Source organism: Microtus oregoni, unplaced genomic scaffold, assembly GCF_018167655.1.
Source record: "Microtus oregoni isolate MIOR12 unplaced genomic scaffold, Mior012 000049F_ref0000343, whole genome shotgun sequence".
In the NCBI taxonomy this organism is placed as follows: domain Eukaryota; kingdom Metazoa; phylum Chordata; class Mammalia; order Rodentia; family Cricetidae; genus Microtus; species Microtus oregoni.
Genome location: NW_024543223.1, coordinates 7,762,501 through 8,037,500, shown reverse-complemented (window position 1 = coordinate 8,037,500; position 275,000 = coordinate 7,762,501). Strand labels below are relative to the sequence as shown.

General features: G+C 46.5%; 5 protein-coding genes across 9 annotated transcripts; 2 read left to right on the top strand and 3 right to left on the bottom strand.

Moving 5' to 3' along the window:
• Nucleotides 1–4,641: 4,641 nt before the first annotated feature.
• Lyar (Ly1 antibody reactive) lies at nucleotides 4,642–17,375 on the bottom strand. The gene is made up of 9 exons (XM_041636498.1): nucleotides 17,222–17,375; nucleotides 13,101–13,273; nucleotides 11,751–11,865; nucleotides 9,795–9,902; nucleotides 9,625–9,708; nucleotides 8,382–8,805; nucleotides 8,037–8,117; nucleotides 5,577–5,662; nucleotides 4,642–4,952 (listed from the first exon to the last, which is right to left on the bottom strand). Exons 2-9 carry the CDS (start codon nucleotides 13,220–13,222, stop codon nucleotides 4,818–4,820), a joined length of 1,155 nt encoding a protein of 384 aa, XP_041492432.1. The 5' UTR covers nucleotides 13,223–13,273; nucleotides 17,222–17,375; the 3' UTR covers nucleotides 4,642–4,817.
• Nucleotides 17,376–17,447: 72 nt separating this feature from the next.
• Nucleotides 17,448–38,686, top strand: Zbtb49 (zinc finger and BTB domain containing 49). 2 transcript variants are annotated; one of them, XM_041636450.1, is made up of 8 exons: nucleotides 17,448–17,544; nucleotides 21,871–22,037; nucleotides 23,640–24,724; nucleotides 27,538–27,584; nucleotides 33,419–33,492; nucleotides 35,977–36,059; nucleotides 36,148–36,309; nucleotides 37,636–38,686. In XM_041636450.1, exons 2-8 carry the CDS (start codon nucleotides 21,886–21,888, stop codon nucleotides 38,310–38,312), a joined length of 2,280 nt encoding a protein of 759 aa, XP_041492384.1. In that variant the 5' UTR covers nucleotides 17,448–17,544; nucleotides 21,871–21,885; the 3' UTR covers nucleotides 38,313–38,686. The 2 variants fall into 2 exon arrangements, with proteins under 2 accessions (XP_041492384.1, XP_041492385.1); XM_041636451.1 differs by lacking the exons at nucleotides 17,448–17,544; nucleotides 21,871–22,037; nucleotides 27,538–27,584 and having other exon boundaries at nucleotides 24,331–24,724.
• A 35,425-nt stretch (nucleotides 38,687–74,111) lies between these two features.
• On the top strand, nucleotides 74,112–96,446 carry Nsg1 (neuronal vesicle trafficking associated 1). 2 transcript variants are annotated; one of them, XM_041636326.1, is made up of 5 exons: nucleotides 74,112–74,416; nucleotides 74,773–74,927; nucleotides 78,005–78,121; nucleotides 88,851–88,961; nucleotides 95,301–96,446. In XM_041636326.1, the coding sequence occupies exons 2-5, from the start codon at nucleotides 74,799–74,801 to the stop codon at nucleotides 95,499–95,501; spliced, it is 558 nt and encodes a 185-aa protein (XP_041492260.1). In that variant the 5' UTR covers nucleotides 74,112–74,416; nucleotides 74,773–74,798; the 3' UTR covers nucleotides 95,502–96,446. The 2 variants fall into 2 exon arrangements, with proteins under 2 accessions (XP_041492260.1, XP_041492261.1); XM_041636327.1 differs by lacking the exon at nucleotides 74,112–74,416 and having other exon boundaries at nucleotides 74,426–74,927.
• Nucleotides 96,447–97,005: 559 nt separating this feature from the next.
• Nucleotides 97,006–213,888, bottom strand: Stx18 (syntaxin 18). Of its 3 annotated transcripts, none has more exons than XM_041636323.1 (11): nucleotides 213,638–213,888; nucleotides 155,492–155,559; nucleotides 136,578–136,693; nucleotides 134,974–135,051; nucleotides 134,742–134,808; nucleotides 118,674–118,786; nucleotides 113,906–113,994; nucleotides 101,860–101,918; nucleotides 100,717–100,786; nucleotides 98,651–98,731; nucleotides 97,006–97,893 (listed from the first exon to the last, which is right to left on the bottom strand). In XM_041636323.1, exons 1-11 carry the CDS (start codon nucleotides 213,803–213,805, stop codon nucleotides 97,798–97,800), a joined length of 1,005 nt encoding a protein of 334 aa, XP_041492257.1. In that variant the 5' UTR covers nucleotides 213,806–213,888; the 3' UTR covers nucleotides 97,006–97,797. The 3 variants fall into 3 exon arrangements, with proteins under 3 accessions (XP_041492257.1, XP_041492259.1, XP_041492258.1); XM_041636325.1 differs by lacking the exon at nucleotides 213,638–213,888 and adding an exon at nucleotides 177,568–177,622; XM_041636324.1 differs by lacking the exon at nucleotides 155,492–155,559 and having other exon boundaries at nucleotides 213,638–213,847.
• A 53,710-nt stretch (nucleotides 213,889–267,598) lies between these two features.
• LOC121436572 (60S ribosomal protein L23a-like) lies at nucleotides 267,599–268,109 on the bottom strand. The gene has a single exon (XM_041636585.1). The coding sequence runs from the start codon at nucleotides 268,096–268,098 to the stop codon at nucleotides 267,628–267,630; it is 471 nt and encodes a 156-aa protein (XP_041492519.1). The 5' UTR covers nucleotides 268,099–268,109; the 3' UTR covers nucleotides 267,599–267,627.
• Between the last annotated feature and the right edge of the window lie 6,891 nt (nucleotides 268,110–275,000).

Genomic DNA, 275,000 nt, shown 5'->3' with positions numbered 1-275,000 from the left:
AGACATGGAGGCTTTTCAGGTAGAAGAACAGCAACCTTTATTTTGCCCAGCAACTTTTATACCTCTCCTTCTGTGGAGACCCACAGCCAGAAAGAACAGAAACATCCTTGTCAATTACAGACCACAAGGAAGTTCTGCTGTCAGTCAGGGAGCGTGAGAGCAGCTGGATCACAACAATTTTCCATTTTTCTTCTTTTCGTGTGTGTGTGTGTCTGAGTGTGTGTACACCCGTGTGTGCTATGCTTTCGCATGCCCAGGCCGAAGGAAATCCTTCTCTCTCTTCCACCTCATTCCTTGAGGCTGGGTCTCAGTCACTCAGAGCTTGCCAATTCAACCAGTCTCACTAGTGAACTTGCTAGGGGATCCCATCTCTGCCTTCCCAGGCTGGAATTACAGGGATGCCATCACACCCACTTGGCATTTCCATGGGTTCCAGGGATCCGAACCTTGGTCCTCTTGGTCGAGTTGCTAGCACTCCTACTGCAGCGCCTTCACCCAAGTCTGTTTTAGATTGTTTCCAGACACCTAAAGCGTGCCAGGGACTGTATGTCCGGCACTCACGTTTGACTCTGTCCTAGGCAGTCAGTATGGGAGATACAAGTCTGGGGAGCAGAGATGCTCACCGACCTGCTCCAGCGGGGCTACTGACTGGAAAGATACATGACACAGATCCAAGTCTCTTGTTTGTGGAGAGCCTGCTACTGCATTCTGCACAGGGGAGCAGATGGAAAAGATGGCCTCACATATCAGGCAGTCAATAACTATACACCACTCAAGAATGCAGTGGAGGACGGGGTTGCGGCTAAGTGGAAGAGCCCTTGTCTAGAATACAAGGCCCTGGGTTCCATCCCCTGCGCTGCAATAAAGGCTGCTGGCGGGGGGAAGGGTCCCAGTTGTGGGTTGGGAGTGGTGGTGGTGGGGGTGTTCCCGGTCTACTAAACTAGCACAATCTATCCCGACCTGGCAGGAATGCATAACACACATGACTTTTTCCTGAGTTAGACTTGATGTTTTTTTCCCATCCTGAAACCTCCATGTCCAAGCACCCAGTTCTGCCTAGGGCAAGCAATCTGGAATACTATAATTTGCCATGTGACTCGGGGGGGGGGGGGTTCAGAGTCAAGAGGCTTCCTCAAAGCGTACCCAAGGACTCAGCATCAAACTTAGGAAAAGTGAAGCTCAGGGCACATGACAGCAGCTCGATCATGACCCCCACATGCGGTAGTCAGAGGCTCTACGATGGAGAAAATGAGTACTCTCCTGCAGACCAAGTCTTTACCGAACTCCAAAGACTAACTACACCACCAACCCCTTGATGCACATAATTCAGAAACCACTACAAAATAACACTTTCTACTCTTTCTAGAGTGGAAAGTATAATATGCTCTCCTTTGGGCAGCAAGCACGTCCGTAGAAGGCTTATTCCAGCCATTTCCAGGAAGCAAATTGGAAGAAGGGATAAAGGCTGCAGTTTCAGGTCTGGTACCCAGCAACAGTAGATGCTCAGAACATGCCTTTCCTCTTAATTTCATGAAGCCAGTAATTCCTTTCCAGTTTCCTTCTGCAAGGGGAGGCAACACAATGGGTTCTGCTATCGCCATAGCTATGTCCACGCAGGAGTCAACAACATGCAATTATCTATGCTGGAGTCCATGTTCAGTGTGGAGACAAAGGAGCGTAAGACCAGTGAGGACAGGTTTACCAAGATACACCATCCAGCACTGTCACTATGGAAATGAATACTGGTCTCTTTCAGCCCTCTTTGACACTTTGCCATGGAGAGACAGCTCTGTACTGGAGTACCCGCTGCTCTTGCAGGGGACTGACAGCTCCGTACTGGAGTACCCGCTGCTCTTGCAGGGGGCTGAAATGCAGTTCCCAGCACCCATGCTCAGTGCCTCCCAAGTGCCTGTGACGCAGCTCCAGGTCCCGACACTCTCTTCTGGCCTCTGCGGCACGTACTTCTGTGCAGTACTCATATACATAATTAAAAGAAAAAAAAACTTTAGAAAGATGCGGCTAGACAGATGGCTCAGTGGTTAATAGCACTGACTGCTCTTCCAGAGGACCAAGGTTCAATTCCCAGCACCTACATGGCTGTCCACAACAGGCTATCTGTAACTCCAGTTCCAGGGGGATTGATGCCCTCTTCTGGCCTCCAATGGGCATTGCATGCAGGTGGTGCATGTACATGTATATAGAAAAAACATTCATATGTATAAAACAATAGGATACATTTAAAAAAAAAAATATATATATATATATAGGCTAAAGAGATGGCTTAGTGGTTAAGATCACTGGATACTCTTCCAGAGGACCTGAATTCAGTTCTCAGTATCCACATTGGGCAGCTCACAACCACCTCAAAACACTCAAGCACTTATGAATAAATCTTTTTTAAAAAAAATAGTAAAAAGAGGGCATGCAGAAGGTTCTGGGGTTTGACACCCTAGTGCCAAAATGTTTAAAAGTTGTCTTATCAATAGAAATTAACATGTACTATCTTGGACAGAATCTATTTGTATCTATATCTTGAGAACAAATTATGTGTTCCTAGGTCTCTATTTTGGCAAAGAGGCAATCCCAGGCTAGGAAATTATCAAAGGTAAGCATTCAGGACCAGTTCAACTCAAGTTTCAGCTTGGAAGAAAAGAGATGCTTACAAGACGATGAAGAAACTTTACGAAAGTATTGATAAAGTAGATAAATCTGAAAAATTGCTATCCATCTGGATAGTGACTTCTAGTCACTGCCCTGGGGGCTGAGTTTAAACAGAGTGAAGAGCAGGGCTCTGGGAAAGCTGCCTCCTCCGAAGTTTCAATCAACCTTGTTAAACAAAAGCAAGACATTTTAAACTTCTCAGCTTTCCTCATATAAATGCACCTCTGTTGTCTACCATCCATGTTCTGACTTCTGCATTAGCCTGAGCCTGGTTATTGTAGTCCAGCATGGAAGCAAAGGCAGCTGAGCCCTCAGTGGTCCCATTTATCTTTTTGAGCCAAATATCACTATCCAGTTGACTGATTCCATGAATATAAAAATCATGAGGCAGACTGGAGAGATAGCTCAGTGGTTAAGAGCACTGCTGCTCTCAGCACTCGGGAGGCAGAGGCAGGCAGATCTCTGAGTTAAGAGGCCAGCCTGGTCTACAGAGCGAGTTCCAGGATAGCCAGGAATACACAAAGAAATCCTGTCTTGGAAAACAAACAAACACTGACTGCTTCTCCAGGGAACTCAGACTTAATACCTAGCACCCACACATTTTGGCAGTTCATAATCATCTCTAATTCTAGTTCTAGCTCTTCTAGCCTTTAGAGAAACCAGGCGTGCACATGGTGCAGATTTACAAGCCGGCAAAACACATAAACATAAACAACAAATTATTAAGGCATCAAGCTGAGACCGGTATATCAAAACAGATCTTTGTGAGATTAGGGGACACCTGAGTGTCAGGCCCTGCCGATGAGCCTGAGAAGACAGCAGGTGGCAGCAGTGGACTTGACATTGAACTGGAACAGGGACTTGAGCCCTGACAGGAAGGCTGCTTCAGTTTCTAAAGACCCTGCACTGCAAGATTGGGCATGTGTAAGTCAGGCAAGCAACTGGGACGGCTTTTGGGCAAGGACCATGGGATGATGGGCTGTAATGCCAGATTCCAGGGCACCTGCGTGGCCAGCCCTTCTCTCCATTGGCTGTAGGGGACAGCGCCGGAACTGACATCAGCAACCTGACTTCCTCCTCCCTGTGGAGTTTTCTAGCTCCTTTGGGCCCTGGGATAGCTGCTCCACCTCTAAGTCTACTGGAGCACAATATAAAGTTTAATTTTGTTACATCAAGGAAAGTTGGTAAAATAAGATTGCACATTGGCAAACACTGCAGCATTTGGGCATTTTATGAGGCTCCCTAGAGTTCCTTTGTATAAGCCCATTTCATGTGGACAATGGAGTACACTCTGCTCCCTGGGCACTGGAACAGAGGGTGTCTCCGGCAGACCTCAACAGTCGTAAGGCTTTTGTTCCTCATTAGGAGTGCTTTGCTTCATGGAATGTCTAAAGATTCTCCCAGCTCAACAGTTCAAGCAGCCATCAAATGGGCTGCATGCAGGTCTAGCAACTAACTTAGCATTCATTCCAACCCTAAAGGACCTTTACATCTAAACTGTCCAGATGAGAGAGTTACTGGGAAGGGACCAAAGCCACGCCATTTGATTCATCCCCACACAGTGGCGTAGCCTCAGTCACAAGCCTATGCATCCCTCTGCGTTACCATCTCCCTTGGACACACACTCTATCCGTGTAGCACTGTTCTGGCTCCAAGGGAGAGTGAACAATGACACTGGCCAGAGGGGCAATTCTTGCTGAAGGCTTAAGGGATTTGTGGGTAAAACCTCAACTCTCAGTAGGAGGTGGCGCAGGGCTTCAGCAGCATAGCCCCAGGGTGCACAGTGCCAGCACTGGAGCAGGCGCTGCTGAAGAGCAACAGGTGCAGACGGCCACCCTGACAGTTCACACTTCTCAATGTCTTCCTGACAAGGCCAACACCTCCCACCTCATCAAAAGGGAACCATCTTTACCTGTCATCACCACATTCTAAAGCTTCCTACAGGGTTTTCTTAAAGCACACGGATTTTTTTACCGTTGATAAAGAATTCAACAAGAATATATTTTATTTTTTCATAAAAGGTTAACAAAAATATATCTTTTCATTAACTTAAAAATACAGTTTCAGAAAGCAATTTCCGATTGTTATAATTCATTATACATTTTACAAACAGTAGAAGAAAGCAGTCAATACAAGTGCGTGAAGCAATGGTGTGCTCACTTCAGAAGCTTGACTCTGTCTTTCAGAACCTTAAAGGTGGGGTTCTTGTTAATTTTCTTGTTGAAGATGGCCAGGAGCTCCTCCTCTGACATGTGATGGTCGCTCATCACTGCATGGTACTGAGCTATGACCTTTACAAAGAGAAACAGATGTCAGGCGGGGAGGCCATTTGTAGATGTGCTCGGCAAATCTACCTGTCCAAGGTTCTTTGGGGATGAAGTACACTGAGAAAGGTCCAGATGTAGGTCAACAACACAAAATAAAAGAACCCCAGAAGTTAGTCACACAAGCAAAGACCCAGCAGCTGCCCAGGTGTGCACAAAACTGCATCTCACACAGGACTACAGAATATTTTATTAAAAAAAGGGGGTGTGTGTGGGGGGGATGGCAAGATAGCTCAATGGAAGGGACATTCATGTGCTCTCTGTCTCTCAGGTAAATAAATGCAATAAAGCTTTTTTTTTTTTTTGGAAAAAGCAATGGCAACCATTTATATATTTATATCAGCAAAAGAGAGCAAAGTGCCTGGAAAAATCACTTCTGGTCATTTCCAATACAGTCAACTGTAGGTAATGCATGCAGTCTTTAGACAGGTCTAGAGTCAGAGAGCTACCCTGGCTTGGTTGCAGGATGAATGGGTTTGTGGAAGTAGGTGTGAATGTTTGTCCCAGTGTTTTCAGGTTAAACAACACACATGTACACTTTAAAACAACTCCTCCCCAGCTATCCCATGCCTTCTTTGTTGCAGGATGTACCTTTTTCTTTAACTTCTTGACTGATATCTCATTGTCTGGAGCCTGTTTCAGAACGGCTTTAATGGTCCCCTTCCAGTTGAATTTACCTACAATGCAAAGAATGATGCATAAGGCTCTTTGTTTTGTCTTGTCATCCAAAGAGCAAAGAAAAAACGTTCCATAGTTGCATGCTTCCTGGGAAATGACATCACTCTCCCACGAATAAAACACCAAGTCCTTCACTAGCTCAGTAAGAGGGGCCTCTAGGGACCAACTGCACGTTGGAGCGATGTACTCAGTGAGGAGAGATGGTCCTCAGAGTGTCATGGTAGGGACAGTCTCCTAGGAGAAAGGATCGACAGGCAGAACTGAGCATCCACAGAGAGCCTGTGGTACAGAAGATGCAGCTGAGCAGCTCAGCCTGTTCCTGCTTTTCCTGCTAGGCCCAATTCTCAACTGAATGCCAGACTCAGACCTAAGACAACATGGAAAGGCGGTGAGAGACAGACTGGCAGTGTCTCAGGGCCTGCCATGGGACAGACTCTTTTGTTCCACAGTCTAGATTTGGAGTCAAGAAAGCCACCAGGTAAAAGTTAGACCAGCCCACACCTACAGATAAGGAGCAAAGAAAAGGGTAGGCCTGGCTTGCCACCAACACTGACAGCACAACCATTAACTCTAGGCTAGTGCCACAGCCTGTGTTCAACTGGTGACCACTGTTGGTCAAGGTCGAGTTGGGAGGCAGAATCCTGCCTTTCAAAGGCTGTGGCAGGGACAGGACAGTGCCAGAGATGAACAAGAAATCTGAGCTTTTGCCCATATTGGTGGGTAATGAGAAAGAAGTTGCCTAGATATGGTGACAGGGGAGGCCACAAGAGGAATCCCTTTGGCTGTGACAAGGAACAGGGAACTTGGGACTTCCTACCTCTACCTGGCAGCAGAAACATGCACCACCTTAAGGTCTGGAGAGAAAACTAGGAAAGCAGGAAGTAGTAGGCTATAGGCACAGGCCAGAAATCCCAACTTCTTGGAGGTTTGGCAGGAGGATCACAAATTCAAGGTCAGTTAGCCTGGCATACAGAGAAGGTCAAGGCCAGCCCAGATAACTTTAGTGATACTTTTGTCCCAAAATAATACAAAAGGCTTAGATGCATCTCAGTGATGCACTGTTTGCTTAGCACAGACAAGGCTCAGTGTGTGTGTGTGTGTATGGGGGGAGAGATGTAGAAGGGTATGGTGGACCACACCTTTAATCTCAGCACTCAGAGGCAGAGGCAGGCAGATCTCTGTGAGCTGAAGGCCAGCCTGGTCTACAGAGTGAGTTCCAGAACAGCCAGGGATAAAAAGAGAAACACTGTCTCAAAAACAAAACAAAACATATATATATATATATATATATATATATATATATATATATATATATATATATATAACACATATGATATATAAAGAAGTTTCAAGTTATAATTTTGAGAAAACAAAAACCCAAAATCCAACCAGAAAAGGGACAGAAGGCCAATAAAAAACAACTTAATCCTTAAAAGCCTTCAGTCTACAAAGTCGGAGAGGCGTCAAGAGACCTAAGTTTGGGCAGTCACTGAACCCTCACCAATGGCTCTAACTCCCATCTTGGCTCATTTCTATAGGCAGGAGAGGGTGGGAGTATACATGGCAAGTGTGGATTTGCCACTTCACAACAGAACTTCCAGCTTCATGAGGCAGGAGCTTTCTTTGTGTGAGAGGTGGTAGTTAAGAGGAGACCCACAGTCTTGGATCCTGACAGTGTGTGTGTGTGTGTGTGTGTGTGTGTGTGTGTGTGTGTGTGTATGAGAGAGAGGTGGCCATGGAACTTCACGCAGGGAGACACTAGGAACAAACCCAGAGGCTGAGAAGCAGCAGCTACAACTGCCCGGACCTCAGGTCATCTCACAGGAGGGGGGGGGGGGCTAGACAAGACACACAGGGAAGGTGGGAACAGAACAAGCCTTGGGAAACCACACTGGGCTCACTGCCAACTTAAGGGCAATATTACTGCTATGGTTTGGAACCATAGTGCCCCCTAAAGACTGGGACCCAGTTTGGTGCCACTGAGAATATTAGTAACCCTGACAGTGTGGGACACTAGTCTATCTTTGGGTCACTGCAGAATTGACCTGTAAGAGGCTGTGGGACGCTTTTGGCCTTTTGAGCAGCAGGGCCCTACCACAGACCCCAAATCAACAGGACTGGTGACCATGAGCCAAAATTATTGGTTTTATAGTTTGATCATTGTTGCAGCAATGAATGATGGCCAACATATCTATATATTCAATCCAGATATCCCCCTTTTCCTTAAGAGAGGATGGAGGCACTGTGGTACCAACCCATACACCTTAGTTGTGCCTCTAATGGGCATGACCCTGCAAGGTGGTGCCTGGCCTACCCTTGGCAGGAGCATCTTTTTCCTACCCACACAGAATATACACAGCCAGTGAGTGGTACCTTTTGCTGGAACCTCATGGTCCTTGGCCTCTCCCTCCTCAGGCTGTCCTGGCAACTTCATCTTTTTTTTCTTGGACTCATCTGTTAGAGAAGCAAAAAGGTTTAGCTGGTTCCAGTTACAAAAGCCCAGCATGGCATAGGCATGAGAGCTCCCTCACCACACCCGGCTTAGCAGGTTGTTCTCATGCTTGCTGGAAATGAGCAATAAAAGGCTGAAGGGAGGTCAGCTGGACCCCTAGAGCCTCTGCCCTTCTCCATACCTGGCTCAGAATGTGAGACCTAACACATTTCCCTGTACCCACTCACAGCCTCACTGAGAACCCAGTGTGTGGGCTGAGCACACACCTTCTGAGTGTTTTCGCCGCTTCTGTTTTCCTTTCCCTGTCTTGATCTGCCCCTCATCAGCATTTTCACCAGGGGCCCCATTTCTGTCTGCATCCTCTTCTGAGGCCTGCCCACCCCGGGCCTTCTTCTTTTCTGGCGGGCCATCAGCCTCTGCGGTCTCCTCCCCACCAGCCTCCTGTCCTGCCTCCTGGCCCTTTTTGCGCTTTTTTGACTTCTGGCCCCTCAGGTTTTCCTGTTGGTTTTCTGACTTCAGCTCTTTCTTCTCTTTCTTTCTATTCTTCTGTCGTTCCTCCTTCCTTTCTCTTTTATTTTTCTTTGCCTCTGCTTTTTCTTCCGTGGTGCCATTTGTTTCCTCAGGTGGAACCTTAGCGGGGATCTCTGCATGAGGCTTGGCCACATTGCTGGGTGGTTGCTGATCTTGCTCCTTATGAAATAAATAAGAATTATCTAAATATCTGCCACACCTACTGTCCATACTATACTGTTTATGACTGTGACACCAGCATCTAAAATTTAGCAATACAAGGAAGAAAGCACCCCCAAGTTCATACCTCATTCTCGATCCTGTTTTCATGTTCTTAAAGGGTGAAATGATTCTGGCTCACTGTCACCCTTCATCTAGACGAGGACAGAATAGCCAGGTGCAGGGTGTCATGTTGTGGAATATTAGTTGAAGATGTGTTACGTTAGTTTATACTGTGGAATATTTGTTTAATGATGCAAAGATGTGCTGCATTTGTTTAACTCTGTGAAGCTGTGTTACTTTGCCTGCCTAAAACATTGGTCTAAGAAAGAGCTGAATGGCCAATAGCTGGGCAGGAGACGGACAAGCGGGGCTGGCAGGCAGAGAGAATAAATAGAAAGAAAAAAAGAGAGAAAAGGAGAATGCAAGGGGCCAGCCACCCAGCCAGACTCAGAATAAGAAGGAAAGAAAAGATACACAGAAATAGGGTAAAAGTTCTGAGGCAAAGGTAGATGGGATAATTTAAGAAAAGCTGGCTAGAAACAAACCAAGCTAAGGCCAGCCACTTTTAAGTAATAATAAGCCTCCGTGTGTTTATTTGAGAGCTGGGTGGTAGGTCCCCAAAGAGCAAAGAGTTTAAAAAAGAAGAAGAAAAAAAAAACCAAAAACAAAAAAACCAGCTACAGCACCTGGAAATGCCTTCTCAGCCTCCACACACAGCACCCCATTCCACTATTCCCAGTTGTTCGTTATACTGCCATCAAAGCGGAGTGGACTCACACTGCTGGACGCTTCAGAAAAGATGTTCCACACCTGCTCCAGAATAGCATCACTGTGCACTTTCAGGCTGTTCCTCATCCAGTTCTGTAGATATAGAAAGAAAGCTGCTATCCCTTGACAGGTCACTGATGGGGCACACCCCAAATTGGGAATGTCATTTAAATCCATACCTGAAACTTAGCCTTTTTTCTGGGAACATTGTCAAAAGCACTGATTTGCTGCAGAAGTTCTCGAACTTTAGGGCTGACATTGGGTTTCTTTATTAATTCATTAATTTTCTATTAAAAAAAAGAATAAACAATAGACATATTGGTACAGCCAAAGGGCTCTCATCTTTGAAGCCAAGATTCTATATTTGCATCTATGTATAACGACAAATATTCCTATTCCACACAGCACTGAAGGGCTGCCCAAAGCTATTAGGCAAGAAAAAGAAGCCAAAGCCTTCCTAACAAAAGGGACAAAATCGGGTCAAATATTCACAGGTAGCACTGGAAGGAATGCGGCCGCACATGCAGAACGCTCTAGAGGGGCAGCAGTCACAGCTAACCACTCACTAAGCAGAGCTACAGGATACACAATTCTGAAGAGACAAGCCGTATCTTTATATACCAACAAAAATAATGCCAAGTGTGAAAACATCAGGGAGATTTCGTTTGCAATATGAACATAAAGAATAAACTAATTAGAAAAACCACAGTCAAAGGGGTGAAAGAATTATGCACTAAACACAGTTACAAGAATCAAAGACGGCATTAATCTCATAGGCTGAGACAACATTAAGATGTCAACCTGAAAACAGCTGGCAAAGTCCAGCTGCATGTGTGATCTAATTTACAAGGAACCCTGAGAGACTCCAAACGGACAATATTGAAAAATAATAGTTTCGTGGGTTTTTTTTGTTTTGTTTTCTTGTTTTTTCCAAGACAGTGTTTCTCTGTGTAGCTTTGGAGCCTGTCCTGGAACTCGCTCTATAGACTAGGTTGGCCTCAAAGTCATAGAGTTTGCCTCTGCCTCCTGAGTGCTGGGATTAAAGGCATGTACCACCCAAATTAGTTTTTTTTTTTTTTGGTTTTTAAATTCAAAACTCACTACAAAGCTACAATGATTCAAAGAGTGTGGCACTGCCACAAAGAACACTGGAAAAATGCAGGAATAAGCCCCCGAGGATATGGCTAAAGGGTTTTCGACAAGGATGTGAAGACCACTCCATGAAAAAATGGACCCCTTTTCAACAAACAGTGCTAGAAATAGTGGAACTTCACCTGGAAATTGGACTCTTACGTTATGTTACATAAAAAAATAACCTCAAATGGATCAAAAACCAAAGCTTAAAAAGTTAAACTATAAAATCTTAGGAGGAAAAAAAAAAACCTTTCAAGAGATCTAATCTGGTAACAATTTCTTATACATGACCAGACAGACAACATTCAGGGTCAGCAGAATGGCTCAACAGGGAACGGTGCTTGTGTGGAGGTCAGAGGACAACTTGTACCAATCACTTCTCTCCTACTATGTGAGTCCTGGGGATTAAGCTCAGGTTACTGGACGTGGTGGCCAGTACCTGTATCCCACCTGAGCCATCTTGCCGGCACTCTACACATCTTCTCAACTGGGCAGCTACTAGAAGCCCTTCACAAGGGTCCTGCCAGGAGTATGAACCTTCAGAGAGCCAACACCCCAAGTTCACACTCACACTCTGCCACTCAATGGGGCAACTACTAACTTGATTTTCAAGAAAATGTAGCCTCTACAAAGGTGACATCTGTCCAGTGATCTCCCCTTTTTTCAAACTGGAGCTCACGGCTTTTGTAAATATTTTCACTTTATTTAACTAGAAAATTCCTTGCATTTGTGAAATTATTTACTTTGTTCAGACGTGACAGACTGACAGGGCCTAAGCTGTAAGCTGTACATGTTTCAGTTTCATTTTACAGCCAAAACAAAGTTAGCAGGAACCCTCAAACATTGCGAACAAAATCTATAAAAACACATCATCCAAAGGTAAATGCACCAGGATTTTATCTTTCTCAAGATGTTCTGACACTTCTGTTCTGGGACCTATCCCCGAACCCCCAGAAGGAAGCAGTTGCCGGGTGAGTGACAGGATGGATGGAGACCCTTACCTGAATCCATGCCTGCTGCTTTGCATCACCTTTGTGAGTCTTGGCTTCATAGTCTTTGCCTCCGTACTTCTGGCCTTCACTGATGCACTTCACGTGGCTTTTATAGTCGTCGCCCCTGCAGAGGAACCCAGCTCATCACTAGGCTGACAATGCACTGATGCACTTGACATGGCTTTAATAGTCATTGCCCCTGCAGAGAGACCCAGCTCATCACTAGGCTGACAATGTGCTAGTGCCTCTCATTGACAGCACGCTGCTTACTATTTGTGCCTTTCCACCTGGCAACTGCACAGACAGCCTAATTCTTAATCTAATCTTTCTACTTATTTGTTGATTTCTTCAGAGCGATGGTATCTGATAGTACCATAATAAAGGATCATCTCCCCCCTGATAACGCTCCCTCGAAAAGTCCCTTATTCTAAGTGCTCACTTCCTTGCACTGGATAATAATGGAGGTAAAATGCCAGTCAAGAAACTGAATGATCAAATTTTCTCTAAAAGTAAATATTTTTTTGATGGTGTTGGGAACTGGACCTAGGGCCTCAAGCATACCAGACAAGAGCTCTGCCACTGAACTATAAACTATCTGCTCCCAAACTGTGTGTGTACTAAGTGCCACAGAGTAAACATGGAACTGAGAGGACAATTTGGGGGAGTCATTTCTCTCTTTCACCTTGAATCCTAGGAATGGAACTTAGTGGTCCAGCTTGTAGGGCAGGTGCTTTAAAATCCGAGCCACCTTACTAGCCCCAAATTCTCTAACCAACAGAATCTTGTCCCTTTGGTCTTCACTTTCACAAGTTCTTAAAATGAAACGGTGCTGGGGGACAATGGTCTGTATCCTGTCAATTATATTTTAAATAAATGGTGATTGGCCAGTGGCCAGGCAGGAAAGTATAGGCGGGACAACCAGGCAGGAAGTAGATGTCCGACAAGAACAGGAGAATTCTGGGAAGAGGAAAGCTTGGTCCACAGTCCTGTCCCAGCCACAGAAGAAGCAAGATGTGACTGCCCTGCCGAATAAGGTACCGAGCCACATGGCTAGTATAGACAAGAACAACGGGCTAATATAAGTTATAAGAGTTACTAAGAAGACTGAGCTAATGGGCCAATCAGTTTCTGACTAATGTAGACCTCTGTGTGACTTCTTTGGGATTTAACAATTGCAGGAACAGGGCAGGACAAAAACCCTCGTACAACAAACTGGCACTCTGAGGAGTCACATCAAGTTTAGTCGATAGACTGTAAGGTTTCCTTCTTGGTCTCTGTCCTCATTTTGCGCCTCTATTCTCCCAAGCTTGCAGGGTCTGGGCTTCTATCCGTGGATCTTCAGGAATTATCAGAACTTACCAGAAGTCCTTCCCACAGTCAATACAGGAGAGACATTCACAGTTTCGGCAGGCAGACACGTGCTTTTCCACCTGCGCTTTCTTCACTGATTCACCGCACGCATTGCATGTAAAAAACACCATCTTTGGTTAAATGATTAAATGTTCTATCAGAGACTGGTTTGAACTCTTGCCCTAAAAAACAAAACAAGGTAAAGATAATTATAATAATCAGAACCGTCTCCCAGTAAATGAATTCCACAGTACAAGAGCAGGCTCAAAGCTTGCCAGTAGTCTCAGAAGTAACCTACCACTAGTGTCAGAAAAACGTGCTCAGCACAGGCCAGGAAGTGTGCTCAAGAGCTAATGTATCGAGCCCTCACAAGGGAAGGACATCACGGCTCAATGTTTCTGAGGCCACAGAGGCACAGGGAGTAAGGAACTTGCCCAGGAGAGCATAAAAGGATTTAAACCTGGAAGATTGGCAGCACAGATAAAGCTGTCACTGAAGATCTCAAGCACCCCCCCCATATAAAATGTACAAAATTAAAGTGGTAAAGAGTACCACAGTGCAGGTGTGCAGTGCGGATTGCTCTGTGACTGCAACAGCAACAAAGCAAGGGGGCAAGCAGCAGAGCTTAGCAAGTGGAGAAGCCAAAGAACAATTCCAAAAAAGACTAAAACTTATTCCTACAAGCACAATGATGAAGTCACAATTGTTAAAATGAGGACATTCCCTTGGCCTCAGTGGACGGGGACAAACGAACACATTCCTTTAGGACTTAAAACACATGAGGCAGGAAGAAAGAAACGCATCACAGGCGCTCCCAAACACAGGTGTGCCAGCCTTCCTCTGTGCACTCAGCATGGAGACCATCTGCACACACAGCCAGTTCATGTTGCATGCACGCTACTGTACGCTCAGGAGTATGCTCGGTGTCACAACTGCCACAGTAACTTTCCATGCTTACAGAGCCTTTTAATCACTGTACTCTAAGAAAGCAGTGCTGCTCTTAATAAAATGGGCTTTGTTCAGTCCAAATATGGAGAGCTGCTTAACCCAGCACTTGCTTCCTCAGTATGAAACAGTGCTTGTGAGGTCATGCCAAAGCAAGATCAAGATTTTTTTTCTTCTATTGAGCCCTGAATGGAAATCTTCCTGGTGTACAAAGTCCCTCTGCCTTCTGGAGCATTGTTGGACGCTGGTTCATCTTATATGCTAGATACAAACCACCAGCCCTTGACACCAATGTCCTGTGCCTCCCTCCTTAGCTTGCAAACAGAGCTGATTAGCAAAGGAAGGCATGTGGACAGCTACAGCCTGGCACCAAAGGTCAAATGAAGTAGACAGGACCACTCCAGGCCATGTAAGTCCTGTTGTCTAGCTTGGTTTGTGCAAAGACATGTGACATAGGCCAAGCTTAGAGAGCCGGGACCATGTTTAATGTTTACCAGTCTGGCTTCTGAGATGCTTACTAGCATTTGGCACAAAACAGGCAGGCAGCGGTTCTGCTGCACTAGTGAGAAAACACAGGAATAAGAGCCTACACATTTATATAAGAACAAGACAAGAGTCACTGATTAGATACCAAGAGACAAACTGCTATCATAGCACAGGGAGCAGCTGCTGTGCAACTAGCTAAAGGAGCCACTAAAAAATCAGAAAGCACTTCCACAATGAGGCAGACGAAGAAAACGCCCCTCCAACGTTACATGGCTTAGAGCTTTCCAACCTCCTCCACTGAGGACTGCTGTTTTTGGCCAAAAGAAGAGACAGCAGGCTTCAGCAAACCTTGAGATCCATGGGTCTGTTGGTTGGGAAACACCAGAATTAAAAGCCCAAGAAGGATACTGAAAACAAGATACAGGAAGTGACAGAGATGGTGTGTCAAAAAAAATATGCACACAGCATCTATATAGAACAGGTCCCTATGGTCAGGGCACAGTGTGCACATCGAGTCAGGTGAAGGTTGGAATCAGGTCATATGTCCAACTGAAACATCAGTCTGGAGCCATGCTCAACTGCTTTTCTATTTGACAGGAAAGGGGAAACAGTGTATCCACCTGCTAGGCTAATGAGATAAGATTGTAAGGAGCTTTTTTTTTTTTTTTTTTTGGTTTTTTTCGAGACAGGGTTTCTCTGTAGCTTTGGAGCCTGTCCTGGAACTAGCTCTTGTAGACTTATTCATGATCCAGGAAGGACAGTCCAGCCCCAGGGTCACCTTGGCTGTGAAGCACGTCCTGTTGGACTTGCTAAGAGTCAGAATCACAAAAGCCAGTTTAACAGTGTCACAAATGTGAAGGCTACTAGCGGAAGCCTGGGGTAAGTGCAGCCCGTGCTTTCTTTCCAGTGCTGTGAGATATATACATATTATTATGTATATATGTCTTACCCCTGTGAATGTGCCTAGTACTCACAGAGGTCAGAAGAAGGCGTTGGATCTCTTGGATTTTGGGTATTGGGAATTGAACCCAGCCCCTCTGAAGGAGCAATGAGTACTTTTTTGAGATAGGGTTTCTTTGTAGCTTTGGATCCTGTCCTGGAACTTGCTCTGTAGACCAGGCTGGTCTCGAACTCACATAGATCCACCCGCCTCTGCCTCCCAACTGCTGAGATTAAAGGCGTGCCATCACCACTACAACCGGGAGAACGGGCCAGAGCAGCGAGTACTCTTAATTACCACGTCTGTAGCCCCCTAAACTTCATCTGGGAGTTTTGAAGGGTAGCTGGTTAGTGAGCCGGAGGATTCATCACCACACACTGCTTTTTAAACCTGGGTTCTGAGCAAGAGAATTCAGATCCTCATGCTTGAATGGACCATCTCCCTGTTCTCAGCATACTTTTTTACTTATGCACACATCATGCTGACTAGATTTGCCCTAAAAACAGCAATTTTCCTTTTTTTTTTTTTTTGAGACACAGTTTCTCTGTAGCTTTGGATCCTGTCCTGGAACTCACTCTGTAGAGCAGGCTGGCCTTGAACTCAGAGATCCTTCTGTCTCTGCCTCCCCAGTGCTGGCTGGGATTAAAGGGGTGTGCCACCACCACCACCCAGCTAAAACAGCACATTTTAAAGGCCAGGCTGGCAACTCCAGCACAAGACCCAGTGAGCAAGTCACAGCTCCCTTTAAGCTTCAAGTTCTCCCGACCCATGAAACAGGGAGTCAACCCACTATACTAGACACAAGCCCCTTCCAGGAGAATTCCCAAAATTCGCAGGTGCAGTGCAAAACAAGAATAGACAGGCACACATCTCTGCCCTCCTGGGACCTGGAAGACCATGAGTGGGGCACCTGTTTCCAGTAAAGCTCAAGGAATCCAAGCTACGCCCCTGCCTTGCAGTTCGAGTCTCCCCACCACAACCTCACCTGAACGTTTTAGGCACTATGGTAGACACTACGCACCTGACCTGATTTGAGCAAGTCCCGTGTCCTAAGCCCTCAATGGCCAGAAGTTAGGCCTGCAGGCACACACAACCTTCTTACCTCTCTCTTCTAGGAGGTAGTTGCTGCAGAAAAATCCTGACTTTTTTTTTTGTTTTGTTTTGTTTTTTCGAGACAGGGCTGCTCTGTGTAACTGTCCTGGAACTTACTTCGTAGACCAGACTGGCTACGAACTCACAGAAATCCGCCTGCCTTTGCCTCCCGGGTGCTGGGATTAAAGGCGAGTGCCACCACCGCCCAGCAATTTTGACATTTTCTGAGCAACTACAACATGCCAAGTCCTTTACCCCTGTAATCTTCACATACACCCCAAGTTAGGGTCTCTAGTATCCCTTTTGGTCAGACGTAGAGCCGAGCACAAGAGGGCTTTTGTATCTAAATAGACTTTTGGGATTCGCGAGCACTTGTGGTCCGCTGGCGCTCCAGGAGCCCTCAGGTCCCTCCTCAGAACTGAGTTCTCGAGACTCAGAACAGAGTTTTCTCCCCATCAGACAGCGGGTCTGAAGCCCTGTGCGGTGGGAACCAACCATACTATTTGGACCGCCCCGACTGCCTATCTGACTTAAAACCGGGACGCAATTTCTCCCGGAGGTCGGGACTCCAGCCTTCGTTGGCGAGCAGATCCGCAAAGAAGGCGGTCATGCCGCCAAGACCCCCCCGCCCCCCTACAGGCCCCGGGCTTTAAGCTGCCGCCCTCACCTCTCAGCAGACTTCGCCAACGGTCTTAACCGACTGCCGGGAGCACGTGGAGCCGCAGCCGCCCAACGCAGAGCCGCCACCGACTCTCTCTCTCTCTCTTCCAACTCACCCGCGCAGAATTCACGCCCGGCCGGCGCGCGCCAGTGCGCAAGCGCGTCGCGGCCACACCTCCGAACGGAAGTGACGGCGACGGAAGCCGCCGATGAGCTGCAGAGGGGGCGTTGTCGGAATGGTTCCGTGGCGCTTGGAGTCCTGCAGTTGACGCAGAGGGTCTGACGGGGACGGGTAACGAGGAGGCGGCCGGTTGGGAGCGGCCTCCGAGGGTAAGGCGACCCGGGACTCTTGCTTCCCGCGAGCTGCGGGTCTGCGTGGCTGGGATGCGCTCCGGCCTGCTGACAGCGCGCTGTGGCGGGCCCGGCCGAGCACAAAGCTAGACTCCAGGCGTGGGAGCCGGGCTACCTTCCAGCCCTTGCTGCGATCTGTGCTTCTCTTGATGTCCGCGTCGCCCCAAGATAGGAAAAGCGCTTATGACCCGTCCTCATTGCCGCGCCCTGCCTCATTCTTCACGAGACCATCTGTGCCTTAGTGTCCCATCTGTAGAATGCTGTCACTTCAGCGCCTACTTCTGGGGACCTTATAGGACTAGTCAACGAGTCGGTGCAGGTCAGGTGCTGAGCGGGTATCTGCAGTTTTAGTCAGGGTTCACTAAACGTTCTCAGCCCGTAAGACTGCATTTGGTATACGGTAGTGGTCACCGTTTGCTGCTTAAATGAGTGAGTCAAACAGGCTGTGAGCCGTATTGTAAAAAACAACCCCGGGGCGAACATTTGTCGGTGGTTGCCTGTTTGTTTATTGTGGCTGCCATCGCAGGGTACAACAGCCGAGGTGGTTCAGATGAGAGAGGTTTACTTTCTCACAGTTGTGGAGGACGGAGGGTCATGAACGTGGTGTCAAGTCTGCTTGCTGTAGAGAACCGTCCCGGCTTACAGGTGGTCGGTCACCTTCTTGCTGTAGCCTCACATGATCTGTCCTCAGTGCCACTGCACCGCCAGCGTTTCTGCTTGTATCTACATCTCCTTATGTTAGGATGTCAGACTGAAACAGGGCTCATTCTAATGGGCTCTTTTAAGCCACTTGCCTTATTAAAGTCTGCTCTCACAGGTAAGCAACGTCTGTGGTTCTGAGGAATGCAATGGAATACCCCGTTTTGGTAACCTGCACTTGCAATCCCAGCGTTGGGGGTGGGGAGTGGAAATAGGTGGATCTCTGGGATCAGTGAGCCTCTCATCTCAATAAGGGACCCTGTCTCAAAGAACAAGGTGGTCAGCTCCCAGGGAACAATGCCTAGGGTTGGCTTCTGGCCTCCAGATATGTGCACCCATGCATACATAAAACATACACACACACAGAAGGGCTTTCGTTGTAGGAGCCCCTTCTAGGTTCAGATTCACTAAGGCTCCTTTTCCCTTGAGGCACCCCTCTTCATTCACGTCACCCACGCTTTTTCTTCTGTTTCTCTTTGCCTTGGTATTTCCATTGTTTGCTGTCTTTCACATTGATCTTTCTACTGTCGTATTCTTGATTTAGATTTTAGCTTGCTGAGCTAGAAGGAACCCTACTGAACACCTGTAAAGCCCCAGACACAGGTGTCAGAGCTAGAGTGATGAATGAAGCAGATGTGGGCCATGTCTTTACCTCTTAAAGACTGTTGCTTTTGCCCACTAGGTTGCTCCTCAGCAGTCCATTCTGCTGTGAACTTGTCAGTGGATCAACTCATCAAATGAGTGAGAGCCAAACAGGCCTGTGAGCAGTATTGTAAGAAACAACCCCGGGGTGAGCATTTGTCGGTGACAGGGAGGTTGCTCTGTTTGTTTATTGTGGCTGCCATCGCAGGGTACAACATCCGAGGTGGTTCGGATGAGAGAGATTTACTTTCTCACAGTTATGGGGGAAATTCACACCCTCATGGTCCAGCTACCTCACATTTGAGCTCCGCTGCACTGAGGACTAAACCTTAACTCTGTCATCTTTGGGAAATAGTTCATATCCAAACTACATCAGGGTTCAGAGGCACTGTTAAAAGAATCTCTGAGATTGACTTTGTGGGTGTGACTTTGTCTGCAGTGTTTTTGCCCTAAATGTGAAATAAAGAAAACCCATGACTCGTTTGATGCTTAGTGTGGGAGGGTCTCTGCAGGCTTTACTGCAGGCAGGGAAAACAATCAGGGTGTGTAGATGGAGTTTGCTTTGGGCTGCCAGTCCACAAAAAATACCGTGGAAGCTTGTTATTAATTATGAAAGCTTGGCCTTAGCTTAGGCTTGTTTCTGCCTAGCTCTTATAACTTAAATTAACTCATTTCCATTAATCTATGTGCTGTCCCGTGGCTCGTGGCTTTTAATGCTCCTCTTGTATGTCCTGCTTCCTCTGTACTGTATTAAGCCAATCAGAAGGCGCTGTGGCAAAGACGCATCTTCACATTGTACAAAAAGATTATTCTACAGCAAGGGTGAGGGAAGAATGAAGCTTGGATCAGCCTGATTTTTGTAGCTGGGGCCTGGGCCAGGACTTCTAGATTCTGACCCAGATCATTTTACTTTAGCCATATTTAAGCACAGCCCAATTTTGGGGAAAATTTTTTTCTAATAATAATTAACTCTGTCCCAAGTGCACAATAATTTTAAGACATGTTTACATTGAGATTCTTTTTTAAATTTTATTTATTTTTATTTTTTGAGATGGGGTTTCTCTGTGTAATAGACCTGGCTATTCTTGAACTCACAGAGATCCACCTGCCTCTGCCTCCTGAGTGCTGAGATTAAAGGTGTGTGCCACCACAAACTGGCACATTGAAATTCTTTACAAAGTAATCTGGTTTCTTTCACAAAGATGGGTACTGTTGATTCAGAGATAGTGCCCAAGATTTAGGGTCTAGGGAGATTGACTGAGGTAAATATAATTCCTGTGGATGTCAGGATTGACCTGGCTCTAAGATTCATAGAAGTCACTTAGGCTGTTGTACAAATGACATCTCTCACGGGGATGAGTTTTATGGCCTAGAAGTGATGCTCAAAGTTTTAAGGGGAAAGAATCTGGGATAAGTAAAACATGAACTCCAAAACATATGGGCAGGGCCTGGCTCAACAGGGAGCAATGTTTACCAGGTTGTAAACTACATTTCCCCGCAGCGTTCCAGGAAAGCAGCTAAACACCTCATTCCATTGAAGAGGTAAGCTGCGTGTTTAACTTTCCTGGCTTCTCCAGTGCTTAACTGTGTGCGCAAGGCCTTTTTGTCCTCCACCGTCTAGTGCACCAGATTGCCATTTAGACCCTCAATGTCCTCCCAGCCTCTCCCACTGTGTCTGGATGCCAGAGGCTGCACTGATTCAGGTGCATGCTCCCGCCCCCACTTCTAGCTGTAATTGTTTGATTAGCTGTGCACTGGCCTCACTAGAATTGAAGCTTCCAGGACCCCTGGTGTTGCTGTACTCACTGTTGTTGCCCTAGACTGTAGTGTGTAGTAGTCACTCACTAGGTAGATGGGGAATGACCAGATCTTCTGTGTCCACACGGGAGCCTCTTGTCTCTTTCCCAGTCAGTCAGTTGTCCTAATGAGGCTCAGTGTCATCTGTCCTCTGCCTCTCTGATCTGCCATCTACTATTCAGCCATACTCTGAAGCCCAGCAAGTTCCTGGAGATTCCCACACCTGCAGGTCACAGATGCTGGGATCATGCACACCCCATTCTCTTGCTTCCTCTTTGCCTGTGAGAGGCCCAGAGGCACACCTACATGGACGTGGTGTTTTGTGACACTGGTTTGCTCTCCTTGTGGTCATGGTAGTTATTTTAACTTGTATCTTACCTCCCCTAATAGGCTCCTGATTTTCTCGAGCTTTGAATTCTCGAGCTGTGTATTTGTTACTATAACAAAATATCTGGTACTAGCAACTTAAGGAAGGGTTTACTTTGACTTGTAGTCTGAGGATGCAGTCCATCATGGAGGGAGGCTTGGTGACAGGAGCGGGAAGCAGTTGGTCACATTACATCTGCAGCCAGGGAGCAGGAAGATGGATGCTACTGCTTGGCTGCTTTCTGTCTTTTGTTCAATATGGGATCCCAGCCTATAGGATGATGTCATCCACATTTAGGGTGAGTCTTCTCTGCTCACTTAAGCCTTTCTGGAAGTGCACTAAGAGGAGAACATCCCTGGGATTCTCAGTCCCGTGAAGTTGAAGGTCAAGATTAATCATCACAAGGTGTTTAATAAGTGTGGGTTTGGTCTTAGCTGGTTGGTTTTTTTTTTCCTTTTGTATATGTATTGTTTTTTTTTCAATTTGCATATTCATAGTTGACCATAACAAAATGCATACACTCTTACCACAGCGACCTTCTGTATTAGCAGACTCAGGTGCTTTGGGTTTCACATAACTAATGGCTTCCATAATTGGTCAGTAAGAGGAGGCATTTCCATATTGCAGAGAGGTGGGCTAAACAGCTGTGGACTAGATGCTGCCAAAACAGCTCAGAGGTGTGCGTGTTAAGCTGTAACCTTGATGCACCACACTGAAAGCTAAGAGCAGTTTTTGCATTTGGGGCCCCTTTTGTCCCAGTGGTGTCCTCGAGAGTCTCTTACCTACATTCTCTGCTGCAGGTCTCATGGTCTAGTATGGACCCTGTTGCTGTTCACAGCTGCCACCTCCTCCAGCAGCTGCGAGAGCAGCGGATCCAAGGCCTGCTTTGTGACTGCATGCTGGTGGTGAGGGGCGTCTGCTTCAAAGCACACAAGAACGTTCTGGCGGCCTTCAGCCAGTATTTCAGGTGAGTATCTCACTCTGTGTCCTTCTTGCCTGTAGAACCTGGCAGGAAAGGCCTGTGGCCACATCCCACTTTTCTCCAGAATGTTTCCGCCTTGCTCTTTGGAGTTTAAACAAAATGAGAGTTTATGGGTTTTCTTGTTTCTTTAATTACTGCCACTTTGTGTTTAGAGTAACCTGAAAGGAAAAGAGACTCTTAGCTAGAGTGTGCTGGGGATGATTGGAAAGAATTAATTTCAGTTCCTTTCCAAATAAAATGATTGAGGGATTGTGTCTGCAGTAGGGATTTTGCTGTGATAAGAAATGCAACTGGAGAATGCTGGCCGTCCTTGTGCACATCTTCCATCTCAGCACATGGAGGAAAGAGCAGGAGGATAGAGAGTTCCAGGCCAGCCAGGGCCTCATAGGGATGATTCTGTCTGGAGAAGGAAAGAAGTCAGCATGAGGAGAGTGTTCTGCATGCTTCCCCTACCTTAGGTCCTTCCCTGCTTACCTCCCTCCCTACCTAAATTAAAGCAGTTCACCTTTTTTTTTTTCATTTGACTATTGCCAGAAAATCTCTAGTTTAGCTTCAGTTTAGTTACCCCTGCCATTATTTTGGTTTATGTGATTTACTTAACTGTACTGAATAACACCAAGCAGTTGTGTTTCAGTGTAGCCAGCCTTTGTACAATTGCCTTTTCTTTAGAAGTGTATGCTGGTTAGCAAGTGTCTTGTCTTTAGATACCATGCTTCTCTTTGGTGCACATTTACCTGCTCTGCTCAGCCATTGAGTCTCTGCAAAACTTAGCAGCCAGAAGGGCGTGGTGGCACACCTAGCCCTGGAGGAGTAGAGGCAGGTGAATCTCTGTGAATTCTAGGCCAGCCTGGCCTACATGGCAAGTCCCCAGCCAGCTAAGTCTAATAGCAAGAATCTGTTTCAAAAAAACCAAAAACCTAACCAAAACAAACAAACAAAAAAACCTTAGCAGCCAAATTATATGTTACATAGTGAGTGTGTACGGAGGATTGACTCTTTATCTTCAGAAGTTTTTCAGGCATAAGTATTTGTATGTATGCTGTATGGTGAGGGATGTATTGTGTCAGACTAAATATAAAACACTGAGATATGTAATGTTCTTTTTTTTTTCTAAAAGCACTCTATCACTGTGAAATTGGTGCATGTGGTTAATTATACTTCGAGCAGGGCGGATCATGTTCCATAGAGTGTTTGCATGAGGACCTGGATTTGATCCAGGACCCACATGAAAAATCCAGGCATAGTAGTGCATTCTTACAATACAGAACTGGGGAGATGAGACAGGGGGATTCCCGAGGCTCACTGGGCAGCCAGCCTGGCCTTCTCTGCAAGCTCTGGGCCAGTTAGACACTCCATTCTCTTAAAACAGAGTGATGGTGTCTGAGGAACAGCATCCAAGGGTGACCCCTGGCCTCCATACACACACACACACACACACACACACACACACACACACACACACTTGAACATACTAACCCAAAATGCTTAAAAAAAAAACGCAATAAAGAATAACCCCCAAAAATAAAAACATTAAAAGAAAATGCTAGCAGAATGTGAAAATAGCTACCATGTTCTTTCTTTTGTCAGGAGCCTCTTTCAGAATTCTTCCGGCCAGAAGAATGATGTTTTTCACCTGGATGTTAAAAATGTCAGCGGCATAGGGCAGATCCTGGACTTCATGTACACATCGCGCCTCGACCTCAACCAGGACAACATTCAAGTGATGCTGGACACAGCCGAGTGTTTGCAGGTACAGAATGTTCTGAATCTGTGCCACACGTTTCTGAAGTCGGCCTCTGCAGCACAACTACCAGGCTTGCCCTGTGCTGGCGCCTTCTCCCTGCAGAGTGTGACTCTGGATGGCACCTGTGCGGGAAGTGAGCACTACCCTCCCCACTCACTGCAGGAGTGCCCTGCCGAAGGCCCGCAGGCTAAAGTTCTGGCTGAACTGAGTCCTCAAGCTCCATCAGCAGGTCTCAGCCGTCCTGCAGGAGAAGTATCAAAGCCAGCCCTGGATGCTGCAAGTGGAAGCTGCCCAGAGCTGCCCTCCAAACAGCCCAATTACTATTACAAACTCAGAACGTTATACAGCAAGCAGTACTACAAGCAGACCGCCTGCCCCAGCCAGGTACCTGCCCCAGAACAGCCCCTCGCTCTCAGTGCCTCCCCAGACATTGCTGCAGCGGATTCGCAGCCTGCTGTGGAGGGCCGCCCAGGTGCCCCGGAGTCTTCAGAGCAGTTACCGCCAGCCTTCCTGGCTCCGGCCCTCAGGAACTCTGGCACTGACTCCCAGGAAGATGCCCTTTGTCAGCTGCCTGCCAAGCAGATGAGACTGAAGAAGGCCATGCACCTGAAGAAACTAAACTTTCTCAAGTCACAGCAGTCAGCTGAACGCACCTCATGTCCAGAGTCAGGTGATGCCTTGGTCAGGAGGGAGGAATCTGCTGCTAAGGAAGATGAGGGCCCGAGAGCCAGAAGCCCAACTCCTGAAGAAAAGGGGAGAGAAGAACTGGGTCCAGAGAGCGGCCATGAGGTGGAGATTCCGGGAGCCCCGGCCACATGGGAGGACCCATCCCAGACCCTCCAGTCTCAGAGACAGTATGCGTGTGAATTGTGTGGGAAGCCTTTTAAACACCCAAGCAATCTGGAGCTGCACAAACGGTCTCACACAGGTACACTGCCCGGAGCCCACAGACCCGGAAGGAAGCCGCGGTGCCCCATCCCCCTGCAGGCCTTATCTGTAAGACACTCGACTCCTCAGTGGAGCTGCTGATGTCTCTAATGAGGCTCCAGGGTGCTAGCTGCCCTCTGGTGCACTTGGTGATGGTGTGCACATATGTTCTCTGCAGGGTGCCGTCTGTCCAGCTCAGTCAGCTGCTTTGGTGCACTCAGATTCTAGCTCTAAGACAGACTGTGCTTAGTTGTCTCTAGGGCTTTCTCAAGTAGAATGCAGACTGACAGTGAACTGGGACCATTTGATTTGACTCATTCTTTTTTACTATTACATTCAGTACTTTAAATTTATTTATTTTTATTTTATGTGCATTGGTGTTTTACCTGCATGTATGTCTGTATGAGGGTGTCAGGTCTCTTAAAGTTGGAGCTATAGACAGTTGTGAGCCACCATGTGGTTGCTGAGACTTGAACCTGGACCTCTGGAAGAGCGGTCAATGCTCTTAATCTCTGAGCTCTCTCTCCAGCCCCTTGATTTGATTAATTCTTAAACTTCTCTCAGAAGTAATTTTAATTTGAAAAGTTAGGATTTTGGAGGCAGTAGGTAAGCTCTTAAATAAGAATCAACTTTAACAACTTGATTTTTTTGTTTTTGTTTGTTTTAGTGGTACAAGGATTGACCTTGCACCTACTGGACAATTGCTCTACCACTGAGCTGTGCTTCCCTCCTGCCAGCCCCATTCCATCTGATATTTTCAAATGAAAATTCTCTCACCTTAGACATTGAACTTCTAATGGTTTATTATCTTAATTCACACCATTGCCTTCCCACACCACATTGTATAATACCTATGTCTCACTCTCCCCCTGGTTAACTGTGATACAGTTCTTAGTGCCTCATGAACTAGTAACAATTAGGATATAACCATGAGCTGGGTATAATGGCGCACACCTTTAATCCCACTACTCAGGAGGCAGAGGCAGGCGCATCTATTGTGAGTTTGGAGCCAGCCTGGTCTACATAGTTCCAGGAAAGCCAGAGCTACAGAGTGAGACTCTGTCTCAAACCACCCTTCACCCCCAAAATAAGGCAGAGCCATGAGCAGTGACACACAGCAGCATCTTCCAGATTGCCCTGTTTGCCTGCTGCCAGCTGTCTGCTTGGCATGCTCTTCTCTTGGCACTCCGGACTTCCGGTTTGCTGATTTCTACCTCAGTGCATCAGCTGAGACATTTTCACTAGTTATAAAAGCCCTTTAGAGATGTCAGTGTATTCGAATGTAAAGCCTGTCATTATTTCATTACTAGTAGTTCAAAATAAGACCAGGTACAGACCGCTCTCACTCAGTCTTACTACAAAAACAACTTGACTTAAATTATTTATTTATTTTTTGCTTAATTTTCTACTGCCTGAGGAATACTACCAGTTTTATTTCATTTTTCTTTTAGAAACTTATCTATTATAGCTTTAAAGGAGCAAAATCAAATTGCTAATTCCGGAGAACATCTGTGAGTGACAGATACAGTCATAGGGCAGAGACACTTCGTCGGACATAAATGCTGCATTGAGATGGTAGCAGAGCGTGGCCTGGATGCCAGGATCTGTGAGGCCAGAGCTGTTTCAGAATGGTGCAGATGCCGCTTCCTCGAGGTGTGCCGTGGAAGCTGCCAGTGGCCACGTGGTGTGGGATGATGTGCCGCTGGTGGCCGATGAGACCTGTGTTTCTCTGTCTTCAGAATGCCTTCTGTTTTATTTCTAATGTGTATTTGTTGATAGCCACAGCTTCCAAGACCTGTGGATATGGTTGTTAAAAACCTTGGTCCTTTATGACCCATGGCTTGTCTTTTTTTTTTTTTAACTTATCTCTCTTGTGGAGGCTTGAACTTACCATTATCTATTACCCCAATAATTATAAAGGAAGACAGAACACAGGCTTAAATGGTGACAGCCATCCAGGGCTGAAGACTAGCTTAGTACAAGCCCCAAAGCTGCAGGTCATTGCCAAGGTCACAGGCCCTGCATGTAGAAGAACAGTGTTGTTATTTTTAAGAGAGTCTTAAGGTAACCACTTGACTTGGGGGAAGTGAGAAAATGACATTTCTTGGGGTTCAAAGGCTCCCGCAGACTAAAGGCTGCGCCTTCCAGCAGACCTCCATTCAGAACAGCTGCGTCTCCAGGCCGTTGTAGTTACTGCACAGACAGACAGGAGACCACACCTCTCTCCTCTGTGAAAGCCCAGTCTCAGCTAAGGCAGGCAGGCATTGCTGAGGGCTGTTCCTCAGGCCACCTGTGCCTCACCCTTTGGGCCCCAATGTCCACAGCCCCCATGAGTGAAGGGACTGTCCACTCTGTTTGGAGTGGAGAAGTCAAGTAGAGAAAAGTCCCATTTGGTTTTGTGCTGAAGGAAAACTGAGCGATCTATTTATTTCACCCTAGGTTTGTATTTGGAGGACAGTTTGACTTCTAGATGAAGGTCTATAGATTGGATTTTATCATCTTTCTGGAGAGTCTCAGGGTAAGAGATAAGTATTTGGAAGTAAAGATGCCCTGTGCCTCACTCTGGGGATGAAGAATGTCATGGGCTGGCGTGGTGGCCCTCACATAGTATCCCAGTATTCAGGAGGCTAAGGCAGGAATTGTTGAGAGTTTCAGATCAGCCTGGTCTATAGAGGGAGATCTTGTTCTAAAATGAAACACAGAAGAACAGAAAGGGCTGTTTGGAAAGGAGAGACGAAGGGGATCAAATATTTTAAACAAAAATGTGCAAATTTTTGTACTGACAACAAACTGTTGTGTTTTGCTTTGTTTTAGGTGAGAAACCTTTTGAATGTAACATTTGTGGGAAGCACTTCTCTCAGGTGGGAATACTCTTATTTCTGTTGATAATTGGAAGCCTGAACTCCGTTGCTTGCTTACTTACCAATAAGACTCACTTTTGTCCTTGGGAGAGAAGCATGTGTAGTAGTGGCAGTTTAGAGACTTGCGGCTGGGTCAGAACCCACATTTCCAGCGCATTAGAAGGTCTGCTGTTGAGTGAGAGCCGTCCAAGACCTTTCCCTTTTCTGCACTGATGACGGGTCCTGCCCTGGTGTGTCTTGAAGTTTCCAACTGTCCACACTGATATTCCCTGGAGCTGCACTGTATGCTGGGCTAGGTCCAAGACCAATAGTTACTCTCACTGGGACTAGATGCAGGATTTTGGGCAGAGTGGACGAAGCCATTTTTATTCCCAAATCTGACTGTAGTTCCATCTTCCCACGCACTGGCATGGGCTAGTGTGCTCCGTTCACACTTACCTCTCGGTGACTCCCTATATCTTCTCGTGGTTGGCCCTGTCTTCCCGGAGTGATGACTTTGGGACAGCATCATGTTGCAGTATCATCAGGAGCCCCCAGCTCTGGACAGGTGTTGAGTGTGCATCCCTCTATCCCTATTCCCAGGGAGACCTTCATTGCCTTCCATCTCAGCCCCTGGAGTGCAAAGCTTGGCCTCTGGACCTTCAGGGTCTGGATTGAACCTGCCTTTGTCAGATTTACTGTCCTGTTATCCTGGACGAGACAGTGTCTTGATCTGTTAAACAAGGATGAAGGAGAGTGTGCAGGAGTAAGGAGTTGATGGGGTCAGGTTCTTAGAACAGCATGTGCCCTCCCTCTTGGCTCTGCACCCCAGTCCTTGGGTGGTCCTCCCTACCACCAGCATTTTCATCGTAGCCACCTAGGACTGAGCCTAGTGAGAGAGCTTAGCGATGTTGCTGCCAAGCCTGACAAACTGATTCCAATGCCTGGGGTCCGCACAGTGGAAGGAAAGAACCAGTTACCGCAAGTTGTCTTCTACTCTTCACATGCGGCTTTTGGTGCTCCTCCTCCCCGCAGCAAGATAAATAAGTAAACATTAAGAAAAGTAAAGTGTAAAACTGTTTGTGACCATTGATAATAAGCAGTCACCGTGCTTCTCTGGGCCTCTTTCTCATTTTTACATTACTATCTTGTGAGTTATTGGGGTATAATGACTTCCTCTTCCTACTCAGAGCCCTTCTGTGGCTCCACTTGGTAACTAGAATACAGCTGCACACTCAGGGTCTGTGTCAGCCTCCCTGCCCCCACCCACCCAGCGCTGCTGCTGTGCCATCCCTCAGAAGTGCCCGGTTTCTGCTTTGAGTGGATCCCTGTTATCTTTTTAAACAGTGATTTTGGTGTGCAGCCAATCCTAGGAACCATGCTTTAGACCTTGATCTGTGCCCTCCCTCTGCATTGTCCCCAGGGCGGCTGTCTGGTATCCTTCTGGGTTGGCATAGCTTCTCTTAGGTTTGTATGAATGCAGAGCTGTAGCTGTGGTTTTCAGATGCATCTTGCTGTTTTGTTTTCATAGAGAAGTAGTGAAGTTACTTGAAAAAGGACTGTTTTAAAACCCTGATTCAGCAGGAGTTGTATGTTACTAAGCTGCTTTTACCTCTGCCACATTCTGGGATGGAACAGACACGAGTAAGGCTCCGAGGAGCTTGTTCTTCAGGGGGAGAAATAACTGTGTGGACAGTAGGACAAGGAGACTTGGGCATGCTGTGCCAGAAGACAGAGAAGAGAACAGTCATGGCTGCCTGACAGGCTTGGTATTTGGAGCAAGCTAAGCACTTGACTGTCCTTGGATGAGCCTTGGAGACAGCTATGACTGGGGGTGGAGGGCAGGGTGCTGTGGCATGGGGGATACTAGGAGATGGCACTACTCCCCATGTCTGTTGTCCAGTCATCTGGGAATGACTAGAGTAGACAGTGGTCACTAGACTGGGATGCCCCTCCTGGTCTGCTGGAGTACACTGTAGTACTAAGTTCCTAAGGGCTTTTTCTTGGGAGAATTTGAAAGTTTGAAAACATTTCCCAGTAAGAATCTCTTCTCCTGTTTCCTAAGGATTGCTGTCTAGAAGAGTTAGTCTGTCTGCACTTCACCACGGCTTCACTAGTGAGCTGGCTGGCACTGTGGCACTTCAGCCAGCATCATCTTGGCTTGCAGTGATGATGCACCCAGCTGTTATAGAATCATATTCTCTTAGAGTATGGCCATGTCTTGGGTACTGTGCCTCCTATGTGGTGCACAAAGACACTAGTACATTCAGGGCAGTGGAGGAAAGGGAAAGATGACAAGTCAGCTATCTTTGGAGAAAAGCAGAGCCAGGAAGAGACTTTGATCAGCTGGTACCACATTCTGAGAGGCAGAGGGCAGTCTTGGGTGCCGTGTTTTCTGGTAGTACTGTCTGGATGGGGGTGGCTTCCCTTGTTGCATGTAGTATGCCAAGGAAGCCCTCTGGAGAAGTTCAGAGGCAGAGTCCTGGGGGCTGGGCTGACACCAGAGCAATCACACACCTCATCCTTGGTGAAAGTACAAGAAGCAGGGACATCTTCACCTTGTCCCGAAGTGCTAACCTGGGGCTCAGGTGATTCTCAGGTTTTGTAGATCTAGTCACATCATTTCATAACACCACCAGTGAAGTGTGTGTTTGTCCTGGGTGTTTTTTAAAATTTTACTATTATCTGAAACTCTAAAGACTTGGAACTCAGCTAGATGACTAATGTGTGCAATGCCTTCTGTCTTTTGAGTTTGTACAGCCCTTGTTCTTACTCAGCTGCCATCTACAGGAAAGGGAGGCCTGGTTTCTTTATGGGTGAATACTAAGGTTTGGGTCTACATCATAAAGTTTATTATAAGAGTGATGATACGTTTAAAAATACTTTATATTGTTGAGGGGAGCCACTTGTTTGTCCCGGCTGCCCAGAACCAAATAACCACACCGAAACTGTATTAATTAATTCACTGCTTGGCTTGTTAGCTCTAACTTCTTATTGGCTAACTCTTACATCTTAATTTAACCCATTTCTAGTGATCTGTAAATCACCATGATGTCGTGGCCTACCAGTAAAGTTTCGGCACGTCCCACAATTCAGTTCCATCTTCCCCGCCTATCTAAGTTCTGCCCTATCAACAGGCCAAGGCAGTCTCTTTATTCATTAATGGTAATCACAGCACACAGAGGGGACTCCCACATCACCGTATTTATGTATTTATTTACTAGGGAACACTTGTACCACAGTGTGTGTGTGAAGGTTAGAAGACTGCTCTCGGGAATCAGTTTTCTTCTTCCACCATGAATGTGGGTCCTGGGGATTGAATTCAGTACATTAGGCTTGGAGGCAAGCTGCCTTTACGTGCTGAGCCCAGATGTTACTTCTTTTTTTTTCTGGTGGGATTTTTCTCTTCAATATTCTGTCTTAACTTAAAAGCAAGTAGAAGCAAGATTCTTTGTTTTGTTTTGTTTGTTTGCTAATATCCTCAGAATTTTATTAGCACAGGTTTTGAAGTCAGCAGATAAACTTGAATTAGGCCAAGTGTGGTGATGCACGCCTTTAATCCCCAGCACTCAGGAGGCAGAAGCAAGCAGATGTCTATGAGTTTAGGGCCAGCCTGGTCTATGTGATGAATTCCAAGCTAGCCAGGGGTATATAATGAGACCAGGTCTCAGAAGAAAAAAAATCAAAACCCAGGTGAATTATCTCTCCCAGTCTTGTGACTCAAGGCATCTCAGCGCTCCAGCCGACTGCTCTGTAAAAGGCAATGCAGCCCTACAAGCCTGCACTTGGTGCGTCTTTGCTGCCGAGCTCTGCTCCTGTTCATAACATTGTCGTTGCTGCTTGGCACAGTTCTGCAAACACAACTGCAGATATTTCTTAAGACGTGGTCTGTGCCCTTTGGATGCCAGCAGCATAAAAAAGTATGGATTGATGCCTAAAATAACAGGGCCAGGACTCCTGGGTCATCTGTACAAATTGCCTACATGCACTACAGTTTGGTTGTTGGGGTGTTGTGTACAGAACATTCCATCGTTCCTATTTTGTCTGTGTTTGTAGAGTTTGTCACCTTGGTATGTGCTGCTGTGTGTGGCAAAGATTTACTGATTTTCATTTTGTATTTCCATGTGAAATGATAGAGACGTGTTAAGGTTTTTGTTGCTGTTGCTTTCTTTTGTTGTTTGTTATATTTTGACTTTTTGAGACAGTCTCCCTATGTAGTCTTGGCTGTCCTGGCACTTGCTGGTATCCCTGGCTTACCTCAAACACAGTAGTCTTCCTACCTCAGGCTCCTGAGTGCTGGAATTACAGGCCTGTACTACCACATTCATTGACTACAGCTTATCACACTGTACATTAGAAGCGCATTGGGTTATATTTGCTTTGAAACAAGTAACACCACTGGGGAGGGGGTGTGTATCCTTCTATAAATGGCTCAGACTGTGTTTCATGCGTATTTACTGCACCTTTAGTGCTACAGAGGGTTCTCACTGGCAGTAGAGCAGGTGGTACTGTTCAGATTGTTGTGTAGGTGTATCACATTGGTTTTTCTGAAATTTGGATGTTACTGACCAAAGCAATTAGAATCTGAAACCCAGATCTCTAAGGACTGGTATCCCAGGTAGCAGAGTGGCTGTCGTGCTGACTGTTCAGGACATGTCAGTTTCCTGGGAATTGCAAAAGCAGAGAAGACTTGCACCCCAAGACCAGTAGTAGGCAGCCCAACCATAGCCGTGGGCAACTGCTCTAGTTGCCAAATCTGTTTTTCAGCTAGAAAGTAGAATACCAACTGCCAGTGCTTATAAAAGACTAGGTAAAGTTTCAGCTGTGGATTTTGCTGTTGGTGTTTGCTGTGGTCCTGTTATTAATAGTCACTAAAATGCGGGCTCTTCTGCTAAGATCCCTCTGGTTATTCAAAATCCCAGTTTTCTTTCAGCTGTGTTTATCACAGTCTTGAATGTAGTGTCTAACTGAGGCTTTCCCGGATCAGATTCCACAGGCAGCGTCTTTTCGTATTTGTGAGCTGTGACGCACAGATGAACTATAAACAAAACTGTCTTTGCAATTTGCTTGAGGCAGCTTGCAGAGGTAAAAGCTGCTGCTTATTCTCTTTTCTGGCTCTGCTGTGCACTGCAGTGTGGCCCATAAGGCATTTTTGTTTGTCACTATGGGTTTGTTTGGCAGGAGGACACTCTGAACAGCTTGAGCTCAGGTATAGTGAGGGAAGACTTTGCCGCTCAGCCTCACTTTGGAACTTCTACAGGTTTGCTTTCACCGTGTTAAATAGTTTCCTGATTTCATACTGATGACTGTGTGGAAGTCTATGTGTGAAACCCTGCTAGCTTCACAAACTAGAGATGCAGACCCTGCAGTGCTGCTGTGCTCCTCCTGAGATGCACTCTTGCACAGAGGTAAAAATGAAAAGCAGAGCCAACCTTACTGTTAGAGGACACACTTTCTGGAAACATCTTTTGCTTCTTTTGAACAAAATCATTTGTTTTAGAGAGAAGTTGTGAACACTAAAATAAGCCCCACAAGTGCCTAACTCCCCATATAACTCTGCATGTGGGTGCTCCAAATTAACTATATCAAGGTCTGCTTAAAATTAGGCCTGGGAACCCAAATTCCTCCCCAGAGTAACCTGCCCTTTTACAAGGGAGGCATCACAGAGTGGGCACCGGTGTGAGGCCACAGTTGGGGCTCCTTGTGCAGTGGGTGGCTGCCCTTGGCTTTAGACACAGCTTCCTGTATGCCCTTTACTGGTAGTGTTGTGGGATCAGCTAAAACTGTCAGTTCCCTTTGAACACCTACAACTTTTTTGGTTCTTCATTATTGGTGTGTTTCTTGTCCTCTTGTAGGCAGGCAACCTTCAGACACATTTACGCCGGCACTCTGGGGAGAAGCCGTACATCTGTGAAATCTGTGGAAAGAGGTCAGTGCTGGGCTCAAGGTGCCACATGTGAGGGACTGTGGGTGGTTCAGGTATCTTTGTCCAGTGTCATATCACGGGCTACCAGGCCTCACACAGCCATGGCAGAGAACAAGGGCATTCACTCTGTGACACATGGGAGAGGAAGAAGAAAAGTTCACGGAGAGCATGAACATTTAGGCTGGGGCCCCAAGGAAGGAAATCGACTTTACAGGAAACAGATTAGTTTATGCCAAAATGTTCTTTCTTAAAAGGTCCCCATGGAGGAGGCTGTCTAGTCAGGGGAAACAGTGCCCAAAGCCTGTGTGACTAGGCACCCAGAGATAAGGCATCAGAGGGTACCTACGTTGTGTTGTCAAACCAGGCTGTTAGCTTCAGGACAGAATCTATGATTCTCAGCCTTGGCAGCTGAGTTTTGACCTGAAAACGGAGTGTTGGCCTGCCAGCAAAGAATTAGCCCCTTTTGGTGGGTTGGCACCTGTGCAGTGATTCCTTTACAGGGCATGGGGTAAGTGAGGAGCTTCTCCATCCCTCCTGTGTGCACATCCACAGCCTCAGCCTCCATCCCCTTGCTTGGTAATAGTCCAGGAGCTTCTTCCTCCACCATCCTGTGCTAGAACTGCAGGCTTCCACCAGTAGCCGCAGGTATCCCCATTGGTCCGTGTCTGGGTTCCATCATTGAATTACTCATTCATCCAGCATCCATAATTCCCACCATCTGCTCAGTGCTGTAAGGGGAGCATAAGCGTCAGTGGCTGAGATTCTCTGCTTTTCACACGTCCTCCTTGCAACCTTGTCGGGAAGGTTAAAGATAGACACAGGATCATTCAGAAGTCAGCATCCTCTAGCACGTTCCGTAGCACATTCTATGAGCATGGCAGAGGGAAAATCAAGCTTCAGTTGAGTTTTGGGAACATGTCTGCCTCTGCATTGGAAAATGGAACAAAGCAAAGGCTGTCATGCTGACCCTGGCTCCCTTCTGTTGCAACTACCTGAACATAAAGCCAAGTTCTGGGTAGTACTCTCCGGTCATGGCAGGTGCTCAGCACCACAGACAGAACTGTCTCACATGGTGTTATTTCCCATGGGCTCCTGAGAACATTTTGCTGTGTGGAAAATTAGGATCTTGGAAATTCTGTGTAAGATCTTTTTTTGTGGGCTAGAGAGATGGGTCAGAGGTTAAGGGTGCTGGCTGCTTTTCCAGAGGTCCTGAGTTCAATTGCCAAGAACCACATGGTGGCTCACAACCATCTGTAATGAGATCTGGCTCCTTCTTCTGACCTGCAGGCATTCATGCAGACAACACTGTATGCATAATAAATAAATACATCTTTAAAAAATAAAAAAGAATAAAAAAATATCTTTTTCTATGCCTCATCTTCCTTGGACCAATCCAGCAGCCATCATAGGGCCAGGAAAGAGTATCCAGCTCCACATGGCTGAGAGGTACTTGTTGCCCGCCCAAGCTCATGCCTCTGTGCACTCACTGTTTCCCATCCAGAAGGTGGGGTAAAAGGGTGTCCTGGTGTGCGGAGATAGTTATGGGAGGTACCAGTTATCAGACACTCAACATGTCCTGGGCTCGGGGTAGCTGCTCCATGAACACTGGCTCCTTCTTCATTCCCATCTCTGTCCCTGTCTTAGGGTGGATGTGGAGGGTCTCCAGTGTGTGCTGGAGGTGAGTGAGCTCAGTTTCTAGGATAGGTGAAGGAGGGCCAGTGTCCCTGGCTCCTGAAGCCTGAAGTCTGTGTATTTCACACTAGATTGAGTAGAGCTGGCTTCATTGCCAAGACATGCAGAGCCAACCTCGTGCTCTCCAGTGTGAGCCTTGGGCTGTTGCACTACATGGAATGCTTCCCACTAGTGCAGTGATCCCCGCAGGATCTTAGCACCGCATGATTTCATGTTCCTCTGAACTGTGAACCTTGTGCTCTCCAGTGTGAGCCTTGGGCTGTCACAACTGCACGGAATGCTTCCCACTAGTGCAGTGATGCCCGCAGGATCTTAGCACCACATGGTTTCATGTTCCTCTGAACTGTGAGACTTGCCAGTAAGGTGACTCAGAGAGTAAAGGCACTTTCAGCAAAGCCCAGTGACCTAAGTTAGTTCCTGGGAGCCATATGGTAGAAGGAGAGCTAAGTCACCCAAGTTGTCTCTGACCTCCACATGCTGCAGTGTACATACACATACACTAAATAAATAAATAAATGTAATTTTTTAAGGTAAGAGAGAGTGAACTGTGAGACTCTCTGGTCTTGTGCTGTTGGAAACTGGATAGAGTATGATGATGCAAGCAGGAAGCTTCTTAAAACACTGGCATCATTTTCTGCTTTCCCTGAAACAGAGAAATAGAAATGTTTTACACACAAAGCAGGCCACACCCAGCTCTGTGTAAAACAGGTAGAGCAGTTCATGTCCTCTGCATGGCCCTGGTCTTCAGGGTCTCGGCTGTGTCACCAATCTGATAGAACTTTGCACTTTTTGCAGGTTTGCTGCCTCTGGTGACGTCCAGCGCCACATCATCATTCACTCCGGAGAGAAGCCACACTTGTGTGACACGTGCGGCCGAGGTATTGCTGAGTGAGCGACTCCCTGTGCTCTCACGGTCACTGCTGCGGGTTCCTTTTGTCCCCCTAACCCCTGCTGTGGTCTGTCTAGGGTTCAGCAATTTCAGCAATCTGAAGGAGCACAAAAAGACGCACACGGCTGACAAAGTGTTCACCTGTGATGAATGTGGGAAGTCCTTCAACATGCAGAGGAAGCTGGTGAAGCACCGTGTGCGGCACACGGGCGAGCGGCCCTACAGCTGTCCTGCCTGTGGTGAGCGTGATGGCTGCCAGCCGGCAAGCTGACCTCATCCTGTACACGGCAGAGTTACCCACTCTGCTGTTGGCTGCCATAAGTCACTGTTTCCTCATAGAGTGAGTGAGAGGGGCAGTCCCTTTGCCTCCTCACCAGACACTGCATCTTTGAGGTGTCCAGAACTGATCCTAGTGCTCCAGATACAAAGTGACCAAAGCCCTGTCACTAAGAGCCGGCAAACCCAATGGGAAGCGGTGGAGTGCCGGAGCACACTAGGAAACCAAGGGCATTCGTTGCACCCCCACCCTACACGTGCACCTGTTACTTAACAAATCAGAGTGGCATTCGGTAAAGTGAGAAGTTCTCAGTATGTCCAGTGTGTGTGTATGTGTGGGGGGGTCCCGTGAGGGAGTTGTCGACATGGTAGGGCCTTTGCAGTTACCCGCTGAGTTTCCACTTGTCGAAAGGGAACAGGCTGAAGGACAAGCACGCGCACACCATTGGTACAAACTTGTAGCGCCCATGCCACTACAGGTCAGTGTGCAAGTCTCAGCAAGGGGCACACAGAGACAGGGGCACGGTTCATCCTTGATACAAGAATGCCAACGTTATTGTGCTCAGGGGCAGCTTATATAGGGCTCCTGCCACGCCCCAGCTCTCGGGATCTTTCAGCTGCAGGCCTCACCAGAAACCACTCCCCTGCCATCAGGAACTCATGAGGGTCTTGTGCTCAGAGCAGCTACAGGCACAGGTAAACAAGTTGTTTTGCTCAGTTCACTCCAGTAGGCAAAGGGTCTGAGGCCGGCAAAGAAAGTCAAGGGGCCAGGGGTCTGCAGCCCTCAAGACAAACTGACTGAATAGACATCAGAAAGGGGTGTCCTAGGTCCTGGGCTGGCCGTGTGGCGCTGCTGTAGTAACAGTCGCTCTTACCTAGCTGCCACCACCACTGTTCCTGACGGGAACTAGAGAGGAAAGATTAGTTTGGAATCAAGGTTTCCTTCAGAGGTCTAGCCCTAATGACTCCCTTCCACCAGCTGGGCTCCATCTCCTAAGGCTCCACATCCTTCCGAATAGCATCATCAGCCGGGGAGCATTAAGGGACACTGCAGGCTCAAATGACAGCAATGTAGCCCAGAAGTAACTCTGCTGAGATCTGTATTTCAGCCGATAAGGGAGCAGCCGCTGGGCAGCACTGAAACTCCAGAGTCTTGTGCTAAGTCTCAAACTTCAAGGGCCATCGGAGAGGGACCTTATCCAAAGTGAGGGTACCATGAACTACCCTTAGATCAGTTGTTCAGAAGGAGAGGATCCTTCCATTTCTAAAGCACTGCTTTCTCTCTTCAGGGAAGTGCTTTGGGGGCTCAGGAGACCTGCGCAGGCACGTCCGCACTCACACGGGGGAGAAGCCTTACAGCTGTGAGATCTGCAGCAAGTGCTTCACACGCTCTGCTGTGCTGCGGCGGCACAAGAAGATGCATGGCAGAGCTGACGCCAGGAGTCCAGCTCCGCCAGATGAGCTGAGCCAGGCCATTGAGACCTCTGACATGGATAGGTCTCAGAGCTCTGACTCCTTCTCCCAGGACGTGTCCGTCACACTGATGCCTGTGTCTGTCAAGCTCCCTGTACACCCAGTGGAAAGTTCTGTGGCAGCATTTGATGGTCACTGTACTGGCTCCTACTGTAAGTTACGCTCCATGATCCACCCTCCTAGCATGAGTGAGCAAGACAAGCTAGGCCTGGACCCTGCCAAGCTGGCCAAGCCCCAGGAGCTGCAGAGCCAGCCGCACGCCTTTGCCTACTCAGATGTGGACCCCTCGGCACGTGCTGAACACTCACAGGCTGATGGTCTGGCTGTGACCCGCTCTTCCTTGGCCACTCTGGACAACCACTGCACCGAGCCGCTGGGCAGCCGGGCACCTTCGGTGACGTACAGGAACTCTGAGGGACAGTTTTTCTCTAGCATGACTCTCTGGGGGCTGGCAATGAAGACGCTGCAGAATGAGCACGAACTGGAACAGTGATGTACCATCTCAGAACCCTGACGAGAAGCACCCTGCTAGGCCGGCTCCCCTCCAGTGCTTGTGGGAGCTCCATCTGTGGCCCAGGAGCGCTTGCTGCCTGCTGGTCCCAGAGAGGAAGATGGTGTGGGGCAGTCTCCACAGCAGCCTAGGCCCTAGGCTATGAGAACAGCCGATGGACATCAATGTGGCAATGGACCTCGCATCAGCTACTGTACAGCATCAGTCCTGTTAAATGGCATATGTATACATAAAAATACAGATTTTATTTTTACATTTTTATAAGAGAAATTTTTAGTATCTTATTTTTTAAAATATTTATACAGATTCTATTTGTCTATGGAACTTGTAATATAATTTGAATAAATGAGCTTGCTTTCCTGTATCGTGTTTTATATTTGTATTTTTCCCAGGACTTCACTCTTCATTTTTTTTAATGCAGGGTCTTACCATATAGCCCTGACTAACCTCAGACCATCTAAGTATGCCAGGCTGACCTTGAACTCACAGAGATCCACCTGTGTCTGCCTCTCAAGTGCTGGGATGAAGGGCATGTGCCACCATACCCAGTTCTCTAGCATTTTTATTAATCTTAAGACCTTAGTACTATAAAAATACACATCATGCAGAAGATCATGGGTTTGAGCCTCAGTAACACCCAGAAATGAAATAAATATCACTGACTTGGTTGTATTAAGCCAAGTCATTGACTTAATTTAAGGCTTAAATATTAAGCACTGAGTCCAGTTATGTCACCAGCCTGGTATGGGGGGCCTCAGAGTCCCCTGAACACCCTGACTCTTGGCAACCCAGGATCTTCTCTTGGCTTGCTTCAGAGTGAGATGAACTCTTTACAGGCCTGAAGAGGTATAGCCCCACATGGAAGTCCCCTCAGCTTCCAGCATTGACGGAGTTCCTTAGCCTGAATTTACTCCATCCCTCAGGCCTCAGGGACTCTGCTGATCTGACATATCCATGGTACTGGCTCCGGGGTGTGTTTGAAGCTACCATGGGAATGGTTGCCTTGTAGCACACTGTGGATTGCCTGATGGTATCTTTGAGAGCACCCTCTCACAGTTCTAACTCAGAAAAGCCATGAACCTGACAAGACAACCTGGCAAGGACAGGATTCCACAGGGAATAGCCAGGCCTAGAGAACTGTCAGTCATGAGTGACATCAGGTTCCCTTTCCAGTTTCCTAGCCACTCACTACACCATGGTTCCCCGAGGGTGGCATAGCAGACAGACCTAGAGTTTCATGAGGGTTGAGCATCCTGTCCATGGGCATGCCTAAGTATGGGTACTTTGAATAAAGTGCCTGGATTGAACTTGAATGAGATGTCTGGTTGCTGGTGAATGGTAGCCCCTTCCATTCTGCCCTCTCCTCCCATCTCCCATGGCCTTGACAGCTCCTCATTCCAGTAGCTCCTCCCCTCCGGGATTTTACTGCCCCTTGACCCCTCATCCTGTCCTTAGGGATCCCTCCAGGGGTTATATTGCCTCTTGACCCCTCATCCCATCCTTAAGGATCCCTCTTAGCCAGGCTATATGCCATTGTCCTCATGTCACAACTCCCCTGTCATAAGCATCTATGGAGGGATGTGTGTGCCAAGGACAAGGCTCTTAGGGTCTACCATACAACTCTGCCACCCTTGCAAAATTAAAATTTTATTTTAAAAGTCACTGATTGCCAGGCGGTGGTGGCGCACGCCTTTAATCCCAGCACTCGGGAGGCAGAGGCAGGCGGATCTCTGTGAGTTCGAGACCAGCCTGCCTGGTTTATAGAGCTAGTTCCAGGACAGGCTCCAAAAACCACAGAGAAACCCTGTCTCAAAAAACCAAAAAAAAAAAAAAAATTAAAAAAAAATAAAATAAAAAAATAAATAAAAGTCACTGATTGTATACTTGCCATGTGTAAGCTTTATGATACATAGATGAAACTGAAGATAAAAACTATGAAAAATAAACTTTAAAAGTTTGTTGGCACCCGGGTTCTGAACACCTGTGTAATGCCTTGGTCCAGTGACCTGTCCGCTTGGTGTCAATGATGGACTGCTGGTACTCACCTTACCTTTTCCCTGGCGGCTTTGTGCAGGCTTCCATTCGGCCAGCAGATGGCAGCAGCATCACCTCAGAAGCAGGCCGGGCCAGTTTCTTTTCCCCTGGCTGCTCTGCCTGAGAGCTGTGACATCCTTGCAGCTCTCTGCAGACAGCAAAGCACATTTGCACACCTCAGCCTCCTCAAGCCTGTGGGGACACAGGACCACCCCCGCCCCAAAAGGGAAATTACAGGCTTGGTTGTTTTTCAAGCTTACTGGGTGCTGTCCACAGCTCTGGGTCTAGCATTCGCCCTGGATTGCCTTGTGGATGATTCAGACTAGGAAATGTTCCTAGCAGCCTCTGGGACTTCAGATGCTCAGTACTGACTTGGCCAGTGGATGCTCCACACAACAGCAGTCTGAGCTTGCACAAGATCCTTGGGGTCCTGGCTCTCTGGGACTCCGGAAACAAACAAGCAAAAACTGTAAAACATATGTGTGAGGGCTGGAGGTGTAGCTCACTGGGCCTCACATGCCCAGAGCCCTAGGCTCAATCCACAGCATGGAAGAAAACAAATGGCTCTGTGAACCTTGAGCTGTGTGAACGATGCCAGACAGAAAAGGCCATGCACTGCATGTACTGTATGATTCTCTGCAAGCCGTCAAGATCAGAGAAATCCTGAAAGACAGAGAGCAGGTAGCTGGTTGCCAGCTACGAGGGGAATGAAAAATGGATGCTTAATGGGCCCAGGGTTCTGTTTAGGATGGTTGAAACTTCTGGAATTAGCTAGTGTTTATTTAGGACTGAGTTGTGCTGATGCCCTAATTTATGCCCCTCCCTCCACAAACTATTTGGAGACAAGTTCTTACGGAGGAATGTAGGTTTGGACAGGTCATAGGGGTGAGACCAGTGTGATCACGTCCTAGTAAGGGATCCCCCTACCTCTCCCCACCCTGCCCCTCTCTCCTGATATCCCGTGTTTGATTAGGCAGTACAGAAGTTATCGAGAACTGACTTAGTTGAGGTCAGACATTGTCCCAGCCTGCTGCAGTGGGTTCAGAGTGACCTGCCACCACCCATCACCTCGGCTCTCCCTTGCTTTCCTCCTCTGTAAGATGTACCTAAAGGGACTTTGCCCACCTCAGGGTTAGAGGCGGTGACCCAGGAGGCCAGACTAGAGCCTGCAAAGCAAATAGAAGACCAAGGTGCACCTTGCCGTTCCTCTTTTGTGGGGGTGACAGGAGAGTGGCTCTCTCAAATCTTGCTCACTGACGTCCTCCCCAGCCCTGCAATGTACCCAGCACATAACAGACAAGGAAGTCATTGGAAATGGAGGAGAGATGGTGTTTGTGGTGAACAACAGTCTCTCCATGACAGTTGTTGTTCAAATGGCCAGTGACATTCTGACATGAAATACAAGCAAAATTTAGTTACTACCATGGGTTGGACACACACACAACCACCATCACCACCATTCCCGCACTGAAGTCCTAACCCCCAGCACTTCAGAGTGGGACCTTCTTTAGAAACTAGGTCACTGCAGATGTCATTAAGAAAAATGAGGCCATGCTGGAGGAAGGCCCCTGCTCCAGAGACAGTGACAGTTTCTTAGAAGGGCATTTTGGACATAGGGACAGGCACACGGCAAGAACTTTATCTGAGGATGGGTTCAGGGATGGGCATGCTGCCTCCATAAGCCCGAGAGCCCACGTGGCCATCACAGTGTGGCCGTCACAGCCCTCACAAGGAACCAGCTAACCCTGACCTTGGCCAGATCTCCAGCCTCCGGGCACTGTTGGCGATCAAGTGGACTTTTGTTTAAACCACCAAGTCTATGTCTCATTGTGGCAGGAAACTAATTAAGTCCCTGATGTTCGAGAGACTCAAATGCCAAGTGTTGAGACCTCAAACTAATTCACACCACACACGAATGTACAGATAATTATAAATTTCTTAATTCTTTCTGAATCAGGGAAGAGCAGAAAAAAATAAACACAGTCTCTGGCCCAGTTTTAGGCTCAGGAGACTGTAGTTTTTAGGAATCACTAGCTCTCCCCAGACACCCTGCCCCTGGCTGTTCCCCCTAATATGAACTTGGAGGTCTGAGGATCCATGGGCCATGGTGAGGGGAGGAATCGGGTACCGGGAGTGTGTCCTAACCTCAGGAAGCTGCTGTCCTACGGCCTCTGCTCCTCCTTGCAGCTGGGGATCCCAGTTCAGGGCTTCTCAGCCACCCAGTGCCTGAGGACACTACACTGCTGCCCCTCAACCTCCCACCCCACCTGCAGCACCTGGGAGCTACCAGACTGGCCACCTCCCTGCCTGTGGTGACCCTGAAGGAATGGGCATTATGCATGACCTACTGTCATCTGGACACCTACCAAGCCTTAACCTAAGAAAGGCAGGGAGGCCAGAGTATCTTCTGCGGCATGGCCTTGCTGTGTCTTGAGGGATTCCTGGCCTGTTGCCATGGGGAGAGGCCACTGGAGCCTCCTTGTCCAGTCCCATCAAAGTCAGGGAGGATGTTCATTGATCTTGATTGTCAACTTGATAGGACTTAGAATCACCATAGAAACAAACCTCTGGGCATAGGGGATTATCTAATATGGGATAACTGAAGGGAAAGAGACCCACCTTCAATAAAAACATTCCATGGCTGGATAAGGATACAGACAGCTGAGCACCAGCACCCGGCTCTGTGCCTCCTGCCTGGATACAATGTGACCAGCCGCCTTCTGCTGCTGCTGCCGTGCCTCCTCCGCCATGATGGACAGGAGCCCTGCAACCTTTCTTCTCTAAGTAGCCTTTGCTGAGCATTTTGTCACAGCAACAAGACAGGAGGTGAGGGAGGACAAGAGTGGCCTTTGAGCCACAGCCACTGCTGGGGTCAGACAACAGTTCAGCCCATTCTTTGTGGTCCCAAGTCCTGCTTTTCTGCCTCAGATGCTAGATCTGCATCCCTACCGGAGTCTGGCTCTGAGGTACAAAAGCACAAAATGAAAGTTTTGGAAATCCCTTTTTCTGAACCCAACTCTGGCTTTTGACTATCCTGACTTCTGCAAGACAAGCCATCCAAGTTAAAATAGGCCCAGGGCCTCGCTCGCTATCTATACACTCATGGTCATCTGACCTCCCCTGTGCCTGCCCAAGGCAGGCAGATGCTCTGGGTAGCCTGTGGGAAGACCATGTCCTAAACAGCTCTGAAGAACAAAGCTGATAGCTTACAAAGGAACGCCCTTAACATTTGTCAGTGCTGATGCTAGACATGAGCCCTACCCAGCCAGGGGGTCAGGAGAGATCTTGCCACTGACTTTGCTCCTTGAGAGAGGCCTGCCTCTCCATCTGTAAGGTGGCCACATCCTGCTTGGCCGGTAATAAATGTAAACCTGCTATTGCCCTTTGCTCTTTTTTTCCTCATTCAATTATCTCAATGTTATTTTCTCTTATGCGCACAGCAGGAAAGGAACAGGAAATGTTTCAAGATGTGCACCGTGCATCTTATGAGTATGTGGCTTTGTGCCACTTCCATCTCATTGTGGACGAAGTTGCATCTAGATACAAACTGATAGTGAGCATATGCATGGAAAATTCAGAGGCCAGGAGCTGCCGGGCCTGAGCCTGGCTTGTGACAGCTAAGTATGAATATTAGCAAGTACTGCACCTGCAACCTTAGCCTTATGGGCTGTCCAACCTGGTTTCCACTCCTGTGATACACACTATGAACAAAAGCATCCTGGGGAGGAAAGGGTCTCTTTGGCTTACAGGTCCTAATCACAGTCTCAAAGAAGTTAGGGTGGGATCTCAAGCAGGAACCCGGAGGCAGGAACTGACGCAGAAGTCATAAAGGAGCTCTGCTTCCTACCTTGTTCCACGTGGCTTGCTCAGTTTACCTTCTTACACAACTCAGGACCACCTGCCCAGGGGTCATACTGCCTACAGTGGGCTGGGCCCTCCAGCATCTATTCTTATGCCCCTAAATCCTTGCCTACAGCCAATGGAATAAATTTCACAATTGATGATCACTCTTTCCAGATGATTCTAGCTTGTGTCAAGCTGATGAGAAACTAAACAGCACAGAGGGTGAGGCAGGCCAGCCTGGACTACACATGGAGAAAGGAAGGAAGGAAGGAAGGAAGGAAGGAAGGAAGGAAGGAAGGAAGGAGACTTCTGCAACAAAGTAAGATCAACAAGAGAAGAGCAAGCAGAGTTGTGAATCATGCAGCCCACCTCGCGTAATCACAGACGATACAGGAGGAAGAGAACTAACTGCAGCAGACTTTTTGGATCGCCAGCCCCCAAATCACGACACAGGGACTTATTATTAATCATGAGAGCTTGGCCTTAGCTTAGGTTTGTTTCTAACCAGCTCTTATAACTTAAATCAACTCACGTCTATTGATCTACGTGCTACCATGTGACTTGTGGGTTTTACCTCTTCTGGATGTCCTGCTCTCTCTCCATTTTCTCAGATGTCTCTTCTGCACCTAGATTTATTTTCTCTTTCTTTCTCTGCCTGAAAGTCCTACCTAACCTCTTCCTGCCTAGTTATTGGCCATTCAACTCTTTATTCATCCAATCAGAAAGTGCCTTGGCAAAGATACATCTTCACAGTGTACAAAAAGGGTATTCCACAACTAAGTAGGGGTGTGGCCTGGGTATCTGGCTTCTCAGCAGAGAACAAAAAATACACTTTTGGGAATGAGTGGGTTAAAGAGATGCTGTGACTTCTAGAGGCAGAGCCTTGCCTGTTATCGGAGGCTGTTCGTTTGTTCCCAGTCACCCAGACCCAAAATAATTACATAGAATCTGTATTAATTAAAACACTGCTTGGCCAATCACTTACGTGTATTTCTAGCTAGCTCTTATAAATTAACCCATTTCTATTAATCTGTGTATCTTCACATGGTTGTGGCCTACCGTTAAGGCTCCATCGTCCAGCATCTACCTCCTGCAGCAGCTACATGGCTTTTCCTCGACTCTGCCTACTCTCTCCTCCTCTGTCTGCTTGGAATTCCTGCCTTGCCCTATTGTTCACTGCAATAAGCCCAAAACAGATTTTTTATTAACCAATGGTATTCACAGCATTTGCCTTCCAGCAGAAACAACCAGGAGCTAGCTGAACTTGCAGCCAGCCTCTTTGCAGACTACAGGGAGAAGAGTTGACATCTGGATCAGACTGGAAGAGTGGAAGGTGGGGCAGGAGGCCCCTCTCTTCTCTTGCTCATTTTCCATCACCTTTAGATCAAAATGATCTATGTCAAGTAGGTACTTCTGGGGAGACACATTCTGCTTCCATCAGAGATGATGCGAGGATGGAAACAGAGAGAGCTGAGGATTCTGGCATTGCCAGCCAGCACAGTCATCTCAGGGAGGTCTCACTGCAGCAGAAATGGACAGCTGGCAGCCTGAGAAGAGGGCAACTTCAGATTGTACCTGTCACAATGGCAGCCTTTATCTGACAGGGTCTAGCCTGGGGCTCAGGACCTTACAGGAGAGGACAAGGCACCTGGAGTTATTCAGAGGTGCTGCACCTGCTAGTCCGTGTCCAGGAGGAGTCATGGTCAGACAGGGAAGGCAATCTTTAACTGTGGCCTGAGGGCTGGAACATTCTAGAGGTAATGGTCTCCTGCCTTCTCCAGGGTTTCCTTGTCATTTGATCATCAAAGAATTCATTTATTCAACGACAACAACAGCAAACTCTTGAGGACTCATTCATTTTTTTTCTCTGTGGGCATTTTGCTGTGTGTCTCCTCATCTGAGCTCCTCTCAGCAGGCTGCCATGCCCATCCAGTCAGCAAGAAGAATGGGAAATGCTGCTTCCCCAAAAGCCAATCAATTGTCCTCCTTCCACTCTCCAGGTGTCTCCCAGCTGTCCCCGTGAAAGAAGCTACTGGCAGCTTAGCCTCCCGGGCTCTGTACCTGGTGTAGGATGGGGACTGAAGCACCTCTCCTCTGAGCCCATTTTCTGGGTGAGTCTTAGGAGAAAACTTGGGACCACCTCATAAAAACCAGTTTCCTACAAGTGTGGACCAGGACCCCATTTCTAGTCAGCTCCTGGGTGGAGCTCACACTGCAGGTCAGGAGCCAGGTTTCGAGGAGCAAGCCCTTCGCAGACTATCATCTGTTACCACAGAGTAGTTTTGGTGTGTTTAAACCATGACCTTTTGCTGGAAATGCACTGGGTGTTACATGTAAGACCCAAGCTAATACCTCAGTAGCCCTATTTGGTAAATAAGGACACTGGGACTTAAAAGTATTAGTGGCTTGCCAAGTCCCAGGGACATGTGGAACTGGCCTTGGAACTGGGGATGCCTGATACAAACCCATCTTCAGAAAAACATGGAAGAAAAGAAGGACTATCAATGAGCTGGTCAATTTTTGTTTCTTTCTTTCTTTTTGTTTTTGCTTGTTTTGAGACAGGATTTCTCTGTGTAATAACTCTGGCTGTTCTGGAACCCGTTTTGTAGACCAGGCGAGCCTCGAACTTGCAGAGATCCACCTGTCTCTACCTCCCGAGTGCTGGGATTAAAGGTCTGCACCACCACTGCCCAGTGGTTGGTCCCTTTTAATTGTCACCAAGACACAATCTAGCATCACCTGGGAAGCGAGTCTCAGTGAAGGATTGTCTAGATCAGGTTGGCCTGTTGTCTTGTCTTGGGGAATTATCTTGATTATATTGATGTGAGAAGACTCAGCTCACTGTGGGCAGCACCATTCCCTAGGCAGGGTTCCTAGACTCTGTAAGTGTGGAGATCAAAGATACCTAAGCTGAACACTAACAAGCATGCAGGCATTCATTCTCCTGCTTTCGACTGGATGTGACCAGTTGCTTCATGTTCCTGCCTTGACTTCCCCACAGTTCTAAACTATAATCTGGAATTTTAAACCGTTAAGCCCATTCTTCTTTGGAGCTGCTTTTATCCAGACATTTTATCCCAGTGACAGGAAACTAAAACAATCATTATTGGCTGACCTGTGTGAGTCAGGCTGGAGGCCTTATGGGGCATTTGGTATTATCATAAACTTACAGAAGGGGAAACTGAGGCACTGAGAGGTGACATAACTGACCCAGCTTGTCAGTACAGAGTGGCAGAGCTGGGATTAAGCTTGTGCTCCCTGATACCCCCAAATGCTCAGCACTGGAGTCTCCCAGGACTGATCACACCAGTAGCCAGCTCTCCCTGCCATAGCAATGAGCCTGGATTAGCTATCTGTGACTTTCAGACCAAATCACCACCAAGAGGTGGCTTAAAACAACAATTTCCCCCTAATTCGAAAAGGACAGAAGTCAGAAATCAGGGTGGGTGTCCATGTGTCCATGCTCCTGATAATGGCTCTAGGTGTTGGGACCATTTGGAGTCCTAGCCCCCAGCTGCTCTTCCCTGCTATAGATCTTTACTTTCCTTCTGATTTGAGTTACTGAAAGCTGGGTCAAAGTTGTTTACCAGCTCTGCTTCACGAGCACGAGCACGTGTTGCCTTGGCCTTGAGGATCAGAGGATAAGGTTTTCACCTGTCGGCCCACCTGACTGTTGGGTATATAAGCCTCCATGGTGCTATTGAATAAAGGGCTTCTTACCAGTGACTAGAGGTCCATGTCTCTGTCTCTCTGTCTGTGTGTCTTTGTGTGTTTCAGCCTCCAGCCCCTTGCCCGAAGCTTGCGAATTGTATGGTAGCACATAGAGCGCAGACAGGTCTTATGCACTGCACTAGGGAGGTCCCTTCCCCATCTGCTGGCATGTGGGAATCCTGGCATGGGCTATGGCTACATGGCCCTACTCTCTATGTGTACCACATCCTCTTAGTACTAAAGAAGCAGCCAGGGAGTCCTGGAGGCCCTGTGGTGCCCAGCACACTGCCCCAGGTAGCACCAGCTGTACACTGTGACCCTGACCAAGCAGGGATGTGAGCTCTCGGTTGGTTCATTGTCCTTCCTGTGAGTACTTTATCCTGTAGGTATTAGGGGCTCCCATGCTGGACCAGTGCTTTGCTCTGGGTCATCCTGCCAACCTCAGCAGATAGAGCTGATTCTCTCAGGACTGGGGAGATGGCTCGGTTGGGAAAGTGCTCGTTGTGTAATTATAAGGGCCTAAGGTTCAGCTGCAGAAACTGCACACAAAGCAAGGCCAGGTATAGTGACATGTGTTTGCAGTTCCAGCACTAGGCAGACAGAGGCAGGAGGGCATCTGCGCTTATTAGCTACCCTCAGGCCCCAGTGAGAGATTTCGTTCCCCCAAATAAGGTGGATGGTGCCTATGAAGAATGACGTTTGAGGTTGACCTTTGACCTCCACACAGATATGCACCACCACCCTTGAACATGCTCACACATACACAAACTAAAAATCATTTCTTGTCCTTCAAATAAGTGGAAGTTATTTACTATTAATATTTATTATCACCATTATTATTATTAATTTATGTGTGTGTAGAGGGGCATGTGAGTATAGGTACTTTTGTCGGCCAGACAGTGAGCTCTCCTGGAACTGGAGTTACAGGCACTTATGAGTCATCTGATGTGGGTGCTGGGAATCGAGCTAGGCTCCTGTACAAGAGGAGATGTAGAGCCATCACTCCAGCTCGGGGAGTTACTATTTTTCAGTAAAGTGGGCATGTCAATGCAGGCTATGCTCTTGACAGGTCACTCCCTGAGCCATCTAAGCAGTCAAGAGGCTGAGGCGGGAGGATCACAAGTTCCAGGAAAATCTGAGCCACACAGCTAAACCCCGTCTCAAAAGCCAACATGTAAATGAATAGATAGCCATTCTTTTCCATTGCTGTGGTCTCTTTAGGGGAAGTAATTTGATCACATTTCCCAAGTGCTTCCAAAAGGCTCCTTCTATTTGATTCCGTGATTCACTTCTAAAAATCTCTCCAAAGGAAATAATCAGACATGGCCAAGGTTTCTGCATAATGATGTTATGGCAGCGTTTAAAAAATAGTGGTTGAAAACAAATTAGAGATGGCTTAGATGACTAACCATAAGCGATTGCTTAAATAAACAATGGCATATTGTCAGGGCAGGACCATGTTCAAAGAGTTGTAACAACTTGGAAGAATGCTTATGCTGTGAAAAATGATACCGAATTGAATGCCCAGCAGGACCACAAATGTGTGCAAAGCCATGCAGAGAAGAAAGGACTTGAGCTGCTCATTAGAACGAACCTCATCAAAGGATGTGTCATCTCCCAGGATGACGGGGATTCTCTGGGACAGATGTCGGCTCTGCTCAAATGTGGATTGGGCTGTGTCTCTGGCACTGGTGCCTCCCAGAGCTTTTAGCCTTGGAATTTCCTGAGCGATCGGAGTCATCAGTTCTTCACACAGAGCCCACAGTCAGCTTGAGTCTGGGCTGATGAGCTGGCTCAGGGCAGAGCTGTATGGACTCAGGATGGAGTGGGTGTCCAGGAAGGCTGGGCTATCAGGAGCTGACCCCACCACGGCTCTCTGAGAAGGCTCCATCCTAGGTGCTTTCTGTGACTGTGAGAAAATTCTCTGACAGAAAGCAGCTTAGGGGAGGAAAGGGTTTATTTCGCCTTAAACATTGGCAGGAGACAGTCCATCATGGAGGGAACTCAGGGCGGGAACGTGAAGGAACTTGAAGCAGAAACCTTGGAGAAATGCCTTTTACTGTCTCACACACTTATGGGTAGCTCGCTTGCCATCAAACCTGAGTTTAGTTTCCAGTACCCACATGGTTGGAGAGAACTGAACCCTTCATGTTGTACTCAGACACACACACACACACACACACACACACACACACACACACACACAATGGTCGTTGCATGCATTCATCCATGCACATGCACAAAAAAATTATTTTTTTTAATATAAAAAAACTGTGTTTCCGTTCCTGAGGTGGAACTGACCTAAAGACTTCCTCCCTAAGGATTAGATTTCGTGGCACCAGAAGGTGCCATGCGAACTTCCAAAGGAAGGAATCAAGCAGCACTCTGGCCCAGCAATGAAGCCTATGAACCCCAGCAAGGACCACCATGGTACACTAACCCTAAGAGTGCAGTAATGGCATATGTATCTTGGAGGTAAACAATAGATTTCTTGAAATGAAGACTGGCTTAACAAAAGGAAAATCACTTCTGGTGCTGGAAACTTGAGTAAAAACTCAGGGCTAGTGAAACTGTGGATCTTGGAGGCGAGCCATGGCTACAACGCCGACTTTACTAAACCAGCATAATCCCTTGTAAATAGTTGTCCTTGTACCCATAGATAAGTGTAGTCCTCATCTCTCAGCAAGGAAACTTCTCTTTGCAACAGTTGGAGACCACTGCAGAAAACCACAACCTATCAAAATGTGAAGTTGTAGAACCCAGTCCAGATGGGTATAAAACAACTCTCACATCTAAGACTCGGGGATCCTTGCCAAAGAAGGGGCAGGAAGATTGTAAGAGTCTGAGGAACAGGGAGTCTACTGTGAGAAACTACACCATAGAGTCTCCCCAACAGGACTGCCCAAACCTGAGCTGAACAAGGACTCTACAATACACATGCCAAAGTGGATGAAAGAAGGACCACGAGGCCCCAACCCTCATGAACCCCCAAAGAACTATAGGCAACTAAGGATTGCTGGGAGACAGAGAAATAGTCTTCCCCAGGGAAGAGCACATCAGTTAATCAACAGGATGTTGTGCTCACCCATTTCTAGACCCCTTCTCGCAACTCTGCTCTCACTTGCCAATCACCCCCGAGGCTCCGCCCCTTAAGCATCATTTTCCTGGCCTCCTCAACTTGCCTCTGGTGTTGTGTAAAAGCTGCCATGGTCCTGCAGCTCTGACCTCCTGCGCACCTTCAGATGCAGTCCTTGTGAACGTCATGGAGGTCTGCTGTCACAGGGCTGTGCTTAGCCTGTTCCAGCCATGGCCACAGTGACTGTAAAACGTACTACCACATCTAGAGTCCTGAGCTGGTGCAAAACAGGGGCCTTTGGGGGACATTTCCATCTTTGAAAATGAAAAATATATGTGCATCTCTCAGCTCACGAATGGATAAGCAGCCTCTGAGTGTCCTGATGTCCACAGGTCCTTTTCTAGTTGGCCTAATATTAGCTTGTCTGCTCACTTCTTTAGTAGGTTGTACAATCTCCTGATCAAACATGCTTTTGATTTCCTCTTTGCCTGGCCAAAATCCTGCAAATCTTTATACTCCATGTATATATTTTTATTATATTCTGGAACTCGATCTGTAGACCAGGCTGTCCTCAAACTCAGAGATTTATCCACCTCACCTCTGCCTCCTTAGTTATGGGATTAGGCATTGGCCTCCACAGCCCAGCTAGTGTCCTCATTTCTTAAGACCTCCTCAGCATCTGTCCAGACTCCTATGAGCATCCGGTGACTTATTGTCCCTATGCTTTTCACTCTCCTTCTCTGAGCCTTCACTAGGATCACTCCTGATGCTCTATTGACAACAGTATAGGCATCTGTCAGCTTCCAAAGTGTGCCATTCTCTGCCTCTAAATCGATTTCAGGCTGCCTCCATGTTTTCAAGCATAGTAAAAAGTCCACTCCTTGGTACCAACTTTTTGTATATGTCTATTTTGAATGACTATAATATAATACCCTAGACAGACTAACTATAAAGAAAAGAGGTTTAAGCTGGGCGGTGTTGGCACATGCCTTTAATCCCAGCACTCGGGAGGCAGAGGCGGCGGATCTCTGTGAGTTTGAGGCCAGCCTGGTCTACAAGAGCTAGTTCCAGGACAGGCTCCAAAGCTACACAAAGAAACACTGTCTCAAAAAGCAAACAAACAAACAAAAAAGGTTTACTCAACTCAGTTGTACAGGTTCAAGGATATGATCATGATGCTGATACCAGCTCAGCTTGGTTTAGGACTCTGTGGCTGCACACAAGGTGGACACATGTGTGAGGAAGCTTCCACATAGGAAACAGGGAGCCAGAGAGCACAGGAGAGACTAGATTGGCTCTCATTAGTCAGACACCACCTATTAGAAAACATCAGCCCCCACACTGAGCTTTGGTGACCTGTCTCATACTCTTGTCGAGTCCCCTTGCTCGGCTCCTCCGATGCAAGGTCTGTCTAGCACATAGGCCCCAGACCACAATCCCTGTTTATTCCCCAATAAACTCAGCTTTCTTTGGAGAATCTCATTTCACTTGTTCAGGTATCATTTATAACCTTTATGATAAACCAGTAAGCATGAGAAAGTGGACCACCAGACAGATTTTCTTTTCTTTCTTTTTTTTTTTTTTAATTTTTCGAGACAGGGTTTCTCCGTAGCTTTTTGGTTCCTGTCCTGGAACTAGCTCTTGTAGACCAGGCTGGCCTTGAACTCACAGAGATCCGCCTGCCTCTGCCTCCCGAGTGCTGGGATTAAAGGCATGCGCCACCACCTCCCGGCTCCAAACAGATTTTCCTGTACATTCTATTTGTTAGTGTTCTTTGGCCTCAGATCCACATCCTTTAGATTTTATAATAGCAAACTCCTACGCATCTTTCAAAACCCAGCAGGGTCACTACCTTCTCAGTGAACCATGGACTATCTATCTGCAATGGTTCTTTGCTCGGCTTCTAACCTATTCTACCTCCCATCCCAATTCTCACCTGCTTACACAGAAATGACTCATTTTCTACAGGCAATGGACCCATGGAGTGTGGGGGAGGGCATCATTTCTTCCCTGTGAATTTCCAGAACCCAGGTGGGAGGCAGCCCGCAACAGGCCTATGCAGGCATCTGCTGGAGAGCAATCACATGTCTTGACCCAAGAAGTTCATCCGTCCTGTATCTTATCACAGTGGCTGTCACAGGTAGGGGTCAGGATCCCCACGCAACCCTGAGGAAGAGGGTTTTAAGTTTAGGGACCCAGCAGGAGTCAGTGTTGGCATTGTCTGCATGGAAACCAGTGCTCTTTCTGCTATTGTCTGCCACAACTATGTAACATCACTGTAAACTTTGTAGCCAAAGCAATAGAAATCAGCCTTCTTGTTGGAGGCCAGAAAGTCAGAAAGCAAGCTGTGCATGAGGACCCTCCAGCCTGGGCTACCCAGCCTCCTAGGGCTCTGTCTCCAACATCCCAGTTTCCACCCCCACTGATGAGGCCTTCTCTATTTGTGGGTCACAGGCACAATTCTTGTGAGGACGCTGACACGGGTCTGGGGTCCACTGCACCATCCAGGATGTTCTGACCTCAGAGCCTGAGCTTGGATTGGTAAGGTGCTTGCTGCTTGACAAGAGAATCAGCTCCCTCAAGCTGTTCTCTGACCTCCACAGTGCACCCTGGCCTGTGCACGCTCACAACACACACATACGTGTATGAATGTGTGTATGCACACGTGGTGGGGTGTTGGGATGATGGCTCAGTAAAGGGCTTCGCTGTGTAAGCAGAAGGGCAGGAGTTGGACCCCAGAACCCACACATTTAAAAGCCAAGCATGGTGCCATGAGCTTATAATCGCAACACTGGGGAGGCAGAGGCAGGAGGATCCTTGGGCTTGCTGTCCAGACAGCCTAGCTGAACCAGGAGAGAGAGAGAGAGAGAGAGAGAGAGAACCTTGCCTTAAAAAAACAAAGTGGAGAACAGCTGAGGAAAATACCTGAGATTGGCCTGAGGTTGGCCTCTGACAGACTGACAGACAGACAGACATGTGCACATGCCTTCACACACACACACACACACACACACACACACACAAACACACACACGGGAGGGGGTGTCCAAATAAGGTCACCTTCATGGTCTCAGTGATCACCACCTGGGCATCTCATTTTGGAGTCACCTTTCAGCTTGTTCCAGACACCTGGACTCTGTTTGATTCTTCTCAGTTCATTTTCCAGTGTTTTCTTTTAATCCAATTCACTCGATCAATATTGACTTTACATTTGCTGTGTTCCAGACCTGACAAGGTCCTAGAGGTGACAGTCATGGTTTCTGCCTCAAAGATCTTTGTTTAAGTGAGGGGGGCTACCTCTTCCTGTGGGCCCTTGTGCCTTCTAGGAAAGGTTCTCACCGTGTGGGGGGCTGGATGAGGAAGAAGCTGCAGATAGAAACAGGCTGGCCCCTCGGGCTCACAGCACTATGGCTGGCCTGCTCTGGGGAATGTTAGAGTGCCACGAAAGGCTGAGGCAGGGGGACTGCTGGAGGCTCACCTCTGTGAGGTGGCTGCTAGGTGACAGCTTCCCCAGGGCTGTAACATGGACCAAGTCTGGGCTCTATCTTTAGATGGAGGAAAGCGGCTGCCCAGCCTCAGCCCCACGCAAAGCTGTTAAGGGTGGGCTTGGATGTGGCTGTCGACAGCTTCCTCGAAAACTCTTTCCAAGATTCTAGCCATTCTTCCCTCTGTGTACTTCCTTCCCGGAGCACCAGAAAAGGCTCAGACACGCAGATGGGGTCAGGGCATTAGAACCTCTTCTAACACCTTTCCAGGAGGGCTCAGCCTTTGGGAGACACTCCCAGAGTTCAGATCAGTTGGCCCTACACCAAGCCAGATATGCTATACCACATCTTGTTGTGCGGGAACCTGTGCTTAGAGCCCACATGGGGCACTTCTGGAGTGCAGGTGAGTCTCCTACACATCCTGGCACATGTCCTGCTCTCCCAGACTCCAGCTTCCCCTGCTCAGTCCCCTCACCCCCAGGCCCAGAACCCTCATGCCCTATGAGAGCTGCAGAAATCTCTCTAAGGGAGATTTCTCTGTGTGCTCTGTGGGGTGTGATGTGCTCTGGGTACCTCTTACCTTCCTCCCTCTCTGGGTGCATCTGTAAACCGAACAGAACAATCAATTTTGACTCACAGGATTTGTTTGTTTATTTATTTAATTTTATTTGACCTGTGTGTGCACAGGTAAATGTGTGCCACAGTGTGTGTGTGGAAGTCACAGGACAACCTCAAGGGTTGGCTCTCCCTTTCCACCTTGTTTGAAGCAAGGTCCCCTGTTCACTGCTTCAAGCACCATGACAGCTGGCTCATGAGTTTCCAAGGGGATTCTCCTGTCTCCACCTCCCATCTCACCATAGGAACACTGGGGATTCAGACACTGGGAAGCATGCGCAGTTTTGTGTGGGTCATGGGATCCCACTCAGCTCCTCACACTTGCACGGCAAGCATTTACTTCACTCATTGAGCCTTCTCCCCAGGAGCATGGGGTTTTAGGCATTAAGGAAGTTAGTGTCTATAGATACCCATATTAATATATGTATATAATATACATAATTTACATGTCTCTTATAAAATTTGCCACTTAGCCATTAAAGGGTCCAACTTGCTGACCATTTGGCCTGATGCTGGGTGACCATCACTTCTATCCACTTTCCAAAGTCTCTCCATCACAAAGCAGGAACTGAGCTGGGTGGTGGTGGCACACACATTTAATCCCAGCACTTAGGAGGCAGAGGCAGGTGGATCTCTGTGAGTTCAAAGCCAACCTGGTCTACAATAGCTAGTTCCAGGTCAGGCTCCAAAGCCACAGAGAAACCCTATTTCAAAAAAACCAACCAAACAACCAACTAACCAACTAAACAAACAAACAAAAACCTCAACAAAGCAGAAACTGTGTCCAGTAAGCAGTACATGCTGTCGTCTGCCCAGGTCCATGACCTCTACTCTACTTTGACACTACGGGTCTGACCACTGGGTCCTCATCTGGGTGTAATCCCCGTTAGCTCTGTGTCACTCAACTCTACATCCTTAAGTCCGTCTGTGTCTCAGCGCTGGGTCAGAGCACCCTGTTCATAGGGCTGCATATAGAAAGGACACATCCATTCACTGTTGATGGACATGAGAAAACTGTCGCCTTTCAGTATGACACACAAGCTCTGAGTTGAATCCGAGATGTCCCCAGAGGCTTGCTGACAGCTGATGGCTTTGGGGAAGTGACTGATCGCAGGCTCTGACCTCATCAATGATCCACTGATGGACCCCTAACATGGCGACATTACTCGGTGAGGTCTAGTTGGAGGAAGTGACCCTTCCTGGATTCTCCTGCCTCTGCTTCCTGTCTGACATCAAGTGAGCAGCCTCCTTCTCCTCTATAGACTCATTCAGCTGTGACGCTCTGTCTCCTCCACGGGTTCGGAATTAGCAGAGCTGAAGACCGTGGGCGGAACCCTCTGAGATCACCAGCCACATTCAACTCTTCCTTCCCTAAGATGTTTACGCTGTGCCTTTTGCCACAGTGGTGTCAAGCTTGCCTCAGACAGTGGAGTGCCCATGTCCATTTGAGCCCCTGCTCCCAGTTAGTTTGGGCACATGCCTCAGGGGATAGTTGTGGAGTTTAACTGTATCTAACCATTTAAAAACCTCTAAGACAGTAGCTGCCCCATTTCATTATGTTCGCAGGGTCTTATGGGAGAGTGAGTTGGTGGTATCAAGCAAGAGTTCTTGAGATTGTGTGAAGAAAAGGGCTTCCTGAGCCAAGACAGATACTGCCTAGAAAATGGACCTCTCCTGCACATTCTCAGCTCCCATACACCGATCTGGAAATCACCTAGAGAAATGACTCCAGGCTTAGTGTTAAGAATAGTTTTATGAAAATATGAGGAAGGCAGGCTTTCCCTATACTGGAGGGAGAATTTGAGACTAGGAATATTGCAGACACAAGGTTGATCACTCAGAAAGACTGGACTTTGGGATTAGAAGCAAACAAGCAGTGTGCACTGGACTCTGGGATTAGAAGTGTGTAAGCAGTGTGCACTGGACTCTGGGATTAGAGGTGTGTAAGCAGTGTGCACTGGACTCTGGGATTAGAGGCATGTAAGCAGTGTGCACTGGACTTTAGGATTAGAGGTGTGTAAGCAGTGTGCACTGGATTCTGGGATTAGAAGTGTGTAAGCAGTGTGCACTGGACTCTGGGATTAGAGGTGTGTAAGCAGTGTGCACTGGACTCTGGGATTAGAGGTGTGTAAGCAGTGTGCACTGCACTCTGGGATTGAACGCAAACAAGCAGTGTGCACTGGACTTTCGGATTAGAGGTGTGTAAGCAGTGTGCACTGGACTCTGGGATTAGAGGTGTGTAAGCAGTGTGCACTGGACTCTGGGATTAGAGGTGTGTAAGCAGTGTGCACTGCACTCTGGGATTGAACGCAAACAAGCAGTGTGCACTGGACTCTGGGATTAGAGGTCTGTAAGCAGTGTGCACTGGACTCTGGGATAGAGGTGTGTAAGCAGTGTGCACTGGCATCAGCATGCACTTGTGGTACAACTGTGTGCAGCTGGCTGCTCCCTGATCATTTGCAGAGGTCTTCTGTAGTGGCTAATCTTTACTGTCAACTTGCCCGCTCTAGAATCAACTAGGAATCAAGCCTCTGGACATGTCTGTGAGGGAGTTTCTAGACTGGATGGGAAGACCCACACCAAACGCGGGCGGCACTGTTCCAAGGTTAAAGAAAGAAAGGGAGCTGAGCACCAGCGTTCACCTTTGCATCCTGACTGTGGCTGCAATGTGACCAACTGCCCTCGCACACCTGAGGCCATGTCGTCCCCCCGTGATGGACCATACCCTGACTGTGATGCATCACACCTCTCTTCCCCACTTTCCAAGCCTCTGGTGCCGGAACAGCTGACTCAACCACGTGGAGCCAGCAGTCAGGACCATCTTGCTGGGAGGCAACAAGGTGCTTCTGACCCTCCTGTCAGTTCTATAATTTGCCTGGTTGCTGAGCAGTTTACCTTATAAGCACTTGCAAGGTGCCCTTAGAGGCATTTAGGGCACTAATCATTTTCAGCCCAGGGCTCCCTGTCCTGAGGTAGCCCAGAAATAGACAGGCCTGCTGCAAATTAGGCTGGCTGCAGCTGTGACTTATTCAGGGGTTCCCGAGACACAGCAGGGAGCATGCACGCTTGTCTAGCCCCCGCAAAAGAGTCCCCCGTGTCTTTGCCAGGGCCACTCCTGGATTCAGGGGAGTATGATTGACGGTCTTATGGCATGTGGCCACTGCTCTTTTTTCTGGTTGCTGTTCCTGCGTCTCTGAATCCTGGGGCCCCAGAATCTCTGTACTCTTGGGAATACCAGAATAGCCATCACTCTGTCCCTTGAATACTGGGGGTGGAGGTAGGGGGGCACAGGATCTGTTCTAATTTTCCTAAGGAGTCCACCTGCCTGCCATACCCTCTCAGGTGGGACCTTACACTTTCTACCCCCATTCTGAGTTCCTGGAATTTAGGGATTGTATTTAGTCACCATCCTCGCCTGAACTAGGGCCATGGGCTGCCCATTGTTTTTTTAATTTTTTTTATTTTTAGATTTGTGTTATTTTAAGTGTATGAGTGTTTTGCCTGCATGTATTTCTGTGAACTATGTGTGTGCCCGGTGCTTGAGGAGATCAGAAGAGGGCACTGGATCCCTCGGAACGGGAGTTATAGGTGACTGTAAACCGACGTGGGTGTGCTGGGACTTGAACCTGGATCCTCTACAAGAGCAGCAAGTGTTCGCAACTGCTGAGCAATCTCTCCAGTCCCAAGGGCTGTCTGGTTAAATTCTTTCACTTATCTGAGGGACACAGGACCATAGCTTGTCTTTGTCACCCTATAACTCTTATCACAGAGACAGTGTTGAAGCTTGTGCCCTGAGTCAGGCTGAGTAAGCAATGGCCTTTCTCTGTGGGTATCTTGTGGGACCACCAACTGCTGCCTTCTGAGGGTAGCCACAACTGCTGGGCATCAGGGAGAGAGGAGCTCAGGGCTGCCTGAATCCCCTTGCTATGCTGTGCTTCAGGAGCATGGAGGGGACTGTGTCTTCTCCTTGGGTGCCAGAGGGCCAGCGCTACTCCTGATTAGACAGGACAAAGCCACGAGACTGGGAGTAAATGGAAGGTCATTGTTCAGGCAACCCTGTGCCTCACAACTTCCATTATGGACACCCTTGTCACATTCACACTGGAAGCACCCGTCTCTCCATCAGCCTGCATGGCAGGGACAGTGGCCATTTTTGCCCAAAGTTGCTCTGTTTCGCAGCTCACAGGGGCAGGCTGAGCCCTTGCACGTGAGCTTGAAGATCTTAATTCATCGTGTGTGATGCAGGCATGCTGCAGGATGCTGTAGACACAGGGAGGACTTGCTGAGGCCACATCGGATTCACTGCAGGAAAAGGAACAGGCCTCGACTTACAGAGCCGAGGGCATACTTCTGGAGCTAGGTCTGATCTGCAGCCCTGAACTTTGCCTGGTATACTGCAGCCTGAACCTTGACCCTCTGGATAGTTGAAACCTTTTCCACAGTCTTCCATATCCCTGTCCCCATTCCTGCTCCTTTAACAAGACAAAGGCACATAGTTCAAATTCACTGTCATCATTTCTTTCTGTGTGGCCCTGGTCAAGTCACCAAGCCTCTCTGAATCAGCTTCTTCTCTCCTAAAATGGGACCAGTACTAATTTCCACAAAGGGACCCTTGTCTGTAGATTGGTGGTACCAATATCAGCTTTGCCTCGTACAATGAGATGAGAATACAGAGAAGTACCACGGACAGCGCCAGGTCCAGGCCACTGCGGGCCAGGGCATGAGTTACCCTCCTCATTGCAGGAACAAAATATACAAGACTATTAAGGACCTGTGAAGGTTGGCCAAGGAGCAACGGGGTTTCCCATTAGAGTACTGCTCTTGGCTCCAGCAGTGCAGGATCCGAGAAAGGCTCCAGCTCTAAAGCCCAAGACATTCCCCTACTAAAACAGATGGTTGCCCCCGAAGGAGAGGGCCAGAGGACTCCTGAATCAGGCTGTAAGGGGGCAGGCCTGTGTCTGCTCCCCTGAGGTTCTCCCTGCCTAGCTCCAGGAATAGACCCTCCACACAGCTGAAGGAATAGGCAAGTGAGTGGGGGGATGGACGAATGAGCGCTGCACAAATGGCTAAAGTCAGCGGTGGCGGCTGACAACATTGGAGGATGTGAGCTTATGGAGCAAGACAGAAGGACGGAAATGATGACAATATGGAGAAGAAAGGAGCCCCTCACCCTGGTGTGGGACTGAAGCCTCTTTCCAGCTGAGAGGCCAGAACCCCAGCAGGTGGAGTCACTACTCCTTCCATATACAGATATTTAATTATATGTGTATATATATGCATACATACATATATATATGCATACATACATATATATACAGATTTAATGATACATTTTAGAAAGAGCAAGATGTTGAGTTCAAGTTGGAGCTGTCTGAATAACTTCTTGGGAGATTTTGCATAGACTACAAGCCTGTCTAATTCACAATCAACTTCTTTTCTCTTTTTAAGTCTGATGCATTGAATGTGTTTATTTAGATATGTGTATCTCTCTCTCTCTCTCTCTCTCTCTCTCTCTCTCTGTTTTTCTTTTCCTATCTCTCCCACAAAATCATAAACCCTATCTCAGAGAACATAGCCTACCCCCTGCGGATGATAACTTCAAAATTAATAATGTGTTTTGAATATTTGCCTGTATGTACATAGGTCCGCATGCATGCCAGTGCTGGCAGAGGTCAGGGAAACTATCGGATCCTTTGGAACTGGAGTTAGAGCTGGTTATGAGCCACTTTGTGGGTGGTAACTGATAAGCCATCTGTCCAGCCCCCAAAGATTTATTTATTATATTTTTAACTATGTGTATGCTGGGGCATACGTGAGTTCAGTGCCTGAGGAGGCCAGAAGAGGCCTCTTAGAGAAGGAGTTGGGGCAGTTGTGAACCGCCACATGGGTGCTGGTATTCAGTCACTTAGGCATGTGCCCTAAGTGTTATAATTTTGGGCAAACCAGCATGGCTGGCACTTCCGGGCCACCCATGTGCAAACAAGCCCTCAGGCATAAGTGCCTAGTGGCCCTGGGACCTTAAAGGGCCCTGCGTGACCCACATGCATCATGATTACATCACCTATGTATGATGCAGCTTCGTGAGTCCTTGCACGCATGCGTGAGTTCTGTCATCTGTGTATGTCGTAGCCACATCATCCCCCTGTGTGCATGCGCTAGGCAGCCTTTAAAAGCTGGAGGGGCCATCTTCAGCCCTCTCTCTGCCCACCGACTTCACCAGGCCTGTACACTTCTCCTCTCATAAACTCCTCAGCGGGTTTGTTGCATGTTTTGTTTCCTTCTCACTCGCACCGGGAAATTTCATTGGTGTCGTGACCCTATCCTTGCAATAGGAAAGGGGGCCTTGGAGGTGTGAGGAAGTGACAGATCCCAGATGTGGAGAATTCTGATTATCCACACAGCCCAATGTCATCACTGGTGGAGACAAAGACAGAGGAAGGGACACTGGGTGAGGTAAACAGGCTTCAGAGACACTTGCTGGTGTAGAAGGTAAACCAAGGACTGCAGGTCATGAACCATGGAAGGGAAACTGGAGACAGAGAGCGATTTCCCCCATGAACCCAGCCCAGTATGTTCCTTTCCAGCTCTGGCCTTTAACCTGAAACAACAAATCTGAGCTGTGTGAGGCCACTCAGTGTGCTCCTTAGAAGAGGGTCCAGAGCTCTGGGTGGGGGACCCTGTATGCCCTGTGCCTCAGGCTCCCTGTCATTCAATGTATAGTGTACTGATAAAACACAGGCTAGGATGTGAGACCTGGTGGTAGATGCCAGCACTCTTCTTCTCGCCAGAACTTAATTGCTGCTGCTGGAGAGAAAAGACAATTTAAAAGAGATATCATATTTATGTAGTTCGTGTGTGTGTGTCTTTACACAAGTAGACATGAGTGCCACAACATTTATGTGGCAGTCAGAGGACAACTTAGAGTTGGTTCTTTTCCACCGTAAGTGTCCTTGGGATTGAACTCAGGCTCTTAGGCTGACCAGCTAGTGCCCCACATGCTGAGCCTCCTCCTGGCTCACAACAATGGAGCTTTTAATCTGGGCAGATGAGAATTTGGAAAAACACTTTCAACTGTTTCACGGGAGAATGAACGTTGGGATATACAGCTTATCTTTGTCATTTGTAACCTGTCTGAATCAAAGCTAGTTTGGAACATGCTTATCCTTGGGGGAGGGGGCATCCTGTCCCACTGGGGTGCAAGAATGAAATGTATTTTTTAGAGTGCATTCACTCAATCATGAGCATGCTTTGACGGGTAGTTTCCATTCCTGGGTTTGTAGCCTCATGGATGAAGAAGGCTGCTGTGTCTCTAAATATTATTTTTATATTTGTTCTAGTTAGGTTTCTCCTGCTGTGATAAAATGTTCTGACCAGATGTATCTTGTGGTGGAAAGGGTTAATTTCACTTATGTGTCCCAATCACAACCAAGGGAAGCCAGGGCAGGGACTCAAGGCAGGAATGTGGAGGCAGGAACAGAAGCAGAGGCCATGGAGGGTGATATTTACTGGCTTGTTCCTCATGGTTTGCTCAGCAGCCTTTCTTATACAACCCACAGGTAAGGTCCACAGGTAACTGACTACAGGTGGAATTATCCACAGTGGACCGGGCCCTCCCACATCAATCATTTATCAAAAACTGCCTAACACAGATCAATCTAGTGTGTCAGAGACCAGCTTTGACAAGTAGGGTCACGAGGTTTAGAAAAATAAGTAAAGAGAAGGCACGAGTGAAAACAATAAAACAGAAACATAGGCTAGTACTGGGAGGGAGTTCCAGTGATGCTGAAATCTGCCTGCACTGAATTTTCCATCCACGTTTATACCCCCATACAACAGGGAGAAGAGAAAAGACTGCTCTAACATGATACAAAGGACAACTAGAACAGTTATTTGCATCAATATTTTGAGATATCAAGTCAACATCATTCTGTTGTTTAGGCAGTGAGCCCACCCTAGACCAAGGTATCCCACAGGCAGCCACTTCCTAGGTCAAACCTCTTAATTCAAAAGAAGGAGCAGAAGTATGCTTGAATTTCCTGACCATTGGTCAGGGTGGGGTGGATCTACCTGTATGGGCCATCTTAATGTCAAGAAAACCAAGTAACCACCCCCTAGGTCAGGGTATGTAGACACACTTGTCAACAACTTTGAACAAGCTAAAACTCTCTGTCCTTCAGACAAGGTGGAAACAGACTCACATTTTTGGGCCTCTGCACTAATAGAGGCAATTTCTCAGTTGAATTTCTTCTTCCAACATGACTCCAGCTTGTGTCAAACGGACAGAGTATTAAACAGAACAGGATTTAAGAAAGGGTGAAGGATGAAGCGGCGAACAGAAGTTCCTCTATAGATGCTGCATGTGACTGTCAGGTAGAGCACTCACTGGCCAGGATATGGTCCCCTCTGCTGTTGTTTACTTCCTAGTCTCTCTATCCAATACTTGCTCAAAACCTTCTGATATTCTGACTATTTCCCATTTCTAGGAATCCCTGTGTGGCTGTCATCACAGAGACACTCACACATGCCTGATGCTCACCATGGTGTGGCTTACTCTTGTAAACAGCATAAACACTTGTGTGTTCAACAGTGTGGACCAGGGCCCAAGTATGGGCTGCTGCTTTGTGCCCGGTTCCATAAGCTCAGACACTTCACCCAGCTGGAGAGCAGAGGGCCATATAACTGGTCCTATAGAAGTGCGCTCCTCAGGTGATGAGAGCCCAGCTGGCTGTTAGGAGATGCTGTGGCTGGTAATGTACCTGAATCTCCAGCCTTTTTCTACCTGCCCTGTCTCCCACCAGCCAGGCTAACTACTCAGTGTTGGTACGCTCAGTGCGCTTTTTAAACAGCCCCTCACTAGAGGGGTTCAACTCTGCCTCCAAAATTCTGAACTCTAGCATGGGGCTTGCCTAACCAACAGGGTTGCCAGCACTGGCTTTGGAGCAATTGCCCTGGGTTCATCTCTGAGGTGGTTTCATGCTGTATTATTCTGCTCAGGTGAAAAACAGCCTCCACATTTGTGAAATAGGGACAATAATCTCAACCTCACAGGGTGTTGAGGGGAGTTCACAGAGCACTCCCAGGGCAGTCCTGGGGTTGTGGAATGCCCGGTAAATGCAGGCTCTACCCCGGCTGACATCAGCTAGTGCAGAACACCACGACCAACCCAGGAATTCGACATCAGCAGGGAAGTGCTGCCTGGCTTCTTCAAGGTTGCTGCAGCTGGAAGCTTCTGGCCTCAGGTGGGCAGAGTGCCTGGGTAAAAGGTGACCTAATTATTAACGAGTGTTGCAGAGATAAAAGTCAAGACGCAATCCACCCCTGAGCGGACTCTGAAGGAGCAGATACTGAAAGCAGTAAAATTAATCTCATAGAAAAACACAATTAGCAGTCTCATTTCTGCATTTCATCTCCTGCCACCCGGGGTGAAGCCTGGAACGCGGTGAGCCCACAGTCTTCGGGATTGCCTCCTGGTTTCACGGGAGTGGATGAGTCTTGCAGGGGAAACGTTCTTCCGTTCACATTCAAGTATTATTGCTGGAGGTTTTAGAAACTGCCTTTGGGAGCCAGAGGATGCAGGGAATGAAGCCAACAGTACTGTTCTGTCTTTATTTCTTACATATCTCAAGTTGCTTCTGTCTGATGGGTGCCAGGGTGTGGAGAACACACCCCACACAAGGAAACTCCAGTACGTGCCGTGAAAAAGCCCTCCCCGCCCCATCCATCCTCCCACAGCTCTGAGAGAATCTGGGTGTTGAAGAACTGCGGCACAAAGACGCTCAGGGGTAGACAGTACCTTCTGAGCCTGTTTCTACAGAGACAGGGACAGGGCTTCCTTGCCTCCCAGGGTTAGTTGAAGAAGACTCTGTAGGGAAGGCTGGCCACGTAGACCCAGCAGCCAGAAGCTCAACACTGTTCATGTTTTTCTTGACAACCAGAGCTTCACACACCCTCCCCTTAGGGTGGATGTATGAGTCACTCGTCCAACAAAGAGCAAGTTAAGGGTCTGGGAAGATAGCTCAGTGGGTAAGGGTGCTTGGCACAAGCCCGAGGACCTGAGTTCAATCCCTGGGACTCACAAGGTGGACAGAGAGAACTGACTCCCACGAGTCTCCGTCCAACCTCCACGTGCCCTCAAGTAGGCAAATAACTAGTAAGAAAATTAAAATATGTAAAAATATTGAAGGGCGATGGCTCTCGGGGCTATATTCCCCCTGCGTTAGTTTCTTAGGAATGTCCCAAGTGTCAGTACGAACCATAGGCACACAGCCTCAGGGCTTCAGTGCCAGGCACGCTGTCCCCAGGACCACACTCCCTCCGAGGCTCTGGGAGGGATCTGCTGAGTGACAGCCCTCAGCACTCCGTGGCTTGTCAGTCCATCTCTGCCGCATTTTATGCTTCCTTCTTCCCACAAGAAGCCCTAAACCCAGGGTGACCCCATCTTAAGAGCCTCACCATTTCCTACCTGCCAAGACCCTTGCTGCAAAGGCAGTAATATTCTAGGGTTGCAGGCAACATTAATTTTGGGAGGGACAGTATTCTACCCACTGAGGCCAACTTCTAGTAAATGTCCCTTAAGTTTGGAGGTTTGTATTATTCCTTGCAGTGTAGAAGAAGAACCCTGGCAAAGAGCTGTGGTGTACATAGTAAAGATCATCCTGCTGGACTGTGGTCATCCTGCTGGAAGACATAGGTGACAGCAGAAGCCAACTCAGAGGCTGTGCAGACGGCACCGCCCAGGGACGTCTGGGGCTGGGTCAGGAGCCCAGGGCACGGTGACTGACGCAACCTCGGCATCATAGCTGCAGGCTCATGAAGCCAATTTCATTCTTCTAGAAACACTACATTCTCTTCAAGGTCCCGTCTCAGAACCGGATGACGTGTCTTGCATGTCAGAAGAGCTCCGGTCCAGAAGGAAGCAGGCCGACTTAAGTGGATCAAAATTCAATTGCCAAGGACTCTGCACACAAACATTTCCACCTGACCTCTGCAGCGGGTCAGAGGGGTGAGGGAGGCTGCACGATGGGGAGAACATTATAACTCAGGGCTGATACAAAGAAGAAAGGAGGCACACCATGGCCAGAAGTTCAAGGGCAGCTCAGGGCTTGCAGGCCAGGGCTGGCCAGGGGGCCACTTGCTAATTTCCCCACAGACACTGAACAGAGAGGCCCAGTGGGCCTCAGAAGGCTGCCTGCAGTGCAGCCCAGCCCTTGGCTCCCATCTCCGGCATACACTGATTTGCTCTAGGGAGCTTGTGTACTTTGTGAATGCTCCCGGAGACCCTGGCTCCCCAGAGCAAGCAATGAATTGCGTTTATCCATTTGTGAGCCCTTAAAAAAATTCAATAATTAATTGAAGCAGACAGTGCTGTTGTTACTTGAATCTGGCCTTTCTGTGGCTTTGACTCTGGTACGGTGCTTTCATAGTCATTTGCTGGCTAAATAATTTAATACGAGCTGTTTCTATGAGCTAGAAGCCCCAGTACTTCGCTGGTACTGGCCGATCCTGGAATGCTGTGAAGAAAAGCAGTCAAGAGCCAAATGAGATTATACGATCTGGTAATTTATCTCCAGGTTCATGCACTGGCTTGCTTGACCTCGGCTGCCCTCAGTTTGGTTGTGATTTATGCCAGGCCATTCTTGACATGGTGACAGCCAGCAGTATGGGAGCAGATCAAGCTGGGGGTATTGAAGTCCCTTCTTGCCCCTCCTTACTTTATGGGAGGGGAATCTTAGGTCTGGGAGACCATGCTTTGCCTAGGTCTTCATGGCTCGTGGCTCTCTGACCCTAAAGAAACAAAAGCAGTGGCTGACCCAGATGATGGCGGGGTGACATTGGGTACGGGGACCGGCCCTTCCTATTGGGGCTCAAATGGAACTAGAAGTCCAGAGCTAGGTGGCCTGCCTGAACAGAGGAGTGGGAAGAGGCCGGGGGCAGGGTGGGGCTGTGGCTCAGGCAAGCAAACTGAGTTCTTCAGGTGTCTGCCACGCTCCCGTTTTTGGCCAGTGCCTTCCCCAACATCTTAGTTATTTATCTTTTCCACTGTGAAACAGTGCTTGACAAGAGACAAAAGGGAGCTTCATTTCAGCTCATGGTGAAATTGGAGGCTCAGAAGTCATATATATGGTAGGGACTAAGGCTGAAGTCGGGTGATGTGGGCTTCCCCTCTGTATGCTGTGAATACCACTGGTTATTAAATGACTTCCTTGGGCCTGTGCAGGGCAAAATAGAGAGAGGTAGGTGGGGGCAAACTAAATTGAATGCTGGGAGAAAGAAGGCAGTTATCGAAGAGAAGCCATGTAGCCCCATGGGAGACAGATGCTGGAACTTTACCAGGAAAGCCTCAGACTCGTGGTGATATACAGATTAATGGAGATGGGTTAATTTAAAATATGAGTTAGCCAGAAATATGCTTAAGCTATTGGCCAAACAGTATTGTAAATAATATGGTTTCTGAGTGATTATTTTGGGGCTGAGCAGCCGGAAACAAACAAGCAGCCTCTTACTACAGTTGGGAAGCTAAAATGAATGATCCTGACTGGCTCAGTTTCTTGTTTTCATTCAATCCAGGAGCCCAGCCCATGGAATGGTGCCGTCCACATTCAGGTTGGACCATCCCACCTTAATGGGTCCACTCTAGAAACTCCTTTATAGGACCTTTATAGCATACCTGCAGGTGTGTCTTCCAAGTGACCCTAGATCCTGTCAAGTTGACTGACAATCAGTGTCAATCATCACACTGGGCATCAGCTGCGTTGGTGGCTGCCCTTCAGAGTGTGGCTGGAGGACATCTGGAGAGCACGCTGGTGGCTTTGGTACCCACTGCAGTGTGCCAATTATCAGCACAGTCATTTCAAGTGAATATTGCTTCTCCTCCATTTGCAAAATGGGTATAAGAATATCTGCCCCCTTCACTGCTCAGTTTTTGGGACGCTGAAAATATAAAAGAGAGAAAAGGAGAGCAGGGAATGGAAAATAAAGGGTTTCTTCTCATTCTTGTCATTGCCACGATCCTTGCTGTTGAAGGCTTGCCCTGGAATAGACAATAGGGCTGCCTCCTGGAGACTCTAGGAAGTTTTCAGGTGGGGGTAGCATTTGTACCACCCAGGACACAAAAGGGGGCCTGCATTCTAAGTAAAGCTCGGAAGTTGAGGAGAGCTGTTTCGTAGGGCGATATGCAAAGTCATAGCAGGGTGTGGGGTCTGAGGGGCCTCTGGAGAGACCTCTGCCGAGGCACAAGTGAGGGAGCCATTATCACCCTTGGGCCAGCAGGAGATGGAACGGGGGTGGCACCTGGAAGAATGGGGACTGTTTTGGTACAGTATGGCCAGCCCCAAGTCCAATACAGAAGGTCGTGGTACTACTGAGAAACTCCTCTTTCTGAGAAAGGGTCTGGGGACTGATTGTCTGCACAGCCCTGCAAGGCCAACCGCAGTGTGGTACCTGAAGTTTGCTTGTGTGTGACAAGTGGCTTTAGGGTCAGCCTGATGTTCAAGCAGCACCCAAAGACTGGTGAAGCCCTGTTTCTGGGTGGTCTGGGGAGGCGGGCATGTGGGTCGGTAGACTGTGTGGGTTGGCTCTGTCCTTGATCTAGTGAGCACCATCAGTCAGCTCAGCCAGATCAATCTAAACCAAAGGACTCTGTCTCGATCGGAGTCAGACACTCTTCCCCACAGCCTTGGGCCATCAGAGCTCAAAGCCAGCTGGCTGTGGCCTCTAGGCTCAGACTGGTGCCCTTTCCAGGGTTTCAGAAGGCCAAGGGGCTCATAGCCCAGAGTGAAATGGATCTTATAAGTAATTTGGAAAAATTAGCAATCATTGAGATGTCAATTAAATCTTTAAAATGATTTCATCCCAAGCCAACCCAAAACACATGTATACAGGGAAGTCTGTATGCCTCTAGGGCCTTTAATAATATTTACCCTGCTCCTATGAACATAAGCTAAGAAAGAGAGACAGTCCCTTTATTTTCTGACTATTTGCGGCTGCTTTGTGTGGCTAAGCGCTGGTAGGGAGCATGGGGGCAAATAAAATGCGAGGAGCCACTGCAGGCTGCGCACATGTTATGTGCTGTGATAATGCTTGGAGTTCTCCATGAATGAGTGCTTTTGAAGTAAGGACAAACCTAGGAGACGGAATGTCACAATGGTGTCACGGGCAACCCTGCTTCCAGCATAAACTGGACTTGAATTTCCTCACTGTGCCTTGGAATGTGGATTTCAGACTTTCTGAATGCATAAGGATAGAGTGTACGGTAAGCGGATGCCCATCGGATGAACCGCTCAGAGCAGGTTTCAGGTGTTGGGACTTGGTCCCCAGCATGATATTATGAGGTGCTGGGACCTTTAAGAAGTGGAGCCTGCTTGGGGTGGGGGTGGGGGTGGGGGTGGGGTTGCTGGAGCACAGTATCCACAGTCTAGAGACAGGGCACATTGAAGAACTGAAGTTGTTCTGCCTGGATTTACTCGCGTTCTAGAAGGACGTGGAAAACGAGCCCTGCATAGAGGAATGTAGAGGGGGAGGCCAGTGATAGAGAGGAAGCGCTGTTGGAGAAGGGCTTTGAGGGGAGGCCTAACCACTAAGACAAGGGGGTGAGGAGACAGCATTCTGGGCGGAGGCGGCAGCATCTGGGAAAGTGGTGTGGAGGGGCCACGCGGCTGGAGCACACCTGATTGCTCACACCTGCCAAAATCTGTCTCCCTAAACCGCACCTGTGTGCTCAGTGCATCAGCATCAGGTGGGATGGAAAATGACGTTAGTGAGGGTGCATGCAGAGCACACCAGCAGAGACAGCCTGTAGTAATAAGGGACGGCGGGGCTTCGTCCACAGCACCCCAGCCGCCTGCTCGGCTAGCTTATGCCCCGAAATAATTACACGGACACTGTATTCTTTTAAACACTGCTTGGCCTTTTAGCTCTAGCACTTACAGGCTAATATTCACATCCCGATCAACCCATCTCTAATAATCTGTGAGCATCGGTCTTACCGGGAAGATTCTAGCCTATGTCCATCCTGGGTCGGAGTGTCTGCCCGGGAGCGGGGCATGGCGTCTCTTCTGAGGCATCTACTCCCAAGAGGAGAGCTGTGGAATCTGAGCTCACTTCCTCTTCCTCCCAGCGTCCTGTTCTGCCTACTCCTCCCACCTATCTTTCAACCAATAAAATGGGCCATGGCAGTTCCTTTATTAGCCAATGACCTTCCTCCATCAACAGCCTGTACCAAGTAAGAAACCACATCGAGTAGAATAGGAGGTAGGATGTACCAGGAGCCGAGAGAGGGAAGCACCAGGTAACTGTTAATATCATTCTTTATAAAAAAAAAAAAAAAAACGGATGAAGGAGCTGCGGTTTGACGTGGCCACCCAGTGGAAGGCAGAGCGAGGGCGTTGCCAGCCAGCAAAGCTGCTATGGAGCCTGTCCTTGGAACAGATGAGAGGGCACAGACTTGAAGTTGTGTAGACCCTGAAGCCCATCCCGGACTTGTGAGGCACTGTGCAGCCAGGAACTGGGCGTCTCTGAGTTGCATACAGTACTCCAAAGGACGACTTCCCTTAGTCAGCCAGGGAGCTAACAATACAACCACAAAAGTATCCCTCGCCCTACTTGTCCAAGGGTGCAGAATTAGAAGCCAAAACGCTAATCGCAGCCACAAAAGGAACTGTGTGGTGATAGCACCTCTGAGTCTCAGAATACCACAACTTCTATATTATAGATGGGGAAACTGAGGCACAGAGATATTTTTTTTTTTAGCCCACTTGTTCAACATCCTAAAAGACAGGCATGATTCAAACCAGGCCACAGTTCTATGGCTTGGTGTGGTTTGTCCCCAAAGGTCACATCCTGAATGCGCGAGCATCACTACACGGTTGGGGTCCTAGACTGAACAAAAAGGAGAAGGCAGCAAAGCAGAAGTGTGCATTTCCCTGCTGTCTGACTGCAGATGCAATGTGACCAGCTGCACGGCACCCCCACCTTCACACTTTCCCTTCCCTACCTACCCTGATGCAGAATGTGAGCCAAGATGAATCCTTCCTCCTTAAACTGCTCTTGCTAGATGCAGCGGGTCACATGGCTCGACTATTCGGAGACTATTCCATCTCAATGAACACAGGCTAAAGACACCCTCACAGACAGGTCCATATCCATAAGTGATTCTAGATCCTGTCAAGTTGCCAGTCACCTGGACTGTCTCGACAGGGCTAATTAAGCCTATGTTGACCTACGGTCTTTGAATCTCAGAAATGTGGGCCAAGTGAACTTTGCTTTATAGAGCACTCTGCCTCCGGGGTTTCTATTATAGTCACAGGAAACCAACTCATAGCTATGGTGTAGCTGTGACAATATGGAATTCAACCAGTAATGCGGGGAAAGCCGCAGAAAGCCCGGGCTTGGAATGGCAGGTTGAGGAACAGCACCCGAGTGCGAGGGTTAGGGTGGCTTTGTCTCAGGAGTGACAGATGGGATCAGGGATGCTGAGGTACACTTCCAAGACTCATCTGGATAAACCACATAGTCCCGCAATAATCCTCTGTGGCCCTGGGAACTAGACGGTGGGTGCTAGGATGGAGATGACTTAGTTGCCTGGTTCCATGATGTGACATTTCTGGCCCTGGCTTCTTCAACATAATCCCTCCCTTACTGAGCCCCTGACTTCCCCAGTGTAGTAGTAAGGGGCGGCGGCGGGGCTGCGTCCCCAACACCCCAGCCGCCTGCCCGGCTAGCTTATGCCCCGAAATAACAACACACAAACTGTATTCATTTAATCACTGCTTGGCCCATTCTCTTCTAGGCTAATTCTCACATATTAATTTAGCCCATTTATAATCATCTGTGTGTAGCACCCCAAGGTGCGCTTACCGGGGAGATTCTAGCCTAGTCCATCCTGGGTCGGAGCTTCATCCCAGGAGCGGGGCATGGCGTCTCTCTCTGAGGCATCTGCTCCCGAGAGAGCTGTGGAGTCTCTGAGCTCACTTCCTCTTCCTCCCAGCGTTCTGTTCTGTTTACTCCACCTACCTATGTCCTAACCAATAAAATGGGCCAAGGCAGTTCCTTTATTAGCCAATGACCTTCCTCCATCACCCCAGAGTCATCTTCACCTCTTCAAAGTCCGTTGTTCCCCCAAAGCACTGACCCTTGATATCTGTGAGTTGAATGGTAGCCCCATAAAGATTGGCCTATGTCTTGACCGTGGGGAACTGTGAGCCTGACTTTATATGGCTCAATGGCTACCACACACACTGACCTAAGAGCAATGGATATGACACAGTTAAAACACTCAGTGAGTTGGTCCCAACTCAGGGAGAGGGGAGGGCTCTGCTGGGAGTAATGTAAGGCAGGTTGGAGTGATGTGGCCACCAGCCAAGGACTGCCTGAGCCACCAAAGCCAGGTTCTCCCCTGGAGCCTTTAGAGGGAGCCGGGTCTTGCCCACACGTCGATTGTGGACGTCTGGCCTCCAGAGCTATGCACACCTTTCTGTTCTTTTAGAGTTGCTAGTTTGTGGGTCATGTATTCCAGGGGCCACAGGAAGTGCATATGTTGCCTCTGCAAGCTTTCCTACCCAGACTTACTTCCTCCCCTGAGCACGTTCCCTATTCTGATTCTGTCACATCCCGGGGGGTGGGGGGAGCTGATGCATTGTTCATGGAGGGTGGCAGTGTGTCTTATGTACTTTGCATTTCCTGTGTCCTCTGTGGGGTCCAGATATAAGCAAAGAAAACCAAACAGAAGGAAGGAGCAATGCCCAGGCCAGCAAGTCACAGCATAACTGTAGCTGTATCTGGGATAGCCTGGTCCTTGGCAATCTTGGAGGGAGAGGGCGTCACTAACCTTATTGCTCCTTGAATGGATTCTGACTCCAGAGTAGGCTAGTGCTGGGATCTGAAAATTGAGTTCAAGATGGGGAGAAAGCCACTCTCTTGCACAAACCAGACAGCCTGACTGGCAGGTCCCCCATGCTTTCGGGCTGGTGCCCGAGTGGCTTCTAACTCCATTCTCTGCTGCTGAGAGGGCAACCTGATGTCACACAGATACCCTGAAGGCCCTTCCCTCTACCTGGAAAAGGCACCCCAGAGGGAACTCTGGGCCCTGGCCAGGCTGATCTGACTTGACTCAGAGGTAGCCTGGCCTTACCGGAAGCCTGGGTAGGGACGCAATGGCAGCAGATTCCCCGCCCCACTGTTTAAAGGGGTCCTCCGGGAGTTTGGAACCTGGACCTGTAGGCCGTTTCTGACCTACAGGTTTCTGTTATTTCTCAGAGTCCCCTGAGGGATATTTAGAGACCAGGTAACAACCATGGGGACAAGTAAGTTCTCAGGGCCACAGAACGCTGGTTGCGGAAAGTGGGGAGCTGCTCCTCCCGCACCTGCAGCCCTATTCCTTTTGGAGCTTTGCTTCCATATCCAAGCAGTGTTTCCTTCCCCGCGTCTTGTTAGCAAAGCTGGCTAGAGGTCTGTACAGCGAGTGGCCTTCATCTGGGTAGCTGCAACTGCTACCTGGGACACCAGTCAGGCTAGAACTCCGTTCTTCCATCTGGGTCTCTGTACTAGCTAGGTGAGCTGTGGCTGCCATGGGGAGGTCCCTTCCGCAGACAGCTTTGGTTAGCCTGCCTCTCTTGGCCACACCGAAGCTCTGAACACCTGTCCTCTTGTCTCCACACCCCAGGCATGCATCCGTAGCTGTGGGACAGCACTACCTCACATCCCCAGCCTTCCTCTTTTTTATAGAGATACGCCCTCATTTTCTATCTCTTTGCCACCCAGCCTCACACTAAGGGCCACCTAGGTCTGTCATCCACATTGTCCTCCGAAAACCTTTGTCATTCTTCAGGATCCTCATCCTGGACAGCAACCCTCTCTTCCTTTCTTTGGAGCTCGCTGGCTTTGCAGCGTCTCCGCGTCCCTTTCCTTTCCTTCCTCCCTCCTGACCGCCCAGTGCTCGGCCACCGCCCCAGGGTTGCGCAGCCCGCCGGGGTATCCCCCTGTTCGGCATCTGGAACCTCAGGTTCTCCTTCCCCGGGTCTGGTAGCGCGCGGGGTCCCCGGGGGACACCTCCCCTCCACTGCAACCGCGTGCTCCTTTGTGCGGCCGATCCGCGCGCGGGCGGCGCTGCGTCAAGGCGGAGGCGCATCGGCGCGGCCCCACGCGCACTCCCGCGCGCGGCCCCCGGGAGCGGCAGGAAGGAGGCGGCGCGCGGAGGCGGGAGGCGCAGAACCCAATCGCTGATCCTCCGGCCGCGGCGCCGCCTCCGCCATTGCTGCACGCGGGAGCGGGCGACGCGGAGCCTCGGAGCGCGCTTGGAGCCCAGACTTGCCGGAGCCGGGCGTGGGGTGAGTGCGGGTGGGGAGTGGGGCGGGCGGCCGAGCATCTCTCACGCTGAGGGCCCCGGGAGACGCGCAGGAGGCCAGCGCGGCGGGACCGGGGACGCGTACGGAAAGCCTGGGCACAGGTTGCGTTCCCTCCCTCGCCCCTCTGTGATGAGCCCGGTGCTCTGCGGGATGGAAGTCTAGAAATGCCCATCAGTACACAGCCTGGAGATTCTGATGGGCTGCGATCGCCGCGTCCCTGCCACCTCTCTCGGGAGACCAGGCGGGGACAGCGGGTGGGTGTGCGAGTCCTCCTGGCTGTGCCCCGCCTCACCCCGGCTGCCGCTCGCCCTGACCCCCACCGGGTCCTCCCTCCGCAGGCCGCAGCCTCGTGTCTTTAGCAACCATGGTGAAGTTGGGGAACAATTTCGCAGAGAAGGGCACCAAGCAGCCTCTCCTGGAGGATGGTTTCGACACCATTCCCTTGATGACGCCCCTCGATGTCAACCAGCTGCAGTTCCCACCCCCGGATAAGGTATGAGCCCCCAACATTCCCGCGCTGCTGGGTGTGCACCCCTAAATCTTCGGCTGCAACCGAAACAAAAGAAACGCCTTGTGCGCGTTAGGGATGAGAGGTGGGGGCGGGCTCAGCCAAGACGAGGAAGACAAGGTGAGCACCATATACCCTCATGATTCTGATTCTGGGTTGGGTGATGATGGAGACCCCCTGCCTTAGATGACACCTTCGTCTTGGCAGGATTCCTTAGTGAAAGACCCCCTCTTGATTTGGGGGGAGTCTAATGAGGAGCGATTCATGTTGGTACAAAAGCCTGGGGGGTCAGGGGTGAGCTGGTCCTTAAGCCTTTTTGGGGTGGTGCGGTTTCAGCTCCACTTGCCTTACTGGATATGTGCTCAGGAATGGAGCCCCTTTCCTCTTTGTTCCTTTTGTAAAATCTCCAGACCTGAGCTCGGGCTCACCAAGCTAGTGTAAGCAGGACCATCTTTACCCTGGTGCGTTTTTTCCCCTCTGACTTAAAGACTCTCCTCTTGAGCACTACATCCAGTGGGATATCATTGCTCCATAAAGATATTTTCAAGCCATAACCTTTAAAAACAAATTCTGTCCTTAAAGTCTAAGATGGCATTGCAACACGCGAATGTAAAACCACACACCCCGCATCTTCAGTCCCTCCACACAAAGGAGCTTGCTCACTATTCCCACATGCTTTTCTATTTATTGTCTCAGTTCGTTCAGAGAAAGAGGCTTGGACTCTGGGCTCTGCAGTCACTGGGCCCTAGTAGAATGGGGTGTAGGAGGGCTCTGCCATGGGTCTTCTTGCATCCCCAAACTTAGCTTCCCAAACTGATTTTGTCCCCTTAATTCTATAGTCTAGGTTTTTTTGGGGGGGAGGGGGCAGGGGTGCAGGCAAAGGATGGGTTGCATGTGTTTTCATTTTGAGAAGGGGCGATCATAGGGGTGCACCCCACACCACAGCTGTTGACACAGCTCTAGGAGGAGCAGGGCTGTTGAGTGGTCTCCACACTATGGTGGGTGTCCGGGTTGGGTCATGAGTACCCCTACCCCTCCTGCCTTGGTACAGCCAGCCAAGGAGGACTAGCGGCCTGTGCCAGGAACTCTGTGTCCTGAAGCGGCACCTCTATCAGGTGATTCCCTTTACTTGGCCCAAGCCTCCTCTTTTGCCCTCAGTGTGTTCCATTCCAGAACTGCCTGGCATGGTCAGCCACAAGGAGGAGGGCTTCAGGCAGGACCCACATTCTGCCAACTGCCCTGTTGCTCGGGATTGGGCTAGGTGACTCTGTGAGGTACTGAGTCTCTTCTCTCTCGGGGTAACTGATGGGAATGCTCCAGAAAAGGGTATTCCTGTGGGAACAGGTCCTTGAGCTAGAAGGCTTCCAAAGTCGCAGAGGAGGAGACAGATTCTCAGAGTTCACCTAATGCACCCAAGGTCATGGTGCTGAAGGTCACTAGCCTCCGGGGTATGGAAGTTTCTAGCCTCGTTACTTAGTCCACCCTGCTTACAGCTGGACACCTCTCATAGTTGGACAAGATTCAGGGAGGTGGGGGATGTGACTTCTGTGTACCAGAAAATGCCCTAGTGTGGAGGGCTGCCAGTCCCATCAGGAGGAGCCTTGCCTGACATCGGTTAGGTACACTTGCCACCTGAGACCCTGTTCTGTGCACTTCATAGGTTGAACTTCAACAAGCCCGTGTTGCTGCACGGCAATCACCATTGTTCGACAGACTTAGCAATGAAGACAGAGAGGTTTAAAAGGCCTCTCCAAGGTCACCTGTCAGCCAGTGGTAGATGCAGATTGAATTCAGGTGGCCCAGATGTCCTCACCTTCACAGTTCTGGATGACATAGCCTCATGCCCTCCAGGTCATGGCTAAGATATGAAAAAGCCTCTAGTACGTGGAGTGGTCCAGATGTGTGCTCAAGGTCACAAGGCTACAGGGTGCAAGTGGGCTGTGGGGATGGCAGGGCGGTGCTCAGTGCAGCCGTGGGAAGGTGATGCCTTCAAGGGGTGCACGCCCCTCCCCTCTGTCTGCTTCAGGAGAGTGGCATGCCGGGAGTGAAGCCTGACAGAACGGGCTGACGCTCAGGGCTCCCTGGCTCAATGCCAGGCACAGAGCACTTTCTCCACCATGACCACTCTTGAGGCTGGCTCCACAGGTCAGGGCTGGAATGGAGAGTTCTCCAGTCACTTGCCTGGGGCCTGTCCTGAGTCACTCAGTTCCTTCATCCCACTGTCAGGGCAAGTGAGTGTCTCCCAGTCCGTGGAAGCAACGAAAGACAGACTCTCTCCAAAAGAAGTGTGTGGGGGTTGGTTCTCTCCTGTCCCATAGCCACTGCTGGGCACCTGCTCTGGGGAGTGAGTGAGTTTGGGGATTAGAGGTGAGTACCTCCTTGACCTCACTCACTCTCCCTATCCAAGGGAATCAGAGAGGCAATGAATCCCTGACAGAGATAGGGCCGGGGAGGCCAAGATAAGAATGTCCCTGTGGGATGCAGCGTGAGGTCCCCAGTAGAGATGAAGTTGCTAAGGCTTCAGGGAAGTCTGTACGGGGCAGATGAATGGGTTTCTAGGTTCACAGGAGAGAGAGTGGAGGGGAAGGCAGGGAGACCTTTCAGTGTTGTGCAATCCAAGAGGCTCCCCAGATCAGTTTATTCCCAGTCCCTAGTTCTTGGGCGCTAGCCTGTTGTATTCAGGTCTTTTTCAGTGACACATACGTCCAGCAGGTGGGCAACACAGAAAAGCCAGTAGGAAAGTAGAGGTATCCTCCCCACTGGATCAGGGCTCTGCTGCCATGGGTACTTGGTCTGCCAGCCACTAGTTCTGTGGCCTTGGCCAGTGAGCATCACGCCTCTGTTCCCCGATTCTGTACTTTTCCTGGGACTGCCATAGGACCGTGAATAGGCAGTGCATCTGAAAGTGCCTGCGTGATGTTCTCAGTGAAGCTGCTCTCACTGCCTAGACGAATGGTGGGTACCTCGGAACGTGACAGTCCCAGGCTCACCTGCTCAGGGCAGATGTGTCCGAGTACACCTGGCTTCTCACTGACCATGTACCTCTCTGTTTCCTGGCCAAGGTTGTTGTGAAAACTAAGACTGAATATGAACCTGACCGCAAGAAGGGGAAAGCGCGTCCTCCCAAGATAGCTGAGTTCACTGTCAGCATCACCGAGGGGGTCACCGAGAGGTTTAAGGTGAGTGGTTGCAGGCTGAGCTGCCATCTTTAGGTCAGGAGGCACCTGCCAGGCTACACAGAGGTCTTTTTAGAGGGACAGGAACAGGATGTGATTCCACTTATCCAGGCTGTGCAAGCCCAACAGCTTCTGGCTCCCTACCTGGAGGCTCTCCGTGTAGTTCCCCCTCCTTTTTTCTTTGCTTCATCCTCCAAAATAACCACACACCATTTATTTTTATAACAGGGAAAACTCATCCATGAACTTCCCTTTAGGCAAAGGCAATAAACATGAACAGACATTTGCCAAACATCAAAATATTTGCCTGACGGTTTCAGGAAGGAAGCAGACACCCTAAGGCACTTATACCCATTCAGGCAGGGGTCTGTGTCATGCCCCCTTGACCCTCCGGTGCCTGTGCAGGCTCCCCTCTCCCACTTCCCACCTCACGAGAATGGGGAGGAGGCTGCAGGCTCATTGGTCCCAGCTTTCTTGATGGAGCTGTGACCAGAGTCTGCTTGGCTGCAAAGCCCATGTGATCGACCTCCAATCCTTCTTTACTTCCTGCTTCCTCTGGCCATGACTATTGAAAGGGGTGGTGTTCTGGTGAGCCCTGGTGGGAGGAGCCTTCCTCACAGCAATGGTGTGTGTCCTCTAACGTGGTATCTGCTGAGGAACAAGCTGGGATGTTGGTATTCTGGAAGCCCCACTCACTTTTCAGGAAAAATGTAGGAGAAAATAAAATCATGGCCAATGGGCCCTTAGTTGGAAGAAGACATCCTCAGACCTTGAATAGTGGTCCTGGATGGATGGATGGATGGATGGATGGATGGTTCTCCCCACTGGGATGTGTGAGCAATCTATTCATGGGTGTGGAGGCACATACCCACCCACTCTTGGCACATGGCAGAGCATCTGTATTATCTTCTGTTTGGTTCTTGGGTGATCATGGGAACCGTAGAAGACGGACTTGGGCACCAGCCCCAGTTCATAGCTGCAAGGAATCGAGAAGAACCGATTGTCTTCAAGGACTATTGAGTACAAATCCCTTCTGCTTCCTATTGCTTCTGTCTGCTGTCTGGGTCTGCCTGGGGCAATGGGTTCCATGAGTGTCACTATCCTCTGTGAATCTGGTGTTTGCTTATGGAAGCTCATCTGACCCTCCCAGCTTCCTTCCTCTTTCTTGCTAGTAACAGGTACTGCTTTCGAGATAGGGGCCTGGGATGAAAAGGTACAGAGGTCTGTGTCTGCATTTCTGTGGGCATGGAAGGGTGTCGGGTATGCTGACCCGCTCTTCCTGGCTCAGGGGTTGGCTGTTAACATGTTTGAGGTCCATGGCCAGTATTAAGATGGATTAACTTGAGGTCAGCATCTCTGTTCCACTCTGGGATCAGCATGATTGTCCTCTGTTGCCCATCAGCATTATGGGTACTTAAGATCAGGTGCAGGATCGGACATGAATGTCAAAGTGACGCTGTCTGAATGTCATCTAGCCTGAACGTGGCCTGGTTTCTCATGTCTGATTGGGCTTTTGTCCCCGTCACCAGATTAGGTCAGTGAGTAGTGTGGTACCCCGATATTTTCTCCATCTGTAGAATGTCTCTGTGTGCCAGGTGTTGTTGGTTTGTGTTTTTCTCACATGTTCACCTGAGGCAGGTCCCTAGGTCCCTTGCCTAAGGCACAGGTGACGCACATTTGGCCCCAGGGCCCTAGGCAGTCATGCTGGGCCTCTGTGTGGTTACCTGGTTTCTGTTGCCCAGAACCTTGGGGCTCAGAAGATCCAGGAAGACCTCAGGCAATCTCTGCCATCCCAGTGGGGTGGCTGCCGGTGTGAGAAGGCTTGCCTCACCTCTCTTGCTATCTCCGGTGTCTGGGAAGATACTGGATACAGGTGGGACCCACTCGAGGATTGCTCTGCGCTGCAGTCTTGCCCAGTCTCACGTGACTGTCAGGTGTTTCCCTAAGCCTCGCTTCTGTAGCTCCTTTAGGGCTCACCCCAGGATGGCTGGGAATCCCCTCATCTCTGGTTCTAAAACCAGCACCTCCATTATGAACGCCCGTGACTTGAGCTCCAGCCCTAGGCCGGAATCTGTCCCTCCCTCGTCTTCCCCACTGAGGCTCCCAGAGATGAGTTTACCCCAGGTCCCTGCTGCCCTCTGCCAGGAGGTGGCACTTCCAGAAGCAAGCTTTTTTAAATCTTGTTGGGTCCACAAATGCTTCAGGGAGTAGGGTGCCATAGTTCTCTTGGGAAGCCTGCTCTTGGGTTGTGGCGTTAGAGGCTGTGATTTTGCAAAGGACATCTCACCACACCCCTTTCTTCTGCTGATTCCAACCCTGCCCCAGAACTACCACTGCTGCCTTGTTTCCCACGGAACCCAGGTCCCCCTCCTGCTCCAGCGGCCGAGTCAGATGATACCCCTGACAGTGTCCCTTTCCTCTCACGTCATACTTCTGTGTCCTTCTAGCCCCACCCCCTAGCTGTCCTCTTTTAAGAAGCTGGGCTAGCCTACACCTCTCTCTGGGCATGGGTCCTGTGATTTGATATCCCAAGCAGGTACTGAAGAGTGGTCTCCTGAAGCAAAGGCCCCTTGATCTGGCTCATGACTCTGAAAAGGAAACCAGGCCATAGGAGCCCCCTGAGACGTGCATATTGGCCAAAAATGAAGGTGTGGGGCCTGTGTGTGCACACAGCACTCATGAGCGGCCCAGGCTGGCACCGTCAGAGTCCTTGATACCATCTCTCTGGCGCTTACTGCCTTCTCAGGAGGAACTGGCTAAGTAAGTGAGTCACTCATCCATCACTCTGGTGGACTCCTGTGGAGGGGCCCTGGCACAGTTTCCAGGGTGTCCCTGTGGGCTCCTTAACAGCAGGCAGCTCTCCGGATCGAGCCTTCTTACTGGGTCAGGGATGGGGCTGTGCTCACTTGACAGCTGTCACAGGGTCAGTGGATGACCAGTCAGGAAAGGGTAGAAGCGGGGTGGCATCTCTCTGAGGAGGCTGAGGCGAGCAGCCTGGGGGGGGGGGGGAGCACTGAGGGCTGACCCTTGCTTTGGTCAGATCCGAGATGCTTTGGAACCAGAAAATGTTAGTTCCTTCCATGTATCTGGGAGTTGCACCCGGGCGACATGCATTTTCGCCAGCTCTGCGACTGGATTAATGTCTCCCGAGGGTCTAAGCGTTTCTTGATCATGCATGGTCTGATACAGTGGCAGAGACATCTGGAGGCCTGGTGCCCTTTGGAAATGCTAAATATCCACCCTTCTGGGAAGTTCTCTTGGTCTGCGTTCCTGAGTGCACACATGTGACTTCTGCGCACAGCATCGGTCAGTTAAAGCCTTCGGGGTCTTTTCTGAACATGGGGGTTTGGGGGAAAGAACAGTCTGTCTGGAATCAAGGACCCACCCCTGAACCTCCCACCAGAGATTAATCACAGTGGTAGGAACAGCACACCATTCTGATGGGGGTCTGGCTCTTTTCCTCTGCATGTGTGCAAACCCAGGGAGGGAGAGTCTGCCTTTTAAAACCCTGAAGCCACAGACAAGTCGTGTGCACCTGCGAGCCTCTTTGTCCTTTATTTGTATTGTTAAGGTGTGCCCATCGCTCTTAACTTCTGAGGGCACCCTTGAAACCAAGTGTCTTTTTGGATATTACATAGTGGTTATCACTGGAGGATTAATCTCTTGGATGCGAGGTTGCTAGGTTGGTTGCTAGGTAACAGCTGGTGTTGTGGGGGGGGGGGGAGACTTTGTAAGATTGCTACACAGGGATAGCAGGATGAATCACCCTGTGGCAGCCAAAAGCCTAGGCTTCCAATGAGGCTTGAGTCAACGGAAAGAGCAGCCATTTAATTCATCAGAGGTGTTTTTACACTGAGAGTAAAATGCAGGCTAAGATGTTGCTCAAGTGAACTAAACCTAAACATTAAAAAAAAAAAAAAAACAAACCCCGTGTCTTCCCACTTACTTGTTCAGGCAGTGTGTGATGGGCTGCTGGGTCTGCTTCCTAATGTCCAGGAAGACATATGCTCCACAATGAGGCAGGCTCAGGGAGGATTCTGCCAGGGTTCTCTTCGGCTCTTTATGCTTTGTGAAGAGGGCTGACTGGGGTCACACACACCCTCCGTTTAAGGGTTTTGTGATGGAGCCACACCCCTCCCTGGTACCACCACCACTCTAGCCTCGAGAAGTTCTAAGGCCAGCCTTGCACATGGTCGCCTTTGAAGGTCAGTGGAGAGCTGGGAGGATATCTTAGCAGAGGCCACTTAAGGATGGTCCTCAACGCTGGCAGTCGATGCTGCAGTGGACGTGTCCCTTAGCATGCTCTCGCAGATGATGCTGTGGGTGGTTTGTTTTCTCTCTCTCTCTCTCTCTCTCTCTCTCTCTCTCGCATCCTTAATGACCTTGAGCTTCCTGTGTGCCTGCTTTCCACACTCTCTAATAATCCCCATGGCAGGTTCTAAGTCACACCTATTAACTGTTTACGAACGGTGATGCAATTTTCCTGCATCCAATTAGAGCGTGTGTAGGGTCTTGGTTTATGGTGGCAACGGAGACCTTGGGAACTTGTTTAAGTACCCTGGTGACTTGCAGCTGGGACCACCCACATCTGCAGCTGCAGAACCTGCAGATTCTGGGCCCAGCTATGGAGTAAGGGCTTCATCCCAGCTCAGGTAAGATATAGGTTGAATCACCTTGGGGTATGTGTCTGTGTTCTCTTCTGTGTAGTACCTAAAATATTTAGCTCTGTAAACACTTGGAGGTTTCAGGATTCAGTTTCTGAGAGTTTTTTTTTTCCCCTTCCCTGTACTGCATTAGTCAGCAAAAGGCTTCTTTCCTCCTTCCCCCCTCCTCCTGAGGGATGGAAGATGGAGACAGTAAGTGACCTAGCTCCATCGACCTGCTCGGCAGCCTGGGGCCTTCGTGAGCCTTGTTTTCCTTGCCCTTGGTGGCGGCATCAGACCACTAACCTTGCTGTCCTCATTAAGGGGTAGTCCCAAGGTCGGTCTGTGATGGTGAAGGCAGGACTCAGACCCACATCTTAGGACACTGACCCTGTTGGTGGGCTAGGCATGACTCTGCTGGGATTCTGCTAGCTCCTGCCTAGTGGGAAGGGCCGTGAGAACAGGGCAGCAGTCAGGGCCTTGCATGCGTAAACTCTTGCACTGTGGTAAAGGCTAAGTGGGCAATGATGCCGAACAGTAATTGGCAACCAAGCTCAGTCTAAGCACCAAGAATGCCCCTTTCCTGCTCCACTGAGGGCACCTGAGCGCCCTCTTCTCACTTGGTCACACCCTTTGAGTCTGCCCAAGTCAGAGCATCCCTAGGTGAGACTAGGGAGGAGAGGGGGCTCAGGATGTGACCCCAATGTGGAGAGGGGTTTCAGGGTGGGACCCCAGGGAGGGCAGGGGGTTCAGGGTGTGACCCCAGTGAGGGGAGGGCGTTCAGAATGTGACCCCAATGAGGAGAGGGGGCTCAGGGTGTGTGTGACCCCAATGAGGGGAGGGGGCTCAGGGTATGACCCCAGTGAGGAGAGAGGGCTCAGGGTGTGACCCCAGTGAGGAGAGAGGGCTCAGGGTGTGACCCCAATGAGGAGAGGGGGTTCAGGGTGTGATCCCAGTGAGGAGAGGGGGCTCAGAGTGAAATCCCAATGAGGTGAGTAGGATAGGGGGCTCAGGGTGTGACCCCAGACTCTTGCCTTCCTCCTCTGGCCCATTAAAAAAAGTGGTAATATAACATATTAAAAACTCACCATTTCAAAGTACAGTGTAGTGATATTAACAGTCACCAAGTTGCCCACTGCCCCACTGTCTAGAACATCTTATCATCTCAGAAGCTGATCTGGATACGTCAAGCAGCGAGTCCTCCCAGAGCCCCCAGAAGCCTCTGATCTATTTTCCAGCTCTGTAGTGTGCGTCTTTTGGACACATCACAGAACAGATACACTGTGGCACCTTTCCTGTCTGCCTTTTGCTCAGCACTACGCCATCAAGGTTCGTCTGCTGCAGCACGTGTTGGCACACTTCATTCCCTTTGAAGGCCAAGTGATCGTCCGTTGTGTGGACATACCACACTTTCTGCATCCACTTCAGCCACTTTTGGACTCTATCTTTTGGCAGTTGTGCAGTGTTTCTTTGTATCAACTTTTGTTGGAAGACCTGTTTTTTCTTTTCTTGGAGGTACATGCCCAGCAGTAGGATTGCTGGTTGCCATGATCAGTTTTGTATTTTATGTGTTGAGGAACTGCTACCATTTCCTGTGTCAGGGCCACCGCTTTTCCTTGCTGTATCAGCAATGCTCAGGGCTCCAGCGTTGCCTCACGAGCACTTGGTACAGCCATTGCTGTGGGTGTGACGTGACATCTCCTTGTGGCATGATTGCATTTTCCTGATGCCTTGCAACACTGACCTGCCTCCTGGGAACTTGCCACACAAGGACTTGTCTAAACTCCAGTTCCTTGGTGTGTCAATGGAGAGCCGGGTCAGCTGGCTCATGGCCCCACTCCTGCCTGGTTCTGACAGGGCTGTCCTCTCTGATCTTCACCTCTCCTCTCTCACCTCCCAGTGAACTCTTTATCCCTTGAGAGCGATGCTCCTCCAGGAGGTCTCCAAAGTGATCAGAGCTGCCTCTGTCCTGCCTCTCGGTGGCACTTCTTCTTTGCCTGTTCTGAGTTGACTCCAGGGTGATGCCGTAGAAGTGCATGACTGCTCGGCCAACTCTTGAGATGGAGCCACTTTGGGTGGCTAATGCCAGGTCCCCTGAGAAGGTTCCCTTATACCTTGGGATTCCTAAGATGGGAGAAGGTAGGATCTCTGATTTGAGGCACTGTGGGCTCAAGGGCCCCTCCCTAAAGAAGAATGAGAAAAGAAAATGGTGACAGCCCTGGTCTGAAGACAAGCCTAGTCTGTCTGTTATACACGCCTGTTATATCATTTCTCCCTCTGATACGACACACACTTGTCAGATTGAAAACAAAAGCAATAGGTGGGCCTCATGACAAAGCCTGCAATTCCAGTCAATTGTGAGGCTGAGGCAGGAGGATTGCCAGTTCATGGCCAGCCTGGGCAACTTAATGAGGCCTTGTCTCCAAATAAAAAATAGACCCAGGCACTATGTCCCCTGGGAGAGATATGGCCCAGAGGGTAGCTCTTTGTGAGTCAACTTAATTCTCGTCAAAGGACTTTCTGGGTTTTGTTCCTGGCTCCAGAGAAGGGTGGGAGTCACCCTGTCCAGAAGCCTGTGGCTCTCTTGGCCTCCCCAGGTCACAAAGGGAAAAGCTGCACTGGGTACAGCTCCATCCTGTGTGAGAATATTTAATAAAACCAGAATGCCTGGACCCCCGCAAGCCATATTCATGCTGTGCCTGGGTCTGCTCTAGGTGCCAGAGGCCTAGGTGCCAAGGCAGACTGTGTGTGAGCCTGCCCTGTGGTGGGGCTCCAGGGCATCTGTTCCAGCCTGCCCTGTGATGGGGCTCCAGGGCATCTGTGCCAGCCTGCCCTATGGTGGAGCTCCAGGGCACCTTTGTCAGCCTGCCCTGTGGTGGGACTCCTGGGTCTCTGCCAGCCTGCCCTGTGGTGGGGCTCCAGGGCATCCGTGCCAGCCTGCCGGGTGGTGCACCTTCCTTGCTGTGGTGAGGCAGAACTTCGTAAAGGAAAGGGTCTAGTGAGGCCGAGCTGCTCACTCATGGCAGCTAGGACGTTGAGAGAAGGGGGACAGGAGAGGAGAGGGGAAGGGGACAGGGACAAAATTCCCCATAAGTGAGTGCCTGTGACGTCCACCTGGGCAGCATTAAGCGGTTCTGATGTTCAGCTCCCACCCCTGATATTTGCTCTCACTGCTCTGGATGGGGCTCCTGTGGTGTTAACACATAGCTACAGCTGAGTCTGGTTTTGTCTGGTCTGGGTCATCATCATGAGATTCTTCCATTTCTCTTCTTTCATGGCCCGTTCCTGGTGCCTAGCTCCTCTGGTGTCCTGATGACCCAAATGAAGGTGCTCCCTCTGACATCCGGGCCTTTGTCATGAACCAAGTGTGACATGGTTTTCTAGCTTCTGCATGGAGGCTGCAGCAAGAGCTTAAAGGCCTGGTGTGCCCACTGTGTGCCTGCCTGTGATCCCCTGCAGATCATAAACATCAGCATGGAGCTGGAACCCCCCTTTTCCTAGATGAGACCGAGAATCACAGGGTGCCCTTCTGGGACCATCTTCCTTCCAGCACCTGCTGTGCAGGGCTGGCTCACCTGTGCCTGCAGGTCTGTCCTGCAGTTGATTGGAGGATGAATGGAGGGAGGTCTAACTCTCCTGGAGGCAGAGTATCTGCTCGTCCTTGTAGAGAAAGCCTCAAGGAGACTGCCCAAACCTGGAGGAATTGCAGACGTCTGACTCAGTAATTTTGTTCCTTGTTCTAGAATATTACCAACTGTCTCATGGGTATGTATATGTGGGGGAGGGGAGGTCATGAAGGTCTCCAAACTGGGACACACCGTATTCTCCTGGAGTTAGGAAGGAGCTCCTGTTTGCTTATTTGATGCCTGCCTGTACAGCTGGGGTCTAGAACAAGTCAGGGCTGTTCCAGACCCTTCCAGGGCCCCAGAGACAGGCCAGGGCTTCAAGGGTGCCAAAATGAGAAGACACAGCCTGAGTGCTGGGTCGGGCTGGGGTACCTGCAGAGCAATTGTGTGGGGGAGCTGTCTTCAAGGGAGGTGAGCCAGGCCTGTGCTCTGAACACAAGTCCTGTGCTGCCAGAACAAAGCAGCACGAAGTGGGGGAACCTCAGAAACATGCTCTCAGGCACGAGAAGTCCGAACTTAAAGTGTGTGTGTGTGTGGTGGTGCACACCACCTCTGACCCCTGTTGTGTTGCGGAGTTACTGCCATCTCTAAAGCTGTTTGCAAGGCTAGAGAGGCCCTATTCCAGCTGCCATCTGCACGCGGTGTTCCCGCTAGTGAGCGTCTCTGCCTTGGTTCCTTTTCTTATAAGAACACTGGTCAGACTTGACAAGTGCCCATGCTAATGACCTCATCTTAACGCAACCTCATTTCCAAATGAGGCCCCAGCCTCAGACACTTGTGCTGGACACACCTGTGGGGCTGGGAGCGCGTTCTTCTCATTTTCTCAATACCTTTAAGGCGCACACACACACACTGCGGCACCACTGTGTCACAGCACTTGTGTGGAGGCCAAAGGACAACTTCCAGGAGTCACTTTCTCCCACGGGGGCCCTGGCGTTGAACTCAGGCTGTCAGGTTTGGTGGCCTGCACCCTGACTCCTGGGACCATCTTGCCACCCCGACATATTTTATTTTGAGGCAGGATCTCAAGATGCCCAGACTGGCTTTGAATTTGCTGTGCAGCTGGGAATGACCTTGAACTTCTGCACCTCCTGAAGTACTTGGGTTACAGTTGTGCAGCATCTCCAGGGCTCATCCCTGTGGGAGGAGAGACATGTGGCTGGGGTCCCGGCAGGCTCGATTCCTGGGTGAGGCGGCCTGGGCTGAGATCCTGCTCTGCCATCTGTGGGACCCTGAGAAAGCCAGGGAGATGGACAGTGGTTCTAAGAGCAGCAGTCAGAGTCTCACTGCCTTGGTGTCCAGTGTTTAGACACGGTTGTCTCTCCTGGACCCTCCCACAGCTCTGGCAGTGGCCTCTCTGGACCTAGCACTGCCAGGGAAGGTGGCTGTCACTGGCAGCCTGGATGTTACTCCTTTTTCCTGTACATTAGTTTCCTTCTTCATCAAGGTCCATACTCACCTCCCAGGGCCAGAAGTTTATGTGCTTGCTGTGCGGTAGCTGCCATCAGACCCTTGCCAGTCTTATCCCCATGGGTGCCTTGAGCCCCGAGACTGCGGGGTTCACTCCTGAATCATGCATGAGCTCTATGCACAGGTTCTTCAGATGGATTGGTGACAGCTCCAGTGCGGGGTCACCTACACTGTTGTGAGCGGGGGACAGTTCCTGGCTGCTGGTGTAGGAGGCAGGAAGCCAGCAATGTCCAGACTGGTATCCATGGTACCTGGCCTCCATGCTGGCTTCTGGGGTATGTCCAGGGATCCCAAACCCTTCAGCATGTGTCTTCACCTCACCCCTCTGTCACCTCAAGACATTTGTCCCCACCACATTCCTCAGCAGCCAGGTGGGCATCTCAAGGTCCAAATATAGTAGCATCTGTGGTGTGGGACCACTATTGCTTGTACATCTGTGAGTCCTGCATCGCCTACACTGTTGAAGTTTTGTGCCTACCCAGCTCTGGGCATTCTAGTGTGTAGCTTACGCCCGAAGGAAACCCAAGCATAATTTCTGTCCTCTGAACATCGTAGAGAGCAGAGATGAGGACAGAGCTCCTGTTTATATGTATGTGGTTCCAGCATGAGGTCTGAGTGGCAGTGTCCTCACAGTGAGACCGGTGTCCGGAAAGGTCTGTGGAACAGCTGTTTCCTAGGTGACTAGGTACTCAGCTCTGTAAGCGGGGGAGGGGGGGGCCTGAGTACAGCCCAGCCCCACTTCTCTGTCAAGGGTTCAAGTTGCCTGGGGCCATGACTGAGGCCTTCTTGTGGCAGTGCCCAGAGTTTTCCTTGTAGCCTGGACTACTAGAAACACGTGAAGATGACATGCCGATGTGCTGGGAAGTTAAAGCCATACAGAATGTCCAAGAAAAGGTTATCCCCATGGGTGCACACGCCTTTGCGTTGTGACTGCTTCTGCCGGTCAGTCAGCTGTTCGCCTGGCCCCAAGGTGTTCCTCGCCTCTTCCCACAGGTCTCTGTGCTGGTTCTCTTTGCCCTGGCCTTCCTCACCTGTGTCGTCTTCCTGGTCGTCTACAAAGTGTACAAGTACGACCGCTCCTGCCCTGATGGCTTTGTCTTGAAGGTAAGGCCGTAGCCCCCAGCCCTTTGCACCTCTTCCCTCCCCAATCCTAGGATCCTACAGCAGTAGGACCTTGGCTGTGCACCCACAATGTGTGTGTGAGGGTCCTTGCTGAAGGCCATGCCTGTGGAGCCTGGAAAGAGGGTCACTGGGAAGGAAACCCCTGGCTTATCCCTTGGGGCAGAAAATGCCAGCTGACACTTCCCTCCAGTACCTGGTGGGGGATAGGGGACAGTGACCAAGAGAAAGGTTGTGCTCTAAGCCACACAGAGGGGCTCTCCTGCCTGCAGGTTCCACTGCAGAAGCCGTGTTGGCATCTGGGCTTTATGCACACATGGGAATGTTCTCTCTGCTTCTATGCCTCCTTCCCACGAGCCTGCTGTTGACACAGATGCGTTTTACACAGGACAGAGGACTAAGGAAGCAAAGCTGAGGGTGGGAAGATGGGTGGAGGTAGGAGACGGAGCAGAGCCGAGGCGCAGCCCACTCACCGCGCTACAGGCTCCCCGTCCCTCTCACTGGTGTCTGGTTCTGAACTTTGCAGCTGACAGAAAACGGTTCTGGGCAGGATTCGGCACTGCTGCAGTGGAGACAGAGCAGGCACTGAGCGTGTGTGCTAGCACGAAGGGCTCCTGGATCTTTGCTGGATGGAGGGGTCTGGGTTTCGCTGAGGTGAAGTTTCAGTTCCCTGGCAGAGCAAGTTAAAAGAGCTGAGATTTGACATGTTCCAGCCAGGACCTTATCCTCCTTTTACACTGCGAGGTCCTCCAGGGCTTCTGACTTTCAGCCCCTCCCTCCTTCTGCAGCGATTATAGGATACCTGCCACATTAGACAGCTCTGGCCGCTCAGGGTGCTAGGCCACAGCCAGGAGCCACTGACGCAAAGACTGCTTTCCTGAAGTCCTTCTGTCACGTATAAACTGAGTGAGGAGGTCTTGGCATGGAGTATGGGGTCTGCCCTTTCTAGAAGGTGGTTCATACTGGGGCAGCTTCTGACGCATGGGACAGAGCAGGAGAGAACAGCAGGTAGACTGGGGTGTGCTTGGTGGGAGAGTGGCCAGCGTACAGCTAGATTGTACCCTGCTCAGCACCCCGATTGCCTAGCAAAGACCCCAGAAAAAGAGGGTGTGGTGAGGATGGTCCCTTGGGTCACCTGGAGGTTGGGAGAGGCAGGCAGGGGCTGATGGGAGAGTTTGCCACAGTGGGGCGGGGAAGAAAGGGTCTGGATGGCAGACACAATGTGAGAAGCAGACCAGTATGGCAGTGGATGGACAGGAAGATTGAATTAAGAAGGCCAGGAGGGACAAAGTGGGAGGACCTGGCCCAAAGCTGGGTGACTCAGAGGCTGGGATTACAGGGAGCAGTGGTGCCTCTGTGGGGAACAGGATGGGCAGGAGACAGCTCCCTACTGCAACCCATTGTTCACAGATGACAGGCCGGCACTCCACCGGCCACAGAGCTGTCCTGGGTTTCCTGTCTGGTCTGCCTCATTGTCTCTGGTCTGGGGCAGGTCCCTGCCCAGCACAAGAGGCTAAAACTTCTGGTTCCATTCAGCAAACCTAAATGCTGTGGGAGAGGCTGGTGCAGAAGGATGCTGATGAAGAAGAAGGCCGGGATCCAGGCTGACGTCAGATCAGATTCCTGGCAGTGTGGAGGGAACTCAGGATCTGTATGGATAAAAAGGCCCTACAGGGCTTGTGGTCCTCAGAACTCCATAGGCAGTTCTAGAAGTGCACTACTGTGGACTCGTACATTCTCTAACGGTGTCTTAATTGGCGGCAGTCTGGGTGATACAGCTAGGAGGTGTAAGGGGCCATGCTGGGTGGGTGGGGCAGGCTTTCCTCCCTCCATGTTTAGACATACGCATTCCACATCTACTTTGGGCGGAGGGATGGTCGTGAGGGCTGTGAGCCACTCACCCTGGATGCACCCAGAGATCCTAGGCGGGGAGGGTGTGCCTCCTCCCTTTTACCCATGGGAAATAGGGTTCAGAGGCTCTAGGTCATGCCCTTCATTTTCTTCAACTCTTCTGCATATACTTTCTAGGGGCCTCTTTAAGTGTACCAGTGTACCAGCTGAGCCCTGGGAATCTGGCTGGACAGGATGCCTGGGTCAGGGGAGGGGAGGGCCTCAGAAGCCTGAATGCGACCAAGAAGCCCTTTTACCATAGCCAGATGGCCCAAGCTGAGGTGTGTGTGGAGGCAGGTAAAAGACAGACGAAGACAGGGTGGTGATGTGTGCCTTCAATCCTTGCACTCAAATGGAAGCAGCCTGGGCCATAGTGAGACCCTGTCCAAACTCCTCAGTAACCCTGGCCTAGGCCATATGACAGTCATGCTCCTTCCAAGACACCCCTCTATGTGACCTATGTTGTAATAGGAGCGGCGGGCTATGTTCCTGGCACCCGGTCGCCCACACGGCTAGCTTTATCTGAAATAATTACACGGAAACTGTATTCTTTTAAACACTGCCTGGCCCATTAGTTCCAGCCTCTTATTGGCTAGCTCTTACATATTGGTCTAACCCATTTCTAATAATCTGTGTAGCCTATGAGGTGGCTTACCAGGGAAGATCTTAACCTGTGACTGTATTGGGTGGGAGAATCATGGCGACTGTCTGACTTGGCTTCTTTCTCCCAGCATTCTGTTTTGTCTACTCTGCCTACCTAATTTTCTGTCCTATCAGGCCAAGCAGTTTTCTTTATTAGTTAACCAATGAAAGCAACAGATAAGATACAAGACCCACCTCCATCAGACCTAGGCTTTGCATTTTATTTATTTGACCAAAAAAGGTGTGTGAGAGCCTTTCTCCATGTGGGTACTGACTGAACATCTGTGCCCCCAGCTGCTTCTGCGGTTCTTGATAGCATCATCCCTTCAGAGGGCCTCTGGACATCTTTGGTGGCCATGTTATATGGGAGGTGTCAGACGCCACCTGCTGTCGTCTTTCAGCAGAATGTCTGGAGGGCAGGGCCATTTCCCAGCTGCCCTCAGATGCCTATGCCTGCGCCAAGCAGTTGCTGTTCCTGGGGTCTGGGTCGCCTGCAAAGCTCCAGCAGGGTCCTGTGCTGTGTGCCAGACTGGACAGGAGTAATGGTGACTGCAGCCTTCCCCCCACTTCCCCAGGGACTGGGGAGGGATATGCGTCGAGGACAGAGTGAGGGTGGTGCGGGCAAGAAGAACTTGGTCAGCCATTTCCTTCTGCAGTGTAAGGACACTCCAGGCTGTCCTCTGGAGGGCTCTCGGAACATTTCATCTATCTTTGGCCACGCTCTGGCTTCTTTCTGAGCTGCCCCATGCCAACTTTGGTCCTTACTACAAGAGCAGCCAGGCTGTGTGGCACACCAGCCCCATTTTAAAGATGAGGGGGTTGGGGCTCTGACAAGAGCACTTGAGATCTCAGCTGGGGCTGGGGCTGTGGCCTGGCGCTAAAGCCAGGCTTTGTCTGTAGCACTCAGCTTCAGCCAGTGCTCTCTCGGGAGGTGCTGCACCAAGGGCAGGGTCAGGGATAAGCACCCTCCACTGCTTTTGTGGAGCTAGCTCTCAGTGCTCCCGCGAGCCTGCGGGCATTTCTAAGCTTTATACTTCAGGATCCAGGGAGCTGCTAAGGAGACCGGGGTCTCCACAAGCAAGGGCTCGTCCTTTACAGCGTCAGCTACCTCACCAGTGGCGGCGGCACTTTTGAGGAAAGGCACAAGGGAGGGCAGCCTAGAAAAGAAAGCCTGGAGGCTGCAGCCGTGATTATATTTGCACAGGATCCCAAGTGCTCACTGGGCCCTGCACTGTCGCCATCCATCACCTTCCTGTCCCCCACAGTGATGATCTGCAAGCCCTGCCTGCTGGCAGCTCTACCAGGATTCCTTATATACCACCCTCTGCCCCTCCTGGAGAGGCCAGGTGACCTTGTTGAGGGACCAGCAGGGAAGTTAATCAGCACCTGTGCTTAGGCTGTGCTAGGTTCTTAGCCACCTGCTGGCTGCTCCCCACTGTCCAGGCCCTACACCCATAGCAGGCTCTTTGCAGGAGGGGTCCTCAGGAGAGAGAGCTCACTCCTCCCCCAAGAGCAGGACCCCTCCCCCAATAGCTTTCAGATATGCCCAGATGGCTGCTCTCCATGACTGCAGCCTCTTCTTCTCCATCAGCGTCCTTCATGCTCCACCCTGTCACACCGAGCAGCAGTAGCAGCAGCAGCAGCAGCAGCGTAATGTCAAGTGATGCAGGATTCAGAGGGTGATACTACATTCCAGCTGTAGTGGCCTTTGGCTCAGTAAAGGACTACACACCTGGAGGCCATGTCAATGTCTTGTCTTCCTCAGTTATCTCTCTCCTTTCTCTTTTGGAAGAGGGTCTCCCACTAAGCCTGGCAGCTTAGTGGGATTATGGGTGTGCCATCCTCTCAAGCTCCCACTGTGCAGGCCAGAGCCACCCCGAGTGCTGTTATCTCCACCTCTGAGGGTTGTGAGGGGCGACAGTATGGTAGCTGTCACACCAGGAAGCATGGGTGATTAAGCCGAGTTGGCCTGCACTCCTGAGGCCAAGTGTGCCAAGGCAGGGACGTAAGAGTGCTAGCTGGACCGTAGATGCCAGTGGCAGATGCTGGGAAGAGCAGGGTGGACCCACCGTCCTCAGGGTGGGGACGATAGAAAGGTCTGTTTCGCACTCTTTATATCCTTGAGCTGGGTGGGGGATCAGGAATTGACACCCATGAAGGGTGGCCCAGTGTGTGGTGGAAGATGGTGCTGATGAGAGGTCCCAGCTAGAGCTGGCCTCTCGTATTTACTTGTGTGGTCCTCACATCTGCTTCAGCGAGCCTCGTCACCTCTCTAGGTTCCACTTTTCCACCTAGAAGATGGACTGAGTGGCATGAACCTCACTGTGAGAGAATTGGCTTGAAAAGTACAGATCTGGCTGGGCGGTGGTGGCGCACGCCTTTAATCCCAGCACTCGGGAGGCAGAGGCAGGTGGATCTCTGTGAGTTTGAGGCCAGCCTGGTCTACAAGAGCTAGCTCCAGGACAGGCTCCAAAGCTAGAGAAACCCTGTCTCAAAAAAACCAAAAAGAAAAAAGAAAAGTAAAGTAGAGATCTGGCATAGGCAAGAGGAAGTCCCCTTTCGCTGCCAGTGGATGGAAAGAAGGCTTGAGATGCACAGGATGTAAGGTTGGGTGCCCAGTTGGGTTGCCCCATCAACCTGCCCTTGGCTTTCAGACTCAGGCAAAGTTCCCAGGAGCTACTTCCAAATATCTTGGGCTCCCTGTCTACTACACTGGTTGGGGATGGAGACATCCAAGAGAATAACTCAGCCTTGTGTGTCATGGGGTGAAAACCCAGAAGGGCTCTAACAGGAGTGGGTCCTGGGCTGTGGCCTTGGCTGGGATGCCAGACTCACTCCCCAGGGAGACATTTGAAATACAGATGGGCTGAGCACAGACTGCTAAGCCACTGTGGGCTGGAGATGAGTATATGGGTTTAAAACTCTCAGATAATGAATGGGTGGTGGCCAAAGGTTCCCCACGACTCAACTGTGGGGTCTCAGGTTCCTACCCGAGCAGGCTTCGTGATACCAAGCTTTGGGTGGCTAGACATGAGTGACAGTGGCTTCAACAGGGTGGGAAGCTTATTGGTCTCAGAAGTCCAGATTGGAAGGCAGTGCAGGGACTCATCTGGAGCTCAGGTCCCATCTTTTCCAGCCTTGTGGCTCTTGAGGTTTTTCCTCTGGGCGGTCAGAGCTGGTTGAGAAGGGGGATGTGGACAGTGGTGGGGACACACTGTGCTTTGGGAGCTAGCCCCAAAGCTGCTTGTTACAACCACTCATATTCTCTGAGGTTAGTCACATAGCCTAATAGGGGCCTAGGGCAGGGTAGAGGTTCTGCCATGCTAGGTGCATGGCTCAGCTCAGAGGTTAACTTGCAGGGGCCGGTTCTTTCCTCCTACCAAGCAGGTCCTGGAGACTGAACTAGTTGCCAGGCTTGACTGCAAGCCTCTTCACTGGCCCCCAAAGAAATCCTCCCTTGGTGCTCTTCCTCTTATTTCGGGTGGATTGTCTGTAGACATGTCAAAAGTGTCCTTGCTTCTAACAGACGAATCAGCCAATTAGAGACTTGGCAAAGGGAGGCTGCCTATCACACCTATCCCGGGAGCCCAGGTGCCCACTGCAGCACGGCCAATCTTCTAGACAACTATGCTCTCAGAGGGCAGGCCCCACTCATTTGTCCATTGTTAGTGTTTATTCCTGCAAGCTCAGGGAAGATGCTTAGAAGCTACTTCGGGGGTGGGGATATTCTCTGCAGACACACGCTGGCCACCCCTGCATCTACCATCATATCCATGGCCTCCTGTCTTACAGAACACCCAGTGCATTCCAGAAGGCTTGGAGAGCTACTACACGGAGCAAGACTCCAGTGCCCGGGAGAAATTTTACACTGTCATAAACCACTACAACCTGGCCAAGCAGAGCATCACACGCTCCGTGTCGCCATGGATGTCAGTTCTGTCAGAAGAGAAGCTGTCGGAGCAGGAGACTGAAGCTGCGGAGAAGTCAGCTTAGCAAGCTGGGCGGGTTCCCTACAATGTGTCACTTGAAGGCAACAAAGGGACTTTGAGGGACATTTCATTAAATATAATTACCGATAATTTAGAGGTTACTCATTTACGGTGCAATTGCTTCTGTTTGCTAATGCTGCTTTGCAAATAAAACCTGCTGCGGACCACCCACAGGCTAAAAACAAGCACATCTCAGCATTGCTTAGAGAGCTTGATGCCACTGTCCATGCTGAGGAGTTTCATTTAGCTCCTTCACTGGGATTCACTGGATGCTGTCAAAAGATAATTTACACTAGATATGCCAGGGGTCAGGCCATCAGAGTCATGCATTTGGTGGGTTTCTTTTTTCCTTTATGCCCCTTTGCTATCTGCAGACCTTACTCCATAGCCATATCTAAGTGATCCTGTGCTTTGCTGGCAGCAGCACTGACTGCCAGGATGCACTGTTAAGTGGCACAGAGAAAGAAAAGTGTGCGCCATGATGCAACTCTGCCAGCCCCTTGGGAGGTTCTCTTTGGTGTGTGCACTGAGCAGAGCACAAGGTTGGGGTGGGGAGGAGCTGGCTCTCGGCCATGGGGTGCAGAACCTGTTTTCCTGGGGGTGGGGTGTCTGCTGGTGATGTGCTAGATAGGAAGAACCCCCACTGGCCCCTTTCTTTCCTGTTATGAATATGTTTGCACGTACAGCCCTGTATGCAGGTGGGTTTTGGTTTTTCATTTTATTAGCTGGGTGGGCAAAGTGAAAATGTAATTTGGGTAAGCCAGGGCTATTGTAGCTTTTAATCTGTGAACAGATGTGACTCCTGTGTTATGAGAAGGGGGCAGGATGGCTGGTGGGGGGCTGATGTGGCACCTTGCAAAGAGAATATCTGAGTCCACAGTCTTTGTAAGAAAAGTATGTTTATGTTTCAATCCGAATCTTGACATTAAAGTATATGTTTACAAAATCACCAGTAGGTAAATGTGTAAGACAATTAAATAGAAAAAGCTATTCATGTTGTTTTCTTCCATGTTCTCAGAATGTGTTGTTTCTAGTGGGTATGTCAGAAGTTTCAGTGTTCCTTAGTAGGTCAGAAATAGATGGCAAATAGTGTGAGATTCTTTGTGAACCAGCATGGTGGCCACCGTCAGCCACACTGTTGTTCCCTGAGGTGTGCTACTGAGACAGAATATTTTATTGTTGGGGTGCTCCAAAACAAAGACCATGAGCTCAGCACGGGGCTGGGGAGTGGCGGGGTCACACAGTCATGTGCTTGAAGGGCGTTGGGAAGCTGTGAGGAATGCACAAAGAGCAATAAACGCGTGCCAAAGCTTGTCCTGCAGAGGGATCTGACTCCCAACCATGAGTGCAGCAGGCAAGCCCCACTGTGCTTTCTAGTAGCAGCCCTTTACCCACTGTGGATCCTCCCAATGTACCTTCTCACATTCCCTGCAAATAAAGAGCTCGTGGGTACCTAGCTGCACACTGAACTGTCTGTACTCATGCGCTTCAGGAGGAATTGAGTGACACCAGGATAAATCTGTGCAAAGATGCAGCTGTGTCCTGTACACTTCTAGCTCTCAACAGGCAACCACACAGCCTCTTCTGGAGGGGAAAGTGTGCAGGGACAGTGGCAGAAGGCCTGTTCTTCTGAAATCCACACCCTTCTTGGAACACAAGCTTCTGAGAGCCAGTGGCAGGAAGCCAGGTTTCACATGACCTAGGCCCTGGCTTTGCTGTTCACATGCTGGGAGCCAGGGCAGGAGAGAGAGTGGAGGGCACCAGAGTGCCTGTCCGGCCAGGTGGCATCCAGAGCTGCTCGGTGGAGACTCACTGACTGCAATAAGTGGCTGTAATTGCATTTATTAGCTTGACAAGGCAGATGTGAATGATTTTCTATGACAAAATGGCCACGTAGCGGCACATATTAGACGCCATAAGGAAATAAGAACCAATGACTTTAGAAACATTAGGTCTGTTCTTCCCTGAAGCTACTGGTGTGGGAAGGGCAGGAGACAAGGTCCCAAGCATTGTAATGGGGATAGCAGGTGTGTCAGATCCCTGCCCTGCTCTGCCCCGCCGTGCTTGTGGTCTCTCCTGGAGGTGCAGCCCCTGACTGCCTAGCCCCATTACCCTCTGCCCCTGAAGACTGTCTAGGGCACTTTCAATCGATGCATTTCCACGGTCTCATAGGTTCCAAATATCGGCTTGGGGGCCACGTCTCCCCAGCCCTTGGACCTTACACAGCTGCGCAGCAGATGAGACACATGCTGGCATGTGGTGTCTGAGGCAGCAGGAGGCACAGGTGCAGCTCTTGTGGGCTAGCTATCATACCAGTCAAGAAAGAGCAAGGAGAAGGAGCACATCACAAGGAAGAAGAGGATCCACACTCGGAAGCCGGCGTTGTTTTTGATGGCCTGGTAGAAGGAGCACAGGTGTCAGAGAGCTAGGTACCTACCCTTCCATGTATACCTCTATGAATGCCCTAGATAGGTGGCTTAAGCAGGAACAAAAGCCACCATGCATGGAGACCTGACAGAAAACACATGCCTTGCAATCCATTTTAAAATTACATTTCTCTCTGTCTCTGGGCAGGTGGGAATGCATGTCATGGTGTGCGTGGGGTGTAAGGCCACATTAATTCTGTGCTTCTACCATGGGATTTCAGGAATCAAAATTAAGTTGCCCTGTATGGCAGCAAGTACCTTTACACTGAGCTCTTACCCTTCATCCTCTTCGGGTGGGCAGAGCCTGACCTCCCAGGACTCAACTCCCCACAGACTACTCAGGTTTCCCAGTGATGCTCTTGTCTTGTAATGGGCCTACTAGGAGGTCTGAGTTTCAGAGGGCCAGATGCCCTCCAGACAGTTTCTGGGCTCTTGCCCTCAGTGGGCTTATCCTTGTTTTCGGATTGTCTTGGCCCAACTTGGATGTTCTCCCACCTATACTGTTCTTACAGGGCCAGGAACTACTTTCTCTTGAGAATGAGCTGAAAGTAAGCCAGCAAGTCTTCTGAATACATGCTCTTAGGCTGGCCCTGACCATACACCATGGCTACAGCTGCAGGATGGGCCCTGAGCTCTACACAGTGCTCTTGGACAGCCTCACCAGTGAGACTCGGCTGCTGGGACACAGTGATGTGCCAAATCAGACCCGAGAGCCCCAGGTACCCACCTCTCGGATGTCTTCATTGCCTTCCTTGATGTTTTCCGTTGCCCCCACAACTAACTGGTGAATGTTGTCGATCTCGGTTTCCTATGGAAAGTGTCAGATAAACCCAGTCATCTCCTCCCAACCAAGAAGTTATCCTCCTGCAAGTAGTTGCTGCCATGTTTCTAGTTCTAGAGGCTGTGCATATACAGCCTTGGAATGCTCACCTGACAGGTAGGTACCACCCAACCCAAAGAAGAAGGGAAACTCATGGCTCAGAAATGTTTACGAGCTTATAGGAGGCCACACAGTGTGAGTGGCAGGACTAGAATAAGGCTTTTGTTGGGCCGTAGAGCCTGCACTGTCTGCTACCTATCACCTCTCAGGTGTCACCTGTCAAGTGACAAGGACAAACATGATCTGCTGATTCTGGACTGGCCACTCCCACCAAGCATTCCATTTATTCTTCATAAGGTCTAGAAGTCAGCTTCGAAATGGTCCAGACTTTGAAACACACTAGCCACCCAAACAACATGGTTCAACACACTGCTAATGGGATAAGAGTTAAATATATGAATTGTTGGTGACAAATGCCACGGACAGATGCTGAGAGAACATGGAAGTGGGGCTGCTGGTCCTGGCTCATGAGACCATGCTATAGGAGACCCTACCACACTGCCTTTGATCTCCCTGCTGAGGGAGGTGTGCCCTACTGTGGGTTTTTAGGGAGCCCTGCCTGATGAAATGCTGCAGAATGGAAATCTGGCTTCAACCACCCAGTTCCTAGCAGTGTCATTACTGGAGTGCACATGGACCAGGACACATGGGTAGTGACACCCCGGTGGAGAATATCAGATCAGGAGCTGAGAGGTTTGCCATAAACAGCCCCTAACATGGAAGTCCAAGAGGCCCTTGGCTGGATTCTAGAGGGGCAGCAACCCCCTAAATCACATCACCTCCCCTGAGGCAGCTCTCTTGTCTCTCAGTGGGGCTGTTTGCCCAGCCTCTGGTGCAGTGACTGCTGTGGCAGCTGGCCTCTCTTGGTAGTCGGCTGGGTACTTGCGACCGTGTCACTGGAGTACCATGTAGAGGACGTATTCTAGTGGCATGTGTGCTGTTACCAAAGCAGGGCACCGCCTGGCTTGGTTAGAGTCCCATCACAAGGCCTGGCGTAGGCCAGGTAGGTCAGTGGTCCTATTTGTTGTCTGAGAGTAAGGCGGGGCTCACCAGCTCTACTTCAGACAGGGAACAGGGCTTAGGAAATGGCCACAGCACACAGGGTAGAGTGTCCAGACTGAAGCCTGATCACCCTGCAACATCCTGGGTGTTTCATCCAAGGTGAGCTCTCCTCACAGCAAGATGCTAGGCCGGGAGGAGATTGCTTTGATGGCTTCCTGTGTGATGCAGCTGACGCCATCAAGCCGAGGTGTCTGCACAAAGCCTGTCTCCAGGCTTCATGACCTCCACACACATGGCTTGGGTAGATAGATCTATAAGAAACCTGTGAAGAGTCCTTAGCTTCCACTTCATGCATGTGCATGTTGACTCAACTCTGTTGTGAGGTTCAGGCATTGCATTGTGAGTGAGCCAGCAGCCCAGAGACAGAGAGAGGTGTTCTCCCCAAAGTCTTCTACAGTCCATGGACACTGAAGTCCTAAGGTCGCCTGGAGCAGCCCTACCACCATCAGACTGTGTCCCCAAGGCAGCATGGGCTGGCTAAGAGACTATCTAATTTCTGGAGCACTGTGGACCAAAGCTGCTCTCCATTATACACTTGTGGGGCAGCAGCCCTCCGTTTCTTCCCTTTCTACAGATAGGGAGCAATGGTGTGGAGGGGCTCCTGATTCCCAGCCCTGGACTGCACCCTCCTACCCACCAGATACCTAGCTTACAGGGGCTACTCTGCTCTAATCAGGGTCCCCATACAGAGCCCTCAGATTTGCCACAGTTGCTGTGAGGTGATAGGAAACTTTACCTGGTACTCCTGAGTGGTTTGGCTGCCTAACAAAACATGGTGCTGCCTAATCTGCACCACTCGTGCTTCTGTCCGAGCCCAAACTCAAAACTGCTGGGCCTCTGGGTCTTTTTACCTGTTGCAAAACTTTTTCGGTGAATATCTCTTGGAGTCTGGAAATTTCAACAACTTTCCCTTCAATTTGCCTTCAAAAAAGAATAGAAAAGGTGACATGTCAGTTATTAACTCCTGGTAATCTAAGAGGAATGGCCCACATTCCTGCAGTTCTCACCATCAAGGTGAGAACAAAAGAAGACGGGCAGCCACTCCAGATGGGGAGAGGAACCGGGCAGATACAGGAAGTCCTCGGCACAGCCTAGCTACTGTGTGATGCATGGTGGAGAATCAAAAGGCGCTGTCACTTGGAAAGCCCATCTGCAAAAAGGGACATTTCCCTCTCAAGTCAGCTCCCTGTGACAAAAAAATGCTCCAGTTCAGTCTGTGATCATCCCACCTAGTTTAGCAACTAAGCGCTTGCCCAACTTGAAACACTGGGTGAGCCCTTTTCCTGCTTCCTGTAGCTTGGAGCACCCTGGGTGGGCTGGGCTGTGCGGGCCAAAAGTGGACATTGGCTCAGCTGAAACTAACTGCTCCAGCACAGCTATAAGTCAGTGGGAGGAGAAAGGCACACAAATGGGGATGGCACACAGGAGACGGGAAGGACCAATTATCCACAACAAGGTGGGTAGGGATGGGGGAGCTAGGCTAAGAGGGAGGCCTTGGACACCTTTGGGACAAAATACCCCTGGGACTGTCCAAGGGGAGTAGCCCTGACCCAAGTAAGTCCCCAGGCTGGGAGGGGCTGCACCGTGAATGGGATGGAGCTGTACAAAGATCCAGCAGGTGCTTCCAGAGCACTGCAACACTCCTGTGGGACAAAGGCCTGAATGAGTTTCCTGGAGCCTCCAGATGTGTGAGCCTGGTCCCCTGGAAGCAGACACTACTGGAGCAAGCACCTGCCGCAAGGCCCTACTGCATTTCACAGCCACTCCACCCAAGCAGCCCTGTGCTGTGGGTGTGCTCCCACTTTGGGGTGACCTGTCTTTAGCAACCACTCCTTCTGCACATTGCAGCACCCACAAGCCTGCTGTTGTAGCCAGTCTCCCACAGGTCGAGCCAGCCCTGCCCAGTTACATATGGGTGCTTGGATGCCAAAGAGAATAGAAAAAGCCCCAGGTGTCTGGAAAAGCGGTCATCAAGTCATTGGCTACATACACACCTCACTTCATCAAATAAGCTGTTCATTTCACCAATGAGTCGCTGGTTTTCTTGTTCAAACTGCAAAGAAACACATATACTCAGAATGACATCAGATGGAGCTAAAGAAAGGGGCTATATGGAATGAAACCTTTGACCTTCCACCCACCTTCTAAGGATCACAGCCCAATCCTATTGGCTAGCACAGGGCATTTCCAGAAGATTCTCTGAAAAATACCACACTCTATGAAAGAAAAATGCTAGCCTGCGCAAAGACCAAGCCTGTTGCGGTGGTTGGCAGAGTTTCTCCCTCCCAAGTCTGGACTTAGGAACAGCTGATTCTAGCTGCTGGACAGAGGAAGCTGGCTCAGCACTTCCCAGACACCTTTTCTATAGGAGCCAACTGCTGCCACCTATCTCTAGGGCAACATTTTTAGACAGAAAACTTGGTATGAGGAAGACTGTGAGGCAGAGGCTGGCAGGCTTCTTGGCCTGTGACAGTGACGGTCTTGTGAACCTTGAGAGTCTTATGTGATCAAGAGCTTGTGTGATCAATAGCACTAGGGCTGCACTCCTGGCTAGAGGTTTGCAGAATATTCTCAGAATAAGCCCCAAGTCTACTCCATACTGACCTGTCCTAAAATGTTTTCTCTAAAGTCCATATCCTGATGTCCCCAACCAGAAGACTCTGAAAAAACTCCTCAGGCTACATGACTGCCAGCATTGAGCTGTTCTCTCTGCCCATGACATCAATGAAACGTTTTCCTGTTGGCCTTGCCTGGGCTGGCAGAAGAGTACATGTTCTCTGTGAGCCAGGCACTTCCCACCCGTGATGGCACCTCTGTCACTTCTAAAGGGTGCAAGTGCAAGTCACATTTCCCATCTCTTCTCACTGGCTGGGGACAACAGCACAGGCACCATGTTAATTTAAGGCCTGGCCCCAGAGAAGATGGGAGCACTTTCTCTGGAGTTCCCCTGGTGCAGTGTCACTGTGACATTTCTTAACTTGTTCAGGAACCAGCTTCTCTCAAGGGACAGAGCCACCTTTCTTCTGTAGCCCCTGAGCCCTGCACAAGCCTGGCTGCTCATCAGAACACAGAGGCCTCACTCTACCCTAGACCGATGAGAGATGGCGATGCTTCAGGAGGGCAGATGGGCGGGGCAGTTCCCAGCAGGACGCTTGAGCAGAGGAGGCTGCCTTGTGCACTGTGGTGTCAGCGCTGCTAATGGCTCTTCTCATTAGGCTTCAAAGAGACTAAGAGAATGAAACCTTCACTTCTGAGTCAGAAAGTATCAGCTGTCGACTGTCTGCTCAGCAGTGACTTAGGAGAGCAGTATTTCTGAGAATGTGGAATTACTTTAGTTGTAGGTGCTAATTTACCTGCACTAATCCCCTTAGGGGTGCATAGGCTTTTTTTCCAGGAAGGCATTTTATTCTTTTTCCCCCCTAATGATAAAATATAGTTCTGCTCTTTTAAATCTTGTCCTTAGTTACTTTGAAACTGTTCCTAAACACAATTACCAATGAGTCTAGGTGACTTATTACTGGAATGTTGCCTGGTTTTGTTTCTGGTTTCCTCCCATCCAGGCACAAGGTGTAGCTTTTGGTTCTGGTTTCCCTGCGCCCAGGGGTTCAGTATGCCACCTCAGAAACGGCCAGCCTCTAAGGAAAGGGTGAAGAGAGTGCTGATAGTGGCAGGAGCTCCGGTGGAGAGCAGCCTCTACTACAGGGCAGGTCAGATGAAACGGAGTTAATAAAAACAAATAAACAGACAAAACCCCCAAACCCTGTTCCCCTAAGCCAGTGCTTCTCAACCTTTCTAATGCTGTGACCCTTTAATACAGTGCCTCATGTTGTGGTGATCCCCAACCATAAAATTATTTTCATTGCTACTTCATAACTGTAATTTTGCTACTGTCAGAATCATAATGTAAACATCTGTGTTTTCCAATGGTCTTAGGCGACCCCCGTGAAAGAGTTATTCAACCCCCAAAAGGTTGTGACTCACAGGTTGAGGACCACTTTCTTAATAAGTGCAAGGTCAACACTTACTAAAGTCTAACAGGGTCCAGCCGTGAATGTTCAATGGCACTGGTTTCAGGGCGGTTTTCTGAACGGCAAGCCTGCCCCAAGAGATGGGTGGCAGGGGCAGTTGGTCATATAGCCCGTGGGTATAGAAACCAGGTGTGAAGCCTCAGGAAAATAACCATGGTTAGGTGGCCCTAGCTAGTCAACCTCTTCTCAGTGGCCATCAGTTTCTTTGTGGACAGCTGTGAGCCTTACCCTTCCCTGACCCTGAGGTGTAAAGTCACAGGTGGAACCCCAGTTCTTTCCCCTGTGAAGCTGTATGCCTTTAGGCAGGTGAGTAATCTAATCACTCTCCTTTGGCCTCTGTCACCAAAATGGGAACAAAAAGACTTAGGTCATTAGAACACTATGCTGTCTACATGAGTACTCTCTGGGAGACAGATTCCAGACAGGTAGAGTGAGTGGTGAGATATCTACAGGTCCCTTTCTTCTGTCTGACCTCAGATTCAACAGGGCAACTGTGGCTCTTGGCCGTTTCACTGTCAGGCTCTGGAAAATTCACAGATAGTACACTCTAGGGTTAATCTAGCTGTGCAGTCATACTGCTTCCTCACGTAAGTAAGGACTGGGCCAGGCACAGGGGCTGAACCAAAGTCCTGGTCTCTGTGGTCAGCATCACAACAGGGTATCTAGATGCCCAGAGATGCAATATGGCCATAGTCTAAGGGATACTTAGCACTTAGTGTGCTATGTTTGGATATGAATTCTCTCCTGAAAAGGCTCATGGATGAAGAGTTGGTTTCCAGCTGGCACATCCAGCCATGAGAGGTTATTATTAAGGCTTTGGTGCAGTTGCTGAATTATTCAATGACTGATTCAGGATGATGAAGGATATAGCTGAGGCTGGGTTCAGCTGGCAGAAGTAAGTCATTAGGGGCATGTCCTTGGGGCGGCTGTCAGATGAGCACCTCTTACCCACCATGCCCTTCCCAGACATGCCACGATGCTGTTTCACCACAGGCCCAGAGCAAACGGAGCCACTGACCACACCAGCACCCTGTGAAACCATGCACTCGGGTGGAACTTTCCTGTCCTGAGCAGCTGATCTCAGGTATTTGTCCCTGTGAAGGATGGCTGACATGCAGCAGCATCTTTTCCTCTTAGGCTCTTAGGCTCATATGTACTCCATGCCCGCTCACAACTCTGTGTACCTGAGAATCTTCCTCCCTTCACCTCACAAGTGTTGAGATAAGAGGTGTACCCCACCAACCCTGGTTTATCAAAATCATCCTAAGGATCTAGGGCTTGAGAGTCAGGTGACCCTGAACAGGTGTCTATGGCTAATCACACAGTGGAGCCTGCAATACTCCCTCGTGGATGAGAGTAAGCAACACAACACAGGTGGAAGTGCTCAGGGCAGCCATGGCGGAAGCACAGTGTGCTAAGCAATAGCAATAGCCCCCTTGGCCATTGCACTCCGTTACTGGCCAGCTAGACTTTCCAGTTACACTTTGTTTAAAAGACACAAATCCATTTGCAATATCTTATAGAAAGCCTGTTTTTAATCTACCCCTCTTTGCTAAGTTTTACAAAGAAAGTCACTACTGCCAAGGCCCCTGAGTAGAAAAATAAGAATAAGGCCCAATGAAGTATTCCCATCTCAAATCATCCAGAGAAGATAAGTGAGGGCTTAGGACCAAGACTCTCCCAACAACACCTATGTTCTAGATGCTGGAACTATGCTGGGCCACAGTACGAAAGCTATGCCAGCTGGCTGCCTGGGTTCCACGAACTGCTTCGGGCACCTGCTAGAGACACATTTCATACAGATTTAAGAAAGAGGTCACATTCACAACTTTCAAAGTTACTTCAATGAACACATCAATAAAGGTGACTTTACTTGAATAGAACGAATGAGGCACATAAAAGTAAAGTGGGATCTAAAAGGGAGCATTTCCTTGATGTCTGACTAGAAAACAACCGAGTCTCACTCAGCCGGCCATATAACCTCTGCTAACTCGAGGCACCGCCCACCTGTACCATGACTCGCACCTGGAGACTGACTGTACATAAACATCCTGTAGCATTCTGCAACACGTAGCAGCCATTTCTTTGGCTAAAAGAATGAATGAAATTGCCATTATAGGCCTTAACTCATTATTTGACCCCCGAGGGAAAGTTCCAAAACTGATTCTGAACTATGACCACAATTTGCTAAAGCACCTTCCAATGTAAAACCAACAATAAAGTATTCTTTCCCATTGTTTTTGGGGTGTTTGTTTTTTTAATTTGAGTTAGTAAGACTTGACAACATGACACTTAGCAATTAATCCCAGTAAGAACGTCATTTGCTGAACATTAAGTCGCCTGTTAAGAGTTCATGACATCCTCGTCCCCCACACCTGCACCAACACAACACAAACTGGGAACACTGCAGGCTGAAATGCCAGCCTTTTGGGGGAATGGTCTGGTTGGAACAGAGGGCATAAAAGCTGGCACCAACAGTCTTGAGAGAGCCTCACGTCCTGACACTCATCTTCAGCTGTGTGTGGGCCATGTGAACTGTACACAGGGCCTCCCTGGCTGTGCTGAGTGGCTCTCAATTGTGACTTCCCACAGTTCGGCAGGGCATCCATTCTAACCAGCTTGAGGTCCATTGAGACTCATTTGCTTCCCAAGTTATGCAGGTAATTAGTAAGAGGAGGAGGACTCACAGATGACTGCCTGGTCCTAGTGTCCGTTCTCCACCGCAGGACTGTGCCATCGGATGGCAGACACCCAGTGTCTGCTTCCTCAGGCCTACCTTCCATATGCCTGCAAAGGTTAACCGACCTTTGGGGCTCATCACTGCTCCAGGAGAAAAGCAGAGTCCTCTGGCAAACCCTGTGAGTATTCTGGCCATCTCCTTTATGAAGAATGGTGGACATAAAAGAGTGAGGTCCAGCTTTTGTCTTCATAGCCTGCCTGCAGCAAGCAGGGTGGGCCCTTTGTTTGCGAGCTAACCAAGCAGCACAGAGTTTCGATCTGGGCACCAAGTGAAACATCACTGTGGTGAGTGAGTGCTGCGGCAGCCGGGAACAGGGAACTCAGACGTACCTCAGCCCGCCTACACTTCCTGGTCATCCTACAGGGGCTATACTGCCCGATACCTCCTCTCTCTTCCTATCCCATCCAGCTCACACCCAGATCCCCCCACCCCCGGTCTCCTTCCCTACCTCTCTTCTTTGGCGGCAAGCTTTCGTTCACTATAAATGGAGAAAACAAAATTTTCCAGGATAAAAACAAATTTAAACAATACGTAGCCACAAATCCAGCTTTACAGAAAATAATAGAAGGAAAATCACTAACTAAGGAGTCCAACAATGACCACAATAACTCAGACATCTAGAGACCCTTCACCAGAGCAACTCAAAGAAGGGAAACACACAAACCCTACTACTAAAAAAGTGACCGGAGTTAACGACCACTGGTCATTAATTTCACTTAATGTCAATGGGCTCAACTCACCTATAAAAAGGCACAGGCTAAGAGATTGGATACGAAAACAGGATCCAACATTCTGCTATCTACAAGAAACACACCTCAACCACAAAGACAGGCACCTACTCAGAGTAAAGGGCTGGGAAAAGGCTTATCAAGCAAATGGACCTAAGAAACAAGCAGGTGTGGCCATACTAATTTCTAACAAAGTTGACTTCAAACTTAAATCAATCAGAAGAGATGGAGAGGGACATTTTATACTCATAACAGGAACAATTCATAAGGAAGAAGTCTCAATCCTGAATATCTATGCCCCTAATATAAAAGCACCCATGTACATAAAAGAAACATTACTAAAACTCAAGGCAGCCATCAAACCGTACACACTAATAGAAGGAGACTTCAACACTCCTCTCTCACCAATGGACAGGTCAATCAGACAGAAACCTAACAGAGAAATTAGAGAATTAATGGAGGTAATGAATCAAATGGACTTAACAGACATCTATAGATTATTCCACCCAAAGAGGAAAGAATATACCTTCTTCTCTGCAGCTCATGGAACCTTCTCAAAAATTGACCACATACTCGGTAACAAAGCTAACTTACACAGTTACAAAAAAATATTAGTAACCACCTGTGTCTTATCAGATCACCATGGATTAAAGTTAGAGTTCAACAACAATGCTACCCCCAGAAAGCCTACAAACTCATGGAAACTGAACAGTCAACTACTGAACCATACCTGGATTAAGGAAGAAATAAAGAAATTAAAGTCTTCCTTGAATTCAATGAAAATAAAGAAACAACATACTCAAACTTATGGGACACTATGAAAGCAGTCCTAAGAGGAAAGTTCATAGCACTAAGTGCCCACTTAAAGAAAACAGAGAAAGCTCACATTGGAGACTTAACAGCCCAACTGAAAGCTCTAGAAAAAAAAGAAGCAGACTCACCTAGGAGGAGTAGAAGACTGAAAATAATCAAACTGAGGGCTGAAATCAACAAAATAGAAACACAGAAAACAATCCAAAGAATCAATGAAACAAAAAGCTGGTTCCTGGAGAAAATCAACAAGATTGATAAACCCCTATCCAAACTAATCAAATGGCAGAGAGAGAATACGCAAATTAATAAGATCAGAAATGAAAAGGGGGACATAACCACAGACACAGAGGAAATTCAGAGAGTCATTAGATCTTACTACAAAAGCCTGTATGCCACAAAACTGGAAAATGTAAAAAAAAAAAAAAAGGACACTTTTTTAGATAAATACCATTTACCAAAATTAAACCAGGACCAGGTGAACAATCTAAACAGACCTGTCAGTTGCGAAGAATTAGAAGCTGTTATCAAAAACCTCCCTACCAAAAAAAGCCCAGGACCAGATGGTTTCAATGCGGAATTCTACCAGAACTTCCAAGAAGACCTAATACCTATACTCCTTAATGTATTCCACAATATAGAAACAGAAGGGTCATTACCAAATTCCTTTTATGAAGCTACAGTTACTCTGAACCAAAACCACACAAGACTCAACCAGGAAAGAGAATTACAGGCCAATCTCACTCATGAATATCGACGCAAAATCCTCAACAAAATACTGGCAAACTGAATCCAAGAACACATCCGAAAAATTATCCATTATGATCAAGTAGGCTTCATTCCTGAGATGCAGGGCTGGTTCAACATATGAAAATCTATCAATGTAATCCAGCATATAAATAAACTGAAAGAAAAAAAGCATATGATCATTTCATTAGATGCTGAAAAAGCATTTGACAAAATTCAACATACATTTATGTTAAAAGTCTTGGAGAGATTAGGGATACAAGGGTCATACCTAATTATAATAAAAGCTATATACAGCAAGCCGACAGCTAACATCAAATTAAACGGAGAGAAACTCAAAGCCATCCCGTTAACTCAGGAACACGACAAGGCTGTCCACTCTCGCCATACCTCTTCAATATAGTGCTTGAAGTTCTAGCAATAGCAATAAGACAACATAATGGGATCAAGGGGATTCGAATTGGAAAGGAAGAAGTTAAACTTTCGTTATTTGCAGATGATATGATAGTGTACATAAGCGACCCCCAAAACTCCACCAAAGAACTTTTACAGCTGATAAACAGCTTTAGTAATGTGGCAGGATACAAGATCAACTCCAAAAAATCAGTCGCCCTCTTATACACAAAGGATATGGAAGCAAAGAGGGAAATCAGAGAAGCTTCACCATTCACGATAGCCACAAACAGCATAAAATATCTTGGGGTAAATCTAACCAAGGAAGTGAAAGATCTATTTGACAAGAACTTTAAGGCATTGAAGAAAGAAATTGAAGAGGATACCAAAAAAAATGGATGGACCTCCCTTGCTCTTGGATTGGGAGGATCAACATAGTAAAAATGGCAATTCTACCAAAGGCAACTTATAGATTCAATGCAATCCCCATCAAGGTCCCATCAAAATTCTTCACAGATCTGGAGAGGACAATAATCAACTTTATATGGAAAAACAAAAAACCCAGGATAGCCAAAACAATCCTATACAATAAAGGATTGTCTGGAGGCATTACCATCCCTGACTTCAAACTCTATTACAGAGCTACAGTGATGAAAACAGTGTGGTACTGGCATAAAAACAGAGAAGTCGACCAATGGAATCGAATAGAAGACCTGGATTTTATCCCACAAACCTATGAACACCTCATTTTCAATAAAGGAGCTAAAAGTATACAATGGAAGAAAGAAAGCATCTTCAACAAATGGTGCTGGCACACTGGATGTCAACCTGTAGAAGAATGAAAATAGACCCATATCTATCACCATGCACAAAACTCAAGTCCAAATGGATTAAAGACCTAAGTATCAGCCCGAACACACTGAACCTGATAGAAGAGAAAGTGGGAAGTACCCTACAACAGATGGGCACAGGAGATCGCTTCCTACGTGTAACCCCACAAGCACAGACATTAAGGGCAACATTGAATAAATGGGACCTACTAAAACTGAGAAGCTTCTGTAAAGCAAAGGACACTGTCACCAAGACAAAAAGGCAACCTACTGACTGGGAGAAGATCTTCACCAACCCAGCAACAGACAAAGGTCTGATCTCCAAAATATATAGAGAACTCAGGAAACTAGACTTTAAAATGCTAATTAACCCAATTAAAAAAATGGGGCACTGAATTGAACAGAGAATTCTCAACAGAAGAAGTTCAAATGGCCAAAAGATACTTAAGGTCATGCTCAACTTCCTTAACAATCAGGGAAATGCAAATCAAAACAACTTTGAGATATCATCTTACACCTGTCAGAATGGCTAAAATAAAAAACTCCATTGATAGCCTTTGCTGGAGGGGCTGTGGAGGAAGGGGTACCCTCATCCATTGCTGGTGGGAATGCAATCTTGTGCAACCACTGTGGAAGTCAGTGTTTCGGTTTCTCAGTAAATTTGGGATCAACTTACCCCTGGACCCAGCAATACCACTCCTGGAAATATACCCTATAGATGCCCTATCATATGACAAGAGCATTTGTTCAACTATGTTCATAGCAGTATTATTTGTAATAGCCAGAACCTGGAAACAACCTAGATGCCCTTCAATGGAAGAATGGATGAAAAAAGTATGGAATATATACACACTAGAGTACTACGCTGCGGTAAAAAACAATGACTTCTCGAATTTTACATGCAAATGGATGGAAATAGAAAACACTATCCTGAGTGAGGTATCCCAGACCCAAAAAGATGAATATGGGATGTACTCACTCATAATTGGTTTCTAGCCATAAACAAGGGTCACGGAGTCTACAATAGGTGAACCTAAAGAAGCTAAGTAAGAAGGTGAACCTAAGGAAAACCATATAGTTATCCTCTTGGCTAAGGGAAGTAGACAAAATTGCCGGGGAGAAAATTGGGATCTTGGGGGTGGGGTGGGATGGGGGTAAGGGGAGATGGGGAGAGAAAAGGTAGAAGGGAAGGAGGGGGGGGACTTGGGGAAACAGGAGGATTGGGATAAAGGAAGGTTGGATAGGGGAGCACGGAAGCACAATTCTTAGTTAAGGGAGCCACTTTAGGGTGGGCAAGAGACTTGACCCTAGAGGGGCTCCCAGGTGCCCAAGCCGAGGTCCCCAGTTAGTTCCTTGGGCAGCTGAGGATAGGGAACCTGAAATGACCCTATCCTAGAGCAATACTGACGAATATCTTGCATATCATCATAGAACCTTCATCTGGTGATGGATGGAGATAGAGACAGAGACCCACACTGGAGCACTGGACTGAGCTCCCAAGGTCCCAATGAGGAGCAGAAGGAGGGAGAACATGAGCAAAGAAGTAGGGACCATGAGGGGTGCACCCACCCACTGAGACAGTGGAGCTGATCTATTGGGAGCTTGCCAAGGCCAGCTGGACTGTGACTGAAAAAGCATGGGATAAAACTGGACTCTCTGAACATGGCGAACAATTAGGGCTGATGAGACGCCAACGACAATGGCACGGGGTTTTGATCCTACTTAATGTGCTGGCTTTGTGGGAGCCTAGCCAGTTTGGATGTTCACCTTCCTAGATATGGACGGAGGTGGGAGGACCTAGGACTTACCACAGGGCAGGGAACCCTGACTGCTCTTTGGACTGGAGAGGGAGGGGGAGAGGAGTGGGGGGAGGGGGAGAAAGGTGGGAGGAGGGGGAGGGAAATGGGAGGCTGGGAGGAGGTGGAAACATGTTTTTTTTTTTAAAACAAATTAAAAAAAAAAAGAGTGAGGTCCAGCGCAAATTTACACTCTGCTTACACTCAACAAAAGTGTCTTTCTCAGTGAAGAGACTGAGCAGTACACATTATTGTCTCCAGCAAATCTGCAACATTTGGGGAAGTATAACTCATTATTTTCACTAGCAAAATTATTTTGTATAAACCAATAACAAATGACATGTTTTTAAGATACTTCTGTCACTATCAGTTGTCAGAAGGGAATGCAATCCAATTGTGTTGAAACTCATTTGTTGGTTTCTACATCTCAGCCTGCTTCTAACGCAGCATTCCCAGGGAACACTCATGGCTCTGTCCTGTCCCTGTACACAGTGTTTCTTGAGGACCTCCTCTAAGCCCTAAGATGCCTCTAGACTAAGCCCCAGACCCTATGACAGCTCACACCTTCTGCCATGTCCACAGCACTTCCCACCTGTCTGACACCTCCTGTTCCCCAATGCTCAGCTCCATGTCTGCCCTTGTCCTGACTGCTCACGTCAGAGCCCTCCCAAGTGTCTGGTCCTCTCATGTTTGTCCTTCTAGGGCTAGCTCTTTATCATCAGCTCCTGGAGGCAGCCACTGCTGTCACTGAGAGCAGTGAGAGGACAAGGAGAGTCCAGATGAAGGTAGGGGTGGACCGCAGTCAGCTGGGGGTCCTTGCTTTTGCCTTGAGGCTCACTGGGCTCCTGGCACGTTGGTTTTCACCTGTTTGTGCTACTTTCTGGAAAGAAAACTTTCTGTTGTAGCCTTTGTTTCAGGCAAGGAGAAGCAGGGAATCTGAAGAATAAGAAGCTCTGAGCCTGAAATCTAGGCTGGGCAGCTGATGCTGAGGAAGACAGACATGTGGACAGGCTTGTACCACTCACACGAACCCATCAGTCACTCACCCACTTAGCAGCACTCCTGATCACTGGCCTGGGCCTAAGGACACTGTGACAGTGAGCAGGACCCTGCTCACATGGTGCTAGCACAGCAGAAAAGGCACAGAATAAAGTAGAATACGGGGCTGGCTGGGGTCAGAGAGGACTCCAGGAGGCTACCCTGGAGACATGATAGGAGTCAGAAAGGAGTGAGGAGGAGAGGCCTTTGGGGGGAAATAGCCAGCATCACAAATGGCTTCCTGAAAGGCTGAGGGCTACGCCAAGGCAGAGCCCATCCTCACAAGACAGGAGGCTTCTGTTTTGCTCCTTCTGTCTCCAGAGGCTGGACCCCAGCTCACTCTTCCCAGCAGGGGCTTGCTGGGAAGGCCTCTCTTGCTCTTTGCCAAAGGCAGGAGGAGGTGGTGAATACTGCAGGCCTGAAGAAGATCCAGGGAGATGATTCCTAAAATGCTCACTGTCAATGGCTGCACAGCCAGGAAGCTGCCATTTGGAAGGCCCTCACCAAAGCTCTGTCCCCTGAAACCACTGAGATGACAAATAACAGCTCTCAACACAGGGTACAGGCCACCAGGAGGAGGTGGTCACTGTCCTGATGGTTGCTTCCGCCATCCTTCAGTTATCACTCAACTGTATTAACACCACCTTTACAAATATAAAAAGCTCATTTCATTTAATCCGGATGCCTATATATTGCTGGTGAAGACAGTTAGCAAGGCCATCCAAGCTAACTTCTGCTTTACTATGCTACTGTGAAGTGAAATCATGAAAATCCTAACGGGAAGTAGGATATTAAGTGGGTAAGTATATATAAAATGTATTTATATTTTTAAAGCCCAGTATGAAATCAGGGCAGGAGCATCTGCACAACCTCCCACTCACTGAAGGTCTTACTTAGGTCAGGCAGTTGAAAGGAAGCAGTTAGCATTACCATCTGTATCTCCTCTGGAGACAGCTCATCTTCACCCCTGCCATCGCCCCAGGTTCCCAGTTCAGGCTGTGCTTCGGCCAAAGGCTTTTCTGTTAAGAAACAAAACAGTAAAGTGGACAAAGATAGGAGGCCAGCTATTCCTTCCAAATAGGTGGATGAAGAAACAGGCACATGAAGACATCAGAAGGAGTGGGGTTCTGTAGCATGGTCCATATCATACAGTTAGCTAACATCAGCAGCAGCTCCATGTCCCCGCCCACATAGTATGAAGTCTTCCTCTAGGACAGCCACATATCCTAGAACATGAACATTTTAATCTAGATAGCCTTTTGTTCACAACGAGGCAAGCACACAATGGCCTCTCAATAGCACAGGTGCCTAGAGCAATGGGTACAGCCTGCACACTGTAGTAGGGTTGGCTGATGGGAGGTAAGGACTGCTCAGTGGAGACCTGGACACATCTGTGTGTCTCCGTGTCCCTGGGCTCCATCACTGCTTTGCCAGGGACTCAAATGCTGTATCTTTTCCCTTTCTCCCCAGCCCCAATAAATTTCCTGTTGAGCTTAGCCCTGTGGGTGGTGAGAGTTCAGGAGTCCTGACTGGGAGAAGCAATCACAACAGCAGCAATCAAGAGCAGGCAGATCAGGCCCACCCTGGGTGACAGGCATGGCTACTGTTAGAAATGCATCTTCCCCAACAGTCACCTACACTCAGTGCAGGTGACACAGAGCTACAGACAAGGAAAAACACATCCGTATCACAAAGCATCCCCAGGCAGAATGGCACTGTTCCGAGGCAACACCCAGAGCATGTGAGCCATGTGCTTTCACCCATCCCCACACCCCTGTGACTTCTATCTCCTACTTGGCTTCACTTTTGGTCCCTATTTCAGATTTTTCTTCTCTTTCCCCTTTGAATAAAAAAACCAATCAGAAACATAAGCCCCATAATAATGGATCCAAGTATGAATTAGCTGCATCAGGATGGAGAAGTTCTGTACTCTACAGGCAGCTCACTGTACACCCCCTGAAGCTCTCCTGACCTGGGCCTCGGGACTCAGCCTGAAGTTTAGTGCTCACAGCATGCTGTGCCGACCTGTCAGATCCTGCCGCCCCACCTGCACCCCAGCCTTCCATGGTCTGGCTCCAGGCAGCCTCTCAACCACTTTTCCTACAGCTCCTCACTAACCCCGAAGGTCTTTAGTGACTGCACTCCACATGGGCCTCCATGATTTCTGACCCCCTGAGTGTTTTCTTGCTCTAACTGTTCCTTCACCCTAGAAGTTTCTAAGATTCTTTTTTTTTTGGGGGGGGGGTGTGGTGGTGGTGCTGTTGACTCACTTGCTCAGGGTTACCCCTTCCTGAAGTCCCCAGGACCCTCTGTCCCTACTTCTGCTTTTCCTAGGACACTACTTACTCCCTCCCAGGAATCGGAATCCTCTCTGGCAACAGTTAGCTTTACAGGGCCAGGAACAATGACTCACTTGAGAAATATATCTGAACACCCAGAAACCAAGACGGGCAAACAACAGAGATGTGAAGAGCACAGCCTTGCCAGGCAGAATGTCTAAAGAAAAGGCCTTAATGCTGGGGGTGGCAGGTCAACCGGGAGTAGAGGTGTGAACCTGCTAATAACTAAATGAGCAAGACAGACAAGAGACCAGCTCTTGCCTAGAACTGGGCCACCTTGTTCTGTGCCAGAACATGCTTGTCTAAGTGGCATCTCGGGTTTCAAAAGGAAATAAATACTCAAAGACAAAGTAAGCAAAGGACACATGCACATGGGCCAGACTTGAAAAGTCGCCCACAGAAAACCCAGCAGATGTCCACACACAGGAAGAAGCACTCCCTATTGCCATGGAGGAAAGGCAGACGCACAGCTCGGGAAGGAGAGCATCTGGTGGTTGGGGAAGATTTTTCCCGTCAACACTAGGCCACGATGGGAAGAAGGTCCTACTCAGGAAATCAGACAGCACATCAAAGTTGGATGCAGGCCTCTCCCTAGCAGCCTAGCCTGCTTCTCTCTGACATCTCTTAAGAGGTGCGCTCAGGCCATGGTTCCAAGCTGCCGATTCCCAGGATCCCTCAAGTTCCTAGCCCTAAGCTCTCCCTGCCCACTCCAACATCAATGCTATTTCCACCTGCACACCCAGCAGGCACCTCCGGCCCAATCATGTAGGTCAGTATGTGAGTTCCCTTCCCCCACCTCAGGCAGCAATGCCCCTCCCACCAGTTCTTCAGCCTCAAGTGCTCCCATCCCACACACTCACAGTTGCTACACCTAACACAATGTGACCCAAGCACTCGTCACTCTGCTCTATGTGAGTTCGGGTGCATATGTGGGGGTGATCCCTGGCAGCAGATGTCTTGTGTCCAGCCTACCAGCTTCCACACCACTTCTCAGCTGTTTCTGTGCTTTTCAGATGTAAGCTATACCATGGGACACTCAGGCTTTGGAATGCCCAGTTTACCATGCTGGGGTCCAACTCTACCTCAGTGTGTTGGCTGTATGGGTATGCCTCCCCATTTCCCCCACCCCATCCCCAGACCAGGTTGCCTTTCTCATGCTGCCCTTCTGGAGGTGTGAGGTGCCTTGTGGCTGTCATGTGCTCTCATCACTGGTGATGCTGGGTCCTCTTAAAGTGCTTATTTGTCATGGGTAGATGTTCCTTTAAGAGACTGACATTCATTCCACGTTTTTATGGATTTTGCATTTGTGTGTTTCTCATGTTAATTTATTTTTGGTTTTTCAAGACAGGGTTTCTCTGTGTAACAGGCCTGACTGTCCTGGAACTTGCTTTGTAGACTAGGCTGGCCTTGAACTCACAGAGATCCACCTGCCTCTGCCTCCAGAGTGCTGGGATTACAGGAGTGTGCCACCACTACCCAGATTTTTCTTTATTTTTAAAAATCTACTTGTTTGTTTGCTTGCCTGTTTGTTTGCTTGCCTGTTTGTTTTCTAAAGGCGCACAGAAAGAAAGGATATAGTGTTGGGTGGTCGAGCAGAAGCTGGGAGGAGTTGGGGGAAGGGAAACCATGATTAGCATATATTGGATGAGAAAGTTTTTTCTTGTGTCCATCCACGTGTGGTACAGTGTAAATGGTTTTCCACTCTGCAGGCTGTCTTTGCACTTGCTTGGTGGCCTCCTTTTGAAAAATTAACCCCAGTAACTAGCGCTGGTATCTCCCACATATCAGCAGGTAGAGCGATGTTCAGTGAGCATGGGAGTGAGTGCTGGGGCCCAGATGCTTCCATATCACATGGTCTTTGTCTCTACAATCTTCTGTGGACTTATGTGGACTCTAAGGTAGAGCACTAGAACAATGATCTCGTCACACTCACACACACCAAAACAGAAGGGTATGGGTACATGGACGGACCTTGCTCATTTCCCTATGAGTCTAAAGAGGAGCCATTTCCACTCACTAGGACATCCCTAACACCCAGCCCAAGGCCTGGCACAACATGCCATGTAGGCTTGAGGTCAGCAGTGAGGTCATCTTCCCATGAGACATCCTCTAAGCCCTCAGCTGGCACTGTTTTTCCCCTGTCCTCACCAGCCTGCATAGGAGTTATTGAGTGGGTGAATGACTGAATTTGGATGCTGTGTCCAGCTTTAGTAAATTTAGTTATGATGCCCCTGTCTTGTCTTCTAAGAAGTTGTGCCCCTGGGATTATGGGGAAGCCCGGGGCAGGCACAGGAGAGATGCAGAACCCCTGCCTGCTAGACCACATGAGCTACCAGCCAGGAATAGGCTGAAGCTGTGCAAAGAGAGCCACCCACGTGGAGGGCTGCCGTGCTTCCTCAGTGCTGGGCTTTGAGCTCCTATAGAACCTCTCTGAATCTTGGCTTCCTCACCTGCAAAACACAACAGTGCACACCTCCAAAGACCCAGTAAGAGTCTGGCCTGTGATCAGTCAGCACGTGTGGCACAACAAAGAGCTCCAAAAGTGCTGTTCCCATTGCACAAAGGACCTCCGGCATCCTCCAGGCTGGTGAACCATGGTGCATATGAGACACTTCTGATATCCAGGGAATCATGAGATAGAGGCGGGCTTGAAAGTCAAACCCACACACCAGTGAACCTTGGACCCACCACTTATGAGCTTTCACCTCTGACAAGACAGGCTCTGAGCCTGTCAAAGTCCTCTCAATAAAAGAGACTCATGATACTCCAGTGCTGCGGTGAGGCAAGGCCATGCAGAGCCATAGACATGGCAAAGGAGACATTCAGGCCTTGTGGCTTCAGTGAACCGCTAGGCAGTGAAACCAGCTTGCTTGTTAGCTGTATGCAGGGATGCATCCCTACTCAGAGGCACGTGGACTGCACACATAATGAAGCAGCCTGTGCCATTCAGACTTGAAGGAGACTCCGCATTTCTTGGGCATGAACTGTCAGGGACATTACTGTATCTGTGATGACAAGAGACACAAACCCATACTTGCATCTTGTCTAGCTGTGGAGGCCCATGAGAAACTATGCTCCACCCTGGGGCAGTGCGGCTGGCTGCTGGAAGTGCAGACTTCCCTCTTTAGCAGACAGCCGGGATAGTGCCTCCTCAGTCTCCAGATGGTGCACAGGAGAGCACCCTCCCCAGGTCCAGGTGAACGTGTGACTCAGACTGAGCACTGCTACTCCATGTTTCTTTTGCTTTGGGCAGCTATGCTCACACCACGGTCAGGAACTGTTGCCTCTCCCTGCTTTGTATTCCTGCCAACAGGCCAGAAGGAAGAAGTGCAGAGCAAAACCTTTACCCTGACTCATACCTGGCAACTCCTCGGCAGCAGGCTTTTCTTCAGAGTCTTGGGAAGCATTCTGTGAGGCTTTCTCAGACGGGGGTTCTTTCCTCTTTGTATTTGGCTCAGGTTCCAGCTTAGATCTAAATACAAATACTTAGCAGTTATTTTACCTCCAAAACAAATTCCTTTCTGACAAGAGAAAGGGTCATGAGTGTCTTGCGCTAATTTGCTCTGATCTCTCTACCGGGGCCCAGGAATCACACAGACACTTCATATCTTACTGTAAGGTACAATGTTGATGGTACACTGCCTTCTGCATTTCAGCCACAGCATGGTGCCTAGCATCTACACATGCTGAGGCTGCCCTAGAGACACCACACTAGGAAGTGGAGGTACAGTAATCCAGTAATTTTACACTAATACAAAAGTGTTATCAAAGACACATGCATGGGACATACACACAAAACCACACACATGCACGTACTATCATGAAATAGTTTAACTATGAAAGTATAAGTCTTTAACAGCTTGTTGAGCCAGGAAGCTTTCTTCCCACCTTTTCACACACCACTCTGTCCCTACTCACAGGGGCGTATTCATCTCTGCTACCTAGAGATCTTCTTGGACTTTCTTTTTAAATTTTGTTTATTTTTCATTAGTGTACATGCACATGAGTGTCTGCAGGCACACAGTGCACATGTTGAGGTCAGAAGACAACTTCTGTAAGTTAAGTCTTCTCTCTCCACTTTGTTGAGGCAGGATCCCCTCTCATTTCTCTGGGAGCGTCAGGTGATTTTGTCTCCACCTCCCATCTCAACGCAGGAGGACCGAGACTACAGAAGTGTGCTAGAGCATCTGTTGTTTGTTTGCTTGTTTCGGTTTTAAACACGGGTTCAGCTGCATACCGCCTCTTTCTTCCTAGCCCACCCAGCTTCCATCCAGAACCCTCCCCACTTCGGCCCCACCGCCCTCTTTCGGCACATAACGTCACCCAGCCCAGCCTGTCTGGGCACTGGGTCCGAAACCTCGGGGCACCCAAGCGGGCGGGAGTCCCTTTGTTTCTATGGCCTGCCTGCACCAAGCAGGGTAGGCGCTTTGTTTGCAACCTGCCCACCAGCACGGAGGCCTGATCTCTCGGTGCCAGGAGAGCCAGAATTGGGGTGAGTGTCTGGCCCCGTGGCGCCAGCCTGGGAAGGGGAGCTCAGAGGTTCCTAGGCCCCCTATCCTTCTTGAGCTCTCTGCAGGGCCTCCACTCCCTGCATCCGCCTCTTTCTTCCTAGCCCACCCAGCTTCCATCCAGAACCCTCCCCACTTCGGCCCCACCGCCCTCTTTCGGCACATAACATCACCCAGCCCAGCCTGTCTGGGCATTGGGTCCGAATCCTCGGGGTACCCAAGCGGGCAGAAGTTCCTTTGTTTCTATGGCCTGCCTGCACCAAGCAGGGTAGGTGCTCTGTTTGCAAGCTGCCCAACCAGCACAGAGACCTGATCTCTCAGTGCCAGGAGAGCCAACATTGGGGAGAGCCAGCGTTGGGTAGGCAAGGAGACCTGATCCGGTAAAAGAAGATCCATAAGGGAGCATTTGGAAGAAGAGATGGGCAGACGCCAAGGCAAGAATTCGCCCAACAAGCTGAAAAGCAACATGAAGCCACCAGAAACCAGCGACCTCACAACGGGAGGACATGAACACCTTAATCAAGAAGTAGAAAAGATTGACTTCATGAAAGTGATTGATGCCCTAAAACAGCATGTAAAAAACGCCCTTATAGAAATGGATGAGAAATATAACAGAAAGTTTGAAGAATTGAATAAATCAGTGAATGATACCCTAGAAAACCAAGGAAAAACAATCAAACAGATAATGGAAACAGTTTAAGACTTGAAAACTGAAATGGAGGCAAAGAAGAAAACACAAACAGAGGGCCGGCTGGACATGGAAAATTTAAGTAAACAAACAGAGTCTACAGAAACAAGCATAACCAACAGAATACAAGAGTTAGAAGAAAGAATCTCAGATTCTGAAGATACCAGAGAAAATAAACACACTGATCAAAGAAAACAGCAAGACCAACAAACTCTCATCACAAAATATTCAGGAAATATGGGACACAATAAAAAGACCAAACCTAAGAATAATAGGAATAGAAGAAGGAGAAGAAGTGCAGCTCAATGGTCCAGAAAATATATTTAATAAAATTATAGAAGAAAACTTTCCCAACCTAAAGAAAGATATACCTATGAAGGTTCAAGAAGCATACAGAACACCGAATAGGCTGGATCAAAAAAAAAAAAACATCCCCTCGCCATATAATTATCAAAACACAAAGCATACAGAATAAGGAAAGAATATTAAGAGCTGCAAAGGAAAAAGGCCAAATTACTTATAAAGGTAAACCTATCAGACTTACACCTGACTTCTCCATGGAAACCATGAAAGCCAGAAGGTCCTGGATAGATGTACTGCAGAAACTGAGAGACCATGGTTGCAAGCCCAGATGACTATACCCAGCCAAGCTTTCGTTCACTATAAATGGAAAAAATAAATTTTCCAGGATAAAAACAAATTTAAACAATACACAGCCACAAATCCAGCCTTACAGAAAGTAACAGAAGGAAAATCACTAACTAAGGAGTCCAACAATGACCACAATAACTCAGACATCTAGAGACCCTTCACCAACACAAATCAAAGAAGGGAAACACACAAACTCTAGGACTAAAAATATGACCGGAGTTAACAACCACTGGTCATTAAAATCACTTAATGTCAATGGACTCAACTCACCTATTAAAAGGCACAGGCTAAGAGATTGGATACGAAAACAGGATCCAACATTCTGCTGTTTACAAGAAACACACCTCAACCACAAAGAGAGGCACCTACTCAGAGTAAAGGGCTGGGAAAAGGCTTATCAAGCAAATGGACCTAAGAAACAAGCAAGTGTGGCCATACTAATCTCTAACAAAGTAGACTTCAAACTTAAATCAATCAGAAGAGATGGAGAGGGACATTTTATACTCATATCAGGAACAGTTCATCAGGATGAAGTCTCAATCCTGAACATCTATGCCCCTAATATAAAAGCACCCACGTACATAAAAGAAACATTGCTAAAACTCAAGGCAGCCATCAAACCGCACACACTAATAGTAGGAGACTTCAACACTCCTCTCTCACCAATGGACAGGTCAATCAATGGACAGGTCAATCAACAGAAACCTAACAGAGAAATAAGAGAATTAATGGAGGTAATGAATCAAATGGACTTAACAGACATCTATAGAACATTCCACCCAAATAGGAAAGAATATACCTTCTTCTCTGCAGCTCATGGAACCTTCTCAAAAATCGACCACATAGTCGGTAACAAAGCAAACATCCACAGTTACAAAAAAATATTAGTAACCACCTGTGTCTTATCAGATCACCATGGATTAAAGTTAGAGTTCAACAACAATGCTACCCCCAGAAAGCCTACAAATTCATGGAAACTGAACAGTCAACTACTGAACCGTACCTGGATTAAGGAAGAAATTAAGAAAGAAATTAAAGTCTTCCTGGAATTCAGTGAAAATAAAGAAACAACATACTCAAACTTAGGGGACACTATGAAAGCAGTCCTAAGAAGAAAGTTCATAGAACTAAGTGCCCACTTAGGGGGAGAAGGATGGGAGGAGGGGGAGGGAAATGGGAGGCTGGGAGGAGGTGGAAACTTGTTTTTTTTTTCTCCTTTTCTCAATAAAAAAAATGGAAAAAAAAACAGAGAAAGCTCACATTGGAGACTTAACAGCCCACCTGAATGCTCTAGAAAAAAAAGAAGCAGACTCACCTAGGAGGAGTAGAAGACTGGAAATAATCAAACTGAGGGCTGAAATCAACAAAATAGAAACACAGAAAACAATCCAAAGAATCAATGAAACAAAAAGCTGGTTCCTGGAGAAAATCAACAAGATTGACAAACCCCTATCCAAACTAATCAAATGGCAGAGAGAGAATACGCAAATTAATAAGATCAGAAATGAAAAGGGGGACATAACCACAGTCACAGAGGAAATTCAGAGAATCATTAGATCTTACTACAAAAACTTATATGCCACAAAACTGGAAAATGTAAAGGAAATTGACACTTTTTTAGATAAATACCATATACCAAAGTTAAACCAGGACCAGGTGAACAATCTAAATAGACCTGTTAGTCGCGAAGAATTAGAAGAGGTTATCAAAAACCTCCCTACCAAAAAAAGCCCAGGACCAGATGGTTTCAATGCAGAATTCTACCAGAACTTCCAAGAAGACCTAATACCTATACTCCTTAATGTATTTCACAATATAGAAACAGAAGAGGCATTGCCAAATTCCTTTTATGAAGCTACGGTTACTCTGATACCAAAACCGCACAAAGACTCAACCAAGAAAGAAAATTATAGACCAGTCTCACTCATGAACATCGATGCAAAAATCCTCAACAAAATCCAAGAACACATTAGAAAAATTATCCATTATGATCAAGTAGGCTTCATCCCAGGAATGCAGGGCTGGTTCAACATACGAAAATCTATCAATGTAATCCAGCATATAAATAAACTGAAAGAAAAAAAACCATATGATCATTTCATGAGATGCTGAAAAAGCATTTGACAAAATTCAACATACATTTATGATAAAAGTATCGGAGAGATTAGGGATACAAGGGTCATACCTAAATATAATTAAAGCTATATACAGCAAGCCGACAGCTAACATCAAATTAAATGGAGAGAAACTTAAAGCCATCCCACTAAACTCAGGAACATGACAAGGCTGTCCACTCTCGCCATACCTCTTCAATATAGTGCTTGAAGTTCTAGCAATAGCAATAAGACAACATAAAGGGATCAAGGGGATTCTAATTGGAAAGGAAGAAGTTAAACTTTCGTTATTTGCAGATGATATGATAGTGTACATAAGCGACCCCCAAAACTCCACCAAAGAACTTTTACAGCTGATAAACAGCTTTAGTAATGTGGCAGGATACAAGATCAACTCCAAAAAATCAGTCGCCCTCTTATACACAAAGGATATGGAAGCAGAGAGGGAAATCAGAGAAGCTTCACCATTCACGATAGCCACAAACAGCATAAAATATCTTGGGGTAACTCTAACCAAGGAAGTGAAAGATCTATTTGACAAGAACTTTAAGGCATTGAAGAAAGAAACTGAGGAGTATACCAGAAAATGGAAGGACCTCCCTTGCTCTTGGATTGGGAGGATCAACATAGTAAAAGTGGCAATTCTACCAAAGGCAATTTATAGATTCAATGCAATCCCCATCAAGGTCCCATCAAAATTCTTCACAGATCTGGAGAGGACAATAATCAACTTTATATGGAAAAACAAAAAACCCAGGATAGCCAAAACAATCCTATACAATAAAGGATTGTCTGGAGGCATTACCATCCCTGACTTCAAACTCTATTACAGAGCTACAGTGATGAAAACAGTGTGGTACTGGCATAAAAACAGAGAAGTCGACCAATGGAATCATATAGAAGATCCGAATTTTAACCCACAAGCCTATGAACACCTCATTTTCAATAAAGGAGCTAAAAGTATACAATGGAAGAAAGAAAGCATCTTCAACAAATGGTGCTGGCATAACTGGATGTCAACCTGTAGAAGAATGAAAATAGACCCATATCTATCACCATGCACAAAACTCAAGTCCAAATGGATTAAAGACCTCACTATCAGTCAGAACACATTGAACCTGATAGAAGAGAAAGTGGGAAGTACCCTACAGCAGATGGGCACAGGAGATCGCTTCCTATGTGTAACCCCACAAGCGCAGACTTTAAGGGCAACATTGAATAAATGGGACCTACTAAAACTGAGAAGCTTCTGTAAAGCAAAGGACACTGTCACCAAGACAAAAAGGCAACCTACTGACTGGGAGAAGATCTTCACCAACCCAGCAACAGACAAAGGTCTGATCTCCAAAATATATAGAGAACTCAGGAAACTAGACTTTAAAATGCTAATTAACCCAATTAAAAAATGGGGCACTGAACTGAACAGAGAATTCTCAGCAGAGGAAGTTCAAATGGCCAAAAGACACTTAAAGTAGTGCTCAACTTCCTTAACAATCAGGGAAATGCAAATCAAAACAACTTTGAGATATCATCTTACACCTGTCAGAATGGCTAAAATAAAAAACTCCATTGATAGCCTTTGCTGGAGGGGCTGTGGAGGAAGGGGTACCCTCATCCATTGCTGGTGGGAATGCAATCTTGTGCAACCACTGTGGAAGTCAGTGTTTCGGTTTCTCAGTAAATTTGGGATCAACTTACCCCTGGACCCAGCAATACCACTCCTGGAAATATACCCTATAGATGCCCTATCATATGACAAGAGCATTTGTTCAACTATGTTCATAGCAGTATTATTTGTAATAGCCAGAACCTGGAAACAACCTAGATGCCCTTCAATGGAAGAATGGATGAAGAAAGTGTGAAATATCTACACATTAGAGTACTACGCTGCGGTAAAAAACAATGACTTCTCAAATTTTGCATGCAAATGGATGGAAATAGAAAACACTATCCTGAGTGAGGTAACCCAGACCCAAAAAGATGAATATGGGATGTACTCACTCATAATTGTTTTCTAGCCATAAACAAGGGTCACGGAGTCTACAATAGGTGAACCTAAAGAAGCTAAGTAAGAAGGTGAACCCAAGGAAAACCATATAGTTATCCTCTTGGCTATGGGAAGTAGACAAAATTGCCGGGGAGAAAATTGAGATCTTGGGGGTGGGGTGGGATGGGGGTAAGGGGAGATGGGGAGAGAAAAGGGAGAAGGGGAGAATGGGGGGGACTTGGGGAAACAGGAGGATTGGGATAAAGGAAGGTTGGATAGGGGAGCACGGAAGCACAATTCTTAGTTAAGGGAGCCATTTTAGGGTTGGCAAGAGACTTGAACCTATAGTGGCTCCCAGATGCCCAAGCCGAGGTCCCCAGTTAGTTCCTTGGGCAGCTGAGGATAGGGAACCTGAAATGACCCTATCCTAGAGCAATACTGACGAATATCTTGCATATCATCATAGAACCTTCATCTGGTGATGGATGGAGATAGAGACAGAGACCCACACTGGAGCACTGGACTGAGCTCCCAAGGTCCCAATGAGGAGCAGAAGGAGGGAGAACATGAGCAAAGAAGTAGGGACCATGAGGGGTGCACCCACCCACTGAGACAGTGGAGCTGATCTATTGGGAGCTCACCAAGGCCAGCTGGACTGTGACTGAAAAAGCATGGGATAAAACTGGACTCTCTGAACATGGCGAACAATTAGGGCTGATGAGAAGCCAACGACAATGGCACGGGGTTTTGAACCTACGTAATGTGCTGGCTTTGTGGGAGCCTAGCCAGTTTGGATGTTCACCTTCCTAAAAATGGACGGAGTGGGGAGGACCTAGGACTTACCACAGGGCAGGGAACCCTGACTGCTCTTTGGACTGGAGAGGGAGGGGGAGAGGAGTGGGGGGAGGGGGAGAAGGGTGGGAGGAGGGGAAGAAGGGTTGGAGGAGGGGGAGGGAAATGGGAGGCTGGGAGGAGGTGGAAACTTGTTTATTTTTCTCCTTTTCTCAAGGAAAAAAAAGTTAAAAAAAAAAAGATCAGCAAGGAAAAGGAAAAAAAAAAACATAAACACGGGTTCAAAGGCTGAAAGTCAGGTTATTAGGCTAGTGCAGAAACTGCTTTAACCTGATAGGCCATCTTGTTGAACTGTGCGTGTGTGTGCGTTCACCCATATGTGCATGCATAGAGGCCGGAGGTCAATATTGTGAGTTTCCCTCTAGAACTCTCCACCTTATTTTTATTGTTGCTATCTTGCTCTCATTAGATAGCTCTGTCTTTCCTGGAACTCACTATGTAGACCAGGCTGGCCTCAAACTCTGAGATCTACCTATTTCTGCCTCCTGAGTGCTGGGATTAAAGGTGTGTGCCACCATACCTGGCTTCCACTTATTATTTGAGACATGGTCTCACACTCAACTGTTCACTGTTTCATCTAAACTGGCTGGCCAATGAACCCCAGGAACTACCTGTCTGCTTCCAGTTCTGAGGTTATAGGTGAGTACTGCCATGCCTAGATTGTACATAGGTGCTGGGGATCTGAACTCAGGTCCTTACACTTGCGCAGCAAGCACTTCACCCCCAAGCCATCTGTCCAGGCCCCAGCTTACATAGCATGTACTCTCCTGCTCTTCCTTAGAGTGGGTCTGTGTTTCTGTGGGTTGTGTATGCTGCTTAGCTGGACCAGTGCCTACATGCAGTGTCTGTTGTGATCTGCAAAGAGGTCCTCTAAAGGCCTCTGTTGAGGTCCAGTGGATGGCTTTACTGAATGAAGCTTTAGGAGTGTAAAAAAGGTCATTGGGGACATGTCGTTGAAGTGGCCAATGGGCTCCTGGCCCTTTTATTTTCTTTGTTTTTCAACTGTGTTGCCATGAAGCAAACAGGGTCCCTTTGCCATGTGCTCCTGTCATGTACTGTGGCACTAGGGCCAAGTAATCACAAGCTGAGACCTCTAAAATCATGACCCCAGCAAACTTTCTTCTTCTGACTCTTCTTTGTATTTTATCTTAATTTTTGGAGCCAGGGTCTCACTATGTAGTCCTGGCAGTTTGGAACTTGCTATGGGACCAGGGTGGCCTTGAACTCACAGAGACTTGCCTGCTTCTGTCACCTAAGTGTTCAGATTAAAGGTAGGCACCATCATGACTGACCTCTTTTTAAGTTGACTGTCATGGGTATTGTCAGAGTGATGGGAATCGAGCTAACACAGTGACCCATAAAAACATGTTGAATGAATCAATGTTTTATAAACACGAGTAAATAGCTAACAGAGGACAAACACTTTCTAAAATACTGTGCTTTGGAACCCTGATTGCTCTTCGAGCAGATGAGGGAGGGGGACTTGATCGGGGGAGGGGGAGGGAAATGGGAAGCGGTTGTGGGGACGAGGCAGAAATCTTTAATAAATAAATAAATTAAAAAAAAATAAAATAAAATACTGTGCTTTAGGGCCAAGCAGACTTGACTCTATGCTTGACTGTAATGCCAGCACACAGGACACATGCAGAAGGATTGCTGCCAGGAGTTTTATGAGAACCTAAGTAACAATGTGCAGACAAAAGATCAATCTTCTTAAAAGAATCAATCAATCACCAAAATAAAATAAGAGGCATCATAATAGCTCTACTAAAACCTATATAAACATTACAGGCAGGGTGCTGAAAGGATCCATGACACAGGCCATGCTGTTAGCGAGCCAGACAGTAAGTAAAAGTATAAAGTCAACTCGTGCTGGCTGGATCTGGTTTAAACATACCACTTAGCATTTGCCAAGCACCTATGATGTACCAAGTATTTCTCTAAGCACCTTATGAGGATAAATATAGACAAATTTATCCAACTCCAAAACATCTCTCTAAGACAGTACTAGTATTAAATATATTAATTGACTTTTTAAAAAAATAAAGAATGAAACTGAGGCCACATAGTAGCTAGGTTGAGACAAGACCTTCAGGTCCCAGTTCCAGAACCCATGTTGTGTTAACTCCATGAAGAAAGTCTCTTTAATTAGCGCTAAGAGAATAAGGGCTATGCCACTCAGATCACATCCAGACTAGACAAAGCATGTGTGTGTGTGTGGGCGGGGGGAGGACGACACACAACTGTCCGCAGCAGAGACCTCACAAAGGCCTTATATCAGGACACAAAAAAACCCCTGCACAAATTAACAAAAGACAAATGATTTCATTACACAGTGTGAAGGATTTGAATAGACATTTCTTGGAGAAGTATAGAAATCATCTCTAAACACAAGAACAGGTGATTAATGAGTGAGATGATCCTGTACAGCCACAGGAAGAGTTAAATACATCTGATCCACACTATATCCTGGGGAGAATGAGGATAAATCAGAACCTCACAAAGCTGGGTCCACAGGAAGAGTTAAATACATCTGATCCACACTATATCCTGGGGAGAACGAGAATAAATCAGAACCTCACATAGCTGAATGGTGTGTAAAATGCTGTTATCACTGTGGAAAACTTAGAACAGTTTCTTATTAAATCTAAGAGTGTCTTCACTATCATAGAGCAAACTCACTTTGAGGCGCTTACCAAAGAGAAAGGAAAAGGTATATCTCATGAAACTGGCAAGTAGTCACAGCACACATAAAAAAAAAAAAAACAACAACACAAAAACAAACCCATACCAACCAACATGAGAGTAGGTAAGGCAATGGTGTGTGCTCACAAAACACGATACTACTCAGTCACAGAGAGCAAATCACAAACACCGCAGCACAGATGATCTTTTAAAATGTGTTAAGAAGAGAGTTTGGGGCACAGTGCTCATTGAGCATGCCTAAAGCCCAGGGCTTGATCCCAGTACTGCGAAATAAACTCAAAAAAAGAAACCTTTTTAGAAACAAACAGGGTTTAGTCTTATTTAGCATTAGTGTATTGATATAATTATAAAATAAAATACTGCTTAATATTTTGGATCAAATTAGTTTTGGAATTTAGTAATTGAATAGCTTGATACATTTTACAATTTTCAAACTAGCCTGAAAAAGAGATACCCATCAATGAGAATTTTTAATATTTTCCTCTGGATAGTAAATGACAAGTATCTTGACATTTCTTGATCTCATTTCTCATCTGTAAAACAGGGGCTACCAGAGAGTTCTCATGTTGTCACCATTTCCCCTGGGATGCTTAAGTAGCAGAGTCAACAGCACACAACCAAAGTGGCAGATCGTCTGTGGCACAACTTACTGCTGCAGTGCCATGGGTGGGGCATCATGGCCTCACAGAGGAGCTCCTAAGACAGAGCCTTCCTCCTTGCAGAGACAGAATCCTCAGAGAAGCAACTGTGGGGCAGGACCGTCTCCAGCTCAGAGTTCAGCAGATACAACCTATCATGATAGGGGGCATTGCAAGCAGCTCATGGCTGTGATAGTGGGGATATGAGGTTGTGGATTGCATCCCTGTGGCAATCGTGAGCAAAGAGACTGATGGAAGCCAAGGCTGGCCTGTAACTCCTAAGGTCTGCCCACCAGCTAGGCCTCATCTCCTTAAGGTTCCATAGCCTCCCGAATTCTACTGCAAAGACTAAACAACAGCATCAGAGCTATAAAATGCAAATATTTTTGGAGTTCTTTCAAGAACCAGAGTATGGAATCCTGGAAACTTCACAGGGTGGCAATCACTCAAGATCTTGACAGAGAGTCAGACTTTGGCAGACACAAGGACAGATAGGACATTCCAGGCATAGGGACCAAGAGCTTGTCATTTATCTTCAGAGAATTATCATAGCTGGCCACTTGTAATGGATAATCCTGTGGACTTGCTCCCCTAGCCACGTAGGAGGTTCCCATTGCCCCTCTCCTCGTTTTCAGTCTAGGTGGTGTGACAAGAATGAGCTGGTATTCTGTGTCTTAAATTTTATTGTATAACAATCACACACAGAGAAGTTTGAAGTCTGAAGATTCCCTCAGAGAGTAAGTTCCAACCTGATACCCTTCACCTCTGAATATTTAACATATCCCCTAAAGGCAGAGTGCCTTGATGTAACCATCACAATCAGAAAAGGCACAGCCATCTCTCAGTCCCACTGATTCCTAGAATATTCCATTTTGACCAACAACAGCCTGTACAAGGGTCCAAGTCAGAATCCTGCATCATGTTGCCTGCTAATGCTTTTTAAAAATCTGTTCAGAATGCTTTCTTCAGACTCTTCCAGTTCCATGTGCTTGATACACAATACTCTGCCAGTCATTCCAACCATGCCTCTGAACTTAGGCCTGGCTCCCTGTGGCTGAAGCCTGGTGATGCGCTGGCAGAGATCACAGAAGCACCACTGCTCTTCTGGGGCATTTGCCAGCATGTGCATGGCTCATCTTGACTGACGTGGTGGCTATGGCTCCTCAAAAGAAGCAAGGGGAAACACTTGACATTATAATTCTTTCAAACTTTCATTTGTTCATGAGTTTACTCCTGTCCAGATGGACTCCTGACACCCTCTTTCATGCAGTGGACTACAACCTACCACTGTCCTTTAGTTTTCACTGACTTAAGTGTAGCCAGCAGAAACCCCTCAGCTAGCCACTGTGACCTTCGACACACCCTACCATTCTGTGATCCCTCCCTTGTTTTCTGAGACAGTGGAGTGTCCTTGGCTCATTTCACACTTTTCTTTATCCAGCCTAGGAATAGGCCATTTCTCCAGGAAGCCTGGTACCTAGAACCTAGAAGTGGTACTTAGAAACCAAGATGTGTGTGTGTGTGTGTGTGTGTGTGTGTGTGTCACACATTGTGCATGGTCACACAACAACACTGGGCTTCCAGACTGAACTATAGAAACTGAACACTGTGACACAGTGTATCTTTCATTCGAACCCTATCACAAGGTCTAAGCATCCTGGCCTGTTCTCTCTCTCATACAGTATGTCAGTTTCTCAGAAAACTGGGAATCAATCTACCTCAAGACCTAGCAATACCACTCTTGGGCATATACCCAAAGGATTCACACTCAGACCACAAGGACATTTGTTCAATTATGTTCATTGCAGCATTATTTGTAATAGCCAGAACCTGGAAGCAACCTTGATGCCCATCAACTGAAGAATGGATAAAGAAGATGTGGGTACATTTACACAACGGAGTACTACTCAGCAGTAAAAAAACAAGTATATTTTGAAATTTACAGGCAATGGATGGAGCTAGAAAAAAATCATACTAAGTGAGGTAACCCAGACCCAGAAAACAAACATGGTATGTACTCACTCATACGTGGATGTTAGACATAAAGCAAAGGATAACCAGGCTACAGTTCACAACCCCAGAGAAGCTGAGAAATCAGGAGGACCCTAAGAGAGACATACATGGAGCCCCCTAGGAATGAGAAATAGACAAGATCTCCCAAATAAAATGGAAGCATGGGGGGTAGAGGGAGGGTAGGAGAGGAGGGGGAGAGGGAAGAAGAACATGAGGGATTGACTGATGGCTGACTTGGGAGAAGGACAGAGAGGGAGAGCAAGTAAAGTGGTATCTTGATAGAGGGGCCATTATGGGGTTAGCAAGAAACCTGTCACTAGGGAAATTCCCAGGAATCTAGCAAGGATGACCCCAGCTAAGAAGTGGAGAGGGTTCCTGAACTGTCCTGTAATCAGTTCGATGACTACCTTAATTGTCACCATAGAACCTTCATCCACTAACTTATGGAAGCAGATGCAGAGATCCACAGCTAAGCACTGCCCGAGTTCCTAGAGTTCAGTCAGAGAGGCAGGAGTGATATGAACAAAGGGGTCAAGACCATGATGCAGAAATCTATAGAAACAGCTGACCCGAGCTAGTGGGAGCTCACTGGCTCTGGACTGACAGTTGGGGAACCTGCAAAGGACTGAACTAGGTCCTCTGAATGTGGGTGACAGTTGTATGGCTTGAGCAGTTTGTAGGGCCACTGGAAGTGGGACAAGTATTTATTCCTAGTGTATGAACTGTTTTTCTGGAACCCATTCTCTATGAAGGGATACTTTGCTCAGTCTAGAAACGAGGGGGGAGGGGAGACCTTGGTCTTTCCTCAACATGATGTGACAGACTTTGTTGACTTCCCATGGGAGAACTCACCCTCTCTGAGGAGTGAATGGGGGGTTGGGTGGGGGAAGGTGGGAGCAGCTGGAAGAGGGGAGGAAGAGGGAACTGGGATCGGTATGTAAAATAAAAAAGGATTTAAAAAAAATAAAGTCCTCTGGGAATATATAATAGGGCCACTTGTGCCAATGCTCATCCAATATTGGCCCACGTATTTCTAGTTTGTAAGCTGTTACTCTGTAACTCTATGATGTCTCCTTCAATCAGGAACGCGCGGAAGAGCATCTACTTTGTAGCAGGCTCCAATCAGTGCAGTGATCAGAAAGTCAGAAAAAAAGGTTCCCATCTCCAAACTTGTAGTCTTGTAGGAAAATAGCAGAGAGATGGGATGCCCCAGGGAGTTATCCCACTCTAGCTAGAGGCAACATGCAACAGGTCCTACTGTCAGCTCAGAAAGCAAAATGCCACCAGGGTAGATGAAAACAGGTACCTTTAATGATGGCACTATCATTTGCAGACAACATAGTCACTGTAGGAAAGTGCAGAGCTGTCAGCTGGAAATACTTCTGACTTAAAAATACTTTCAGCAGTTTGAAATAAGAGCCCTTTGGTCCGGTAGACGGATGTGACATCTCCACTCTACAAGAACAAAAGCTACCACATAATACCATCTGCATTCTTAAGACTTTACAGTGAGCAAGCTGCACCTTAACAAGAATGGTTTCCTTCACCAGATAAACGAGATAGTGACAACAGTGCCACAGAACACGAGCAGCTGGACTTCTCAAACAAACTTCTTAATGACAGCCATCAGCAACCCAAACAGAACAGTGGCTAGAAACAACCCACCAATGACAACTGTGCACACTCTACCCACTGGCCTCCCCAAAGGACAGGCACTGTGTGACGGGCTGAGGTGTTTGAGGAGACTTAAGTCAATGGTGGCTGCATGAGTGTGTGTGCTGCACCTGGCTGTGAACAACACATGGGAAACCTACTATGGAGACAGAACACTGCTGGAAACAGCTGGAACACTTCATAAGTCAGGTGACGTTTGATTTGGGCTGGAAAGATGAGTACGATTTTGTCCACCAGATAGACAGAGAAGACTATGTGAAAGGTTCTATGGATGAAGAATTCAGCAAGAATTGGGCATTAGAAAAGCAAAGCTCCTTTAGGACAAAGTCACACATAGGCTTGGCAGAGCAGATGTCACTGGGGACTGATTTAGAAACAAAAGCTATGATACAGTCATTATAGCCTTGAATTTGCCATATTTGGCCTTTGTGAGACCTATGCATAAGGGAGACATACGATTAAGGATAAAATTGTAAGTATGCTTTAAATGTAAAGATGAAGAAAGACCAGAAGAAGTCAGGGTGGCCAACACAAGCCTGTAGTTCCACAGTCTTACCATCTGGGAGGCTGAGGCAGTATGATCAGAAGTCAAGGCCTGCCCGAGAGGTACAAGCCTAAGAGGAGAGAACTGGACCACACTGAAGAGTTAGTCATTCCAAGGTTTCCAAGGCCTTCTGTTCAGGGTAATCATGGAGAACAGCGATCTGGCAGCTGACTGATGCTGTTAAATTCCCATCTGACTAACATCAGAGGGAACTTCTGCTTAGAAGCAAGGCTGAGGCTCTGTGTGCTGGGGCCTATTCCTGTCTCTCCCTGTGATAGTGCAGCAGACACGCCTGTCTCTCCTGGGGACTGAGAGCCAATGACTCCTTACAATAGTGACAGCTAATCATACAACACCAGAGTCAGACCTGCTCCCCTGAGTCCTCCCAGGGAAAACTGGCAGTCACCATGCCAAAATGGGTATTGGAGTGGGAGTAGGGTTTGGTGTACATGGCATCTTGAATATATTATGTCATATTGTCAGCAATATAGGGGAGCACTGGTCAATGTGAAAACCCCTTTGCAGAAAAACTTTCAGAGAAGGAAGTATGGGGGCCAGAGACCAAAGTCAAACAGCTCATAGGGTTATGAAGAAATGGGGTGGGAAGTTAGGTGGGTGGCATATACCTGTAACTCCCTCACTCTGAATCCTGAAGCAGAAAAAAATATAGGTTCATGGCCAGTTTAGGCTGCATGATGACTTTGAGGCCAGCATGGACCTCACAACCAGACTGTCTCTCTACTACTCCCAACAAAGCGAAAAAGAAATTAGGAATTGCTCAACCAGTCCAGCTGCTATGAAATTGTGGGGTCATGTGAGTTTAAATCCTGCTGAACCTCAGTGTGATCAGGAAAACAAAAAGAATCTGCCTCATGGGCTGCTGTGGCTAACAGACTGGCCAGCACCACCTGGTACACAGTATGTCCTCGGCTTCTAAGACCGCATTCGGTGAAGGCTTCGTGCACAGAGGCCCACAGAGTCACTGCTTTAGGAGCTCAGGCTGCCATTCCTGTTAGCCCTGTTTTAACTGAGGAAGGAAGAGCAATACTCACAGTCTCTTCTTATCCACCACACGCTTAACTCGGATGGCTCTTTGTTCAGAGTAAAGCTTACATACTCCTGTTGAAGCAGAAAATACCAGAACAGAGAACATTTAAAATGGCATCTCAGGCGAAGGTATCATTAATACTAATGAGATACTACGTTCTTCAGCTAGCAAAGCTCTATTCTAAATTGCATCTCCTATGAAATACCACATTTGACCTTTAGAAGAAAATGAAATACTTTTTAAGTAATCTTCAACGAAATCCAAAACCGCAGTCCTGTGTTCCTTCACTTGCTGGGAATGTATCTCCTTGTGGGCTGTAAGAGAAAAGGACAGCACTCAGGTCTGTGCTCAAGGACCCCACAGAATAGTCAGCTTCCTCAAAGCTCTTGGTCGAAAGCATGTTCAAAAGCACAGCTATAAACCAGCCTCGTGTCAAGTGAGACTACATTTTTAAGAGTAAGATTTATTAGGGTTCACCAGGTGAGAGATTAAACCCATAGAAACTGCAGTCAAACAATTTATAGCTTATTACAGCACCAGGGGAGCTGAGTTGAACCAGCTCCTTCCGGAATGCTGACCTGGCTGTATTAACAGCTAGTGCTGAGGCTCACCTTCAAGTGTCATGCTTAAATCACATGTGCCAGAGCACGGACACCTCTGCCTGCACTGCTTTCAGCATACAGTGACTGCCTTCTCCCCTCAGACACTGAGTGGTACTATCCATAGTAGCCTGCTCTCCAAGAACCTTTCCCATTGATGAGCCACAAGGGCCAGGCCTATGCCAGTTCCTATGGTGAGACCCTGCTATCAGTGGAAAGGCTGGGTGCAGGCATGATGCCAAGACTTCAGAGAAATACCTCAAATGAACTAACTGAGGTCCAGAGGCAAGAGGTCACTGAAGGTCACAAATGCCTGCCCTTAAGAGTATGGGGCACAGGTTATGTTTTTACTAGAGGGCTGCATAACCTGGGACTCACAAGATGATCTGGATACTCTGCAATGCTGCACACATAATTTTGTGTGATGTATAGTTCCTGGTAAGCTTTCATTAGACTCTCAGTTATTTATTGATCAACATTCTCTGAGAAGCTTCTCCACCAGAAGTCAGCCATGAGTCCAATAGTAGCTGGCAATTTTGACCTCTGTAGTTCTGATGTATGTGCTTAAAAACCACAGAAGACATATGGCTGGGAAGCCTAGCTCCTCCTCTTCGGGGATGAAACCCAGTGAAGGGGAGATAATACTAGGCTCCTCCTGCCAGGCAAGGCTCTAGCATGTTGTAAGAATTCAAGTGATATGCCTAATTACTTTCTATACTGCTTCAAAGAAGTTGAGCCCAGGGAAATGAAGTGACTTGTCCAAGGCCATGGAACTAGCACGTAGCAGAGCTGGGGTGCATTGCTTTTAAGTCATGGCTGCAGAGTTTTCTCTCAACCATGACATTTCAAATGGGGGCTGACTTTAATAGGACAACTAGATCTTAGAGACTACTGCCATCTGTCCTGCCACTCAGAACATTGTCACACATGCATGTTTCCACAAATATACAAACACCTACAACACACACAATCTATTCCTCTGGCCTTGGTCTTTTGGTAGGTTATAGATTCTATTTAGAGAGGTCTTTTCCATTCCTGCCTTCCAATTATTTAACTTGAGTGAGGTCTTTTCAGGACTTTGAACAGCTTAGCTTAGAAGATGGACCAGGAAAGAAGGACTTTCAAGTTTTACGTCCTAAATGCCATTCAGAAAGTAAAGGGGATCATAAGTGGCAGCAGTGTGAGTAGTTAACTGTTTGGCACATTCATGGGATCTGTTAGTTTCTTTTGGAGCACTTCACCTTCTGTTCTGAGTTGTTGAATTGCCTCTGAACAGGTCCTAATGAATATCTGGGCATCCTGGTCTATCTGGTCTCGCTCTGTGTCCGTCATCCTCCCATATTCAGACATGGTATGGCTAAAATAGAGAAGAAAATGTGAGGGTGGCATCAGTGAGAACATAATGCAGTCCAGGTAGAGTGTTAAGAAAGGTTTCTCTGACCAAGTGACACCGAAGCTGAGACTTGGACAGGGGCTGGTCAGACCCCTAGGTGGAGCGGAGGCCATGAGGTGCAGTCTTCTAAACAGCTTCCACAGCAGCAGGCCAATCTAACATGCTGCAGCACACAGCTTTGCTGGGAACAGAGGCTCTGCCTGAGGACTGCATAACCTAATAACTATGTTAGAGTCCCAAGCTGTTCACCCTGTAGGGACACCATCCGAGAGTACTTGAAACATATGAGAAACTTCTGTGGGCTGTAGTCTTTAGATTCTAGAAAGCAATTTTCAAAGCTCACAATAAAAAGTCTCTAGAAATAAATTTCATTTCTCCTGATGCTAAGTTAAACCATCTGAAGTGACCAGGCTGGTAGGGACACCCACTTTCAGTAACAAGATCCTGAACAGCACAGAGCACATGGCTCACATTCACAAGCACTGGGTGAGTGTGGCATCTAACCATGAGGACAAAAGACAAAGTCTTGAGCATTCTATTTCACCTGTGACCCAGATCACAGGTTTCCACTCTGTTGTGAATGGCTCTGACCACTGGTCTGTCTTATCACCTACCGCAACCCAGAAACAATGGCCTCCCATAGAACTCACCCAACGTTACTTTTTCATGCCATGCTGGTCAAGAGATTATTGTGCCTCCATTCCAAAGCTGCCCTCTACTTTCCTGCTTTGGGACAGAGCTGGGGCCACCTCTGATCCTCACCTCTGCTGTGCTGCTATTTGCTTCTTCTGGCCATGCTTTGCTTTTCTCCATTGCATTTACTGTTCCCAGAAATACCAAAAAGTCTTTTTTCCTACAAAGCTATGTGGAAGTAAGGACTGTTTGCCTTGTGTCTGCTTCCCTGGTAAAATCAGGCAGCACCGAATACCTGACTAACAGCCAGATGCTGAGCACAATTCTCAGTGCTTTATGTGTATCTGATTTCTTATTTAACCTCACAAGTCATTCATTCATTCCCTTGTGTATGTCCTGAGCCCTCTTAGGATAAATACTGCACTAGGGTTCAAAACTGAGTAAGGCCCATTTCAGATCTCCACAAAAGGCACTCAGTTGGTGGAGTGATCAACACGAAAACAGAGAGTACCAAGAACAGCACTGACTGGTGCTGATGTGGAAGTGGTCAGCTCATGTGGGATGGGGTGCTGGGCAGGACAGTAGAGGAGAAGGCGTGCCCTGACAGAGGATGGAGACAAAGACCAGATACGATTCCCCACCTTTTGGGTGGCAGTTTGAGTGAACATACAATATCCACTCCACACTTGGGCACATATGAGTGAAGCAGGGAAAGGAGCAGGAAGGCTGGTCCTGTGTAAACCAGGCACCTGGGTCCAGAGCGGGGCAGCACATGACATGCACGCAGTGCGTCTCCACACTGATGTGTCTGGCACCTGGCGACACCATTCCTCATGTAACAGTGTTACAGTGAGCACTTATTTAAAACTCAAACACAGACACTCCACCCTCCATTCCCAGTGCTGGCTTCCCCAGCAGGACAGTCACTGGAGGATTGTAAACAGAGCCATTTGCACATTGTTTCTCCATAGCAGATTGCCTCAAGACTGAAGATTCCTGACTTCAAGTGCTCCAGTCACAGCTGAGAGACCACTGCCACTATCCAAGAGAATTAGAAACGCTAGGTGCAGGCAGTGTCTATAGGCGTGAGGGTGATAGATCTAAGAGACACTGACAGGCAACATGGGCTGCCTGGGAACGGAGGCAAAGGAGCAGCCTAGAATGCAGCTATGTGTACACAAACAAGCATCACAGTCAGGACAGAGGGCCCAGGCTGGAGGGAAGGAGCTTATGGTACTGAGCCAAAGGTGTCACACCGAATTTAGGGCTTTACAAGTGGGGAGCTGGCACTCTTACAAGAGGGCTCCCTACTCTGCTGCGCCACTGTGTTTTAAGAGCATGAGATCCACAGTGTGCATTTGAAACAGAGCAGGCCAAAGTTATCAAGACCACAAGTCAAGTTACAATAACAAAATCATTACTATTCTGAAAAGGTTAAACATCTTATAAACAATTCCAAACTATTCTCATGGGACATGTATACATAAACATCAAGTTTTATTTCCTTGATTATGAGGAGAAATAATTTTGTTACAGATCTCAATATAGCTAAGTAGTAGATTCAATTAGAGGAGACTATGCTATATATGAATTTGAATTGGTCAATTTACTTCAGGAGGAAGGTGGTGGAAAGTGAAAAAATACAAGTTTATTTTCTAGTTCAGAAACTTAAAGGAACATGTTTCTCCTTCTGACTTAGTTGGTGGTGCATGAAGAAACAATAAATTCAGGGTCAAAACCTCACTGCCCTTCTCCTGACTATAGTTTTATATAGAAGCTGCCCTGCATTGAGGGTAAAGAAGAGGAAGAAAATAGCAAAGGCTTTACTGTTCCAGATGCTGAAGGCTATGGCAACAGTTAGGACTATAGCTTTGTTTTTTCTGGAAAATGTTAGAGACACAGCAAATTTATAGGGTATACTGGGCATATAATATGCATGGTCAATACACATTATGAAATTAAATTGATAATACCTAGGCTACACACAGGAGCTGAATGCAGACCGTGCTTTCAATAAATTATCAAATAGGTGACATAGACAGGCCTATGCATATAGATGTGTTATATCACACAGCACAGGTTAATATTCAGCAATCTTTCCATGTTCTAATCTAGGGCACTCTGTACATTTACCTACTTAATTCTCAAAACTTCCAGGTAGGTGCTGTTATATTTCCATTTTACAAATGAAGCAATTGAGTCAAAGAAAGGCTATCTAACTTGCTAAGATTACACAACCAGTTATTAACAGAGATGGTTTTTGACCAAGGCAGCCTGCTCTGGAGTCTTAACTTCATCAATCTCTACAATACTTCTTAGGAACAAGGTCACATATAGGTTACTCTCACCTCAATCTTACTATGTAGCTGAGGAAGGCCTTGGAATTCTGAACCTCCTGGTTCTACTTCCCAAGTGCTGGGATTACCATGTGTGTCACCATGGGCAATGCGGCAGGCGTGTTTGGACCAGGATGCTTGTTTCCCATACTGGTATGTGTGTAGGGGGCGGTGGATGGGAGGAACCCACAAACTGATTCTTGAAAGAGGCATGATTGAGGGAGGTAAGAATAAGACCCTAGGTAACAATGAAAGCCGGAGAGGAGGGGAGGACTTCAAACTGGCTGGAACACAGGATAGGTGGGACTGCTGTCTTTAGCAGTCTTCAGAGCTAGTCAGAAACTCTGGAGCCAATGAAATGGCTGGGTGTACAAAGAGAAATGAAGTGACAACATGTTACATGGAACAGCAGTGAAAGGTCAGGCCTGGAGCTACTGACTTCAAGCTAAGAATCTTGCCCTGTTCGTCTCCATGTTCATTTGTTTGCTTGTTTGTTACTCAAAGCTGGAGCTGAACCCAGGGCCTCACACATAACAGCAAGTGTTTACCACTGAGTTAGCTGTGTGCCCAGTCTGTCTTGTCTCTGTTTCCTAGCACTTATAATGGGTAGGAGGTATGATAAATTTCTGTTGAACTCTAATTTCAGAACTTTTGAGTTTGGTGGAGTATCCCCTGAAACCTCAGTACTGAGAAGAGGAGGTAAGAGGACCAGGAGTTCAAGGCTAGCTTGGGCTACATAGAAAGAGCTCCTCTCCCCATTTCAACAAGGCAGACATAAAGAAGGGAGGAGAATGGCAGAGTTTGGGTGATACCAGGGATGTGGAACTGCCTGAAACAGAACAGCTGCTGCAAGCATAACTTAAGCAGACCCTGAGATCTGGGCCTCTGTGCTCAAAAAGGAAAGCAGAAAGCACTAGGAACTGAGGCAAACAAGCTCAGCAGAAAAGAAGTAATGCTCTAAAGACAGAATGCCCGTGACTGACGGGGGGGGGGGGGGGGGGCTCTTCTCTCTGTGATGAAGATCTCGAGGAATGCAAGGAGACCTAAAGGAATGATGACTGGTCTCTTCAGTGCCACACTTAGTCAAAGTAGAGTCACTGAACTTGGAACACAGACCCACCCAACAGCCCCACTCAGATGTTTACTGTGCACTGCACATATGCTTAAAGCTGAGCCCTGGCCCCTCTCTCCACAATGCTCTCCAGCGGCTTTCCCCAGGATGTGCTGCTAGCAGTTCATTCCTTCTTGTTGCTCAGGCCAAACCCTGACATTATCCCTAGCTCCCCTTTACCTCTTGGTCTGTATAGATCTATCTACACATTCTGTTGGCTCTACCTTCAGAACATTCCTCAGAATCTATCCACCAACATCTCCCATTCAATCTGCAACTGAAGCTGACTCTAGGATCTGCTGCTTCTGCCCAGCCCCTCCTCGTTTGCTCGGCACACCAGTCACACAGGTGCTCTAACAGATTTGGATCCTGTGAAGCCCTATGCATAGGCCTTCCAAAGCTCCTAAGACCAAAGGCTGTTAGGATAGACAAAGCAGTTCTTGAGAAACTCTCTTGGCTTATCTCACCCACCTCAGACCTTGGCTCGGGCTCATGAGCCTTCTGCTCCTTCACCTTCTAAGCATGTTGCCCATGGACCCTGGTGTCTGAACAAATGACTCTTCACTTCCAGTTACTTCTCCCTACTCTGCTCCTATGGGAGCACTGAGGTGAAAGGGGTCAAAGCTCCCAGTTCAGAAAGGCGCTGGCTTCTGAAAGAATACAGAACCTGCCACCAGGGTAGACCTATACAGCACTGGTCCAAACACATTGGACTAATATCCTCCGGTTCCATAGTCCCAGTAAATGGAGCCCATTCGATAGAGAGAGAGAGAGAAGGTCTGATAAAGGTTAATCTGAGAACACTGACTACTCAGGAAGGAGGGGAGTCCACAGAAACACTACACAGACCCACTTGACCTTGGATACTGGAAATTGATGGTGCTGTTACTCTTTTAGTAGCAACAACAAAAACCAACAAAGTTGTTTTCCCAAGTGGTATTGTTTTGTTGCCAGGGTTTCATGGAAAAGGCACAGAGTGGGGAGATTATTTTAATTAAGGTCATTCTAAGATCCAGCCAGAGGCTGCCTAGGCTTCATGCTGTTCTGCTCTAGTAAAATGTCATTATTAAAAAAATTAAATGGGTCAATAAAGTCTAAGCTCTACATTCTGGAAAAAATTATAGCTTCCTAATTATGTCAAACTTACAAAGCCTCATGGTCTGAAGGCAATATTTCTACCCATGTTCTTTCAATTCTGTGATTACACTGCTTATAAAATGTTCCTAGGAACAGGCCAAGGCCAGCACATCGTACTGGGAGGGGGGCTGTAAAACTGCAAAGCTGGCAACACTCTACAACCTTCAGAAAAGAGAACTTGGTGGGAGTGGATGAGGGAGGCTTATTCGCATCTTCAGGGATAGCAGTGTGGGGGCACTAGTCCCTTGTCCTGGCACTTCTGTGTGCATTAGCTTCCCCAGAGTGAATCTAGGTTTCTCCCTCTTCAGCCTCCCAAGAGAGGAGCAGGAATTTCCCTGATGGGTACCCTGGCTAAAGGAACTGGGTGTGTACCTAGCCCCACCCCCATCTCACCCTCATCTCCAGACAGGTCTGCCCCTGTGGGCAGCCAGCAGAGTTTCCCTTTATTCCACTGTCTCCTAGCAAAGGCACCTGGCTGCTAGCTGGGAGCCAGGGACTATGACTCTCAGTGGCACTAACCTGACTAAGTCACCTACAGTCTTAAGTTCTGCTTGTTGGCCTAGTTTACTCCCATCCAGACTCTGTTTGATGGTCAGGGCACTATGGGCTATCAGAGTTATTTAAGTCAACCATCACTTACCAAGGGACTTTTGTGTGCTGGGAATTCACACATTTAATCCTCATGAGACTATGATTCACATTGCATCAGAAAGAAGCACAGAGAAGTGATGTGAGTTGTACACACTGACTGATACCCAGCCAAACTGGACAGAAGTATGTCTGGTCCCAAAGCCCATGCTCTTTCAAAGGCGGCAGACCACGATACGATTGAACTGGGGTGTAAGGGTTAGCAGAGAAGACTAAATTTCTACAAAATGCTGGGCTAGTTAAGAGTAAAGAAGCTTCAGGGACATAGTTCCATGTGCTGCTCAAAGAGGCTAAGGATGTGCTTAAGCTATAGTGCTGGCAAGATGAAGTCCCAGTCCCTAGGGATTAGCCCCAGCATTTGCTACCACAGTGGCTGGGAAGAGAGAGGCTTGGGGCTGCAGTGGGCTGAACTGAGATGCCAGTTTACTATGCAGTTCAGGAACCCTGGGATTCCATCACAATCATCTTCAAAATCGACTAGAACGGCAGGCACCATTCTCCAAACAGCACTGAAACTGGAATTTCACATTTCAAAGGTGACAAAAAGTTATCTTCTTTTATCTTACCCCCAACCATTTCCACACGAGAAACTGACCTTAGCTAAGAAACAGGTAGTGGGCAGAAGCTAGCCTGGAACAGGACACTGCAGTTTGGAGACTAGATGGTTTTAGGTGACTGTGGCAGCACTGGCGGTGGCCTGAGCCACACCACCTTCCATACCCTCATCATCCACCTGGGTCAGATGCTTTTCCAAGGCAATGGAAGTGTGAACAAGAGGCCTTTAACTTCTAATGTGGATTAAACCCCACATTAAAAAAAGACACTTCTGTCTTTGTAACAAAAGTAGCTTGGAACTCTTGACCCTTTCTCCTCTTTTCCTTATTCAAAATCTTGAATCTCTTAACAGCCGGAAATTTCCCATGTTTACAGTTACATTTAACACACTCAAGCCTCAGTACAATGCTCTTCATAGTTCTGGCTTTTGTGGAAAATTAGCTTATTCTGGGCATATAAACATCCTTGTTCTTTTTGTATTGTGCCCCTTGGTGGGGTGGATCCTTCTTAGTTTCTCCTCCTGTTGCTCTGACAAAAGCAACTTCAGCGTGGAAGGCTTTATTCCAGCCCACTGTTCAAGGTAGGGTCCATCGTGGAAGGCATGTCAAGACAGCAAAAGCCTGACTCAGATGATCACACAATGGGGAAGCAGAGGGCAATGAAAGCTAGTGCTCAGCTCGCTCTGTCTCAAACAGTTCACAATCCCCACCTAGGGAAGGGGTCTTGCCTACAGCTATGGTTAACCTGACCTAAATAATTCCCCACGGGTACTCAGACGCTTATCTCCGCGGTGACTTGGAGTGTGGTCAGGTCAGTTGACAACACTATCACAGAGCTCCACACATGTCTAGGAGGGCCTCAGGAACGGTCAGCATGCCTGTGTGAGTGCCACTGGCAGGGCACAAGACTTTCAAGAAAGGTTTATAGAATTGCACCTGCAGCCTCGGTTGTCAGAGACAAGGAAAGGAGCTGGAAATTGCTAGGTTCTAACCATTTGCATTTCCTCAAATCATTGCAGCTTCTGGTTAGCAACCTATAGAGTTAGTACCTGATGCAGGGACACCTTCAGAAGTAAAATGTACACTGCCACCTAGTGTTCACCAGCCAGCTAATAGAGAACTTTATGCCAGTACTATGCAGCAGGACATCTCAGGGCATTCTGAGCACTAAAATGAAATACGTCTAAAAGCATAAAATTGCTTGTTCAGTTTGGGGACTGACTGCTCATCTTCACCTGGGATATGAGTTTCTCTGCTGAGGAATGTGCATAAACTATTTCCATTTTGCACAGATTTTTTTTTTTTAAAGTAGAGTGCCTGGAGTGCAGACACTTGTTTCCTACAGGGAGAGCCCGAGAAAAAGGCTCATGGGGCTGTCACTCCTGTGGCAAATTCTTCATGGCTGGATTCTGATGACTTGGTGAGTTCCATCCACAGTGAATCCACACTGTGGCCAGGGTAGGACCAGATGTCAACACCACAGTGCTCCTGTGTGCTGATGGCTAGAATTGAGGCCAGAAGTCCTTCTGGATGCTCTGGCCAAACGCTTTCTTGGCTTTCCAGCTAAAACAGCAGCCTTTGGCTCCCCTCAGCACTGCTGCATGTCTCACAACAGGACAGACACCGCTCCAGGTGCCGCAGGCATATTCACCGGACACACGGATTCCCTCCCTCCTTTTGGTCATTTGGGTGACTGAGGTCTTTCAGATCTCAGCTCAAGTGTCACTTCTTCAAAGACATGTTTCCTGACAAGGCCAGGGTCTTCCAAACCCTGGAGCTCTATTTTTTGTGGTGCCCCTCCTGTTACAGTGTTGCCTGCTTGTGTGACAAAGAGTAAAATGGCATGGAGTGGAGTATGTCATGTGACAGGCACTTAGTAAAAACGAGCACAGAGAATTCAAGGACTAAATGAGATAAAATAAGCATTAGTACAGTGCACCTCACAGATGACCAAAGGACAACTGTGTGGGGAGACAGAACTGCCGTCTGATGCAGTAAGTCTTTCTCTGTACTGCAAGCTACCAAATAAAGATGGAGAGACTTATTAATTATGAAAATTCAGCCTTAGCTTAGGCTTATTTCTGCCGAGCTCTTATAACTTAAATAACCCATTTCCATTCATCTATGTGCTGTCCCGTGGTTTGCGGCTTTTATCTCTCCCCTTACATGTCCTGCTTCCTCTTCGTCCAGCTGATGACTGCCTTTCTTCTTCCTCGAGTCTTCTCTGTCCCCAGAAGTCCTGCTAACCTCTTCCTACTTAGATATTGGCCATTCAGCTCTTTATTAAACCAATCACAGGGACACAGTATAAAGGAATATTCTACAACAGTCTGACTATAAAGGGGTCCTCAAAATGCCTGTGTAGGAAGCCTGGTCCCCAGCTGGTTAGTACTGGATCATGACTGGATCATCAGTCCACAAACAGCATCAAGGAGCTACTGGCAAGTGGTGCCTGTCTGGAGGAAGCATATCAGAAGACATGTCTTTGAAGGGTGGTAGCTATCCCATTTCTCTCAGTTCTTGGTTGAGATATGAGCAACTTTGCACTGACAAACTCTCTGCCATGACTTTCTGCCTTATAGGCCCACAGTAATAAAGTTAACTGACCATGAACTGAGACCTGGAAACAAAATAAACCATCTCTATGTTTTAAGTTGCTCTCTCAAGTATTTGTCATAGGGATGAAAATCTGACTAACACAATAATTATGGCTCATTTCAAATGCAAAGTAGAGACAAATAAGACAAAAGAGCCAAGAAAACACTCAAAGTTTTATGGTAGAAGTTAAGAAAAAGAAACAAAAGCTGGAATAGTCAGAGGAGGTGAAAATACAGTTGGACTTCTGCATTTACAGTGCATTCTTACAGACAACCACACTGTGAGCACATGGGCTCTTCTCTGTCTGTTCCTTATGCTGCAGCAGAAAGTATTTCAAGAGCACTGACCCTGTGATGGACACCATCAGACATCTGCAGGTGATTCCAGTAAGCACACACAAGCATGCAAACACTCTGCCATTCTGTGAGGGTCTTGAACACCTCTATGATGCAAGATCCAATGCCCCATGGACACCAGGGAAAAAAACCACACTGTTGTAAGACATTTTAGGAGCTAATTTAAAGCATGATGAGACGCTATTTCACACTACTTATAATGGCTATAATGAAAGACTGCCCACACAAGACACTGGTGTGGATGTGGAGCACTGGCAGCCCTCCCCTGTTGTGACGGGTTATGTGAAATTACTTTGCAAACTGTCTGATAGTTGATTTTAAATGTTCCAGTCCACTGCACCATTGGGCTCTGGCTTGGGGGTTTGTTTTAAGGCTAAACATACACCTGCCAGATAAACGATCTAGCAACCTCTCACCTTGCTATTTATGAACATTAGTGTTCATAAAGACTTCAGGGGGGGCGGCGGAAGGCGGCCGGAACACCGGGCCGGGCGGCGGAAGGCGGCCGGAACACCGGGCCGGGCGGCGGAAGGCGGCCGGAGGACGCCCAGCACAGCCGCGGGGACCAACTGGGATAGGCTGGAACCGGCGGGGACCAGAGCGGCAGCAGAGGACACAGGCTGCTGGTGGCGGGAACCATCCCAGCAGCAGAAGCAGGCTGCAGGGACCGCGCGAAACACCAAGAACAGATCGCCCACTACAATTAAACCAAAGAGGTAGGCATTCGATTGGGGAGGTCCCTGGCAGAGGAGGAGCCTGGTCCTATTCTTGAAGACCCTTCTGAGGGGTGAGAGGGATCTTGGCCCCCCCCCAGCAGGAACCAGGAAACAGAGCAAGGGCATTTTGTAAGAGGAGCCCCTGGCCAGCAGGGAAACCTGAACCAGTTTTAACAGACCCCTTAGATAGCATCGATAGGAGGGGATGGGCAGGCGTCAAGGAAAGAATTCACCCAATAATCTGAAAATCAGCATGAAAACACCAGAACCCAATGATCTTACAACAGCTTACAACAGAAGGTCTCCAACACCCTAACACAGAAGAAGTGGAAAAAATTGACTTTTTGAAAGCAGTAGAGTCCCTTAAACAACATGTGAAAAATGCCCTTATAGAAATGGATGAGAAGTATAACCAAAAATTTGAAGAAATGAGTAAATATGTACATAATACCCTGGGAAACCAAGAAAGAACGATCAAACAGGTAATGGAAACAGTTCAAGAATTGAAAACTGAAATGGAAGCAAGGAAGAAAACACAAACTGAGGACCAGCTGGATATGGAAAATCTAGGTCAACGAGCACAGCCTATAGAAACAAGCATAATCAATAGAATACAAGAAATAGAAGAAAGAATCTCAGATTCTGAGGACACCATAGAGAAAATAAACACTCTGATCAAAGAAAACTGCAAAGCCAACAAATTCTCATCACAAAACATTCAGGAATTATGGGACACAATAAAAAGACCAAATATAAGAATAATAGGAATAGAAGAAGGAGAAGAGTCACAGCTCAAAGGCCCAGAAAATATTTTGAACAAAATTATGGAAGAAAACTTTCCCAACTTAAAGAAAGATATTCCTTTGAATATTCAAGAAGCATACAGAACACCAAACAGACTGGATCAAAGGAAAACATCCCCTCGCCATATAATAATCAAAACACAAAATATACAGGTTAAAGAAAGAATACTAAGAGCTGCAAAGGAAAAAGGCTAAGTAACTTATAAAGGTAAACCGATCAGACTTACACCTGATTTCTCTATGGAAACAATGAAAGCCAGAAGGTCCTGGATAGAAGTACTGCAGAAGCTAAGAGACCATGGATGCAAGCCCAGACTACTATACCCAGCCAAGCTTTCGTTCACTATAAATGGAGAAACCAAGACATTCCAGGATGAGAACAAATTTAAGCAATACGTAGCCACGAATCCAGCCCTACAGAAAGTAATAGAAGGAAAACCGCAACCCAAGGAATCCAACATTGCCAACACTGCCTACAATAACTCAGGCATCAAGCGACCCTTCACTAGCACAACTCAAAGAAGGGAGACACACAAATTCTACTTCCAAAAACAACAAGAATATCCGGCATGAACAACCACTGGTCATTAATATCACTTAATATTAATGGTCTCAACTCACCTATAAAAAGGCACAGGCTAAGAGATTGGATACGAAAACAGGATCCAACATTCTGCTGTTTGCAAGAAACACATCTCAACCACAAAGACAGGCATCTACTCAGAGTAAAGGGTTGGGAAAAGGTCTTTCAATCAAATGGTCCTAAGAAAAAAGCAGGTGTGGCCATATTAATTTCTAACAAAACTGACTTCAAACTAAAATCAATCAGAAGAGATCGAGATGGACACTTTATACTCATAACAGGAACAATTTGTCAGGATGATGTCTCAATCATGAATATTTATGCCCCTAATATAAAAGCACCCATGTATGTAAAAGAAATATTACTAAAACTCAAGGCAGATATCAAACCACACACTAGTAGTAGGAGACTTCAATACACCTCTCTCAGCAATGGACAGGTCAATCAGACAGAAACCTAATAGAGAAGTAAGAGAACTACTGGAGGTAATGAAGCAAATGGACTTAACAGACATCTATAGAACATTCCACCCAAATAGGAAAGAATATACCTTCTTCTCTGCAGCCCATGGAACCTTCTCGAAAATTGACCACATACTCGGAAACAAAGGAAACCTCCACAGATACAAAAAAATATCAGTGTCCACCTGCGTCTTATCAGATCACCATGGATTAAAGTTAGAATTCAACAACAATCCTACCTCCAGAAAGCCGACAAACTCATGGAAACTGAACAGTCAACTACTGAACCACACCTGGGTTAAGGAAGAAATCAAGAAGGAAATTAAAGTCTTCCTGGAATTCAATGAAAATAGAGAAACAACATACTCAAACCTATGGGACACTATGAAAGCAGTGCTAAGAGGAAAGTTCATAGCACTAAGTGCCCACTTAAAGAAAACAGAGAAAGCATACATCGGAGACTTAACAGCACACCTGAAAGCTTTAGAAAAAAAAGAAGCAGACACGCCCAGGAGGAGCAGAAGACTGGAAATAATCAAACTGAGGGCGGAAATCAACAAAATAGAAACGCAGAAAACAGTCCAAAGAATCAATGAAACAAAAAGTTGGTTCTTGGAGAAAATCAAAAAGATCGACAAACCCCTATCCAAACTAATTAAACGACAGAAAGAGAACACGCAAATAAATAAGATCAGAAATGAAAAGGGGGACATAACCACAGACACAGAGGAAATTCAGAGACTCATTAGATCTTACTACAAAAGCCTGTATGCCGCAAAACTAGAAAATGCAAAAGAAATGGACATGTTTTTAGATAAGTGCCACATACCAAAGCTAAACCAAAACCAGGTGAACAATCTAAATAGACCTGTTAGTCGCGAAGAACTAGAAACCGTTATCAAAAATCTACCTTCCAAAAAAAGCCCAGGACCAGATGGTTTCAATGCAGAATTCTACCAGAACTTCCAAGAAGACCTAATACCTATACTCCTTAATGTATTTCACAATATAGAAACAGAAGAGTCATTGCCAAATTCCTTTTATGAAGCTACAGTTACCCTGATACCAAAACCACACAAAGACCCAACCAAGAAAGAAAATTACAGGCCTATCTCACTCATGAATATCGACGCAAAAATTCTCAATAAAATACTGGCAAACCGAATCCAAGAACACATTAGAAAAATTATCCATTATGATCAAGTAGGCTTCATCCCAGAGATGCAGGGCTGGTTCAACATACGCAAATCTATCAATGTAATCCAGCATATAAATCAACTGAAAGAAAAAAACCATATGATCATTTCATTAGATGCTGAAAAAGCATTTGACAAAATTCAACACCCCTTTATGATAAAAGTCTTGGAGAGATTAGGGATACAAGGGTCATACCTAAATATAATAAAAGCTATTTACAGTAAGCCGTCAGCTAACATTAAATTAAATGGAGAAAAACTCAAAGCCATCCCACTAAAATCAGGAACACGACAAGGATGTCCACTCTCTCCATACCTCTTCAATATAGTGCTTCAAGTTCTAGCAATAGCAATAAGACAACATAAAGGGATCAAGGGGATTCGTATCGGAAAAGAAGAAGTTAAGCTCTCGTTATTTGCAGATGATATGATAGTATACATAAGCGACCCCAAAAACTCTACCAAAGAACTCCTACAGCTGATAAACACCTTTAGTAATGTGGCAGGATACAAGATCAACTCCAAAAAATCAGTGGCCTTCCTATACACTAAGGATAAGGAAACAGAGAGGGAAATTAGAGAAGCATCACCTTTCACGATAGCCACAAATAGCATAAAATATCTTGGGGTAACTCTGACCAAGGATGTGAAAGATCTATTTGACAAGAACTTTAAGTCTTTGAAGAAAGAAATTGAAGAGGACACCAGAAAATGGAAAGATCTTCCTTGCTCCTGGATTGGGAGGATCAACATAGTAAAAATGGCAATTCTACCAAAAGCAATCTATAGATTCAATGCAATCCCCATCAAGATCCCATCAAAATTCTTCACAGATCTGGAGAAGACAATAATCAACTTTATATGGAAAAACAAAAAACCCAGGATAGCCAAAACAATCTTATACAACAAAGGAGCGTCTGGAGGCATTACCATCCCTGACTTCAAACTCTACTACAGAGCTACAGTATTGAAAACAGCTTGGTATTGGCATAAAAACAGAGAAGTCGACCGATGGAATCGAATAGAAGACCCTGACATTAACCCACAAACCTATGAACACCTGATTTTTGATAAAGGAGCTAAAAGTATACAATGGAAAAAAGAGAGCATCTTCAACAAATTGTGCTGGCAAAACTGGATGTCAACCTGTAGAAGAATGAAAATAGATCCATATCTATCACCATGCACAAAACTCAAGTCCAAATGGATTAAAGACCTCAATATCAGTCTGAACACACTAAACCTGATAGAAGAGAAAGTGGGAAGTACTCTACAACACATGGGCACAGGAGACCACTTCTTACATACAACCCCAGCAGCACAGACATTAAGGACCTCATTGAATAAATGGGACCTCCTGAGACTGAGAAGCTTCTGTAAAGCAAAGGACACTGTCGCTAAGACACAAAGGCAACCCACTAACTGGGAGAAGATCTTCACCAACCCCGCAACTGACAAAGGTCTGATCTCCAAAATATATAAAGAACTCAAGAAACTAGACTGTAAAAGGCTAACCAACCCAATTATAAAATGGGGCATTGAGCTGAACAGAGAATTCTCAACAGAAGAACTTCAAATGGCCAAAAGACACTTAAGGTCATGCTCAACTTCCTTAGCGATCAGGGAAATGCAAATCAAGACAACTTTAAGATACCATCTTACACCTGTCAGAATGGCGAAAATCAAAAACACCAATGATAGCCTTTGTTGGAGAGGTTGTGGAGAAAGGGGTACACTCATCCATTGCTGGTGGGAATGCAAACTTGTGCAACCACTTTGGAAAGCAGTGTGGCGGTTTCTCAGGAAATTTGGGATCAACTTACCCCTGGACCCCGCAATACCACTCTTGGGAATATACCCAAGAGAGGCCTTATCATACAACAAAAGTATATGCTCTACTATGTTCATAGCAGCATTGTTTGTCATAGCCAGAACCTGGAAACAACCTAGATGCCCTTCAATGGAAGAATGGATGAAGAAAGTATGGAATATATACATATTAGAGTATTATTCAGCAGTAAGAAACAAGGACTTCTTGAATTTTGCATACAAATGGATGGAAATAGAAAACACTATCCTGAGTGAGGTAAGCCAGACCCAAAAAGAGGAACATGGGATGTACTCACTCATATTTGGTTTCTAGCCATAAACCAAGGACATTGAGCCTATAATTAGTGATCCTAGAGAAGCTAAATAAGGAGAACCCAAAGAAAAACATATAGGCATCCTCCTGAATATTAACCTTCAGCAAGCGATGAAAGGAGACAGAGACAGAGACCCACATTGGAGCACAGGACTGAATTCTCAAGGTCCAAATCAGGAGCAGAAGGAGAGAGAGCACGAGCAAGGAACTCAGGACCATGAGGGGTGCACCCACACACTGAGACAATGGGGATGTTCTACTGGGAACTCACCAAGACCAGCTGGCCTGGGTCTGGAAAAGCCTGGGATAAAACCGGACTCTCTGAACATAACGGACAATGAGAACTACTGAGAACTCAAGAACAATGGCACTGGGTTTCTGATCCTACTGCACGTACTGGCTTTGTGGGAGTCTAGGCAGTTTGGATGCTCAACTTACTAGACCTGGATGGAGGTGGGGGGTTCCTTGGACTTCCCACAGGACAGGGAACCCTGATTGCTTTTCGGGCTGAGGGGGGGGGACTTAATTAGGGGAGGGGGAGGGAAATGGGAGACGGTGGCTGGGAAGAGACAGAAATCTTTAATAAATAAATAAATTAAAAAAAAAAGACTTCAGGGGGCACTCAGTCATAGCAGCTCCTCCATTTATAATAGCACAGAACTAGAAACATTTCTTATGTAAATGAATAACCAAATTATGATAATTCAGCTCAATGTAATATAAAAATAAAAGAAATAAGAAAATAAATGGGTATTTGGGGTACTAGAAGGTAAGCACATGGGTGTGCTCTGTGTGACTCCATTTATACACAGTTTGAGAGAAGTCACTAGATTTGATGATGAGCAAGTCAGAAAATGAACCTGGGAGAACAGAGATGGCAATGGAGCTTTCTTTGCGGGATCCCAGTGCAACAAATGGTGATGCTGGTGGGCATACATCAGTGCTCTGAAAACACACCAAATCCAGCCCCTCAGGTCCAGTTCTGTAGTTCTGTGCAATCTGGAAGTTAAGAATGTTTTGTTGTTGTTGTTGTTTTTCAAAGGTAATAAACAAATAAGATATGTGTCAGAAAGCATGCCACAAAGTCTGAGGTGCAGCCCTCTTTACACTGATGTTTGGAGTGAAATGAAACAGTATGGGTTAGGGAGGGAGCAAGATAAGTATGTAAGTGGAAGGAAAGAAGAGCGCCAATCCATCAAAACCAATGGGAACCATGTATGTAGCTGGATTTCAGAGGCATTGGAGATGGAAGGACGGGGCTCATGTGGGGCTTTCACCTTCTCTGCTGTGGATGGAAATGAGGAAGAAAGAGCAAAGCAGGAAGGACACAATCCTGCCTGCCAGGGAATTCAAGCTTCAGAGAGGAGTCTACCAGGAGGATATCTCAAGGGGTCGGTCCTAACCACACTATGTAGAAACTGTGAACATCTGCAGCACTCCTAGCCCCATGGCTTGTTCCATCTTTACCTGTTACCATAAATTCTTTGCCAGTCCTCTAGCATGCAGGCTGTAAAAAGGAGAGACAGTTTTCTGTCTTACTCCCTGATGTGCTCTAAGCCTCTAGAATTGCAGAAGGCCCTGGACAGGTGTTCACAGATCCATGTAAGGGTGCTGGTCAGGCTGAGGACACCCCTTCAAGGTCAATGCCAGATGCCCTGTGGCTGTGGGAGGCTGTGCTGTGCACTGCAGGCTGTTTGGCATGCCTTTGCCCCACCCACACCTGCCTGATGCCAGTAGCACTCCTCTTGCTGCTAGGACAAAATCTCTTAAGATGATGCCAAAACCCCTGTGGACAAGAACCAGTGGCTAGCCATGGGCCTTGGGGAGATGAGGGATCATTCATGTATTATTTGACAAACACTAATGGAGTGCAATGTATAGCTGAAGCATTATAAAAATATGAATCCAAAGTTGATAAGGTGTTGGATCTCACAAAATTTACAAAGTAATGACAAAAACCTATTAGCCTATTAAATAGTTATACACTGTGACCCATGTTCAAAGAAAATATACATGTTGGGAAAATAAACAGGAGAGATTTGTCGGGGGTGGTCTTAGAGAGGGCCTCTTAGAAGACACAGTTTAATTAAAGCCTTAGCATGCATGGGCATGGTCTATCCTCCACATGCTATACAGTATAGAAGCTGAGGGCTGAAGCTGAAAGGGGGATATGTGGAAGGAAATAAGAAGTACTTCATCTGGGCATGTCCTGAAGCTAGAAAGAGCCTGGAGCCTTCCAGGAAGGCTGGCAAGGCTGGAGGTTCATAGCAGAAAGGGTCCAGGAGGCTTGGGTTGAGAGGAGAAGGTGCACCAATACCAATGCTGTGGATCTACTCAGATGGCAATGAAAGCAAATGGCTACTGACTAAAAATTCACCACCAGGAGGAATGTGAGCATAAGTACACAAGAGGATGAGTAAAGCCTTCATGAGATATGCTGTAAGCCAGACAGTTCTGTTTCTGTCTCCAGGAAGTGCCAAAAGAAGGAGATTCTCATTAGAAAGAGAAATGGTGAGAAAAGCACAAGCCAGTGACAGACACAAGGGTGAGGGCTGGAACCACGTGGCTTGGTACCTTTTCTCAGTGCAGCGTTTTCGTCTTGCTTCCACTGCATCTGGGTGGCGACTGCAGACCAAGCCTTTTCTCTTCCCAGAATTCTCCTAGTCTGGTCGCCCTGGCTATATATACTTCCTTCCTGGCTACTGGCCAATTAGCACAAGAGCGCTTCCAAACCAGAAAAGCCAGAGTCACAGGCAGGGATGGCCAAACATAGGAAAAAATAGCCTAGGAGAGCCTTAAAAACCTGCCCCTCCCCAGGTTCAGATGACATGGACACATGTGTCCACACCTTTGTTTACAGTACTATCCACATTCAGGCGGCAAGTGTCATCCATTAGTAGAAAATGGTACCGACAAAGAAACACACAGACCGTCAGATATTGTTGCTGACATGTGGCAACTAGTGACTTGGTGCAAGCCTGCCATGGTGGTTTTGCTTGACTCTGCAGAAACTCATTTACCCGTAGCCTAACTGAGTGCTGGGGAGTGTTTATCAACTCAACAGAAGCTGGAGTCATCTGGGAAGAGGGAATGTAACTAATGCCTCTATCAGATTGAAGGGCATTTTCTTCATTAATGATTGATGTGATGTCACCCTGGCAGATGGTGCAAGGTGTATAAGAAAGTGGGATGAGCAAGCCATGGGAAGCAAGGCAGTAAGCAGTGTTCTTCCGTAGCCTATGCATTAGTTCCTGCCTCCTGGTTTCTGCTTAGGGTCCTGGCTTGGCCTCTCTCAATCACATTCTTGATATAGAAGTATAAAATCATATAAACCTTTTCTTTCCCAAGATGCTTTTGGTCATGATGTTATCACTGTAAAAGAAAGCAAACTAGGACACTGACCTTCCCCACTTCAAGTGTGAGTCAGTAAAATGCACAACAGAAAGGAATGCAGCCACCAAAGTCACAGAAATAAGAACCCACTTACCTGTAAGCATTAATATACTCCTTCCTGTGTTCCAGGAGAAAATCTCTCAGCTTCCCAATGTGAGAAATCTACAATGGAAAAGATGGCAACACTTTACATGGACAGGTGCACACTGAGTGGGCATATTTCTCCACACAGTAGAGCTCAGCTGCAGGGAGACTGCACTGTGAACTCAGGAACTTGTTTCTCATTTTGCTGGGAGAGGTGAATGCTAAAACAAAGTCTAGCCATATAGCTCAGGATGGCCTTGATATTGTGGTCCTCCTGCCTCCAAACTCAGAGTACTGGGATGACAAGCATGAGCCACCATAGCCAACTCACAGTTTGGGGTTTAGGATCTCACGGTCACTACTACACTAACTCTATCATACTAACTCTCATGGGCCTTGGGCTCTGGAAATGGCTGCTTCTTCCTAACTGTAGTGACCTATTATGTTAGGCAGACTACACCAGATAGCGCACCTCCTGAGCTCAATAAGGGGGAATTCATTTTTTTTTTTGAGTGTATTGTATGCATCTACATTCACAGACAATCATTTCTTCTTTCAAGTGTTGTAGGGAATGGATTCTGAGGCTGAAGCTGCAGGTATACAAACAAGACTTGTGGGAGCAGTACAAGTAGAGATGACTTGGACAATGATTTAAACCTACAGGGATCCTCACCTTCTTTGTGGGTGCTCCCACAGATGAGCAAGAAGCAATGGGTTGTGAAGATATGGCTGACTTCAAGTTTAATGAAAAGCCTACTCTGGGGCTGCTGGTGTAGCCTAGGCACATGAGCCCTTTCTGGGATCCTCCAAGCCCTGGTTCCATCCCCAGTACCGAGAACTAAACCAACCCTGCTATGGAGCACCTATATGCCAGGGGGTGTTAGTAATTCAGTCAGGTCACAGTCTTTAGGGACAAGTGTTCTGAAAGGAAGAGAAGGATTCGCCAGCAGTGGCCTGCTTCTGTCTGGTGACTACTGCTCACTCAGACCTCCACTCTTGCCTCTGTGCTTCTCCTGACTGATCTGCTGAACTTTCACTTCTCCATAAGATTTTCTGTTAAGACCAGCTCAGGATAATTTTCACTTTGCTGTGCATTTAAAAGGACCTCTGCACACCTCCCAAGCTGTTAAACGCTGACTAAGCTTTTATACGGATGCTTCTCTTTTCAGATTCATCATGGGCTACCCAGGACCCCTACACAGTGTCTTCACAAGCCTATGCACAGGAGACACTGAAGATAATCAGCATTCTCACATGAGACAATAGACCAGGTCTGTCTGGAGAGGTGTGGGAGCTGCTGTGGGATAATGCTCTTGTACTCTGTAAAGATTTGTCACTTATATTCGTTTTATAAAGTGCTAATTGGCCAGTAGCCAGGAAGGAAGTATATATAGCCAGGGCGACCAGACTAGGAGAATTCTGGGAAGAGAAAAGGCTTGGTCTGTAGTCGCCACCCAGATGCAGTGGAAGCAAGATGAAAACGCTGCACTGAGAAAAGGTACCAAGCCACGTGGCTAAACATAGATAAAAATTATGAATTAATTTAAGTTGTAAGAGCTAGTTAAAATAAGCCTGGGCTAATAGGCCAACCAGTTTATAATTAAGATAAGCCTCTGTGTGCTTCTTTGGGACTGAACGACGGCAGGACAGAAACTTCTTTCTACACACAGCTCTGATATGGAACCGGAAAGATTCTCATAAAATGTATAAACTCCAAAGAGAGCCAGACACAGGCCAGACCCAGCTGCTACCTACAGTTAGCTTGTTCTAGCCTGCAATGGAGAAATGGTACTGTAGGTGAATGCAGAAGCAAGAGGGCCCCATGGCTCACAAAAAGGCAAAGACAAAATGTTTCACTTTTAAAAGTCTAACAAAAGGACCCCAACTTCACCTGCTCAACAACAGCAAATTTTCATCCAATGAGTTCATTAAAACAGAGTGAAGTGGTCAGGCAGTGATGGCGCACATCTTTAATCTCAGCACTAGGAAGGCAGAGGCAGGCAAATCTCTGTGAGTTCCAGGACAGCCAGAGCTACACTCAGAAACCCTGTCTCAAAAATTAAAAAAAAAAACAAACAAAAAAAGTGAAGCTTACTCAGGATTAAATGTAATCCTTGCTAAGTTAAAAAGTTACTTGATATCATCAGGAGCCCCTCCCATAAGGTTGCTGGGAGAATTAGTTGTCTTCATGGAAGTGGCTGGGTAGGATGCCCCATGCTCCAGTGGTCAGCCCTCCACCCCTGCACATGAGAACAGCACCAGATTATAAGTTATGAAAAGAAGAGATGAACTTGGGGGAGTATAATGTTTGGGGGCCTAAGGTAAGCTGGAAGGGGCCAATATGATAAAAAATATATGCTGTATACATGCATGAAATTACCAAAGAATTCGTTTAAAATGGTATTAAACTCAACATCAGCATACTATATAAAATATTTAAATGCCAAGAATGAAACACAACAAGGAGACATTAAGATTTCTTTGTGTGCGTGTGCAGGTATGTGTACATGCAATGTGGAGGCTAGAGGCTGGTGTCCAGTGTCTCCCTCAATCACTCCTACACCTTACTTGAAGGCTTTCCATTCAGTGCTTTTTTAATTCTAGGCATTTGAAGGTGAGAGATTTCTGGTTAAAAGAATGACTAGTAAGAGATACCTAGAGCAACAACTAGGACCCAACAGTCTCTAGCTACTGCATCTAAGTACTTGCAGTGTTCGTTTATGTTCTACTAAATGCTGTAAGAGCCCATTAAAAACCACCAGAATAAAGCCTGACTCAAAACCTCCTCCGGGAGAGATAGAATCTCAAAGCTCTGCATGCACTAGCTTGTGATGCTGCTGCAAACCTCCCAGGAGAAAGGAACTATCATGTGCCCATTCTACCAGGGAGACGACTGAGTCAGAGAGAGATTCTTCCTGGCTCAGAGACACAAGGGGGTTGAACTCTGTATGGAAGCCAGGCAGTCTAAGTACCATGCCTTATTTCTCCAATACCTGACTCACAAGGAGGACGAGGAGGAACTGGAGGCCATATGAGCTGGCAGTTCCCTTCTGGTGTGTCCATTCCTCCACATACTACACAGTCATAACAACCCATGAACTACCAGACACCTGCATGCTTGGTAAGAAACACTGCTGAGCAGCTCAAATATGCTATGATCTGCACCCCTACAGCATTTGTATAATTTGGATATCATCCACTACTCCAATTACTAAATGTGTAAACAGGCCCTACACAAGGTCACAAGGCCAGGGAGCAACAGAACTAGAAGAGATCAAAAATCAGACACAAAGGCAATGTTTATTCTGTACTGAACTTGAGTTTTCATGTGGGAATGCTTGTATTTGTTGATTTAAAAAACTTCATTTAAAAAATTTTAAGATTTATTATTGCTTGCACATATGTGCTAAGATATATGTGCCATTGTGCACGTGTGGATGTCAGAAGACAACTTGGTTGTGTTCCAGAGATCAAATTCAAGCCATCATGCTTGGGCAGCAAGAGTTGGGCTGAGTCATCTTATCTATCCTAAAACATCTTTTTAAAGTCAAAATCTTAACTTTAAATGTTTGTATATAGCTAGACTTGCAACAGATGTCTTCACAGACCCAAGGTTTTTCCTTTGAAATCAGCTGCTGTTCCATGTTTTGCAACCCAGGAAGCTCAGAATTGGTAAGGCTTGTCAGGGTGTTAGGAGGAAGGTCCACACACAACAGGATGGTCAGAAACACTTTTGGGAATGATGGTGGCCATTTATTTTAATCCTCGATCACCAAGCTACCTCAAACACAATTTACACTTCAAGGATGCACGTGCACTTAAGCCGATCCACGTCCACAACGAGGAGAAGCTCCAGGCAAGAACTGTATGGAGTGTGAAAAGGGGATCACAGAGGAAAGTAGAATAAGCAGTGGGGAGGTCACCCCCTGTTCTTGACTGCTTGACTAGTTGTGGGGTAGTAGGAGGGAGGTCACCCCCGTTCTTGCCTGCTTGACTAGTTGTGGGTTCTGCAGGACCACCAGCAACTGCACAAGACACTTCTCTGATGAGGTCTGAGAGCTGCACTATTATGGGTAGAGAGATGTGAATTTAGACGTCAGTTTGATACTATATACAATTAGCAGAATAAAGTAGTAGGTTCATGTAGTGACATTTTAATTGTATTTTAATAAATAAAGACTGCCTGAAGATCTGAGAGCAAAACAGTGCCACTGGTCAGCCTTACAGACAAGGTTATGGTAACACACACCTTTAATCCTAGCAGCCACACCAGTTGCCATAGAAGTCGGGTGGTGTATGCCTTTAATCCCAGCCCTAGAGAGGAATATAAGACAGGGTTGAGGGAGACAGCTATCAGACACAATCTCATTCTACGATTACCTAGAGACAGGATCGCCATTTCAATCTGAGGTCGAGGTAAGAGCAAGTGGCTAGCTGTTTGTTTTTTAGATCTTCAGGTTGAACCCCAATTTCTGACCCTGAGTTTTTAATAACTGTGCTTTAGGTTCACTCTTGGGGCCTCTGTGCTCACCAACCCTAAGTTCTGGGCTAAAATTATAGTACTGGCATGTTTCCTCCTGTGGAGAGGGTCTTAACTCTACTGCTTTAAATAAAGCAGCTGCTTAAACCCTCCCCATAACTTTTGTGCCACCACTGCACTGGTGGTCACAAGAGGCCATGCTGGCCATTATTATAGTTCACAGTATGCAAGTACCTCCTAATAAGAGCCAGTCAGCTGGGAGGACGCTTCCTGTTAGCACCAGCTTGATTTCTCCATGTTCTGTGACAAAAGTCTATGGTGTCTCGGCATTAGGATTTTACCGTCAAGTTTGGGTGGACAGCCAGGATTTGTGGCAATAACCCATACTGTTTAGGGGAAATACCCCACTCATGACACTGGTTGCCTGCCAAGTTTCTAATCCTGGACTTCTGTTTGACTTATTCCTGTTTGTAAGGCTCTATTCATGGGCAGCTTCCAACAGTGTCTTCTGCTAGTTCCAGGCCAGGTTAAGCACCCTTGGGGCAAGCATAGATAGGCCACAACTTGTTTTGAATTGCTTTCATGTCTATTACTAGTCCACAGTAGTTTCATTTTCTTTCTTCATTTTTGAGACGAGGTTTCACTGTGGGTAAGAATTCCTGGAAAGAAGCTGTCGGCAGAGGCTGACTGGAACTTCAGAGATATGCAAAGGCTGAAACATTGCGAGTCCAGCGTCCTCCAAATAACCATTTCTTATAGGCTACTTATGTGTCAGACCTAACATCCTATGACTAACAGATAGGAATCCTTTGGAACATATGAATAGACCCCTAGTTTCCACCAATCAAAGGGCTAAGAGTGCTGTCAGAGAGCATGTTCAGTCTATACCTGAGATTTCTTCACTTTGCCATAGTTGGCCTTTCTGGTGCTTCCACTAATGTGTGTGAAATGTCTTGCTTTATGACTTCTTTGTTCTGCTACTATAAAAAACTTCATGAAACTGCTTCTCTGTTGGAACAAGGGATTGGGGTGATCTGAATCTTTCATCCCCTCTGAGAAGAGAGCCTGCTTTTCAATAAACAGCTCTGTGCACCTCTGGCCTGGGACTGAGGACAGACTCACTCACAGAAATCTGCCTGTCTTTGCCTCCTAAATGCTAGCATTAGTTAAGAGGTGTGGCCACCACTCCCAGCTCATCAATTTGGTCCTTCACACTGATTTTCTTTTTCTTCTTCTCTTGTTTACACCTTTAAAAGTTTAATAACAGAAATACAATGCTCTAGGGTGAGTCCGAATAGAAGAAGCACTCTGTACCCTCAGGAAAGCAAGCTTCCACTGTGTTAACTGGTCCAGGACTGCACTACAAAATGTCACATAAACAGTCCTCTTGCTGCTTAAATGTCTCACTGGTTAATCCCAGACAATCCTCAGTCCCTGGTAGATAATCTCACATGCTTCCATTTCACTATGGCTCTTGGTTTCTCATATTTGCAATACTAAACTAAAATATATACACAAGTCGTCCAAAGTTATTTTCTGTAGAGCTTGATCAAAATATGATTTGTGGGAGATATTTTAAGAATATTTTATCACATTTCTGCTGAATGGGGGGGGGGAGGAATAAAAACTCACCTCCACAAGGATGAAATCCTAACTCAGAGCTGCACACTTTCCCCATTAGATGGCAGCACTAGCCTTAAAGCAGAGGCAGGGCACTACAGGTGGTCACCCGACAGTCCCACCGTTTCCTCCATCCTCACCCCCACCCCAAGGGCTTTTCAACTTTTCTTGTTCTTTCACTTAGTTTGGAATCAAAGGATTCTTCTAAGTTAACTGTTCTGCACACACTGATTGAAAGGACACCATTTCACACCTACATGTGTACTTCAGATGAGTTTGGGAAGTTTTCACAATGAGGCACTGGGCAGAATGGACACAAAAAGAGCTTAGGGGAACATGGCTGCCATTGTGGAGACCGGACCAGCTTTGTTTAGTGTGTCACCTACAGAAGAGTTTGGCTACCTGCTACTTCCTGAGTGCTTTGTAAATTACTCAAAGCAAGATAAATGAAAACAAAAGCACTGAGGAAATGGTAGGATTCCTGAGAATGGCCATGCAATCAGTGCAGGACACTGGTGCCTCTTGCTGATCACAGCAGCGGCAGACTCCCCAGCCCAGGATGACAGGAACTCTGTTCTGCTGGCACTCACAGGCTACCAACAAAGACTCCATGGACTTCAGAACACTAAGTACCGATTTGCATAATTTGCCTCTGAAAGCACAGAACTAACGTGCCTTGGTGTACTTGGACCCAGCTGAAGCCCCCTTGGAAGATGTCTGAATTAGGTCCCAGGAGAGAAGCTTCCATCTCTACAGAGAGCCTGGCTCAACCCTGCCTGTCCACTGTGCTCAGTCAGACAGCAGGCTCCTTAGGACTAGTCTAGGTAAGGTTCTTTCTTCCAGGAACTGTTGAGTAAGCAACTGCTATAGTCTCAGGCTTCCTCCTTCCCCTTTTCCCTACCACAGAATGCTGGCCCTCACTGCAGGCAGTCTGGAGGGAAGGCAATCCCCACAGCAGGGGCTCTCAACCTGTGGTTCAAGACCCCTCTGGGGTCAAATAACTTTTTCACAGAGGTCACCTAAAACCAATAGAAAACACAGGCATTTACATTATAATTCAGATCAGTAGCAAAATTAAAACACAGGTATTTACATTATAATTTAGATCAGTAACAAAATTACAATTAGGAATGAAAATAAGTTTTGGTCGGGGGTCACAACAGGAGGAACTGTATTAAAGGGTTGTTGCACTAAGAAGCCTGAGAATCACTGTTCTGCTGGGGAGCTCCTTTCCAGCCCCCACAAGTCCCTCCTGAAATTCAGCCTCCCAGGTTACTTCTGAGATCTGCTCTCCGCCTGCACTGAACTGCAATCTGCTTCTTATGTTCAGCCCTCGGCAGGGTCCTTGGCATTTTGGGTATACTTATTCCAACATAGGCTTATTCACAAGCTCATAAAACACACACCCAGGCCCATCTCCTTCTGAGTTCCAGTTGTCTTCTGGACACTCCACTAGTGCATCAAAGGAAGTGTGTCCTGGAAGGCACTAGGGCAACCACTCCACTCTACTCTGGCTCACGGATCACCACCAGTTGTCCCCATGATCCCAAAGACTTGATATCCTCTCTCACTCTCTGTTTCCAAGTCAGAAAATCACAGGCCTCCATTATGCTCACAAATAAACCATACCTGTGAGTTCTGTCTGCCACTTGCCCTGCTAAGCATCTGCTCTAGGAGCTGGCCCCATTGCTCACTCCCTTCCTACACCTCAGTGCTCATCCCTCAGCAGGCTCCTTCTCATGCTCTCATCTTTGCCACCACCAGCTACCCAAAGCAGCTGGGTCCACAGGACTCCACCTGTGGTATTGTGGCTCTCATCCCTGTTACTGCATAAAGCCTTCCCAAGGCTAGCTGGCTGCATCTGGTCCTCATCAATGGTGTATGTAGGGTGCTGTCAGTCTGCAAACTTCGCTTTTTTTTCCCAAACAGCAGCTCCCAGGATTTAATCCATCTTCTAAGAGACAGACAGGAACCATGTGTAGCAGAAATCACTTTTTCTAGTCTCACCTTTGTATTCTAACTTCCCAGAGTCTTGAATAGCAGAGAGTAGGACTGGCTGGATAGTGAACAAGGCTTAGTGGCACTGTGGGGTGAGCACAGTGACCTAGAGCTTAGGGCACTGGCAGCTAACTTAACCTGCAAACTAGAGCTTCCTTCCTGATAGTAAGCTCCTATCCCCGAAACAGAACAAACAGCTCTCAGAAAACAAAAACGCTGCCTTCTTAGTGCCAATACAAAGCAAAAGGACTCACTGCTGGACTGCAGAGGTTGAGCAGCCCCACAGCAGCAATGAAGCTGAAGCAGTGCCTGCTTTACAGCAAGCCTGGACTCAACCTGAAGAACAAGCAAACCATAGATTACTCTTCCTCCCCACTCCTTCAGGGCCCCACTTTCTTCCTATGCTACCTGAACAACCTTGCCTTTCCCCTCCATCCTCCCAGAACCCCACATTGCATCTCTGTGGTGATGGTTAGTGTAGTAGTCCCTGTCCTGCAAAGCTTGGACACTGCTACTTTACTAGACCTTTCTCTTTGCTTAGCAGAAACTGCATAAAGAAGAGACTTACTGCCCCTGCCTGGATTCTCTGACCTAGAAGACTCTAGAAGACATCTAATTGTGAAGGACAGCACATGGGAAGCCCACTGCCTCTTGAGAATTCATTCCACTTCAAACAGTAAACAATTATTTTTCCCCTGAATGAAGTTCAATGAGTTAGGAGCACAGCTCAGCAGCAGACACTTCTCTAGCACACGAGGTCCCTCTCTCAGTGCTCAGGGCTGGCTGGAAGAAACCTTCAAGTGTTGCATTCCCTATCCACAGAGGTTTCCCTTTCCCTAGGCTAAACATTCCCAGAATTCTCATGAATTTTCTACCCGAAATAATATCTGTGGCTTCTAGACACACTTATCACCTTAAATATATCAGGTCATGGGCCTCACAAGTCAACATGATGCCCAGAACAGACTGGAAGCCTTGTGTTGGCAGGAGCCACTGCCTCCCATGTCTGGACTTAGTATTCTTACTGATGTCACTTCAGAATGCCCACTCTTGAGTCACTGAGTCAGGCTGGCTTTACATCAACTTGGGGAAGATGATTCCCAATAGTGCTGTTGATGAATTATGTCTTCATTTTGTCTATGCTTTTCCTGGTCTCTTGTCATTTGTAATTCTGATCATTTTGTCACTGAAAACAACTATAATCAAAAAGCATCAATGTTTTAACTGTATTTCAATTTTAAAAATCAACAAAGAACCTGGGAGCTCAGCAAGGTGGCACATGCTGGTTCGGGCACTCCAGAGACTGAGGTGGAGGAAGGAGATTTAGCTCAGAGTACCCACCTGCAGAGTAAGTGCAAGGCCCTGAGTTCAGTGCCCAGGATCAGGGTAAGGAGAAAGATGACTGCCAAAAACCACACTCACAGACACACAGATACACACACACACACACACACACACACACGCCAGATCATATTGGCTTCGCCTGCCATTCATGAAGAGCTGGCCTCCGCTCTCCTTCAGCAGGACACTGGGCAACAGGAGACTGAGCTATAGACTAATAATCAGGATCAGTCAGCCCCCAGCCTCTTGGCATTGCTTGTGGAGTCACCTTCATCACACTAACTCAGATAAACTAGGATTTCCAGCACCCAAAGAAACGAAACACTCATCTTCATTAAAACGTTTGTTTGGTTCAGCAGCATTAGCGTGAATGACTGTTTTGGTTTGGTCTGTCTGTTCAGGGAAAACAATGGCCTCCTATAATTCCACTAAACAGAGTGCAAGGGGACCAGAACACATAACTGCAATGACACGAACTTCAGAACAGCTCAACTCTCTAACCAAAGGCACAGAATGTGTTTTTTTCAGGTATGGCTCAGAGGTCATGGCTGGTGGCCTTGGGAGTCATGATGAAGTTAGCTGTGTACATCCGTGCTAGAGATACAAGTGGTGAGGTGAGATATTCTTCCTGGATGAGCCCCTGGGAAACCAAACCAATGAGAGGAGTGGGGATTCCCCAACCCTATGCCCCCCTTGTCCAAGGTCCCCCACACCAAGTAGAAAACAGGCTTTTGCCAGGCAAATTTCTGTGGGCTTACCCACCAACCAGCCTGTCCTGCTTGTGCCCAGTGCATTATCCTCTCTCACTGCTTTCTTTCCCCACCATAGCCCCACCCTGACTCAGCACACACTTTCCCGGGTCCAGTGTTCATACTGCCCAAAAGCGCAGCCTGTACCTGCCCTGCTCCCTGGAAAGCAGAACTTGTGATGAGTGCTCAGTGCAGGCAGAGAGCAGGATGCACCTCAGGGTGCAGAGTGACTGAGCCACTTCTGACCTCAGGGCCACTGTTGTGCCGAAACCCTCAACTGCATGCCGCAAGGTCCTCCCAGCTGAGACGTTCCAGAACCATGCGGGTGTCTGACCATCCAAAAGCTACTGTGCCCAAAGGTGGGCAGTCTCCTCGGCCTGGCTCCACTAGAGCATGATGCCAAGGCCGCGGACACGGCAGTAATCTCAGTAGCTATCTAACAAACTACATGAACTCAACAACAGAACTTCCAAGGCCTAGGCTTCAGAAATTTAAAATATTTTTCAGGAAGGTGTAAGGAAAGTAGACAATAAAAAGAATCACCCTGACAAGTTGTAAAAGGTACAGATTTGGGCAGATTCTACATGTTTCTGGTGAATGTGCAACAGAAATGACACCGCAAGGTAAGTTTTGGAGCTTCTACAAAGGAGATGAGCCACGGATCTAGCTTAGGGTCTCGGTGAACTGCCCTGGTCTGAGTCTACACAACAGCCTGCATTCTACCTCCCTTTGTCTTAACATTCCATAGTTGTGGCAGGAGGGTGACAGGAAGACGAGGCCAACCAAAATCTCAACTCTGTGCATAGAGTGTTCTTGTATCATAAAAAGCAACTGGAGAACAATGGAACTTGAGTTTCATTTTCCAGGAGGGATTCTACTTTTAATTTTTTTATTGGCCTTACAAAAAGAATTACAAACATCTAACACATAGTTTCTGACCTTTTTATGGGACATAGGTGCCTGAGACTCTGATCTAAGAAATAACACATTCTCTTTAGACACAAACCTTTCTACTACCATTCTGAGCTTTACGGGCTCTTTGCTTGCTAAGAACTCAGGTCAAGGAACTCTGCTAACACACACACACACACACACACACACACACACACACACACCCTAGTGTAAGTAAGCACCCTGCACACAGAACAAGTTTCTAGTTAGGCACTTGAGATGGTCACTGGCCCTGGATGACTGGCGAGTCTGGCTGTAGGTAACACTAACCAGTTGTGATAAGGAGATCAGTGGGGCGTCAGGGGATAGGGGAAAGACTGCTCATGAGAGATAACCACAGATCTGCCTTACAAGTGGTGGAGAGGGAGGAATGGAAGAAAGCTTCAAAGATTTTTTTTTTAACTATAAGCTGTAATAGATACATGGTATTCACTGTGCATTAGGTACTAGGTTAGACTTCCGGACTGATTATCAAATTATTTCTCAGCGCAAATAAGGAAACCTGTCAAGTTCATACAGCTAATGAATGGAAAGCCAGGCTCCAAACTCCAGAATGAGCTTCTTGCTGTTTTGAATTATTATTCATGAACCTCCAGACCTGAGCTCCCTGGAGCAAACCTGAGCCCAAGAAATAAGGCAGAGAGAAGCTGTCATGACACCTTCTACTACTGCCCCTGCACCAAGCTCATGAAAATAACCCACTAATTTTATTTATCAATTTCTTCAAAAGCAGTTGCTAATATTTTTTTCCATCCATAGTAGAGAATACTTAGCAGACAAACATAATGATATACATCACAGCACAGCCCACACCCCAAAGTGTCCATTCCCTTTTGTGGTGAAGAATTATAAAGCTCAGAAGAACCATGTCTTGCTCATCTTGAATTCTGAAGATCCAGCATAGGTTCCAGCTCAACAAATGTTGAAAACATTCAACAAATCAAAGAGTGATATATTTTATCAAGAATGTATCATTTTATAAAAGTATTAAGGGATAGCTATACCTAAAAATTGGCAGTTACAAAATACAAAGGGGTTTTTTAAATACAGCTTTTTCATGGTTGCTGTAAACATATTAGCATGAATCAGAGGCATACAACTTCAGAGACAAGTTGCAATATACAGTTCATACTTATCCTCAGGATAGAATGGAACCTGCAGCAATAGAATGGGTCTATCCAGTCCATGAAGTCCCCGAAACTACAGAACACTGTCCCCCGCCCCCTGAATCACAGCAATACAGCAATAGGGGAGGAACTGTGTATGAAGACTCAAATGCTCTCCATCTCATTCTCTTAGAATCCTAGCCACAGTTTACATGCTAGGAACAACATAAAAAACTCAATTCTTTGTGAGCCAAGAACAAGCATCAGACCAATTCTCTAGCCTTCTAGCCACAGTAGCAACTACAAGTTTGTTTCATCCACTAGGTGGCGCTCTCTACCATAAGAGTCCTCTGAGAGAGGCACAGTACATCAAAGTGACAGCAGCCTAGTCCTAAGATGATTTGTCTCTTGAGGATACACATTTGGTTTAAGTTTCCACTGCAAAGTTAAAGTTCTCAAGATAGGTCATGCAGATCAATTGCTCCTGTAATCCGAAACTCAAAAGAGCAAATAATATCTAAACAAGGGGAGGGGGTGGCCTGAGCTTATGAGGGTCTCTAAAAGCCAGGAGACAGTCTGCCTGGCTACCTCTAATCTCACCATCAAAACTGTTACCTTGTTCAGTTTCTGCTTCCCATCAGCAAGGGACCAGCAAAAGCGACTTTGAGCACTACAGAGGGAAGACAGGCACTGTCTCTGCTGCCTGATAGATGCCAATCATTCACACTCACCAGAAAACACTGCTCTGATAACAGGACTCTGCTCTGCACTAGCCTACTGCTTCTTTAGCAAAATGTAAGCAAAGGAATGAGCAGGCACTCCTATTGGGAAGCTGGAGGAAGGGTCTGTAACAAGATCCACAGCCTGGCCTCCACAGTCCTCATTCAGCTGAGTGAATGGGGAGAAAATGCCGAGCATGCTGGCCTCTGCCAGCAACACGGATGCCGGCATTCCAAGAAAATCCAGGGCCTTGCCTAATCATCCTCGGTCCTCAAAAAAAGTATAGATTCCGTTCCCTCATTATGGTCTCTCTCTCTCTCACACACACACGGCAGAAAGAACCGTTTCAAGAGATAAGTTACAAAAGGTTCTAATACATTTGCTTTGAAAAAGTGAAAATAAGTAACTACAGCAAACTGACAACTGTTTAATTTTACAAAGTAAGGGCTTGCCTGATAAAAATGAATTTACTTAAAGTTCAAACAGAACGAAATACTTGGTTCCTAAAATAGCATTCTATAATGGAGTAGAACAGCTAGGAAAAGAAGGATAATATAATAGACCTTAAATATGAGACTCAAATTCCATACTTTTAAGAATTATTTTACTGGGACAAAAGTACTTAAAAGTCTTGACTTAAATTATATAGTCAAAGCTCATGTTTGAAAGCTTTCGCAGTAAACTGAGTAAGTACAAGTTTGCACTTTCTGGAGCATTTTTCCAGATGACTAATGACAAATATACACATTTCTTTTCTTATCAAAATAACAAAGTATTTTGCTTTAAAATTCCTTCTCAATTTGTTAGCTATAAAACTTATCAGAACCTATCACCAAGTGCTCCCAACAACAAGCACACACAAACAAATTTTTAAGGATCCCGCAGTCCCGTTTCCGAGAAAGGAGGGTCAAACGTTTGTTAAGACCTTCAACCAGCTCTCATCAGAGGTTACCCTCATCACTATTTCAACCCCTGGGCAACAACTGGCAAGCCACAGGTGGCAGTCTTTGGAGTTACCCCAGGGGAACTGAAGTTGCTTCCCCAGCGTGAGAGCACACGCAGGGGACAGAAGCACTGACGGACTACTACGTTAAGCTCACAAGAAATTTGGGATCTGAAACAAATTTCAAACATTAAATTCTATTTTTATCTATATCCTATATTGCAGTGAATTTCAATAACTAAATAAATTTACTTTTTCCCTCATTGCAGAGTTGAGAATCTTCACACGGGTTTATTCTGAGAAAAAAAATGTTAGATTTTATTGGAAACTGGAACACATACACACATATGGATACACAAGCGACTTCTGTGCTTACTAAGATTAGGAAAGGGCATTGTGAAGGCTCCTGTAACAATCACGAAGGCTCTTTAAATCACAGAAACCTCATGGAGAAACTTCGCATTCAGCTTTTATTCTGAATCACAGCCAAGCCTTTGTTCCAAACGTGCATAAGTCACTGCTTCTTTCTTCTCGAGAGTAAGTTTTTGAGCAAACATTATTAAAAGCTACATCTGACTTTAATAGACTTTCCCAATTTGCTGCTGAGTGTTTACTATCAAACTCTAATCATGACTTCCCTACATTTATTTATACTTTCACACAAACTTCCAAAGTTTTCCCAACTTAAATAAAAACCCACAAAAACTATGGGAAATGCTTTGCTTGAAAGATAAAAGCAAAGTGATTCGTGTGCATTTGCGATGACCGCTGTTTACGTCTGCTCAAATGCGCAGCTCACAGCACTTTCAGTGCCTAGGTTTAACTGCATTTGCTTGTCTCTTTAAAAAAAAAAAAAGGAGGGTAAGGAGTTTCTTTCCCCCATTTTGCTGTCAAAATATAAATGGGAACTAATTCAAAGCATTCCTGGCTCAGGGCGTCTTGTACAGAACATCCAGTCTTCAGCATGAATACTGTATAAGTTATTATCTTGCTTTCTTAATGAAATGGGGATGTTTTAATATAGATGGCCCAGCTAACATTTTGGAAAACAAAAACAGAAAAGAAAAGCCACAATATCACATGGGAAGGAAGGTAAGGATTAGTTTTATGTACTAAAAAGTGGAAAATGATTTTCACAGTCTTCTTATCAAACATTTCATACTGTGCTTATTAAGATACGATACACCTTTAGCCTGGAACAGTTTATTAGCCCCCACTATGTACTGAAAGAGGAAGGATGCCTTGGGAAAGTAATCACCACAAGTGTTTGTGCTCTTTAAGAATGGGCCCTTTTTTTGTGAACGATACTTGGAACAGTCTAAAGTGAAGTCACAGACACAAGCCCAGGGCTCCTACCTGATTCTACATACAGATGATTTTTCTTGCAGGGACTAAAGGCATCCATACAGTAGAACCAATTAAAGGTAACGAGACTAAAAAGAATTATTTCCTAACTGAATGGACATATTTTAAAGTCCGTACAATTAACAAAAGATTTTTTTTTCAATCATAAAAACAGCCTTCTAACAAGAGACTCTGGTTTTGAAGTGTGTCACATCCTAGCTCCCTAGCCATGAATCCTAGTTCATTTTTTTAAAATGAGGTCTATTTCCTGTAATTTTAGATATTTTAGAGTACAATTATTTTACATTTTTATGATGCCTTTGGGGTATCATTACAGATATTTTTATGTGTTTAAACTTAGGAAAGTAAAATTAAGTAATAGCTTCTCTTAAAGGGGGCTGTCAACTCTCTCCTGAACACAAATCTTTGTTTTAAAGCAATCTAGAGATTTATATCCCTAGTAACCATAGAAATTAGTCTTAAGCTTTTAGGGAAAAAATTGCATAAAATGCTCTTTATTTAATTAAAATCAGAGCTCTACTCTTAGAAATAAGGACCTTCTTTTGAACAGAAAGAATTTTCCACAGAGCAAAAACTGTTTTAACTTGAGGCAGCGCTCTGTAATAAATTAATCAAACGCATTTCATTAACTCTTGAACTTGAGCACACCACGAGTCAAACACTGCTGGCAGCCTCTGCCCAGGACCAGGACAGGGACCACGGCTACAGAAGAGAAAGTGAAACACGTAAGATCCAAAAAGTGCTTGAGAGTAAGACCGAGCGGAAAAACAAAAGAGTGAAGACCGTAACTCAACTGCAGCTCAGCACTAAGGGTCGGGAGGGTCCCTCCTGGTGGAAGTCACTCGGTTTCTCTCGGGAAAGCACCGTTCGCCTTCTCCTAACACAAGACCCATCCATAAGTCACAACTTTCACTCTGGTGCTGATGCCATTTCTATTTCACATAGGATAATGAGACATGCTGTGGACTCTGGTCATCGGGAGTAAGACAAGCTGGTACTGACTGGGAAGCCAGGGGACGGCTGGGCAGTCTCCAGGCTCTTCTGGGCGTCTCTTCCCAAGTGGGCAAAGGAATGTGTGCTTGAGGGTGGGAAACAGACTCCTCAGGCACTGTCAGCACTCCCAGCGCTTATGGAATTCAGATGCACAGGAGTATGTATACTACCAAATTTGATTAGCTTTTATGAGATTTAAAATTTGTAGTTTCAAGTTTTTCCGTGTAAAATGCACAATTTTAAAAGTCAGCCACATTCTGATTCTCATTATTACTTGCCATTTGGAAACAAAGATATTGCTCATCAGGCCATAAACTAGACATTAAATATCTGTGAAGTGGTCACAGAGTAGAGCGTAAACACCAGAACTGGCAGGCTACAAATCCTCGAGCTTTTCAATCACCAAAACTGAGAGCTAGAAAGATGCCTCTTTGCTGCTGCACTGCTGAGAGCTCAGCGCTCATCAGATCTGCAAGCAGCCCTACTACAGGGAAAGAAAGCACTGCAATTGCTTCCCACTCCACTTCGCATCCGCAAAGGGAAACTTTCACAGATGTTTAACGAGTCGGTCTATATAACAAGGGCAGAATATGCTGGGGCATTTTAATTGGTAAAAACAGAGTGTCCCCAGGGGATTCAGCCAATATTGCACCATGTTCACCTCCGCACTGCTAAAGTTAATCCTCTGTGGTGGTAAAAAGAGGAATGATCTTTTTAAATGGCGACAGGGAGACAGCAGTGAGCTTTGCTGAAGGGCTGCTCCCTTCTTCACTGCAGTCTGAGCCGTCCACAGGAGTTACTCTTCAACTAAGCAATGCTCACTTTTCACTTGAATTCTAATAGTTACAAATGGTAGTAATGTAAAAGTCTACAACAAAGTATTGATAAAAAAATCAATTACAACTATCTAGAAATTATCTCCAAGCATAATGCATATTACAGTTTCCCGACATAAGTTCAGTACAGCCCAGTGCCGGTGTTGTGGCTCCAGGGCTGTCACAGCTCAATTTGTCCAGTCCTAATCCTTGCGCAGTGAGGCAACAAAACGCCAAGACACGCACTTCCACGGGAAACAAGAACAGGAGACTTTCCTCAGCTTTTCCCCTCCGGTAGCCTGTGCATGTCTACTTCTTCCTCTCCTGAAGACAGCAGGGTTGTTGTGCTTCCTCCCTGGCCTCTCCTAAGCCCCTATCATACAGAGGTCACAGTTATAAGTCAATACAACCATATCCTTGGCTCAGGGGAGGTTCTTCAGAGGATCACACAACACGGAGTATGTCCTGGGTGACCAACACCACATAGGCTAGGGAGTGGAAACCAGCCATCAGTGAAGAAGCAAGGATGGCGTTTTGCTTGTTTTTGTTTTTTGAGACAGGTCTATACCAGGCTCAAGCAAGTCTCCTGCCTCAGCCGAGAGCTGGGACTACAGGCTGGTATTATTACACCCAACTAAGCAAGTATTTAACTGCCTATTTGCATATGGTACAGAATAAATACTTTACAGAATGCCTCTGGACCCTTAAATCTTATCACTGCTGAGCTTAAACCCTTGCTCATGAACACAGGGATTACATTTCCAGATCTCTAACATCTAGTCCAGCTCTAAACAGCCCAAGGCTTTTGCATTTGACTGAAAATCACAGCCTACTCAGGTGGCTCTTCACAGCCAGTTTTATGAGTGACATGCCTGTTTACAGATGAAGGACCTAGCCCTCTGCCTGTCTGCCACAAAGCACACTCCACACATTTACACCTCCTTCCCTCTTCAGTGATGCCCAGATATGAACACCATCACAGGTAGGGAAACAGGCTTAGAGAGACTAACGATGGGATTCAAATCAAGACCCGTCCAATTAATCCTCCATACTACTTTCAGGCCTCTGGGAGCTCCAAAATACAAACTAACAACACGTGGAATCCTCCAAAGATGCCACGAAGCATACACCATGCTAGGTGGAAACGCTGTAGGTCCTGTGCTGGAATATACAAGTAGGGGGCAAGTTCCTGTGTTCACAGTGCCTACCCTACAGGGCTAGAGCCACCAGGCTGGATAAGCTGTAGTCCTTAGCTGCTAAAGGCCATCAGGAGTCTCACATGTGCCATCAGGGCAGAGAAAGGAACTGTACCAGTGGACTGGAAAACAAGGAGGCAGTGGCCACTGACCTTGAAGCAAGAAAAGGAAGATGGCTGGTGTCTGCAAGGCCATGTCCATAAGCTCTTGGGTGACAGCTTTACCAGAGCTGAGAACCGCTGGCAGTATAAGAATGAGGCTAAGGAGAAATTCTGGGGCCAGGTTCTGTATCCAAGATGGCACATGACATAATGAAGTACATGGACATTCTCAATACTTAGCCTACTTTTGCCTCAGTTTCCTCATTTGTAGAAGGGGGCAATAGCAGCATGTACCTCACAGAGGGTGAGACACAAAGGGACTAGAAAAGTACCCAAAAAGTACAGTGTGACTTGGGAAGGTCACACAAAAATGATGCAAGGATATTATTTTCTAAGGGTCACATGACACACACAAAAAGTGGAAGTCAAGAGTGCACATGAGAATTCAAAGTGATGGCAGATGTGGGACAGTCTGGGCCTGCACTGAAGAGCTGTGCATGGGAAAACCAACAGGAGCAGTGGTAATTAGCACAGAACCACATTCCTCAGCAAGGACCGTCCTTTAAAATTCTTTACTATACACAATTGCAAAATCAAGACCCCACCACCACCACACACACTTTTCTCTATATTCCTAAAAGAAACAACAAACAATCTATTATCTTCCACTGATACTGGGAAGCACCAAGAGTCCGGAGGATTTCTCCTATGAACAGAGAAAAGCGCTGACTTCTTAAACAGCAACAAGATAGTGAGTAAGGCAAGAGAGAGAAGAGGCACATATATAAAACAGTCCTTATCCAAAACTATAGGGGCACTCCCGCCTCAGACCTCTTGCTGGGATCTTCCATCCTCATCCCTCATCCCTGTCTCTGGGATTCTCACATCCTCATCTCTGTCTTGCACCCCAGGCAACCTTGCCTCTGGAGTTCCTGCCATCCTGTCTAGGCTATGAGGCTATTGCTGCCTGCTCAGGCTCAAGCCTCAAATCTGATCACTGACTCTTACAATAGTGCTACAGGCACCTGGCCGCTCAGCTCTACAGTTCCTCCATCACTGGCTCATGTGCCAGCCCCAAGCTCAGATCTTTATTAGAGTGCCTGCCTACTGTCTTTTCAGTCTCACCTGTCAGTCCTCTTCCTGCTCCGTGCCTGCACTCCTCCACCCCCACTGGGCTTGCTCTGATCTTCCTTTAAAGAGGGAGGGCTGAGGCCTAGGATACTTGTGCCAACCATTTTTAACCTAACAGCTTCTGCACACTCATCAGGCTGCCCAATTACCTGTGGGTAGAAAGGTACACTTGATCCCTAACCCTGTCCTTGCCAAGGAACCACTACACCAGAGCCTGGGAACAGGGGGTAACAGAAATTACTGTGACATTTTGCCGCAGTGTCATGTAAGAGACTAAAATGCTATAAGTTTTAAAAACTTGGGATGCAAAAAAGAAGAGATGTCTCAAGTAGTTGGATTAAGCTGTGATTTCACAGCTGTTGAGGAGGCAGAAGAACCCTTGAGACTGCCAAGTAGCCTGTACTAAGTAGGTTCCCCAAGTCCACCTAGAACAAGATCACAGGCTTCTTTATGTTTTTCATAGAATTAAATTCTATAAAATCAGTATCTCAACCAGAGTACCTTCCGAGGACAAAGGTTCAGAATTGAGGTACAAGATAGGCATTAGAGGGGGCAATGCCCAGCTCAGAGCCAGGCAGGAAGAGACAATGAGAGAGAGCCTCTACTCTGCCCATATAGCTGGACCTGATTTCCTTCTCAGAACTCAAGCCGAATTCCCAGGAACACTGTAAACCTATCAAGAGGAGCACATTTTCCAATTGCTAATGGATTTGTAACATGCCTATGAGTGAGAGGAAAAAAGAAACACTAGAAGAAGAAATAATCATTCAATTTAGTTGGCATTGACTGACCAGGCCCTGGAATGATAGGCACAACAATGGTTTTACTATTCTACAATTAATACCAAATATATCCCTTGCACTCATGTAACACTGAGCACTGGCCATAGTTTCATATGGTCCTTGCTTCTGATAGTGACCTTAGATGTTGTTACAGCATATGAGGAGACTCATGATCACATACAGGAAGCCAAGCTCAGGAGGCTCAGTACTGTGTTTGATGTACTTAGCAACTAAGTACCAGAGCTGGACGTAAATCCGGTTGGTGCGCGGCAGATGTTATGCAGCACCAGCTTCAAATAAACCTGTAAGCTCAAGTGTGGTCCTCAACACCCCCCCCAATCTTGAGATGCATCAAACCTCAACCTGGGATGAGGTCTGTATTATTATTATTTTACCAATATCAACTTTATCATCTAAGCATGAGAACATTAAGGAGAGGTCAGGCTTTGGGCCAGACAGATGGACTCACAGATGTTTACATATGAAGGCTGCCAGCTCTGTCAAAGAGAAGACCATTAATTACTACACACAAATGTGCTTTCCCATGCACTAAAAGAAAAAGTTCAGATAAATCTTACAAATACTAATGAAGAAATAAAGAGAATAATTCTTTTCTAGAAAGGAGAATTCTTGGTGCACACTGGAACCAGAAATTTTGAAATTAATTTATGTCTTTTCTAAATTTGAAAGTGTTTGTTATTGTTTTTTATTCCCCCTAGTGGAAAGAACTCTTAGCAAAAAGAAGCAAATTTTCAATATTGGATGTTTTACTTTTGCAAAATAGTATTGTGTCGTTAGACCAATAATGTTAACATCTCTGGTGTACCTCCAATCGTCAGGAAAGACTGCCTCACATTCCACAAAGTTTCATAAATATTCATTAAGTAGATAATAAAGTAAGTACATGATTTGGATTGTCTATACTATTGTTCCAATTCAAAATCAAAGATTTTATAAGTTTTCCAAAGAAACAGCTGTCAGGGGAAAAAAAAGTCAAAAAAAGAAAAGAAAAACAACCATTCACTGTCAGAACAGAATGATCAGCAAATACAGGAAGTCATGATGTTTAACGAGTGCTGTAAACCCAGTTTATATCCACATGGGTATACATTCACAACCCCAAAATTAGGCAAGTAGGAGTAGCTTGAGTTTTAAGGAAACACCTAGGTTTTCTATGAGATGCAGAGGGAGAGGATGTGGAAAGAGGCTGACTGGGCACTGAGCCAACTTGGATTTTCCTTCAAGTAAGACATCACCTTTGTCCCAAGGCCTTGGCTAGAAGCCTCATCTACACAGTACTGTCCCTTCTGCTCTGTAGTCCCTCGTGACTGCACAGAAATCAAAAACAATTGGCCCAACAGGCAAGCGAGGGTCTAAAGGTGCCACTTTTTCTTTGGGGAATAATAACTTGCAACTGTCACAAGACAAACATTTTAAAGCTGCATCCCAGGCCCTAACAACTTTCCTTAAGAGAGCATTTCTTCCAAATGAAAAACAGTAGCTTCATTAATGCACGAGCCATTTCAAATTTGAAACACAACTCTAAGCCATACCTCATGGAATGGAAAGCCATAATTGCAATGCAAAATGAGACCAACTGAAATCACTATAAGAAACGTGAAGGAGGTAAACGCTTTTTCCTGGGGGTAGTATAAAACGGATGAAATTACAGTAGCAAGAAGTTATTGATTCCAAATTATAAAGTGGAATTGAGGGCTTCAAAATATTTTTAGATTTTTTTTTTCAAAGAATCCTAAGAGTGAAAAAAACCACAGTGTGCTCTAGGAAAGTTTACCTTTTAGAAAAACAGCTTCACTTGCACAGCTGCTTGACCAATGCTATGCTCTGAGGACACGGCACTCCGCCTGGGCTGATGAAAGGTGCGTTCTCAGACTCCAAGTGTTCACTCACTGTCTTCTACATAGCCATTGGTTACTTAACGACTAACTCAGCTTAATCATTAAACCAGAACCAGGTAAGAAAAATTAGGTCAAGTCACCCATATAAAAGAATGTTCTGGGAAGCCGATTTATGAAAATTTCCAGTCATCAAGCAAAGAATTGAAAGTGACAGAATGTCACCTCCCAGTCAATACAGCTAACTAGTAGGCACTCTAAATACTAAAGGAATGTTCTTTCAGTACCAGAGAACAGCTTTTCAAATTTATGCACTCTTTTGTTTTTGGTTAGATAAAATGACTGCTGATTAAGACGGTGCCCTGTGGGCTTCACCTTACTGCCCCTGGTGTGGATGGGTGCTATCTCCCATCGGTGGGTCCACAGCATGGGGTGGAGGCAAGGTGGCTGTGTGAGAGATAGCCAAGCATCATCTTCGTGTTTGCCATGTCTAGGAGCCTACCTTCAGAGAGACTCTACAGTGACTTTATAACCTTATATTATAAAAATTGTCTATTTGGTTGCCTTAAAATTTTATGGCCTTATTTTCTGCTTATGGTAGACAGTTTATGAACTATGCAGAATTAGGAAGTAAAATCAACCCATAGTGACAGCACTCTGAAATAAACTCTACACTACAATTTGTACATCTACACTCTCTACATGAATGAAATCATAGTCTATAGCTCACTTATTTCATTTAGCACCAAAAACTTCTTCAAACTTCTAAAAGCAACATAACATCCCACTCTTACACAGACCATGATGGAGCCATGTCTCCATTGCTAGACAACCAGGTATCTAGTTCTGCAAGACAAATTCTGCTGTAACGAGCACCAATTTGCTACATCAAGGCATTCTTGTATTCCAAACCACTGATTTTGTAATTCATTAGAATAAAAATTGAAGAGCTGATTTAGAGAGTGAAAACATTTTTAAATCCTGAGAGGTTCTTCCAAACTGTCTCCTGTTCCACTGGTTTCCCAGCCCTCCTAGTCCTAGGCACAGGCAACCTCTGAGCAGGGCTGTCATGGGGTATGGGTGGGGGATTTCTTTGCACAGGGCCTCTGCATTGTCACAGCAGGGCATGTGATTTTCGCTAATAGCTAATAGGATTAACTCCGACTCCTTTCACTTCCAGTTAGTGACCATTTTCTCACTCACACAGGACAAAGTCATGGCTTCAGTTTCCTCATCTGGGAGGTGAGGGAGTCACTGAAGGCCTCCAGCAGGCTGCCATTTTATGCTTTTCTCCCTTGTGGAGATGCACACAACACACGTCAAGGGACACTGGAAGAAGGGCAAATCCAGCCCATTCCTTTGAGCTGTCCGCCGTCTTAGAGCACGTCAGAAAATAACCCTGCAAACTAAAATCGTTAGCCACAACCACCGCACTGTTTCACACACACAGAGATAACACTCATTTTATACACTGAAACACGTAGCCAAGTTTTTCATTCTTAGTCCAGGCTCTATAAAACTAGATGCCACAGCTGGAAATTCTGATCTAAAATTATGACTTCACAGAAAACCAGATGCCAAAGTAAAGATAAGGTTTCCTGGGGAAGGGTAGCCTTTTAAAAGGCAATCGAAAATCTGTGTTAGATTTTCTAGAGCAAAACAGAGACATCCAGGGTATTACTCAGCACCAGAGTCCCTTGTTTGCAGGCGGGGAAGCTGCCGTCGGCAGCCAGATCTCTTACCGTAGTACCACAAACTTAATGTTACACACACACAGAGCTCGTGACACGAAACACCACTAAGCAATCCACCTACCAGACGCCACAAAAGCAGCACAGGTGAGAGAGAAGAAACGCCAACAGTACTTTCTAATTGTGTGAATACAGTATTACGATAAAAGCATCAAAGATATGTAAATGTCTGAGCAGAACACTTGAAAAGAAAAAAAAACAACAGCTACCTGAAGCAAAGTAGGGAACAGAAAGACAGTTAGGGGTTGGCTCTTGAGTCAATAAAAATGCTGCAGTAAAGAATATTTTTGCTCTTGAAGATTAACTCACAGCATAAAGACTATCAGGAATAAAAGTATAAAATTACTACTGTCTCTTCAACATCTTTTCAAAGAAAACTGAAAAGGTTTATGACTTTGAAATCCAATCATACAATGAAAGTTTTTCCTATACTCAGTATCAATGATTTCTTTTAATTTTTATTTATTTGTTTATTTATTTTTACTGAGGTCCACGCCTTGAGTTGTGGAAATGGGTATAAAAACAAAGCAAAAGAAAACAAACTGTGCTCAGCTTTGCCTGGCACAGGCTTCAGCTGCAGTTCCTATGGCAGAGGCTGGGCATCCCTGGAGGAGACACTGGCTGGTTCCTGACACAGCTAGGAACTGCAGTTGCGGCTACCTTCCCCTCTACCCCTTCTCCGCATTGCCCCACTGGGTTCCTTTCCTGCGGCTACCTTCCCCTCTACCCCTTCTCCGCATTGCCCCACTGGGTTCCTTTCCTGCAGGCTGGACACCAGCTGGGCTCCCACTGGAGACAAGGGCAGATCTTACCAGTCTTGGACAGCACTGTACTGGATCAAACCAGTTCTTCTATCAAAGGGACACCCAACAGCAGGTTAAAGCTGAGGAAGAAAAGGCTCTAAAGACTGACCAACCAAACCTGCACAATTCAGAGACTCCCTTTTTTTTTCCCATTCAACAAACTGAATGGAAAACATGAGTTGTTATCTGACAGTTTGGGTCCATAATTCTGTGAGATTCCATTGTCTTCTTTTCCTTTCCACAACTCATGGAAGCTAAGAATGAAACTGGCTCTAAATGTTGACCCTCCAGAAAAGTGTGCTGTCGTCAGCTTGTACACAGGCAGGGAGCCTGTCTCTGACCTGGAGCGGCCCCTCCAATGAAACCCACGTGCTTGTTCTAATTCCCGTGTCAATAATAGCTACAGAGGAAACAGCACAGAGCACTGGAAGACTGCTGGTCACCACTGGAAGGAACACTTTAAATCTCATATTTGCTAGCATGTGTGGGGCCCTGGTTTTGATCCCAACACTGACCAAATAACTGTCGACCAGACTTTCATTTCTGTTCACAAGCCCATCTTTGCTGCATAGAACCCCCGGTAGGATGATCAGTGCCAAGTCAGCACAAACATAGATGAGATCTGAAGCACAAGTTCAAATTCATCAGGGAAAAGCAAGGCTGTAGCCCTGAAACTGAAAAGGGCTGTCAGAACCAGCCCTGATGCACAGCAGAGGTGACCAAGTGTAGCATCAAAGACCACGGGGTATATTCCGAAGAGGGGTGAGCAAGTTGTGCCATAATACATTAAGTTTTACAGCTAGAAATTATGACCTGTTCAAGTGAGAGAGGTTACCTAGTTGTTTTAAAATTTTTTGGGGGAATACATGAAGAAAAATATTTGGAAGTCAACGACTTACAATGAGGCAAAGAGAAAAACACTAAAGTAAGGATAAACAACTCAAGCTCTCTGAGGCAAAAAACACAGGAATGGCACAAGAGCATAAAACGGAGTCACCAACCGAGTTTGGGGAAGAGGGCAGAGTTTGTAGCACTGATGTGACACTCCAAAGATAAGAACAAAGCGGCTTCTTCATGCATACTCAGGACACAGAACAAACGTATGTGAGGGATTCTTCGGCTCAAGACATGAGTCGGGAAACGTGGGTCAAAAGGGGGAGTGGAAAACTAGGAGCAGAAAGGGACTCGTCCAAGTCAGCCTGCATCACAGCAGCTCTGTAATCTCCACAGATTGCTAATCCCTCTGAGACAGAAAGAGGAAAGAAATACGGCAACCAGAAAATGGCTTAATTGGGTTTACATTTACATGCTGCCTGTCAGGAAAAAAAATCTGTTGCTGCATGGCAAAAGTCATTAAACACCGAGTTTCTCCCTGAGCACACTCTATGTCAGCAGATGAACCCTGCAGGCGACCAACAAACGTCTTTAAGAGCAAAGATGAATGCATTCTGAGACTATGAAAGTATTTCAAACCCCATATATGATAAGGTACCTATATCCAGAATATTTAAAGCATTTCACTCAAGCCAAGATAAGCAATTAGGTTTAAAAGTGAGCAGAAGACTTGAACAGACTGCTTACAAAGAAGGCAAACAGGTGCACGAAAGGTGCCAGCATCCCTGGCACCTGGGGAAGAGCTGTTAGCACAGGTGGCACCACCCAGCCATCAGACCGCTGACACAGAGCCAGGGGAATCCTGGAGGAGAGCAATGCCTGACATGCTCACTCCCTAGCATAGAGATAGACAGACGGACAGATAGACAAACAGATAGATGAAAGACAGATAAAAGTTACTGACAATAGCAAGTGCCATTGAATACATTGCTGGTGGGACTACATAATAAGACAGTTATGTTGGAAAGCAAGTTATATTTTTAAAAAAATAGATTTATTGGCATTTATTTTACACAGCACACAATCTACTCATTTAGAAGTACATGTTTTAATATTTTACCATATTTATAAATAGTGCAAGCAGCCACTGCCTTTGCACTACCCCTAAAGCTCCATGTCCATTATCAGTTACTCCACAGCTTTCTCTAACTTCTGATTCCCTATGTATTTGCCTTCTAGACATATAAAAGATGGATTTATACACTGTGTAGTCTGTAGTGATTGGCATCTTGGACTTACCATGTTTTCATTTTTTTTATTTTTTAAATATTTATTTATTATGTATATAATATTCTGTCTACATGTATGCCTGCAGGCCAGAAAAGGGCACCAGACCTCATTACAGATGGTTGCTGGGAATTGAACTCAGGACCTTTGGAAGAGCAGGCAATGCTCTTAACCACTGAGCCATCTCTCCAGCCCCCTTACCATGTTTTCAAAATACAGTCAGGTTGTAGCAAGTATCAATTCTTAACTTTTTTCTACTGATAGATAATGTTTGTTTGTATGTATGTATCTTCACAAAGCCCTCTAAGTCTAGTTAAACCGGAGCAATAAGGGCAGAAGGGGGAGGAAAAACTGAAAACCCCTGATATGACAGCCTAAAAACAAAAATTCAATCAGAGCAGTCGATGCTAATGGACCTTGGATATTTTCACTATTTATCACCGTAAATAATGTTTCTATAGACGTTTGTTTATAGGCAGATTCTCAGAAAGTTAACAAACACCATATGAACTGACAATCCCACTCCTAGGGATTAACCCTAGAGAAAAGAAAACTTTATGCTGACATAAACACTTACACACAAATATTTATAGTAGCTCAATTCAAAATTGTTGAAAAGCAGCCAGGGCCTACTCCACAGGTGATAGATAACTGCAGTTCTCCATATAACAGGAGACTGCTGTGTGATAATGCAGGAAGGAAACATCCTTGAGTAACTCCCAAGAACACACTCCTATAATCAGGCTAAGTAGAATGATTTCAAAGGGTTACATACTATGCTATCAAATTTACACTATTCTTGAAAAAAAAACAAATGCCAGCAATAAAAAATATTGGTTAATATAGTGCTGGATGAGTTTAAGTGTAGGGGGAAGCACCCACGGGGTGAGGCAGGGGAAACTGAGGCAGAGCTTGGGAAGAGAGCTGAGTTACATTTTAAACACAGTGGTCATGAGGGTCTCTGAGAACCTGGCAATGAGAGCATGTTTGATGCAGAGCTCAGAGTCAGCCACATGCATATCTCTAAGCATATGCCTGGCAAACGCATTCCAAGCAGAGGAGACAACCAGTACATATTCCTTGAGACAGACATGTGCCCAGTATTTGTGACACACAGCAATCAGACTTACTGTTTAACCAGACATCCAGATATATATAGATAGCTACAGATGCCTCTAATTGGACAATGTAAAGGAGTCTGAGCAGGAATTACAAATTGGAGGGTCCGGGGCAAGAGACAATATTTAGAGCTACAGAGTTGGAGGAAATCACTGTTCATTCTTCCAAAAACTGATGGGCACTAAATATCAAATGTGCCAAGGAAAAGATGACTTCTCACACACTCTCACAAAATCCCCTGCAGTTTCAGTCTGGATTACCCAGAGTTCCAGAAGAGGGAAGGAACAGAGAGAACCACAGGTCATGGTTTAGAAATAAAAAATTTAGAAAAGAATCTAAAAGAACCCTGAAGCTTTTGTATAAAACGCAGGTGGTTTGGGATAGCTCTTCACTTAAGTGCGGAATGGAAGGCCCCTTGCTCATGTTCCAGTATCCTCCAATCACCTACAAGCTTCCCTTTTACAGAGTCTACTAGGGAAGTCTAGTCCTTGTCTAAAGGTGAGCTGACAGGTGAACCAAAGGCACTGTGTGCTGACAGTCTCCAGTAAGTCCACTGTCTGCCAGCTCACACTTAGCAGACCCTGGACATCATTGTTATTGTTGTTTTGTGAGTACAACATTTGGTTTTTAAAATCACAATTTTTTGTTCTTAAAATGGTAACTGTTTCTTTCCTATGTGGGTTGAATGTCACTCTCAGAGGAAATCCTGGGGTGGATGGCATAACTCTGAAGCAGTGTTACTGACAAGTTATGAACAGGCATCACTTCCAGTCCTTTAAAGTTGGAATGGATATTGCGCAGGTGCTCAGCACAGCCTGACCTGGAAAGAATAGGAATCCACTTTTTCAAAGTCATGCAACAGACATTATCTTTATACCAGATTGGCTATATGCAAGACGATCAGAAATATGGGACCGGAGTGTGGACCACTCACTAGCAACACGTATAACTAGTTGATGCATATCCCTATGTTAGCTTGAACCTAATCCTTACAACTAGTTTATGTATATCCTTAGTACCATTGAACAGACATTAATAGTAATTAGCTTCTGAAAAGAGGAGAGAAGATGTTACTATGTGCTATCATCACATATGAAGGGTGGGTTAATATTCAGGTTTATCAACCTCATCTCTGCTGAGATTTGGGGTTTCGTGTTAATTTGCCTGGGGTCAGGAAAAGGTTGCATTTAAGGGAAAAACTTACATACCAGAATATATTTAACAGCATCCCTGACTGCTACCTACAAGATTCCAATATCAGACCCTAAGGCAAGCAGAGACAACCCCAAACACTGGTAAATGCTCCGTAGAGGCAGCATTATCCTACTTAGTATCATTGGCTTGCATGAGCCAATGACAGAAAGGGTGCCAATTCAGCTGGGTCTCTAAAGCAACTGCAGTCAGATACCAAAGCCTCCTCCAGAAATGCAGATTTCCAATCTGTGTTTTCTCTGCGTTACAGCTGTTAGTCTCTCACTGCAATGCTACAGTGAGAATATCTACCTCCAGCATCTAAGCTCTCTGTGTTAAAATCCAGACTTCCACACAAAGAATGACTCTTTCCTAATTCCAATTAGGGAAAAAAAATCATAAGAAAGCTTCCAAACAACCTGATTCAATTCGGGCTCCTAATTGTGACCCAATAGTCACAAAAGTCATTGGGAACACAGCAGTATCTGCAGCAGGTGTCTGGTTAAGCTCAGAGATAAAGTGAGCTTCCAAAACCAAGAAGCCTGTACTCCAACAGCTCATACCACTGAGAATGGCTTTCCCATATTTGACAGGTTTGTGGGAAAGTCCTCCAAGGCGCATTCAATGGAAAACCACCATTAATGTTGGCACTGGGGCCAGCAGGGCATGTTACAGCTACATTTCCAGGGTGTCTCACCAAGACATTTGTATTTCTGGATAACACGTTAGGTCTGAAGATGGAAGTTGGTGTTATTATTAGTGAATACTGCTCACAGTCAGACATGACATTTGGTGTGCTCTGTGTGCTAACAAAATACACTAAAATGTGATACTGCCTCAGTCAACACAAGGCCATCATTGAACAACCCTGGCCCAATTTGTGGGCTAACAGAAAACCAAATGTTTGACTTGAAACTTTCCAACTAGTTTCAAGAGTACAATTCAAGAATATGATAATATATACATCAAATGGATATGAATACATCCAATTCGGGATGCTAAGAGAAACAGTCAAAGTCTAAAAAAAAAAATCTTAAGACTTCTCAAAGACCAAGAGAATATGAGAGACAGGAGATCTGAACTATCACCAGCAAACCTGGAAACCAAGCTCTGTATGGATTAGGGACGCCTACACCTGTGCTATGATCTGGGTCTCCAACCTCAGCTTTGTCCCAGGCAGGCCTAAGTCTCCCAGAAACAGCTCTCCCCTTCCTCTAGCCAGGGGAGAGTCAGGATCAAAAGACAGAGGGATAGGGTTTGAAGACATGCAGGCAACTGCTGGAGACTTCAGCCTTCACTGTCATATCCAGATGCACCTCCCCACTTCCTCACCTGCCTTGGGTCTAATGACTATGGCCCTCTCTATTGCTGGCTCTAAAGGTGTATTGGCTGGTTTTAGGGGCCACATTCCCCAGTATACAGATCACAAGAAAGGAGTATTTTTTTTTAAAGAAAGGAATATTTTCAGTCCTTAAATGTATTACTAAATACGACACACTATAAGTCTCTAAAACCCCAAAGTTTGGTCTAAAAGAAATCATTCTACACTTTAAACTGACAGCCAACAGAAAAGAATGGTCAGAGGCAGTGGCCTGTGTTGGGTCTGAAGAACTATGGGCTGTTTAGACTAATGCTCCTTCACCACCTTTATATGAACATGGTTTCTTTCCCCCTCAACCTGAGAGTAGGAGAGTCATGTCACTGATGACCAAGGTGGGAATAGCAAATATGCAAGGACAGAGCGTGAGGTTGTCACAGAGACATCACCACTAATCTGACACTTCCCAATCACAAAGGCCAGGATTTCTGCATTATGACATCACCACATTAAGCAGCATATTTCAAGTAGTAAGTGCTCAATTCTATTATCCCTGTAACATTTCCAGGGAAAATCAGGAAGGCTTGCAGATGTGCAAAGCAGAACTGTTTCTTGGTTTTCTCACTGCAGGTGGGGCAAACATATAACCTGCCATAAACTGTCCTGGAGTCAGCACAGCAACAGGCAGGGAAGCTTTAAGGAAAAACTGAGATTCCACAGACAAAACTCATTTTATCATTATCACTTAAAAATTAAGAGAGGGAAATAAAGCTCTATCTTTGGGATTTGGGCTACAGAAAGAGTGTGAACTTAAATATCATTCAGATATGATTTGGATTAACTTTAAGGACCCTTCACTATGACCTTTTAATACTAAGAATTTAATGGAAGATCCATTTTGTCTCTACTCAGTCAATAAGAGCAGAGTGCTTGCCACAAGCCAGGCATTGTGTTGGAGTTGTGATATAATGGGAGAACACACATCCACCCAGCCTTGATCTAAAGGCACTTATAGTTGAATGAGAGCTGCCTGGGCAGGGTTAATCAGCTAATATGAAACCCACACAACCAAGTGAGTTCTCACATTAGGCAATGAATGCAGGGGCTAGGGAGGAGCTGGATCAGTGGACAGATGGGCACAGAAACTGCTCTCTAAAGAGGTAAGGATGGGTGGTAGAAGATCCCAAGTGTCTCTCCAGTTCCTGTCAGGAAGTCTCCAGTAATATTGTGTCAACACTGCCACAGAATGGGGGCCAGGAAGGAGACAGAGGAAGCACGGTGCCACGTGTTCTAGGCATACAGCTTGCCCTAACTCTGGAGAAGGCACTCACGATCTGTGATAGGTTTTATTTTCTCAGGTGACTCCAGAAAGTGCATCTATGCAACCAAGTACAATTAGTCTCTCCCTTGTGTCGGTGCTTAACCGTTCCCAAAGAGAATGCGTTCTAAAGGAACACAGCTACCTAAAAATAATATACTAGAAGTGGTCCTAAAGTCTCTGGAAGAATTCCCACTGGTATGCAATGATACTGCCCCAAAACTGTAACACTACTGGCATGAGAGAAGCAGCACTCATCAACAAGGAAGAGGCCACGCCACCACAAGGTCATGGTCATCTTTTGTTTTGCATTTAAAAAAAAAAAAACTTGAATTGTTAAGGCTCCAGGACAAAATGTAACAATCTGATTTATTATATCATAAGCTGGTTTATTTAAGGGTTGGAAGTGCATCTTCTAACAAAGTCTGCAAACACAATAAAATGAATGTACACAAAACCTGTACCACTGGATAGAAGAGATTTCTTTTGGTAGTCTCCATGTATTTTTGAAAATGGTAAATGGACACAGCAACAGATAATTACCAAGGGGTTTTATGTTTAAGAAAAAATTATTTTTTCCTAGCATACAACAAAGAGTTACAGTCAGCAGCAACACATTTAAAGGTCTATTTTAAAAAATGCTACTCGCTGGCAAAATCCCCTCCCCCAGCCCTGTGTAGCCTTCTCTCCAGCGCAGATTATTGATTTGCAGCAGCAGTGAGTGCTCACAAACTAAACCTCCGTAAAGCTAAGGCACAGCGATACAAAAGCTTTTGTGAGGAGAAAAAGCGGTGTCTGAGATCAAGAGGGTGAAACACCAAGTAGCAAAATGAATCCTCTAAGAACTATCAAACCAAACAAAAAATAAAATTAGATATAAATTCACGTTTTAGACTGTGGTCAATTGAGGTCTAGACAAAACCCTATGTTTGTTCACTGCCTAGTCTCCAGTCTGCTCCAAGTTTGAAAAGGTAATTGAACACAGTCTATAATTACTGGATTAGACACAGATGGGCTCTGTACATTTCAGGGGGAAAAAAGCACTGTTTTGATTCATTTTATGATTGCCTGTAAGGTCAGACTTTTCAGAATGTACTTTCATCTGTTAAATGGTTTCTCAAGCTCCCTAGGGAAGATCTTCAGTAACTGTGCTGTTTTAAGCAATTTGGGCCCATCAGATCCTGTCTTTGAATGTAACTAGCTGCCCATTTTCTAGTATTAGAAACCTGCATGTAGGTTAATTGCTACATCTCTTACATATTTTCTGAAGTTGCAGTTTTGGGGGGCGGAGTTCAAAGAGCATGCCTCTTTTCTGGCGGAAATTGTCTTCTGATGAAGATTTTCACATACAAATGTTACAATTTGATAAATGAGTTGGCATCACTCAAAGTCCATGAAAAATACTTCTTAGATGACTCAAGTGAAAAACAAACAAAAAAGAATAAATAAACATTCTTCTGGACGCAAGTAGTTAGCAACATTGATGTGGTTATCTTCTAGTCGGACAACTTAGAAAGCAAAGCATATTCTTTAATAAACCTTTGTGTATGGTTCTTTAGAATGATTAGGAATTTTGTCTGTGCTAAAATAAAACAAGCAAAACTACTTCCTAGTCTAAAAAGGGGACCCTCACAAACAGCACTCTTTATCTTGCAGGACAACCATGAAGTCATCCCACAGCGCCGCATAGCCCCCTAAGAGCACTCTCTAAAGTAGAGAGGTTCCAGGTCCCTGTAGAAATTGGCATGGATGTCCAGCCCTGGCTAAAATGCTTTGCTCGGTGGGCTGAAACACAGACAGGCTTCTCAAGGGAACATCTTGGACAAGGGGCCCCCGACCCTGTCAGACGACGCTGGGAAAAACAGACATTGAGGACTGTCCTGTAGCCAGTCTGTGCATTCCTTGTGGCTTTTCTACCCATATCATGACATGAGAAGCATCATTTCTTTTTTTCATTCTCCACTCCAATTACAGATTCATTTTCTAGTCCCCAAATTTGCTTCTGTCGTCATAGTGATTGAGTAGACATGCCCTAAAAGCAGAAAAGTGAAAATAGAAAGTACAGACTATGGAGTAGTCTTAAAAGGTTTACATATTAGGAAAGTGGGTTTGTGTGTGTTCAGTTTTTACAGCAAAAGGGAATTATGTTCACAGAATACATCCTAGGTTGCTATTCTTTATGAGATCACATGCACACAGGAAGTTTTCAGGCGGAAGACAGAAAAAGACTCACAGCCACATTTGGTGGTCTCACCAGCACTCCACTTCTTCTAGCCACAAAATTAGACAGTTTCTAAGGCACAGATAATGGCAAGACTGATTTGAATCGAGGCATATTTTAGAGGTGACTGTTTCTGTGGCTACAGATGGATCAATCCTGCCTCTAAAAGAAGTCCTTGCAAGTATAATGATCTTACACAGACCCAGGGAGTGGCTCTAAAATTAAATCTACCATAAGTAGTATCTTCACAGAAAACTAACACCTTCCCCGATTTCCCGTTTCACATGTACACAGACTGCCTTATACCGATTTGCTCGGCGTAGGACCGACCTGTGTGGAATGACTAGAAGCAGAGCGGCATGTAACTGCCATAGAAAACCATTCCCAATTTCCGCCCTTGCTTGCTGTAAGCGCATGCTCAAACCAAGATAGGATCAGAATAAGGCATTTGTACAAAACCATGACAGAACTTTGGCCTTGTGATTGTGCCGTTTATGCTTTCTTCATACGCTGCACATAAACTGAACAAAGCAAGCCAACTGGCATGGAGAAACTGCCAAGGGACAAGAGCTTCTTTAGGTCAGCCTACATGTGAATTTCAATACGTGCCTCACAAGACTGACTACCAAAAATCACATCTTAATGGAGATTATGAGCACACGGCTTCCTTATGTGAGTACTGAGAGCTTTAAAAAAAAGTTTAAATTCCTTTTTATACATCACTTCATTCCTCTTTTTCCTTAGCTTCACCCAAAGTCACAGAAAGCAGGTCTTTATACTACATCAACACTGACTTAGAGCTGAGCAGCTGCAGCTCATAGCCTCGCAGGCTCGGACCACACGCTCTATCTGCTGACTTTCCCGCTCCAGATAAACTGAGCTAAGTTGTGAAGCTTGCAGTAAGAAACAAAAGGAAGCTTGGAGAGATGTTTCGTCTTTCTCAGAAAAGACCTTTCCCTTTTTAAACAATTTACATGATGTTTTATGGTTCTTTTAGAAGAGAATTATAGTAAGTGGCACTCCGAGTGGGCTGTGTGAACCCACAAACCACTTCTCATAAAAACTGCTATAATTTTCCAGGACAGGGACAATAAAATATTCTACATCAGCCAAAGCTTAATCACAGTGTGACCACAGTAACAAACACATCATTTTCATGAAAATTAAGTAAGATAAACCTGACAAAAAGACGACAAAGACGAGTTCCACCAGAACTCCTCAACCTTCTTAGCACACACTATTCAAACTGTCCCTTCAAGTCCTAAGTGGCTTAAAGGACAGGTGGAAATCTAGTGCCCAAGCTTTCAGAGAAACTTCACCTAAGCCCAGGCAGGAAAGCAACTGCAGCTGTAACTCAAAGAGCATTTTCAATAAGATAACCTAGCTACAATTATTAACTTCTGTCTTTCCAATCAAACTCACAAAGGGTTCTAATGAAAATTTCAAGAGATGCAGTTCCCACGTCAGGCCACTAGGGACCAATAAGTACCTTCACGTTCCAATTTGTAACTGAGTAGTGAAGAGACCCAAGCACTCCTATCCTGGGGCAGGAGCAATGCAACCCCTCTTTCTTAACACACCTACTTCACTATCTGCAAAGCAGCTGGAAGGATGCAAATGCTATGTGGGGAAGAGGGAGGACCAAACAAGATGGTGAGAGATGGTAGCGTGTGAGTCTCAAAATGCAAGTAAGAAATCATCACCTGCTCTGAGAAACTTCTTGCTTTCCTTTGCCCTGTGTTAGGATTATTAAATTTGAAAACTAAAAAACCAACTCTTAAAGCTTGCTTCTCTGAGGGGTGGAAGACACTGTAAACTACACAGACATAGAAAATAAAGCCTGCCTAATACAATTCCCTTAGCTGATCACAGCAGCTTGTTGCTCAGTCAAGCGTAATACTGAAATTAGGATCTGTGAGCTAGCCAAAATATCTATAAATGAGTATCATTTACAGAGTTATCTTATGATGCAGTAAGAATGGCAGAGTGAAACAGATTTTCTACTTAAATCTGTTAATAATTACCAATTCTGGTTAGAGAGAACTATCCAAAATATTTGCATTAGTCCTTACTAGCAAAACACTGGAAGAGAACTGGAAAGAAGCAGTATAAAGACTAGGGGGAAAACAGTACACACAACCCCTTAATGATATATTTTATCGCCTTTCAGAGTCTTAAGTTAAAACTGGGTGGCTCTTTCAAGAGCAACAAATTATGAGTTTATTTTTTGTACATAGCCCAAAGTTGCAAGTCTTTTCAAAATGGTACAGTTAATCAATGTTCTCACTTCCGGGAAAACCAGGCTGATTGAATTAAATTGTAAAGACAACACACACAAAAATACATTCTACACACACACACACACACACACACACGGACAACATATACATGCCCACATACATACAGAACAGTCACACTAAAGTAACAAGCCAATAAGGAGAATCCATTATTTTTGAAGCAAAATACATTTCTTATTATAAAATAATTTTTTGTTTTATTTTGCTTTGTTAGATAGTCTAGAAAGCCTTTGTGTTTACTAAAAATATCTCCCATATACTTAAGGCCCCAAATCAGAGCTTTCCAAATACAATCTGCAGAGGAAAAAACCAACAACAAAACCCTGATTCCCCAAAGAAGACTGTGCAAACAATATATGGTTCCAAGATAAATAAGTGTACCCAAGGCCCCAAAGCTCTGTCCAGTGTAACCAGACACCTTTCAGAAAACTTAAGATGCGTGCATATCAAGGAATACACAACAAAAATGCTGTCTACATTTAAATTTGACATTAGCCTAAACACAGCAACCCAGAGTTTATCTAATCATGCAAAAAGAGCAGAAGACTATAACGTCACAAAGTATTTTTTACCTCATGCCATAGAAAGGAACTCACCCACCTATCTAACTCACACTTATTCTAGCCAGGTCCACTGCCCTTGCTAGACTCTGGCCTTAGAGAGTGCAAGGGCGAAGGCCTCCTAAGCAAAAGAGTTTACTGCATCTCCTTCACTCCTGGCCGGGTTTCCTCTAGGTCCCCTCACTGGCGTTTCTTTGGCCCCACAGCGTGGGGTATGGGTTGATCTGCATGGCTGGCTCTACAGACATATTATGAAGCCTTTACAATTGACCACACAAACACAATACCACAATGTAGGTCAGCTTGTGTGCTCAAATGCCAAAGCAAAGCTTACATGGGAGGAAACTACAGACATAAATCTGCCAGGGTAGAATTCCACCCAATGATCCTAAAATTATTTCAAGGAATCAATCTCCAAGAATGCATCATGAAATCAGAAGAGCTGGGCTAAGCTTTGGGATGGCGGCGGGGGGGGGGGGGGGGGGGGGGGAGAGAGTTTGAGAAAATGAAAGGCTTTAGAAGAGGCAGCAAAGGTCTCACCAGTCATTATATTATTGAGAAGGCTCAAACTACAGATGAAGTTAGATACTGAAGATTGTAGAATGGGTATTTAAAATTATTAACTGATCAAAAATTTGTAGTTGTCATTAAAAAAAATACAACTTAGCAATTCAGTTCAGAAGGAAGACTATCCCCAGGAACATACACATCTGTTTAATATTACAAGCCAACTGTCAACATCCTAAGTGAAGTTTTAATTTAATATTTTTTCTTTCTTGATGTTTTACCTTTAATCAATGCCTCATGAGAGTATCAACTTTCTATAAGAAACTGTTAAATATAAAGAAATGTTATTGTAGCATGTTTATAAAATCATAGTTCGAGAACTTTTTATTTTTCCAAAGCCTGACCACAACTTAATTATCTGCAGGACATTCCAGGCTCACAATTGCAAGCTCCAGTTCCCAAGCAATTTTAAACAATATCTACTGTACAGGACAGAGGGTACACAAAAGACCGCAACATGCTTATATTTCCAAAAGTCAGCATTAGGCCCTTTCGACATGGTTTTTATTTTCATTAAACAATATTTGTTTCCTCACTAATCATTAAATGGTTTTCATCACCAGCGCCTTCTTTCCTTTCACATGTCAGCTGTTAGCATCAGTGTTTGTGTTCATAATAAATAAAAAAGTGACCCACCCAGTTACTGAAAAATGAACACACACGATGCCAGGCTCAATGAGTGTTAGGGATCCAGCAACATATTCACACTCTAAATACCATTCTATTTTAATCTAGGCTCAAAAAAAGACCAAAACTTAATGAACTTGGTTCAATATTCTCCTTTAAATCAGATTCCAGCTTCATACTACTTATGTTATTGTGGGCACATAGATGCAGTCAGTGGTTCAAGACATTGACTTGGGAAAACGGAAGAGGAAGAAAAGACAGCAAGTTCAGATTCCAGGCCCTGATGGAGAAGACTCGAAACTACTGCCAACTTCTACAGATGCATGAGGAAAGCAGCCTGACTGAAGTAATACACCACAAACTGCCCAGTGCGGGCAACTAATGGAGCATGCCAGTTTTAGGAAAGGTTCTGACAAAGGACACTGAAAAGGGAGGGAAGAAAGGAGCAAGAGAAGGAAGGAGGGTAGGGAAGAAGACAAGAAACTATACACAATGTATTAGGAACAATCAAAATATGTAAAATGCAGAAAAAAACAAAAGAAAGTCACATCTAAGCTTGAGGTCAAACTAATAACCAGCAGAAAAAAACAACCCAATAAATGATCTGAAAAGCCTTTATGGTGTCAGGCATATTGCACAGAAAGCCCCAGTTTTCTGAGACAAATATATTTAAGTGCAATAAGCTACTTCTACACTTAGTTTGGTGGGCCAGTGCAGAGACAGGAATGTACATGTGCAGAGCGGCCCACATCTACTGTCTAGGCTGAGCACTTTCAAAGCCCTTTATTCATTTTAATCCCCTCATTCCAAAACTACTTTCCTCACCTATTACCAAGGAGGAAAGTAGGGCTAATAAGTTATTTAGCCACAGATCACTCTCCAGGAACAGAGGATCCTTGCCATTATCCTTAGACTATAAGCCATCTTCGATGACACCACCTTCATCAAGAACTAACCTACCAGGCGGTGGTAGTGTATGCCTTTAATTGCAGCACTCAGGAGACAAAGGTAGGCGAATCTCTGTGAGTTCAAGGTCAGTCTGGTCTACAAAAGCTAGTTCAGGACAGCTAGGTCTATTACACAAAGAAACCCTATCTCAAAAAACAAAACAAAACAAAACAAAACTAACCTACATGTTAAGTGGAGGACCCACCACATTCCTGCCTTCTCCAGAGTTGATGCTTCGGGTTGCCTATGTTCTGATGACCTCTTGAATGTCTTTTTCCCCATGATTAACCTCAGAGCCTTTTCTTCACTCTCCAAAGTCTCAGTCTCCATTTACATGCATGACACCTGGGTCTTTGTCCCTGGCATTGAAAACAAGTTTGCAATACATGTATGTCTTTGCAGCTATCTGATCAATGTGTCACTTGATTGTTAGCCATGTACCTCAGATAACAGCACAAAATATAGGCACCCACTTAATCACCTCTAACTCCAACTAAGCCTCAATGACATCTTTAACATTGTCATCTCCTGAATCTAATGGAGCTTACGTCCTGTCAAACATGTCTTGACTGTTTTCTGTCCCTCCGGGTGTGGATTTAATTCAAGTCCCTACTGGGGGCTGGAAAGACAGCTTAGGGGTTAAGAGCTCTGGCCGCTCTTCCAGAGGACCCAGGTTCAATTCCCAGCACCCACATGGCAGCTCACAACTGTCTGTAACTCCAGCTCCAGGGGATCTGACACCTTTGTACCAATGCACATAAAATAAAGTTAAATAAATTAAAAAAAAAAAAACGGGCGATGGTGGCGCACGCCTTTAATCCCAGCACTCGGGAGGCAGAGGTAGGCGGATCTCTGTGAATTCGAGACCAGCCTGGTCTACAGAGCTAGTTCCAGGACAGGCTCCAAAGCCACAGAGAAACTCTGTCTCGAAAAACCAAAAAAAAAAAAAAATCCTATAATGATCCTACTGGTCTGCCTAGATTTGTTATGTAATGGCTGACTAGGTCATCATCCTTGCTGCCAGCCTGACTCACAAGTACCAGCAGAATGAGCTTCTAACTATATCTGACCGCATCAGTCCCCTGATAGAAATGGCTGATAGTTCACAGAGGTCTTCAGGAGAAATCTGTTCCTCTCACAATTGGGAGTATCTTGTGATACCCTTTAACGTCAAGCTAAAAAGTTGTCTCTTGTGTGAGCACCTCACTATCTGCAGCACTTAGAACAGACTTTTGTTATCAACCTTAATACCTGTCTGACTTTTCATTAAAATCAGAGATGATCTTACTTGTGTTTGTCTGCCAGACTAACAGTGGATGCTCAAACAGTGCTCAGGAGTAAGAGAGGAAGACTTGGTTCTCAGAGGCACTTTCAGTACTGAGTGAACTAACAATGTATCTAACACAGGTAGAGGGCACAACTTTGAATGCAAGGCAGTTCTTTCGGGCCACTATTATGCACTGCTCCTTCTGAAGGGCTCTCACGTTTCCTTTGGAAACCTCCTCCCCAGCACTCAGCAGTGATGCCCTGCCGCTGAAAAGCTGTGAGCTAAGAAGCCCGCCCCCCACATTCTATCCATTTCCTCTGGAGGCCTGCGCTTTAGATAGGCCTCTGACTCAACTAGCTGAGCCCCAGCACCTGTGTGGGTGCTACAAGGACACAGCCGCTCCTGTTTGTGGTAACAAAGAAAGGGCTTATGGAGACTTTAAAAAAAAAAAAAAATTGTGTGTATGCCTGCAGGCCAGAAGAGGGCACCAGACCCCATTGCAGATGGTTGTGAGCCACCATGTGGTGGCTGGGAATTGAACTCAGGAGCTTTGGAAGAGCAGGCAATGCTCTTAACCTCTGAGCCATCTCTCCAGCCCCACTTATGGAGACTTTTAAGAAGGTCCCAAAGCTAATATTTGTGGTTTTAAAGTAGAATAAAAAGGTCTATGGTGCCAGGCATGGTGGTGTATGCCTTTAATCCCAGTACTTGGGAAGCAGAGGTAGGCAGATCTCTGTGAGTTTGAAGCTAGCATAGTGACTTCCAGGACAGCTAGAACAACATAGAAAGAACCTATCTTTAAAAAAAAAAAAAACGAGAAAGAAAGAAAAAGGAGTATAGAAACAAAATTGACAACAAAGAAGTACCAATATTGAAAAGCAGACTAGAGGGAACAAAGAAAACTCTCCTTGTGGTGATATTGTTAGGTCAACTGAATCCATTTGGTAATATCAATCTTTTGATCATTTAAGCTAATTTGCATTGGGTCTCTGTAATTTGTAACTATAAGACTCTTGATAATGTAAGTTAGTGTTTGTAAGAAGAAAATTAAGGTACATACTATACACACACACACACACACACACACACACACACACACGCACGCACCAAACACTGAGAGGGGAGAATAGATCCCAGGTTAGACCTGACAAGATTGGAGGGACGGGGAGGCACCCAACAGTATACTCCAAATAGGAGAAAGCGATTTCAAGAGAAAGCTTCCCATTCCTGACAGGGTCCATCAGGCCTTTGTAGAGTTACCCTTTGGGTAGAATTATAAAAAGAACTAAGTTGTTTTTTTTTGTTTTTTTTTTGTTTGTTTGTTTTTTTGGTTTTTCGAGATAGGGTTTCTCTGTGGCTTTGGAGCCTGTCCTGGACTAGCTCTATAGACCAGGCTGGTCTCGAACTCACAGAGATCCGCCTACCTCTGCCTCCCGAGTGCTGGAATTAAAGGCGTGCGCCACCACCGCCCGGCTAAGAACTAAGTTTTATGAAGAGTTGGAATTAAAATTAAAAGAAAACACAAATGATTGCTTCTTTAGCAACCACAGAAATGGTTTCATGAAGAACAGGAGAGGCCTCTGGGATAAGCGAATCTGAGAAGCTCCCCCTGGAGGCAGTCTGATGTGCTGGAGGGCTACTAGTGAGGACCTGACTAAATTACTCTCCAATCTCCCAGAGAGGAGGACAGAAAACTGATTTAAATGTCAGTCTGAACCCCAGGCAGGCAATGGGGATATGCTGCAGGAAGGACTGCTGGGGCTGGAAAAGAAAGGAAAAATGGGCGTTTGTGGCTTTCAAGGGGGAACTTATCTCTACCGGTTCAAACAATAAACAAATATCTGGGAAATGCCTTTTAGTCATCTATTCCAGAACCATATAAGGAAACCTTACTATAGGCCAGACTCTGTGCTAGACTTTGAGACTCTGTGTTAGGCTCTGGCCATAAAAGGACCATTAGATGTTTACATCCTCTTAAAGGAAAGAAAAACATGAAGATGGAGTCCTAACCTCTCCCCTTCCATCTGCTGTGGCCCAAAGCAAATAATACGATTTAGGATCCACACAGCAGTAGTTCCCTAGTTTCACCTGAAAGCTAAGTTTGTGTGACCAATAAATAACAGAAAGCAGCATTAAAAAGGTATCATAGGCCAGAAGGAGTTTCTCACTTTAAAAAAAAAAAGCAGGCAGTTGTGGGTTCGAACTCAGGAGACCAGTGTTAACTAGACTAAGTCTCTGAGAAAGCAGAGGAGAGTGAGTGGCCTGCAGAGGAGAAAGAGCTGCAGCCATGCACGGGACAAGATGGCAGACGGGATTATGAACAGGGTAGTTTAATTGAAGCTGGTAGGACCATCAGAGAAGCATGGGACTCAACCAATGCAGCTAGTTTTGAAAAGCCTTCCAGATACCAGCTAAGTAGCTGAGAGCTTGTCCTGTGGGAAACGGGCAATACTGGAGGGCTTTGAGGGAGGGAGGGAGGGAGGGAGGGAGGGAGGGAGGGAGGGAGGGAGGAGATGAAAATGACCCGACTCCAGAGAGATAGCCCAATGCCATTCCACAGGCTCAAGTTCCAGGTGGCCAGGGCCTGAACACACATGGCCACAACGAGAGAAAACCCGGTGGCTAATTCACTTCTTTCACTTCCAGATAGGTGCTGAGAGCCATGTGCTCTATGTGTACGGGAAGTGGGACAAAGGGACTGCCTGTCCTCTAGGGCCTGGTCACTAAGAAGACAGGGATGGCCAGGAAAGGGGGAAATGAGTGAGGCAACTACATATGAGGACAGCTGGTTCCTAGACACTTATTTATATGAGCTACAACAATGTCAAACTGTCAAACTATAAGCGGAAAAGGCTGTCCTCCAAACACCCTGTCCTGTGCTTCATAGGAGATGACGTTATGCCACCGGGCAGTGACGTGGTCCCAAAACAAGCACCTGAACTCACTAAAATGCACCAACCAATGAGCATCAAGACGGATTCTTAAACAAGACAGGGGTCTGTTAGGGGACTGAGGCATTTCCAGATCGCACCTTCTGACATAACCGAGGCACGGCTACAGACGTCCAACTGCTTACTCACAGGCACGTATTTAGAAGCTTGTAGAAAATTCATCACCTCTTTCTCATGGCTCTTTCTTCCCTTCCTACCCTTAATTTAATTTTGATTTCACTTCCTCTTGTCACTGCTTGCTTACAAATCACAGCTCGTGTCTGGAATCAATTAGGCCGATGAAGTACCCCACCACGCCTTCATCTGGGGACTCATTTATATGCTTTTTTTCTTATTCAGGAGGTAGAGCTAAAAGCTGTAACTCCAAAAGTTTCCAACCAACCATCACATTCTATTCTTTGGAGAAGCAGGGTTTTCTCCACTGTTAAGAAGGTGACATCAAACCAAGCATTCGTCAGGAATATTTCCTTTCTACCTATATAAAGACCAACTGTACTTCAGGAATTCACTCACAAAACCAGTGTTGTGTGTGTGTGTGTGTGTGTGTGTGTGTGTGTGTGTGTAGATGATAAATGCTTAATGGCAATGGCATTAAAAATCTGTCTTCTATTCAAAATTAAATGTAATTTCCTTATTACTTTAATGGAATCCCTTGGAGCTGAAGTATTTAACTAGTCTCCTTCACATCAAGTATTCACTGTGAATGTTCTTTTAATAGTAGGTGTGTGAACTGTCCACTGACAGAATGAAAACACACTTTCACTGAAACAAAAACTGGAGAAGGCCACAGCAGCTTGATTTGGAATCTGATAATGGCTTACAGATTCCATTTCAGCTCATATTTACAGTCAGTGTGCCATGGAGCCATTTACCACCTCTAACTTTTCAGGTTGTATTTGGAAGAAAAGTATAAACTGCCACATCACTGAAAAAAAGCACACCAAAGCCAAAAACACTTGACTTTTCTTCTGCAATGCTGAACTAGAAAAGAAGGGAGAAAAACAGAGATCAAACAAAACTCACCTTAAAGAGAGAGGCAGAGATGAATTGTCCAAAGTGCTACTCATGGGGTTTCCCTTGTCATTGTCTCCTAGGGTCACTCTGAATAGGACTATAATGCAGCACTGAGCATGGCTGGCTGGCATCACCCCACTGGCTAAATTCATCCTGATATACAAGATGTTTGACACACACAGGGAAGGCTCTAGGTGGTGAGCAGACACCTAGTGGAATCATGAGCCATGGATGCAAAGCCAGTACCCAAGTGCCAAACCAGCTCCTCTCATTCAGACTTCTAATATCCCACTGGAACCTCTCCCTGTGAACCCCGACCAGAAGCCAGGGAGGAGGGCATCCTGGCATGCTATCCATTAAGATCAGCATCCTGAACAAAGGTAGCAGAGCTAGAAAGAGTGGGATCCCAAAGGCCAAGGGATATTCGGCAAATTGCTGGCCTACTCATCCTCTACCTGTGTAAGCTGAGCTTTATTCAGTCCGAGCTGCCATCCTGAGTGTCCACCTTGGCGTCTACAATCATTCCTAGTCTCTCTTCTCACCATTCCCACATGTGGACAATGTACAGGTCTTTAAGAGACCTACTCAAGTCATCTCTTCCCCAAAGCTGCCTTTTAACTTCAGAAGTAATCTCTTGCCCCCTGAATCAGCCCTCAAAGTTCCCCTGTCAAGGGTTCCTAATCACTTACAGGCACCTCAAGAGTTTACCTGAGACAACTTTGGCTTTCTGACAGAGTCACTGTGTATACTTGTTTACTCTCATATTCCTCTGCTGGGTTCTCGAGGCCAAAACCATACATGTGGCCAATCAGAGATGCTTCATCATCACTGGCTAAATAAATGCCTCCTTTAGATTCTAGGAAATTGACGGTTTTCTTTACCTTATCCCAGCACACAACCCAAGTGGCTTCCTTATTCTTAATGCACATAAAAGGACACTGAAGGAGCTGCTATTTTCTGGGTGTCCACAATGTACAAGACACCACACCCAGCCCCAACAATGTTATTGCTAGTGTAAAATATGAGCCTTCAGGATTGAGAATCTCTTGCCCCAGCTACTAGAGGCTCTCAGCTAAGTGTCTCCTAAACAAGGCCCTGAGCAGTAGTCAGGTTCCTCCCCCACCTTAGGGTCCGTCCCTGGAGGAAGTCCACACCCAATGGCAAAATAGCAGGTCCCTTGCTTCACTAGGCAATTCTAAAACACTATCTCAGCATCCAGCATTGCTCAATGAAAAGCAGAATCATATTTTCTTGTGTCTATGCCCTATAAACTGAGTTTAATTCAGTGATTTCACTAATACTGAAGTTTTTTCCTATTCCCCCAAAGCATACATTAACATCAACATTATCTATAAGAAATACATCCATCATGAGACAATTGTTTCAAAAAAGAGCCAGTAAGGAAGACAGGAGAGGGAAGAGGGAGTTTAAAAATCCCCCCAAAAAGCTTGGTTCAGCAGTAGTAGTTTTATCTCTGCCCCCTCACAAAAACCCCAACTAGTCAAGTTACTTAAAATTTACATGACTTATAGGCCACATCATAACCCTAAGGTCAAGGAGCAGAGCCCAGAGGCCCAAAAGGCTCAGAAGGCGATGGAAACAGAGTGCAGCTCCACCAGGAAAAATGTCCACTTCGGAGCCTGCAAGTGCAGCATGCCAGCCAGGACGAGGCGCCCTCTTGTCACTCCTCACATCTTTAGTGCTAGGGACATCAGGCAGGGAGGTGGCTTGACCTTCTGAACCCCATCTTATTCACAGTATAGACCTAGGCTTGCAGGACAGTCAATGAAGTTGCTATGCAAGGCCAGGCAGGGTAGGTGCTCAGTAACACCAGCTACTGCTAAGGCTTGTTGTTTTATGGCAGCCAGGAAACTAAGAGGTCAGTGCAACATTTGTGGGTGATTTTCTTGGACAGGTTAAGAGAATCTGAACTGAAACTCTAGCTGAGCTATGGGAACGTTATTCCCTTTACAAAAGGCTTTACCACAGACATCCTTTAAATAGGGGCCCCTCGGGGCTGGAGAGATGGCTCAGTGGTTGGGAGCACTGGCTGCTCTTCCAGAGGTCCTGAGTTCAATTCCCAGCAACCACATGGTGGCTCACAGCCATCTGTGATGAGATCTGGTGCCCTCTTCTGGCCTGCAGGCATACATGGAAGGAATGCTGTATACAGAATAAAAAAAAAAATAGAGGCCCCTCCACAGCACACTTAATACATACATGCATACTGCTTACCCGAGACATTTTTCTAATCAAAAGCCTTTAATTCTTCCCCAAGTCCTACCACAAGTAAAATCTCACCTTCTAGGCTTGTTGCTTCTGTTCTACTTTCCATACAAAAGTGGGGTGTGTTCATTAAATTCTGAACGACAGGAGCAGAAACAAGGTGGCACACAGTTCATCACTCAAGTAGCAATGGCCTCATTGCTACGGTTAGTCAAGCTAGTTAGTATTTCCATGCTTGGAGAGTGGAGTTTTTGTCCTTATGGTTTTAACTCTGAGGACTTTAGGCATTGACCTTTTAACTTAATCTGACAGTGAAGGAGTTCTTTCCGTGCCCTGACACACTCTTAGGCATGCCATGTTTGCCTAGTAATCCCCCTATACTCATCAGGACCAGCATCATCACTGTCATTAAGACTGCTGCTAACTTACAAACTCAAAAAGACCCTTCCACCTGTGAAAGTAAGGTATGTCAGCATTCACCTCCCATTTTCTTCTACTTTGCTTTCTTAACTAAATCTCTAGTCCATTCAGAGTGTACATACACTAAAACAGAAGTGTGAGAATGTTTTACATGTCTTCTTTTAAAAGCATGGATAACTATGAAACACTAGCCCCAGGCTTAAGGGCTTTATGACCGAGTCACATCCCATGTATCTGTTAGCGCTGGGCTTTGCTTTGCACCTAAGAAGGCCAGAGCTCTACCAACACCTACCTCCCATCGTTTTCAAGTCAATCACCTGTTCTCGCATTTGTCTTCCTAGATGAATTTTGCAACTAGTTTCTCTCAGAAAAGTTCTGTTAGGATTCTGATGGAAACTTCATGAGACTTACAAGCTAATTTAGACTACCTAATCCCTCTGTGACACTTGCTCTTCCCTCCAGGTTCACAGTGTGCATTTCAATGTACTCAGGTCTACATCACTACAGAACTGGGTCATTTATATTTCTTAATTTCTTATAGTTCTCAAGGTTATTACTAAAGTTCTCTTTCTACTATGATTGCAAATGCTTCTGTTACATTTTAAGTAGCCATTAAACAGATTCAAGATAACCTCTAGTGTCTGTACATTTTCATGATCAGGCCACAAACCTCATCCCACCCACCCCCACTTGACTTCACAGAACTGGCTACAAGCACCCACAGAGTCCCTCCTGTCACTGTAGCACCCATTGTTATTCTGGCCACCCAGAAAACTGTACTTGCTCAGTAGGGCCCCAATAGCCAGAACTTCCTATGGCCTAGGCAACATCAAACTTGTGACAATCCTGCCACAGACCCCCAAGAGTTAGAATGATGGGCTTGAGAGGTCATGCTTAGTGAGCAGTTACCACCTTTTCCAAATTCTCCTAGCACTCGTAGTAAATTCCCATGTAACTTTATGATTTCAAATGATCCAGTAATCATTTCCTTCTTATCAACATTAGGACATGCAAACTTCTTACTTGAGAAAAATTAAATACAAAACAAACTAAATTTCTAGTTGGTGTCGTTTAAGAAGTTAGGATAAATCTGAAACAAATTTTGTAAAAATGTTCCATTTGTTTAAAATGTGACAAACTGGGAGCAGATAGTGTCAATATTTCAACAGATACTCAGGTAAATCAGTTATGAGATATTTCTAATAGACAGGCAGCAAAATAAATTAGTGGTATACAGCAATACATACTAACACAGAAAAATGTTGGTCAACACAGTAAAATAGAAGAAATAGAGAAAAGGCAAAACAAAAACAGGGGAGGGACACAAAACGGATGTATAAAGTTATTATATGAAAATTTTATATTCATTTAATTAAGTCTAGAAAGTTATACACCAAAATTGTAACAACAGCTAGTCTTCTTTTTTTATTTTGTTTAATGAACATGTTCTAACTTTATGATCAGATTTTAAAAGTCACCTTCAGAATGTACGCTGATAGTAGTTTATTATGAAAATCCATACCATCATTAAAGTCTTTTGTAAAAAAAAAAACAAACATACAAAATGCCAACTTTGAAAAAAGTCATTGTTTCATCTAGTTTTTAAAAAAGGTCTGAGCATACAGGGACTTGGTGAAAATGTCTCAAGGCAACAAGTAATTGTCAGCAAGAAGAATGTTAAAATACACCCTAGGAATTTCAGGACAGAAACTGAACAAACCACGGGACCATCCTACTGCAAAGGCTCCCAAGGATCATCGACTCACAACCTCTCATTTGGAATAATGGGTGCAGAGAGTAGAGGTCTGTAGGAACATACAGCTAATTACTGCCTACAGCCAAAGGGACTTCTAACTCAAAATACACACTTTTAATTCCTTTCTCGGTTCTCACGAGTCACAATACCCTGCTGCCTTCTCTTCTACTTAGACTACAAAAACCAGAGCTGAAGATGCCCCTGAAAAGACAGAGGTTCATTTTAGTGGCTTTCTTATCACTGATCCTAAGTAGGTAGAAACATCTTATGAAAGGAAGAAAAAAAAAAAAAACCAGACTGGGTGATCCTGACTCGCAAGTCCCAGGATGAGAACATTTTGACAAACAAGCACATGCTAGATCACAATTTGTAGGAAGCAGCACAAACTAGGATCTCCAGACTTAGATAACTTGAAAGTCAGGAAGGAAAATGCTCTCTGCATTTAGCGTTTCAACTGTGTTGCGAGTTTTTTGTGTGTAAGTTACTGGGTTCATTCAACAAGTCCATCTCTCATTCCTTAGGTTTATACACTAAGAGGAGCTTCAAGGAGCATCTTTTAAAGATAATTTTATTTATTTATTTTGGGGCTTTTTTGAGACAGGGTCTCACTTTGCAGACTTGGCTGGCCTGGAACTGGCTGTACAGACCTGACTGGCCATAGGCTGGCCTTGACCTCAGAGATCCATCTGTCTTTGCCTTTTGAGGCTGGGATTGAAGGTGTGAGCCGCTAGACCTGAGCTAATGTGTTTTAATTGAAAGGAGCTCGTATTCTAGGAATGACTGACATTTGTAGACCTTGATCTTTTACCCACCAGAGGGAGCCCATATGGATTTCTACGTAACAAGAAACTTCAAGCATCAAGTTCACATGAATTCTAAAACCATGTTATTCACAACGTAATTATCATTATACACTTACCATCAGAGTTCAAACCCTTAAAAAGTGGAATACTAAATGAGATAAGTCACACAAAGACCTTAGCAGAGCACCTACCTAGACAAGATGCTCAAAAATGTGGGCTCTCTTAAGTGCATCTTACAGTGCTGCAATAAATCAACAGCCTGACATAGTCATCTTCCCAGAGATATTAGGGGATAGGTTTCAGGACCCCTATGCATACAAAAGCCACAGACACTTGAGTCCTTTCCATAAAATGACACAGAATTCGCCATCTTACATACTTTAAATGCTTATAACACAATACAGCTGACTGCTAGGTAAATAGTTGTTAGACTGGATTATTCAGGGAAGAGTGGCAATAAGAAATATAAGTGCATGCTCAGTACATATGCAGATTTTAAAATTTTCAACCCACAGTTGAGTGAATGCACAGCTTCTATAGGAGAACCCTACAAGGTGGAAGGCCAACTGCATTCTGACTTACAAGTTGGCACAAAGCTGGCTAATATCTGCCCCGACAGACAAGATTCTATTTGCAGTGTAGACAAATCTGTTCTCAATCCTCCAAGATGAAACCAGGTCCTAGACAGGAGGAATTTTACTAAAACTGTCACAATGGAAGGGAGTATTTTAGGTCTAAGTGGGTAACATGGTGAACTACTGGTGATCTGCAAGCTAAATAATGATGATGATGATGATGATGACGATGATGATGAAGAGACTATGCTCCATTCCAGACTGTTCTCAGCATGCTGAAGAGCATCATCAGCTCATTATCCATAGAAGCATGGGACAACATGACTACAAAAACAGTGAGACAAATAGGGCTCCTAAGCCTCAGTCCCCATCTGGACCCCCAGCGAGGCTGGCTGGCCATAATACCAGCCCAGGGAAGACTTAGTCTGTGCTGTTAGCTGGATGTATGTACTAAGTATCTATCTTAGAGCCTCATTACCCTCCAAGATCTAAGCATGGGTCCCTGCTGCAAAGATCAATCCAGGTTTCCCAGGAAGCACTGACAAAAGGGACATCTAACACGTATTGTCTTAATTAAACCCAAAGACCCTGCTTTCTTGGATCTACTCCTCTGTGTGACATTAAGGAGAGAGATATGAGTGACTGGCACCTTCTCTCAAATCCGAGGGAAGGCTAAGGTGAACAAGCATTGTTTAATTTTCCTCCCAGAAAGCTTGGGTGCTCTCTTGTTCTCCCCCACTCTTTCCCTCCTCCCTTTACCTCATTAATGGGTTATAATATATGCCAACAGCATACAAAACACAGGTGAGTTCCTCTATATTTCTCTATCACTGAGAACAAAATACTTGACTAAATCAACTTAGGGAAGAAAAAAACATCTCAACTCAGTCTGAGAGGGTGCTGACCATCACAGTGAAGAAGGCTCCTATCTGTGGCAGTAAGAGCATAAAGCTGCCAGCATACATCCCGATAGATGAAGAAGCAGAAAGTTCAGGCCAGAACCAGGACAGGGATAAACCACAAGTCTGCCCTCCGGTGACCCACTTCCTCCCACTAAGCTTCATCTTCTCAAGGTTGCACAATGGTACCACCAACCATGGACCGTTTTCACAGACATGAGCCTGTGGAAGGAGAGAAGCATTTCACATCCAAACCACAACAAATTTATAATCAACAAACTGGAAATGGAGGAGACAAAGTGTGGCAACAATGAACAATTTCTGGATGCAAAATGACTAAAACTTAACTCAAACTCATAATGAAGAGCTTCCCCTGCCCCATAACAATGTGTGATGTCACTGTAGCCTTGGCTCCAAACACACAGCACCATGCATGCTGTCACACAACGTGATGCCAGCCAACACTGCCTGAAACACCATGGTTTAAAGGGAAGACTACTATGTTATGGACCACAGTGATCCCACAGAACAAAGTTTTCTCTCCTACTGGAGTGATGGTTTCAATTCAGAAAATAAAGGCTTCTAATACATCACTGCTCAGCATGGAAGTATTAGATTAGTGTATCTCTGGATTGTATCTTGTTAGAATGTTTGTTTTTTGTAAATCCTGCTTGAATTGCCAAAATGAGTTTCATTCTTTTAAAAAATGTTCATATGAATTTTGACTTCAGGATAGCACATAATTTCCAACCATTTCTGAAACTGCCTAAAGAATAATTTTTCTGCCATTTTTTGTACTATACATTTATATAAGGCAGCATTTTCCACATTGTCAATTTTAAAATCAAAATATCAAGAAACTCTTGAGAAATACTGAAAATGTTCAAGGTCCTTTGGTATCAAATACTTAGCATTCTCATTCTATTTGATAAAAGTTAACATGATCACTTCATTAACAGAGAACAGGCTAAATTTGGCCTGCAGACCAAAGTTTGCATCCTCATCTATGCAATGCAGAAGAGCCTCATGTCTAGGAACCCACTCCATCACTCAGGTATCCCCCCAATAAGTACCCTTCTCATCCCTGTCTTGTCTCTGCTCCACTGGCCCTGATGTGCCTCATTGTCTCCACTCACACTTCCCTTAAACTGGTACCCTTCCTATGTTTGGCATAACAGTTCTCAATCCTGATGGCCCAATTAAATTACTGCTTTCTCTCTGTAGTCTCCATTAATTCTCCCCCAAGAGACTTAGGAGTCCTTTCTCTGTATTTTCGTCATTTTTTTAAACCGCAACACAATGCCTGATACACATCAGATGTTTAATCAGGTAATGGAATAAACCAATTACTGAAAAACAAAACTTCAAAAGCTGTAGTCCTCCTAAGTCCTAAGCAAAATCCAGAAGGGCAATCCATACAAAGCTCACCAGTGACGTCCGAAGAGTCTCTAGCACTGAACTCTACATACAGGAAACATCAGTTGTCATAAACCACAAAGACACAACACAGTGAAGTTAAAAGGCCAGTTAGTGGGTTCCTGGGTCCTCTGGTTGGTTCCTGAGGGTCCTGAAGAAGAGGGGGAAAGGCAGAAGAGAAGGCTGGCTAGTGAATGTCTCTTTTCTGAGCCCTACTCATCCCAGCTTTCCTCAAAGCCACTCATTTTATTTGCAAAAAGGTTTCTGCCTTAAATTTTTAAAATAAGCATGATCCAACACACCCTAGCTCTGCTTTTAGCTGTCATATAAGCTGCACAGTTTTTTCTTTCTGCTCCTGGACTCTGGCTCCATCTCCTGCCTCCTCTGCTTTTCCCTGGCTCTTTGCACCTGCTGCCAGATGCTGCTTCTGAAATGCGTTCCCTTACTGAAATCCCTGTTCAACTAGGATTACAGCCAATTTCTGGGCAAAATCTATTTCCAGCCGCTCCAGATAACAATCCAGGTGGTTCCAGCTCACTTACTAGGCTCTAATATTGGGGCCTCTGAGAGGGAAATCAAAGAGAACCTGAGGAGTTGATGCTGAAGTTACACTTGTCAGTCACCCCCAGTGCACTGTGTCTGCTTCTCCTTAAGAGAAGGCCTGAACCTCATTAATAAAACTAAAGCTACTATTTATAACAGATGCTGGGCTCAGTATGAATCTACATCTGAAATAGTCAAAAGATCTATTAGGACTGCACATTTTTAGAACTGGAAGGATGCTTGGCTAGTCTCAAAAGTGAAAGCAAAGAGATACAGTCACGTAGCACTTACTAATTAAAGATATGCACTGCAAACCTATATTCCTGCACTGTTCTAGAAGCTATGGATTCAGAACAGACCACAGTTTTCTTTTCTAGGAAGCACATAGTCAAGTAGTAAACTAAGCAAACTATACACAATACGCTAGCAATGAAAAGAAAACATTACAAGGAAAAGGATGCCACTTTATACAAAGAGGTCAAGGAAGGCCTCACTTAGGAAATATCTGAGCCACCTGACGTTAGCAGAGATTGATTGTATGGACTCTAGGAGTAGTGTTCCACGTAAGGGAAACAACAGATGCAGACCCTGAGGTAGGAAGGTGCCTGGCGTGTAAGAGGACAGCAATAATGACAGGATGGTAGCAGGAGAAAAATGCAAGGGACGCATGTGAGAAATGAGGACAGAGAGAGGATGAGGCCAATCACTTGGTTTAGGGTCACTCTAAGAATGAACCTTGAGCAAGGAGGTCAAAACCATGATGGGGAAACCCACTGAAACAGTTTCCCTGAGTTAATGGGAGCTCACCAACACCAGCCAGACAGAGAAGGAACCAGCATAGGTCCAAACCAAATCCTCTGAATGTGGGTGACAGTTGCATGGCTAGGGCAGACTGTGGGGCCGCTGGCAGTGGCACCAGATTTTATCCCTACTGCTTGTATTGGCTTTTTGGGAACCTATTCTCTTTGGATGAATACCTTGCTCAGCCTAGATACAGTAGGGAGGGCCTTGAACTTTCCCCCAAAGCAATGTGCCTTACCCAATCTGAGGACTGGATGGGGGGGTCGAGTGGGGGGGACAGGTGGAAGGAATAGAAGGAGGGGAGGGAGTGGGAACTGGGATTGATATGCAAAATGAAAAAAGATAGTTTGTTTTCTTTTTAAAAAATAAAATAAGAAAAAGAAAAAACCTAAAGGGGTTACAGAGATGGCTTAGCAGTTAAAAGCACTTGCTGTTCATTCGGAGGACCTGAATTTGGTTCCCAACACCCACACCAGGCAGCTCTCACACACATGTAACTCCAGTCCTGGGGAACTGACACCCACTTCAGAACTCTACATGTGTGCACGTGCATAAGCGCACACACACAAATTAGTAAAACATGTTTAAAAGAACTTTGTATTTCAGCCAAGAACTAAAACTAAAGCTAATGAATTATTTTTTTAATATTTATTTATTTATTATGTAGACAATATTCTGTCTGTGTGTATGACTGCAGGCCAGAAGAGGGCACCAGATCTCATTACAGATAGTTTGTGAGTCACCATGTGGTTGATGGGAATTGAACTCAGGTCCTTTGGAAGAGCAGGTAATGCTCTTAACCGCTGAGCCATGTCTCTAGCCCTGCTAATGAATTCTTAAGGATGGATAGATGAACATTAAACCAAAAAAATTCAACTTTCACAAAATCACGATATAATAAGAAAAAAAAATCCCAAAACTTCACTGTTTACCTACTCTGGGTACTGGGTATGGGGGGGGGAAGAATTCTCAACAACTCAAAATCACTAAGATCTATGATTTATCAGAGGTTCTCATGATTATCTAGTCTGAGCTCTCAGTCTTGTTACTGTGGTAACTGACCGAGAAGTTGCAGTGACTTCCTGGTAGACCTAGTGTTAACTTTGAGCTTTCCTGGCTTCCTATTCCATGCTACTCAGGAGCCCCCGCTGCTCTGGATATGCAACTGGGCTCCTCTCCAGGCTCTGGGTAACTGTGTGGTAGCTCTCTTGGTCTCTGAAACCTCTGTAAGTTAACAAGGAAGAAAAGCTGCCACCACCTGGCATCTCCGGACCCAGCCCATTCCCAAAGTTCTTCAAGACAACAAGCAGGTAAGGAGGAAGTATCTATCCTATAGACAGTAAGAGATAGTAACACAATGTGCTCAGTAATGTCAGGTGTGTCAGGCACCATGAGATATGTATTTGCCCACCACCCTTTGCCCCCACTCCTGAACACAGCACTCCCTTTCTAAGGCTCTGGTGGGGCTATAATCATAATATTCTAGCCACCTACTGGTCACAAACTGGAACGGACATATGGCCTAGCCAACTAAAGAACCTTATTCCTAAGATCACAACAAAGGCTTTGGGGTCCAAGTAGAAACAGGTCCACCCCTGGGGTTTTATGGATGGGAGCTACAGAAAGACATGCCAACCCATTAGTTATGTGAGCCAACACACATATTTTGCTCTGGGTGGTTCATAAATTACTATTACTTGTAACCAAAGAATTTAGACTCTTCCAGGCACTTGCACACCATCTCTCATTTCATCAGTCAAGTGATCTTCTGAAGTGGCTATCATTCTTAGAAAAAGGGGAACTGAAGTTAAGTAACTTCCCGACTTCACACAGCCAGAAAGAGATTCAAATCCAAGCCTCATGAACTATGAGCTCAAGAAGAAGAAACTCTTTGGCACTGAAAAATCGAACAAGTTTGTTTAAAATTATTGGGGGGAGTGAGTGATGATTCAGTGATTAGGAGTGCTCACTGCTCTTGCAAGCTCAGGTCCTAGTATCCAAGTCAGTCGGCTTACAACCACCTCCAACTCTAGCTACAGGAGATCTGACGTCCTCTTCTGGCCTCCCGAAGGCACACCAATGTACATGGTACCCAATCAAAGAGGCACACACATACACACACACAAAAATAATTGTTTTTAAAGATTTAGGTGGATATTTAAGATACAAAAACAGAGGGAGAAAAACACTGAACTAGCAAAGGAGGGTTGGTTTCTACCTCTGGCTCTAGCACATGTCCCCAGCTGCAAACACTTGGAGCCAGTCACTGCATTTGTCTGAGTGTTGTCTTCCCACCTATAAAATAACTAGTCTGAAAAAGATGAATTCCAGACCCTTTAAAAGTCTGTTCTGAAAAGTCTAAGTTCTGCTTAGGTATGCAATCAATTTTTAACCAATTGCTGGGGAGGATATCAAGGAGATTTCAGCTTAATGTCAAACCCAGCAGTTGGTAATGGCTCTGAGAGCACAGTGTTGAGGGGTTCTGAGCCACAGGACCTACTGGGAAATGAGTGCTGGCTTCTCTGGTCAGAGGCAGCATGGAAGAATACATGCATAGGTTTGACATGTTTGCCGTTGCTGATACTTCCCTTCAAACTCAGACGTGCTAGTGCTGCTATCTTTCCACCACTCGGACTGCCTGAACCTTTGAAGAATCCCATCTCTAAGGATCTTAAATGAAAAGAGTTGAAAATATATTTTTGCCACTTGGGGAGCAGTTCAGCTGATACCAGGGCTCCCTCCCCACGGAAGGAACATAGCCGAACAGTGCTTCTTAACTCTGCTGTTTCCAAATCTCCTATTCCTGAGGACTGAAAAATCTGTGCAGTGTTAATAAACCACTGATTTCAGGAAGGACCTTCACGCATCAAAACTGTGATGTCCACACTCTGTATGAGAGCAACCTTCGCAACAGCTTGGCCAGACTCAGGGTAGAGAGGTAAGGACACCTATTCTCCCTTCCTCTCACTTCACCTGAGACATGCCCCCTTCACTGTGATACATGCAATAGTAGGAGATGTGATATAGGATATATATGATGGAGCCAGTGGAGTTGTTGTTGCTGCTGCTGTTGTTGCTGGGTTTTTTTATTCTGTTTGTTGCTTTTGAGCTAGGGTTTCTCTGTGTAGCCCTGGCTATCCTGGAACTCACTCTGTAAACCAGGCGAGCCTCAGACTCACAGAGATCCAGATCCACCTGCCCCTGATTCTTGAGTGCTGGAATTAAAGGCGTGTGCCACCACTGCCCAGTGCCAATGGAGTTTTAAAAGTCTGTTTCAAATAAGAAGAGACCATTTTGTAGGTAAATAAACCTAGAATAAGTCTAGCTAACAGTTAACATGGTCAAGATAACCATGCGGTTTCCTGGGTCTTCTTCAGAACTTCACTGTCCACATGATATTGGAGTGTCTAGAGGGCAAAGTTCAAACTCTGAACAGTGATCTCCAAGTCCTTCTAGATCTCCCTCAGGCTGCCACACCACTCTTATTTGCTGAGTATCCCACATTCTTATGTTCATCAAACTAACTTAAGTCAAGCTGGCACTACCTCATACCTTTATGCATGCTGGTCTCTTTTCAAGAGAGCCCATTAGTTTATTCATCAAAAATTCCATGCGATGTGTTCTGATCATATTTGCTCCTGACTGGTAAGTGCCTTTCAATTCTTCGGACTTTAGTGTGCGTTTCTTAAAAGGGGCAAACAGACTGTATATGCCTACGGTGCCACAAAAACACCCACCTTTAGCATTTTAGATATAACACAAACACCATCTCTCTTCTTTTTCCTGTTTAGTGAAGGCAACAGTCAACTATTTGTTCATTATTCATTCAAGGAGCATTTACTAAGCAATGTTGTTAGTCACACATGCAGAGATAATGTCAACGCTTATGAACCCAACGTTCCTACCCTTGAGAAGAAACTCCCTACTTTGGCGACAAATGAAAGCCAGTTGTGTTCAGGGTACAGAACGCAGTTTGGGGACAGTGACACTAGGTGTTGGTGAAAGATTATCCTAAACCAGTCTCAGGAAGTACTGAGTACTACCTACTACCAGAGGAGAGGATAAAGGAGAATTCAGCTGATGGTGGGATTTTAAACCCTATGCGCAAGAAGAGGCCCAAATATGTACACTAAAGGGGCAAAGATAGAGAGGTGAACGTTGCGACCGGAAGCGTAAGGACTGTGGGAACTTTTCACTGGCACTCAAGTCAACAGTGACGGCAAAGACACTGCCTCAAAACTTTCTATAACACGACTAACCAACTACCTCTGCAAGTCTTGCTTCCTACAGTGCTCGGATATGCGTCCCTCTTCCTTAGAATAAACCTGTCGCCGTCTCTAACCAGCTGTCGGCTCCGTGAGACCGACTCTTCTGTCTCACTAAAGACTCCCTCTCTTCACTGAGGGCTTACAAGGTTGGGCAGAGTTTGGGGTCCAGGGTCCCGGGTGCGGATCCGCCCCCTTCTCAAGCTCGCCGTTTCCATAGCAACCAGCTTACCACTTCACGGGCCCGGCTGGAGAAGTCTCCCTTGGGTCGAGGGCTTCGGCGGAACAGCTCATCCCGGCTGCCATCGGCCCCGCCACCCACCGCCACTCCAAGAGCCTTGTTCCGTGTCTTCACCGTCTTGACACTTGCCCGGAAGAGGAGTGTGATGTCCACCGCCATGGCGACCCACACCTCGGCCAGAAGCCGGTCGGTACACGTCAGCAGCAGGCGACCCCGGCAAGAACCGGGTCGCTGAGGGGACGTTCCGCTTTCGCACGCCTCCTCCCGGGAACTATATGCAGAGAAGAAAGGTTCCGCTCTCCGCCCGCGTACCACGGCGAGTGGAGAAAGGTTCCGGCCTCAGTCGGGAACGCGGAATCTCCACTCCAGACGGAGACGCTCCCGTGTGTGTATCTGCACCCGTTTCTTTTCGTTGCAGACTTAGGAGAGTTCAGACACTCGGAAACTTCCCGGTGCTTTTAGAACTGGGGTTCAAGTAACGGCAAGTATCATGAAGCCAGGAAGATTGCTCCATTACGATTCTTTCTAAGGCGGGCGTTTGGTTGACAGGTGGGAGAAATACCACCTTTGACCTTTGGTGTCAATGGTTCCCCTTGAGCAGCAATGAACGGTGACCATCTGGGTCAGGAGCTAAGACAGGGTAAGTGTACAAGGAACAGAGTTAGAGGCCAGAGGCTTTTCTTCTCCAACCTTCAGCCCCTTCAGTAAAGCGAAGCCAGTGTCTTTCTTAGAATGCACAGAGAATTAAACAGAAGGCGCATATAAACCTTTTTCATGTTGTTTGACTCTTAGCACATGGCCATTAGGCATTGTCGTTGTTGATAATGTGGTTGCTCTCAGTCTTCTTACAAATGATGGGGAAAGGCTTAGAGCAGGCATCCCAGCGCAGAGATGAGGAGAGCTTGCAGGAACTTATCAGAGTCAGACCAAAGTGAAACAGACTGACCTTGATCCTGAGTTATGTTTCTCCTCAACGTGTAGTGTTGAACAATGCTCTCTTGAATCATAGTTATCACAGAGAAAGAAGAGAGGGGAGAGGGAGAGAATTGCTTAAATTGACTAAAGTCAGCCAGTAAGAGTTTTCTAAAGGTTTGGCTCATGTTCACTTTATTTTTATACACTTTTGACAAAAAATACAATTATACCACTTTCCCTCTTTCCCTTCCCTTTCCTCCCTCCAGCCCCCTCAAGTCCTCTCTGTCCAACTCCTTCCTTATTCACCTATTTAGTCTCAAATTGATAGCCTCTTCGTCCTGGATTATTATTGTTACTTATATGTAGAAGTATCATGGATATATAAGCCCAACGTGCTCAGTCTGTCTTTTGTTGTTTGTGTGTATATGGTTTCAAGGATAATCACTTTGTATTGGACAGCCAATTAGTGGGGCCATCCCTGGGATAGGCTAACTCCCCCTCTCTCAGCAGTCATAGTTGCCTATAGCTCTGTAGATTCTTGTCCAGGGTGACCCCGTGGTTCAGTTTTAATTTGATATGGACTTTTCTGGTTTTCGTTTTCCTTAGAAAGGACGCACACTGTGATGTATGCTAAAATAGGGCTTTTAACAGTCAGCGAGATGAAAAGCTAATCTCATACTAACCCTAGGATCATTTTGCCTTTACACTTGAACGTTCTAATCAGTTGTATGGTTGAGCTTTCCAGAGACGCTGATCTTACAATAGGCTAAATGCAGAGCAGCTGTCTTCCATTAAGCCAGACTTAAAAGAGAATTGCAAAAAATGCAAGTGCCAATTCTTCTTACCGAGTCCTTTATTGTTTTGAAAACTATTTCCTCTATGAATATGTTTATGTTAATATGTAATAGATGTACCCTGATTATTTTAGGTGAGTAAATATTTCTAAGTTGTCCATTTTAATTCAAATATAGTAACTATCAATAGATAAAAATTGATACAAACAAAAATTGTTTAAGACCCTGCATAATTTTGTAAGGATATAAAATTTTCCCGAGATCAAATGTTTGAGAACCACAGTATCAAGTACATGTTTAGAAGAAATATATGCCAAGGAAATATTCATATAACACAAAAGAAGTAAAAGATTATTTAACATCCAGAGTATAGCCACTTCATCATTACTGAAGAAAAGTGTCTATTCAACTTGAGGAGGAAGAGGATGTGTGTGTGAGTGTGTGTGTGCGTGTGCATGCGTGCATGAGAGGGAGGGAGGAGGAGGAAGAGAGAGAGAAAGAGAGAGAGAGAAAACAAAAGCTGTGCCAATGATTCTGCCTTTGCATCTTACATAAATGGTGCTTTGTTTTATGGAGACATTAATGAGTCTTTGGCTCTGCAAAGGTAAGCCTGGGGCAGAGTAAATGGAAGGAGAATTAAATTGCCTTGCATAACAAAGTGGAGGAGTTGAATTAGGGAAAAGAAGAGAAAGCCAGAATCTTGGAGGGATCCAGGAAATTAAAAAGTAGATAAGTGGGAAGGGGTTTTATATAGGAGGGACACTGAGCTCCATAAAATATTTTAGTGTGTGTGTGTGTGTCGTTCCTTGTAAGAGCCATGTGTTTGGTGCAATTAGGTATGAGTAGAGAGGTGGGGATGAGCCTCCAAGTTTTCTGGATGAATCTGTAAAAGCAGAGAAAGCTATAGTGGAGGTGGGCCCCAAGTGATCTCCAAACAGACTGTACAGCCTCAACTGGTAGTGAATACATAAAGCCCTTGACACGTTCCACAGAAAAGGTCTTACTCTGACTTTCTGACTTGTTTCAGTCTTCTTTGGATTTCTCCCACCCTGTAATGAGTTAAATGGTGTGCGTTCAGGAACTATGTCCACATCTAGGATTTCCCCGGACCCTATATTCAGTGAACAGGATATCTAGTGGCGATTAGAACACAAAGTTTACTTGCAATCAGGATCTGGGAATATAACTAAGTTACAGTTGCAGGTCTTGAGCAGAATGCTCTGAAAGACATCATAGGCCCTAAAGTCAGTAACAGTGTCTATATAAACAATGCTGACAAAGGAATGTGAAGACACAAACAACAGACAGATGTAGCCACATGCCTAGAAATGCTAACAGTGACGAGGAGCTGAAGAAGCAAGGGACCATTCTTCCTTGAGAGCCTCAGAAGTGTGTGTGGGTCTCCAGGACCGTGGGAAATAAATGTCACCAAATTTGTTGTCATCTGTTACTGAAACCCCAGGAAACAAATGCAAACCATAATTCCCTTCCCAGCCTCCCTTCCCAGCCTCCCTTCACCTTCTAGTCTTTTTGTGCCTGCCTTATTTAGTTTGAGCCTCTCTTTCAGCCCTCTGTCCCTATTTGGGCACTCATTGCCTGCAGACAAGCCATCCCCAGCTGCCTTGGGTCTGTGTTTTTCTTAACTTTAAATCCTGCAGCTACCTGCCTTTGTGTTCTCCTTTTCCCCTATCTCTGTGATCTCCCTACAGTCCTCCATTCTCAGAGAATTGCAGCTGACCAGGACCCCCATCCTCAAAGGAAGGCTAGAGAGAGAATGTGCCTAATCTGAAAGATGCCAAAGGGTACCTTTCATCGAATACTCAGTGACTAGGGCATCCAGTCGCCCACAGCACATGGCCCATGCAGCATTTGCAACATGTGTCTCAGCTCTTGCTGCCAGTTTCTCCTTTAAGGAATTTCTTGAATTTAAGAGGATTTGTTTGCATGTTCTGCAGCAGCCTGTGGCATCTGAAGTGGGGCTTGTCAATCTGGAAAGACATTCCACTTTGAAAGAAGAGATGCTTGTCACATACCCACAACCACTCCAAAGGTCAGTGAATGGCAAGCTTCACCCAGAATTGGGGGTGAGGAGGTGAGCCAACCCTAAAACAGTAGCATTGATCAAGCAGCCACTCCACAACAAGGGTCTCATCATAGGGACAAAATGGGTCCCAGGTGTTGTGGGATATTTGTAAGCTGTGAAGATGGATTGCTGTGATTGATGTAATAAAAAGCTGACTGTCCAATAACTAGGGAAGAGAGACATAGGCAGGACTTCCCAAAAGAAAGAGACTTCTGGGAGGAAGAAAGGCAAGTCGAGAGCCAGACACAAAGGGAGCAGGATGGGAGGTACAGAGTAAAGGTAACCAAGCTGTTGTGAGGAGCTGCAGGCCGCATTCCTGCCGCCCGGCTCCTGGCCACCAGCTAGCTTATGCCCCGAAATAATTACACGGAAACTGTATTCTTTTGAACACTGCTTGGCCCATTTGTTATAACCTCTTATTGGCTAGCTCTTACATATTGATCTAACCCATTTCTAATAATCTGTGTAGCCCATGAGGTGGCTTACCAGGGAAGATCTTAACCTGTGTCTGTGTCAGGTGGGAGAATCATGGTGACTCTCTGACTCAGTTTCTTTCTCCCAGCATTCTGTTCTGTGTACTCCGCCTATCTAAATTCTACCCTATCAGAGAGCCAAGCAGTTTCCTTTATTAGTTAACCAATGAAAGCAACAGATAAGATACAAGACCCACCTCCATCACCGAGCCACAAAATAGGACATGGATTGATAGATACGGGTTAATTTAAGTTATAAGAACTAGTTAGGAACAAGCCAAACCTAAGGCTGAGCTTCTGTAATTAATAAGTCTCTGGATCATTATTTGCAGACTGGTGGCCCAAAGATAGTCCAGCAAGAAAGCTTGCTACACCAGGTTCTTGAGTACGCTCCACTTGTTGTCCCAGGGCCATGTGGGTAGGTTTGCAGATAGAGAACAAATGTGGCAAGGCACTATCTGAATTCTGCCAGGCATATTGCAAGTCATCACCATGGGTATATTGACTCATCCTAAAGCTATCTCAACTAAGCAGGTCCTCTATCATTTTCACATTGCAAGACAAGGAACATAGTGACACAGTCCAACTAACTGCTTCAAAGTATGGTGGTCTTGCCATCAGCATTGACCTTGGGAAACCCCCCTTCCCTCTCCGGGAGATCCCTGTTGTCTCCTGCTACAAATAAGTTGTCTGGAGTGCAGGCCCAGCAAGGATAAGATGCTGTGACACACACACAACTTGGCACAGCTTGGAATTTAACCCTAAAGATGTTCATCTGTCAGAAGTCATCTCAGAATTTGCCACTCACAAGTCTTTACTGTGGCTCCGAAGGGTTGGTCCTTGAACTCCATGAACGCTCATGCTGGGAATCACAGCTTGAAGGAGAGTGACTAGCTAGTGACTGAGGGCGGCTGAGCAACCAGTGTCTGATGGAGTCCACATCCAGGCCCCATGCATGTGTGGGACCTGATGAACAGAAGGCTTCAGAAGAGCCCAAGGGAAGCACTGTTGTAGCTAGCATCCTCTGTTGAGCCTGCGGTCCCCAGACACTGGGGTTGGGCTGGCCAGCAACCATAGGATCACATACTTGGTTTTCTTCTCTCTGAACAGCAGGAGGCTTGAGATTTTAATAGCTAACCATGAAACAATTGCCAGAGGATGACTAATCGGAAGGGGAAACCCACACAAAGCACCAGAGACAGAAGGACTTGGGTTTGAATCCCAACTAAATCACCAGCTGTTTGGTTGGGCAGATATTTCCCCAAGCTCTCCCTGAAAATGCAGGAGCACTGCCTGCCACCATGAGTTCTCTGAGCAAAGACCATCCCTAAACATTCCTCACCCTTTCTGGAAGTTGCCATCTGGTTGTGGAGCAGCACCCATGGGTTCTCATTTTCAAATCTGTGGGATCTGGTTAGAACACCGCTTCTAAACAACTTGGCTTGGAACTTTATGCTTTGGCCTTGAAAAGAGTACATTCTGATGATTTTTTTTCTGAAGTTCCATTAAAGTAAAGGCTTAGCCTCCAGTTTGGCACCGTTGGGAGGGAGGGCTCTGGTGGGAGGTGTACAGGTTACTAGTGTTGTGCATTTAAAGAGAATACCAATCTCTTCCTCTTTCTCTCTCTAAGATGATTGTATCAGATGTTTGTTATAGTAACAGAAAGACTACCAAGACTCTTGTTGGTCAGCAGCCTTAATTACACACGTAACTTCAATGTTATGCAACACACATGTTCAGATAGTTGCAAAGTGGGGCTCAGACATCTTTGGGAGTGCCCTGATTCTGCTGCAACAGAAATGGGGGAACGATCATCTGCTGGAAGAACCCACTCGTGTCTTCCCAGGTGAGCATAAATCCATCTGTTCTTTTTTTCTTCCTTAAACAGAATTTGTGGGCCTGCTCTCTGTCCCGCTAGTGCAATACCAGAACTCTGCTGCCTGCCACTTACAGATGTCAGTGAGCAGAGGTGGAATTGAATCTTCAAAAATGTCCTTTATTCATATCAGATGGCAGATTGCCACCTTGAAAGTGTTTCCCTTCTCACCTCCTGCTCAAAGGAGCAGAATCAGGGAAAGACAAAAGCATTAGTCTCCCTAGAGATCAGGTTCACCCTTCCGTGGGGTGGTCAGCCATGCTAACTCCCATTCTCTCTCTCTCTCTCTCTCTCTCTCTCTCTCTCTCTCTCTCTCTCTCTTTCTCTCTCGCCTCTCTTAGTTTTTCAAGACAGGGTTTTTCTGTGTAGCCCTGACTTTCCTAACTAGCTGTGTAGAACTGGTTGGTCTCAAACTCACAGAGATCTGCCTGCCTCTGCTTCCTGAGTGCTGGGGTTAAATGTATGTGCCACCACCGCCCAGCCTGACAGTCTCAATGTCTGTATCTCATTATCATCCCTTGCCCTCAGTGAGTGTCTGGGATTTGGCACTGGTAGAAATGCCGAGTCTGCTAGTTTCTGCCCATGTTGGCCTTGTGCTCCTTTAGGGGCATCTGGGCTGGGAGGGAGGAGATTAGCACAGAACAAACTAACTTAGGAAGTATGTGCATGATGAGCCATTGAAGCATGCCCGTGTTGTTTCCTCTATACTATGTGCAGTACACTGCCTTTATAATACAATTTGAAAGCATCTCCATCTGCCCCTCCCATTCCCATGCTCCAGTTTCTATAGAAATAAGGAAACAAGTACCTCTGTCCTCAAAGGCCTAATCTAGAAACTTTAAGATGCCTAAAGTACAAGGTAACATTCTCCTGAAGTTTCTGGTTTTCTCTCTCTCTCTCTCTCTTTAGGTCCAAATCCTGCTTTTCTTGCTCCATGTCAGAGGACATAACTCCCAACGACAACATAATCAAGTCGCTGCAACTCAAATCCCCCTCTCCTTGTCCCCACAGGCTTGGAAGTTGGTGTGACCTCTTCCTAGCTCTTGCTTTCTCCACCCCAGGATTTTCATAAATCACCTCATAAAAACGCATTTACTGGTTCCCCTGACATAATAGCAGAATAAACTGCTCAAGACACCCTTGAAGAGTCCCCCCCAGAAAACTCGCACATTGTGGGACCGGTGTGGCAGCAAGGTTTCCCTCTTGAGTTTCTGCCCTCTGCCTTCTGACATTGTCTTTCGTAATTAAGACAGCAGAATTCTCTCCTTTTTATTGAGTTGGATCGCGAGTCACAGAATGAATGCTTTCCCTTGCACTTTAAAAGGATTTAATAGGAAAATATTTTTCCTACATCCTGTTTCAAGGGGAAAATGTGATTTTAGGGACATTTTATAGTTCACAACAGGATACTGAAGGGCATTTGGTTTTGCTTTAGTTTATTGTGACTGTGTTTCTCTAGCATGAAGTAGTTTTTGTGATTATTTAGATAAGTCTATGGATAGCCACAGAATTATGGAAACCTAGGACAGGAAAGGTCTTAAATATTAGCAAGACCAACACTCTTCATCTCTTAGATGAGGACACAGTGACTTGTCCAAGGTCACATGCCAAGCTAGTGGGTTTCTTTATGGCCTGACTGTTGAGTGCTTGGGAGTCAGCTGTGTGCTTAAAAGTAGGGCTGGCTAGCGTAGTCTTTACACAGAGACTTGTTTATATCTCTGAAAACTTTTTAATTTGGGAACTTAAATACTTAGTAAGTGTGTGTGTATGTTGTGTGCGCCCCTGTACAACCCATATAATTATCCCTACGTCTAGTTAGTGGGACGTTCAAAATAGAAGCTTACGTTTCTACACTGGAACAGGTCAAGAACTAACAGAACATGCATACAAAAGTAATTACCATTAAATGTAATCATGGAGCATCTATCTGTTGGGCCCTTTTCTGTTGCTACAATAGAATATCTGAGAGTAATTTATAAAGATAAAAGTTTATTATTATCTCAGTTTTGTTTTTGTTGCTGTAACAAATTATCCTGACAAAAAGCAACTTGGGGGAGGGAAGGATTTATTTGGCTTACAATTCTAGGTCTTGGTTTATCGTGGAGGCTCATGTCACATCCACAGACAGGAAAAGGGAACAAATGCCCTCATATGCCTGCTTGCTTGCTGCTTTCTTCTCTCTTTCACAGTTCAAGGCCCAACCTGTGAGATGATGCCATCTACAATGGGCTGAGACTTTCTCCATCAACTAAGACAATCAAAATAATCTATAGGATTCCCAGAGGCCAACCTGATCTAGTTAGTCCCCATTCAGGCTCTCGGTCCCAGGAGATTCTAGGTTATAGCAAGTTCACATTTAAAACTTCCTATCACAATTCTCACAGTTCTGGGTGCTTGGAGGTCCAAGGTCAAGGGGCCACCTCAGATGATAGTCTTCTTGCTGCTGGGGATTCTGCAGAATCCCAAGTGAGTTCAGAGTCAGATATGAGAGCAGTTTATACAAGGAAAAGCCCCTGTGGCCTTTTTAACACACCCACTACAGATTAATAAGTTTTCTGCATACCCCCTGCCACCACCATAATAAGTTTATCCAGCAACACAATAAGCCAGTTCAAGCCAAATTGAAAAAGTATAACAACAGGTTTATTTGAGCAAAGCAATTCCCGGGTGAGTTCTCAAGTCCCAGAGATCAATGCCAGAGCCACAGGCCGAAACTAAAGCAGGGGACTTTATAGGTTGTAGGTAAGGGTGTTGACATGTCCTCCACAAGCTGAGTCTGGGCTCAAATTTGGTCAAAAACTGAGTGCTTTAGGCTGGGACTTGGTCTGCTGCGGGCAACAGGGGAGGAAGTTGCCATAGTCACCAAGAATGCAGAACTGGGCTTTTTGGCTCCTTTTCTTTGTTCAGAGACTCTCTGAGCAGGTAGGGATTGGAGAGAGTAGAGAGACAGGAATGGGGCTTTCTGGATTGTGCAGGAACAAGCTGGAAGTTCCCATTGAACACAGATAACTCACTAATGTGTGATGGAGTAACCCATGGTGAGAGCAGAGGCCCTCTGACCCACTCTCTTCCTGAAGACCATGCCTGCTCCCACTCCTTAATACCTCACAATGGAGGTTAAAGTTCAGCACAGGTTTTGATTGTCTGATGGGTGATGCAGGGCAGTTACTGGTGGTGGGCATCTCTTTCAACTTCTGGAAGGATGATTATGTTACTGCCAGGCCTCCATCTCCCCCAACCAATGGGTGGCACTCAAGACAGAAGACTGACACAGCCCGTTGGGTCCATGTCTGGAGTTAAAGGAAGCCCTTGGGGGCATGTTCAGCCTCTGCAGTCTGGGTAAGTCATGGAGAATGCTTTGGAGTGTTACTTTGGAGAGCAGAAGATTTGGGGGATGGATGGAATGAAAGAGCTCGAATGTTTGAGCCAGTGGGAGAGAGCAGCTGTTCCCCATTTCTGCTCTAAACACAGTGAGAGGTAATGAGTTTACACTGAAGCATGAAGGATTTAGGCTAAACATTAAGAAGAATTTCCTGAACGTGGGTGTTGTGGGCTTTGGAATGAGTTACCAAGGTGTTTGAAATAGGGCAGTGGCTCTTCTGGCTCTTCTGGCTGCAGCCTGGGGGCCCGTGGAAAGACTTTGCTCTCATTGCTCTTTCTAAGCTGGAGGCATCCTTGTTACTCCTGGGACCTTCTGCTTGGGCCTGTTTGAGCCAGCTCTACAGTCAGAGCCCTTGAGCCACCCTAAGGAGACCAACTGTGGCGCTAGCCAGATCATTGCCTCAGGCCATCTGCGGCTTGACATTCCACAGATGCCATGGTTGCTTATGTAGGCTCCTCCAGTGACCAACATCTCTCTTTGAAATTTATTAAGAAATTCTCTGTAGGGCCTCTTTCACCAAAAGTGCATTTAATAAAGCTTGGAATTTCCTCACAACACACAATTTAGTTGATATATTTTTAGGTCTCTGTTATTACTCGGCTTCACTTTGCTTTGCAGGCTCGGGGCAGGCCAGCACAGCAGGACTGGAGAGGTTGTAGACAATCTGATCCTGGGTACCTACTGGACTTCTCCAAGGCCTCTTGGGAAAGCAACTTTCTAGCCATTTATTTAGGAAGCTTTTGAGTGAGTTGCCGACTTCCATAATTGTTCTTCCAAAAGGCAGGCAAATTGCAGCAGCTATGATCTTCCTGGGAAAGAGTTTTCTATCTACCTACCCAACACGTAACCCACGGTAGGTCGTGTTTCTCTTGTAAAATCAGCTTAAAAATGAACAGCTCTCACTCCAAGAAGGTTTTTAAGGAAGAGCTCCTATACTGGCTGATAACATGCATTCTCTATGGGCCCATATTGTTTTGTCCAAGGCCCCCCATTTATTATTTAAGTTATAAAGTGTCTCACTGTCATCAGAAAATCTTCGCATGTCAGCTGCTTCCTGGAGATGCACCAGGCACTTGCTGTCAGATGAGTCCGAGCGGCACTAGCCCCGCACAAACATGCACAGCACACTGTATGGTCCTGCCAGAGAAGGACCCACAAATGACGGCTTTCAAACCCAACAGTTAGGGTAAAGTGAGCGCATTCCTTTTCTTAAGGTTCATCCCTGCAGGGGGTCAACAAAGGAGAAGGCCAGACGCTCAAGAATTAGCCATGACTATAGAACCCACCTTCTCCAGCACTCAGCAGCCAGCAGGACCCTCAGCTGGCAGACAGCACTTCTCAGCCTTAGTCTTACCTTTTCTCCTTGGTCTACTCACCCCAGAAGCTCTTGGGGGGTCCTGCATTCCCTAGTGTTATCCTTTGTCTGCTTCTATGGTTTCCGAAAGGATGTAGTGAATTTTTCTCTGCCCCACAAGCCAGCCACAGCCTGGTCTTTCATTCCCTTCTATCTGTGACATTGCACTTCCTTCCTCCCAGTTTGTCTTGTATTTGTCCTGTTACTGGGTGTAGCGCACCATGCCTGTCTGTGCTCTATGCGCTACCATACAGTTCGTGAACTGGGCAAGGGGCTGGAGATTGAAACACACAAAGACTCACAGACACAGAGAGACACGGGTCATCCTTGAAACAGGAATGCCCCCTTTATTGTGTTCCAGGGCAGCTTATATAGGGATCCTTAACTGATAGCCACGCCCCAGCCAAACCCATCAGAAACCACTCCCCTGCCATCAGGAACTCCTGAGGGTTTCCTGCTCAGAGCAGCTGCAAGCATAACACGTTGTTCACAAGGAATTCAGAATCTGGGGGTTCATAGCTCCCAACAATTGGGGATTGTAGGAACCAGGGAGGGTGAGGGTACAGTGCAAAGTTCTTTCCCTACGGCAAATAGGCTGAAAGATCGTAATGAGGGTGGTAGTCAATCTTTACCTACCAGGCTACAAACACAGATGTCAGCATTTGATGGACCGCAAACTGCCATTTCCATACTGTAGGCATTCTTGTCCTTCCTGTGTTATAGGTGTGGGAAACTGAGATACAAAGTGGTTAAGACACTCACTTAAAGTTACACAGAAGTGAGAGATCAAAACCAGAAAATGGATAGCTTGGCAACCAGGTCTAAAGGGCACCTCAGGAAGAGCAGTGAGGACAGCATCTGTGGGTCACCCAGGAAGAAACGTAGAGAAGTTACAGGAACTGAGATCTCTCCTCTAGACCCCTGGGTGGTGCTCGCCCAGTTGTGCCTGCTGCTCAGTCAGTATCCCCCTTGCTTCCATACCACCCTCGTGTCCATAGCAACCACCTATCCCACCCCAGACTCCTTCAGGCCCTGTGCACACTTCCTGCTCCAGGGTTACCTTCAGTGTCAAGATTTCTGCCTCCCCATTGGGTGCTTGTGGGCCATCCTGGGACCTCACACTCAGACCTGGGATATCCTAGGATTTGGTTCAGAACAGAAAATCTCATCAGGTACCAGGACTGCCTCCTGAGCAAGAGGTAGCCAACCTCCCTGTATGACCTACTTATTTTCTCTCAGATCTAGGAACATTCCTCTCAAGGAATATAATTTATATAAAATAGTTTCCAAACATATTAAGGGAGCAGACATCGGAAGGAAACCCACAATTAAGGAGTTTTGCGCATTCGCTGTCTTTCCACTGCCTGGGGTATCATCTTCCTGAATTAATGAAGTCTGGGCAAAGGCTGGAGCCCAGAATATGCTCCAAATGCAAGGCTTCGGGGCGCTTGTCATCCTGGCTGGGGCAGGACCGATGAGAAAAACTTTAGGCTGACCTGAGTTCTCAGGACATGCAGACAAACAGAAAGGGGAAGGCTGAAGCTGTGGGTGAGGGAGGGATGAGCCATCCCTATCTGTCCATCGATTCTGATGGGCATCATCCTCTACTGTTTGTCTACCCTGTTATCCACCAGTCATCCAGAGCTGCTTGCTTTTTCCTTCTTAGAGGCAGTGGGAGCAGGTTGTCAGAGGCCTGGAAGCAAGAGTGACCAGAAGAAAGGGTTGGCTGGCTGCAGGACGTGCCTAGGGTTTGATGAGTCTGTCTGAAATTCACTAAGACTCCCTGGCTCAGGAGTCTGGCAGCACTGGTTTTGCTTTCTGTTGTTGCTTTGTTATTGAGGCAAAGTTTCGTGTGTACCAGGCTGGCCTTGAACTCCCTAGGTAGCTAAGGATGGCCTTGAACTCTGCCTCCACCTCTCAAGTGCTGGAATGAAATTCAGGCAGCAGCACGCCCTGTTTTCAGCACTGATTTTTTAATCCCAATTCATTCAGTTGCCACTGCTGATTAGCTTTTCCTTTGTGTTTCTTTGTGAGCTCAGAATCCCACTCAAAGCCAGGAGTGTCGGTGGGTTGGCAAGTAATGTGATAGGCTTGCTCATGACATGATGTCTGTCATCGAGGCAGAACAGTAAACATTTCATTCACTCTAAGATGGCTCTGAACTCCTGATACGTATGGGCACTGTTCTGGCTGCAGGAGCTTGAAGAAAATGGGGGGTCTGGCATCAGTAAAACCCCTTCTTGTACTTACAAGTCTTTCACTAAAACATTTACACAAGTAGGAGAGCACTATGCAATTTGTCTAAACTGCAGAGGTCAAACTGAATAAGAGAAAGTACACGAAGGCCAGAATCTCAGAGACAGGGGCTCATGGGGTTTCAGTGTCCCTCCCCCTAAAGCATGGAAAAAAGCAACACATGGAAAGAAGAAATGGAGAGACGCTTTGGTGTTTGTTTGGAGAGTTAGTTCATTTTGTATGCAGCCCACAAGCTGTTTACAGAACGAAGTAAATGTGACCTGATGTCTCAGCTCCAGGCGCAGTATCCCAGACATTAGCGAAACCCACAGGGTACTTTTCGCTTCTCCAGCCTGGCTCCACCTCCCTGATTCTCTGGCTTCCTTCCAATGAAAGGAACAACGCACAAACTCTACCTAAAAATATTTCATGAGATATGTGCCAGCCTGTAAAACACAGCTCCAAAATGACCTCAAGAGTGCAGCATCCAACCACCCATCTATCCACCCACCAACCCACCCACCCATCTATCCATCCACTCATCTATCCACACCCCACATACCCATGTACCCATCTGTCCACCCACCCACCCACCTACCATCCACCCACCCACCCCACCCATCCACCCATCTATCTACCCACCCACCCATCCACTCATCTATCCACCCGCCCACCTACCCATCCACCCACCCTTCCTTCCACCAACCCACCCACCCACCTATCCATCCACCCATCCACCTATCTATCTATCCACCCACCCACATACCCATCCACTCATCTATCCAACAAATGCTCATTGACAGTTCCTGCTTACAAAGCAATGTGTGTTAGGGACAAAATGCTAAAAAGGCAAACATCCAATGCAGACAGACTCTAGGAACACTGTAGTGAATGGATACCCAAGGTACCCATTGTAGTACAGTATAGTATAGGTAGTATAGTAGTCCTGTCACCTGGAGCGGGAGGGGGAAGCAGCTCCAGGGTGTTAAGAGCCCTGGCATCATCCACTCTCCCTTGGCTTCTCCGCCCTTTCTCAATTCTAGTTCCTCTTGCCTCCTTTTCCTTTGGAAGACACTAATAAAAGTTGAATGAAGGACCTTATGGAACAAAACCCAAGTCATAGTTGTACTCACAAATCTCTTCCAGAACACCATCAGCAAGAGGTGGTTTCTGCTGTACTTCCACCAATGGGAAATTCCCCTGGCCTGGGCTAGAACTCATGATCTTCCTTCATGCCTTAGCTTCCCAAGTGCTAGCATGAAAGGCCTGGGCTGGCAGACCCAGCAGGGATTCACTCCTTTGTGGAAAGCTCTTTAAACATTTCTTTGCCCCAATTAGTTGGCTCAGCAAATGTTTAGGAAGCTGTGAGCAGGTCCCCACATGGTGAATTCCAGGCAAATCTGACATAGCCCCTCCAGAGTGTCTGCCCTTAGAGGCTACCTCTTCTCTTATCTCATTTTTCTACACAGCAGATTCCCAAGTGGATCTTAGTGGGCTTACCAGTCAGACAGGGGCCTTGTCTCTCCGGAGCTGAGCCCAGACTTCAAGTGTGGTCTGACTCTGTCCCTGTGGGTTCTTCAATCTGAGAACTGTGTTCCTAGAACGAGGCGTGAGAAGCTGTTAATGGTTTTGGCAGCAAAACCCATTCCTGTGGCACAGGGCCGACAGTCACAGATACTCCTCCCAGCTTTTCACACATGCACCCCCCGCCCTCCAAGACAGGGTTTCTCTGTGTAGTCCTGGCTGTCCTGGAACTCGCTCTTTAGACCAGGCTGTCCTCGAACTCACAGAGGTCCTCCTGCCTTTGCCTCCTGAGTGCTGGAATAAAAGGCGTGCACCACCACACCCGGTGCCACTCTGCCTCACACGTGCTCTGAGGAAGTATAGTCTCTCTCCTCTGTCTCTCACGTGGGACAGCTTTCAACAATGTTCAGAGTCTAAAACCTGCACCTGCTGACCAGCTCAGAAATGTCACGTGGGCCTCAGAACCCCAAGTCATTATTCCAACACACCGCTCCCTGCTTTGTTGTTGGGGGAAAGGAAGGGCCCTGGTAAAACCTTTGCTTCTTAAAGCATCTCCCCCAGATACAGCATTGTGTTGGAGTAGCTCTGACATTAATATACTTATTAGCTTCTCAGGTCTTTTGAATCTTGCTTACGTAACTCAAGAAGACCTTGAACTTCATTTTTCCTCTGAGAAAGAGATGGAGACAGCGATGTCTCTCTGAGAGAGACAGAGGAGAGAAAGGGGAGGGAGGGATTGGGGGAGACAGTGTTATGCATGAGTGGTGTTTGTATCCCAAGAAGACTGCCAATGGGTTACTGAACACTCCTTCATGAGCTAGGCTCATTCATACGCACGCTTACTCATTTGGAAGCATTTACCCAATATTGCCAAGAAAAACTTATTCTTTGGAGCACTTTTTACCTAGATGCCACAAAGAAAATTGAGGCAAACAAATCTATCAGAGAGAGTATTTACCCTCTTCTAAAGTGCCCCAAGGGTGCTTGCCTCTTAAACTGCTTGGCAATTGCCAGGCAACAGTATTCAGTACACATAGAGACCTATTGTAAATGGATTCATTCAGCTCGTTCTGAAGGAGGCCTGCAAAGAGGCTGGCTCACCCCATGACCTGGAAATACCCAGAGTCTCCCCCACACAACTTCTGTTCCTTCTCTGTGCACTAAGCACAAGAATACCACGAGAGTCTCAGAATGCCTAGACCCTAAACCATTAGTTCTACCTCACAACTTCCTTTCTTCTTGGGAGGGAAGGAAGGACCTTGGCTCAGGTCTCTTCCCAGTCTCCCCAGCACCATGTTGGATGGCAAAGACTGCACTGTGTCTATGCCAGGAGTTGGGTAGAGCTGGACCAGTGGAGTCTTTAGAGATCTGGCCTCTAGGGTGAAACACTTACTGTGGCTAGAACACTGGTTCCGTAGGATTATTAAAGAAATGAAGTCCATAACAGCTATGAAATATTTAAGTCAGTTCCAGGCTCCTAGCAAGCATTCATAAACGTTAGCTATTGTATCAGTTAAGGGCACTAACCAATATGAAACACAGCATCCACCCAGAGTGCTCCTGACTGCAATTTAGACAGAGGAGGGGTGTCTAGGGGTATTGCAGGCTTTTGTCTAGCAGCTCAAAGGAGGTGAGGGCCAATATTGCTGAAATGTTTTCTGCTCATTCCCTCATGGTTGCAAGAGGGCTGTTATAACTCCAGCCATTGCATCCTTGTTTAACACAACAGGAAACGTCTTCTCAAGCAACCTCTGACATCACTGATGGAGAAAGAAAAGCTTTCCTGGGAATCTATGAGAACGTTTCTGCCCAGGGCTCAAGCATCAGAACCGAGTCACACAACTGTCTACTTACTATAGAGAAGCAAGGAAAGTAAGAGCAGGACGATTGTGGGGCACAAGTCCCAGGTCATTGCCAGGGAAAGGGAAAGAGCCAAAACATGGCAGTGAAGAGCATGGTGGTCATTACCAGCCCCAGTCACCTTTCTACCCGTCTACCTCCCACTGGCAGTTATTACCCAGGGCCTTCGTGCCAGTTATAACTATTGGTCAATGTCATCAAAGTCCGCTACACTGGACAAGAGGGCTCTCCCCTGACCTCTTCCTGTCCACGTGGATGAGTTTCCTGTTGTTCCCACTCTTCAGAAGTCGATGCTAGTCACAACTGCTGATATTGCTTCATAACAAACAACCCTGAACAAGAACAGATCCTCTGTCTGGAGAGCTGCAGGTCAGCCAAAGTGATTCTTGTCCAGGTGTGCTCCTGAGCCTACATGGCCACGATTCTAGCATCCTGAACCAAGCAACAGCATATCCAAGGGAATGCTAATGCTGTCATGAGGACAGCATCTCCATGGGAGACAATCTTGGGTGCCCTGGTTAGCTTTAACTGTCAATTGGACACAGTCTAGAGTCATCTGAGAGGAGTTGCCTAGATCAGATTGGCCTGTAAACATGACTGTGTGTGGATGAGGGCATGTCTCAATTTTTCTTTTTCTTTCTTTTTTCGTTCTTCCTTCCTCTCTCCCTTCCCATCTCCCTCTCTTTCTTCCTTTCGGCGGGTGGAGGGAGGGGTTGTTTGTTTTAGGACAGGTATCACTATGTAGCTCTGGCTGTTCTGGAACTCACTCTGTAGACCAGGTTGTTTGGCCTCAAATTTACAGATATCTGCCTGCCTCTGCCTCCTGAGTGGTGGGATTAAAGGCATATATGCCACTATGCCTGGCTGATTTTTTTTTTCTTAATGTAGAAGGGATTCAGACCACTGTGAGCGGCATCATCGCCGGGCAGGTAGTTCTGAACTATTTTAATTAAGTAATTAATAACATTAATGAATACTTTGCTCGATAAAAGTTATGGGGCCATTAAAGATATCATGATGAGCACAGCAACTCTCAGTTCACAATCTGAGATGGACAGGAGTGGAAACAGTCAATGGTGTTCTACTTATGGCTGCTGTCACTGGTAAGACACTGTGATAAAAGCAACATGGGGAGGAGAGGGTTGAGTTCAGCAAATAACTCTCAGGTCACACACCATCACCAAAGGAAGTGTGTCACCATAACCTGGTCTGTAAGGCTGACCAGTGGGATGTTTTACTCTCAGATCTTCAGGCAGTCTTTATTTATTAAAATATATTTATTAAGTATAAATATATTTTATTAAAAATATATATTTAATAATTAAATATTATAATATAATAAATATATTACATATTTATTAAAATATATTTGGGAGTGCTGATAATCCTATGGGGACCCAAAGAAAATTTAGGATTATGGTTCCACTCTTCACTGGAGTATTCTGTGAGGTTGGATCATTTCAGTCAGCAGTCTTAAAGCTGTTCTGGATGTAGAACTCAGAGGAAACTGCAACAGAGGTGTTCTGAAACATTGGATCATCTGGGTCATCCATTCCCACTGGAGATTTTTCAGGGGGTCTTCCTCAACAAACCTTATTTTTCAACCAGAATTAATCCACGGCTGATCAAACCTTGTTTTTCTTAACCAAGAATGAGTCCACAGCCTCTCACTTCCTGTGGAAACAAAAGCAAAACCTCTTTTCCAGAGTAACATATCTTTTGAATTAAATTTTTAAGTCAAGGCATTTTCAAAATATGTAAATTAGATTAATTCAGCAGCATTAATAACCAAATATCTTTTAGCAGCTGTTGCTCCTTCCTCAGCAGTCAAACAATTTAAAGACAACACAGTAACATGCAGTATCCAGATTCTCTGTGTATTTTCCATCTTTATAGGGAAGCTAAGCCGGGGCAGATGGGAGCTGGGAGTACTAGTTTTTCTCCTGGACCCAGGTGGCTAGCTTTGGGTCCAGCTCCTGGAGCTGGAATTCCAGTCCCAGCTCAAGCCTGGACTGGTGACTAGAAAGCCTCAAGCAAATGACGTTTTCACAAATTTGTGCCACAAAACAGTGGGTGCCAAATGATGCATGATTAATAAAAACTCAGGGTCAGAAACTGGGGTTCAACCTGAAGATCTGAAAAGCAAAATAGCCAGCCACTGGATCTTACCTTGACCTCGGACCGAAACAGTGATTCTACCTCCTACAATTTCAGAATGAGACTGTGTCTGAGAGCTGTCTCTCCCCTCCCCCACTCCACCACTTTATATTCCTCTCTAAGGCTGGGGTAAAAGGCGTGCACCACTGGTATTAAAGACATGCACCATCTGATTTCTATGGCAGCTAGTGTGGCTACTGGGATTAAAGATGTGTATTACCATAACCTGGTCTGTAAGGCTGACCAGTTGGACTGTTTTACTCTCAGATCTTCAGGCAGGCTTTATTTATTAACATACATTTGAAATGCCACTACAATCAGGGCAGAAAATCAAAGCAGGAACCTTGAGACAGGAACTGAAACAGAGGCCATGGACGGTCACTGCTTATTGGTCTGCCCAGGGATAGTACTGCTCTGAGTAAATTGGGCCCTTCAATGTCAATCATTACTCATGAAAATGCCCCTGCAAATGTGCCCACAGGTCAGTTTTATGGAGGCAGTTCTTCAATTGAGGTTCCTTTCCCCCAAGTGACTATAGTTTGTGTCAAGTTGACCAAGACTAAGCAGAACAACAAACAGAAAATGTAGTTGGTAGTGAAACTCATTTCCTTGATGGTGGTATGTCACTCGGGAACACCATAAGGCGGCTTCTTACAAAACTCACCATGCTTTTCTCAAACAAGGCAGCAAGCATTCTCTGCATTTTCCAAAGGTGTTAAATGTTCAAATCCACCCAAATACCTGCACACAAATGTTTACAGTAGCTTTATACAGGACTGCCAAAGCAGAAGTAGCCAAGATGAGTGGGTGACGAGGTAAAAAAAAATTGTGGTGTGTCCATACAGAGGACTACTATTCAGCATTTTAAAAAATGAGCCATGAAGGCATGAAAAGACATGGAAAAAACTTCAAATGCACATTACTCATTGTGAGAAGGGCACCCACTGCCCTGAAAAAGTCGCACTTCATTGCACAATTTCAATGATGTTCTGGACAAGGGAACACTAAGGAGATAGAGAAAAGGTCAGGGATGAGCAGGGCTGCAGGAAGTAGGGGGATCAGTAGGCAGAGCATGGAGGATATCCATGGCAGTGAAACTGCTAGGTGTCCTTCTGTATAATGGTGGACATTGGTCTGACATACAGAATGCTCACCACAGAGTGAACTGGATGATAGTTAACAGTCACTAGAGTAGTTTTCTTACTGCTGTGAAAAAATCCCTGATATAAGGAAGGAAGGAAGGAAGGAAGGAAGGAAGGAAGGAAGGATTTGTTTTGCTTCCCAGTTTGAGGGTCTGGTCCATCATGGTGAGGAAGTCATAGCAGCCGGAATATGAGGAGGCTGATTGCATTGTGACCACAGTCAGGAAGGCAAGAGCCGTGAAAGTTGGTGCTCATCTGGCTTTCTCCTTCTAATTCAGACCAGGACCACAGAACGGTGCCACCCACATTTCTATCTCAACTCAATCTAGAAACTCCCTTAGAGACGCACATAGAGTTTTGTTCCCATGGTTGCTCTAAATCTCATTGAGTTGACAACTAAGATTAACTATCATAATGACACATTACTCTGTACCTGTGAAGGGCACTGGTGACAGAGAGCATGCAGGTGGTTGGAGGGGTACAAGGGAATCCTGTGTTTCGTGTCCTTTTCTGCGAAACCGAAACCATCCCCTCCCCAAGGTCGAGTGTCTTCGAGGATAAGCTCATGAAGTGCTATAAATGGGTCTGAATGCGGTGCAGTGACAGCAGACTTTCCATAGCCACTTTCCCTGGGCACAAAGGAGACCTTTCTGACAGGTGAGTTCGAACGGAATCGTGAAGGGTGGGTACCCGCCATCAGCAGAGTGAGAACACAGAGGAGCCTGGCCAGAGAGAGGGGCCTGTGCAAAGGTCCGCGCAAGCCCCTTACCTGCGCTGTCGCTTACATATGGCCCAAGTGCTTAGAGTACTGCCTGTCTTTGTTGACACTAATGCAGAGACGACACTTGGGTGGCAGAGAAGGACTTGGATGGCAGAAGTGGACTTGGAACGTAGACTCTGGCATGCTTATGTTGTATGCTATGAATAAGCAAAACCGGAGCTGGGAAAGTCACATTTCAGGATGGTTCAGTGTTTCTTAACCCTGATCCAACAGCCCGAGGGCTAAATCAAGCCCTGGTGCACTTGGCTGCATCGGCCAGTTAGGGAAGCCTGTTTCCATGAAGGCATTTAGTGCAGAGGGTGTTGAGCCTGAGTGGAAAGTGAGAAGCAGGCTCTGGCACCCTGGGCTCTGCCTGTAGCTACTGGCACCAGACCACAAAACCCGGCCTCTGTCCTTGCAACTTCCTCTCTGGGCTTCAAGCAGAGACCAGCCTTGTTTATCTGTCCATTCCCTCTGGGGGATCCCTGGCTCCTGGACTGGACCACCTGTGCCATGTCCTAGCCCATGCCCGTGTCTTTCTAGTGGTTAAGTGCTGCCAATGACCCCTTGCTGTCCTGGCACTGAACATGGAAGTGTGTCAGGTGGCTCTCCAACTGTGAGTCACCAACCCAGGCTGGAGGAAGCAATGTTCAGAGTCTTACCTGTCACTTGCTTTAAGGTGGGAAGACTTAGGATCCCCTGTGGCACAAAGGATATGTCGCCACACCATGCTGAAGCTTGCTTCACCGTGACTCCAGTCTGCTAGCCAGTCTTGGTTAGAGAAAGCAGCATGGTAGCTGTGTGTTGGCACACACCTACAATACCAGTCCTCCGGAGGCTGAGGCAGGACAAGTCAGAGTTCGAGGCCAGCCTGGGCTCTTTAGTGGGTTCCAGACTGGTCTAGGATAGTGGGAAGGAAGCAAGGAAGGGAGGGCGATGCTACTGAAGCTTGCCTTGTTGGTCCCCCTTTCAAAGCCCAAATCCCCTTTGTCTTAAGTGAGCCTGCGCTGGGTCTGTTTGGGTCCTCTCCTCTGCCCTCTGCAGCAGCAAGTGGGACAGCTGTCTTGGAATCCTCCCATGCCCTCTGCAGAAGTCAGTCGGGGAGCTATCTTGTTGCCTCTCACAAGTGCCCAGGAATATTTTGGTGTTTTTTTTTTTTTTTTTTTTTGGACAGCAATGGACAATTCAGATCCACTGACTTTGCAGAGTGTTCCCTGAGAACCTGGAAGTCACTTTTCTTCTCCGAGGCTCAACTTCCTTGTCTTTGCAACAGGAAATTGGACCCTCTCATCTGTGCAACTGTGGCAGGGCATGCTCCTCACTAAGGAATGATCACTATCCCCATCCCCACAGGAGTTTTAGAGCATAGGAGCAGAGGTGAAAACCAAGAGTCCTTGCCTATAGGAGTTGACATTCTAGTAAGAAACAGACACCCAAGGAAACAATATTAAAACCTTGGGGAGTGGAAACAGCAGCCTGTGAACGGGCACTCCAGGGGACTGGCTACCTAGATCTTAGCTACGAAGAAATGAAGTCAAAGCAGGTGCCAGGCACATGACCTGGGTGAAGAGCTGCTCGCCGTGTCTCATGGGGGTGTTAAGGCAGACCTCAGAGACAGTGAGAAGAGCCACATGGGAACCATGGGTTCCATACACCAAGCAAAGGGACAGCAATACATGGGCTCAGAGGCACAATCTAGAAACATCCAGGAGGCCAGGATGACCACGACAGAGACAATTGTAAGTGATAACCCATAGTAAGTAAGCTAGGAAACCAGGACATGTGTGATACATAGCTGAAGAAATAGAGGAGGAATGGAGTCGTTGCATAAAGATGATTATCAGCTTCAGACAGGAAGACAGTAAAAATAGTAACAAACTGTGGAGAGCCTGGCGAGCTCTCCCGTTCCATCCATGTGAGCATTGTCAGCAACAGGACACTGAAATATTGTGCTCCCCAATAAGACGCAGAACAGACGCAGGCCCTAAATTTGGCAAGGATGGAAGGGCAGCCAGATGCAGATTGAGAGATGTATTAGTGAATTTCCTCATTGCTGGGCCTAATGCCTGACAAGAAGGAAATGGGAGGGAGAGAGAGAGAGGGACAAAAGGAGGGAGGGAGTTGGGAGGAGGGAGGGGGTGTGACATACAGTTTGAGAGTTTGAGAGGCAGCGTGGTGGAGGAGCAGAAGGCTGCTCACGTGGCATCTGCAGTAGGGACACAGAGGAAGATGAGCTCTGGAGCTCCACCTGCTTTCTCCTTTGTACTCAGGGCGGGACTCGGGACCATGGAATGGAGCCACCCACATTTGTGTGCGTCTTCTCTCTTCAGTTAGCCCGACCTAGAAATCTGAAATGGCTGGGTGTAGCTCCTTTGCTTGTCTGCCTTGTTCTAATCACACTGGGGGAGAAAATGTTCTAGGCTTCTCAAACTAGGTTATGTGGGATGGTGGTCTTAGTTAGGGTTTCTATTGCTGTGAAGAGACACCATGACCACGGCAACTCTCAGAAGAAAGCATTTGATTGGGGTGGCTTGCTTACAGTTTCAGAGGTTCAGTCCATTGTCATCATGGCGGGGAGTGTGGCAGCGTGCAGGCAGATGTGGTGCTGGAGCTGAGACTGCTACATCTTGCAGGTAACAGGAAGTTGACTGACTCACCGGGTAGTCTCCTGAGCACAGGAAAACTCAAACCCGCCCCGACAGTGACACACTTTCTTCAACAAGGCCACACCCACTCCACTTCCGAATAGTGCCACTCCCTATGAGATTATGGGGGCCAACTGCATTCAAACTACCATGATGATGATTCCACTAAACCAGTGGATGCTGTGACCCTTTAATACAGTTCTTCATGTTGTGGTGACCCCTAACCATAAAATTATATTTTGTTGCTACTTCATAGCTATAATTTTGCTACTGTTATGAATCCTAATGTAAATATATGGTTTACAGGATAGATAATATAGAATCCCTGTAATTTTTTGGTTTTTTGTTTGTTTGTTTTTTGAGACAGAGTTTTCTCTGTGTAACAGCCCTAGCTGTCCTGGAAGTAGCTCTGTCGACCAGGTTGACCTTGAACTCACAGAGATCCACCTCTGTCTCTGGAGTGCTGGGATTAAAGGCGTGTGCCACTACCACCTGGCAGAATCCCTGTAATTTTGACCCCAAAGGGACAAGGCCCACACATTGAAAACAACTGCATTTGAGTATAATGGAGCTAAACTTCCCAACACCTGCTGATGCCCCAGTGTCTGTCCCAAACCCACTGTCTGGGGGAGGTTGATTTGAGTAGAACTGTGCAGCCCAAGGTGCAAAGCCATCCTGCTCACTGACCTGCAGCATCCTGGAGGGCAGTAGACAGCCTTGTTATTATATGCCTGCTATGATCTCCCCTCCCACCCCCCAAGTCTGATCTTGATCTCGAGATCAGGGATGACTTTGAACTTCATTCCGTCTGCCCCCACCTCACAAGTACTGGGATTACAGGTGGGTACCACACCAGTCCCAGTTTATGTAAATTGGGCATGGGCCTTCTTGCCTGCTAGGCACATGGCTGTACCATACGCCTCACTGTTATTTTAACTTTTACTTGACTCCAAGCTCTCTGTAGTAGTTTGCATTTTATACTAGCAGCGAACGCCATCTCCTTTTCATGACTCCTCATTGACCTTTTCTCCTGGGCTTGATCTGGTCTGCTTTTCTGGTGGTAGATTGGAGCCCCAGGTTACCCATGCTTGTGTCCTATTGCCAGGTGCTGTGGTAAGTTTTGACGGCAAGACTCAGTGCCTGCTGTGGACAGACATCAGCGAAGAACTTGAAGTTAACTGTGGGTACATTCTAATATGCCCTTGGGACAAAACCATCCAACGGTACCTTCTCAGAACAGACACAGCTTGCTACGTGGCTGAAGACCGGATGGTTCTTTGGTTGATGGTACCCTCTCAAGTCTGGCACTTCCTACCCTGACTTTCACATTTCTCTCCCTGGCATCTGAACTTTGGACACTCACAAATAGCCAAATCTTCGCCGGACTTAGTAGAGTGCAGACTGTTGTTGGCACAGGGTTCAGCACACTCATTCACTGGTAGAGGGATGAGGGAAAAAAATCGACCAGAAAGGGTATAGAGCCCCGATGTGGCTGTCTCAGTCAGGCTATCGACCCAGCGGCTATTCTAGGATAGAAAGTCACCAGCACTCAAAATGCCAAGTAATGTGCCCAAGGATGTCCAGGAGGCTGGGTGGTGCCAGTCCTAGATCCCTTTTGGGGGTGCTCCCCATCCCCCTACCCTACAGCAAAATCTTTAAAGCATGGCCACATCTCCACATTATGGCTGACCTACCACAGAATTTCTGAAAAGATTTTAAGAAAATACTTTGATTTGTCCTCAGCATTCATTAACAATAGCTGCGGTTTCTCAGGAGTGACAAGCTTACGGAGAAATTCTTGCAAAGTGAGAAAATTTAAATCTTTTACCTGTAATGAGATTTTTAGGCAAAATTAATTGGGCAATTTAATATATTGACATGGTGCTACCCTGTGTGGACATTTAATTAAACGTTTATTAGGTTTGACTTTGCAGTTTTCTTTTCTCCTTACGGAGCCAAAAAATACTCTTCTAGTTCTCCAACATTTTTGTTGGAAAGCCCCGCTAACTGCAGGGGAGTGCCAGACTTTGCCTCGGTCCAGGCCATTCTCCACCATGCCCAGTCCTTGCCCACTGTGAGGAGCAGGGGGCCTCTGGTCCTTGAATTTGGGCTGTGAGCTGAATCCCTTTCTCAGCACTGCTAGGCCGCACACTCCAGAGACATGGTAATCTAAGCAGATCTTTGCCTGAGTAGAACATGGACTTTAGTTGGCACGGGTTCAACACGCTTTCTCACAGGTGGAGGGATGAGGCACAGAAAGGGTGTGGAGCCCTGGTGTGGCTCTCTCAGGCTCCTGATGTGAAATATCGTCCTCTGGTAGCTTGGACAACTGACACATCTCACGGGTCTGGAGGTTGAAGCCTAGCAATAATGACCCAGCCAATCCCATGTCTGGAAGGGCTCGTGGCACCCTGGCTCAAATGCTTTCTTGCAGCATCCTCACACTGCCGAGAGGGAGTCATTTCTCTGATCTTTTCATGAAGACTAGTCCCAGCTATGGAATGCCATGACACCATCAAAACCCACCTGTCCACAAAAGTCCCTCCAACAAATGCCACCACATAGAGACGTAGGACATTACCATAGAAATTTGGAGGGAGACACCTTCAGTTCATAAGACACTACTGACGCTGCGTTCTTTGAGGAAGTCTCTGCCCCTTTCTGGGCTTCAGCTTCCTTTTCAGGAAAATGAAGGTGGACCAGATCTCTGATCTGATGTTGGTGTGAGTCCATAGGAAGGGATTTCTAAAGGTTTGCTTTGGCAAAATGATCAAAGCAATACCTCAGGCGGTGCAGCATGTTGACGCAGGTTTTCCAACCATAGTCTCAGCACCCCTTCTTCGCTTTTCCTTGAGTCTTTAGCCATTGTGACCCAAGCGATCCCTGAGCACCATACCTGGTCAGGGCGATTGTCAGGGAGGAGCATCTTTTCCAGGAAAGAAGATGGAGGCACAGAGGAGTCTGGGTCACTGCACACGGGAGCCAGATGCTGTGAGGTTCTGCACAGTAGAGGGGGAGATGTTTATTTTTTAATATAATTAATTTGTTGATCTTATTGGTGGCTGTGTTGCAGGTTGTGTGTGGAGCTCAGAGGACAGTTTTCAGGAGTTGGTTCTGTCCTTTCCACCTTGTGGATTCCGGGGATGAGCTCAGGAAGACCATCTTGGTGTGGTCACGTACTCTGAGCCATCTTGCTGGCTCAGGGAGAAAATTTTCTATCTGTGGGTTGAATGACTGCCTTCTTACCTATAGCCAAACCAAGAGCTGGCAGTGATAACCCAGGGATGCTGTTTCCTGCCATAATCTCTTGAGGACAGAGACTGAAGGCTTAGAAAACGCAAACCTACCCTCCTCACCCATTTTTCTCAAAGTGTCTGGATGAAGGCAGCTGTCTGGGAGTCTGGGAGATGGGGAGCCAGCTCAGCTCAGGTACAAATGTCCCTGGTGACTCTAAGCGAGTCTTTCACCCTCTCCAAGCCTTTGCTTTCTCCCCCCCCCCCAAAAAAAAAACAAAAACAAAGACAAAAAAAAAACAGAAGGCTAGGGACTGGGATTTCAACTCTGTGGGTCGGAGTGCTTTCCTGATGTGCCTGAGGTCTTGGGTTCAGTCCCCAGTACTGCAAAACAGAGCAGAAGTATACCCATAGTCACAGCACTGTGGAGGCAGAAATAGGGGGGATCATTACTCTATAGTGAGTGTGGGGCTAGCCTGAGTTACAGGAACAACCCGGACAATCCTGTGAGATACAGGGGCTCATGGGATCTTGTTGGGAAAGCAGTTGTATACTGTAACAAGCCCCCGGTTGAGGCAGTTCTTCCTGCCTTTTGCTGTCTATAGCGGCTGTCACATCCTTGAACCCAGATGACCCTTCCAGGCACCCTGCTGGGTAAAGCAGCCGTGGCTGAGAATCCATTCAGTACCCTCAGAAGATGTAGGCCACAGCACAATAGCCCCATGAACTATTGTTACTCGGCGGCTCTTTGATTTCCTCAGCCTCTTTTTCGGTGCCTGCCCCCTGACTCCTACTCCTTTGTCCTCTAATATATCTGCTGCCTGTTTTTGGTTCCACCCTCCCCCAGTACACATGCCAGGTCAGGAAGAGAAAAGCCAGTGTATCCACCCCCAGGTTTCTCACTGTTGATCTTCACTCCTCTGAACAAATGGAAGATGGCTTCAGGGACCAGCATTCTGGCTCAATTTGGAGTGACCTGACTAGGTCACTGTACCTTTTCTCCTTTGTAAAGATGACAGTTTTGCCTGAGGTGACATCTGTGGAAGTTTTACATTCTCCAGGGCATTGTGTTCAGTGACAACATCCTTGCCATCACCCGACAGAGTAAGATCCATAACTGTTTGCTCATCAGCAGTGAAGAGATGTGGCTTCGGGGCGATGACCTGCCTGAGGTCACCCTGTGGGTAGGTAATGAAGTCAGGATTCTGAACACACAGCGAAGCAGCACAGAGATCTCGTGGGCCCTTCGTCCGGTTTCCCCATCAGAGTGTTTCAAGAAGGTTCTACCAACAGAAGCTTACAGAACATGTGCTTTGGGGAGCGACTTTTTCTCTCAGCATAAATTCCGTGAGATTAATGATCCAAAGAACTCATCATTTATTCCTTTATTCTTCTGCATAGTATCCTGTGGCATGGACAGACATTGCCTCCAACAGAGGGCATCTGAATTTCTGACTGTGGTTTGTGGTGGATCATGATGTTATAAACATAAACAGGCATGCGGTTGTGTGAGGTTTTCATTTTTCTAAGAAAAATGTTCAAGAGGCCATTGATAAATAAAAATAGGCCTCACCTATTCTTAGTTCATAAAAATCCCTTCTTGGTCCACAAGGATGACCCCGGCTAAGACTCCTAGCAATAGTGGAGAGGGTGCCTGACCTGGCTTCTCCTGTTAGATTGGTGGCTGCTCTAATTGTCATAGAAGCTTCATGTTGTAACTGATGGAAGCAGATGCAGAGATCCACAACCAAGCACTGAGCCAAGCTCCAGGAGACCCAACAAAGTGAGAAAGGAGGTATTATATGAGCAAGGTGGGTCAAGATTGTGATGAGGAAGCCCACAGAGACAGATGACCTGAGATAGTTGGAGCTCATATACTCCAGATCAATACTTAGGGATCCTGCATAGACCTAGGTATGCTCTCTGCATGTGGGTAACAGTTGTGTAGCTTGGTCTGTTTGTGCGGCCCCTAGCAGTGGGACCAGATCTGTTCCTGGTGCATGATCTGATTTTTTAGAGCCCATTCACTATGGTGGAATGCTTTGCTCAACCTTGACAGGGGGGAGGAGCTTGGTCCTGCCTCAACTTGATGTGCCAGGCTTTGTTGACTCCCCATTAGAGACCATACACTCTCTGAGGAGTCTATGGGGGAGGGTAGAAAGGAGGTGTGGGAAAGGGAATGGGAAGAAAGGAGGAAGGAGAAACTATGGTTGGTGTGTAAAATAAATTAAAAAATTAAAATAAAAATCCTTTCTTGGTCTTTGAAAAATATCATTTTGAGAGCCCTCACCCCAGTTGATAAACTATTAACAGCTGATGGCTGCTGGGGGAAGGAGAGGCAGTTTTTTTTTAAGGTGTGCCCTCTGGTGTGTTGACCATGCTCAGTAGATGGCCCCACTCCCATAAATATATAGGCAGCACAAACTGAACTCAGTGGGTTATATGAAAACGCAATAGCCACAGTCAACTTGGAGAAACGGCAAGAAGAATGGTTGTCATAGCTGGTGACAGTGGTGTGTATGTGTGTGTTGGAGAGTTACTGTCCAATGGGTATAAAGTTTCAGCAGGAAATTTCAAAGACAGTTCTACCACTATGACCAACTTGACCTCCAGTCAGATCCTGAGAATTCCATCCCTGCTGGACCATGAAAGAGGGTCTAGAGAGGATGGGATCTGGGACCTATTTTGAAGAGACATGCTGCAGAATATTTGTTAACTGTAAAGATATGTCTTTACCTAAGGTACCTTCTAATTGGTTTAATTAAGAGCCAAATAGTCAATACCTAGGCAGGAGAGTGCTGGGGAAACTCCTTCAGTCAATGGTCTTTGAGATGCTGAACTTGCAATATTCTGGCCAGAACTTCAAATAAGAACTTCAGAAAGCTGGGCGGTAGTGGCACACACCTTTAATCCCAGCACTAGGGAAGCAGAGGCAGGCGGATCTCTGGGAATTCAAAGCCAGCCTGGTCTACAAGAACTACTTCCAGGACAGGCCCCAAAGCTACAAAGAAACCCTGTCACACAAAAAAACAAAAACCCTATAGACTACTCAGAGACTATTTGCAATTATGCCAGACAGTAATCTTGAAAGTCAACCATCATTTTAGTTTTACAGGATCCCATAGAAAGAACATCACTCCCATGACAGCTGGAAGTAATTCTAGAAGACAACATCCCTTCTCCCAACAAAGTTTGTCCTCAGGGTTAGGGGCATCATTTAGGGGTTGATCATAACTGATATAGGGTTGGGGGTTGGAGTGGAAATTATGTATGGTCAGGGATCTTCTTTAGAAAAAAAAGGTAAATTGGACGGGATAACAGGTAGATTAGTGTAAGCTTACTCACACTAATGATAATAGTGAGTAATAGAGTAAAATATTTGTGCGCTATTATTTCTAGACAATTTACACTGGTATAGATTCTTGCATATTGATACAAATTCAAATTATATTTGTTATATTGAATATGCTCCTATTTCTATTTACAATATTTGTATACCTATGCAAAGTTATTTTGTCATATTGTATGCAGGTATGTTTCTACCTCTGTTTAAGACATTTTATATATTAATACAATTTTAGGATCTATTTATCATATTGCACTATACATTTTTACCTCTGATCAATAAACATATACATTGTTTACATTTTAAGGTCATTGTCCTCATTTGCTGCACAGCTGTTTAAAGGTTGTTTAAAGATTGTTTAATATTCTAATATAAGGTCTTAATCTTTAAGCTATATAGGTATTAAGTATTATAGGTCAATAGTCATCCTTGTTTGTCATACTCATAGTTAAACTAATTAGGTTCTTTAAATACATAGAGATTGTATTCTGCATAGATAGGTAATCTTCAACCACTTCAAAGAGCTGTAGAATATGGCATTTAAATAACTTAGGGTTCTGTTGAGACACAATTGCTCCTGGCAGCACCAGTCTATTCCCAAGAGAATGTTGAGCACTGAAGACACTCCACTTGGGACTTGTTCTTCTTGGCAAAGTTGGTCTTTGGACAAGAAACTGCCCATTCCTCAACCACAGACAAAATGCACAGTATCTGGACTGGACAAGCAAGATACAAAAGAAAAAAAAAAGACTGCCAAACCTTGCCAAGACGGGGTAAGATGGTTTTGAAAACATTCCTGCCTCTGAAAATGCTTTGTCAGTTACTCTAAGCCTTAGCCAAAGTTGGTTGCTCCAACATTGCAAATGAGACTTTGGGTGATTGCCCAGGTAGCCAGTTGTCTCTATCATTTATTGCACATTTTGGAAGTTGCTTGATTGCACTTTCTATCTATTCAAGTAATATTCTCTCCCTTCTCAGGTCTTTGATAGGGTTAAAGACTAGATAGTTGTAGTTACTTTCCTCTCGTGACCTAGCCAAGCCATTTCTAATACAAGACTTAGACTCCTTAGGATAGAATAATTATTAAAACATTTAACATATGTTTCTAATTTTTATACTTGATATCTGTTCTTAGTGTATATAGTTTTGTATTGTGTTTGGCCCTCTTCTTTAGACAAAAGAGGGAAGTGCTGGGGAAACTCCTTCAGCCAATGGCCTTTGAGATGCTTTTTGGACGTGGCCTTGGGTACCAAAATAAAACGTTCATGCTTACTTGCTCTCTCTTGGCCTCTGGATTCAATTCCTGTTCCCCGCTTGTGCAGAGGACTGTGATCTGTGAGTCTGCCCCCTACATAACCCTTTATTATACTCAATTCTGAGCTAGTTTGGGGCTACTTTATTTGTGTTCCCTTACAGGAGAGAATAGGCAGGACCTCTGAACAGAGAGAGAGATAGAAACTGGGAGGAGGAATCTAGGCACCTGATTTACCAGCAGACTCAGAGTGAGTCAGATGTACCTCACTGAGAAGAGGTAACTGAACCACATAGCAAAATGTAGATGAAAAAACTATGAGTTAAGTTATAAGAGCTAGTTGGGGAAAATCTAAGATAAGGCCAAACTCTCATAATTAATAATAAGTCTCCATCTCTGGGTCATTATTTATGGGCCAGTGGTCCAAAGATTGTCAGACAAGGAAGCTTGCTACAGAGACACAACTGAGACACACTCAAGCAGACATTGGTGGCAGTCGTCCTCAGATCTTCCTCATATAATGCGCCCTTGTGCTGGAGACGAATGTCCAGGGCAGGGAAGTAGACTGTAAACTTCCTATGGCTTCATACTCCCATAAACCACTGGCTTCAGTTCACAGAGATGTACTGGGGCCTGACTTGCAGTCTTGGATACTAGGGAGGCTGAAGCAAGACATCTCTTGAGTCTAGGAGTTCAGAGACATATGGAACAATGGAGTGAGAGCTTACCCGAAACAATCTTAAAGGAAGGATGAAGAAATGAGAGGAGGGAGGGAGGGAGAAATAGAGCCCCCTACAATGTGTGTGTGTTTTATGTATAAGCATGTTTGTGTACAGGTGGAGGCCAGAGGTCAACTTCCTCAACCATTCCCCTATTTTTTCATCTATTTATATATTTATTTAGATAGATTCTGGCACTGAACCCAGAGTTCATGGATGGGCTAGGCTGGCTGGCCAGTAAACTCCAGAGACCTGCCTGTCCTCCCCTTCCCAGCATTAGGACTGGGACTGCACACAACCATGCCCAGCGTTTAAGCTTTATTTATTTCATGTGTTATTATTGGTAGTAGTGCATGGTGTGTCAGTGTGAGCACACATCGTGGTGCACGTGACTGGTAGTAGTGTATGGTGTGTCAGTGTGAGTTCACATCATAGCATGTGACGAACTCAGAGAAGGACCTTTGGGAGTCAATTCTCCTCTTCCCCTGTGGGTTGGGAGTTACGTTCAGGTTGCCAGGTTTGTGCAGCAAGTACTTCTGACCCTCTGTGTCGTCTCACCACCAGCTTTTCTGTAGGTGCTGGGCACCTGAACTCAAGCTCTTGTGCTTGTCTATCTTTTCATTCCTAGCATCCTATTTCTGGGAAATACCGAGTTAAGAAGAAGCAGAATTCCTTGACTGACTTTTCCGTAGCCCATACGCCCATTTGTTTGTACAGGAAGAGAACCGTGCTGAGTCAGCTCCGGGATGCAGAAGGCTGAGAGAGAAGGAAGCACGGGCTGCAGAAAGCCCTGATACCAGTGTCCAGGAAGCTAGAGCCTCTGCTCTGGAAACAGGGCACATCCATCCAGGAGGCGGAGCGCTAACTGAAGTGGACCAGGAGAACCCTGACAAGGCTAAGACCCTGCTGGCCGTTAGTCCCAGTGATGGGCGCTAAGTGCTGGCAGAGTGTGTGGTGCCTGGGCGGCCAATGCTTGTGCGGAGGGGTGCAGGCTCAGGACTCCATCGCATGCATCCCGGCAGCACCACTGCTGGGTCAGTTTTCCCTGGATCTTTTAGTTAGAGAACAAGCCAGGGGGAGAGTCTGCTTTTAATTGTCAGAAACAAGGACACTGATCAAATGGCCCGTGGGACCAGCTGACTGGCCCAGTCTGGGATCTTACAGGCTGGAGTCCCAAAGCTAATGATGTCATAGCCCTGGGCTGCGTCCGATTTGTGTAGTTAGCTTGATGGGATTAATCAGCTCATGTTAACATGTTGATGACCACGGAATAGAGACGACCGTCTCAATTGGATACCCGGGCCGAGGGACTCAAGTGAAATCACTGGGCTTTGACAGAGGTCACGGTTGAATTATCACGAAACTTCCTTTACTCGAAGCAGATGCTTATTAAGATTAATTTAGTGTGAAAAGTGAACCAGACAGAGTATAAAAGACATTGTCTCTTCAGTTATGTAATAAGACACCTCCTCATTGTCCTCTGCTCTCTCAGGATGACTGTGCATTTCCTTGGGGACATCTTAGCACACTGGGCCGAGCTGCTATGCAGTCCGTCTTTGGGGCCGATTCAATGGGAGCTCAATGTTCACAGGCAGACAAAGTGGCACACACACAAAAGGCTGTAGCGGCTGGGAAGGGGAAATGGGCTTGAGGACAGAAGCCATCTTTCTGCAGAGGCTTCAAATTCAGCAACTCCTAGAGATGGGGCCACAAGAGACAGATGAGGAGATGGCTGTGCCTTCCTGACAGGAAGATGTGTGCTGCGTGACGGCTGGTGGCAGCCATTCGGGCAGTGTGGGTCCAGAGAGGTAAACAGGGGGAGAGGAGCTGTCTTTCTGGACCTTGGTAGTATTAGCCCTTTTCTTCAGACTTTTCTTTTTCAGTGAATGAGTTCCCATTCTCCTGGGTGTCTGGAACTGAGCATGCGCACAAGTATGCATGTCTGTGTGTGTGTGTGTGTGTGTGTGTGTGTGTGTGTGTGTTTGTTCTGTGGGTACACATATGACACATAGGTGTGTAATCGTTTTCTTTCTAAGTGTGAGTTTGTGTGTGTGTGTGTGTGCGTGCTGCCCACAGAAGCCAGAACAGGCTTCGGCTGGAATTATAGGGAGTTGTGAGCCGCCTGAAGTTGACACTGGAAACAGAAACAAACAGTTCCCTGGTGGAGCGTAAGCACTCCCAACTGCTGAGCCATCTCTCTTCGCCCTCCCACCTCTCTTCTTTTTCTGGGGCAGGGTCTCTCACTGGTTTCTGGAATTCTCCCACTGGGCTAGGCTGGCCTGCCTGCGAGCCTAGGTGTTGCCTTCCCAGTGCTGGGGAAGGTGTGTGCCACCAGGCCCAGCTTTTTAGTGTGACTTCTGGGATTGGAAATGTTCTTGAGCTTATGAAGACAAGCACTTTAAGGACTGATGTTTCTTTCTAACCCTCGGCTTTTCTTTGAACCCTTTTCCCTAGCTTGTCAGATTGCTTCTGGCATGGCTCTCATCTCTTGGCCCCTTTCGTTCACCCTCTCCTTGGTTTCACTTTCAAAGTAACCCCCTTCCTGCTGTGGCTCCCCAGGGCTCTGTTTCTGCCCTCTAGAAATACTTTTTTCCACATTTAGCTCACTTAGTTTGCCTCTTGTGAGGTTTTGCTTGAAGTCTGCAGCTCCCTGGGCAGTTTGCTCCTGTCTTGCTAGACCAAATCCAGGACTCTGAAAGTCAGCATCTCCGGGCTTCCTTGGGAGGGGAGCTGGCCTAGGCTTCATTTCCTTGGGAGTCTTGCTTTCTAACACCCTTATCTGAGGCTTATCAAAAGGCCCTGCTTTCCTATTGTGACTGACTCCTAACAGCAAACAAATCTTTCTATGGGTTTCCCTGAAGCTCAGCTGAGAAGGCAAGAGCTGGGTGTGACATTCATGTAGTACATTTTAAGAAGGATATTACCAAAACAAAAAACAAAAACAAAAAAACCGTTATGGCTGGGAACCACCTCTGGGCTGGATAGCTGGAGTCAGTCAATGGAGCTATTTGTTGGATTATTTAAGGGTCAGAAGTGGCACACTCTAAAATCCTGTGCACTTATCCCTACCTGAAGAAGATCTAAAGTGTTCCTCCTCCCCACACCCGGCCTCAGGCCACAGCTCCTAGAAGCTGTGCAGTAAATATCTGTGGGAGAATAGTGGAAGGAGACGTTTGAGAAAGCAGGCTGTGGAGATGGTCTGGCACATTTACCATGCTTGCCACCAAGCCTGACGACTTAAGTTCAAACCTTGGAAACCACATGGTGGAAGGAGACAGCGGACTCCAGCAAGATGTCCTCTGGCCTCCAGTTGAGTGCTGCGGCACTCACATGTGAGCATGCGCATAAATCACACACACACACACACACACACACACACACTACATGAATAAAGCAAAAACAAGTCTTTAAAAAAGAAATGCAAGCAGAATCGAAGCTCACCTAAGGCCTTACACAATAGGGATGGAAGGAACTTTAAGAGGGTATGCACACACCTTCCTGGTCCAGGTGGAGAAGGCTCGGGGAGGGAAGCTGAGACCTCGTTGTCCTTTGTGCAGTTTCTGGAGGGCCCACCTGCCCTGCTGTGGCCCCGAGAAGTCTCTTTGGGAGAGCATTCGAGTTGCTGTGGCTCCCCTTTCTGTGTCTTCATTTTAGGAAAGCGCAAAGCAGCTCCCAGTGCACAGGGAACATACTTTAAATTCCGGGTTTGCATCATTCCCTGGACCGGTGATACACACAGAATCCTTCCTCTGGGTGCTGGGTGTGACGGCTGATGGACCACACAATCAGTGGGTATACATAACCTGTGCTTACCAGTGTCCTGTGTCTCCAGCACTTTTGGTACGTATAGTCAGATATTTACATGCGAGAGTCAACACTATTATGTCAAAAGGCAGAGTGCTGGATGACTTTGCCAACTCTAGGCTAATTGTGTTCCTAGCACACACACGGCACACTGAGCTAGGAGAATGTTCAGTGTATTCTCCCCAAGTGAGAAAATGTGCCATTCAGTATCACCCCTGAGGCAGAAGGCAACAAAAGACAGGAAGTGACTAGGAAAGCCCAGGGCCACACCAAAGAGAGCAGAGCCAACTGTCAGGCCCACGCTGGAGGCTGGCCTGCTAGTGGAGGAAGGAAAGAGCCGGCTATGGGAATGGAGAAGTGGGAACAGGAGATGTCTGGGGCTCCGCGCAATCACAGAACCATCTCTGACCTCCCTCTGCTTGCCTCAGTTTCCGATGGGCCTGCTGGCAGCGGTGACCTCAAATTATGCTTAACACAATTGAGACTGATTCCTTCGTGTTTCTGGAGAATGAAGGTCATGCTGTCTGCAGAGGCCAGCCCCTTTGAGGGCTCCATTTAGGAGCTATTCCTATCTGCCTCTTCCAGATCTGAGCCATGGTATTCTATTCCCTAGCACACAGCCATGCACTCCAGCTTCTGCCTCTGTGTCATGTGGCTTCCTTCCCCCTATGTGTCTCTACATCTAAACTCATCTTTCTTTCTTCCTTTTTGCCCTCCCTCCCTCTTCTTCCATCCTTCCCTCCTTCCCCCTTCCTCCCTCCTTCCCTTCTTCCCTCCCTCCTTCCTTTCTTCTTTCTTCCCTCCTCCTTCCTCCCTCCCTTTTTGCTCCTTTCCTCCTCCCTCCCTGCTTCCTCCCTCCTCCCTCCCTTTCTCCTCCCTTCCTTTCTCTCTCATGTTTACCCACATAAACACTGACATTTTGTAAGCGTGCTGGTCATGCTGGTTGTTATATTAGAGACCTTAGCGAAAGCTCAGAGAAAAAGACTATGCATGAAAACATAAACACGCCTCCTAGTCAAGCAAGCCCCCCCCCCGACACCCCAACCTGCCCACCCCCTAACTTCTGGGTATTTATGTCTTATGTGCCAGAATATCAAGTTTTCTTCTCTCGGTCCTTCTATTAAAGATGGTTTATCTGGCCATTTGTTTATGTGTGGAAAATGCATAAAAATTTATAAAATAAACCCATTTACTTCCAGACGTAAGTTTGCATTTTGCCCGGAGTGAATTTTTGTGGCTGAGTTATAAAATTCCGAAAATAAGGGTTTCTAATGAAACCGTGCTACCCTTTAATGAATCTCCCCGCCCTCATTGCAATAAAGAATGCACAATATTTGGCCTGATGCACTCTGGAAAAACTGCCTAATATGTAATATGAGTGATCGCTCCCTTTGTGAGCCAAGTCTTGTTTCCATTTTCTGGGGATAATTCGACTCAACAAATATTTATTGAGCGCCTACTAAGTCCCAATCGCAGCACTAGGGAGTGGGGATATAAAGAAAGAATTGGTGGGGGGTACAGCTTCGTAAATAATAATGAGCTCTTGAATGGGCCCATACTGGGCCCCATTCTAAGACCTTTGTATGCTTGAACCCGTATAATCCTAACAAAGTCCCAGGGGAGGGATGCCTGCTGTCTGCATCCCCATTTACAGATGGGGCATAGAAAGGTCAAAGAAATCTGCCCACCATTGTGCAGTCAACGAGTAGACAGCCAGATTCCAAGCCAGCAACCAGGGTCCAGAGTTCATGACCTCAGCAGTATCCTGGGCAGCCTCAGCAGATCTGCTCTGGGGCAGATCGCTGCTGCAGAGGTGGGGTGTGCTGCCGGGATGTTAAAATCAGGGCAGGTAACACAGGGGAGAATGAGTGAGTGTGTAGCCGTGCTCCCAAACAGCGAGACACGTTTTTGCAGACTCTTGGTGTGCATGCCTGTGTTCGGCATTTCTGGATGCTATGTCATGGGTAGAAAAGGGTAGAGAGAGGAATCCAAAGAAGCAGGCAGGAATCAGGAGTGAGGCCCAGCAGGGACACAGCTGATAGGTGTGACTGGAGCCCAGTGTTCTAAGAGGACTAGACTGGCACGTGAACCTGCTGGCTTTGCGACTATAGCTGGGTATTCACATATGAAGCTGGAAAAAGGCTACCCAGTGCTTCCCAGCAGAGATGTGTAGAAGAAAGGAAGAGGAAGAGAAAGATGATGCTTCTGTTTTTTTCAGATATGAGGTCTAGCCGTCCCCAAAGCTCATGTGTTAAACCTTGTTCCCTAGATCACAATTAGATCATAAGGGCTAAAACTCCACCAATGGAGAAACCCTTGAAGCATTCATAAAACATGGTGTTATTGGGAGGTGATAGGGAGCAGGGGCCGAGCCTAGATGGAGGAGCTAAGCAGTAGGAATGTGCCCTGGGAAGATGTATCTGGTCCCAATGTATGGCTCTCTGCTTCCTGACTGCTAAGATGTAACAGCTTTTCTCTCCCACACATGCTGTTCCTGGCTCACCACAGGCCTAATGGAGTCAGCCAGCCACAGACTGCAGACTCTGAGGCTGTGAGCCAGAGACATCCTTCCACCTTCCCACAGTCATTGTCTCCAAAACGTTTCCTCTCGTTAAACACAGTGCTCATCATTTGCCAATCCCAAGGCCTGGGTTCTATGTTTACAGCTTGTTTGTTTGTCTTGGCTGAGAACAGATATTTTGCTAATATAATAATATTAAATAACACTTTGGAACATCTCTGATGGGCATTTAGGTATCTTACATTTTTCAACTCATTCAACCATTTTCTGGACTCTGTTGGTATCTTTGAGTCAGGCAGCCTGCAAGGGTATCTTAGCAACTGGGACCCCCATCTGAACTGAACTACATGCACACCCCTCTCCTAACACAGTAATTGGTCACTCTACCCTAAAGTCTCCCCCCAGCAAACTCCAGCACCCGTAGCAACTCTTAAAAACCCCTAGCATGGCTTAGCAAGCCCCTAGGAGCCCTTAGCACTCCCTCATGTCCTCTAGCACCATCTGCCATGGGTAACACTCCTGGAGCATAGCCTCGAGTTAGGGGCAGTATATGGATCCAGCCTGGCCTGGATTTCAGTGTATTTAGGTGGGCTCTGTCCTCTAAATGGACTTTCGGACAACTCTGTATTTACATCTTATGCCTATGCCTGACAGCATGCATATGATTAGAATAAAATGCATCAAGGGAAAGGATATGCCCAAAGAGCAAGGTTTCCATAATTGAAGCCTGTCAATCAAAACAGAAAACCACCAAAATCCTGCCCCTAGTAACTAACTGCAGGAAGTCCTAGACTCTTGAGCAGTCTCTCTCAGCCTGTTGCTCCCTTACAGTTAGTTATCCTTTCTGTGTGTTCCCTTGTCTTCTTTGTCATTTATGTTAACTTCTTCAGTTCTTTGAACAAGATGACAAGCCCTTGCAAATATCTGGCCAAGACAGAAGCTACCAGAAGCATTTCCAATGGGAAAATTGATGTCATAGACATGGGGTCTACCAGGGTTTGAATCCAGAAAATGGTCCTAACACACAGCCACTATTATTCTGCTCTTAGTAACTTGTCCCCCCTAGGCTAGCTATATCATCCTGGGTATCGCTGGTGGTCTTCACGGGACCCAGAGACTGGATTGTGCTTTCCAAAATTCATGGTCTTGGCCTTTAGTGGTGTGGTATTTGCAAATGGAGCCTCTGGAAGGCAATTGGGTTAGATGAGCTCTTCAAAAGTGAGTCCCTTTTAATGGGGTTAATGGCCCTTTAAGAAGACACTTCAGACAGCAAGCTTGTTTTCCTCTCTACCATTTGAAGATGCAGCAAGAAGGTGGCCACTGTCAAGATGGGAAGAGGATACAGTAGGACATTAGCAGCCCCAGTAGGACTTCGGATTCCCAGAACCAAGAAAAATGTTTCTGTTGCTTTAACCACCCAGGCTCTTCAGGCAGGACAAGCCGACTAAGACAGATGTGCCTGGCAGCGTCAGGGTTGGTGGAGACTCGCATTGCTTGTGGAGCAGCCTCTGTGGTGGGACTCAGTGAGCTGCTTGGTACCAGTTGTGTGGGAGAGGGAAAGATGGAAGAGTCCCCTGGAGTGCTTTGCTTCAGAATAAAGGGCTTTGTCAAAGCCATGAATTTTAGACTATTGCAGGTGTGACACTGCCTTGGGACAGACTCGTGGGCTTACTCACCCTTGTCACATCTGCATCTTCTCACCTGTAAAATGGAGGTAACGAAACTTAGCGCTTGGTACTTTTGTGCCATCCCTGTGAGAGTCACTAGAAAACGTGGCCAGTATCAAGTGAGAAATGGGTGGGTTTGCATGTTAATATCATAAAATGCCCGCTTCAGCCCACAGCTCGGGCAGCCTTGCATCTGGCTCTCTTGTTGTTCCCCTCAGAGCCCCACATGTGACAGTGGCTCCTTCTCTTCCCTGTCCAGGTCTGTGTGGCCAGCTGGGAGAAAGCTACATACAAGGTGGAGGGAAGACAGGTTAGCATACAGAGAAGCAGTGTGCCTGGTGAGGCTTCTGTCAGGGAGAAGATCAGGGATGCTGATGGAGGCAGGGGAAGGGGCAGGTGGGATGGATGGGGTGTAGATGCTGGAGCTCTATCCTGCTGCAGGGACCCACAGAGAACAGCTTGTTGGGATCTGACTGTGGCCTGGAGAGGTGTCTGTGGGAGTGTCCTCAGGTGGCACAGAGCCTGAGTCTTCTCCACACACCCTTTCACTTCTCACCATCCCCCAAGGGGAGGTGGGTAGCCTGGGCAGTGCTGGGATTCTTCTGCTTTTTGTGCCTTGATTGTTAGGCTCACTGATAAGTGAGGATTATTAATGAAGGGATAGCACAAGCGTCCGTGGGTGATTACCATTACTGTAAATCAGACTTAATGGCTGCAGAAATCCATTAGGGATTCATTTCCTAATGATAACGAATTGGTCTGAGCAGATGTCAGATACACTCGTGACTGTAATTCTAATTCGGCTCAGGGTGGGAAGCTGGAGGTCCTGGGGAGGATCCGGGGCATTTTCTGAGATCTCTGAACACCAGCAACATGTCCTATACATATGTGAGTGTGGCCTCTGGGACAAGGTCTTCTCCAGAGGAGATTTCAGGCTGCCTCCCTGGTATAGCATGAGCCCCACGCTAGGCCAAGGTCGACCTGAAGTACTGAGCACATGGCAGTTTCTCATGTTTCACCACACGGTCTTCAAGGTGGGCACTGGCTTAGTGCTGTTTCCCAGAACCCGACACACAGTTGGCTCCAGACAGCAGCAGAATCAATGGGTAGAGCATGTAGCGGGGAGTGAGGGGTTACTGAAGGTTTCCCACGTGCTTGGACTTACAGCTGAAAACTGATTTGGGAACCAGAGTAAACCAGTTTGGACACACAGGGCAGCCCCCAAAGTTGTTTAGAATTTTGGGCCTCTATTCACTGTGGTCTCCTTACACGCATCCCTCAGACTATGTGCACATGCATGGACAGAGCATGCCCTTGGGTTTAGGGCATTCACAGATGACCAGCTAAGCAACAGGCATCGAAGGATCCCATGTCTGCTACCAATCTGTCTTCCCTTCCTGTGCAGTAGGGTATGAATGGCCACTGGCAGGCTGCTGCAAATGGAGCATATGTTGAGGCAGGTCTAGGCAAACAGGCTACTGTTCCTTGCATCTCAACAGCCTGAGGCTGGGTCACCAGTCATGACTAGAGGGAAGACAAGTAGTGGTACCCAGGTCTGCAGCCCAGGCTTTGGAGGGATGCCATGGGGAAGGGAGGGAAGGGGAAGAAGGGCAGGGCATAGGTATTGGGAAGGCTGAGACCTGGTTTGTGGGAAGGGCAGGATATGTTGTAATAATTTAGGCTAAGGACAGATGCATTGGCCTGGCCCTATAGTGCCCCATGCAGCTTGGCCAGGTTTCGGTTCCCAGACAGGATAATGGCTCCTAATAGTTGGAGCAGCATTCGTCTGTGTCCCCACAGCCAGGCGCGAGTGAAGCGACTTGCATCAAATTTGGTACTTGTGTGCAGAAGGGTCCTGGCCACAGCCCTCACTGGAGACTCGAGTCTGGTCTTCTTGTTCCCAAACTGTCTGGAGGGCTCATCTTCTGGGGGCTGCCCAGCCTGGATCGGAGAACGGTAGAAGGATGAGCATCATTCTGTGCTGTTTCCTTGAGGGACCCAGACTCAATCCCTGGGTTCTTGTGGATTGCCTGGCCTCCTGGCTACTGACAAGTAGGAAAGCGTATTTGATTTGATCCAACAAGCCCTCTTGTGAGAACCCATCCCTCGGAAATGAAAACCCCAGAAGGTAAGGAGGAAGGAACAGGATGTTTACTGACAAGGCCTGTGGTGGAAGAAACCTGGAAACAATCTGAGCACCAGCAGGGACGGGGAAGGCTGGGAATGCGACACAGGAGTGGAAGGAAGCTGCCTATTCTACTTGGAGGGGTTTGGGAAGCTGTCAATATGCTTCACTCATCACAGCGGTGTGGTCGTTTGATGCATGTGGAATCCCAGCCAAGCTAACACCTGAACCTATCGGACTCCTTGGAATCTCAGTCCGGCACCTCTGAGTTTGTTTAAGCTGGAGACTTCATCTGAAAATTGCTTTAACTCACTTGCTTCTGAATTGAGTGCCTTGGAGGATGTAAATGGTTTGAGAGAGAAAAAAAAAAAACATCAGTCATGGGGGGCTGGGGAGATAGTTTAGTGGGTGGGTTAATTGTCTGCCACGCAAGCATGAGGACCTGAGTTTGATCTCCACTGCCCATTGTAGAAAAAGAATCCAGATCTGGTGGTATGTACTTATAATCTCAGCACTGAGTCGGGGCTGGAATGATCCCCAGAGCTTGCTGACCAGTAGGTCTAGCCTCAGGTCCCAGGGAGAGACTCTGTCTTGAAAAACAAGGTGGACATTCCCTGAAGAAGGATATCTGAGGTTGGCCTCTGGCCTCCACATGCTGGTACACACTACGTGCTTGCACACACATGCATGTACATGCATGTAGACACATGTTTGCACACACATGTGGGCATTTCAGCACATGCATAAACATACACATATTAAAAACAAAAAGTCATTCCCAGAGTTTGCTGCACGAGGCCAGAGGGACAAAGCTGTGGACTTATGGCTGGTGCTCATATCCCCAGGATGCTCGGATACTGAGGCTGCAGGCATGGTGTGCCTTCTCACGCCAGCCACACTGAGTGTCTGTACGTATACTAACCGCCGGGGATCCTGGCTGCCAAGCCTCCAAGTCCAGCTCATTCTTCTGTGTAATTTCACCATGTATCCATCCATCTATGGTCCCTTAGCTCTGATACAGCAGACGTGATATGGTGGGATGGGCAGGAACCGGAAATGACCGCTAGTCTAGGAATGTACAAATTTAACTCTGCTGGCCATAGAGCAGAGGGGTGCAGCGATGTTGAGACTGGAACCAAGGGGAGCGGTCCGTGGAGAGGCTGATGATTCGACTGGGCTAAGGAAGGACTGTTGCTGGGCAGAATGTGATGATCCATGCATTCAGAAGAGCAGATGAACAGAGGGGCAGGCCTTGAGCAAGAACACGGATTTGGGGGATCTTGGAGTAGTTTGGTGTCTCTGGCCCTGAGGCACTTTATATAGCTAAAGAGTCTCAGGAAATGATGCTGAAAGGAGCCTGGTGAGGTCCTGTGACGTCATACTAATGACTAAGACCAGAGGAGACCCTGCGCAAGGTGCAGAGCCACTCGTGCCTTGTCCCAAGCATTCCCATGAGGATTTAGTGAGCTGGTGTGGGTGGGCTCTCTAAGCCCACCAGCGAGGTATGGAGAGAAGCTGGGATACCGTGTGCTGTTCTTGAAGGTGAATTCAAGATGTCACTTCCATTGTGGGTTTGGGCGCCATTTCTAGAACTGGAAGCTGCATCTGGCAGAGACTGGCTTCCTCAGCTATAGGACGATAAATGAAGCTGTGAGATAGGAAAAGAATGCACCCATTTAGCAGATGACAAAACCGAGGCTTTGGATGCTCAACCGCTGGGCTTGACGGCTACCAGAGCACCTGTGTTTGTCTGCCCACTCATGTTGCCTCCCAGGTTTTATGGCAAGCTCTTAACATATAGGAGGTCCTCCTTCTCTGGATGGGGAAACTGAGGATCCTAGAAACTGGATGCTTCCCAAATCCTCCTGACACGAGGAAAGCACTCTCTGGTGGTGTTGGAACTGGCCCGGTTCTTCAGAGCTCACCATTCTGGATCCACATCATGGAGAGGGTTTTCTCTCTGCCTAATTGACCCAGCTAAGTGACCAGCGGGTGGATGGTAGGAGTTAGATGAAGGAACATGCCACGTCCTGGACCTTGTGGACTAGGACTGCGTGAGTCCTCCCATGAACTTCACCAGAACAGGGCACTATTTAAAACGGCCGTGTTGTTTACTTCTGGGATTTGTAATTTACTCTGCTAGGACTGCCGCTGACTGTAAGTGAAGCCCAAGAAGGAGAGTGGCAGATAAGGAGAGACTGGGTTCTGTCTTGGATCTGGCTGAGCTCTGCTGCTGTCTTCATGGTGGGGCCTGGGGCCAGAGTTCTTCCCAGTCCTTTTTGGTGCTGCTTCACAGCCCACTCTTTATGCCTCAGACCACGCTCCTCTCCTGAGCATCTGGGTGTTCCTAAGTCACAGCTCACTCTGGCCACTTCCCTGAAACACCCAGGTTTCTCCACCAGCCTGAGGGGGGTCCAATTGCCAGTTCACTCTGCTCTCTGCAGTTGGGCACTTTCTTGTCAGAGCGAGTTTTCACAACCTTTGTCCTCTGGGGAGAGGACATCAGGATGGAAGAGATGCTGTATCCTGTGATAACCAGATGGCCTTCAACAGCCTTATCTGGGCACTTGCTGGAAAGGATTGCGATCATTAGCTTCTGCTCTAAGAGCCCTGAACTCTGTGGATCCCTCCTTCTGATTTCTGCCCCTGCTATCCCTCTGCTCCTCTCCCAACTTCCCAGAGTACTTGGGAATCTCCACATGCCTCTTGATGGCGAAGATGAGCATCCTCCTGGGGCAGGATTCTCTCCTCAGCAGATGCTTCCTACTGTTCCAGGCCCCCATGTTGGGTCCTATAGGACATACCTTGTGCAGCTTCTCCTAGGGGTTCATGGCTTCCTCTGCATCCTCCATAGCAGTAGATCGTGCATCCGATGCTCCACAGATCCCAAATTCTTACATAATTCCACCTCAAAGTCAGGGCTTGGTGCTGGCTCCTGATGAGAGCTCATGTCATTTCCTTGCCTTGCCCTTCTCCCTCTCCTTGGAGAATCCAGTCCAGTGAGTTTTATTTTATTCTTTCCCGTCTGGCAAAGACTTCCCCAGGTTAATCTCACTTGATCCCCTATGCGCTGTGGCTCTAAAACAGGAAGGCTCCCAAGCAAACACATATACAGTTAGATAGAGAGTATGAAAACCATTCCGGTATAATGTACCCCCAAATCATTCCTGTACAGCAAATTGAAGGGGCCCTGGAGCTCCCAGAAACCTCATGAGGGTTAAAAACCAGAGGTGAGGTAATTTTTCAAGGTCATAGAGTGAATGACCTAGGAGTCTGATGTCAGCCTTAGGATCCTGACTCCCCTGTCAATTTGCGTTTCCTTCAACGATGGCCAGGAGACAGGGGGTGATGTTTAGGATGTGGGCCACTGGAGCCAGAGTTCTGCTTCTCCCACTTCTTCTAAATGACCTAATAACTTTACTAGCTCCACCCCACCTGGCCCCCACTGCTCTTGGTCAAGTTTGTTGACTTTGGGGCTTGGGCCGTAGCTCAGTGATAAGAGTACTTTCCTAGATTACTCAAGGGTCTGGGTTCAATCCCCAACATTGCAAAAGAGGAAAAAAAGAAAAAAAAGTGGCATTATCTATTAGGGTTTTTTTCCCCCAAATAAATAGAAAGATGCACAGCAGCCACCAAATGAGTCACGTTGTGCTGGCTGACAGGAAAAGATGTTCCTCCTCCTCCTCCTCCTCCTTGGCTGACATGACCAGTTGTTAGCTGGTAGAGAATGGTACAGGCCCTCAGATTTTGGCGGGCCCAGCACCTCAGCGATGCCAGCAAAGGCTGAGGCTTTCTTGCTTGATTCCCAGCACATTCACTGACTCTCCTCATGGCTGGAAAATGGCTGGGGTAGCTCCAGGCCTCGGCTTCTCACATGTCTGTGTCCAAAGGTAATTAAAAGACGTTTCCCCCTGTGTGTGTCTTCTGAAGAGAAAACAAACAAAACAAAAACAAAAAAATCCATCTTTTTGTTTTAGAACAGACCACATGTTGTTCTGGGTGTCTGCTGTCATGCCATAACAACATCCTCAGATTCAGTAACTTGTAGCCACTGTTATAATTTCTTTTGCAGGGTTGGGGATTTAGCTCAGTGGTAGAGTGCTTGCCTAGCAAGCTCAAGGCCCTGAGTTCGTTCCTCAGTTTCAAACAAACAACAACAAGAAAAGAAAAAAAATCATTTCTTTTTCTTTGAAATCCAAGTTTTGGGTAGGGATGAGCAAAAACATGTTTATTATGCTCCATGATAAGATGGGTGAATCGACCAGCAGTAAGAATGTTTCATTTCACGATGATCCATTCACATGACTCTAGGCTTGGCTGGAGCAGGAAGCAGAGGGCCTGCTTCTTCCTTTGTGGATCTCTGAGGGATAGGCGGAATTTTGTGTAGTTTGATGGCTGTGTTAATACAAAATATCCCAAAAGAACCGGTGGGACCTGTGTTCCTTTATGACCTAGCTTTCGGAATTTTACCATACACCCCTCCCACCCAAATTCAAAGTCAAAGTTCCGTACAAACAAACTTCAACAAATGGGGCCGGGTTCCCATAAATCTGTCTATCCTACGTTGTTTCTGTCACTGGGATAAACTACTTTGACAGAGAGACACAAGAGATACAGGACTTGTTTTTTTGTTTTTGTCGTTGTTGTTGCTTGTTTGTTTTTTCTCTATGTAACCTTGGCTGTCCTGGAACTCACTCTGTAGGCCAGGCTGGCTTCGAAATCAAGGATCCTCCTGCCCCTGCCTCCTGAGTGCTGGAATTAAAGGCGTGCACCACAACCACCCAGCTGAGACAGGGCTTGTTTAGATCACATTTCCAGGTGACAGCCCATCACTGTCAGAGCACGACAGCAGCAGGAGCTCCAGATACCTGGATACCTGGATACCTGGCTACCTGGATACCTGGCTACCTGGATACCTGGCTACCTGGATACCTGGATACCTGGATACCTGGCTACCTGGATACCTGGATACCTGGATACCTGGCCACATCACATGGTAAAAAGCAGACAGAAGTGAATACAGGAATGCCCACTTCCTTGCTTGTGCTCAGCCACGTGCTCCACCCCTATATAGCTCAGGACTCACTAAACATAGGGAATGGTGCCCCCCACAGTGGGCTGGATTTACCAGTCAGTTAACTTAACTCAGTGCCCCCACAGATAGTCTCATAGGCCAACTCCATGTAAATACTCTCTCGCTGAATAATTCCCCAGGTGATTTTAGCTGACAGTTAACGCTCACCATCACACCACAGTAAGTGGAAGATCCACATATCAAAGCTGAACTTAAGGACCAAACCTGCTGAACGTCCTAGCAGCACCGTGCATGCTCTAACACTGATGGCTCATGATTGAGATCATCTGCTCAGCCCTGCAAGGAAGGGTCCTAGGGTGTGTTACTAGGAGGGAAACGCTCAGCATTCACAATCCCAGGTTTAGTTCCTGCCGATTACCTGTGTCCTCTGCACCACCGTGCAGTAGAGAAATTCTAAGTCAAATCTCTATTAGTCAAGCCACTGTAAATTTGAACTGCTTGAAGCCCGAAGAAAGAATGGAGTGGGATGTGATTTGCATTATTTTAAATAGTCGGCCTTAGAAGCTAACTGCTCAGGAAACCTACTAAGCTTCTCTAGATTGGTCTGTGTGGATCGGAGTGGCAGTGGGTGTCCTCGGAAGAAGCAGTAAACTGCAGTCCCTTGCTATTGTCGGGGTCACCTGGTAACAGAGGTAAGGGCTCATGAACACACTTCTTACATGTCTGTGTCCTCCGGCTGCCAGTTAGAGTTTCAATGTCTTCCTACAGGACAGGCTAAGCCGGCCAGTGCCTGGGATCCCCTGGCTAGTTGCGAGCAGCCTTCCTGACTGGACTTTCTCTCATGCCTGAGGCCTAATGCTGTATTGGGATGGAACATTGCAGCCAGGCAAGCTAGCCTGGCCAGCCTCCTTTGGGAAGGCAACTCCTGCCATTGTTCCTTCATGCCTGTCTTGTTTTTCTTGTCGCTGGTTTTGGGCGTTAGAAAATTGGATTAAGCTTCAATCACATTTCCTCCCAAACACAAAAGTCCAAAATGAGTAGCATATTTCCAACAAAGCTCGCTTCAGCCACATCAAATTAGATGGGATGGTTTTAAAATGGGCCCTCCCGGGTGTATGCAGTGTGGCGTGAACAGGGGACTTTCTGGGGTGAGCTGTGTTTGTAAATACTGGGCGGCTCCAACTGTTTCGACCCTACTGATATTTGAACCGTATTCCTGGGAACTGTATTCCACTTGGAGTTGACATCCTGCGGATTTACAGCCCTGGTCCGGCCTCCATTGCTTGGAATTTTATCCTTTGTTTTTAAAAAGGCTTGATGCCCTCTGAACTTGCCTGGCATCAAAGGCGGGTGAGGGGAGAAGCTCTCTTTGAAAGCTCCCACTTGTCTGCCAGAACCCCCAAATTAAAGACTATAAATTGTGGCTCAAAGGAGGAGAAATTGATTCACTAGAGACAAAGGGAGCAGAGGTGTCTGGGCTGGGAGTTGAACTCAAGGCTCCTTAAAGCAGCGGTGGGGGCTGGAACCCAGGCATGCTTTGAAGAGGGTGAGCAGGCTTGTTCTCCAAGTCAAGCCAGCCCTTTACCAATTGTGGAACCTGGTTACATAAAATCCTGAGCCTCTAGTTTCCCTGCTTCTGGGGCACCTGGCTGTAAGTCCTCTCTCTGAGTGCTTACAAGAATCAAATCTCAAGTGTAAAACAGAGAGCCTGCGGCCAGGTTCTGAGAATGTGTCTGTCTTAGCCATTCTGGCTGCTGTAACAAAACCACCACAGACTGGCTAGCTCATGTGCAGTAAAATTTACTTCTCAGAGTTTTAGCGGCTATGAATTCAGATGATTAATTGTGGCTGAGAGTTCCTTCCTGGTTCACAGTCTTGTGACTTCACATGGCAAAAGGGGTGTGGGATCCCTCTGGGGCCTCTCGTAGGGTCCTAATTTCACAAGAGCTCCATTTTCATGCCGCAGTCATTCCCTAAGGCCCATCTCCAGATATCATATCCCTGGTGCTTTGTACCATAGGTACACAGCAAAAACCAACTTGGGGTGAGAAGTAGGAAGGTGAGGGGGTCCCCAAAGCAGTGGTGAGCAATGGGGAGGGAGCCTTGAGTGACTGTTTAAAGAGAGGATGAAATCGGAGGAAATGTGGGTTGTTGACCTGGCCTAGGGGAATGACAAAGTCTCCCCTGGTACCAGGGTGGGTTCAGAGGAATGTCAAAGCCTTTCTCAGCTCTGAGTGTGAATGCTGACTGTACGTGCGGGGACTGACAACTGCCATTTCCTCTTCCCCAGTGTCTGTAACCTAAGACTGTTCTCTCCTACCAAGACTTCCCACTAAAACTAGCAAACTCCTCTCTCCACGGAGCTGTCCATAATAAACATGGTGAGATTCCTGGTCATTGCAAATTGGTGCAGCTCCATTAGAGGGAGCACAGCCTACCTGGTCCCAGCTTTTCTGTATGCATGTCTGCCCTTTCTTCATTCCCCCACTCCATTCCAGTCCCCTGTCAGGTCACTGGGGACGCAGCACAGTGGCACAAGTATCAGAATGTAATAGACTGTTTGGGGGCCTAAGAGCAACCCTTACTCTTAGGTGTGTAGAATATGTTTCTGGAAGGCGGGGGTGCACGGTGACCATGACCGAACTCAGGTATGGAGCTCTGGTGGCTGGGAAAAGAGTCCCCTCTGTGCCTTCACTCACAGGAACTTTGACCACTCCTCCTTCAGGACGGAGCCCAAACATTCCTATTCCACGAAGTCTTTCCATCCTGTGCATTTTGAGTGCAGTCATGAAGTCAGGCACCAGGGCTGGCTGCATGGGTCGAAAATGTCAGCAGAGGGCCTTAAGTGTGTGCTTCTCTTACGGAAAGCTTGACGTCACTACAGCGAAACACCAGGGGCTGTTCACTTATAAAGGGGTGAAACCTTCTGAGATCAAACAGCCACACTGAGTTATGCAACTGGTGAGGTACTGGGCAGAATGGGAGGGAATTTGTTGAACTAACTGCTCCGTGACACAAGAACCTCCCCGCTAGGCTCTGCCTCTTAAAGGCCCACAGTAACTTTTCATACTCACTATAGGACCAAGCCTGTAACACAGGCCTGTAGCTTTAAGAAAGAGGCACTTCCCTCCACTACCTCTTGGCCTTGGCCTTGGAACTTATCTATCAAGGTGATGAAGCCTGTGTTACCTCAGGAGAGCAGCAGGAACCCACAACATCATCAACCTGCCAGCCTGTGAGTGGAACAGAAGTGAGCTGCAGCTGCTCTACTGAACCACCTGGTTGGGCTACTCGAAGCAGTGTGTTAATGAGAGGCAAGGTGAGCTGAGGTCACTGTTCAGTTGGTCAAATGGTGACCACGCATTACAGAGGAGGCTGGAGGGTGTACAGCCATAGCAAGCAGATGGGTGCCCGGAGAGAAAGATCAGCGTCCAGTTGGTGAGAATGGGTGGCGGGTGGCTGGCTCGCTCAGCAGCGCCGTAGACGTTGCATGGGCTCATGGTCCACACATCCTCCCTCCACTGCTGTTGGCTCCCATTACAAAATATTTACCCCACAAAGCAATGTGGTATGCAGGCCACATGCTTGCTTGTCTGTAAATTATACACGGATAATAGCTACATTCTTTAGAACAAGATTATGAGCGTTCTAAATCTTCCACGAAACAGAAGGGTTTTAAAAGTGTTAAACAAGACTTTAAATTATTTTTAAGTCTTATTTTTATCTGCAGTACTAACCCAAAACTTATTAATAGGGTTTGAGCATGAATTTTTAAGGAAGATACCTTTAAAAGATGTGTATGTTTGTGTTTTGCTCTCTCTCTCTCTCTCTCTCTCTCTCTCTCTCTCTCTCTGTAGTGTAGTATATATATACATGTGTGCAGATCTGTACATCCATGCACATGGAGGCCAGAGGAGAATGCCATGTGTCCTGCTGTATCACTAACTACCTTGTTTGCTTGAGACAGGATCTCTCAATGCATGGGCCAGGCTGCCAGCCATCAAGCCCCAGCAGAGTTCCTGCTCCCCAGTCCTCTAGTACTGGGTTACAGGCAGTCATGCCTATAGCTGCCTTTTTATATGGATACATGGGATTTGAATTCAGGTCCTCATGCAGGTCTGCAAGCACTCCTATTGCTGAAGCCTCTTCCCACATATTTCCTATACCCTTTGATACTGCAGGCACAGTGCACAGTCATTTACAGAGGAGACTGGATGACTGGTATTAGGGGCACTATACCTACACTTAGCCTTTTTTCTTGGCAAATGTCCTCCCTATGCCGCCACCCCCACCCTTACACCCCATCATTGGCTTCTGTTGCTCTGATCAAATTATAGGACAACAGAGCTCATATTTGTGGCGGAGGAAATGTTGGCTGTGTAGTGTTCGTGGTCTCTCTGGCTTCCATCCATGGTTTCTTTGCAGGAATTTTGTTAGATCTGTAGCCCAGTGAAGGGTTTCCATGGCTCATTAGACCAGTACAATATGAAAGTCTTCTTCACAGACCTTGATATTTGTAGCACTTTGAACATGCAAAGGAAGGAGCAGACACCAGTAGCAATGTGCGAATTAGGTACCACACAGCTCAGCTTCCTTCCTTCCACCCCAATGACAGTAACAGTTCAAGTAGAGGCTCTTGCTCATCTTTATGATGAGTCATCCCAAAGTCCCCAAATGTGCATCCCTACAGTGGAGACCACTGGCCTCTGGGATGCTGGGCTCTCTATTTCTTTAGATGGGTGAATCAGTTTCTCTCTCTCTCTCTCTCTCTCTCTCTCTCTCTCTCTCTCGTGTGTGTCTGTGTCTGTGTGTGTCTGTCTGTCTCTCTCAATAGATGGCTTTGTTTGGGGGCCAGGTCTACATGCCACAGGACACAGGACATAGATGGAGGTCAGAGGACAACTTTTCAGAAGTAGCATTCTCCTGCCACCTTGTTTTGAGGCAGTGTTTCTCTTGTTTCTCCTGCTGTACTGTGTTTGCAGGCTTCCAGCAGATTCTCCCACCTCTGCACCCTCCCACTCCCATCTTGTGTTAGGACCACTGACATCACAGATCTGTAGCACTGCATCTGGATTTATGCATGGGTTCCAGAGGTCAGACTCAGGTTGTCAAGCTTGGGGGCAAGCGTTGTTACCTGCTGAGGCACCTCTGTCGATAGGTATGGATGTAGATGTAGATAGTCTTCCACCTGTATCCCGAGTGTTAGGGCTGTCACAGCACCGAGAGCTGATGCTCAGTTTCTGCTGAATATGAGTGAATGAATAGGACAAGGCCACTAATAGTCAGCCACCGAGGACCACAGTGGGGCACAGGGTGAAATTCTGGGACTGGAAGCCTCTCCATCTAGGACATGGATATCAGCAACTTCTTTTTTTTTTTAAACGTTGAACTTTGATTTATTATTTATTTGTTTCATTGTCTGTATCTGTGTGTGTCTGAGTATATGTATGTGAACCATGTGAAACCAGAGAAGATGTCGGATCTCTAGAGCTGGTGTTACATAGTTGTGAGACATCATCTGCATTAGCAACTCCTTTCCACTTGTTGCCTGAATGTCATAATTGTACATGCCACCCCTGTGGTCCAGCAGCACCAGGAAGCACCCATGAAGCGGTGTGTGAAGGGCTTGGACACAGATTGTGGCTCAGTAGTTACTCTAGGATAAGATGTGTTCTGCATGAGACGGTGGGAGATATCTGGCCCTAAATGTCCCAGTAGTAGAATTTAAATCTGGGGACAGTGGGATCTTGACCCATTTTCAAGGCTTATCCACATGGGGGCAAGTATTGGGATTCCATTTCTTTTCATGTCTGTTGTGTTGGATACATCACTTCTGTATTCCTATCTGTCAGTCCATCCATCCACCTTCGATTGCATATACGTTACATACACACTTCGTCTAATGTGTTAGTTATTTTTGTTGTGGTGGTGACGGAATATCTGAAAGAGGTTCCCATAGAGAAGTGGAATTTATTTTTTACTAGCATAGTTTTAGGTGGTGCACCTCATCATGGCAGAGAAGCCTTGGTGTCTGGCATGGCTCTGTCCATGGTGGTAGAAACTTGTGGTGTGTTTGCTCACACTTTGGTGGCTCAAGAAATGAAGAGGAGAATAGGAAGCAGCCAGGGACAAAATACTCACAAGGGGCTATGCCCAGTTACCTGCTTCTTCCTGCTAGACACCACTTCCCAACAATTCTAGAAGCTCCCAAAACAGCAGCAGCAGCTGGGAGCAGTTGTGGAAACACACAGGACTGTGGAAGATGGCCCAGAGCAGAAGCACAACTCCTGATAGGAAGGACACTGCTGTGCATTTACAGAGACTTTGGGCTGCCAGTTTTCTGCAGTGCGCATCCAGGAGTGGAGCCGCTGGGCCATGGGCCTGCTGTTATGAGGAAGACTTGGAGAAACTGTCAAATGGCTTTCCCAAGAAGCTACTCCATTACAACCTCAGCAGCCGTCCGAACATAGACGCCACCATGGCCCCAGATGACAGTGCAGGCCAGTCAGATGGGCCCAGCCAGTATGGCAGCATGGGCCTCAGTCACCAATCTGGCTCCAGTTGGTGGCCAGACCACTGGCTTCTGCATGGCTCTCAGTGATGACAGGAGCCACAGATATCACCTCATGCCCCCTCAGCTGCTTCAGAGTCTCAGACCAAGGCTGGCCTGAGACAGCAGTCCAGCCCCGGAAATGACCCTGAACTCAGTGGCTAGCAGACCATTCACATTAGATTGTCCCTTACCACCCTCGCCTCTTCAGATCTGCCTCTCTCCCCAGTCTGTGAAGCGCTCCACCTCTCTCCTCTCTCTCTCTTTCACCTCCCCCACCTTGAACCCGCTCACCACAATGGTATGGGCACTTGGTTGAGACCTGCTTCCATCAGCCTCATGCAAGGGAGGGGGCTAGAGTCCCCAGGGCACTCCTGATTGAGTTCTGTCCCTGCTAGCCGCATGGCATGGTAGGGAGCTGTGGCTGTTTCTGGGTTGCAATCCATGTCTAGAGTCCCTACCAACACGAATTCTTTTTTTTTTTTATGGTGAAAAAGTGTATATTTAGAATTAGCCGGCTGGGCTCAGTTTAGATGATTCCAATCTTGTTGGCAACATCCAGAGCATCATAATCAGGAGCCAACCGAACATACGCCTTCTTCTCTCCATCGGGCCTTATGAGGGTGTTGACTTTGGCCACATCGATGTCATAGAGTTTCTTCACAGCCTGTTTGATCTGGTGCTTGTTGGCCTTGACGTCCACAATGAACACAAGTGTGTTGTTGTCTTCTATCTTCTTCATGGCTGACTCGGTGGTCAGGGGGAATTTGATGATGGCATAGTGGTCAAGCTTGTTCCTCCTGGGCGTGCTCTTCCGGGGGTATTTAGGCTGCCTTCGTAGCCGCAGGGTCTTGGGACGCCGAAAGGTGGGCGATGTGTGGATCTTCTTCTTTTTGTGGCTGTGGACGCCTTTCAGCACTGCCTTCTTGGCTTTCAAGGCCTTCGCTTTAGCTTCGGCTTTGGGAGGGGCAGGAGCTTCCTTCTTCGCTTTTGGTGCCATCTTGACGAAAAGCCAACACGAATTCTTGACAATAGCCATTCCTCTGCTAGGTGGGCCAGCTAGCTCCTAATTTATATTTCCCTAATGAGTAGCCATGTTGAGTGTCCTTCCTTATGATAATTATCATTTTCATTTCATCTTTAAGGAACTGATTGTTCTGATCCTTTCCTAGCTGGAAGATCTGCTTCCATTGCTGACTCATGGGAATGGTTTATGCATTCTGAACCCTTAGACCCTTATGGGATATGTGATGCGCAAGCATTTCCTCGCACTGTGTGGATGGCGTCTTCACTCTCTGTAGTGTTATTTGGTGTAGGAAAGCTTACATTTTGATGCCATACAACTTTCCAATTTTTTCCTTTAATTGCTTCTTTGCTAAATGTTGTCTAAGACTCCATGAGGTCATACATGTTATAGTTATGTTTTTTCTATGTAGTTTGTAGTTTTAGCTCTTACATTTGACCCATTAGTATTTCTTGAGTTAATTTCTATTACATGTGAGGTAGGGGGTCCAAATTCATTCTCTTGAATGTAGATTTCCTGTTGTTCTGTGCTGAAAAGGCAATTGTCTCTTCATAGGAACTCACAGGCGCACTTGTCAAAGATAAAATGATTACAATGTTAAGAGTTCACATCCAGGCTTTCAGTTCTGCCCCTTGGGTCTGTGTCTCTACCTCATGTTGATATCTGCATAGTCTCAACTATTGTAGTTTCCCATTTATTGGGGAGCCTCACATGTCCATGCGTAAGCATCATAGACGAAAGACACTCGTAGCTTTGGAATGAGGACATGCTAACCCTCTTTTTTGCCTTCACAGTGCCTACTTATAATAATTCTCAGCCTAATAGGAGATATCAATGGACTGTTCTCCCACAGGGTATGCTCAATAGTCCTACATTGTGCCAATATTTTGTAAGTAAGCCTTTGGAAATAATTCGTAAACAATTCCCCAAGTCCATAATTTATCATTACATGGATGACATCTTGTTATCTGATTCAAATAAAGATACTTTAGAAAGGATGTTTGAAGAAGTAAAGAAAGTCTTGCCTAGGTGGGGATTACAAATTGCCCCTGAAAAGATTCAAAGAGTAAATTCTATTAATTACCTAGGTTACAGAATAGGGTTAGAGAAAATTAAAATGCAAAAGGCACAAATTAGGAGAGACCGGTTAAAGACTCTTAATGACTTCCAAAGATTGTTAGGAGACATTTCCAGTCTACGACCAGCTGTTGGGATAACACCTGATCTAATAGTTCATTTAAACAAAACCTTAGATGGTGATAAAGATTTGAATAGTCCAAGAAAACTGACAGCTGAAGCAGAAAAGGAACTGACAATGATTGAGGAAAAATTACAGGAGGCACATGTGGATAGGGTGAACCCAAATCTTAGCTGCATCCTAGTCATATTGCCTTCCAGAATTTCTCCTAAAGGGATTCTAATGCAGAGGGAAGATATTATTTTAGAGTGGATATTTATACCTAATAAACCAAGTAAAAAATTAAAAACCTATGTGGAAAAAGTCTCTGAATTAATTATAAAAGGTAAGCTGAGACTTCGTCAACTAGCAGGTATAGACCCAGCAGAAATTATAGTGCCTTTTACTACTGAAGAAATAAAAAAGTTATGGGAAGACAATGAACCGTGGCAAAGAGCTTGTGCTAATTTTTTGGGAGAAATTAATAGCAACTATCCCAAAAGTGGTAGACATAACCTTATAAAAAGAACTTCTTGGATTCTTCCTAGAATTGTACGTGATGCTCCAATAACTGGAGGCCGTACATTCTATACTGATGCAAATAAATCAAGGAAAGCAGGTTACAAGTCAGATGAATTGAGTAAGGTGGAACAAAGCCCTTATAATTCTGTCCAGAAGGTAGAATTGTATGCCATTCTTATGGTGCTAAGGGATTTTAAAGAACCTCTTAATATAGTTACAGATTCACAATATGCAGAAAGAGTTATCTTGCATATTGAAACTGCTGAATTTATACCAGATGACACAGAGTTGACTTCATTGTTTATCCAGGTACAAGACATAATCAGGAACAGGCTTTGTCCGATGTACATAACACACATCCGGTCCCATACAGGTCTGCCTGGTCCTCTAGCCCAAGGCAATGCTGAGATTGATCAATTATTGATTGGAAGTGTGTTGCAGGCCTCAGAATTTCATAAGAAGCATCATGTCAACAGTAAAGGCCTAAAGAAAGAATTTTCCATTACTTGGCAACAAGCTAAGGACATTATAAAGAGATGTCCTACTTGTTCTTCCTATAATCAAACACCGTTGCCTGCAGGGAGTAACCCAAAGGGTACTAAGAGAAATGAAATCTGGCAGATGGATGTGTTCCACTTTATGGAATTTGGTAAATTAAAATATGTACACCACACCATAGACACGTATTCAGGTTTTCAATGGGCTACTGCCCTGAGCTCAGAAAAGGCTGATTCAGTAATCACACATTTATTGGAAGTTATGGCCATCATGGGTATACCTGCGCAAATAAAGACAGATAATGGTCCAGCATATGTATCTAAGAAAATGAAATGCTTTTTTGATTATTATAATATAAAACACATTACAGGTATACCAAATAATCCTACAGGTCAGGCAGTTATAGAAAGATCAAATCGTACTATAAAGGATATGCTGAACAAACAGAAAGGGACCGAAAATACCCCCAGAAATAGATTACATAATGCTTTATTAACCTTGAATTTTCTTAACGCTAATGAGAAAGGAACGACAGCAGCAGAAAGACATTGGATAATGGAAAAGTCTGCTGAACTAAATCAACCGATTTATTTCAAAGATGTGCTGACCTCTCATTGGAAGCCAGGAGATGTGCTACGTTGGGGAAGGGGTTTTGCTCTTGTTTCCACAGGAGAAGAAAAATTGTGGATACCATCAAAATTAATAAAGTTTCGATTTGAAGAGGAAAAACCTCTTGGAAAGGAGAAATTACAACTCATCCACAATGATGATATTCATACAGGTGGTAAGAAAAACATATAGAATGGGGGCAGGGTTCTGTTCTTATCTCCACAGGAAAACACTCATCTTTGAGAAAATCAAGGGGCCCTGGATGTTTGGATACTGACAGATGGAAAAATACCTGCCCAATAGGAAATATCAAGAAAACTGAATGGGTTGTGTAAGTAATATTAGACCATATTTCTAAATTTATAAAGCTGGTTTTGAAGTTGGACTCTGGCTCAGTCCCTCTCCAATTCCAAGCCTGTTAGTAAGAGAAAAACCCAGAGTTTCTGGAGTTTCTGTCTCATGTCAAGAGCCATGATGTGGGACAGAAAGAAATATGAGTTTAGAAAACATCTTTGCTTTTCTTCATATCTATCATACTTTTCATTGAATATATCTATCATGTCTTTCATTGAATATATATATATATGTGTGTGTGTCTATATGATTAATGTTTAAGTTTTTCATAATGAACAATGAGTTTTTCCTGAAGTGACATTTGAAGTTTCCAGGAAGAAGATGGGGCCCCATAAGAACAACTCCACCTGGTTGATATGACGTCATGATACTGATAGCGCTACTACAAGACCTGCTTTGGGTACCAGCTGCACAAGACAGTTCCAACTTGGTTAGCTGAAATGGTGCACATCTTATACAACATTTTGGCCAGACCTGCACAAAATACTCAGAGACTATTGGCAATTTTAAAAGACAGTGATCTTGAAATTTAACCATCATTTTACTTTCACAAGATCCCCCAGAAAGAACGTCGCCCCCATGACATCTGGAAGTAATTCTAGAGGACGACGTCCCCTCTCCCAGTTTGCCCTTGGGTTTAGGGACATCATTTAGGGGTTGATTATAATTAGTATACGATTGAGGGTTGGGGGAGGAATTTTATAAGCTCAGGGATCATTTTGAAAAAAAAAAAAGAGGGATGATGGGATAATAGATTTATAATTGTGAGTTACTGTTTTTAGACAAATATATTGGTATAGATTCTTGTATATTGATACAAAGTTAAATTATATTGACTATTGTATGCATGCATGTTTCTACCTCTGTTTAAAACATTTTATTATGTATTGACATATATTGTATTCATATATATATTGTATATATTTACCATATTGCAGTGTACATTTCTACCTCTGATTAAGATACTTATATAATGTTTGTGTATTGATATATATTTACCTACTGCAATGTATATTTGTACAGTATTTATATTTGGAGGTCATTATCCTCATTTGTTACACAGTTGTTTATTGTCTTAGTCTTTACGTTAGATAGATATTGAGAATTACATAGATAAATAGTCATCTAAGTTTGTCATTTATGATCAGACTAATCAGGTTCTCTAGATATATAGAGATTATACTCAGTTTAGATAGATAATCTTCAACCTCTTCAAAGAGCTGTAGAAAATGGCCTTTAATCTAACTCAGAGTTTCGTGATAGTGAGACACAATTGCTCCTGGCAACACCGTTCTATTCCCGAGATAATGTTGAGCACCAAAGACACTCCACCTGGAGCCTTTCTTTTTGGCAGAACTGGCCTTTGGGCAAAGAAATGCCCATACCTCAACGACTGACAAAGATACAGAGCATGCATCAATGGATAAAACAGGACTGTCATATCCTGCCAAGACAGGGTAAGATAGTTTTGAAAAGTTGCTTGCCTTTGAAAATGGGTATGTCAGTTATGTTAGGCCTTAGCCAAGGTTGGTTGCTTCAATGCTGCTAATGTGACTTTGGGTGATTGCCTAGGTAGCTAGTTGTCTCTGTGATTTGTTGCATGTTTTGGAAGTTGTTTTACTGAACTTCCTAATTACCCAGGTAACATTATTTCCCTTCTCAGATCTTCGATGGGGTTGAAGACTATATAAATGTAGTTACTTTCTCTCATGACTTGGCCAAGTTATTTATTATACAAGTTCTAAGCTAGTTAGAATAGAATATTTATACTTATTGTATATAATTTCATAGTAGGTTTAGAACTCTCTTCTTTAAACAAAAGGGGGAGGTGTTACAAGAGGTCCTCCCACTCCTCCAGCCTATCGCCGCTGAGATACCAGCCCATTGGGACGTGGTCTCTCTCCCTTTAAAAAAGCGGCCACTTCCCTCTCCTCTCTCTCTTCACTTCCTGCTCCGCCGTTTTTTTTCCCCTTTAAATAAATACCACCCTATTAATCATAATTCCAAACTGGTGTGGCATTGTTTTTGACTTACGCCTTCACATGCTTCTGAAATAACCCCCCATAGTCCCATTGATTCACCTTGATAGACTTGACTAGATTTAGGCAGAGTCATTTCTTTGGTCTATCGGTGCATCAGTCCATAGATGCTTGTTCATCTCTTCGGGAAAACTCACACAACCCCTTCATTGTCCAGCTGCCAGCATGGTGGTCCCACATCCCGTATCACAGGCATCAGTAGAGCCAGGAAGAGAGTGGGCTCTAGAATCTGAATAAAGGCTTTATAGCCATCAGCTCCATAGGGCCTTGCCACCAAGATTCAGAAGGAAGACACTCTGACTTAAAGAAAGTTATATACACATGCTGGCACCCAGCAGATGGGTATGTTTCTCTCTTGCATATGTTCCACTGTCTGCCCACACATTTCTTCCTGGCCAGCCTGAGGTTGACTGATGTGGAATATTAGTTGATACATTTGTTTATGCTGTGGAATATGTGCTTAATGATGTAAAGATTGCTGCATTCTTTTATGCTGCGTTTAATTCTGTGAAGCTGGGTTACTTTGCATATTTAAAACACCTGATTGGTCTAATAAAGAGCTGAATGCCTAATAGCTAGGCAGGAGAGGGATAGGCAGGGCAGAGAGAATAAATAGGAAGAGAACTCTAAGCTGGGGGAAGAGAGAGGAGTGAGAAAAGGAGGAGAGGAGGCCGCCAGGGGCCAGCCACCCAGCCACACGGCCAGCCATGGAGTAAAAAGTGAAGAAAGGTATATAGATAGAATAGAGAAAGGAAAAGGCCCAGAGGCAAAGGGTAGATGGGATAAGTTAAGTTAAAAAAAAAAAAAAAGCTGGCTAGAAACAAACCAAGCTAAGGCTGGGAATTCATAGCTAAGAATAAGTCTCTGTGTATTTGGGAGTTGGGTGACAAACCCCCAAAGAGTTAAAAAAACAAACAAACAAACAAACAAAAAACCCTGCAGACTGAGATTACTCCTGGCATCCAGCATGTGCTCAGTCAACAATGTAAAACTGGATGGATATTTACGGAGAACAGAGCTACCTCCTGGCTGCCCTGCATCCTCACTGTGCAGGGACTACATGCAGGAATGCAGGATAGCATGTTCTGAGCCACTGTGAAAATGGGCATGGCTAGGATGAATAGAATACACCTCCATGTGCCATCGTAGTGAGAGCCGTTCATGGGGTAATTCAAGCAGCCATTCTTTATCCCAGAAACCATCTTCTCACCGGTTGCTATAGACTTGAAGAGCCTGCAGTTGGGGCAGCTTTGGTTAAAATGAGAAGAATCCACTTAATTAGATAAGCCTGGGACAGGAGAATTTGATCCTAGCGAGCTCTTTACAGTCCCCCAGTGTCCTGCTGGTAAGGTGAATCTGTTGACATTCCACGGCCACAGGGCTCAGAGAACACACACCTTTCCCAGACAGGAGGGGGAAAGCTGCCACAAATTTAACTGAATGGAAACCCATCTCCTTTCTGTGAGGGAGCAGGAACTTCCGGGAGAAACAGCAAGTGCTCTTCCTGCACTGGAATCCACCCTGGCACAGTTCCTCACAGTGTCTCTAAGACACTGTGTCTAGGACATCTGTCTCCATGTGGCCCATGAAGGCCCCAGGGCTGCTGCTTACACAGTTGTATGAGAAGCAGGTTCCCCAGCCTCACGCTAAGGGCTTCCACCGTGGGCAAGCCTTGTCCT

Bases quoted from the DNA above. Each gene is read 5' to 3' on its own strand.
- Lyar (XM_041636498.1), bottom strand. From the start codon at position 13,222: ATGGTGTTTTTTACATGCAATGCGTGCGGTGAATCAGTGAAGAAAGCG. The intron at 11,866-13,100 runs GTAAGTTCTGAT...GTTCCTCTGCAG, and splicing joins GACTGTGGGAAGGACTTCTG to GGGCGACGACTATAAAAGCC. The intron at 4,953-5,576 runs GTACATCCTGCA...CTCTTTGTAAAG, and splicing joins TCAAGAAGTTAAAGAAAAAG to GTCATAGCTCAGTACCATGC.
- LOC121436572 (XM_041636585.1), bottom strand. From the start codon at position 268,098: ATGGCACCAAAAGCGAAGAAGGAAGCTCCTGCCCCTCCCAAAGCCGAA.
- Nsg1 (XM_041636326.1), top strand. From the start codon at position 74,799: ATGGTGAAGTTGGGGAACAATTTCGCAGAGAAGGGCACCAAGCAGCCT. The intron at 74,928-78,004 runs GTATGAGCCCCC...TTCCTGGCCAAG, and splicing joins AGTTCCCACCCCCGGATAAG to GTTGTTGTGAAAACTAAGAC. The intron at 88,962-95,300 runs GTAAGGCCGTAG...CCTGTCTTACAG, and splicing joins CTGATGGCTTTGTCTTGAAG to AACACCCAGTGCATTCCAGA.
- Zbtb49 (XM_041636450.1), top strand. From the start codon at position 21,886: ATGGACCCTGTTGCTGTTCACAGCTGCCACCTCCTCCAGCAGCTGCGA. The intron at 27,585-33,418 runs GTGGGAATACTC...GTCCTCTTGTAG, and splicing joins GTGGGAAGCACTTCTCTCAG to GCAGGCAACCTTCAGACACA. The intron at 33,493-35,976 runs GTCAGTGCTGGG...CACTTTTTGCAG, and splicing joins TGTGAAATCTGTGGAAAGAG to GTTTGCTGCCTCTGGTGACG.
- Stx18 (XM_041636323.1), bottom strand. From the start codon at position 213,805: ATGGCGGTGGACATCACACTCCTCTTCCGGGCAAGTGTCAAGACGGTG. The intron at 135,052-136,577 runs GTGAAGTGCTCC...TTTCTCTTACAG, and splicing joins TCAACAACTCAGAACAGAAG to CCCACAAGGAGATACATTCC. The intron at 134,809-134,973 runs GTATTTCATTTT...CTGCTTCAACAG, and splicing joins CGTTGAAGATTACTTAAAAA to GAGTATGTAAGCTTTACTCT.